General features: G+C 41.5%; 14 protein-coding genes and 1 long non-coding RNA gene across 16 annotated transcripts; 7 read left to right on the top strand and 8 right to left on the bottom strand.

The window, feature by feature from the left end:
* Positions 1 to 6,101: 6,101 nt before the first annotated feature.
* On the bottom strand, positions 6,102 to 22,684 carry LOC134220196 (sodium-coupled monocarboxylate transporter 1). Its single transcript, XM_062699176.1, has 10 exons — positions 22,186 to 22,684; positions 14,583 to 14,742; positions 8,094 to 8,159; positions 7,951 to 8,002; positions 7,823 to 7,890; positions 7,521 to 7,675; positions 7,202 to 7,451; positions 6,767 to 7,147; positions 6,533 to 6,714; positions 6,102 to 6,474 (listed from the first exon to the last, which is right to left on the bottom strand). Exons 1-10 carry the CDS (start codon positions 22,386 to 22,388, stop codon positions 6,210 to 6,212), a joined length of 1,782 nt encoding a protein of 593 aa, XP_062555160.1. The 5' UTR covers positions 22,389 to 22,684; the 3' UTR covers positions 6,102 to 6,209.
* A 6,681-nt stretch (positions 22,685 to 29,365) lies between these two features.
* On the bottom strand, positions 29,366 to 157,698 carry LOC134220197 (G-patch domain and KOW motifs-containing protein-like). Its single transcript, XM_062699178.1, has 4 exons — positions 157,392 to 157,698; positions 156,750 to 157,332; positions 40,835 to 40,967; positions 29,366 to 30,037 (listed from the first exon to the last, which is right to left on the bottom strand). The coding sequence occupies exons 1-4, from the start codon at positions 157,538 to 157,540 to the stop codon at positions 29,412 to 29,414; spliced, it is 1,491 nt and encodes a 496-aa protein (XP_062555162.1). The 5' UTR covers positions 157,541 to 157,698; the 3' UTR covers positions 29,366 to 29,411.
* On the top strand, positions 41,302 to 42,950 carry LOC134226882 (uncharacterized). The gene is made up of 2 exons (XM_062707956.1): positions 41,302 to 42,454; positions 42,516 to 42,950. Exons 1-2 carry the CDS (start codon positions 41,663 to 41,665, stop codon positions 42,948 to 42,950), a joined length of 1,227 nt encoding a protein of 408 aa, XP_062563940.1. The 5' UTR covers positions 41,302 to 41,662.
* Positions 42,993 to 44,550, bottom strand: LOC134226881 (uncharacterized). Its single transcript, XM_062707955.1, has 2 exons — positions 43,506 to 44,550; positions 42,993 to 43,448 (listed from the first exon to the last, which is right to left on the bottom strand). The coding sequence occupies exons 1-2, from the start codon at positions 44,292 to 44,294 to the stop codon at positions 42,993 to 42,995; spliced, it is 1,245 nt and encodes a 414-aa protein (XP_062563939.1). The 5' UTR covers positions 44,295 to 44,550.
* Positions 47,696 to 73,804, top strand: LOC134227093 (uncharacterized). Its single transcript, XM_062708338.1, has 3 exons — positions 47,696 to 48,056; positions 72,390 to 73,267; positions 73,326 to 73,804. Exons 2-3 carry the CDS (start codon positions 72,455 to 72,457, stop codon positions 73,743 to 73,745), a joined length of 1,233 nt encoding a protein of 410 aa, XP_062564322.1. The 5' UTR covers positions 47,696 to 48,056; positions 72,390 to 72,454; the 3' UTR covers positions 73,746 to 73,804.
* LOC134220323 (uncharacterized) lies at positions 62,627 to 64,864 on the bottom strand. The gene is made up of 2 exons (XM_062699343.1): positions 63,476 to 64,864; positions 62,627 to 63,421 (listed from the first exon to the last, which is right to left on the bottom strand). The coding sequence occupies exons 1-2, from the start codon at positions 64,661 to 64,663 to the stop codon at positions 63,005 to 63,007; spliced, it is 1,605 nt and encodes a 534-aa protein (XP_062555327.1). The 5' UTR covers positions 64,664 to 64,864; the 3' UTR covers positions 62,627 to 63,004.
* LOC134219132 (uncharacterized) lies at positions 94,333 to 96,370 on the top strand. The gene is made up of 2 exons (XM_062697826.1): positions 94,333 to 95,760; positions 95,822 to 96,370. The coding sequence occupies exons 1-2, from the start codon at positions 94,708 to 94,710 to the stop codon at positions 96,266 to 96,268; spliced, it is 1,500 nt and encodes a 499-aa protein (XP_062553810.1). The 5' UTR covers positions 94,333 to 94,707; the 3' UTR covers positions 96,269 to 96,370.
* LOC134227583 (uncharacterized) lies at positions 107,543 to 140,674 on the top strand. Its single transcript, XM_062709171.1, has 6 exons — positions 107,543 to 108,525; positions 108,591 to 109,036; positions 135,110 to 135,920; positions 135,980 to 136,413; positions 138,413 to 138,554; positions 139,263 to 140,674. Exons 1-6 carry the CDS (start codon positions 107,719 to 107,721, stop codon positions 140,403 to 140,405), a joined length of 3,783 nt encoding a protein of 1,260 aa, XP_062565155.1. The 5' UTR covers positions 107,543 to 107,718; the 3' UTR covers positions 140,406 to 140,674.
* LOC134220381 (uncharacterized) lies at positions 120,468 to 121,636 on the bottom strand. Its single transcript, XM_062699431.1, has one exon. The coding sequence runs from the start codon at positions 121,628 to 121,630 to the stop codon at positions 120,629 to 120,631; it is 1,002 nt and encodes a 333-aa protein (XP_062555415.1). The 5' UTR covers positions 121,631 to 121,636; the 3' UTR covers positions 120,468 to 120,628.
* LOC134220379 (uncharacterized) lies at positions 135,087 to 136,684 on the top strand. The gene is made up of 2 exons (XM_062699430.1): positions 135,087 to 135,920; positions 135,980 to 136,684. Exons 1-2 carry the CDS (start codon positions 135,114 to 135,116, stop codon positions 136,427 to 136,429), a joined length of 1,257 nt encoding a protein of 418 aa, XP_062555414.1. The 5' UTR covers positions 135,087 to 135,113; the 3' UTR covers positions 136,430 to 136,684.
* Positions 157,699 to 159,069: 1,371 nt separating the features above from the next.
* Positions 159,070 to 159,706, top strand: LOC134228057 (small ribosomal subunit protein uS12). Its single transcript, XM_062709824.1, has one exon. The coding sequence runs from the start codon at positions 159,117 to 159,119 to the stop codon at positions 159,546 to 159,548; it is 432 nt and encodes a 143-aa protein (XP_062565808.1). The 5' UTR covers positions 159,070 to 159,116; the 3' UTR covers positions 159,549 to 159,706.
* Positions 159,707 to 180,561: 20,855 nt separating this feature from the next.
* LOC134227940 (stress-associated endoplasmic reticulum protein 2) lies at positions 180,562 to 191,925 on the top strand. 2 transcript variants are annotated; one of them, XM_062709650.1, is made up of 3 exons: positions 180,566 to 180,820; positions 180,942 to 181,047; positions 190,679 to 191,925. In XM_062709650.1, the coding sequence occupies exon 3, from the start codon at positions 190,723 to 190,725 to the stop codon at positions 190,915 to 190,917; it is 195 nt and encodes a 64-aa protein (XP_062565634.1). In that variant the 5' UTR covers positions 180,566 to 180,820; positions 180,942 to 181,047; positions 190,679 to 190,722; the 3' UTR covers positions 190,918 to 191,925. The 2 variants fall into 2 exon arrangements, with proteins under 2 accessions (XP_062565635.1, XP_062565634.1); XM_062709651.1 differs by lacking the exon at positions 180,942 to 181,047 and having other exon boundaries at positions 180,562 to 180,820.
* A 9,383-nt stretch (positions 191,926 to 201,308) lies between these two features.
* LOC134226769 (neither inactivation nor afterpotential protein G-like) lies at positions 201,309 to 212,624 on the bottom strand. Its single transcript, XM_062707742.1, has 5 exons — positions 212,330 to 212,624; positions 212,050 to 212,252; positions 211,743 to 211,970; positions 201,573 to 202,771; positions 201,309 to 201,505 (listed from the first exon to the last, which is right to left on the bottom strand). Exons 1-5 carry the CDS (start codon positions 212,487 to 212,489, stop codon positions 201,367 to 201,369), a joined length of 1,929 nt encoding a protein of 642 aa, XP_062563726.1. The 5' UTR covers positions 212,490 to 212,624; the 3' UTR covers positions 201,309 to 201,366.
* A 389-nt stretch (positions 212,625 to 213,013) lies between these two features.
* LOC134226184 (probable ribosome biogenesis protein RLP24) lies at positions 213,014 to 213,880 on the bottom strand. The gene is made up of 2 exons (XM_062706786.1): positions 213,703 to 213,880; positions 213,014 to 213,617 (listed from the first exon to the last, which is right to left on the bottom strand). The coding sequence occupies exons 1-2, from the start codon at positions 213,781 to 213,783 to the stop codon at positions 213,117 to 213,119; spliced, it is 582 nt and encodes a 193-aa protein (XP_062562770.1). The 5' UTR covers positions 213,784 to 213,880; the 3' UTR covers positions 213,014 to 213,116.
* A 5,742-nt stretch (positions 213,881 to 219,622) lies between these two features.
* LOC134220988 (uncharacterized) lies at positions 219,623 to 221,007 on the bottom strand. The gene is made up of 3 exons (XR_009982155.1): positions 220,803 to 221,007; positions 219,908 to 220,737; positions 219,623 to 219,838 (listed from the first exon to the last, which is right to left on the bottom strand). It is a non-coding gene; the product is annotated as an uncharacterized LOC134220988 (long non-coding RNA).
* Positions 221,008 to 230,089: the final 9,082 nt, after the last annotated feature.

The following is a 230,089-nucleotide window of genomic DNA, read 5'->3' as shown; positions in this document are numbered from 1 at the left end:
TTAGCATAGAATGCGTTCACAGTATATGTTCCGAGTCATCCAAGAAATCTCTGGAGTAAGGCCTTAAGGTCTACACTTGTAACCATGGGTCTATGGACTTGTCTCAAAAGTGGTACATGCTCTTTGCGCATCTTGAAATCAAATGTGATCACTACATATGTTCTGCGCTATCGAAGAAATCTCTCGGATAAGTCCTCTGGCGCCTTCATTCCATATGTTCATGGTCATACAAGAAAACCCTGGAAAAGGCCTTCAGGTCTACACGCGTAACCAGAGATCTTTTAGATTGTTTCAAAACTGGTACATGCCCTTTGTGGTACATAGAATAGAACGCCTTTGTTGCATATGTTCATGGTCATCCAAGAAAACGCTGGAAAAAGCCTTAAGATCTACACGCGTAACTAAAGATCTTTCAGATTTTTTCAAAAGTGTTACATGCCCTTTGTGGTACATAGAATAGATTGCGTCCATTGCATAGGTTCATGGTCATCCAAGAAAACCCTGGAGTAGGACTTTAAATCTGCATGGGTACCCAGAGATCTTTTGGCTTGTTTCAAAAGTGGCATATGCCCTTTATGGTACATAGAATATACCGCTTTCATTGCATATGTTCATGGGTATCCAAGAGAACACTTGAACAATCAGCAAGAACTTCACGCGTAACCAGAGTTCTTTCGGCCTAGTTGAATAGTTATACATGTCTTTTATAGTACGTAGAATAGAATGCACCCATTTTAAATGTTCATGGTCATCCTAGAAAACCCTGAAGTAAGGCATTAGGATCTACACCAGAGATATATCAGCCTGTTTTAAATTTGGTACATGCCTTTGGGGCCCATGAATAAAATGCGTTCATGGCATATGCTAATGGTCATCCTAGAAATTTATGGAGTTAGACTTCTAGGCTTACACGAATATCTAGAGGGTCTTTAAGGTCACTCCTTACGGAAGCCAAGTTTCAAAGTGCTCGCGTTTTCGGGGGCACACCACTCGATACGGAAGCAACACACAACTGTCATTTTTATTATTCCACACATGCTGCGACGCAGCAAAACTAAATCAACAAAAAATATAGTTGTGTGCCGCCTCCGTATCGATTGGTGTGCCCCCGAAAACGCGAGCACTTTGAAACTTGGATTCCGTGAGGAGTGTCCTTAATCTAATTTTAATATGGTACATGATCTTTGCGATAATAGTTCGTTTTTTCCCTCACGTTCTCGGCGTGAAGTTGTATCGTTCCAATTTATTTACATTTTGCATTACCAAAGCATAGACAACTTCATATTAGTGATATCAATGAAGTTTGTATACTACCTGGAACCAACAACAACAAGAGAACAATAACTACTTGGAATGCTTATATATCAAGATGAGGTTTCACATCTTGTTTATTCTTCAATAACTGCCCAGAGCTAATGACAACAACTTGAACTACTTGAAATGCAAACATATACCAATAGCCTTTCGTTCGTGGGTTGATCTACAGATCATTCCTATATGGAGTTCATAGACTACCTAGTACCATGGCAAAAACAAAAACTACAGCAGACGTTCGATAACTGCAAGTCATTTAACTGCAATTCGATAGTTGCAACAGTTTTACAGTTATCGGACCGCTAAACTTCAAACCGATGTCAGACTCAATGACAGCTGCATTGCGCTGCACATTTAGATGCACTTTTCTTGCATTTGACGTCGATTGACAACCGTTTGACGTCTAGAATGCGTTGCAGTTATCGAACGGCATTCGATAACTGAAAAGTAAACATTTTGCAGTTATCGAACGGCTACTGTACTAGGAATGCGTATATTCAATCAGATGAGGTTGACCCGATTTAGTCACTCCCAGATTTTGTCTACCCCTGATTTTGCATAACCCGATTTTATCACGTTTTCGACCCAATTTGCCGCAAACAATAAAGATTTTCATGAAATAACTTTCACTGCCTGTAGCTTATTATGAATCATTTATGAGTACCTGTTAATAAGTTTGTACGTCTCTTCGACAAAAAAATACGGATTCCATTCACGTATTTTGCCTTGCCTTCATTACGGAGCCCACGACAATTAAAATAACTACTTAAAATACAAACATATACCAAGAAGGAGTCTCACAACTTGCTTATTTTCAAATAACTGCCTCCATTAAGGAGGTTGATCCATCGACCTTGACTCTATTTCATAGACTACCTGGAGCTCAAGACAACAACAAGAACTACTTGGAATACAAACATATACCAAGATGGGGTCACAAAACTTGTTTATTCTTCGACAACTGCCTCAATCACGGAGATTGATCCGAAGATCTTGACTGTATGGAGTTCGTAGACTACCCGGAACTCACGAAAACAACAAGAAATACATGGAATACAAACATATACCAAGAAGGGGTCACACAACTTGTTTATTCTTCAATAACTGCCTCCATTACGAAGATTGATCCACAGACCTTGACTCTATGGAGTTCGTAGACTACCTGGAACCAATGACAACAAGAACTACTTAGAATACAAATAAATACAATGAAGGCGTGACACAACTTGTTTATTCTTCAATAACTGCCTGCGTTACCAATGTCGAACCCCATACCTTGACTTTATGGAGTTCGTAGATTACCTGGAGTCCTCGACAACAACAAGAACTACTTGGAATACACACATATACCAAGAAGGGGTCACGCAACTTGTTTATTCTTCGATAACTGCCTCCATTACGGAGATAGATCCGAAGATCTTGACTGTATGGAGTTCGTAGACTACATGGAACTCACAACAACAACAAGAACTACATGAAATACAAACATATACCAAGAAGGGGTCACACAACTTGTTTTTTCTTCAATAACTGCCTCCATTACGGAGGTTGATCCACCGACCTTGAATCTATGGAGTTCGTAGACTACCTGGAGCCAACGACAATAACAAGAACTACTTGGAATACAAACATATACCAAGAAGGGTCCCCAAACCTTTTTTATTCTTCAAACGCTGCCTCCGTTACCGAGGTCGATCCCCGGACCTTGACTCTATGGAGTTCGTAGACTACCTGGAGTCTTCGACAACAACAAGAACTACTTGTAATATACACATTTACCAAGAAGGGGTCACGCAACTTGTTTATTCTTCGATAACTGCCTCCATTACGGAGATAGTTTCGAAGACCTTGACTGTATGGAGTTCGTAGACTACCTGGAACTCACGACAACAACAAGAACTGCATGAAAAACAAACATATGCCAAGAAGGGGTCACAAAACATGTTTATTCTTCAATAACTGCCTCCATTACGAAGGTTGATCCACCGACCTTGAATCTATGAAGTTCGTAGACTACCTGAAACTCACGACAACAACCAGAACTACTTGGAATACAAACATATATCAAGAAGGGGTCACACAACTTGTTTATTCTTCGATAACTGCCTCCATTACGGAGATTGATTCGAAGACCTTGACTGTGTGGAGTTCGTAGACTACCTGGAACTCACGACAACAACAGGAACTACTTGGAATACAAACATATACCAAGAAGGGGTCATGTAACTTGTTTATTCTCCGATAACTGCCTCCATCACGGAGATTGATCCGAAGACCTTGACTGTATGGAGTTCGTAGACTACCTGGAACTCACGACAACAACAAGAACTACATGAAAAACAGATATGTATACCAAGAAGGGGTCACGCAACTGTTTTATTCTTCGTTAACTGCCTCCATTACGGAGATTGATCCGAAGACCTTGACTGTATGGAGTTCGTAGACTACCTGGAATCAATGACAGCAACAAGAACTACTTGGAATGCAAACATGTTTTAAGAAAAGGTCATTGGATGACCCGGAACATATACTGTGAAAGCATTATATGCTAAGCACCATAAAGAGCATGTACCGTTTTTGAATTTACACGATAGACCTTTGGTTACGTTAGCAGACCATAAGATCTTATTCCAGGAATTTTTTGGGTGATTTAGGGGTTTTTGGAGACCCAGAATATATACTGTGAACACCGACTATTCTAAGAAGCGCAATGAGCATGTAATATGTTCGAAACTGGTTGATAGTCCTTCGGTTACGTGTGTAGACTCTTAAGTCTTACTTCAAAGAGTTCTTGTATAAACATGGACAAAAGCTGTACACCTTGACTATGGGCAAAAAGTATATGAGTTTCTGTTTCCAAAACTGTCAAAATTATCTAAATCGGTTGAAAATTGTTAAAGTTAGGAAAATATCAATTTAGTGGAACACGGGTACCCTGTCGGCCATCCACGTGGTAAAAAAAAATCAGATGCCCCTCCCCACGTCCCTCCTCACTGTATCAACGTGATTTTCTCACAGACGCTACATTTTATGGAGTTCTTAGATGTCACCGAGTTTCAGCTATCAGCTATAAAAATTCATTGAAATATCACCACTTGAATTTGAAAAAGGAACACGGGTACCCCGTCGGCCGCATAAAGGTTAATTGCGGCTGTTGCCTGGCTTTCCATTAGCTTCCTTTCTTACCAAATGTGTAAGATGGGAAGGATAAGCATATCTTTGTTCACTTTCGGAATGAATGTTTCTCTGTATAGAACACACATTATTAAATAAATTAGAACTTCAAAAGGTAAGTTTTAATTCAGGCGATGTGCAGTGTTGTAAATTTAGAACGAAATGGCCAATTCATGTGTTGAGCACTTTATTTATCTGAAAACCTGTAAATCTGAAACGAAGTTAGAAAATAACAAAACAGAAGACCAAACCTGTTGATCTATTGTAGAATAAATAGTCTATTTATAATCTGATGCACTGTAAACTGAAATTTTCGCATAGTTAAAACCATTGCTCTTTTCCATGCGGGAGATAAGTTTCAGAAAATAAAATTCGCATTTGGTAAATCAACTGTATATTACTTCTTGACATCAAAACCAACGATATCAACTGCATTTGATTCAATCCATATGATATATGAGTGTCGATGTTATTTTTCACTAGACAACAATCTAAAAACAGGTAAAATGGCTCAATCGAAAATGTTGTTCAAATATGTCCCACTTGCCCCATGTATGTTAAAACTTAAAGGCAAGTGATAATTGCAGATTTTGGCTTAAATCAAAACTTTCAAAAAAATTTACAATGTCACAAAATTATTTAATTGCTCAAAATATTCACTTTCTACATCAATGATGAATTTAGAAACGAATATTTTGTTGGAAATCAATCAAATTAAAATAAAGGTAATAGCTTTTCGCGGTAGTTTAAAGTCATGATTAAGCAATACCATTAGTATGGTGCCGCAAATGGTTTTGATTCCAAATATTTTTGTGTCAGGTGAATTCGTTGATAGTTCTGCTTCATCTTTCTAGAACATTGTTACCATTAAAAACGTTCACCGATTAATCGGCAGCCATAGTACCCACTTACCCCGTATTTTCACTTGCCCCGGGGTACCTTAAGTTATTCTGCGACTATCTGGCGGATTATTTTTGGTTGCGTCGAAAAATAAGCGGATGAGTAGATTTTTTTATGCGCAGCACAAAACACCTGGGACAGGAGCTGGGAGATTCGATGAAGTGGATCTAGAAGAAGGCAATGATCTTTTTTAGGAAGATCGACGGCATACCGTTAGATCCCAGTTTGAGCAACGTTTTAAGCCTCGCCAATGAGAACAGACATTCTGAAAGGAAAATTCGGCCAACCAGCCCCGGTCTCCCCTACATATTCATGCAATGACAGGCAAAGAAAATGCCATCAGCCTTAATCTCTAAATTGTAGAAAATTTAAAAATATTGATGAATACACAATTCAAAAAAGTCTTGATATTCTGTATTCTGATAAACTCAACGGGGCCACGCCCCCTCTAAATCCGGCCCTGATGTTCCATCCAAATGTAGAAATTGTCAGATTATCCTACTTTTCTATAAATTATTTTGACTTTTTTCACCTAATTTATGTAATTTTATGACTAGTTTTGGTTCTCAACTGACCTTTAGAAAGTCAACAGTTATAAAACATGATTCAGATTAAAAATGAATAATCCGAATCACTACTCATTTAACTCTTATAAATTTATATGGATCATTTTTGATGTGATATAACACTACCATATAACTGAACACTCCGAATATGTAACCTTTTTATAGTTATCAATTGTTACAAATAGGGACACTATGTTGTGTCAATTCATCTAAAAAAGGTTTCAGCACTAGAAATCTTACCTGAAAATTGCCCTTCTAGAGTTGAGACTCATTTAGCATGTCTCCATTACTACAATGGTTCTGCGCCAGGTTGTTCAGGTTCGCTTTACCGTTAATATCGCCATCGACAGTATCCCGGTGAACGTATCGTCTTACGAATCCTGCCAGAAGATCAGGCGCTATAGACCTTGGATTATTACGGCCGAAGATCAAAGTATATCCAAGGGACACCAGTATTGTAACTGCTGCCCCTAGGAAAGTGTACCACATGTACGATATCCGGAATAATGGAAAAATTTCTCTGAAAATAGTAAATTATTAACATGATCTTTTGATCCAGCTTATGTGAACAATCATACTCTGCAGTAACAGAACTGCTAATAGTGGTATTTGCCAAAGTATGTTCGAACTCGTAGGTGCATTCGTCGGTAGACATCTGTTTATGAGGAAACACAATCGCTCCGGTTGCAACGGCGTATTGCGCTTTCAGACTGAGCCACGACATGAACAAAACTCCGACAATTCCACCCGTAAGAGCGCTCTGGAAAATCAAATGTTAACTTCACAACTATAGAATAGTTCATTTGACTTACGTTGGCATCAACCCAAGGAACCAGAATACCTAGTGTGAAAGTACCCAGTAGTGGTCCATTAGTAATGGCCTCCAGGCTCATCGTCAGTTGTAGAACCGTTCCCATTTTCTCCACCACAAATACCAATGCCGCGCATAGGGCACCTACTCCGACAACAACCGATCGCATAATCCAATTCACGGCCCTCTGTGAAAGGGGTTTCTTAACGAATGGCTTCACGAAGTCTTCCAGAATGACAGCTGACATGGAGTTCAGACATGTGGACAGCGAACTCAAAGCTGCGCTGAACACACCAGCGATGAACAACCCTGGAAGCCCGGGTAGCTCGCCTAGGATATCCATTACAAAGAGTGGCAGTAGTTGATCTTTTGCCTTTGCTAACTGTAAGAAAAATTAAATTTAGGATAGCGTCAAATTTCAAATCATTATTCTTACCTTCGTTGTCAGTGGGTCACAGTTGCGATAGGTGGCGTAGATCAGTAAACCGTTGTAGCTGCACAGCGCCATCAGGACACACACGCCGAAAACAAATATCCAGAGGGCCCTTCGGCCAGCTTTCACCGACGGTAGCGACAGATATCTTTGAATCATGTTCTGACTGACTGCATTGGTTTGCAACCAGTAGACGAACCCTCCAATCAACTGAGACCAAATGGTATGTCTGGTAGTCGGATTAATGTCGAAACTGAAACGAAACTACGAAGTTATTTTATCCACACTCATTCTACTCATTCATGCCGCATTATTTTCATACTTGGGCCTTTCCAAGCGTCCCGTATCCCACGCATTTCGAAACACAATATCGGATCCCCCGAGATCAATCGTTCCTTTGACGGCAACCAGAACCAATGCACCGAACATGGAAAACGTCTGCACGACGTCGGTCCAAACGACAGCTTTCAGTCCACCCTACAAGATATTGAGTGCTATTGCTTACTATATAAACCATTCTGTAATTCATATAGAATTTCACCCAAGTTTGCATGCCATTGATTGGTTTCTCAAAAAACCAATAATACGGTGTAAAGTTTGTAATTTCACTCATTGTATACCTACCACACATGTATAGAAGACACAAACTATACAAACAATAGGGGTGATCACATGAATATTAACGCCGGTCACTATGGAAAAAAAGGAAACGGTTCAGATGAAGGGGGGACATTTAAAAAAAAAATCTTTACCTTGATTAAAAGCTAGTGCTGGAACGTAAATCACTATCGGAAGGTAGCCAATCTGTAATCATGTAAATTGTTTGAAACATACACCATTATGAGGAAGAATGATCCATGGGTTATATCATCACTTGTATCTGCCACAAACTTACATTCATTATTGTAAACATGATGGAGCCAAACATCCGCAACCGTCGGTCAAAACGGGTTTCCAGGTACTGGTGAGAGTAGAATCAGATAGACAATTAATATTTCCGAATAGATAATCGAATGCAATACTACTGACTAACCTTATAACAAGTAAAAAAACACTAAGAAGCTTTCGACATAATTTTCTATTTAATCAATCCCAGTCAGTTGAAAAAAAAGTGGTACATAATAGCAAAGAGAACAGACGTTGTAGGTTGTAGCTGTACTCGCTATAATGTGATAACTTTTTACTCTTCTTACTTAAAACTTGATGGGCTACAGCACTTCGATGAACCTACGCCGAATGAAGTATCCTTCTCCACTGGACTCGATCCAATCGCTTCCAGTCGCCCTGAACATTGAGCGCTCTTAGGTCCTCTTCAACTGCGGCCTCTTCCGGGTTCTCTACTAAATATTATCTTCGTTTGATGTTCTTCCGGCATACGAACAATAATATCTTAATAATATCCAGCCCTTTATACACCTGGTACAATTTGTGATTACTGCGACGCTGACAGACACCATTCTCCTGTTTACCGCCGAGTATTGTCCGCAGCACCTTACGCTCAAACACTCCGAAAGCTCTCCCATCAGCCTCCTCAAACGTCCTTGTTTCATGGCCGTATAAAGCCACCGGAATAATCAGAGTAGTATACAGCACGCATGTTGTCTTCGTTTGCAGACTACGGGACGAAGTCCATAATAAGCCCTATTTGCAGCTGCAATACGCCTTTTCGCCTCATTATCGCACGTCACTAATGTTGCAAGATAAACAAATTCTTCTACCACTTCAAATTTTTCACCATCCAGCACCATTTCACTACCACCACCACTAATGAACCCACGTTGATTGCCAGCGACCATGTACTTCGTTTTGCTGGTATTGATCGTGAGTCCAATCCTCGCTGTCTCCCTTTTAAAAGGCACAAAAGCCTCTTCCACGGCACGGCGATCAATCCCGATAATATCGATATCGATATCCCAGGAGCACATGCGATCTTGTGGTACCGCTTCTTTACACACCAGCTCTCCTAATCGCTTCTTCGAGCGCTATTGCTTTAATCCATCTAAGGTAACAAATGACGTCGATATTTCATCCGCAACCCTTACACTTGATTTCGATCCGTCCAACGTTAAACGAATCAACCGTATCAGTTTCGCCGGAAAACCATGTTCAAGCATAATTTGCCATAATTCATTCCGTTTCACTGAATCCTACGCCGCCTTGAAATCAATTAACAGATGATGTGTCTGCAAGTTGTACTCCCGGAATTTATCAAGGATTTGTCTCAGGGTAAACATTTGATCCGTCGTTGATCGGCCCTCACGAAAACCTGCTTGGTATTCGCCGACGAAAGACTCTTCAAGCGGTCTCAATCTGTTGAACAGAATACGTTTGAGAAGTTCAGCCGGCTGCTGGTCCTTCCCCGCAGCCTTATTGTTTTTAGCCTTTTTAACCTCATCTAGTGTAGGCGACTCCACAGCTTGACCATCGTCGCTAATATTTATTATGTTCACCGATACACTGTCACTTCCACTATTCAACAAAGTCTCGAAGTGTTGCTTCCACCTGGCAGCCATCTCGGTTTTATCTGTCAGCATCTGGCGCTGATTATCTCCGTACGTCATTGACATTCTCATAAAACCTACTCATAAAACCATAAAACCTGCTCCATTTTTCCTGTGTTTGTCATACTCTTTCTTCATCCTGCGATGGGTTCGTTTTTCGGCTGCTCTTACTTCCTTGTACCGATCTTTATTCGATCGGGTACCCGTACTGCCGTAATCTGGAAAAGTGACGTAACAGCCATTTTACAACATGCATGTTTTCCATTTTTCTGTTAAAGAGCTCGATGAGTTGTACTCGTTAACACCATTTTTGGAAAATGGCGTATACGTCACTTTTTCAGATTACGGCAGCGTACCTGACACCAACATCCGGCTTCTGGCAACGTTATTCTCGTCTGACACTCCACATCGAACCAAGCCGTCCTGGGTTGCCTCTGTGCAGTGCCTACAACTGATGTACTCACCGCTCAATGGATCGACTTCCATAGATCGTTGATGTTGCCGCTAACTAACGCACTGATCCGTTCGTCGAACTTCTAACGGTACTCAGCCGATACTCCTTCCGCCGACAACCGCTGGATATTGTAACGCATCGTTCGCTGTGACCTTTCCTCCGATATACTTGACAAGCGTTATGGAATTTTACTACTTTGCACGAAAGAATATCCGGAAGCACACCTGGAGACATCCAAATGGTGAAACTTCCAACCAGATAGACCATGTTCTGGTAGATGGGCGCCATTTCTTGGATGTTATCGATGTGCGGACATTCCGAACATTGACTCTGATGTCTCCAGGTGTGCTTCCGGGTATTATTTCGTGCAAAGTAGGTGCTACTGATGGCCATCCCTACCAATTAAGGGACGGAAAAAATCCTCTCTACCGACCTGAGCATTAGCGTCTCCGATAACAATTTTCACGTCATGCTTTGGGCACTCTCTATAGGCTTTATCAAGACACTCATAAAACGTGTCCTTCACGTCGTCAGATTTAACGTTTGCAGAGTTTGCCCCGTATCCTCTACACACAGATTCGTTCACTAATGGGTTTCCATCGCATCACTCGCTTCATCTGCTTGCCCATCACTACGGAACCAACTCCATGCTCTGCATTTCCACCGCCGCTGTGATGGATGTTATATTTGAATGTAGTGTTGGTCGTGGGGTCCAGGGCTTGGAATTCACGTTCTCCGGATCTAGGCCATCGGACTTCTTGAATAGCGGCCACGTTCACTCCAACCTTCTGCAGCTCACGAGCCAGAAGGCTCACTCGTCCAGGTTCATTTAGGGTCCTCACATTCCAGGTTCCACTTGATTCATCCACCTTGCTCGCTGCGCACCTTGCCTTGTGCCCGTCGGATCGTTGTCGAAAACCATTTTCATCGGATTATTGTCCAATATTCTGACTACGTACGCGGCCCACCGCAATCTTCGGATTATCGCGATGCGGATGATGGCTGGTTCTCCCAGTAGCTGATGCAACTCGTGCGGTTCATTCGCCTTCTCCACGTAACATTCGCCACTTGCATCCCATCATAAATGGTACGCAGCACTTTCCTTTCGCGTTGTACGCGTTGGCCCTCCACGAGCATCAACCAGGGCTCGTGTTCGTGGAGGACTATCGGTCTAATCGGTGGTTTGTAGATAATCAGTTTGGTACAGCGACGAACTCTATTCGATCGGAGCATTTAGCGGATTCCAAAGTACGTACGATTTCCTGCCACGATGTGTCCCCGAAATCTTCGACCACCTTGATTTCGTTACCACCGATACAAACTCGTGGTGGGTGGCTTACATTGTCCTCTCTTGAGCCTCTTCCTATCATGTACTTCAACTTTGACGTGTACAATATCTGCTTAGCTTCACTCTTCAGTCCGATGTAGGCTTCCTACATCTTCTCAAAGTTACGTGCCATAATAAAGCTATGTCCATTTAGAATCCGGAATCATTTATTGTATTGCAGCGGCACGGAAAGTGACTGCTGCAAGAATTCTTTTACAGCGATTTGTCTACCTAGGCGCCCACTTGCTGTGGTATAAATTTCACGATGTTTCGTGCAGCGACTCAAAAATTATTCCAGATGGAAGCCGAAAGGAGAGAAAAAATTTGCACACCCACGTTGATAATCCTGCTCATCGACGATGGAACCTACGTCAAAATGGATTTCGGACAGCTTCCTAGCCAAAAATTATACATGGCGACGGCACGAGGAGTAGTTCCTGCAAAAAAAAACAGATGATTTTGGCAAGGGATATGCAGCTGTGGAGCAAAGACCTAAGTGTTTGTGACGAATAAGACGATGGACTCGAAGCTGTACAAGGAGGAATGTATCAAAAACCGCGGTCTACTTCCGTAAAGCCCATGAAGGTCCCGTGAAGTTTTTTGCCAGATTTGGCGAGTTGCCACTACAGTCGGGAAGTCATCCAGTGGTACCGCGATAATAACGAAGATTTCATCGATAAAAACCTAAATCCACGCAACTGCCCACAGCTCCGGTCCATCGATACATTTTGGGCAGTAATGAAGCGGAAGCTTAAGAAAAGTGGAAAAACAGTTCGGGACGCGACTCAGATGACCAAAATGTGGAACAAATGTGCAAAGAAAGTTGACCCCGGAAGTGTGCAACTTTTGATAAGGGAAATAAAGAAGCAGGTGCGAATTTTCACTATAAACAAGAAGAAATGATTTGTATCAATATTTTTTACTTAAAGTACAGTAAATTACCCTTGTTTTGATATATTAACCTTATTTGTACGAGAATCCGTTACCGAGATACAGATGATTTTATTATGCCGGATTCTAAATGGACATGTCGTCGGCGAAACCAAATAGCTCGATGGACTTCGTGAAAATCGTGCCACTCGTGTCAATCCCGGCCCTTCGTATTATTCCCTCCAAAGCGATGTTTAATAACAGGCACGAATGACCAATGCCTTGTCGTAACCCTCTGCGCGTTTCAAAGGGATTCGAGAATGCCCTCTGAAACTCGATCTACGCACATCACCTGATCCATCGTCACCTTGACTAACCGTAGGTATCAATTTATCCAAAAATCCATGTTCGTGCATTAGTTGCCGTAGCTGATCTCGATCGATTGTATCATATGCGGTTTTGAAGCCAATGGGCACGTTGTATTCGCGATATTTCTGCAATACTTGGCGAATGGCGAATACTTGGTTCGTGGTAGAGCGTACGTCTATGGTGATAGTCGGCGGCATAAAATTTAAGAGAGTACCTTGTAGGCGGTGTTGAACAATGTGATTGCGCGGTAGTTGCTACAATCCAGCTTCTCGCCCTCTTTGTATACTCAATTAAGTTGAAACCCGGAATAGGAGACTATCGAAGTTAGATTATTTTCGCAATCCGTACGTTAAACCTAACTTGCGCGCTAGTCTAATTAGGCCCTAATTAGACTATAGCGCACTACCTACCGGCAGAACCTTCTCCTCCCAAATCTTGGTAATTAATTACCCAGTGCAGCGCTCTAGCCAGTGCATTACCACCATATTAAAATAGCTCTCCTGGTAGTTGGTCAACCCCTGGGGCTTTGTTGTTTTTTGCCATTCAGGTGCTCTTCGTAGTACTGCCGCCACCTTCAGATCACTTCACGCTCGTCCGTAGGAAGATTATCGTTTGTATCAGGCTGTGTCACGTGGCCAGGTTCAACTTCTATGTGTTATTAACGCGGTACAGTTACTCACGGTCTCGATTTTCCTGCTGGATCTTTTTGTTTCGAGTTTTATCTGTTGATGAATGACTGATGATTGGACGTATTAGATAATTGACGAATCCAAGAGATAAAAAGAAGAAGACATGCGATGGTGAGAAACAACAAAATCGTTCATGGCGAAGTATACGGCGGCGATTTTAAAATGCTCGTATAAAATTCTAAAGGTATTCTAATTAAAAACTAATGAATGTAAAGTGCGAGAAAAATGAAAAGCTAGATTTAGAAAACATTATTCCAAAAAAAAATTTTTTTCTCATGTGATGCACTTAAAATATAGATTTCCATTTTTCTCGCACTTTACATTGATTAGTTTTTAATTAGAATTGGTTTTTAATTTTATACGGACATTTTAAAATCGCCGCCGTATACTTCGCCATGAACGATTTTGTTGTTTCTCACCATCGCATGTCTTCTTCTTTTTATCACTTGGATTTGTCAATTAGCGGAAAAAATGCATAGTGTCTCTGACAATCCATGTTATGTAGATGCAACTACAGACGTGCATTTCCCGAAGTGACTGGAGAGCAATCAGAGGCTGAATTCAATTTTCAAGCTTACTTTGGAGATCTTTTGACAGTCGTTTGGACTCCATGCGCAATTCCCAGATCAGAGGTAGTCATTTTCGATCGCACTCCAACGATGTTCTTTAGATAATATTCATCTCTGCAGATGGACAAGGAAGGCTTCCTTAGACGTGCGGTAAGATGCGCCGCTACAAAGTAAAACCAGCTCAAGGTGGCTGGATTCGATTCCCGGTTCAGTCTAGGAAATTTTCTCGACTTCCCTGGGCTTAAAGTATCATCGTGAGCCTCATGATATACAAATGCAAAAATGGTAATATGGGGTTAGAAACCAGTTGATAACTGTGGAAGTGCCTAATGAACATTAATCTGCAAGGCTGCAATGTCCCACTGGCGAATGTAATGCCAAAAAAGAAGAAGAAGAAGAACAGATGTACATATATGGGCATGATGCATGCGACATTTTATTTCGACGAACGAAAACCATGAATTAGCTTCAATTAGATAACTGCCGCAATTTCGAAGTGTTACGACTACTTTCTTGTTTTAGGGCAAATTGCAGTTCATAGAATGATTAACACCGTAATTCATAACTCATAAAATGATCATCGTTAGCTCCACACATTTACGTACCTCATAAGTTGATGTGATGTTGAGCTTGTGGAACACGGGTAAGTAAATAAATCCCATCACGAATCCCATTGTAATGACACCGAGGGACACGTAAACATACTGAATGCCAAATGAATAAACTTCTGTCGGTAATCCGAGAAGTGTTATGCCGGATATGAAGCTGAAATTTGAAACAAAGTATTTCAACATCAAACAGCAGAAGCAGAAAAGGTATGAGTCATGAACATGCCACTGAAGATTATTATCAGGCTTTTAACATGATGCAACGCGTACACACATAATTACAAATCTTGGCATGCAGCATGAAAGCAGGTAACTTTCACCCTTATTCTTGTTTATGTACGAACGCGCTTTCGAATGAAAGCTGATACGCATTCTCGTTTACGCCAGCAAAATTAAATGGGGAAGCGATTCGAACGAACTGCATTCGTTCGAAAGTTTCGTTCGTCCGTAAACAAGAATAGGGGTGTTTACCATTAAACCAGGATTAAGCCAACCTAAAAATGTCAATTTATTTCAGCAAAACTGTCCTCAAGAAACGTGCAAATTTTTATACGCTTTACAGTACTAATCCTCGGTGTAATGGTGAGCAAAAATTTTTGTACCTTTTCAGTTCGTTCGAAGATCACCGGAGACTACGACGAATTGATGGACTTACCCCTTTTTTAATATTAAATTTTTATTCCTTGTTTTCTGATAATGTCTAGTTCTCCCAGTCTGCCTGAAACAATGTCTAACAAAAGTTGGAAGAAAAAACGGCGTTCGAAAAGATTAGGCTCTTCTGCTCCAAAAGAAACATGTACACAACGGTCGTAATATCGGTGGTCCAATACGGACTAGCAACTTAGACCAATCGACTCAAGAAGGACTTGCAAGGGTAATCGAGCAACATGTGCTTAGGATGATCTTCGGCGGTGTACAGGAGAATGGTGTGTGGCGGCGAAGGTAGAGCTAAATGCCTGCCCTCTCTACGGCAAACTCAGCGGTTATCTAAGATGAGCGAGAATTCAATTGGCTGTGGAAACTTGTTCAACAAAAACGAAACCCAGACATAAATAAAAAAAAATCTACATAGAATAAGTATGATATTGCCTAACCAGAATAGTTGAGTGGAATTGTTACAGGGGATTCTTCAGATATTACTTTGAATCAGTACTCCATCTTCAATGTACACGTTGCGAAAGCTTAAGTTCTACTGAACCAATAACAGAACTCATTTCACAGGCTTTAAATCCACCGAATTCTCAATGCAAGAATCGCTTTCCTAATTACCTACTGGTTAATTACTAAACTGATAACACTGAATCAACCATTTGACGCCACTATACACGGTTCTTTCCATCCACCCACACTCACCAAATCGGTTTGTACTTAGCACTTAGCTTGCTATGCCCACGCCTTTTTGTACCTGGCGGATCGGAAGCAAATCGTCTTGGCCAGGTTGCTGACCGGCATTCTTGCAACACGCGCTGTTCTGTTTTGACCGTCCCGAGCAGGAGCGACGACCTCGATAACAGAAATTGGTATGATTTAGCCTTGCATAAGAGGTAAAATACCAAAGAATAATACCAAAAACTTATATGCAGAATACTTGAGGCATACCATGCTTAGGTATTTCAATACCAAACGAATAATAATTGGTTATGCATTTGGTATTGAAATTCAATTTAATAACTGAGTTTGTTATGGCTTAAGTATTGTGCATATTAGTTTTTGGTATTATTCCTTTGGTATTTTACCTCTTATGCAGGGCTAGTTCATAACAGAGTATGGTATCAATAACAGAATTAAGTATTATTGAGCCAATTTCTCCTGCTATAGTTTCTTCTGGAGCCCGTAGTAGGCCCGACTTCCACAGAAGGTGTGCCTTCGTATTTCACGAATAACATTATTATCAGCATCATAATCTATGAAAGATTTGCTTACGAATCTCTCGTTGATTTGCTTCGTAATCTGACTCGGAATCGTTCGGAGATTTGCTTCCGAATTCCTCGACGATTTGTTTCAGAATCCTTCGACTATTTGCTTCGGAATCCCTTGAAGAATTTATTCGGAGTCTCTTGACGATTTGCCTCGGAATTCCACAATGATTTGCGTCGGAATCCCTTTGACGAATTGCTTCGGAATCATACGACGGTTCGCTTCGGAATACATCGACGGTTTGCTTCGGAAATCCTTGAAGATTTAGTTCGGAGTCGCTCAACAATTCACTTCGGAATCCCTCAACGATTTTTATCGGAATCATTCGACGGTTGGCTTCGAAATCCTTCGAATATTTGCTTCGGAGTCCCTCAACTATTTGATTTTACATCCCTGGAACAATGCCTACGAAATCCCTGGAAGATTCGCGATGAATTTTCTGGAGTATTTCCGAAATCTCTGAAACATTCCCTTCGGATTCCCTGTAACATTCCCGTCGGAATCCCTGGTGGATACCGTTCAGAATCCTTGGAGGCTCTCTTCGGTATGCTTGGAGGATTCCCGTCGTAATCTCTGGAGATTCCTGTCGAAATTCCTGAAATGTTCCCGTCGGAATCACTAAAGGATTCGCATCGGAATTCTTGGAGGATTCCCGTCAGAACCCTTGGAGGAATGTCGCTTTTTTTCATAAAGGATAGATAGAATATTTATGAAATAAGCTTACCAATCGGAGGGAACCAAATTGTGTCCTTTGGGTGTGCGGGATAATTCCGAGCGTTACTATACTTAGACGCACCCCAACTAACAATTTTGGTGCTATTAGCTTCATCCTCTAGCTTTAGGCTTTATAATATTCGAAGACTAAAATAAAAACTCCCCCTAAACAAATAGAAATTTTCCATAAACAATTAGAAAATTGCCAATAAAGAACTCAGAGTATGAGCATTAAGTAAAAATAAAAGGTCCACAAATAATGCAAAATTTCCACAGGTGCTCAAACGACTAATGACGGTGGAAGACTTACACTTGCTTGCAATAAATTGCATATTGTTCGGCAACTCGGCCGTACAAAATAAAATAAGCGATAAGCCGGTATTGCACGAGAATAAGGCTACTAAGATCCGTCGGGTGAAGGTTGGGCAGGTTGCCGACCCTAAGGAACGACGGAAACCAGTTCCTCCTTCTACAAGGACTATCGAAGTTCGCCGGGAGGAAGGCTTGCCCTGGGGGGAAGTTGTGAATCCCAAAAAGGCGAAGAAAGAGCGAAAGGCGGTAGAGGAGGCGAAGGCGCCATTGGCCAAGAAAGGGAATGCCCGTAGAGAAAAGGGCACATCTTCCAATGGTCATGGCAGGAAGGAAAGAGGCGAGGCAATTATCATCAAGGCTGATGGTGAGAGCTATGCTGACGTTCTGGAGGCTTTGTGGGGCGATAAAAACCTCACTGACCTTGGGGATGATGTCAACTGCATCCGCAGAACGCAGAAGGGCGAGATGATCCTCGTCATGAAGCGGGATGCTGTGTGGAAAAGTTCCACGTATGAAAAGTCGGCAGAAGAGGTGGCTGGGTGATGCGGTTCAGGTGAGAGCCCTATGTCCTGTAGAGGTAATCCAATGCCGAGGCATGGACGAAATTACCGAAGCCGGTGAGCTGGTAGCTGCACTGAGAGATCAGTGTGGCGTGGAAATCCAGGATACCGCGATTCGGTTGCGGAAAGGTTATGCTGGAACGCAGGTTGCCTCATTCTAGGTAGGTACTTGATAAGGTCAAGCTGAAGGTGGGTTGGTCGGTATGCTCGCTGAGCGCAAACCAACAATATCAGGCCTGCTTTAAGTGCTTCGATTAGGGACATAAGTTATATGACTGCAATGGTCCTGATCTGATTCAGCTTTGCCGGAAGTGTGGAGCTGAAGGTCACAAGGCTCACACCTCCCAAGCCGCACCGAGGTGTTTGATCTGTGGTCCTGGCACAGACAACAAACACCCATCCGGTGGGCAGGCCTGTCCGGCCTCCAGACGGGCTCGGTCATGCAAGTAGCTCAGCTAAATCTCAACCACTGCGAGGCAGCGCAAGCGCTGCTACAACAGTCGGTACATGACCCGTACCGCATCCCTGCTAAACATAGCAGTTGGGTTGCGGATAAGTCCGGAATAGTGACCATCTGGACTTGCGGGAGGTACCCCATCCAGGAGATAGTGTCATCTCCTGATGATGAGGGTTTTGTTATAGCAAAGGTAAACGGAGTCCTCCTAGATGGAGCATAGAGCAGTATACTAGGGTGTTAGATAATCTTGTAGCGAGACTAACTGGTCTTATACCATTAGTTGAAGCAGGTGACTTCAACGCGTAGGCAGTGGATTGGGCTTCTCGGTTAACTTACGCTAGATGTCATATCCTGCTAGAGTCTCTAGCGATACTGAACGTAGTCCTGCTGAACGAGAGCCAAGCGTCAACGTTCAGAGGACCGAATGGCGAGTCATGCATCGATGTGGCCTTCTGCAGCGCGGGATGGACGATGGATCCTGAATGGAGGGTTCACGAAGGGTATACTGCTAGTGACCATCAGGAAATACGTTTATGGTCAGCTATACCCCCAACTGATCTAGGATGGCGTACCTTGCAGTTCGACCCAGAACTGCTGGAAGAATCACTACGGTGGGAAAATCGGATTCTAGGCCTTAGTGGTGATGAGTTATCCGACGTCCTAACAAGAGCATGTGACGTGACAATACCCAGGAGGACTATGCCAACCGGCAACCGTAAACCGGTGCACTGGTGGACGAGCACGATAGCTGATCTTCGCAGAACCTGTCTTAGAGCTAAAAGAAGGTTACGATGTGCTAGAACCGAAGCGGGCAGGCTAGAAAGACGCCGGGTGTTCCAAACAGCGAGCAAATCTCTGAACTACGAAATCAAATGTAGTAAGAGAGCCTGCTTTGAAGTGCTGTGTAGGATGCCCTGCCCAATAATACTTCATGGGGGATAGTGATAGCTAGGACCAACAGCACACCTCCTGAGAAATCCCCGGAGATGTTAGCTATCATCGTTGAAGGTTTGTGGTTTGGTTTGAAAGTTTGAAGCATGACTCAAACTCAAACTCATACTTTCAACTTGGACTGCGTCCAACGTTGCCTGGACGAAGGAAACTTCTCAGATCGTTGGAAACGGCAGAAGCTGGTGCTTGTGCCTAAGCCTGGGAAACCTACCAAGTGACCCTTCGGCATACAGACCAATTTGTCTACTCGGCACAACTGGTAACTATCGAAGCAATTTGGTCGGTAACGGAAACGGCTAAGATAGCGCGTGGTTTGAAAAGGAGGTTTCCTTGAAAGGAGGTTTCCGATCCTCTTGAAAGACAAATTTGGAGTATCTTGCAAAGCGGCTTTTAAGTCTCTTGAAAGGGAGCTTCAAAGCCTTTTGAAAGGCTACTTCGGAGCCTCTTGGAACTTTTGAGCAGCATGGAAGTAGGCTTTCGAGACTCTTAGAAGGAGGCTTCCAAGCCTCTTACAATGAAGTTAATGTAATTTTAAAAAAAGGGTCTTCACGTCTCTTAATTTGAGGCTTTCGAAATATTTGGTTCTACAGTTTTGTTCACAAGCATATTTTAAGCATCTTATTCAACATTTTGTCTCGATCAGATAGATTACAATAAGATTTTCAAAATTTGTCTATTCGATGTTCTGCTTGTGCTGCTGCTTGTCAGCGGCATGGATACAACCCCGGACAACCTCATTGAGAGGATGTGTCTGGAAGAGGTTATATGGAATGCTGTGAACACAGCGTCTCAACAGATAATTTCGAAACTATAGCGCTGGTGGCGTCTTGAACAAAACCAGCAGCTGCAGTAGAGACCACTGTGATGCAGTGAATACCATGCTCACCCCAACAACAAAAACGTCGCGGGTAGGCTGCGGGGACCTGCGTATGTAGATATAGAGGTCATTGCGATTAACGCGTGGCGTGTGTTGAGGGGTGCGTCTCCTACGCGAGTTTATGATACAGACCGATAGGTTACTATCATAGCTTGCGATCGACGGGTGATGAGGTTACCACCCTTGAAGTCGATGTTGCGTTATAACGTCGAGTGCGTTAGCATACGCGTAAGCGTTCTCAATAGTCCTCCCCTGATGCATTGCTTAATTGCGGGCCGGGGGGTACGGACTGGCAAAAGGGTTTTGGTTTTAGTGGGTCGGGTGATGCCATCCCCACACTACCTGAGTTAACCTCCTCAGGTGTCTGCAGATTTCCGTTTACCCGTGCTCAGGAAAAAAACTGTAGGTCACCGGGCCTTCTATAAAAAGTTTGTTTTTGGAGCGATCACATAGCCTTTACGTATACTTAGCATACGAGAAAGGCAAAACCACGCTCTTCTAGGATGAGTTCCATGAATTGACCACTTTTACGGATGTTCCGTAAAAGGTGGCCACTCCAATTCATCACAATGGGTCAGCACAATCACTTGTTACTTTAAAAAAACCGCGCTTTTCTATAATAAGTTTCATAAATTGACCACTTTTACGGACGTTCCGGGTCTTCTGAAGGGACACTGGACCGTGAAATAATAAGGAATTGTGTTGATCCATGGAAATGGACAATGGCTACATTCTATTGGAATTATTACTACGCATATTCATGAGAATTGGCAAAATCACCCTTCGAAAGGCAAAAAGGCAAAACCCTTCTGTAAAAAACTGACTGTATTACTACTCCTGGCCACGCCCATCTTCACCGTAACTTGGGAGAGGAAGGAAATGTTGATGTAGTACTTACTTAAAGAGAGGCCCCCGACTCAGCGACACCCCCCGACTCAGCGACCCCGCGACAGATCTAACACACCACGCAAAGGTGTCTACCCAGCATTACGGGGAAGATTGAGAATCGGTTCGAAAATGAACGAAAATGGGAGCGAATTCAAGTTGGGGTTATTTTTACCCGCTAATGCACAATGTGTCGCTATTTTTATTGTGGCGTTCCTAGAGGCCGCTGAAAGCTGGTTATCAAACGTTAGGAAAAGTCAGAAAAATTTTCAAAACCCTATCTCATTTGGTCACAAAGCTGCAACGTTTTTAAATCATCTCTGGACGAAAATAGATCCCAATGCACTAGGCATTGGCACTTGGTTAAGATTAGCCCTAAGCGTTGGGATGGGACGATTCCCGAACGGCCGCTGCAAAACCTCCAGACTAAAAGATCGAAACCTCGAATATCAACATGGAGTGGATGATAACCGCCTTCATGGTGTATTACGAAATATATGCAAATGGCGTGAAAAGATAGGTTAAATGGATCTCAGTGTTTATCACTTCAACCACGCTTCCATCTACGTAGTCTTCTTATGTGAAATCTTAACAGCAACCGTCGTTATCATGCCTCTTTTTTCAGGTTAACACTCAATTTGTTTCGGCCATATTTTTTTCGGTAGCAACGGAATTCAATTTCAAGCGTGGTCCACTTCTAGCTTTTAGAAAGCACACTACGTACTTAATGTTTCATGCGTAAGAAACTTCAAAACCAATGCTCAATTATGGGAATAAGATTTGAAATATTCATGCTTCTATTAATATAAATCTTGGACTATATTATACATGCTTGTTCATTTCAACAGTTAGTTCATGTCCAATCTAATCTCAATGTGATATAGGCTTTATCCGAACCTAAATGGTCAATCACTCCGCCGTACTCACCTGGCAATTAGCGAGAGTGCGATCGGAAACACCAGCATAGTCCTTCCGCCCATCAGGTATTCTGATTCAGTGCTGGGTTTTCTCTGCATAAATCCAAAGTAGATCCCAATGAGGATGCACAAGAACAGCATCATCACAAACACCAGGTAATCTGGCCATGAAAATCTTCTCATGTGCTCCACAATGTCTTCAAGGTTCCCCATTTTCAGCTGCCGCTCAATTCAACCGTAGATGCCCTATGCTATCCAAATCGAAACACACTAATCCGTTACGCATCGATAACTTCGTACTGCCACTACAAGGATTTATTCTGCCTTGCGTAACTCCGTCCGAACCGCAGTTCTACAACCGAAACCTACGAAACGCGGATTCCGTGTCTCATCCGGTCCACTAACAAATTCAAACTAGTCGATTTAAGGAAGGGATAATCTCGATCGATCAACGACGACGGTGACAAACGAAGGGGATCATGATGATCGCGTTGTCCGTGTGTTGGATCCGAAAAAAAAACCACCTACTCAAAACGGGGCATGCAGTCGTCAACGGCAACAGATTCCCGAGGTCGAGATTAGTTTAAACTAAATTATAGAATTACATTCAATTTAGGGCTTGCCCGGTGCTCGGTAGCTTCTAGTCTCCCTGCGTTTTGTCAGTGATTCCCGAACCCAATTTGGATTCTAATGGTATCATACTTAAACTAAAACGGAAAGAGTAAAACGAGAAATGTTTTCGACATGTGATTTAGTTAGGAACGCCATTTTGAGCAAGGATCCAAATATTTTGTTTAGGCTTTATTCAGATACCCATCAAAGATAAACGTGGCCCATGGTTTGAGGTACAGTGTAAGTGAACGATCAGCATTTTGTTAGTGACTGTTCTGCGCACTGATCCCGCATGCAAATCCCTTGTCAGCCACATAGAGCTCTTGCGGAGTTGCACCTCAATTGGTTCCGCGTCTTGATAGCAACGTCGTCGCTCAGTCGCTGCAGATCGTAGTGTAGCATTATGGCGATTTTAGCACGTGGTATAATGTTTGCTTTGATCCCCACGAGAACTAAGTAGAACTTAGAACAGATTTCAAATTGTTTGCTTGTTTGTGAGTTTCATAACCCTGTATAGGAATTTCAATCAATTTAGTGCGAAACTATAAATATTTAATTGACTTGCACTTCTGATTAAACAAAAAACTATCATAAAAACGATTATCACTCATGTTCAGGGTTCGTACTTTTCGTTTCGATGAGACGAAATCATGCGATTTTTGGGTCGAAGGAGAATCTTTTTTCGGAGTTTGTAGTGAAAAACATTTTTCTCTCACCCCTCTTTTCTCTAGCGCAATTACAACAAATTTATGACCGCAACGGGATTCGAACCTAGAACATTAACAAGCATGGCAATGGGATGCGGTCACTATAGCCATACCATCACATCGACTGCATGTAGGGGTTAGGTTGTTTGTGCCATGAAGGTTACTCCTTTTGCAATTGTCGATGGCAAATCAATTTCTCGGCGAAAATCAGCGTGACGGAGCATTCTCTGCTCGTGAGAATTACGATCCCTGTTATTTTTGCCTTTCTCGTACAACAAAGTTGTACCGAAAGGCTATAGGACTACTCCAAAAAACAATTTTTGATAGAAGGCCCGGAGACCCATAGTGTTATATACCGATCGACTCAGTTCGACAAATCGAGGTGATGTCTGTATGTGCGTATGTATGTGTGTGTGTATGTGTTTTTTTTTGGAACTTAGGGGGGGATACGGGCAATGCGGTCCCATTGTTTGCTATTGAAAATTGGCCCGATCGGACATTGCGTTTCGGAATTATTGAAAAATCTCGCTTAACTTTTCAAAAGGACCTAAGTAACATTTTTTTCATGAATTAATTAGAATAGCGCAATCAACATAAAAACATAAAAGTTTTTGATTGCAGTACACAAATTAATTCATGAAAAAAATATTACTTAGGTCCTTTTGAAAAGTTAATCGAGAAATCATTGTTTTTTTCCCTTGGAAATTTTTCCAAGTATGGTGGGAATGCATAGTAATTAATGCAAAAATATAAAAAATGATAGAAAATATGCGATCTATTCCCCTTAAGTGCTTTTTTGACCTTTCTTATGTGATTTTTCAGTACATTTTACGATGCACGAGAAAGGCATCATCGCCGCTAGGTGGATTATTCTGGGTTTTTTTTTAAATGGAGTGTTTTCAGCGCGCGCGCTCATGTGGCTCTGGTGTGCATTTTTTTGACAGTTTGACATGACATTTATAAAATTCAAATATCCTTCTTTTAGTTGAACTTGTTTAGTTAAGACTATAAAATCGTTTAGATGGAGTAAAATCAAAGAGCAGAATTTTTTGCTCTGAGTGTAGGACAACACTGTGCGAGCGTAGTGGCTCTCCGAGATAATCGGTTACCATTGACCAGTGCATGATGACGTAGGTTGACAGTTCACAGAGCTATTTCACCAGGACTTAGCCTCCGGTGAAGCTCCCGATAAAATTGTTTCGTCATTTTATTCGCATGTAGATGTCTTCTGCGATTGATTTCATTGTGAATGCAAAGAATATCACTGAAATATTCAAATCACAACACTTTTAAATTAAAAATATGAAATTTAATTTTTCCTTCATCGATTTTTCTTCTAACACCTTGTAAACAAGCTCTGTGAACTGTCAAAATAAGTGAGGTTAAGTTAGAGTTTGCATTGGTCTATTATTCTCTATATAAGGTTAAATAAGGGTGGAATTATTAGTATGTCTCGGGTACTTATTCAAAAGGACGTATGTGATTTTGTAAACAAAGATTCAAACGTCGATTTGACGAATCTGATAGCACTCCCACGCAAACCATCACCACAGACAGGTAGGGGAAGCCTTCGGCTACCTGTTGGTGGTGTTGGTTTGCGTGGGAGTGCCATCAGATTGGACAAATCGACGTTTGAATCTTTGTTTACAAAATCACATACGTCCTTTTGAATAAGTACCCGAGATGTCTTCATTAAGTTTTTTTTAACCAATTATCACCTACGGATTCGCATTATAAGGCTATCTGACGTTTAATCATCTTTCTCTTGCACGCGCACAGAAAGGATAGGATTTGTTTTCATACGGAAACGCTTCGGAAGCGTTTCCGTATGAAAACAAACCCTATCCCGCCTGTGCGCGTGCAAGAGAAAGACGATAAACGTCAGATAGCCTTATGCGTTTTGTGTACCCTGTGATTAGTCTTTGACGTTTTTCATGTGATACAGATTTGTTTTCATCGTAATAACATTACAATACAATCTTTGTAGACCTATGCAAAACATCCAAGTCCAAATGGCTTTAGTGTAGGACCCTTAAATTCACAAAAGTAATTTCTATCTAGTTAACCTAGTGAACCCGGTTTTTTGCTGTTTCAGTAATGGAATGGCAAACTCTCGAACCATGTCACGTGCATTCCAAACAACGCTATCGTTGCTTTACTTATGTCTGAACTAACTAACAGCAATGTATGTGCTATCACAATTGATGTTAATGGTGGAATCTACACCAGGAAATGCATCTACTGTACGGTTTACCACATGTTGAACCATGTCCATGTCTACCACATGTTGAACCATGTCCAAGGGTTGCTTTCAAACAAGTTTTCTGATACTGCTATCCGCCAATTGTCACAGTGATATAAAAACATTGGAGGCAGACATCATCTGGGGTAGCTCGGATATCAATCTGAGAAGCTGCTGCTTGATGGAATACTTAAGTAGTATCGACCGTGGTTTACTTACTTTATGGTATCTGCTAGAGGGTTACGGTGTAAGATCTACCACGGTCACATTGTCAGCTACAGGCAAATCCTGACCCAACGAATACCTTCCCCAATATCCAACTCCGTGGTACTTATGAGGGTGTCGCTGAGTCGGGGGCCTCTCGTTAAGTAAGTACTACACCAACACTTCCTTCCCCTCCCAAGTTACGATGAAGATGGGCGTGGCCAGGAGTAGTAATCCTCATGCTTTTGTGATTTTTATCCTAGATTGAAATCAAGGACCACACCCACCTTGATTTTTGATAGCAATCTGAATAAGGATTTCAAAAGAAAAACATGAGTATCACTAGTGTCCAATCTACGAAGTACACCGTAACTATGCTATGCTATGCTATGCTTTATGGTATCTGCTAGAGGAAGACGCAACTCTTTGCACCACGAGAACCAGTCACGAGTTGACGAATTGGCATGTGTCATATGAGGAATCTATATATAAATCGCGCAGAGGGTTACGAGAAGGTGATGGTCTTTTGTGTCTGCTATTCAACATCGCATAGGAGGGAGTAATACGAAGGGTAGGGATTGACACGAGTGGTACGATTTCAATTAGGTCCGTCCAGCTTGGGGGAATGACGGCTTTGGCAGGTTTTGTTCTATCATTGTCAAGGGGATTTTGTTGACAAAATTTTATGAAATTCGGCCACAATATTCTTTGAAATTTGAGCATAATTGGTTATAAAAAACCCCCTTGACAATAATAGAACAAAACCTGCCAAAGCCGTCATTTCCCCTATTTCGTTTCGCCGACGATATAGATATTATAGCACGTAAATTTAAGAAGATGGAGGAAGCCTACATCAGGCAGAAGAGCGAAGCTAAGCGGATTGTGAAACGGACCTGTATTCGTTTCATAGACAACCCTAGTTTCACGGAATTTTGCGCCTGTTAGTTAGTCTACGAAAAAGTGCTCCAATCAATGAGATTTAAGTGAGGATGGGCGTTTAACAAAAAGCTGGTTTATTTGATCGGGTAATCAAAGCAAATTCAGAAGAAGAATATTTTTTCAAGAAATCTAGAAACCGGAAATGAAAGGAAAAAAGAAAATTCTGGGTCTCTCGGGTATGAACCAGTGGATACTCGTTCTTTCCCGTGCAGATCGCCGAGTAGTAAAGTCTATTCCAAAGGAAAAAAAATCTTAGCAGTGAATTCAGATCCAAAATAGTGAAAAGTGAAGTCTATTTAAAAGTAATTGAAAATAAATCCTAAAAAGTAAAGTTAAAATTAATCTATCTTAAAGCTATTTTCTGAGTACAGAAATTGGTTTTGGAGCTGGAACAAATAGTGAGTCGTGTTCTGCAGAAAAAGTACAAAGTAAGCAATAAGAGAAATATTGAAGCAAACAAGTAATTAATTGTAATTGCTAATACTAGGAAAGTGAGTTAATACTAGGAAAAGAAGTCGAACGTGAGGTTGAAGCTTAATTATTGGTTTGTGGTGATTCGTTCTATGTTACAGTCACCGTCGTGACCATGTTCCACCATTGGGTGGAAGATTGGATAAGTGGGGAAAGACAGAGCAGTATATCCTGAAGGAGCGGCATCTAGCTATTTTCAAGCCTGATCTGCATACCGTAGCCAGTGAAGTTATTGTCAGATTTTCTGGATATGATACACTGCGCGGCGTTTGTAGTGTTCCCAAATGGGTACTTGCATAAAACTTCACGCGGCGAAAGACTGTCGAAAGGTACGGCCGCGACAAACGATACACCGCAATGCTATTCACCCATAAGAATAAAGTAAACGGGGTGCAGAAAGCGCGGCGGTAGTTTTCATGAAGGGTTTGCCGCGTGCAATTTTGAGAAAATCAGACAATAATACGTCGGCTACAGATCAGACTGAAGGGTCGATCCCCTGTGTGTGCCTTTTGCCTCGTAGCTGCGCGCTACTAAGGGCCTACACAGAGTGCATGGTCATCGAGAAAAGATCTCGGCCTCACTAGCACCATCCGTCAACACGTGGTTTCTGAGACAGTGAGTAGTATCTGCAAAGGGAAAGTTTACCATTGCCAGAGTGATTGCCCAGACTCACGCCCGGGAAACTATGTCCTTGGTTACTATCCAGTCTTGATCAGCACCCCACTTCCACTTCAAAGGAACATCCAGAAAACGAACTACTAATAAAAGGTAAATTACCTACGAAAATCAGAGCTGTAAGTACCCGACACGAATAATTGCACCTACTCGCAATACCACCTATAGGAATAGGAATAAACAAATTATAGTCGTTAGGATAGAAAATTTTGAAGCATGCAAAAACTCACGAAATACAAAACAAGAAACATAGAGTGACGTCACAATTAGAGAACAGACAATTTTAGTTTTGAACAGCCAAGAACCGATGAATGAAAGGATGATAGGTTTAAAACAGAAATGCTTGCAACTCCTAGTTAATTGTAAATAAATTATTCAGAAAAATATATAAAGCTCTTTTAGTGGAATGTATTCAACCGTCTAAGACGAATTAAGTACTCTCCATTTAGTCGAGTCAAGTACGAGACACTGAAGACGACCACACAGTTGTGGTCGAAATACGTATCTGCAAAGATATCGAAAATTAATTGGTGGAATTAAATGGAGAGTGCTTAATTCGTCTTTGACGGTTGAATAAATTATTATCTTTTAATGGTTTCTCTTACCTTTTTTTTAATAAACTATTTGGTAAAATTAAGAATTAAAGAACTTTTTTTTTGACAATTTGAATTTGGGAAAGAACAATTGGATTGGAGAGGAATATTTTGGGTAGATTTTGAGCTGCTTGCAGAGGTGGACCTGTTAAAGGGCAAATAAATCATAAATTCTGGCAGACGGTGTTTACCGTCTGGCGCATAAGCTAGAATTTGAAGGTCCTTAGCAGGGACCCCCTTACAATTTGACTAGTCATCAATACGTCGAAGGCGGAGTACATTATAGGAAGAGGTTCGAGAGAAGACAACTTGAGTCTCCCACCACGAGTTTGTATCGACAATTACGAAATCGAGGTGGTTGAAGAATTCGTGTACTTGGACTCACTTATGACCATCGATAATGATACCAGCAGAGAAATACGGAGATGCATCGTGACTGGACTCCCCGAGACGCTCCAATCGAATGAAGTTCGCCTGCTCATTAGACCAGTATTGCTGCATTTCCTATTTATATGGGTCAAATATACAATTGTGCCGTAGGGTCATGGCCCCGGGCCCCACATATCTTTGTGTACCAAAATCAAACATGTTTTATCATTTAGGGCCCCAGGGCCCCCTTCTGGCTAAATCTGACCCGGTGTACAGCACAAGCCGGAGTGGCTTTGAAACAATTTTATGATTATGACATATGAAACAATTTGATGATCCAACCAGAAAGGAAGTTTCGGATGATTGTATAACCTCCTATTTATCAGAATCAATTTATTACACTTCGCTAGAACAAAAAAAAACCCTATCGCCGACTCCTAGATCGACTCCGCTGTTTCTTACTTTTCTTAGTTTTCTTCTTATGGTGCCGATCGTCATCGTCGGAAGAATGTCCCCGGTCACGTTCGCGTTCACGTTCCCGCGAATGGTCTCGCCTTTGCTTATATTTGTGGGATTTCTTCTTCGTACCGGAGGAGGTCCTCCCGTACGATGAGGACGTCGATGATTTGTGCCGACGATGGTGACGATCACGATCGCGATCGTTGGAATCGTCCGAATCCGAGTCCGTATCGCCATCACTGCTGCTTGATTGTCGCCGTCGATGTCGCTCGTCCTGTCGCCGTTCTTCGTGGGAGCGGCTGCGTCGCTCGTGGCGGCGATGTTCTTCTCGATCGTGTCGATCCCGGTGGTTATGTCGACGTTCCCCGTCCCGCGTTTCTGGAGAGCGGTACCGCCGGTGCGCGTGCTGCGTTTGGTCATTGTCGCGGTGTGATCGCGATGGTTGTGATTTCGCTGATGATGAAGGCCGTGGGGGTGACGGGGAAGGTGATGGTTCCCGTTTGATGGTTTGGCGATCTGTTGTCCTTTCTTCTTTGACTGTTGTGGAGGTTCCAGTGGTGCGGTTCTTGAACTCCTCGTATTTAGCATTGTCTATGGAAACAGAAGTGTAACATATCCATTTGCGTTATAATTATCGCATAAAAAAGATCAACATCACATTGTAAAATCATGACCTACAAGACCTTAAGATTCGTAATGATCTTAAATATCAAAATTTTATTTTAGTCTGCTATTTTCTGCTGTTCGTTATCTATACTTAGTAGAGTGAGTTATGATGACATGTTTATTTCAATTCAATGTTTTTCGTAATCATTTTGATTCGTTGTGAACAATTGTGCAAAAGCTGGGCCCGATTGGATGCTTTCCCAATTTCTCTTAAATATATCATTAACCCTTTGACTAACTTTGACTAATGACGTTAACTTAAAAAAAAACATATGGTGCTTGGAAACCTATTCCATGTATTTCAATAAAGATAAATCCTTCATTGAAGTAGATACTAGTTATATCAAATTGGATCTCCAGTCAACATTGCGAGCACAGGTGATTGCCAATCCGGAGAGAGCGGCTTCAATGTTCGGTCCGGACAGAGAATTACTTTCTTCGTTGGCGCATATATGTTCAATGAGATGGAAAATGGAACAGTTCCCCTATATACTTTTGGATCAACTGTCATTACCCACCGATTTTTAAAATTTTATTTTTTAGGACACAATCAGTAAACAAATGTTTTGAGGCCCAATGCATGGAATCGAGTTAAACATACATATAATATGAGTGTAGGTATAACCGGGTTGTTACGGAGATCCTGAAATATTTTCCGCACCAACTAAAATCAAATCCGCGCCATTTCCACGCGACAAGAAATCCATTCCACGCCAAATCCGCACGACCCAGAAATGAATTCTAAGCAAATCCATGTGAAATATCAGTTTTTACCACTAGAAATACTGAAACTAAGTGAACAAGAACTAAACAGCCAAAACTATTTTCATAAGCACCGCTATTAAGATGAGATGATGGTTTTGGCATGTTTTATTCCGTTATTAGCAGCCAAAACTATTTTCATAAGCACCGCTATTAAGATGAGATGATGGTTTTGGCATGTTTTATTCCGTTATTGTCAGTGGATTTTTTGTTGATCGAACTTTATAAAATTCGGCACAAGATGCATTGTTATACAAAGAATGTTCAGGCCAGATTCAATCATAATTGATCATAGATAAACTTGACAAGTAAAAAAAAATCTGCCACACCCGCAATTTCTTCTGAAGTACCTAATAAGTTATGCAGTTTTGTTGTATTTATTGATCACAAGCCAAGAGATTACGGAATTAGACAATACAGCTTCGCTTTTTAAATAAAACTTCTATCCTGCGTTTCAACCGTAAACTCCTTCGGAAATTCAAGATTTTTGACCCTTCCTTCGGAAGTGTCTATAATTTCACTTTGTATGCGTTACGCAGGCGTGTTATGTATTAATCTATCAAGAAACATTTTGAATTATGAAATAAAATGTATGGTAATTGAAACAAATTCACTTTAATATTGAAAATATAATTACAGCAAGTGATATAATATAAAAATATGCTTATTTTCTAATTTGTTTCAAGGAAAAAATTGATTTTAATTGAGGAACAGATAGAAGCATGTACCACAAAATCTTCTAAGAAAAGCAAAAACGTAAAAATTTGAAGGGATTCCAAAAATGTCTTCATTGGAAGCTTGATAGCAAATGTGAGCATGTTTTGAGACACTAATAGACCACTTATATGCATGTATGTGTGCGTATGTGTGTAAATTCTGAAATTTACTACCATATAAATCTCGCTCATTTTTAAGGTATTAAACATCATTAGTTTTACAAAATTAGGCAGCCATAAGGCAAAATATATGTTATTATTGAACGCTATTGAGTTTCGTTCAGATCAATGACTGATTAAGTTAGTTCTGGATTAAATAATATCAAGTTCTCTGGAAATTACGAGTATACATGCTGCCAGCGTTACGATAATTTCTAACCAATCATGTTACCACATGTTACAATAGCTATTCAATCCGACGAGCGCCTGATAGATAGGCAACCTGACGTACAGTACGGAATCATTCGTTTGTTGTCACTCAACCCATGGAATCCGCCTTTTGGTAGGCAATTAATTTGTCATTTACACTTCCAATCGCCGTGGGAGGTTGAGTAGTTTTATCTCGTTTTAAATACTGGAGTCTGAAAATATTTCCTTTTAATTAAGGAAGGGTCAAAATCTCACTGTAGGTGGATTAATCTGGGTTTTTTTATATATTTTTATAGGGACACGGCAGGTATTTCCGTCCATCGTCATAGGGGCTAAAACCATCGAAAGGAACGTCCTTTAGCTAGAACTCCACTATAGCAGAACGTATCTCCTGAGCTTACGATTTGATACGGATGAGTTTGTCAAAAAAGTTTCTCTTTTATTGGTTTTCAAGACTATGACGAAAAGACGAAAATACCTGCCTAAACCCTATCTTTATTATTGTGTTTTTTTTTAAATAGTATTAAGTTCAACACAAGGAAATTCCAGATGAATATTTTCAGAAATTTCTTTGGGAATTTAGCAGAATAATTTGTGTAAACTCTAGCCGAAAAAAAATACGTTATTTGTGTGTGTGTGTGTGTGTGTGTGTGTGTGTGTGTGTGTGTGTGTGTGTGTGTGTAATTTTCCTGGAAATGTTTGCAGAAATTCAACTGTTTTTGGATCTGCTGCAGAAGTCGCTCCAAAATTGTCTGTGAAAAATTTTCCGAAAACATCTGTGAAAATTCCTTTGGGTATTCTTACAAAAGTTCCCCTGGGAAGTTATGCGGAAATTCATTGGGAAATTTTGTCGCAAGTTCAAGTAAATTATTCAAAATCAACCTGCGGAAAATCTTCAGAGCCTACCAAGATCACGTTTGCGGAAAAGCCATCAGAATCCGAGTATCAACCTCCACCGCGGTTAGCTTTTTTTGCAAATTGAATATCTTTCGGAGCTTGAATTGCCCAATCGTCACATGTCATTTTTTTCACCGTTAAGCGGTCTTGTTGTGTAGGCGTAGGGGTTATTTTATCACGTCTATCTAAAGAGTAGGAGGTTGAGAGTTCGAGTCCCTCCAAGACTCGTGAAGGATTCTTTTTCGCAAATTTCATATCAATTTGTCCATTTTGAAATATGTGCTGTGTATATGCACGAATTTATACAACGATGCTCATAGGGTCCTTGTGAAATTTTTTTTTAGGAAGTTTCTTCGTTTTCTGTTGGTAATCCGTTGGTAATTTCGCAAAGCATTCTCCAGAAATAACTTTTGAGAATCACCTTATAATTTTTGAGCGACTATGTGTTTTCTATTGTTTAAAACCTCACTTGTTCTAGAATGTTATGAAAGCAGTATAAATGGTTCCAACACTATAAATGAATTCCAGACGAAAAATCATTTGAAAATGATATGAAAATGATAAGTCATTCATCGTCAAAGAAATGATCAATCAGAAACGGACAAATATCTCGGAATTACAAAAAAAAAAAAAATGGCAAGGTGAAAATGGGTGTTGATGTCCTTTTGTTCCTGTCCTTTAATAGATATTGTTTTGTAGGCGTCATGTTTCAGAATGGATTGAAAACGACAACAAGTGGCGTCCCTTTCCTTATAACATTTGTTAAAATCAGATTAGAAAATCATGGGAACAACATGTTCATAATTCTTTCATGGATGTCTTACCCATCTCATTTAGTTTCACCGTGCCGGTTTCTAGGGATGATCACTTTTTATATAGAGGGGCGTGAGTAAGGATGTTTTTTTTCTTTCAAAATACAGTAAATTACATGACATGACATACTTCAGTATTTAGCATCATTTACAGGTTCAAAAAAGACTTATAACACTAGTTTAGTATTGACAATATTGTATGTCAACAATATGTTTCTTCTGAACATCCCTAGCGACTCTCAAGTTGCCTCTATACTGACGAAAGACGATATGCAAATTTTGATGAAGAAATCTACGAAATTCCATGCCAATGGAAACCCGTCATTTCCATGGTAGTCCCTACAGCTCACGCGAATGATTTGAAATTTGGTTATATCCAAATCAGATCTTCTAGATTTTTCAAACTGTTTCAAACTACATTCCAGTTATACCCAAACCAGATGTACTAGGTTCTCCAAATTATTCTGGAGTTTGGATCAATTGGTCTACTAGGTCAACTGAGCTCGATATAAATGTGACAGCAACTAGTCATATCCATACAGATCCTTTCGGCCTTCGCGTATATTGTACAATTCAGTTATACCCAAATCAGATGTTCTAGGTTCTTCAAACTGTTCTGCAGTTTTGATCAATTAATCTACCAGGTCAACTACGCCTGAACACAAAGCCGACAGCAACCAGTCATGTTCATGCAAATCACTAGAGCTCCACACATTCTGGGTTCTCCCAACTAATTTGGAGTTTGGATCAAATGGTCTACCAGGTAAACTGAGCTCGATACAAAAATGACATCTACTAGTCCTGTTCACACAGCTCCCTTCGGCCTTCGCGTATATTGTGTAATTCAGTTATACCCAAACCAGATGTTCTAGGTTCTCCAAATTGTTCTGGATTTAGGATCAATTGGTCTACCCGATCAACTGGGTTCGATACAAATATGACATCAACCAATCATGTTCAAACAGCTACTAGATGTTCTAGATTCTCCAAATTTATCTAGAGTTTGAATCAATTGGTCAACTGGATCAACTGGGCTCGGAACGAGTCTGACAGGATGCCCATACAACTCCCTAAAGTCCCATATATATTTTGCAAATTCAGTTATACACAAACCAAATGTTCTAGGTTCTCCAAACTGTTCTAGAGTATTGACATGCCAGGTCAACTACGCTTGAACATAAAGCTGACAGCATCCAGTGATGTCCATACAACTCCCTAGAGTCCCCGCGTATATCTTGCAACTAAGTTATACCCAAATCAGACGTTCTAGGTTTTCCAAACTGTTCTTGAGTATGATTTGCAGCCCGCTACATCCAAACGAGGTGTTCTTGGTTCTCTAAACTGTGATGGAGCACGGATCAATAGTTCATAAGGTCAATTGTGATTGGTATAAATCTGACAGCTGCAAATTATGTTTAAGCATCCAGAGCCCAGACAATGATTTTACAGTCAGTTTTGTTCAATTCAAATGTTCTAGTTTCTCCATGCTGTTCTTTTTTTAAATCGTTATTAGAGTGATATCTCATGCAGTGAGATTCATATCATTTGCTCAAAAGCTATTAATCATTTCCACTCAGTTCTGCACTAATCAGAAAGTCTTGCATCTAACACGAGCAGCACAAGCCTGACAAGAACGATTACAGCAACTTTATTGGAACCTATGTGGAACAAGTGTGCTGCTAGGGAATTATTTAGTAGTTATAGTACGAGTTAATACTTTTCCATTTAATTCCACAACTTGATTTTATTTTACTAGGCGAGGTGAAATTGGTAGACTGTTTGATTTCCACTTCACAACAAATTGTATAACCAAGAGCATCTCATCTACATAGTTAGCATATGTACAAAGGCTCGGAGAAAGATCTGAACTCCAGAGTAGTTTGGAAAACCAAGAACATCTGATTTGAGAAAAAAAACTTAGTGGAATCAGCTTTTAAGGACTTTTATCGACATGATTGTTGAGAAAAAAAAACATATTTTCCGGATTCAAGAATTCCCTCCAGAGATAATTTAGAATATTTCGCTTTTATTTTTTGTCTTTCCTCCTAGGATACCTTCGAAAAATCTTCTGGAAAGGCCTTCGTAAATTCATCCAGAAATTCCTTCGGAACTTCCTTTTCCTTTTAGTAAAACCATATGAAATTGTTGGAGATTTTTTTCCGGAAGTTTATTGAAGAAAGAAATAGGATATCCTAAAGGAATTTTCGGATGGGTTTCTAACGGAAATATCAAAGGAATTTCCAGATGAAATTTTCGAAAGAGTTCGTTTAAATAATTTCCGAAAGATTCCTTAAAGAATTTCTGAAGAAATTACTAAGCGAAATTTCAAATATTTCAAGAATTACTAGGGTTTCGTAAGGGATTTTCTGAGGAATTACAGTAAGATTTTAATTGAGAGTATCCTTCAACAATTGTTGATGCAATTTCTTTTAAAAAAAATTGAGATTCCTAATTCAACTTCTGCAGGCAATTTTCAAAGGAATTCATAAAGAAACTCATAAAAAGAATTCTCCTTAAAGAATTTCGGATAGTTTTTCTGAAACAATTTCCGTTGATATTCTTGAAGGAATTTCTGAAGGTTTTTTCCATAGGAATTAAAAAAAAAACTAATGAACTTCATAAAAGTATTTCTAATGGATTTTTTGAAGGAATTTCTAAATGAATTTTCGAAGAAATTCCTAGAAGAATTTGTAAAGGAGTTCTTGAAGGAATTCCTATAAGAAATTCCGAAGGATTTTCTGAAGAGAGAATTTAGCAAATTTAGAAAGGTTTTTTTCCGAAAATAAGTTGAAAATATTAAGTTGTAATTCCGAAAATAAATTGGAATATTTCTTTGGAAACCAGAAAGAATTGAAAGAAATATCGAAAGTCATTTGGAAATTCTTTTACGAATTCTTTTAGGATTTTCTTCAGAAAGTATTTTGTAAAATCCTTTTGAAGTTCTTTCAGGAATACCTACGCAAATTGTTTTAGGAATACCTTCCGAGATTCTTTAAGGCAAAACATACTTTTGCATATGATCGATAAAGACAGATCCATAAAAAACTGGAAAACGATTCATAAATAACATCTGAATGTTCCTTAAAATGCTACCATAAATCCATAAAATAGTTAATGAGATTCCATAAAGAATAATTTTTCGATCCATAACTAAGCTAAAATTTAGCAATTAATTGGGAAATATGTTCCATTAAGATGGTCAAGAAAAACAATACAATTCTTGCTATTTTCCCATGAAAATATGACAAATGATCCATAAAAAACTATATTTTGATCCATAAAACTTCAAATTTACGCATTTTTTTTTATCGTGATGATGATCCATAATTTCAGTAATATGATTTCAGTAACATAATTTTAGTCATATGATCCATAATTCTGGTCATTTGATCCATAACTTTGTTCAAATCGGCACCAACATTTCAAAAGGGCGAAACTGCTTTTGTAAACAAGAGCTTCTCACGACGCCGGTGGGCTAATTTGAGTCCACGCACGCAGTTCAACACCACTGACAGAACCGGCGAATCCTCTTTTTTCATTCGATAGCGCTGGATTGCGTGGGCGGGCACAAACAAGCCCACCAGCGACGTGAGAAGCTCTTGTTTACAAAAGCAGTTTCGCCCTTTTGAAATGTCAAATTATCAAAATTATGGATCATATGATCAAAATTATGGATCATATGGCTGAAATTATGGATCATCCAGATCTCCAGGATTTTTTTTCGAATATTTTTATAGGAATTCCTTAGGTCATTCCTCCAATTTCCTTAGGTCATTCCTAGAGATTCCTTTACATCTTCGGAGATTCATTTATGTGAGCATTCTTTCGGAAATCTCTTATAAAATCCTTTAGAAATTCTTCTTTTAGGAAACCTTCTTTAGGAAATTTCATTCGCAAATTCTTTTGGGGATAACTTAGAGAATTATTTCAACTTTCCGTTAGAAACTCATAAGAAAACTTTTCTAAAATTTTCTATTTCATTCTTCAATAATTCTGGAAGAATTCCAATTCCTTTTAATAAATTTTCTGGAATAATTCCTACAGGAATTTTGAAAGGAATATTACATTGTTTTACTAAAGGAATTAAAAAAGGCCTTTCGGTAGGTTCTACATAAGAATCCCTGGAGGAATATTCAAATGAACTACTGTGGGAATTTTATGAATTATTCCTGGAGGAGTACCCGAAAGAATTTCTAAAGGATTTTCTGGAGAAATTTTGGAATTCCGGCAGCAGTTTCCAAGTGGATTTCAGGAGGAATTTCAGAATGTATTCTTGAATAAATTTACGAAGAACCACCCGAATAGATTTTAGAAAATATTTTCCTAAAGAATTGTTAAAAAACTATAAAAGGCATCCACGAAAAAAATTCCAAAAGAAATACGTACTGGAATTTTTATATAAACCCTTTATATTAAAACAGGAATTCATTCGGAAATTACTTCAGAAACTTTAACAAGAATTCCTTTAGGGACATCTGAAGGAAATCACTCTAATTAATCCATCGGTAATTCCTCCAGTGATTCATTACTGAATTCAGAATTTCTTCAAAAATCCTCAGCAAATAAATCTAGAAAAACCTTCCGAATTTCCTTTAAGAATTCTTTTCAAAATTTCTTCCAAAACTTGTCTAAAAGTTCTTTTGAAAAACCCTTCGGAATTTCCTTAAGGAATTCCTTTAGCAATCCGCCGGAATTACTTTCAGGAATTACCAAACAAATTCCTAATGGAATTTTCAAAGGAACTTGAATTTCTCTGTAGATTTCTCTAGAAATTCCTTCAAATTTTTTTTCCAGGGATTCTTTCGATAAATTCTCAGGAAATTACTTTGGAGATAGATACAGAAATTCTTTTGGAAAGCATAAAGATATTCTTTCAAAAATTCAAAGAAGGAATTCTAGGAATTCCTTTAGATTTTCCTTAAAGATTTTCTTCAAAAAAATCCTATGACTTTTTTTAAAGTCCTTAAAGAGCACTTGCATCTTAAAAATTCCTTCGGAAATTCCTCAAGAGAATCCTTCGTAATTTTCTTAACGAAGTTCTTTTGGAAAATTGGTCGAAATTCCTACAGAAATTCTACGGAAATACCTTCGGAAATTGTAACAGGGAAACCTCCCGAAATTCCTTCGATTTTTTTTTGAAATTGCTTGAGAAATTCCTGCGGAAATGGGTTTATGAGTTCCTTCGAACTTTGTTAAGAAAGTGTTTTAGCAATTAGTTCAGGAATTTCTTAAAGAAATTCTTCCAGTAATTCCTTAAGAGACCCCTCTAGGAAGAAGAAAGAATTCTTAGAAATCCTTCAGAATTCCTTCAAATCTTCATCCATGAATCCTTTCGGACATTCCTCCATAAATTCAATTAGATATTTCTCGAGACCTTCGGATATTCCTTCAAGATTTTTCTCAGACATCACTTCAAAAATTCATTTAGGAATCGTTTGGAACTTACTTTAAGAATTCTTTCCGAAATTTCATCTGGAGAATTCCTTTTAAGTTTCCATTAGAAACTCTTTGAAAAATTCTTTAAGTATTTCCTATTTTATTCTTCAACAAATTATCGAAAAAAAAAAGATTTCCTTAAACATATCCCGTAGAAATTCCTAAATCAATTTCTGGAAGAATTCCTAAAGGAATTTTCAAAGAATTTCCTAATGAAATTTCGGAACGATTTCTTCTAAAGTAATTTCCGAAGGTATTCCTAAAACAATTTTAACAATGCCTGAAGCAAAATCCTAATTTTAATGTTAATTTCAAATGGATTCCTATAGGATTTCTCAAAGGAATTTGTAAAAGAATTTCTGAAAAATATCCTAAAAGAACTCGTAAAGGAATCAACGAAGAAATTTTCGAAATTTTCTTATATTACCTTTTTTGAATTTCCAAAAGAATTTCTGGATTTATCTGCGAAGTAGTTTCCGGGGGATTTTCTGAGGAAACCACAAGGGGAAAATTTTGTCCAAGACTTGTGGAAGGAATTCTTGCCGGGGAAAATTTCCGAGAGAATTTCCGTTAGTATTCGAAGAAATACCTGAAATAATTTTTCGAAAGAGTTTCTATAAGAATTTCTGAAAGTACTCTTGATTTTTTTTTGAAAAATCTTGGTAGTATTTCCTGAAGAATTGTTTACGAAAAAATGGCAGAAGTTATTTCCCCAGGAATTTTCTAAAACATTCGAAGAATTCAGGTTTACTACTGACCCCGGTTTTGACTTTGGAATTGCTTGCTAGAAAATCACAATTACAGTCTATACATTAGGAATTGCAAGTTTTTGGAAAAATATTCCAAAAAAAATCCTAGTTACCTTTTCAATTATAATCGATAAAATGCAATTAAAATTTCGTTACATTTAAACTGCCTGACATTTTTTTAAATTAATTTATCGCTTGACTGATTAACTTATTGAACTTATTATGCCAAAAATGCTGGTGCCTCACCTTTACCAGAAGTCTGGCGCCGCTAGTGGACCTGGTAGACCAATTCATCCAAACTCCAGAATAGTTTGGAGCACGTAGAACATCAGGTTTGGGTATAACTGAGTTGTGAAATATACGAGAAGGTCCAAGGGAGCTGTATGGATGGACAGGATTAGTAGACAGGACCTTACTCACGCCCCTTTAGGGAAAAAGTGAGCATCCCTAGAAACATAACTCATTTTCTGATCACGGTAGTCCACGTTAGTAATTTTATCACGGTATTCGTAGTGTTAAGAGTGTAATGTGTAATGCATGCCATTCAATAATGGCTTGGACACATAATATTCACATAATGGTAATAGCCTTCAAACGTAAGTTTTGTTCTCAACAACATTTGGCTGGATAGACCTAAAACAAATTTTCAAATAAACGTCCTTAGATCTGGCTTTTTATTTATTAAATCTTCAACTAACACTGAATCCACGCGAAACACTAAAATCGTTATGTAAATCCAAATCCTCGTAGTCGTAACAACCCTGGTATTATTACGATGAAAAACTTGAGAATTCCATTTTAAAGTTATCTCACAATTTAAGACAACTTCGACCTCGGCAAATGTTCGGTCTAGTTGAAACAATTGCCACTCGCTCTTAAATCATTGTTGTTGCACTTTCAAACAGTTTTGAAAATAAACAGATATAGAACATTTTGGAAGAATGAAGCAGGTATAGTCGTAATAAAATCAAAAGTACTTACTCAAGACCTTAGAATATTTCTTGTATTCAGCATTGGAAACCAACTGCAGAAGATATTCGTTGAGCGACTCCTGCCCTCCACCAATTGAAAATCGAATCATTACTCTGGCATTTTCCTCATCTAAACTTTCAACCTGGAAGAAAGAGAGAAAATACGATCTGTTATTTTTTTTGCTTGATTAATGACTTGTGAGGAAAGTCAGATTTTTATTTTTAGGGTAGAGAGGTGTAGAGGTGTGAAATGTTGCCAAAGCAGATTCGATGGATACGAGGAATTGGCTGATATTCCATTCAACCGTCTAAGACGAATTAAGTACTGTCCATTTAATTCCACCAGTTAATTTTCGTTATCTTTGCACAAGATAACGAAAATTAACTGGTGGAATTAAATGGACAGTACTTAATTCGTCTTAGACGGTTAAATACATTCCACTAAAAGAGCTTAATATATTTTTCTGATATTCCATTGTTATTAGCTGGTTATGGAACAACTTCTAGCCCGTGTACTTAATGAATAGTGTGGGTTCAATTCCCACCGGCAGTCGAATTTTTTCGCAATATCTCATAAAAACACCTTAAAATGTCAAACTTAACTACGTGTATCAAAATTAAAAATCTTTTCGAAAAAAATCTTTGAAAACAATTAAAAAAGCTGCTACTATTTGGCCACCTTCGTATCAGGCATCATTGCTGAAACGATACCGCTGTGATAACAGACATTCTTATCTTATCACAAGTCGGTCGAGAACCCCCTAATAAATATGTATGTCTGCAGACATACTTATCTCTCAGACGATTTAGTTAGCAAATTTTAACCGACAGCGACGGTATGACTTCTGATCCGAAAGTTCCACGTTACGTGCCAAATGGCATAAAAAAAGCGGCCCAGATTCTGCAGTTTGGCAGCAATTATACAGTGGATTACGACTTTAGAAACGGAAGCCACAGTTCTGGGTGCGTCTCAGTAGTCTATCAGATTACTTTGCGGGAGGAACCTCGCGAGGTGACGCTCCTGTGCAAGGTTCCACCCCCGGATGCCGACGAAACCGTGCTGGCGCTGTTCGAACGGGAAGTGTTCGTGTATCAGCGCCTGCTGCCAACGTTTGGTCAGTTCCAGGAGGAGCATGACATACTACCCGGGACGGAGGAGTTTATCTACGCTCCGGCTTGCCACTATGCCTACTTTGATGCGAAGAAACGAGAAGGGTTGCTAATTTTGGAGGACGTGGGAAGACGGCTGTTCGGCAACCGAAAGAAATACGAACCGATTGATTACGATCATGGACGACTGGCTATGATTCAATTGGGACGGTTTCACGCGGTGTCGCTAGCGATGAAATATCAACTTCCGGAATTGTTTCAAAGCTTTCAACAGCTGGAAGACGTTACGAAGGATCAAGTGACTTCGATGAAGGGGTTCAAAGAAACCATGGAACTTTCGTTCGATCAAGCGATCGAGACGCTGAGTGTCCATGAAGTGGCGAAGAAGGAGAAGTTAAATAGGCTTAAGGCAAACTTTATTGAAGAGTTGAAAATGGTGGCAGATAGTGAACTGAGCGAACCGTTCTGTGTGGTGTGCCATGGAGATTATAGTTCTAGTAACGTCATGTACCGATACAACGTACGATCTTTAACGTGATAGTTGATTGAGGAATTGAAGTAACTGTACTACGTATTTACAGGGTGGCTTTCCGAATCGATTGGTGATGCTTGATTGGCAGTTGGCGAAGTACGGGTCTCCCGCTTTGGATTTCCTGCACTTTATGTTCCTCAGTACCGATGAATCATTCCGACGTAATCACTATGACAACATGCTTCAAACGTACCAAAACGCATTGCTGGGTCACCTGGAGCGACTGGGAGGGGAGAACGCGACGGAGAGGTTTCCCCTTACCAGTTTGATGCGGTTGATCAAAACACAGGCCAAGTACGCAGTAACGTTGGCAGTTTTACACATTCCCATGATGATTTTTAAGGCAGCCGATGAAACAACTGGCCAAGAAGATGGAAACGAGAAAGAGAACAACACCGTCAGGACAAGCGAAACCATAGACGCTAAATATCACAGTCGAATGAATGGATTTCTCAAAGATGTATTTCGATTAGGATATTTGTAACTGTCTGTTAATATAGATATATTTTGACTAAAAAACATATGACTACACATCGAAACATCCATATTGAACAGCATCTCGAATAACTTCAAGCATTCGTTTCTGGTAGACAGGTAGTGAAGTCTCATCCAGCTTATATGGCAACTCGTACTGATCGGAACTAACTTGTCTAGCGGCTGACTCGTCCAGATTTGGAAGATCCTCGCTGGCAATGCACATTGCCGGAACCAAGAAGGACCCCATCATCACTCCATATCGACCAACTTGTTTTAAATGCTTCTGGAGTGCTTCATACGGGTAGTCAACTTCTGCATTTCCACCTAGCTTCTTTAACAGATCACCAAGTGATTGGTGATAAAGATCGATCATTTCTACGAAATGCTTTCTTCTAAAGTCGCCATCAGTGCAAAGGTAGAACAAATAGACCAGCTCCACGGCAGGGACTGCACAGCATCCTAGTTGCCAATCGATGAGGATCAGCTCTTTTGGACGAAGATTATCCTAAAACAATTTTGAATTTCTTTCAATTAACTTTAAACGGTTTAAAACCAATTTTACCTCATCATAACTGAACATGCAGTTGTTGATCCAAAAATCGCTGTGAATAATCGCAGTGAAATGCTCTTCCTCACTCACATCCAAACATCGCTCTAACTCCTGTAACACGTTATCTTTCAACTGGATCAGCAATTTCCGTTCATTGTCATTCAATCCTGGAATTTCCAGAGCCAACTTCAAAGATTCACTAACAAGAAACCGACAGTATTCATTCTTTCTGAACATTCCAAGAATAGCGTTGGGAACCTTTAATGACTGATAGAGTTTCGGCTGGTCTCGCTTCATCGCAAACGACAGTGCGTGAAATCTCCCCAGCTGTACCATAGCCAGTTTTATGTGGTCATAATCAAGCGGAACAAGCTTATGGGCCATTCGGAAACCTCTGCTAATCAAATCTTCTAGAACCAGAACCGTTCCGTGCTCCATTGATTCGTAGTGCGCTACGTAGGACTTAGCATAAGCCGTGAACCCATCTTGCTCACCAATTCCTTTCTCGCGTTGATACCTTTCAAATTCTGGCAAGATTCTGCTGTAGAACCATGGTTCACGTTCGAACATGAGTGATGTATCAAACTGTTCCCTGCGGGCGGCACAGAGGGGAGGAATCTTACATATCAAGCTTTTGTCCGGCAATCCTTTTCGCTTCAAAGTCGCTCTGAACAGCTGCCCGATGAATCCGTCTTGTTTGTTGCATGGTTCGACTTGAATATCTAAGCCTTTCCCGGAATAACCACACTTTTCGGCAGCTTTTTCAATTGCCTCCAGAATGAACTGCGGAAGGGTGCTCATTACGTTTTGTCGCCAACGGAGATTAGTGGAGAACTGACGATCGCGAGCTATATCATTTTACTACTGATGGAGCTGTACAATGATATTGCACTTTTTCCTGTTCGCCGATGGTGCTCATTCATGTGCCAGGGGATTTGATGGAAGCTGGGAAATTTATAACTACTTTGAGTGAATAATTGTATGGTTTTTAACCTATCAAGACGCTATCTTTAGTGAGTGGCAAGCGAAACACTATCACATTATTTTATGGAGTTACTTTTTCTTTATTTCTTTGATGACAATACATCCCCACTGTCACATTGCCGCCGCCCAGCTATGGTCAATGGTCAATGTGGTTGGATTAGATTCTTGGTGCAACCTAAGTTATTTTCGGGTTTCGAGTTTTTTGTTTTTCTTGGGTATACACCGTGATAGCCACATGATATTTAATTCCTAAAGTATCAACGTGATAGCCTCATGATAGACGAATATTAAAATTGATAACTTTGGCTTAGAAACCTTGCAGTTAATAATTGTGAAAGTGCTAAAAGAACACAAAGCGGCGAGGTGGTAATGTCCCAGTGGGAGATGCAATGCCAATAAAGAGGAGAAAAATAAGTAGCTACCTCTGCATTTTTCTGTATCCCGGGAACAAGCCATAGGGTAAATGTTTCATTTTGGACTCAACCAACAGTGGTTGAAATCCCGAAAAACGTGATCGTCAGCTTTTTCGGTATGAAATCGTGTTTTAAATGGCATAGTATGTTCAGCAAATATGTTGCATACATCATGGGGGAAGTGGGGAAGGGGGGGGGGGGATTTGCTCCTCTCCAAGTCTTACTGAGCGTCTGTTCTCCATGTCAGGATCGGCTCACAACAGCGTCTGTTCTCCATGTTAGGGGCGGCTGGTCATCGTCCGAGTGTCAGGGAGGGACTCTATACTAAACTGTGCACAATATGTTGCATCGTGTCAGCATCGAGAAGGCAGCCCCTTCAACGCGATGTAGGTAGCGCAAACCGGGTAAGGTAGCCTACCGAAGATTCTACAGTTACCAAGAAAGGTAAAAGTAGAGCAAACGGATTGATTCAACGGCAACAGACCCGGCAACGAATAAAGGACAACGATTGGAAAATCGGATTTTGGAACGTGAGAACTTTGAATGAAACCGCACGTGTTTGGCTCCTGGCTGGTGAGTTGCAGCAGGTCGGCGTGAGTGTAGCAGCAATCCAGGAAATACGGTGGCCCTGAACTGGAGTACGTGAATTCCGGGAGGTAGATCCCATCGCGAACACTTCATTCAAGTACCACATCTACTATAGCGGCGGTGACAGAGCAGAACTTGGAGTTGGCTTCATGGTGATTGGGAAGCAGATGAAGCGTGTTATCCGGTGGAAGCCGATAAGCGACCGCATTTGCGTATTGAGAATGAAGGGCAAATTCTTAAACTATAGCCTGATCAGCATCTACGCCCCAACGAACGATAAGCCTGATGACCTGAAGGATTAGTTCTATGAGAGGCCTACGCAGAGTGGCCAACCGATGTAAAGATTATCATCGGGGATGCAAATGCGCAAATCGGAAGAGAAAGTTTCTTTCGCCCTGTCATTGGTACGGAAAGCCTTCATTCCGCTACCAACGATAAAGGTCTGCGACTTGTAACCCTTGCTGCTGCTAGAGGGATGGCAATAAGCAGTACCTACTTCGCACGTAAGAATATCCGCAAACACCCCTGGCAACATCCGAGTGGAGACACTTGCTCACAGATAGACCACGTGCTGGTCGATGGACGACATTTCTTGGATGTTATAGATGTAAGGCCCTTCAGAGGTCCGAACATCGACTCGGATCACTACCTTGTAGTTGCAAAAACTTGGGGGCGACTTTCCAGCGTCACGAATTCACGAAACAACAGAACGATGCGTTTCAATATTCAACGCTTGTCAGTTGAAGGAGTTGCTGAATAGTACCACCAGAAGCTGGACGAGCGGATAGGAGATGCCACCGAATTTGGTGAGGTCAACAGATTGTGGAAAAATGTCCACGAAGCTGTGACTACAACGGCGCAGGAAGTGTTGGGCACTGCACCAACGCCAACGAAATGGTTGGTTTGATGAGGAGTGCCAGCGAGTGACGGACGAGAAAAATGTTGCTAGGAGTCGAACGCTAGTGGCTCGTACCCGTTCCAACAGAGAGCGGTACAATGTAGCAAGGGCAGAAGAGAAACGAATCCACTAGCTGAACCGCAGGAGAACATTGATAGAAACGATATGCGGAGATTTTACGCAACTGTCAATGGCGCGCGTCATATGACTGCGCCAGTGCCCGCCATGTGCAATGACCGAGAGGGGAATTTGCTGACAGACAAGACTATGGTGGCAGCCAGGTGGAAGGAGCACCTCGAAGATTTGTTGAACGGTGAAAATGAAGGTGTATTAAGAAGCAGGATGGACATAGTCGGCGACGGTCAAGCTGTGGAACCACCAATTACAGAGGGATCACCCTTCTGAACTCGGCGTACAAAATTCTGTCGCGTATCCTAAACGCCTTTTGGGCATTTCCTAATATACACCGTGTTTGAGATGTTAATAAGAACACTAGACAGACGTTAAAATTATGTAGATTAGGCGAAAAAGTGTCAAAATAACAAATTATGACGAAATATCTAACATTTTGACGAGGCCCTAGTGGGACTAACCTACAATGTACTACGCGTCTCCACGCACTTTCCATACCAGAATTCTGATTCGCCGACGCGTGGTGCTTTATTGCCTAATAGTTGCCAGCTGAAAGGTGTTTTGCCTTACGAATTTCCCGGCATCAAAATGTCACCACTTTTTGGAAATGTATGATTGAGATTTTCTACAATTTTAAGATGGCATCAACTATATAGTTATATTGTTTAACTAAATACCCGTAAAAATCGTTACAGTTACATTGAAGCAGTCTTTGCTTAGCTAGGGCATATTGCAAACCACCCCCGCCCTTTCCCTACCCTTCTATATCTTACAAGGTAAAAAGTGTCTGCTTCAACGAGACAATACACTGCACAACCATTCCGGTGCGATCTACCATGATGGATTTATTCTGCTTTACTCTAATAAAGTGTTCCATACTCTCGCTTCCGTACAAATTAGATCGTAGCTAGCATAAAGGCCAAACGGGTGGAGGTTGACAATAATTTTACCAATGAAGATGTCAATCGGGATGACCATTTCGAATATAGATCAATTGAATATTTATTCAATCACGAGCCATGATTTTTTTTACGATAACATCTTCTATGATTCCAATGGAAATATTATGTCTGTCTCTTACCACACCAAAATGATGAGCCCAGTACATAAGCTTTCGAACATCCCTACCCAAGCGGTACAGAGCGCGCAAAACTAACCGTACAAGCACGACTGTAACCTATTATTCCGGCCGCGATGGCCAATCAGTCAGCGATTTCAGTACGGCATAGAACGTTGATTGGCACGGTGTCTACACAAGTGATAGTGCGCACGGTGTTTGTTATTATTTAGGTGGACAGCTGGCTGTGAGCTGTAAGAAGCATCACCACCGATTTGACCGCACCCATAATCATATTCTTTATCTGTGGGTACTTTCGCAACTATTTGGCCCAGTCCAGAAACGTGTGAGACCGGTCCGACAGTATTTTCGATGGTCTTTCCACTGGAGCGCTCATACGGTTTATATAACAGGAGCGAAACACCAACGCACTTAAACTAGTTCCAGCGGAAAACCCATTCCCCGCGTGTAGTTAGCCTCATCAGGCGTATGTAAGTATATTCTGAACGAAAGCTTTTAGCTATCGTCACTTAGCGTGCAACTGTTTATTGTTACGATTTTGCATAATGAGAACCAGTGTTTTTGTTTTTCATCAATTGTAGGGCTACGCAAAGTATTTCCGTTTGACCTTAAATTCCCATCATAGGCTTGGAAGCCACAGAGTCGACGTTCTGAATTGGTGGGCTCTTTTAACGAGAATAAGACCGAAGACGAAAACATTTGTCGTAATCCAAAGTACAATTGGAACATACATACAAGATGAGCCATATCATACGGTGAAGGTCGTAAGCTCAATCCAAGACCTGTATTTATTGTTCAACTGAAGGTTGGAAGCATATAAAGTGGTGTAATAAGAAATTTTGATTTTTGAATAACGTTAAGGTTTACAAGGCAAGATCATGCTGAAGGTGACTGGGTTCAATTCCCGGTACGGTCTAGGAAATTTTCGGTTTCCGGCTTTTCTTTCACCGCCATTGCATCAGAATGTTATATTGCGTGGCAAGTACACCCGACTCTTTTTTTACACGTGTATAATAAGTTTTCAGTTCAAAATTCGAAAATCCGTGTAAAAAAAGTTTTATGATTTCTTTACAAACTATGCGAATTGGAGCAACTTTGCAAAAAATTTGTATGGTATTTTTTTTACATGCCCGTATAAATTCATTGAAGAACGCCTGGAGAAATCTGCATAGCAATAAACGAAATAAATTGTGGTACATAAACATTTTTTTCTTGAGTTTGAGCTTAATGACTGTACAATCCGTAGTTGCTACTCATTGATTGATCAGAATAATCAAAGTTGCACAGGGAACCAAAAGTTGGGGCGTAGGATTAGATTTTCATCCTCAATGAACATAGACCGAGAATTCAAAACTTTGTGAAATCAATAACGGCGCCTTTATGGTCATCTGGGAAAGGAAAGAATGTTGGGGTGACATCCGCTGTCACTAGAGACCTAGATCACCTCTGCATCTCCACAGATGCTACAGGAAGGATTTTGTGAGTGGGACGTAGTAAATATTTGTGCGAATCTGGATTGACCTTGGTCGATGATGCGATCCAAACAACTTTTATGAGGGAGGAAATTCAATTACTTCACCGTTTTCAAATGCAAGGATGTTAACGATCATTCAGTAATTTGCGTTCGATCATTTAGTAGTTTGTCAATGACACATTCCAGAAGCTGAATTTTAAAAATATGTTGTATGGTGGACTTCTAGTGCGAAGGTTTTTCTACAACTCTGCCTAATGGTTCGTTGTTTGAATTCCACTAGTAATGGAGTTATAGCTATAGTTTCAGTAACTTAGACTAAATGATAACAAAATTCCAATCATTTAGTTTGAGTTACTGCAACTAGCGCTCTAACTCCGTTATTAGTTGAATTCTAATAACGAACCATTGGGCAAAGTTGTAGAAAAACCTTTAGAAGTCCACCATAACATTCGAAATTCAGCTTCTGGAATGTTTTATTGACAAACTACTAAATGATCGAACCCAAATTACTGAATGATCGTTAACATCCTTGTTCAAATGTACGCCGTCCCCTTAAATGACGAGCTGTTCAACGAAATTTTAAATAAAAATAATAGTAAAATCAAGTGAAACTTGATTTTAAATTTCAATCTTATCATTATTATGGTTTTCACTTGAGGTTTAAATTTGCATGTAAGATAAGATGTATACCTAAAATATACGTCGACACGAAAAAACATCGCGAACGGCAAGTGATTTTTTTATACGACCAAGCATTACATACTACGATGTGTTTCTTCGGTTGCCAAGACCAGTGTTGTAAAATGTCATTTGCATTCTTTTTCATAATTTTCCCAGAACTTTTTTCAGTAGTTAGCTATCAACTATCAAGTATGGCGAACTTATAGCTGGAGCGTTGGAGGCAAAATGTCATTCAAATGACATTATGTCAAATGACGCGTGACATTTTGGAGAGATTTCACTCTCTAGCCTCAGATGTTATATTTAGAATAATGTACCTTTGGACAAAAATATAGCACTACTGAAGCGTTATGCGTGCATCTAAAATTTTGAAGTAAATTTGGCTTCCGAAGAAAGTTATAAACAAATTAGTCAAATGACATGCAGATGACATTTTACAAACCTGACCAAGACTTGTTGCCATTTAACACTCCCACTTAAACGAATTAACCTAACTTAAGCCTCAGTGTTTCAAAAGGTCCTCGATACAGTCCTTTGTAAAGATATCGACAACTTGATCTTCAGTTCGAATTTAATTAATCTTGAAGAGGCCCTCCAAAATTTTCTCACGGATTAAATTATACCGAATACCAACGTGTTTCATTCGCTTGTGATCTCGGGGTTCTTCAGCTATTTTTATGCACGATTGGTTATCCTCAAATAGCTCCACCGGCGAATTCAATTAACTCAATTAGCAAGTTCGTCAACCGAATTACTTCGCAGATTGCTTGACTGAGTGAAATGTATTCCGCTTCGGTAAATGAAAGCGCCACAGTAGACTGCTTCCGCGTTGTCCACGACACTGTTGCACCAAAAACTTGAAGCACATTCCCAGCCCATAGTCAACAGTTCCACGTACGCGTTGAAGTACACGTTTCAAGTGACTCCAATGAACATCCGTTGGAGCAGCTTGGAATCTACTGAAGTAGTTCACAGCAGCATTAATGTCTAGCCTCGATGTTAAAGTTAGATAAGTCAGACATCCAATAAACTATTTGAATGGCTTCTCTGTCACGAGTTCATCTGTTCGTTTCGTAAACTTCAGATTTGAGTCCAGCGAATTAGAAGCATCATTCTACGCTTCTCGGAAATTTCATTGCAAGAGTTTCAGAAGCCTCCTTTCAAGAAGCCCTTAAGCCTCCCTTCAAAAAGCTCAGAAGTCTCCTTTTGAGTGGCTAAAAAGGCGCCTTTTAAGAGGCTCGGAAGCTTCTCTTCAAGTGACTCGGAAGCCTCTTTTCAAGTGGCTCGGAAGATTCTTTTGAAAATGCGCGGTAGCCTACTTTCAAGAGGCTTGGAAGGCTCCTTTCTAGAGGGTCGGAAACCTCTTTTCAAGACGCTCGGAAGCTTCTCTCAAGATGCTGGAAGTTTTTTTTAAAGGGACTTGGAAGCGTACTTTCAAGATTCTTATACACCTCCGGTGGTGCAAACGGCCGAACTGAAAGATCTCCATCCTAAGCGATGTCCAGCTATCGCTTTAACCTGTTGCCAGGTTAGATTTTGGTCGACTTCTTTTATGTCTTTATTGAGGCATTGCCGCCATGAGCCTCTGGGTCTGCGATGCCCCGCTGGGTTCCAGTCCAATGCTTGTTTACAGATTTCGTTTTCGCTTCTAAGTAGTGTGTGGCCGACCCAGTCGCACTTCCGATCCCGAATGTCTGTTGCTGTCGGTTCCGCTAGCGTATAACAGCACAACTTTCACGTTAGAGTTGAAAATTCGTATTTTGGGGTCTGAAGCCTCCCTACAAAATACTCCAAGCCTCTCTTCAAGAGACTCGGAAGCATACTTTTAAGAAGCTCAGAAGCCTGTTTTTAAGCAACTCAGTAGTCTTTTTTTTAAATGGTTCGTGAACTGCTTTTTAAGAGGCTCTCTTCGAGATGTTCGGACGCCTCACTTCGAGAGGCTCGGATGCCTTCCTTCGAGAGTCTCGAAAGAATCCCTTCAAGAGGCTCGTAAGCTTCCCTTTAAGAAAGGAAGAGAAATTCTTCTTCCAAGAGGCTTGGAAGCGTACTTTCAAGATGCTCAGAAGCTTCCTTTTGAGTGGCTCGAAAGCCACTTTCAAGAGGCTCTGAAGCCTCCCTTTAAGATGCTCGTTAGCCTTTCTTCAAGAGGAACGAAAGCCTTCTATCAAGAAGCTATGAAGCCTCCTTTCAAGCGCTCGAATGCCGCCGTTCTTGAAGAAGCCCGGATTTGTTTTTCAAGAGCCTTGAAAGCATACTTTCAAAACACTCAAAAGATTCCTTTTAGGTTGCTCGAAAGTCGCCTTTCAAGAGATTCGGAAAACTCCTTTCAAGAACCTCGTAATTATTATTATTTAATCAGACTAAGGCCGAAGTGGCCTGTGCGGTATATAAGAGTCTTCTCCATTCGGCTCGGTCCATGGCTACACGTCGCCAACCACGCAGTCTACGGAGGGTCCGCAAGTCATCTTCCACCTGATCGATCCACCTTGCCCGCTGCGCACCTCGCCTTCTTGTGCCCGTCGGATCGTTGTCGAGAACCATTTTCACCGGGTTACTATCCGACATTCTGGCTACGTGCCCGGCCCATCGCAGTCGTTCGATTTTCGCGGTGTGAACGATGGATGGTTCTCCCAACAGCTGATGCAATTCGTGGTTCATTCGCCTCCTCCACGTACCGTCCGCCATCTGCACCCCACCATAGATGGTACGCAGCACTTTCCTTTCGAAAACTCCAAGTGCGCGTTGGTCCTCCACGAGCATCGTCCAGGTCTCGTGCCCGTAGAGGACTACCGGTCTAATTAGCGTTTTGTAGATTGTCAGTTTGGTACGGCGGCGAACTCTATTCGATCGGAGCGTCTTGCAGAGTCCAAAGTACGTACGATTTCCAGCCACTATGCGTCTCCGAATTTCTCTGCTGGTGTCATTTTCGGCAGTCACCAGTGAGCCCAAGTACACAAATTCTTCTACCACCTCGATTTCGTCACCACCGATGCAAACTCGCGGTGGGTGGCTCACATTGTCTTCTCTTGAACCTCTTCCTATCATGTACTTCGTCTTCGACGTGTTGATGACTAGTCCGATCCGCTTAGCTTCCCTCTTCAGTCTGATGTAGGCTTCCTCCATCTTCTCAAAGTTACGTGCCATAATATCTATGTCGTCGGCGAAACCAAATAGCTGGACGGACTTATTGAAAATTGTACCACTCGTGTTAATCCCTGCTCTTCGTATTACCCCTTCCAAAGCGATGTTGAATAGCAAACACGAAAGACCATCACCTTGCCGTAACCCTCTGCGGGTTTCAAAGGGACTCGAGAATGCCCCTGAAACTCGAACTACGCACATCACCCGATCCATCGTCGTTGATCAACCGTGTCAGTTTATCCGGAAAACCGTGTTCGTGCATTAGCTGCCATAGCTGGTCCCGATCGATTGTATCATATGCGGCTTTGAAGTCGATGAATAGATGATGTGTGGGCACGTTGTATTCGCGGCATTTCTGCAGTACTTGGCGAATGGCGAACACCTGGTCCGTGGTGGAGCGTTCGCCCATAAAACCCGCCTGGTACTGCCCCACGAACTCCCTTGCAGTTGGTGCTAGTCGACGGCATAAAATTTGGGAGAGTACCTTGTAGGCGGCGTTCAGCAATGTGATTGCGCGGTAGTTGCTACAATCCAGCTTATCGCCCTTTTTGTAGATGGGACACACGACACCTTCCATCCACTCCTGCGGCAGAACTTCCTCCTCCCAAATCTTGGTAATGACCCAGTGCAGCGCTCTAGCCAGTGCCTCACCACCGTGTTTAAAAAGCTCTCCTGGTAGTTGGTCAACCCCAGGGGCTTTGTTGTTCTTCAGCCGGCCAATCTCCTCCTGGATTTCCTGGAGATCCGGAGCCGGTAGAATTATGTCCTGCGCGCGTTCTCCCAGGTCCATCACCATACCGCCATCTTCGTCTGCCACATCGCCATTCAGGTGTTCTTCGTAGTGCTGCCACCACCTTTGGATCACCTCACGCTCGTTCGTAAGAAGGTTCCCGTTTATGTCCTTACACATATCAGGCTGTGGCACGTGGCCCTTACGTGAACGGTTTAACTTCTCATAGAACTTTCGTGTGTTATTAGCGCGGTACAGTTGCTCCGTTTCTTCACGATCTCGATCTTCCTGCTGGCGCTTTTTCCTCTGGAAAATCGAGTTTTGTCTGTTCCGCGCCTGTTTATATCGTGCTTCGTTCGCCCTCGTGCGGTGTTGCAGCAATCTCGCCCATGCTGCATTCTTCTCTTCCACTAACTGCTCACATTCGCCGTCATACCAGTCGTTTCTCTGATCCGGGGGCACCGTGCCAAGTGCAGCGGTTGCGGTGCTACCAATGGCGGATCGAATATCTCTCCAGCCATCTTCAAGAGACGCTGCGCCTAGCTGCTCTTCCGTTGGAAGTGCCACTTCCAGCTGCTGCGCGTATTCTTGGGCTAGTCTACCATCTTGTAGCCGCCCAATGTTAAGCCGCGGCGTCCGACTTCGACGCGTGTTGTACACCGTCGAGAGTTTTGAGCGCAGGCATACTGCAACGAGGTAGTGGTCGGATTCAATATTCGCACTGCGGTAAGTGCGGACGTTCGTGATGTCGGAGAAGAATTTACCGTCGATAAGAACGTGGTCGATTTGGTTTTCCGTTTCTTGGTTAGGTGATCTCCATGTGGCCTTGTGGATATTTTTGCAGGGGAGGAAAGTGCTTCGGACTACCATTCCGCGGGAGGCTGCAAAGTTTATGCATCGTTGGCCGTTGTCATTCGATACGGTGTGCAGACTATCCGGTCCGATGACCGGTCTATACATTTCCTCCTTCCTACCTGTGCGTTCACGTCGCCGATGACTATTTTGACGTCCCGGAGTGGCCGTTCATCGTATGTCTGCTCCAGTTGTGCATAGAACGCTTCTTTCTCGTCGTGAAGTCGTCCATAGTGTGGACAATGTACGTTGATGATGCTATAGTTGAAGAAACGGCCTTTAATCCTCAGCTTGCACATCCTTGCGTTGATTGGCTGCCACCCAATCACGCGTTGGCGCATCTTACCCAGCACTATGAAGCCGGTTCCCAGCTCGTTGGTGGTGCCACAGCTTTGGTAGAAGGTAGCCGCTCGATGCCCGCTTTTCCACACTTTCTGTCCTGTCCAGCAGATCTCCTGCAGCGCCACGACGTCGAAGTTGCGGGGATGTAATTCATCGTAGATCATCCTGTCGCAACCTGCGAAACCTAGCGACTTGCAATTCCATGTTCCAAGATTCCAATCGTGATCCTGTATTCGTCGCCTAGGTCTTTGCCGATTATATCGAGTCGCATTATCTCTTATATTGTTCGTAATGATTGGTTTTCTAGGCGGCTTATTGGGCCAGCGCAAACCTCCTGTCTCGTCGGAGGGCCGTCGTGTCAGGGCTGTTTAGCGTCCCACCTAACACCAGGACTTGGGCTTGTGCGCTTTGAGCGGCACACGGTCGCTTTGGTGGGGCCTACTTGCGGATACATGCAGCTTTTTATAGAGGTTTAACAGGGTCCACTGTCAAACCCCACCACATCCTAGGCAAGCCTCACAACTCGCAGATGGCCTGGGGAGGGATCGTCAAGCCCTTCGACATAGTCCCTGCTGCCCAAGAACCTCGTAAGCCTCCCTTCAAAAAACTCGTAAGCTTCCTTTCAAGAGGCTCGCAAGCTTCCTTTCAAGACGTGTGAAATTAACCTTCCAAGAGCAATGGGAGCGTACTTATAAGTGTCTCGGAAGCCGCTTTCAAGAGGCTCTGAATCCTCCTTTTTAGGTGCTCGGAAGCCACCGTTCAAGAGGATAGGAAGCGTATTATCAAGAGGCTCTGGAACTCTGGAAGAGGCTTTCAAGAATCTCTGAAGCATCCTTCCAAGATGCTCGGAAGCTTCCCTTCAAAAGGTTCGGAAGCCTCCAATAGACAAAAAAGAAGTCCTGTTGGAAGCTTGATGCATAAATTTATATTGAATTGGATTTTTTTACGGAATAATGAAAATTTCAACTTCATGGAGCGCCACATATCTTGCTAGTTTTTAGGGTCGTTCTTTATATATCTTTTAATTTTCATTAACCGCTCATCTAGCAAGTATGCTGCTGTTAGAACCGCTTCACCCCACATTGAACGCGCTATTCGGAATCTAATAGCAGTGACCGAGCCTTATTCAAAAGAGTTCTGTTCATTCGTTCTGCCTGTGGACAATATGATACCGTCGCATCGCTTCCATGCAGATTGCTTCTGTACGACAAAACTTCTGGAACATCTTACTAGTGTATTCCCCACCATTGTCGCACCTAAGTCTTGCCACTTTTATGCCAAAAAACGACATCACTCGTGCGTGCAATTCTTCAAACTACTCCTGGAGTTGATCTTTCGACTCCAACCGGTATACTACCGTGAAATGGCTAAAATCGTCAATGAAGGTGACATAGTAGCGCTTCCTATCCCAGGCTACCGGAGTAAATGGTCCAGTTACATCGGAATGAATCAACTCCAGTGGTCGAGACGAACGTCTTCTCTCCGTACTGTCGAAAACTGGGGCCTTATTACGCTTCTCCTTTCGACAGTTGTTTCGTGTGACAGTTCGCAAGGTTTTATTGTTCCGAGTCGAGGTGCGCAATGCGTTCTCGTTTGTTTTGCAGCTTGACATATTCCACACACGCAGCGATCTGGCCAATCTTGAATCTTTGATGTTGTTTCCATAGATTTCTCATGTTTGCTTCTTCAAGGTGTCCATATCGATATCTTCGATGCCACAACTCAAACTCATCATTTTTTGATGCCATTGCACTTGCACTGGTATATTTTTCTTCAGTGTCATCACGACGATACATGTCCAGCGCGTATAGTTGACCCATTCGGTGTCCAGAACATACGACATGACCTTCCCTTACTATGGTTACTTCACCTTCAGCAATTCTAACAATCATCCCATTGTCCTCCAGACGACGAACTGAGAACAAGTTGCATTGCAGTTCTGGTACATACAGTACGTATTTCACCACTGCAAGTTGCCATTTGCTTTCTACTAGCATTTTTACACCCCGCCCCAAAGCTCTTTGAATAACGATTTGTCTCTCAGCATGTGGTCTGTTGCGCCGGAATCGAGGAACCATTTAATTTCGCCTTTGATTGCAGCAGACGACAAGAGATCAACATTGTGCAACAACAAACGCAACTTCATTTTCGCTTGTCACGTTCGTGCTTCTTTTCTGCTTCCGATTGGGATTTCTGCACCAGGTTGCTCCACTTCGTTCGACTTCACATCTGGCAATCCATTTTCTTATGCCCGTAACGACCACAACCAAAGCATTTGAACTCACGCTTCTTCTCAGACTCTTGTTAGTTCTCTTCGCCTGTTCGTCCAATAATCCCTTCTTTACATATTCCAGGTAGACCTGTGCGCCGGTCATATAATCGGCGGCGGCGGAGTGGTGGTCACTTTTGCCCCGGCGGCGGCGGCGTCACGGCGGCGCGCCGTTGGTTTTCATCGGCGGCGTAAACCGGCGTGGATAAAAAAATCAATGGCTGAAAAAATCAATTTTATCGCGGATTTTTGAAATTATTTGGTATTTTTTGGTATTTAAAAATTTGGTTAAATATGCCAAAAAAGTTATTGGCAATTCCTGAAAGAGTTTCTGAAGGGGGGGGGGGATTATTCTTGGAACTCCTAATTACTTGGGAAATTTCATTCCTTGAGAATTGAGCAATTCGCACAAACTCGTAGGTGGTACAAACATAGTCTTGTATAAGAGACTAATCACTATCTCTTGGATGGAAGCAAGGCACCCTTCAACAGGTAAGATCTGTTCTAGCCACGTCCTTGCGAACGCTGGGGAAGGGTAAGCATTATTAGTTGGACTTCTTTTTCTTCTTCTTATTGGTATTACATCCCCTTCTGGGATATTGCCGCCTCGCTGCTTAGTGTTCATTTAACGCTTCCACAGTTATTAACTGCGAGCTTCTTGCTTTATAGCCGAGAGTCTTACCGCTAGGCCAAGGAGGGCCCCAAAAACCATCGTTTAGTTTGACACCTACTTAAGAAAGATGCAGAGAACCCTGGTGGCGCAGAAGGTTTTGGAATTGTTAGTGTGGAGTCGTTTTGGAGTCGTTGTAGGAATAGTATTGGTAGAACGTGAAATACAGAAAAAAAAAGATAGATAGAAGATAGAAGATAGAAATACAAAGTAGGAAAAGGGACGAGCCTGGAATTGAACCCACGATCTCCTGCTTATAAGACAGAAGCGATAGCCACTAGACCACCGAGCTCGTCTTGGTAAAATCCTATGAGAATTTCCGCGGAAACTCATATAGGTATTCTTCCGAAAATCCATTCATGTTCTCTTTGGGAAATCCTTCAGTAAAATCATACAATATTCCTGCTGGAATTCATTAGGAAATTTATTAAAGAACGAAATAGTTTCCGATGGTATTCGTAAAAGAATTTCCGAAGGAATTACCTAAATGAAGAATTTTCGAAAGGATTCCTAAAGGACGTTCTGAGAGAATTCCTGATGTAATGCCCGAAATGGTTTGTGATAGCATTTCCGGTAAACTTTTAGAAAGAATTTCCGGAAGACAGATATTTTCAAAAAAAAAATCCTAATGGAATTTCCTAATGCATCCCAAATGCAACTTTCTAAGGAATTTTCAAAGAAATTTCCGATTTTTTTAAAGGACTTTTGAATGATTGTCTGAAGAGATTCCCGAAAAAAATCGAAAGTTAAGGAATTCCTGAGGGAAATGGAAGGAATTTTCTGAAGATTACCTGAGAATTTTCCAAGCAATTGCTTAAGGTTGTTCTGCAAGAATTATTATGGGAATTTAAGGGAAAAAAACCTAGAATCTTGCTAAGGAACCTGATTTTCTGAGAAATTTCCTAAGTTATTTCTAAAAAAATCCGTAAGAAATTTATAAACAAATTTTCAAAGCCTTTTCGTAAATGAATTTCAGAAGGAATTTTTAGTTAATTTTTTATGGAATTCTCAAACGGATTTTCGAAGGATCTTCTAGAGTATTTTCTGTTGATATTTCAAAAGAAATTTGTGAAGGATTGCTTAGGAATTCCAGAAGTTTTACCAAAGGAATTTCCTAAAAAAAAATCCTGTTGGAAGTTCTTAAACGATTCCGGAAGATTTGAGATAGTTCTTAGAAAACCTTTTTTAATTTTTGGAGGAATAGCTTGAGAAATTTTAACATTTATTTAATTTCTAGATTCATTTCCTAAAAAAATTTTCGGATTTTCCGAAGAAATCCCTAGAGGGATTTCTGAACGGACTCTTGACGGAATGTGAACAAATTCAAGATTGTCGGAAGTTTTTAGTTAATTTTTTATGGAATTCTCAAACGGATTTTCGAAGGATCTTCTAGAGTATTTTCTGTTGATATTTCAAAAGAAATTTGTGAAGGATTGCTTAGGAATTCCAGAAGTTTTACCAAAGGAATTTCCTAAAAAAAATCCTGTTGGAAGTTCTTAAACGATTCCGGAAGATTTGAGATAGTTCTTAGAAAACCTTTTTTAATTTTTGGAGGAATAGCTTGAGAAATTTTAACATTTATTTAATTTCTAGATTCATTTCCTAAAAAAATTTTCGGATTTTCCGAAGAAATCCCTAGAGGGATTTCTGAACGGACTCTTGACGGAATGTGAACAAATTCAAGATTGTCGGAAGTTCCTTCAGAAGAGGCTTTGACAATTCAGATATTCTTTCAGAAACTTGTTCAGGAATTCTTAAGGAATTTGCTAGAAATTCGCCCAAGAACTTTGCAACGAATTCCAAAAGAGTTTTCAGAAGAATTTCTGAAATTACTTTTTGAAGAATACCTTAACGAATTTCCCAAGGTATTCGTATACAAATTTCTGAAGGAATACGTGAAGAAAATTTTGAACTAATTTCTGGGGGAAATACCGAAAGAATTTCTGAAAGACTTTCTGGAATTCTTTTCCGGAGTTTTTGTAGAACTCCTTAAAACAATTTCGAGGAATCACCAGACGAATCTTTAAGGAAGTTTGTGGAGGAAATTGCGAATGAATTACTGGAAAAAAGTCCAAAAGGAATTCCTGGGAAACCTAGAAATTACTCCAGAAATGCCAGTAGGCACTATTAGAATTTTTTTGTTAATGCCATTGAGAATTCCTCTGGAAATTCCTTCTAAAATTCCTTCAGTAATTTGTTTATGGATCCCTCTTGAAATTCTTCTAGGATTTTTTTTGGGAAGTCTTTCAGAAATACCTTCAAAAATTCTTTTAGCAGTTCTTTCAGGAATTATTTACGAAAACCTTTCAGGCTATTTTTTTGTTAATACCTTCAAAAGTTAATTTGGAAATTCCTGTACAAAACCCTCCATGATTTTCTTCAAAAACTCCTCCAAAAATACACTTTGAGAACTCCTTCTTCATTAAATAATCTAAAAATTAATTCATTGTTATATTTTTTGTAATAATAAACCCTAAAAGACTTTCAGCAAGAATTGCGAAAAAAATCAGAGTGAATTACTAAAGGATTTTTGGAAAGAACTCATGAAGGCATTTTCGAAGGAATTCCTGCAGGAAGTTCTGGAAGAATTCCCGGAGAATGTTTTTAAGGGATTGCTGGAAGTAATTCTAAGAAAAATCCTTAAGGAAATTTCGAAGGAATTTCTTATTCAATATCTTGAAGCATTTATTTAATGAATTCATGGAATAATTTCCAAATAAATTTCAAAAGGAGGAATTCCAAAGAGTTCTCAAGGAATTTTCAAACGGTTATGCTTTTAAAAAATGAAGAGTTTTGTAAGCAATTTTGGAGAAAATCTTAAGGAATTTCTGGAGGAATTGCTAAATAAACTTCTTTAAGGATTCTCCGAAGGAATTCTCAACGGAATTTTCGTAGGAATTCCTGCACTCATTTTCGTATGTATTCTTTAAAGAAATCCGAATAAAATTTGTAAAAGTTTTTCTGAAGAAATCGGTAATGGAAATTCTGAAGGAATCGTAAGAAATTTCGTAAGGAATTTCCAAAGAAAAATATAAAGAAATTTCCGAAGAATTCCTGAAGTAATTTTCTAAGGTTTTTAAATGAAACTTTTGGAAGGAATATGTAGAGGAATTTCCAACGAAATTTCTTGATTCATTTCCGAAGCCTCAATTTCTGGAATATTTTCCGAAGGAATCCCTGGAAGAAATTTCGAAGGAAATCTTAACGAGTTTAGTACTATTCCAATTAATTGCACCACGTTGTATTGCTTTAGCGATACGTATTTCGATCTCAACTGTTAGGCCATCTTCAGTGTTTCGTACTTGACTCGACTCAAGTTAATTTAATTTTTTATTGCGATTAGTCATCAGCGTGGCAAAATTATGATCAGCGGCGCGCCGACCCAAAATCGCCGGCGGCGGCGGCGTGAGTAAAACCACCGGCGGCGGCGGCGTGGCGCGGCGGCGCACAGGTCTAATTCCAGGGTCAATTGATCAGTCTGAATTGTTTTCAATGCCATAAGTAGCAGTGCATCATACGACTTGAGCAGCGATAACAGCAACTGACACATCACGTCTTCTGCTTCTGTTTTAACACTGGCCGCTTTCAGCTCACGTAAAACCTTCGAATTTAAGCAGAAATACCTTGATGTCACCAACTTTTTGCAATCGCATCTCTTGAAATTGTTTTTTGAGGTACAGCTTTCCAGAACATGTTCAAAGGCATTTGCCAGAAATCCTTCGCAGTTCTTTTCTCCTTCAAGTAACACGTCTAACTGGTCTTCGGCTATGCGATGGATCAATAGATTCTTATACTTCCGGTCTCTTGCCATACGATCAGCGAGCAGCTTCTTCTTCCTCGCCTTCTTTTACACAGTCAGTCGCGAGCTGCACAGCGTACTCTTCATCATCTACGTCATTCTCCAGACAGTCCAGTAAGTCTTTGTCTTCCATGCCGTCGAATAACAATAGCCGATCGTCATTAATCTTGAATGTGTTAACAATTTGAATATCTAGACTGGGCTCATAACCTAATAAAAATGGACAGCAATTGTAACGAACGTTTATTGAGTTCAGGTTGTCAGTTTAAAATAAAATGAAAATTTAATACAAATAAGAATTACATACTACGATGTGTTTCTTCGATTGCCAAGACTGTTGTGGCCATTCAACAGTTCAGACATTATCTGCCACAACTCATTCCTTTTCACTGAATCGTACGCTGCTTTGAACTCAATGAACACACATATGGTGCATTGATGAATCTGCAAGATGTACTTCCATGATTTATCAAGGATCATCTGCAAGCTAAATATACTCAATCCAGTTCAAACCCGGAATTGGAGGCTAGCGAAGTTGGATTTTTCTCACAATCCGTACGTTAAACCTAACTTCGGTAGTGGTGCGCTGAATAGCGCTTCGCGATATGAAAACAGCCCACCACTTCCGAAGTTAGGTTTAACGTACAGATAACTTCAAATTCAGTTTTCAACTGGATTGAGAATATATGATTCGTTATTGATCGGCTCTCTAAAAAAAAAAACTGCCTGGTATTCACCGACGAAGGACGCCTCAGGCGATCTCAGTATCACTTGTCATAAGACGAGTTTGTACAATCCCATTGAATTCCACCCCTTAATTGTATCTTGACAGATACGTATTTCGACCTCAACAGTAAGGCCGTCTTCAGTGTCTCGTACTTGACTCGACTGGGGGATTGGGATTGTACAAACTCGTCTTATGACAAGTGAAGACATTCCACTAAAAAGATCTCAGTATGTTAAGAAGGTTAATTCTTCTGTAATAGACACATTCTAGTTTGTGCTCTTTGTTATAGATCGGGCATAAGAGGACATTCTACCAATCTACTATTACTTGACGAAATTTAATACTGAAATTAAAATTTAGTTTAAGAAATCGGCATGTTTATTCTTTTGGATATTATTCAAAATTATCTTATAAAAGTATTTTTTTAGTATATTTTCAGTTGTTTTTAAATTTTTAACACATTCTCTCTTCACTATGAACTGTTTTTTTATCCACATGATTCGCACAGGCTTTGGGACTTAAATAACATAGACTTCAGATAACCGGCGCGAATTAAATAAAAACGTCTGTCTGACATAACGATAATATACCAGCAAAACAGCGAATCATTTCGAAACATTCGGATACAGCTCGTGCCCATGGTATGATTCCATTGGGATTAGACTGAGGCAGAGATAAAACAAATCTCCTTAAAACTCTCGTTGGTGTCATACATTATCGATTTTTTTTTCTCTTACAAGTATCCGTACTTAATGGCGTCCCTAATTACGCCTCCCATGCGATTACGGTAGCGCCGTTGAGCCTCAGGCGAAGCGGAAAACGCAGCGGCGGCATCACCGTGATTCTGAATGTTGGCTGGATCGGTGCACAGAACCGGAATGTCCAGCGCAGCCATAATAACGGCAAATTTTCCGAAACTCTTCAACTGCCGCAGCAAGGCGGTCAAGGGGAACACGTCCATTATATCGCTGCCCAGAATCTCCACAAGGTCCTTCAAGGCGGTGTAGTAGATGCGGACCAGTTCGTCGAAATGTCGCTCGCGCAACGACTCATCCGTGCAACAGAACAAGAAGTACAGTAAGTCGAGGACTGGAGACCCGTAGCGAACCAACTGCCAATCCAAAAGAACGACCTCGCGCGGAGCTCCGTCCTAAGAAAAGTAATGTTAAATCCTTTTTCGTTTGTGCATTTTGAGGAACCTTACCTGATATCTGTACATAAGATTGTTGACCCAGCAATCGCCGTGGTTCAGAACAGCAAATGGTTCCGCTCGTTCAGGATCTACACAGTTTTGCAACGTAGTAAAGAAATCGTTCCGCAGAGCTTCCATCTTGAAAGTTGCTTTTTCCTCGGAAGGATCCAGTATGGAAATGGCCGCGTCTAAGGCAGTAGTAAACATACTAACTAATTGTCCATTTTCTTCCATAGTTGGAACCATTACATCTGGCACCTTGAACGGCTCAAACAGATCTGGACGCTGTGATTTCATTACCAATGAAAGTGCATGGAAACGGCCCAATTGAATCAATAACAACTTGGCGTGTTCATAATTAATCGGTTCCAACTTGTTCCACATACTGAAATCTCTATTACGTAAGTCCTCCAACAAAATTAAAGCCTCCTGGCTTTCAGGGTCAAAGTGCGTTAGGTAACTTCTAGGAACATTGAAAAACCCACTATTCTGTTCTTCGGTAATTCCCATTTCTCGCTGAAATTCCTGCATAACCGGTATCAGGTTAGCATACACATTAACCTCTCTGTCGAATAGGGCAATTGAGTTGAATTGCTGCCTCCGTAATGGGTCCAATGGAGGAATCTTACAGAGAACGTCCAACTGCCGCTCTCCTTCCACAATGGAGGCTTTATGGAGCTCACCAATCAATCCTTCGCATTCGGCGAGCCGCTCGATCGTGATGCCAAACTCGCCCGGAGTGAAACCTTCCTGAGGAGCAATGCTAGCTATTGCTTCTTCAATAAACGCAGGAAACTCTATCGGGGCGTTGTCTATAATGGGAACTGCTTCAGTCAGCACAAACGATCCATCTCCATCTGTCGAAACGATCGGAACATCTTCCCGTAGAACAAACGATCCATCACCACCGTTAGTTGACACAATCGGTACATCTTCCCTCAGCACAAAAGATCCGTCGCCTGCTTCAGTGGACACGATTGGAACATCTTCTTTCAGCACAAACGATCTATTCACAATAACTGGTTCTTCTTCTTTTACCACAAACGATCCATGACCGGAAATGGCACCATCCTCGGTATTGGTGGCTTCGTGGTTCAGCGTAAACGATCCGCTAGTAGCATCTGGAGATTCCCACTCCGGAGGATGCACCTCAGAGGTAACCATCGCAGAGATGGGTTTGGGTTGCGTTGGGTCCGCCATTGTGTTTGCCACCGTATGGATATCGACGCTAGACTGTGGAAAGATAACTGACTGCGAGCGATTCTTAAATCTACGATAAAATCGGGTGCGATTTTTGGCGATTGTCTAATCTTATCGGTGTGATTTTTGCTCTGTTCGACGACAGAAGAGGCCGACGAACGAACTAAGCATTGCTTCAAGGAATTTGATTTTTTTACTCGATTTGGGTATGACAAAAGTAGCTAAATGCAACTTTATTGCAAAACAATATTTTCAGCGTCCTCTGCTCGGAATTTGTACTCATTTGTTTCAGGTATATAGATGATAATAAATATTGAAGAGAGAACGCACGGGTGTGAAACATCCAACTTGGCTTAATGATCATGCTTATGAAAACGATTGCTTATGGCCAGACATGTCCGAATACAACACAGACACTCAGTTCTTAATATCTACATTTGTACAATATTTGCAGAGTGAAGTTATTCAAGAACTACCGTCTCCGGGGGTAACAATGCACATTGGGGAAATCAAATTTTAATGGTGGAAAAAATTGATAGCCTTCTTCACGAACAACTCACAGAGCAGCAAGCAATCATAAAAAAAATTCTAAAAAGTTCAGTGAGTGCTGTTTCATTGGTGCAGGACACTTATTCAAGCAGTTATCGACCTCGTTTCGATTTTTCATATTTTCGTCTTTTTACCTTCATGCTACTGTAATAAAAATGTGCACATTTCCCTTCATTGGGAATTTACACTATACACACCCAAGTAAGCACTACACCCAAGTAAGCACTATACATATTAGGGTGGCTCAAATTAGTATGGGAAAAACTTTGTTCAATTTTTTTGATGGGCCGCCCTCTTATTTGGTTCTATTTGATGCCCTGATGCTCTGGACAAAATTTCAGCCAAATCGGTCAACGTTTGGGCGGTGCTAAACTCGTTGGAAGTTTATATGGAAAAATGTATGCAGAAACATCCAAAAACAGTAAATTGCAACTGGACTACACAACTTACGATGAAGAACTATGATACTCATTCAGATCTTGGAGAATTTAATACAGAACGTTATGCAAAAAACCGCGAGAAGATTTGAGTTTGCCCGGCTAAGTTATTAGCATTTCTGTGCAGTGGGGTTTGAGCAAATTTCGTTTCTTTTACCTTTGAAAAGAAATAAATTCACCCCTACAACACTCCAGTAAAATGCTAATAACTTTGCGTAATAAACACAAATCTTCTCGCGGTTTTCAGCATAACATTCTGTATTTTATTTTACAAGAACTGAATGAGTATCATAGTTTTTGATCGTAAATTGTGCCGTCCAACTGCAAATCGCTGTTTTTGGATGTTTCTGCATACATTTGTCCAACGAGTTTAGCACTACCCAAACGTTGACCGATTTGGCTGAAATTTTGTCCAGAGCATCAGGGCATCAAATAGAACCGAATAAGAGGGTGGCCCATCAAACAATTTGAAAAAGTGTTTTTTGAGGCACCCTAATACATATATATATAGTTTCTTGGTAAAAGTTGGTCAAATAAGTATCAAAGTGCATTTTACGTACTTTTTTCATATTTACTGTAAAAAATAATACAACATATAACAACATAACAGAAGATTGATTATATTATTGTCTTATAATGTCGAACAGATATTTATAATTGTTTGCATAACAATAACTGATGAAGTGTATCGTTTTCTCAATTATTAAAGTTCTGATTTATCGGGTAAAAACATTCTTTTTATCGCTTCTGAATAGCGCCGATGCTAAACAATTCCAAAACAGAATCGATAACGCAACTGACAAGAACAGTCATATTATTTGAGTGTCGATGTGGTTTTAGATCGAAGGTGATGAGAAATACACTTTTGTTTCTTGCCTTTTTGCTCAAATTCCCTCTGAAACAATATTACTCAATGATTTTGAGCTAGGAAATGATGGAATAATATTTTTCTATTGATAGTTGACACTGATACTATAAAAAGAATGAATATTTGCGCATTTTTATTAAAAAAATGAATTTCGGGGGAATTAGGGGGTCAAACAACTCTAAAAGCTCATTGAATGTAATTTTTTATACTAAAATTGATATTTTTCTTCACTACTGAATCACAGCCCGAGAAATGTCTGAAATATAACGAGAGCATATAGAAAACATCTTTTGATTTTGATATCAAATTGAAATCATAATTTGTTTTCAAATATGAATCATCATAACTGATTACATATTTTGATCTTATTTTGCTGTTGATTTCTAAATTGTATGATTTTACATCAAACTGTGTATGTATTTTGCTATCGGAACCAATATCAAAATTAGTTTCCGATTTGCTCTCATCGATAGCAGGATTAATTTTCGATTGCGGAGACGAGCCAGCCTCGGGCTGAAAGTCTCCTTAATAAAGATACAAAAAATGTTCGATTTGATGTCACAGACGACCAAAAAGATATCAACTTAAGCAATCGTATTCTGCGATTTCACAACATCAAAACAAGTTATCCATTTGCTCTCAAGCTTTGCTCGGGAGAGGAGATCAACGGCTTATTTAAAAAATAATTTTCCTGTAAATTCGTTAAGTGCTATTTCATGGCTGAGAAACACTTCTGTGTGTAGTTATTGAGCTCTTTTTGCCCTAATGCCCTATATTACACGATTTTTTATACTGTTCGTCATTTTATCTTTGTAATATTGTGCTAAGGATGCGATTTCTTCTTTATTGTGAATCCACAGAAGGACGCCATAAATATTTTCTTGGCAAAAGACGGAAATTGAAGAGGTTTTGGGGTAAAATGAGCTTCAAAATACGTTTTACGTATTTTTTCATGTTTACAGTAAAAACACTATTTACAGATAATTGTTTAAAATATTATCTCAAAATGCTGACCAGATATTGATAATAGTTTGCGGAGCAATATCTAATGAAACGATTTTTTCAAATGTTTTATTTTGTTATTTGTTTTGTTATAAAGATATTTTAAATCACTTCTGATTAGCGCTGATGCCAAACTAGACAAGAATAGTCATATTATTTGAGTGTTAATGTGATAATAAATAGCCCTAGTAGCATTTTGGTTTTATGCCTGTTTTATAACACTCTTGTAGAGTAAATTATGGTCTTCAAGATAATACTTAAAATGTTAGTTGGGAGGAGATGATAGGAGATTTTTTCTGCATTTTTGCCTGAACTGCCCATAATTGTAACATTTGTAACATTTGCATTTTGGTTGATTTAGTAAATCGTTTGTCAATCCTCCCCACAAACTCAATCATTTTTAGCTTACCACAGATAAGCAAGATAGTAAAGCCTATTCTACTGTTGTGGGATTAGATGCAGTAAATTGAGCTGAATGATTCACAGGTTTTTCACACAATGAACAAAACTGCGAGTGATACAAATATGCGATCATGGGCAGTAAATTCCCCTAAAAATATTTTTTTTACTGAGCTAGGAAATGATGAAGTTATATTATTTAGATCAATATTTGCGAATGGCAGCATGAAAAAAAAAATTGTATAGGGGAACTGTACCGGTTTTGGCCATGTTCCTAATTTGGCCAATTTTGCGAATAACTCCAAAAATAAAGCAATTCGCGAGGGTTTTATTAGTTCCAACAAGAGATGTGTCACTCACGATTCAACGCTGCTTTCAACTGATCGATTATTTTGGAAAAATATGTATTTTTCAGGGTTGGCCAAATTAGGCACTAAGTTGGCCAAAACCGGTGCACTTCCCCTATTGCATAAAAACATGGAATTTTCACGGATGTCGGGGTCAAAGAAGAGGAAACTGTTCTTTTAATATGTATTTTAAGCAGATAATATAACCCCAATGCCCACAAGAATTTTTTCCAATGCATTTTATTTCAATGGAAAATTATAGTTAAAAAATAATACTCCATTCTTTCGTAGATCAAAGATATTAAGCGACATTATTTTATAAGATGTGTTGGACGAAAGGTAGGAAAAAAAGTATTTCCCATAATTTTCTATATTTAATCACACTGACACTCAAGACGAACCCATCGCAGGAAGAAGAAAGAACATGAAGAACAAGTGATTAGCGAGACGCAGGAAAAAAAGGAGCAGAACAACATGCGTAGGTTATATAAGACAGTCAATGGCGTGCGGAGAAAGACAGCGCCATCTCTCGTCATGTGTAACAACCAACAAGGGAATTTGCTGACAGACAAAACCGAAGTGGCTGCCAGGTGGAAGCAACACTTCGAGACATTTTCGAATAGTGGAAGTGACGATGCATCGTTGAGCAGAATAAATATTAGCGACGATGGACAAGCTGTGGAGTCGCCTACACTAGATGAGGCTAAAAAAGCTGTTAAAGAGCTGAAAAACAATAAGGCTGCGGGGAAGGACCAGCTCCCGGCTGAACTTCTCAAATATGGCAGTGAGCAGCTTTATGAAGTTCTGCACCATAATATATCGTAAATATGGGAAGACGAGGAAATGCCTGCCAGCTGGTTGAACGGTCTCATTTGCCCTGTCTTCAAGAAAGGGCACAGACTGGAGTGCGCCAATTACCGAGAAATAACCATCCTTGATTCGGCGTACAAAATTAAGTCCCGTATTCTGTTCAACAGATTGAGACCGCTTGTAGAATCCTTCGTCGGCGAATACCAAGCAGGTTTTCATGAGTGTCGATCAGCGACGGATCAAATGTTTACCCTGAGACAAATCCTTGATAAATTCGGTGAGTACAACAGACACATCATCTGTTTATTGATTTCATGGCGGCGTACGATTCAGTGAAACGGAATGAATTATGGCAAATTATGCTTGAACATGGTTTTCCGGCGAAACTGATACGGCTGATTCGTATTACGTTGAACGCATCGAAATCAAGTGTAAGGGTTGCGGATGAAACATCGACGTCATTTGTTACCTTAAATGGATTGATGGGTGATGCACTCTCGAATCTACTAGCGCTCGAGGGAGCGATTAGGAGAGCTGGTGTGCAAAGAAGCGGTACCATTATCACAAAATCGCATATGCTCCTGAAATTTGCGAACGATATCGGTATTATCGGGATTGATCGCCGTGCCGTGGAAGAGGCTTTTGTGCCTTTTAAGAGGGGGCAACGAGGATTGGAGTCACGATCAATACCAGCAAAACGAAGTATATGGTCGCTGGCAATCAACGTGGGTTCATTAGTGGCAGTGGTAGCGAAATGGTGCTGGATGGTGAAAAGTTTGAAGTGGTAGTAGAATTGTGTAATGTTCCAATTAGTGACGTGCAAATCGGGCTTATTACGGACTTCGTAACCAGCTTAAGTCTCGTAGTCTGCAAACGAAAACAAAACTTGCGCTGTATACTACTCTGATTCTTCCGGTGGCTTTATACGGTCATGAAACATGAACGTTAAAGGAGGTTGATCGGAGAGCTTTCGGAATGTTTGAGCGTAAGGTGCTGCGGACAATACTCGGCGGTAAACAGGAGAACGGTATCTGTCGCGCCGCATGAATCACGAACTGTACCAGATGTATAAGGGGCTGGATATTATTAAGCTTATACAACACGGCAGACTACGGTGGGCTGGTCACGTTGTTCGTATGCCGGAAGAACGTCAAGCGAAGATAATATTTAGTAGAGAACCCGGAAGAGGCCGCAGGCTTCGTGGAAGGCCGCGTACACGATGGCTTTTTGCAGTTGAAGAGGACCTGAGGGCGCTCAATGTTCAGGGCGACTGGAAGCGATTGGCCCAGGATCGAGTCCAGTGGAGAAGGATACTCCATTCGGCGTAGGTTCATCGAAGAGCTGTAGCCCATTATGCCCAGGGAAGTCGAGACAATTTCAAATCCAAAATTGTCTAGACCGGCACCGGGAATCGAACACAGCCACCCCCAGCATGGTCTTGCTTTTTAGCCGCGCGTCACAAAATTATGTTAGTCATTTTAACCATGTAACAAATATAACATTCTCCGAGAGATTTGCATGTGAGCAGCGTCATAGCGTGAGGTTGGCCTGGTTGGCGCCAAAGTCAAGAATTTCGGGGGCGCCAAAATCAAGAAATAGAACAATTTTCATTTTATCAATGTAGCGAATTGCGGTAGTTTGCCGAAGGTTGAATGGTTTGGTGTGATAGAGGATGATTGCATCTTGCATCCGAAGCAACAATCAACTGAAAATAAAATCGATGAGAGAAATTGATCAATACAGGCCTTATCATACTAAGCGCAAGAATTATTTCAATAACAAATCCACTACTTAGTCTGTGGAAGAAAGATATATTTTGGTAGTTTTTAACAAAGATGTTTTTTTTTCTCTGACAACTATCATCCATGGACTTTCTTAAAACAAGTATGAAAATCAAACCTCCCGATGGTTACTCCGATCAGCGACCAATCCACTTTGCTGCTGGATTTTATTGATCCAACTAGGATCAATATCATGTAGGGGAACTGTTTCGATTTCCATCTCACTGTGCATATATTCATCTCATCGCTAAACAAAGAAATACGGCACCAATCGTGTCGCTTCTTTTTGCTAACACGCGTGCTCACTGCTAAAAAAATCACAAAAATAAGAAACAAACCAAATTCCTTTTTATTGCTCTGTTTTTGATGGGATGTAAATAGGAGCTATGGGATGAAGTGCCGAACCGTTCCCCTACCATTAGTTTGTTCTAATCCATAGCATATTTTGATATTTAAAAGATATGTCGGTGAAAATGTGTGATATTGTTGCCTGTTCTTTTATCTCTTATATCAATCAAGACCATATCATGGTTTGTTATTGTGTTCATGGCTTATGCCCGGGATGGGTAAGCATCAGCGGAGGTGAAGAAAACGGCCCAAAATCAAAAATACTGGACATTTTTTTTTTCTTTTGGTAAAGTGTGGAGCGCCAATAAAGGTTTCGCCATGGGCGCTGGCCCACGCTTCGGCTCTGCATACGAGATTTGATACAAAACGCTTAATAAAAAGAATGCAACACTTTTTTGTGTATTAACTTTCGATTAATAAATTTGGAAATTATTTTGCAGATACGTATTTCCGTCTTCATTGTGTCGTCCTACTTGTTGAGGTCGTTGTAGCTGTAAAGTTGAAATTAAGTGGTGGGAATTGAATAGGATAGTACTAACTTGTCTTATTTATGTCAGAGGCTAGCATTTCACTAAAAAGCTGAAAGTAATTTTTAATTTTTGGTTAATTTATTGTAAGGTTTAAGCTTTTTTAGTGGTTAACAAAGGCAGGGTACATAGAATACATTAATTTAAAAAAAGGCATTTTTACGTTACGCGTTTCGGCTTACTTTTCTTCAACCATCATCAGCAATAATTCGCTAATGCGACCATTTCCCATCCTCGACGTGGCGATACTATGTCTATGAAATCTACGCAATAAGTTCTGGAAAACCTATATATAAATATTTTTTTTATACGTGGAATGGTGGAATAAATTTTAGGTAGAGTTAAAAAAATGTAAAATTCAATAAAGCTTAAAATTATTTCCAGACCATCTCCATCAAGTAATTCAATAATTCCACGTGCAACACTTCTTCACAGTTGGATTTCATAGAAGTTCGCCGATTAATTTTAATTTTATACGGCGATGTAACATTTTTACTCATATTCCTATATTTAATTTCGGCATATAGGTGGCACTGTTCCTAGCAAAAATCACATATTCCTTCAACCTCGCATTTCACAACATGTTGCCTCGAAATTGTTCGATTGATAAACCATCGCAGATTAGATAACATAGGCCTACATGCATTTCTCATTTCAGTCCAGCTAATCAAATCAGTTGTTATACACCATCGAAAAATCACACAACCGGCACCCTTCGTAACAATGACCGATTCCATGACAGAGTCTCAATCCGTCCAGCTGCCGGAATATGTGCGCCAAGCTGCTACCCGGACAGCCGTCAAACTTGGATTCACATCTGATAAATTGGATGTACGCTTCGAGCGTGGCTCCAGCTGTGATGGGTTGGTGGGAGAAATCCATCGGGTTATCCTCACCGAAGGCAGCCGCCAAGTGGATCTGTTCTGTAAGATCCCTCCACAGAATGCAGCCCGCCGGGAGGAGTTCAATTCGATAGCTCTGTTCGAACGGGAGATTCTACTATATTCGACCATACTGCCAGCAATGTTCGAGTTTCAACGCGACAGAGGAGTGCCAGAATCAGAAGGTTTCTTCAACGTACCGAAGTGCTACTTGACATTGTTCGATGCAGATAGCGAAGAGTCGGTGCTATTGATGGAAAACCTACGCAACAAAGATTATCGAATGGGTAATAAGATCGAACCGGTAGACTATGAACATGCGCGTCTGGTGATGATCAATTTGGGACGACTGCATGGGTTGTCTCTGGCACTAAAGGACCAAAAACCAGAGCTGTTGAAGAGTTTTCAACTGTCCGATGTATTACTTCCGGCACTCAAAAGCAGTGAACAGCTGATGGCCATGTTTGATGCCGCGCTGGAAAATGCCATTTCTTTACTAGAGCCGGAGGAAGAAATCGAGAGAATGAAAATGGAGACATTGAGGGGAGAACACATACAAGCACTGGAGGCGTGTTTGGATGGAACGAAAGCGGAACCGTATGCAGTATTGAACCATGGCGATTGTTGGATAAACAATATCTTATACGGATACAAGGTATTTATACAAGTTAAGTTTTTAAACCCCTTTTGTATAAATCTCATTGACTTTTCAGGATAGTAAGCCGACCGAGCTGGCCCTGATCGATTGGCAACTGGTGCGCTATGCATCACCCGCTCTAGATGTCCTGTACTTCCTATTCTGCTGCACGGATGACTCTTTCCGGGAAAAGCATTTCGATGATATGCTTCAGGTGTACCATAGTTCGTTAACGGATCTTCTTGATAAATTGGGTAGTGATCCGTTAGCGTTGTTCCCCTTCGATGCCCTGAAAGAACAGCTGAAGAATTTTGCCAAGTTTACGATCATCATGGCCACCTTTGACGTACCCATTCTATGTACGGATCCGGCGGAGATGCCGGACTTAAATGGGGACCTGGCGGAGGGGTTTGCAGCATCACCGGAGGCACAGTTAAGGTACGCCAGCCGAATGAGGGGTATCATAAAAGACGCGGTCAGATATGGCTATCTGTAGTACGTAGATAGTAGTACAGTATTATATTATGTTCAAAATGTGTGGATTGATAAGGGAGAATTAAACATGATTCATCAAATATCACCGCCTGCAGGGGAAGTAACACCAAAATCCGCGCACTTAATTCTTAGATCGCTATTTCGCTCCTTTCATTTAGCGTTAGCGTTAGCGTTGTTACGGTATACTTCGTAGATTGGACACTAGTGATACTCATGTTTTTCTTTTGAAATCCCTATGTAGAATGCTATCAGGAATCAAGAAGGGGAGGGATTCTTGATTTCAGTCTAACACAAAAATAACAAAAGCATGAGGATCACTACTCCCGGCCACGCAAATCTTTACCGTAACTAGGGATATGGAAGGAAATGTTGATGTAGAACTTACTTAGTGAGAGGCCCCCGACTTGGCGACGCCCTCATAAGTTCTACGGAGTTGGTGTTTGGGTAGGGTAAGACAGGTCAAGGATGTTTGCCTCAAGCTGGCAATTCGACCCATAGCATATGTTGTTTATATGTTTCTAATTTAAACTCTTGCCAGCCGGCTGTCGAAAGAGTATATACTTATATCTATTCTATTTATTGTTTGTTCCTTAAACGTTCGTGATTTATCAAGCCAATAGAGGCAGCAATATTTAGTTTTAGACTATGTATTCATTCTGATATTCCGACTTATTTTGTGGGGATAGATTATTAAAATTTAATTATTAAATTTTGGGCAAAACTTTTTGATCATTAACCCTTTTGTTACCGACAAAAAAAACACCCTTACGTTACCGACAGGGTACCCGGGTACCCACGGACTTAAAATGATCATAACATTGTCAGTTTTTCACCGATTTCGACGATTTTGGTTGCTACGGATGCAGGAACTTACCCGCTATTCGATACATGTTACAGAGAACCGATTCGGATTACCTGGTAACCGGAATTCCGGATTAACAGGGCCAAGTCCCAAAGTATGTGTGAATTGAAGATATATATTCAACCAAATGAAGATTTCTTGCGTGATGACTAATAAACTTCGTTGGAAATTTAAAGAATATAACTTAACTACGTTACGGGACCATTTTATGAATTAATCCCGGAACGGTTATTCCGGAAACAGGTTCCCGTCGGGCCTAAAGTGGCCACAAACTTATTCTGAAGAAACTCTGGCAATATGGGTATCAAAATTCATGAAATTGTTTCAGAAGCATGATCTGATAAGTAATTGGACCATAGGATGGTTTGACAATGGACCGGTCATCCTGGAACAGGTTCCCGTGGGGCCTAAAGTGGCCACAAACTCATTCTGAAGAAACCCTGGCAATATGGTTATCAAAATTCATGAAATTGTTTTGGAAGCATGATCTGATAAGTAATTGAACCATTGGATGGTTTGACAACGGACCGGTCATCCTGGAACAGGTTCCCGTGGGGCCTAAGGTGGTCACAAACTTATTCTGAAGAAACCCTGGCAATATGGGTATCAAAATTCATGAAATTGTTTCGGAAGCATGATCTAATAAGTAATTGAACCATTGGATGGTTTGACAACGGACCGGTCATCCTGGAACAGGTTCCCGTGGGGCCTAAAGTGGCCACAAACTTATTCTGAAGAAACCCTGGCAATATGGGTATCAAAATTCATGAAATTGTTTCGGAAGCATGATCTAATAAGTAATTGAACCATTGGATGGTTTGACAACGGACCGGTCATCCTGGAGCAGGTTCCCGTGGGACCTAAAGTGGCCACAAACTTATTCTGAAGAAACCCTGGCAATATGGGTATCAAAATTCATGAAATTGTATCGGAAGCATGATCTGATAAGTAATTGGACCATAGGATGGTTTGAAAATGGGCCGGTCATCCTGGAACAGGTTCTCGTGGGGCCTAAAGTGGCCACAAACTCATTCTGAAGAAGCCCTGGCAATATGGGTATCAAAATTCATGAAATTGTTTTGGAAGCATGATCTGATAAGTAATTGGACCATTGGATGGTTTGACAACGGACCGGTCATCCTGGAACAGGTTGCCGGAGGGGAGGGCCTAAAGTGATCATTAATTCATTTGGTAGAATCCCTGGCAATATGGGTATCAATATTCTTGGAATTGTTCCGGAAACATGTTTTCCATGTAGTTGAGACCATAGGATGGATATCAACCGGAATGGTCTTTTTGGAACAGGTTCCCGGAGGGCCTACAGTGACCATAAATTCATTTGGGAGAACCCCTGGCAATATGGGTATATATCCAATCTATGGTCTCAAGTACATGGAAAACATGTTTCCGGAACAATTCCAAAAATTGTGATACCCATATTGCCAGGGTTTATTCTAAATGAGTGTTTGGCCCCTACGGACGCTCGGGGAACCTATTCCACCGGTTGATATCCATCCTATGGTGTACTACATGGAAAATATGTTTCCAGAACAATTCCAAGAATTTTGATACCCATATTGTTAGGGTTTATTCTAAATGAATTTTTGGCCACTACGGGCCCTCCGGGAACCTGTTACAGAATGACCGTTCCGGTTCATATCCATCCTATGGTCTGAACTACATGAATAACATGTCTCCGGAAAAATTCCAAGAATTTTGATACCCATATTGCCAGGGTTTTCTCTAAATGAGTTTTTGGCCACTACGGACCCTTCGGGAACCTGTTACAGAATGACCGTTCCGGTTCATATCCATCCTATGGTCTGAACTACATGAATAACACGTCTCCGGAAAAAATCCAAGAATTTTGATACCCATATTGCCAGGGTTTATTCTAAGTGAGTTTTTGGTCACTACGGGCCCTCCGGGAACCTGTTCCAGAATGACCGTTCCGGTTCATATCAATCCTATGGTCTCAACTACATGGAAATTATGTTTGCGGAACAATTCCAAGAATTTTGATACCCATATTGCCAGGGTTTATTCTAAACGAGTTTTTGGCCACTACGGGCCCTCCGGGAACCTGTTACAGGATGACCGTTCCATTTCATATCCATCCTATGGTCTCAACTACATGGAAATTATGTTTCCGGAACAATTCCAAGAATTTTTATACCCATATTGCCAGGGTTTATTCTAAATAAGTTTTTAGCCACTATGGGCCTTTCGGGCCCTCCGGGAACCTGTTCCAGAATGACCATTCCGGTTCATATCCATCCTATGATCTCAACTACATGGAAAACATGTTTTCGGAACAATTCCAAGAATTTTGATACCCATATTGCTAGGGTTTATTCAAAATGAGTTTTTGGCCACTACGGGCCCTCCGGGAACCTGTTCCAGAATGACCGTTCCGGTTCATATCCATCCTATGGTTTCAACTATCACATGTTCCCGAAACAATTTCAAGAATTTTTTATACCCATATTGCCAGGAATGAATTTGCGGCCACTATAGGGCCCACGGGAACCTATTCCGGGATGTCCGTTCCGAGTCCATATGATCACGTGGTCCTAATACGTTGGGAAGTCATAATCCTCGAATTCTCTGCGAAACTGGTAGCTCAGGGTACAAAAAATCATCATTTGGATTCTATAAGATCAACTTCTCCATTTTTGAGACATGGTCTAGCAAATCCGGAACTCCGGTAACCAGGTAATCCGGATCGGTCCTATGTGACATGGAACGGATAGAGGATGAATTTCTTAATCCATAGCAAACGGAATCGTCCAAATCGGTTGAAAACTGACGAAGTTATGGTCATACCAAAACGTGGGTACCCGGGTACCCTGTCGGTACGTTACGGGGTAAAAATATTCAGAAGCCCCTCCTCCAGCCCCCCCTTACTGGATTTTCATTTTCGTACCACCCAAACCTTAATTTTGCCGAGTTTGAAGATGTCACGGAGTTTCAATTTCCTGCAATGTTCAGAACCCTAAAAAAATTTCACTTGAAAACGAAAAAGGTACCCGGGTACCCTGTCGGTAACAAAAGGGTTAAGCAAAACGATCCCTCTAGGGTCATCGAACATGAAGAAAAACATCGTGCAATAAGTTTATAATTATACTAAACCTTTTTACTCACTTTTGTATGCCGTAATTTTCCTTGATTTACGATTTCTATGTATAACGTGTAGTTTGACTATCGCGCACTAATTAGTTCAATTACTGACCGCACTAAGTAGAACAAAAATTCCGTGATCTCGAGACCGTTCTGTTTTAAACAAACCCGTCCGATCGCGCACCTAATTATTGGAATAACTTACTGCACAAAGCAGAACAAAAATCCGTGGCCTCGAGACCGTTCTACTTTTAAGCGAACATTAATTTAAAAAATCTTTTACCTTCATGGTATCGCGACGAAGAAAAAACTAACACAATGAAGGTGCGGTGCCAATGGTTTTTTGACTTGAATACAAACTTTCACTATTCTTATGTTTGGAATAATTAAAAGTTAAAAATTATTAATGTCAAGCAATATAGCAGTATTCATCTTGGAAATAATTTTGGGACCAGATTTGTTATATGACTTACCTCTCGAATGCAGTCTGTGTCCAGCACCACTTTTATCTTACCATAGAAACATTTGTTTTGTATGAGAACTCGTATGTTATTGACGGCGAAGGAAGTTGTGTTTGTTGGGTGGGGTAAATCAAAACATAGATCAGGATTCACCATGTTTAGTGATGTGATCTATTTTTTTTATTAATTAGTACATATTTAATTGTGCAACAGTGTTAGAGATTATTTGTTACGATATCCATGGTTCAATAAAAAATTCCATAAGACCTTTTAGAAAATAATTGCAAGGCTCATGCAACCAATTCCAGCTTGTTAAGCAAGATCGATCCCTCCAGGGTCATCGAAATCATAACACGTACAGATCGATTGTTCATCAAAAGTAAACAAAACGAGGTTTTTAATACAACATAACAATCACACGCGACTTTATATAATACCCATCGATTTTACTGATTTTAGATCTATCGATAATATCCGAAAAATTGCGCCCAAAAACTATGGAATGAACTGGAAAACTATGATTATGATATAGTTTACAGGTCAGGAAAAACGAACGTTGGGTCTGAAGTACTTAGCTGTAAAATAGATGCGAACGCAAATAACGTTGACGGAGAATCCTTGGCTACAAATCACTCTGCAAATACTTCAGGTGATTTATTCCTTCATTTTACTGAACGAGCAATCAATAGTTATCGCAATCAAATAGTATTCAGACAAACATCTTTCAATAGCATTATAACAGAGAATCCGTTTCCTAACTTCAACCGTGTAACTATTTGTGCAATGTCGTATGATCCAGAGAACATAACCAGATTTATCAAAGAATACAACAGCTCCGGTACTCAAACCGCCATTCGGGCACCTGAAAATTTATTCCAGTTAATACAAGAAGTTCACAGAGAACACTTTTCGTTGACAAATTTGCATTTCGTCATTACTCAAAATATCGTCGAAGATGTGACTTCGGAAAACAGACAAGATCAAATAGTCCGCACTGAACATGAACGAGCCCACCGTGGAATATCAGAGATGGAAAAGCAAATTAAGAGAGCATATTTTTTGCCTGGAATGACAAAAAAGATTAGGCTCTATTTGTGCAAAACACAAGTACGAACGCAAGCCCTACAACATTAATATTTCTCCGTGGAAAAATCACCCTTCGATAGAGTCCATATAGACATTTTTAGAATCGATAAGCATAACCACTTATCATTAATATGTGTTTTTTCCAAGCACTTACAAATGATCGAAACTCCGTCCAGAAATCTTACCGATATTCAATGGGCCCTTTCTCAATATAGCAGAACATTTGGAGCCCTAAAGAAAATAATTTGTGATCATGAAGCTACGTTCACTAGTTGTTCACTACGTTCACTAGTACAGTTGAAAACCTTTTTAGCTAATTTAGGTACAGATATTGAGTTTGCTTCATCCTCCGAGTCGTCGCTATTTCGCTCCTTTCATTAGGACAGAAAGCTTTTTCCCGTCCACTATGCCGCTATCGCCCTAACCTGATTATGTACCGCACTCATCTGTTGATGAACACCAGCAGCGTTGAATGTTCTTCATATGCAGCGTGTACCAGCACTTGGAACCGCCGCCTGACGCCATTAGGTTGCGTCAAGATATTCGGAGCTTTCAATATTTTCCACTGATTGCCCGAATACTGTAAATCTGCTAGGGACCATCATGTTTACATCCAACGATTTTGTTTTATCGACGTTGATAATTAAACCCTGAGGCCTTGTCAGAGAGGAGCGTTCGGCAAAGTCGTTAAGCATATAATAGCGTATCCGTTGTGCTAGAAGTGCAACGGTATCCGCCAATTTGTTGTTGTTCAGGTGCTCATGGTCAAAATCTGATAAACTGTTACGGTGATAGAATACATGGAATCGAACAAGATCCTGTTGTACAACACGTGTACTCTACAGGAGAAGGCTTCGTACTGTGCCTCGATAATGGCGATGATATTCTCAGGAACTCCTTTGCATCTCTTGGCGTCCCACATGTCCTTCATAGTTGTGCGGATGCCACGGGCTCAGCTTTGAACATCTCGGCTGATATGCGATTTACCCCTGGGAAGTACGATTTTATGTTTTCAATGGTTATTTAGAACTCTAGCAAAGGCAGAGCATCGGTATTGATACGCCTGACATAAGGTGGATCATGCCGAGATGTTGTCATAGCTTAGCAGACATTAGAAAAAGTTATTGAATTTGCTCGGACCAGTGTTTTAGCTGGTCAGTTGGGTCGATCAGTAGCTGACCACTCGCGCTAAGGCGCCGGCACCGTGAGATATCGTCGAGGATGATGATGTCCCCGACATGAGCGCTCCACTTCTTTCTCCAGAACCAAGTTCGTTAACGCTGAGACTCTGACTCCTATGGATTATGATCGCTTTTCGCGTCTTTAGCTTCTCTTGGCTCATCTATCTTTTTCCAGGTTTCAATGTTTTTGTCTGCTCAAGCGGTTCGCCCATACAGCTTGACCCACTTAGTATTTGGCCGTTTCTTTCCAATTACTGCGTCGCTTCTGGTGATCGTACCGAGAAGTGAAATACATCACATTGTTGCGGAAGGTTTGTTTAATTTATGGTGAAAGTTTCATCAGTATTGATGCTCACGTTCAAAAGTTATCGGAAATGGAACGCGAGAGATGGAAACAAATTTTGCACACTCACGTTGGAAATCCAACATGGTCAGGAGCAATGATTTCAAAGTATCTAAAATTACCGAAATTGACTGTAAAAACTGTCAAACGTTATCGGGAAACACTATTGCTGGATCGCGTGGAACAAAACAACCGTAGAAATGGAACATACGACCAGAAACTACAAGTGAAAGTCTGCAGAGCAGTTCGGAACAATTCTGGGATTTTCTTCGTGATTTAGCGAAAAGGTTCACTGTGCCGTACAGCATAGCTCAAATAGTCTGTCGGCGCGAAGGTTTCAAGTCGTATAATGTCAGTAAGCATACCAACAGGACCCTGAAACAGAACCTGGTTGCCAAACATCGCGCAAGAATGCTGATCGAGCAAGTTCTGACGAAATAAAATTGATGTATTTTGATGGACAATGAAATTAATATTAAAATGGACTTTCAATTCCTGGGACACAAGTTTTACATTGCCAAACGGAAGGGTTATGCCCCAAGAAAATTCGAGTATGTCTATGCAGGCAAGATTGCCCACAAATTGATGGTATGTCAAAGCATCTGCAGTTATGGAAAGAAAACTAAAGTTTTCATCACTGGAGCGACCATTAATGGGCAAATATACAAGGAGGAGTGTCTTCAGTGGGGCTGCGAAATGGTGAGTTGACATCCGGGAAGGGGCGCCTAACATAGGTCTGGTCCTCACAAATTCCAATACTCACGCTTCCACGGGTCTTCCGATGACAATTGACCGCCAGCTAAGGGTTGCGTACTTAGCTGGTAGTGCAGCCTGGGCACTGTTGTCCTTCTGACATCAGCTAGAGTGAGAGGGTGCGTCCTGTGGGGTCTGCCTAGGATGTGGTGGGGTTTGACAGTGGACAGTGGGCTGTTGAACTCCTATAAAAAGTTGCATGTGTCCCCAAGCAGGCCCTATCAAAGCGACCGTGTCCCGCTCAAAGCGCACTAGCATAGTCCTGGTGTTGGGTGGGACTTTAAACAAATTTGAACCAACTGACCGAGCGTCTGTTCACCAAGGAGGTGCGGCTCCAACAGCGTCTGTTCTGGCATCCAGCAGCTGAGTATAAAATGCTATTCCCCGGAAGCTATACCTAAGATGGCAGCCCCATCCCGGTGGATAGGGAACCTTGGGCCATCAACCTACTGTTCCCGAAACATCAATTTGTTCGAGAATCCGATAATGAAAGAATACGGACTGATTTTACGGCGACGACTCTTAGCGCGAAACAACGCCGTCGAGACAAGTTCTGCTATACTCTGGTTGACGAGGTGAACACGCTCCCCGGCATCGCGGAGTTGGCTTCCTACTAAGCGCTCAGGCACATTCTGCGCTTATGAAGTGAGAACCTATAAGTGAAAGGATAATCGTTGCCAGATTTAGAACACGGGTCCGAAACTTTACTATAATCCAATGTTATGCGCCAACCGATGCTGCCGATCTGCAAGACAAAGAGAACTTCTACAGTCAACTCACTGCCGTCGTAGATAGAATTCCGAAGGGTGATATCAAGATCTGTTTGGGCGACTTCAATGCGAAGATCGGATCCGACAACTCGAACCTTGAGCGCATTATGGGACGCCATGGTCTCGGAGAAATGAGCGAAAACGGAGAGCTGTTCACAGAATTGTGTGGTAATAACGACATGGTGATCGGCGGATCGCTCTTCTCTCATCGACCGGTTTACAAGGTCACGTGGGTCTCCCGTGACGGCTTTACAGAAAATCAAATCGACCACATCTGCATCAGCCGAAAATGGAAACGGAGCCTTCTTGATGTACGGAATAAACGTAGTGCCGATATCGCGTCTGATCATCACCTCCTCATCGGCGAAATACGCCTGCGCATTGCGCGGATTCGTCGGCAGGAGGAAAGAGTTGGACGACGATTCAACACACGCCGACTGGAAGATGCCACGGTGAAACGGTCCTTCGTTGAAGAACTGGAGACGCGTGCTGCAGATATTCTGGAAGGTGGCAGCGTGGAAGACAAATGGACCGCCATCAAGAATGCCTTCATCACCACCAGCAAGAATTAACTGGGCGAACTACGCACCCAGAGAAAACAATGGATCACCGATGAGACCTGGAGAAAGATAGAGGAGCGAAGAGAAGCCAAAGCCGCGATAGAGCGATCGAAATCCAGAGGAGCCAAAGTCTTAGCCCGTTAACGATACGCGGCTCTTGAGAAGGAAGTAAAACGCTCATTTCGACGGGACAAGCGAGCGTGGGCAGACTCTCTGGCCGACGAAGGAGAGAGAGCCGCCGCAACCGGGGACATTCGCCTCCTCTACGATATCTCACGACGCTTAAGTGGGGCGAAGATGAATGCAACGATGCCTGTGAAAGACGCGAATGATCAGTTATTGACCGACCCAACTGACCAACTGAAACGCTGGTTCGAGCACTTCGAACAACTTTTTCAAGTGCCAGCCAGGCCTCCATCACATCGGCATGATCTGCTTAGGATCCGATGTATAACACGCGTCAATACCGAAGCTCCATCACTGCTAGAGATTCAAACAGCCATCCAAAGCATGAAATCGAATAAAGCCCCAGGGGTCGACCGCATATCAGCCGAGATGCTCAAAGCTGACCCCATGACATCCGCTCAACTACTGCATCGTTTATTTCGTAATATCTGGGACACCGCAACTTTCCCGGTCGACTGGATGCAAGGTATTTTAGTGAAGGTGCCCAAAAAGGTTGACCTGACTGTATGCGATAACTGGCGAGGCATTATGTTGCTGTGTACCGTTCTCAAAGTTCTGTGCAAAATTATCCTAGCCCGGATTCAGGAGAAGATTGATGCGACTCTCTGGCGGCAGCAAGCCGGATTCCGTGCCGGAAGATCCTGTGTGGACCATATTGTCACGCTCCGCATCATTCTGGAGCAGGTCAACGAATTCCAAGAGTCCCTTTACTTGGTATTCGTTGACTACGAAAAAGCTTTCGACCGTCTCAATCACGAGAATATGTGGGGCACCCTGAGACGCAAGGGAGTTCATGAGAAAATCATCGGCCTCATCGAGGCACAGTACGAGGCCTTCTCGTGTAGAGTGCTGCACAATGGGGTTTTGTCTGACCCTATCCGGGTCGTAGCTGGTGTGAGGCAAGGATGTATTCTATCACTGTTACTGTTCCTCATCGTAATCGACGAGATTCTGGTAGATGCGATTGACCGTGAACCAAACCGCGGGCTGTTATGGCAGCCTATAACCATGGAGCACCTAAATGACTTCGAATTGGCGGATGATGTTGCACTCCTCGCGCAACGGCGCTCTGATATGCAGAGTAAGCTCAACGACCTTGCCGAGCGCTCCTCTTCGGCAGGTTTAGTCATCAACGTCAACAAAACCAAATCGTTGGATGTAAACACGGTGACTCGGGCCCTCCTTAGCCGTGCGGTAAGACGCGCGGCTACAAAGCAAGACCATGCTGAGGGTGGCTGGGTTCGATTCCCGGTGCCGGTCTAGGCAATTTTCGGATTGGAAATTGTCTCGACTTCCCTGGGCATAAAAGTATCATCGTGTTAGCCTCATGATATACGAATGCAAAAATGGTAACTTGGCTTAGAAACCTTGCAGTTAATAACTGTGGAAGTGCTTAATGAACACTAAGCTGCGAGGTGGCTCTGTCCCAGTGTGGGGATGTAATGCCAATAAGAAGAAGAAGAAGAAGAAGAAGAAGAAACACGGTGACTCCTTCCAGTTTCACAGTAGCCGGGCAACCAGTGAAGAATGTTGAAAGCTTCCAATATCTTGGTAGCCAAATGGCATCAGACGGCGGTACCAAAATCGACATAGGCGCACTGATCAAGAAAGCAAGGGCTGCCTTTGAGAGTTTAAGAAATATCTGGAAAAACATGCAGATAAGTGAACGCACCAAAATACGAATTTTCAACTCTAACGTGAAATCTGTGCTGTTATACGCCAGCGAAATATGGTGTGTATCAGTGGAGAACAACCGCTGCAGCTGTTCATTAACAGATGCCTGCGGTATATAATTCGGGCCTGGTGGCCTCACAACTGGATCTCAAACAACGAGCTCCATCGTCGTTGTCACCAGAGGCCGATAGCAACAGAAATTCGGGATCGGAAGTGGGGCTGGGTCGGCCACACTCTACGTAGGGGCGGAAACAAAATCTGTAAACAAGCATTAGACTGGAACCCAGCGGGACATCGGCAGCAGAGGCAGACCCAGAGGCTCATGGCGGCGAAGCCTCAATAAAGAAATAAAAGAAGTCGACCGAAATCTAACCTGCCAACAGGTTAAAGCGATAGCCGGGCAACGCTCAGGATGGAGATCTTTCAGGTCGGCCCTTTGCACCACCGGAGGTGTACAGGATCCATAAGTAAGTAAGTAAAGTGTCTTCAGAAGCGATTTTTGTCATCCATTCAATCACACGACTGTCCAGTGTTGTTTGGCCTGAACAAGCTGCCATTACAGACGGGATGTAAGGGAATGGTATGAACCGAATGATAATAACGTTATTGAAAAAACTATCAAACCACCAAAATGCCAAAATTTTCGTCCCAACGAAAAATATTAGGCAATTATCAGAGGGAAACTTAAGAAATGGTGCAAAACAATCAGATAACCATCTTATATGGAGAGGTGGTGTGAAAAAATGGCAGATCAAGTTGACCGTTCTACTGTGCAAAAAATAACGAGTGGTATTGAGAGAAAAGTCCGAGAATTCATCCGAAATGCTAATGAATAATTTTTCGATATTTTTTCATTCGAAGTTTACTAAATTCCCTGTATAATAAAACCTGAACCACCTTTTTATGTACTTTTTCGCAAAGAAATGTCTTATTTCGTGCGGCCAAATACTAAGTGGATCAAGCTTTATTATCTTCCCTGGAGGCGATGAAGTCATTCTTGATGACAGATCGTTAGACTTTAACGATACTACCGTCCGGAATATCTGCTGCACGAGTCTCTAGTTCTTCAATTAGGGACCTCATCACTTCCAATCGACGTGTGTTGAACCGTCGTCCGACTCTCTCCTCTTGGCAACGAATCCATGCAATAAGCGGGCACATTTTCCCGATGAGAAGGTAGTGACTAGACGCGACATATTTCTGGGAAAAGCTTTTCGTTTATACTGTTTTCTCCGAGATCATGGTGTCCCGTATTGGTACGAGTTATCGAATCTTTGCAGTAACATTATCCATTCAGGTTTTAAAATTATTCAGTTTCGGCAGCATCGGTTGGAAAATAATAATTTATTCATTTCTTGAAATTGGTTAAACTGATCAATGTTGCCCCGGCGAGCAAAGCTCCCCCGAATTACGGTACAGATTTAAGATTGTACGTTGAATTAAAAGATATTTTAGTTACTAGATAAAGATTGTCGCTTCGGTTCCCTTTGTTCTGCTGTCCGGAACAATTACCAAGCTGTCAAATCGTATGGATTTTCCTTCTTTGGCATTTAGCTCCCCTATCTTCGCCAGCAAAAGATGTTCCGGACAGCGACGACAGCGACAATCTTTATCTGGTAACTCAAATATCTTTTGTTGAATTCAAAACCGGACCCGCATAATTAACGATCAATTTTGCCGTTATAACTGTAAGTTGATAAAAGAGTAAGATTAGGTGTTACGTTGCGTTGATGAGTGCACTAATAATAATTGGGATGTTTGTTACATTTTATATATTTGTCCACTGGACTTAGATTTGACCGGTATTTTGAATACACGGAATTGATTCGTCGACTAATACTATGTTCGCACTAGGGCCTTGTAACATGTTATTCGGCTATCTTGATGAGCTTTCTTTTGTAGATAATTTGAATAACATGTTATTCAGGCTGTAGTGTATAGTAGTAACCCACTTTTCATAGTAGTAACTATTGCTTTTCCATATTTATCTTGAAAAAGGCAAGCCTGAGCTGGCCGAGGTTCTGCTAAACCATACCAAGCAATTTTGCATTGTAATGTTATGCTCGTAAAACAGATATAATAAACATACAAACATAGATATATGTAATACAAAAAAAAAGTTTTTATGTGAATAATACTTAATCGAGACATCATAATAATTAGAATCGCTACACATTATTTTGTGCGTAAAATTGAGTAATTTCTTTTTGGTACTTGGTGCGAATCATCATAACCCCGACCGACTAACTTAAATTTTTCTGGTAGTGGTATCAATTTATATACCAGTATTATTAAAATGCGTCGAATAATTAACATATTTAATAGGTAGGTTCAATTGAAGTGCTCAGTGTGACTTAGAAAAAAAAATCCAACCCGAAAATTTCCTAGACCTGATCGGGAATCGAACGCAGCCTGCATGATTTTGCTTTATGGCCCTGACTCGTAAATTAGTTCATCCAGAAATTGCTTCAATCATTCAATTAAAAATATTCCTTTGAAAATTCCTCCAGGAAATGAAATTGGAAATTTCTTCAAAGAGACATTCTAAGAATTGATTCGAAAAAATTTCCCTCAGGAATTCCTTCGGAACTTCCTCTAGAATTCCATAGAAAAATTCCTTTAGGTATCCTTCGTAAAATAGGGGAACGGTTCGCCATTTCATCCCATAGCTACTATTTCCACCCCATCAAAAACAAAGCAATGAAAAGGAATTTGATTTGTTTCTAATTTTTGTGATTTTTTTCACCAGTGAGCACGCTTGTTAGCATAAAGAAGCGACAAGATTGGTGCTGTATTTCTTTGTTTTGCGATGAGATGAATATAATGTTCACTAATATGTTCAGTGAGATGGAAAACGGAATAGTTCCCCTTTTTTTTGAAATTTTTGCAGATATTCTTTTAAAATTTCTTCGAAAATTCGATCGATTTTAATTACAAATTTCTTTAGATGAACTTTAGTAAACTTCTTCAAGAATTGTTCCGGAAATTTCGGCACCAACATTTCAATAGGGCGAAACTGCTTTTGTAAACAAGAGCTTCTCACGTCGCTGGCGGGCTTATTTGTGGCCACCCATGCAATCCAGCGCCATTGAATGAAAGAAGAGGAATCGCTGCTTCCATCAGTGGTGTTGAATTGCGTGGGTTGGCTCAAATTAGCCCACCAGCGACGTGAGCAGCTCTTGTTTACAAAAACAGTTTCGCCCTTTTGAAATGTTGGTGCCGATTTGTTTGGGACTTTCTTCGGGAATTCCTTCAGAACTTCGTACGGATATTCCTTCAGAAAATCATTTGACGATTCCTTTGTAATTTTTTTTACGAGTTCCTTTAGCACATTTCTCGGAAATTTTAATGTCTTTATTAATAAGATTTTCAGCCCACGGCTGGTTCATATCAGATTCATCGGAAATGTTTTAAGGAATTCCTTTAGAAATTCGTTCGGAAATACAGATGATGAAAAAGTATAAAACTGCTAATGTCGCTCCAGTTCATGTGACCAACATCTATTCTGCCCCACTCATATATTAGTCCCATACCGTATTTTCGCAAAGCAATTTTTTGAATTGACAGTCTTATTAATTCTGCAGTAAGGCCGTCTTCAGTGTCTCGTACTTGACTCGGGTCGAGTCAAGTACGAGACACTGAAGACGGCCTTACTGTTGAGGTCGAAATACGTATCTGTCAAGATACAATTAAGTGGTGGAATTCAATGGGATTGTATAAACTCGTCTTATGACAGGTGAAAACATTCCACTAAAAGCTCAAAATAATTTTCTTATCAAAAGTCGTATATTTGTTATTTTTTTCATGTTTGAATATTCCCTAATTGTGTCAGAAATTCTCTGATAATTCCAGCATTTTTCCAGATTTTTCAAGTAGTAGTAACCCTGTGTAAATTCTGGAAAATTCCGTAGAACTTTCCACGGCAATTTAAAAAAAAATCTCGTGCCAATTAGAATAAATTTCTTATGAAAATTCCAACAACAATTTCTATTTTTTCGAAGTAGTCGCAGCATCCCGTGGTCCCGGGGGATCGAGGCAAGGAGGATAAGGGAACCGGTATATCCGGGAGGCACATTTTTAGCAGGTCGGGAGGACCCCATCCCTGTTCGCTTCCAAGCATAGTGTGGATGCTCAGGTGTCTGTCGCGCAGATTTTCCCAAAGCCTTAAAACACACACACACACACACACACACACACACACACACACACACACACACACACACACACACACACACACACACACACACACACACACACACACACACACACACACACACACACACACACACGCACACACGCACACACACACACACACACACACACACACACACACACACACACACACACACACACACACACACACACTGGGCTACGAAAAGGTGAGTTGACATCTGGGAAGTAGCGACCTACACAGCTCTAGTCCTCACAAGTTCCAATCTCACGCTTCCACGGGTCTTCCGATGACAATCGACCGCCAGCTAAGGGTTTTGTACTTAGCTGGTAGTGCAGCCTGGGCACTGTTGTCCTTCTGACATCAGCTAGAGTGAGTGGGTGCGATCAAAGGGACCATCGTCCCTAACCCCTAATCCCAAGGCGTTAAGCGACCCGTGCCGAGGGGATGCATGGCCAGGGGGGGTGAAATAATGAGCTAGGCCTTTAACGGAGCCTGTGGGGCCTATCTGGGAGCCTATCTGGGCACCCTCCACAGTAATTGTCCCTTACCGCGTCATGCTGGGCTATGGCGTGGTGGACCTCATTTCCCGAGCAACTCGTGGGACCAAAATGGAAAAACAAGTTAATTCTTCAATTAGTGGTAGTAGTGTAGGCGACAATCCCTTGGCAAGAGGTGGGTTGTTCAGGTCTCCGCCTAGGAGGCCAGAAGCAATAGTCGGCTGCTCGGTGCGCAGCGCCAGCGTGGGTCACTTAGCCATCAACCAGGTTAGGCCGGTAGAGGTAATAGACGGGCCATGGCTTGTGAAGGCGATGAACCGCAAACGCGATGGGCTTTCGGCCTTCGAAGTGGCGATGGAACAGCTGGACGCCATCATCGACTTTGCGTCATCGAAGCCAGCCGGATGACACACAGCTATGCTTCTGACTCCAGCATAAAATTCACGTTATTATTTTGCTGTGGACGTTATTTTCTGATACAATATTGTTACCAAATATTGAAATTTGTTTTGCACCGTACTAACCGTGTTGTGTTGAATGGCGGTCTTATTACAATTAAATTGAAAATCGAACACATTTTTCACGGCACGGAATACGTGGTATATAACGATAATAATAATAAATTCATTCAAATCGCTTAACAACAATTACTCCATCACAGAAAATTAGTCCTGAAATGATGTTTTTGTTTACTAATTTTGAATTGTCAGTGGGCCCACCGCGCACTAACCCCAGAGATGTTAGCCACCATTTTTTCTCATTGGAGAGATAGGCGATGACAGTAGGGTGATCGAAGCATAATACCAGTAAGGACCTCAAGAGGAGCTTGCTGAAACTTCGAAAGTCGATGTTGGACGCCAAGCTGGAGAGGGCAGTCGGGACGGCCAAGTGTAAACCCGTGAAATCCGTGGAGTCGAGGTCTACCCAGACTGAGGCCCAAGGATTCGCGGACTCGGGCAAGGTCGAATCGACCGAGGGCGTGCCAGCGAAGACGGTGGTGCCAAAGTCTACCCAGACTGAGGCTCAAGTATTCGCGGGCACATCGGGGGTCACTGCTCCAACGGAGCAGACACAAAAACGGGGGAGACAGTCTCCAGGCGATGAGTTCCCTGGGGGCCGCTCCAAAACGCGGAGGGTTACTACCCCGAACAAGGGTAGTGGGGCTGGGAAGCTGAACCCCGGCCAGGTACCTCCCAAACCGGGGGAAGAAGGACCTGGAAAGGTCCGTCCACCCAGGAAAGATGGCGGTAAGGGGTTACGGCAGAGCTCTCAGCCGCACCAGACCAGGGAAATAGAGGAGGCCTCCTGGACCCTGGTCAAGAACAAAAGGGAAACCGAAAACGTCAAGGGCCGAAAAGAAGGCCCAGGCGAATGAGGGTAGCAAGAAGTCTAGGGTAGGCGCCAATCGCTCCAGGTGCAATGCCCTAGTCATCAAGACAGACGAGGCTAAGTACTCGGACGTCTTGAAGGCTATGAGGAATGACGTCAAGCTCGGTGAACTCGGCGCCGACGTACGTCGAATAAGACGTACCCGGATGGGCGAGATTACCCTCGAGCTGAAGCGGGGCGTCTCGCAAAAGGGCGCCGCCTACAAGAAGTTGGCGGAGGAAGTCCTAGGCGAGACGGTCAAGGTGAGGGCACTCACGACAGATGAATCTAAGGGTTAAAGACCTGGACGAGATCATCGAAGTCGAAGAGCTCGTCACGGCACTGCGGCGACAGTGTGAAGTGGAGACGCCCACCGCAGCCGTTCGGCTACGGAAAGGTCCGGCAGGGACACAGGTAGCATTGGTTCGGCTATCTGCAGCGGATGCCTCCAAGGTAGTCAAGTTAGGGAGCGTCAAGGTGGGATGGTCGGTTTGCCCTGTGGGCATATACGAGCAACCCGAAGTTTGCTTCAAGTGCCTGGAACCTGGGGCACAAGCAATGGGACTGCAAAGGCCCTGACAGAAGCAAGCTCTATCGACGCTGCGGATTGGAGGGACATAAGGCACAATGCTGCACGAACCCTCCCAATTGTTTGATTTGTTCCAGCAAAGCTGTGAACAGCAACCACCCCATGGGGGGTTCGAAGTGCCCGGCGTTTAAGCGTGCTGCAAAATCACAGTGCAGGTAACGCAGTTGGCTTGCTCGGCCTCGCCCGAGTGCTTGGTGTGCGCAGGTTTAGAGGAAACGGCGGAACACGTGTTGTTCGTGTGCCCACGTTTTCGCGCAATGCGTGACCACATGCTTGCCACATGTGGTCTGGACACTACCCCGGACAACCTAGTTCGGAGGATGTGTAAAGATGAAGTTGGCTGGAACGCCGTTTTATCGGCTATCGCCCAAATCGTCTCGGAGCTACACAGAAGGTGGCGCGTGGACTCAAGGATGGCTAGTTCAGGCGCAAATAAGAGGTGGTCCAAGGGATCTGAGTCGGCTTCATGGGTTATACCTGTGGTCATGCCCTGTGGTCGAACTCGATCCTTTTATCGAACAAGGGGCCGCGCGAAGAACAACATGGTATCGTCGCTTTCGCGGCGACGGTCAACCGGGCGGGTTCCGAGCCCGAGGACGGAAAGGGCTCCTCGTCAAGGCTGGGGCAGGCGTAGGCACCGCGCTGGCAAGTCCCTCTGTGTGTTGGCGAATAGACCCTATCGCAGATAGGTCAATTTGGGGTGCACGCGGCATCATCATTCTTGATACCAGTCGTGCAGAGGGAAGCAGGCTCGAAGTCGACCCTTCCCACCTTCCGAGGACATAGGGCGTGGTAAGGCCACCTGGAAAGCCGGCAATGCGGTGGCACGATACCATGGTGTTCTTCTAAAAAAGCGAGTCACGATGTTCGATGCTGCAAGGACACGCAGCTAACCTGGAGGGTGCGTTGTGCACTGGCCCCCCTTTGAAGCATTACTTTCTGGTTGTACCGAAGGGACTATGGGATTGGCGGCAATGGAAACGGTTTAGCGGGGATGTAGTCCTGCCTCCCTCGTTTGCTGTTGGAGGTAGTCCCTAACTCCGCACTTCCTGGACAACCCAGGATGTCTGATGAGCAGATTCCCCCTCCATTGCTTGGGAAGAAAAACACACACACACACAACGAGAAAAGTAAAACTTGTTTTTTGTAATCCAAAAAAGAAGACGAAGGCGCCTTACTTCTGACTCATTGTTAAAGCGCAATCGAATCCATTTGGTTTCAAAAATCCGAAAATGTGCAAAAACCACTAACACCAAAAATACTGGGTCATAGAGTCTTCTTTGTTTTTTTTTTGATAAGTGATTCCTCAACTCTTCTCAGAAAAAATAAATATTCTATCTAATCGTGTCAAATTACCAATACACGGAGGTAACAATGACCAGGTGAATATTTGTATGACCCAATGAAGGACGTAACTGATATTTTCCAAGTTTTCACACGGATATTTGCTATCAAGCTGTTATCAAATTTATGGCAAAGCACCGTCACTCTAATCATTGCTAGCCACGCGCACGCTCGCGCTGGTCTTGCGTATAGAAATCCTGACTTATCTATGATAATATTGTTTTACAATGCGCGAATCTTCAATGGCTGTTTTTCCGCCCTCGATTCTCAACCAGTAAACATTCGATAGGTACGATTGAAACGATTTCTTAAAAATCACAAATCATTCATATTCCAGTATTGAAAGTGACAATTACATGTTAAAATAACTGTCACAAACAAAATTTGATTTCATTTGAACATGAATGATGAATATCAGGAAGGTTTTCGTTAGGGTCGATTAAAAACTTATCAGCTATTTAGTCTGCGGATGATATTTGATGAATTCCCGAATGTCTAAACAAGGTTTTCCAGCGAAACTGATTAAGCTATAATACGTGCAACGCTTTTGTCTCGAAATAGTTACGTGCTGCGAAAGAGTGTCTAACTATCTGTAAAAATAAAATTCCCTGATTTTTCGAAATTCTTTTCGTTCTTTTAGAAATTCCATATGGAATTCTTCCAAGGATTCCTTAGGAAAATCTTCCGGAAACGAATTCAGAAATTCTTTCAAAGAGGGAATTATCAGAATTTCTCCGTAATTTACCTCGGGAATTCCTTCAGAACTTTTTCATTCAAAAATTCCTTTATATGTTATATTGTTAAAGCCATTTTCACCGAGTTATTGTCTGACATCCTGATTACGTATTCATCTCACTGCAGTCGTCTCATTTTTCAGTATGGTACGGTTTGACCCGGATCAGTAAAACGTCATAGCAGCCGTTTTTCTGAGCCTGGACCCCCGTGCCTAGTGTAGTGGCTGCGAATGGAAGATCGAATGTCTCCTAAGCCGTCTTCCATGGAAGCTGAATCTAAGTGATTTTCTGTTGAAGTCCCACTGTGCATAGATTTGGGCCAGTCGACCGTCTTGTAACCGCCCAATTTTAAGCCGCGGGGAGAATGTGTACGCAACTATACTAGAAAAATTGATATGTTTTGCAAATTCCTTCAAATAATTTAAACAAAATATTTGAAATTGCATTCACGCTTTTTTATTGACAATTTTTGAATTCCTAACACTTAACTGATGTGTCCAATTCTTTATGTAGAATAAATTTTGCTGTCCGCAAAGTTCTAGAAAGTCGACAATAAGCTAAATGCCAAAAACAATACGCTTGTGGAATGCCTAGAAGATGATTAGGCTAGGCGGTAATACAAAATGTAATACAAGTAAATTCTAGACCAACATTTGAAAAGCTATTTATGTAGACAAATAACCAGAAGGACTAAATGTTGACTGTTACGCCATTTTCAAATGTCGGTCTAGAATTATCATTACTAGTAAATCGATTTGAATCATAGCTGATGTGACGCAAGTATGTTTCAAATGAAGAAGGTTCCCCGTTATAAAATAAGTATGGTATATTCTGCGATAAGCTCCGGTTGTGATTTTGTTTGACTACGAAGAGGCTTAAAACCTTAGTGGCCACTCTCCTATGGCGATTACCTAAAATGGCAATCAGCTAAATCAGATTGAAATTCACATTATGACGCAGCACATATAAAAGTAAATTGCGAAAAATTTGATATTGTGAATGTTAAATTCCTTTTGGATACTCAACACACACAGTAATTATTGGAGTCATTGACGTTCAAGCATTGCAACATTCATCTAGTCATTGGGCGACCTTCTGCCTCCGACGCACAATTCTCATCTGTGATAAATAAAATTCGATAAGATAACGACCCGTCGCCAGGTAATCCACAATCGAACAGAACAAAAGCAGTGGCTACGATTGGCGCAGGGGTTTCATTACGCCAACGAATTTCGATCTGGAAGCAAGCAGTAAGCTCAACATGGGTGAAGAAACTCCAGTTCAGGTTGCGGAACAATCTTCCGAACAACCAACAGCGATAGAGGAGCACCTTCAAGCGGAAGTGATAAATGAGGACGTTAAAACAACCGTTGATGTCGAAGTTGTACCTCATAGTGTGCAAACCAATGATACCGAGGAAACCAATCATGAAGCACAACCAGCGTTGAACTCAACGGTCGAAGTAACACCGGAAATCACTCCGCAGGATGCCACAGCTGCAATTACTTATGTGAAACGAGCAGATGGATTACCACAGTTCATGTATGATGCAGTGGCGCGCATCGCTCCTCAGGAAGGATTTACTCCCAACCAGTTCGAAATCAGCTTCGAATCTGGATCGGGCAAGGGTGATGGTTTCGTGGGAGAAATGTATCGAGCCACCGTCACCGAAGGTGACCGAAAGCTAGTGCTTCTGTGTAAGATTCCACCAATCAACGATGCACGTCGTCAGCAGTTCGATTCGCTTTCGATCTTCGATCGTGAAGTTACAGCGTACTCAAGTTTGATTCCAGCAATGTATGAATTCCAACGTGAGAAGGGTATTACCGAAGAAATGGGCGTCGGTTTCTTCAATGCGCCACACTGCTATTCGTCTTATATAAATAGAGCTACCGAGGAATCTGTCATAATTATGGATGATTTGCGTTTGAAAGGTTATCGGATGTGGAATAAGTTGGTGCCAGTCAACTATGAACATGCTCGCTTACTGATGATACAGCTCGGAAGATTACATGCCGTATCATTTGCACTAAAAGATCAACGACCAGAAGTATTTGAACAATTCAAATTACCCGATCCATTATCCACCATGATGGCATTAAACGATGGATTTACAATGATGATGAGTGCATCGCTGGATAAAGCTCTAAATACTCTGGAACCTCACGAAGAGAAAGCGCGCCAAAAAATAAGCAAACTTAAGGAAACTTTGCTTGAAGATATAGCGACTATTACTAGTCCGGAATATTCCGAACCATATACTGTCCTAGGGCACGGCGATTGTTGGATAAACAACTTCATCTTTTCGTATAAAGTAATTCGTCATTTTACTTATCAACTTGATTTTCAGATTTAATCAAATTCATATATTTCAGCGTGGTGTACCCAATGGCATAGTTTTACTCGATTGGCAACTCTGCCGTTACGTGTCACCAGTCCTAGATCTACTGTATTTCATATTCGGATGCACAGATGAAGCTTTTCGTCGACAACACTATGACGAAATGATCCGCATCTATTACGACTCGCTGAAGCAACTGCTGGAGAAACTAGGTGGAGACGCAACCCGGCAATTCCCATATACGGCCCTGTTGCGGCAGTTGAAGGCATGCGGCAAATTCGGAATCCTGATGGCAGTGTTCATGGTGCCGATGCTATGCACGGAAAATCAAGATTTGCCGGACATGGATGAAACAGCGGAGAAGTTCAAGAGTACGCAGGAGTTTGACCCATCGTTTATCATCAACGTTAAGTCCGAAGATAAGTACAAGAGTCGAATGGCTGCCGTCATACGGGACGTAATACGGTACGGGTACTTGTGAGGAAAGGGAAGGAGGAGATAAGTAAAAGAAGCGATAGATGTGTAATATAATATTGAGTTGAGGGATAAATAAAAACGGATGGGCTGTGTCATTGAAAATAGATTGATTGCCTTCGAAATCATCATCATGGAAGGGAAATTGATTCAATCCTAGAACGGTATACTAGAAAGAACTCCTGACGCAGTCGCAATATATTATTGAACTCTCAACCGTTTTTAGCGATTTAAATCCGTTTAAACCACATATCTATTGGCACGTGTTTCTATCTACATGTACTACATGGCATGTGTTCTTATCAAGTAGAGAAGGTTTCTGTTGATAAAATAATTCCGTGTTTTAAACAAAGATATGAAGTAATTTGATTGATACAAAATTTCTTATGATTGAATACCTACTAGGATTGGAAACTTTATCATCAATTTGTGCACGTACATCTGGCGATTTCTTCGAAAATAAATTCATCTTAGACAGTTGAGATTTATGTATCTAAAGACAAATTTCAGTCAAACAAGTGTTTGATACGGTTTACATAACCCTGACTAGTGACCATTTATCTAGTCGTCGACCGACGTCTCTCTCTAAATTAATTCGATAAGATAACACCTGTCCCCAAGTAATTCCCAATTGTTCGAAACAGAAGCGTGGCTTCGATTGACGCACATTTTTCATTATGGCATCGAATTTCGGTGCAGAGTAAGCTCAACGACCTAGCCGTACGCTCCTCTGTGGTGGATTTCATCATCAGCGTCAGCCAGACCAAATCGTTGGATGTCAACACGAACAGCCCCTCCAACATTACGAAAGCCAGTTAGCGGCGGACGGTAGAACTAAGATCTAGAAGAAGTACGTCACTAGTCAACGCTCCAAAGTTCAGGTATTCAACTCAACTGAAACATGAAATCCATGTTGTTCTGTGCCGGTGAGACTTGGTATGTATCAGCAGGGATAACGCAGAAGCAGGATAAACATTCATCAACCGATGTCTACGTTTAATAATTCGGGCCTGTTGTGAGGTCGAATGCTGAGCTCCATCAACGATGCCATCAGAAACCAAATTCAATAGAAATCCGTCGGTCGGTCTCACAGTTCGAAGATACGGAACCTTCAAGCAAGCGCAGGACTCCAATCTAGCAGGACATCGCAGCAGAAGCAGACCCAAGGGCTCGGGGCGACGAAGCTTCAACAAAAAAATAAAGGAAGTCGATAGGTCAAGACTACAGCGGGCAGCCGCCTAGGATGGAGATCTTGCAGAAGTTGATTCAATGCACCCCAGAGGTGCTTAGATCAGGATATGTACGTGGTTTAATATCGGTATGAAAACAAACAGTAAATGCAAGATGGATGGTAAATTTCATAAACAGATATTAAGACATCAGTAAAACCGCCCTACTTGAAATCAATCATCAATAATGAAACCGTCAATTATTATGATTCTGCAGCTACATTTGGTGCAACCTACAAGAAACGGGCGGACGGAGTACATCAGTGATTGCATGATATCGTGACTCGGATAGATTTGTTCAGTTTGACCTTAGACTCAAGTCGGTTCTGGTGGTATGGCTTTATAACAGAAATATTCCAACTTATTTTCAATCAAAGTTGATCAAAACCAGTAGCGTCGAGTAATTTTTTTTTCAAAAAAAGTGTTGCACATCGTCAGCTTAAGACTGTTCGATTTCCGTTGGTGAAGCTTGGATCTCCAGCTCAGCGGAAAGACGATCGGCTACCAGGTAGACTAAACCTTAGATAGTTAACGGCGGTAGCGTCAAATGAATAGTGACCTGTGGGCGGGAAAACCTAGTTGTGGGATGCACCGCCAGGGAAAGAGAATCAATCAACATCGTAAAGTTCAATGATAAGCATTGGCGCTGAATACCGGCCGCCATTTGGGACGTGACAATATTCGGCTACTAGTAGGTCAATAAGAGCCCCGAAAAGATAAGCGAACGAGGCGATAAATGTTGTGCGATTGAAAATGGATTTGTTTTCACGTAAATAGGCGCACGACCAGTTTGATATTTAATGGTTGATATGATTATTTACTCAAAACATTATACTTTCTTCATTCATTCGCGCAATCAGTAGGCTCATTTTCCGGTGGGTGTTACGGAGCTGAAAAGATTGCACTTACTTAAGGTCACTCCTGACGGAATCCAAGTTTCAAAGGGGGGCACACCACTCGATACGGAGGCGGCGCACAACTGTCATTGTTGTTGATTTAGATTTGCGTGCATGCATGCGTGAAAAAATAAAAATGACAGTTGTGCGTTGCTTCCGTATCGAGTGGTGTGCTCCCGAAAACGCGAGCACTTTGAAACTTGGATTCCGTCAGGAGTGACCTTAATTACCGCCGATGGGACAATGGAGGGGGGGGGGGGAGAATGGGGCATCGCTCTCACCGGCAGTCTGGAGGTCGTAGATCAAAATCGTTTAAACAGATCTCTTATATTTTAGTCTTCTTGCCCTCAGATACATTCAATCTATGCTACAAGCATTCTAAGTGGTTGAAACAGTGACCCATTCTCACCCCCATTTGACCCATTGTCACCCCCGACATTATTTGTGGAACCACCGTGCGAGGCAGACGCCTTGTACTTCTGAGTACTATTCCGTGCTTAGTTTGTGTTGCTGTAAGAAAATATCAAGTGAAGGATCCCTAACTTTGACTAAGAACCGGAGTTTATTGGCGACGGCATTAAGTATCCATGTAGTAATTTTTCCCGTGTTTTTCTCGGCAAAATCAAGTGTGCGCAAAATACATCGTCGTCAAGTTAAGTGGCGCGAATTGTAAAAAAACAACTCAATTTATCAACCGTCTAAGACGAATTAGGTACTCTCCATTTAATTCCACTATTTAATTTTCGATATCTTTTCAGATACGTATTTCGACCACAACTGTGTGGTCGTCTTCAGTGTCTCGTACTTGACTCGACTTAACTCAATTTATGGGAGACAATAAGTATATCATTATTGTATTGTAGGTATTTACAATAAATTTTCAATGACGTATATTTCTCCGACGCACTGTACAATTACCAAAATTTCTACCATCTACAAAAAGGGCGACAAGCTGGATGGTAGCAACTACCGCACAATCACATTGCTGAACGCCGCCTACAAAGTACTCTCTCATATTTTATGTCGTCGAATTGCAAGCGAGTCCGTGTTGCAGTAACAGACGGGCGAGATTCATGGGCGAACGCTCTACCACGAACCAGGCGTTGGCCATACGTCAGGTATTGCAGAATTGCTACAAATACAACGTGCCCACACATCGTCAATCAATCGACTTGAAAGCCGTATATGATACAATCGGTTGAGACCAGCTATAAATGCACAAACACGGATTTCCGGATAAACTGACACAGTTGGTCATGTCGACGATGGATCGGGTGATGTGCGTAATTTCGAGTTACATTGGCATTGTCGAGTCCCTTTGAAACGCGTAGAGGATAATGTCAAGGTGATGATCTTTGTGTGCCATCTATGGTGCAGATGGAAGACAGTTCATGAAGGAGGCGAATGAACCAAGAGTTGCATCAGCTGTTGGGATGGGAGAACTATCCATCGTTCACGCCGTGAAAATCGAAAAAATGCGGAGAATCGGGCACGTAGCCAGAATGTCAGCCAATAACCCGGTGAAAATGATCCTCGATAGTGATTCGAAGGGGTACAAGAAGGCGAGGTGCATACCAAGTATTTACAATATTTTCTGCTGCACATAAATATTCAATGATAATACGATTTTCAGTGTTGTTTTATTTACTGTATTATATGGATCAATTTTAAAATTGACTACTGTCAAAACGCTTAACGTTTATACTTTATATTATTTTCTTTTTGGTGCTCATTATTCGAAGAAAAGTGAAGAGCAATCAGATACATAGAAAAATATGTTTGAAACAAACGAGAACTATTTTTAAATCAAATATGCCTTTTAAGTTGCTTCAACCACCGGAATTATTGAAACAAACATAGGCTACCAGGTTCCACAATTGCTAGCGTTCATACTTTATTTACTTAAACTTTTCTTTTTGTACATGAAAAACATCCTCATCAGCAATTTGGAAGCAAGAAAAAACTTGCTTCCATTTCATTGCTGTCTTCCAATCGGATCTGACCCAGGAATGGGCGATACCGATACGATATATCGGGAATCGATATTTTCGCTCCGATTTATCGATATTTTGTATCGATTTTTTTATATTCGATATTTGACCGTATCAATTTTTTGTTCCTGATATCGGATTTCGATTTTTTCAAAGTAAAAATATAGCACATTAGGCACAATCCGTTAAAAACAGCGAATCTTTGATGTGTGAATCGATAATCTGAAATAGGAAATCAAAGAATCCATTTTTTTTTCGGCGGTATCGATATTTTTCTGAAAAACGCCCATTCCTAAGACCCGAACTGAAGTTTTTGTTTACCTTTGCAAGAGCGAGCTAGAACACGCATAAAACATACAGGCATTTATTGTCGCGCTCTTCTCAAACGCTCAGATCTTCGCGGTGGTAACGCGCAAGCAAAGATTACACAAGATTACAAAGATTACGTACACACCAGTCAAGCAGTTTGACGAACATTGACTCCGCTCCCAAGAAAACGCTTCGGTTACTGCTTTGTTTGAACGTCTGTGAAGTTGTTCGACCAACCATTTGACAGTTGACGGTTCGGTTAGAAGAAAATAAAACGGTTTGATTTTGGTTTGAGTTGTCGGGGGTGGAGTCAAGGTTTGCTGAACATGTTTGAGCATTTGTAGTGAAGTTGCCCAAACCCCCATATATTTTTTGATGGTTGGTGCTCAAGTTTGCGCTTCGGTCGTTCGTGTTAAATAAATGTATGATTTAAACATGTTATCAGTTTGTGAATAAACATGAATATTTTTTAATCAAATGGATGAAATTTGAATCCGTGGACGGTAGTCTCTACGAAAAAGCGCTTTGCTAAGGAAATATCACCAACTTGTGAGAAAATTTTAAAACAAGATTTCGTAGCAGAAGCAACTAAGCAAGCAAGCAAAATAACTCTAACGTTAGCATAAAAGGCAATACCTGCAAAGCTTAAGAGCAAAATTAATTCACCAGGTGATGCTTTTAAAACAAAATTCAAAGCCGTGGATTCTGACGCATACGAGCGTGGGCGCAAGTTTTGCCTCTGACAGGAGCCTAGTCGCTTCCTCGGTACAGATCCCATTTACAGAAGCGAAGTATTCTTCCGATACTAGCAGGATTTGTTACGAACAATGTTAGTTCATATTTCCAAAAGTATGGGATAAGATTTTTCTGACACGTTTATAAGGGGATAATTTATTCTACTTACTTCGCGGTGGTACTTTATAGACATACCTAGAATCTGAATTTCCGATTTCTTTATACCAGGGAGAGGGGGGTTTCGACCTTTTTGAAGAACCTTATGATCAACGAGGCTTTAATTCTAGTTTCGTAATTTTTTAGATTGTAAAAATTGAAGATTTTATCTTTTATGAGAGCCATGTAGTTTATATGACTTTTATGTTTAGGGATCTCTCGATCGTTTGTGAATTTTCATTAAATTGCATAATGTCATTGGCGTATTATTTATACATAGCAATATAGAATACATATTGAACAGACCCCTACTATTTTTTTAAATTTCTTTAAATTTTAAGTTGGGTTAACAACCAGTTCTTCACCATCCGTGGGCTTCGTGGCCGTGTGATTAGCGACGTCAATCGTCTAGACGCATGTGCTGTGGAGTGTGGGTTCGATTCCCGCCCCGGTAAGGAGAAAACTTTTCGTAAAGCGAAAAGCTCTCCACTGGTCCACTGGGTGTTGTGTGAATGTCCTGTCCGTTGTCTCATGCTAGATGTTAAGTGTTCAGTCTATGCGACCTCTGGTCGAAGACGGTGATTCTGTCTTTCTATCCCCCACTAAAAGTGTGTCTTTGAACTTTTTGGAATCCACATCTATATTTTATTCGAGTTGTGGGGCTTGCCTAGGATGTGGTGGGGTTTGACAGTGGGCCCTGTTAAATTCCTATAAAAAGCTGCATGTATCCGCAAGTAGGCCCCACCAAAGCGACCATGTGCCGCTCAAAGCGCACAAGCCCAAGTCCTGGTGTTAGGTGGGACGTTTTAACAGCCCTGACACGACGGCCCTCAGACGAGACAGGAAGTTTGCGCAGGCCCAATAAGCTGCCTGTAAAACCAATAATTACGAACAATATAAGAGATAATGCGACTCGATATAATCGGCAAATACCTAGGCGACGAATAAAGGATCACGATTATAGGCTTGGGAAAAGGAACTACAAGTCGCTAGGTTTCGCAGGTTGCGACAGGATAATCTACGATGAATTACATCCCCGCAACTTCGACGTCGTGGCGCTGCAGGAGATTTGCTGGACAGGACAGAAAGTGTGGAAAAGCGGGCATCGAGCGGCTACCTTCTACCAAAGCTGTAGCACCACCAACGAGCTGGGAACCGGTTTCATAGTGCTGGGTAAGATGCGCCATCGTGTGATTGTGTGGCAGCCAATCAACGCAATGATGTGCAAGCTGAGGATGCACTGCCCACACGAGAGGAGACCCGACGACGAGAAAGAAGCGTTCTACGCACAGCTGGAGCAGACATACGATGGATGCCCACTGCGGGACGTCAAAATCGTCATCGGTGACATGAACGCACAGGTAGGAAGGGAGGAAATGTATAGACCGGTCATTGGACCGGATAGTCTGCACACCGCATCGAATGACACCGGCCAACGATGCATAAACTTCAAGGTTCCCGCGGAATGGTATCGACAAATCGACCACGTTCTAATCGACCGTAAATCCTTCTCCGACATCACGAACGTCCGCACTTACCGCAGTGCGAATATTGAATCCGACCACTACCTCGTTGTAGTATGCCTGCGCTCAAAACTCTCGACGATGTACAACACGCGGCGAAGTCGGACGCCGCGGCTTAACATTGGGCGGCTACAAGACGGTAGACTAGCCCAAGAATACGCGCAGCAGCTGGAAGTAGCACTCCCAACGGAAGAGCAGCTAGGCGCAGCATCTCTTGAAAATGGCTGGAGAGATATTCGATCCGCCATTGGTAGCACCGCAACCGCTGCACTTGGCACGGTGGCCCCGGATCAAAGAAACAACTGGTATGACGGCGAATGTAAGCAGTTAGTAGAAGAGAAGAATTCAGCATGGGCGAGATTGCTGCAACACCGCACAAGGGCGAACGAGGCACGATATAAACAGGCACGGAACAGACAAAACTCGATTTTCCGGAGGAAAAAGCGCCAGCAGGAAGATCGAGACCGTGAAGAGACGGAGCAACTGTACCGCGCTAATAACACACGAAGGTTCTATGAGAAGTTGAACCGTTCACGTAAGGGCCACGTGCCACAGTCTGATATGTGTAAGGACATAAACGGGAACCTTCTTACGAACGAGCGTGAGGTGATCCAAAGGTGGCGGCAGCACTACGAAGAGCACCTGAATGGCGATGTGGCAGACGAAGATGACGGTATGGTGATGGCCTGGGAGAATGCGCGCAGGACATAATTTTACCGGCTTCGGATCTCCAGGAAGTCCAGGAGGAGATTGGCCGGCTGAAGAACAACAAAGCCCCTGGGGTTGGCCAACTACCAGGAGAGCTATTTAAACACGGTGGTGAGGCACTGGCTAGAGCGCTGCACTGGGTCATTACCAGGATTTGGGAGGAGGAAGTATGGCCGCAGGAGTGGATGGAAGGTGTCGAGTGTCCCAAATACAAAAAGGGCAATAAGCTGGATTGTAGCAACTACCGCGCAATCACATTGCTGAAGGCCGCCTACAAGGTACTCTCCCAAATTTTATGCCGTCGACTAGCACCAATTGCAAGGGAGTTCGTGGGGCAGTACCAGGCGGGTTTTATGGGCGAACGCTCCACCATTCGCCAAATACTGTAGAAATGCCGCGAATACAACGTGCCCACACATCTATTCATCGACTTCAAAGCCGCATATGATACAATCGTTCGGGACCAGCTATGGCAGCTTATGCACGAACACGGATTTCCGGATAAACTGACACGGTTGATCAAAGCGACGATGGATCAGGTGATGTGCGTAGTTCGAGTTTCAGGGGCATTCTCGAGTCCTTTCGAAACACGCAGAGGGTTACGATAAGGTGATGGCCCTTCGTGTCTGCTATTCAACATCGCTTTGGAAGGGGTAATACGAAGAGCAGGGATTAACACGAGTGGTACAATTTTCAATAAGTCAGTCCAGCTATTTGGCTTCGCCGACGACATAGATATTATGGCACGTAACTTTGAGAAGATGGAGGAAGCCTACATCAGACTGAAAAGGAAAGCCAAGCGGATCGGACTAGTCGTCAACACGTCGAAGACGTAGTACATGATAGGAAGAGGTTCAAGAGAAGGGGGGGCCTCCTTAGCCGTGCAGTAAGACGCGCGGCTACAAAGCAAGATCATGCTGAGGGTGGCTGGGTTCGATTCCCGGTGCCGGTCTAGGCAATTTCCGGATTGGAAATTGTCTCGACTTCCCTGGGCATTAGGTATCATCGTGTTAGCCTCACGATATACGAATGCAAAATGGTAACTTGGCTAAGAAATCTCGCAGTTAATAACTGTGGAAGTGCTTAATGAACACTAAGCTGCGAGGCGGCTCTGTCCCAGTGTGGGGATGGAATGCCAATAAGAAGAAGAAGAAGGTTCAAGAGAAGACAATGTGAGCCACCCACAGCGAGTTTGCATCGGTGGTGATGAAATCGAGGTGGTAGAAGAATTTGGGCTCACTGGTGACTGCCGAAAATGATACCAGCAGAGAAATTCGGAGACGCATAGTGGCTGGAAATCGTACGTACTTTGGACTCCGCAAGACGCTCCGATCGAATAGAGTTCGCCGCCGTAGTAGTCCTCTACGGACACGAGACCTGGACGATGCTCGTGGAGGACCAACGCGCACTTGGAGTTTTCGAAAGGAAAGTACTGCGTATCATCTATGGTGGGGTGCAGATGGCGGACGGTACGTGGAGGAGACGAATGAACCACGAGTTGCATCATCTGTTGGGAGAACCATCCATCGTTCACACCGCGAAAAGCGGACTACTGCGGTAGGCCGGGCACGTAGCCAGAATGTCGGACAGTAACCCGGTGAAAATGGTTCTCGACAACGATCCGATGGGCACAAGAAAACGAGGTGCACAGCGGGCAAGGTGGATCGATCAGGTGGAAGATGACTTGCAGACCCTCCGTAGACTGCGTGGTTGGCGACGTGTAGCCATGGACCGAGCCGAATGGAAAAGACTCTTATATACCGTACAGGCCACTTCGGCCTTAGTCTGAATAAATAAATAAAATCTATATTTTATTCACGATATGCAAATCCCATCGTTTCTAATAAAACAAAATGCATGCTTGCATATGTAACGGATATAAAAAATAAGGGTCTACATTTTAGACTCATGTTGAGGAATATGTATTAACGTTCTGAAAAAAATAAAAACAGACCTATTTAACCTCGTTTAGAACATAAAAGCAAGGATGATTTAAATAATCATTACATTGGAGGCTGCCAGTTGTCTTACCGGTCAAATGCACATAATATTCAGTTGTTATGAACATTAAGAATAATATCTGAAGATTTATGCAAAATGTTGAATAAAAAATTGTAACTGTAATTGTAAAATTGTAACCACTTGACCAATATTTTTGGAGCTTTTTTGGATCTAGTAGGGACACGGCAGGTATTTTCGTCTGTTCGTCATAGTCTCGAAAACCAATAAAAAAGACGCTTTTTTGTAAAACTCATACGTACCAAATCGTAAGCTCAGGAGAAACGTTCTGCTATAGTGGAGTTCTAGCAAATGTACGTTGCTTTTGTTGGTTTTAGCCCCTACGACGATGGACGGAAATACCTGCCGTGTCCCTACCCGTTTCAATTTTCCTTCCATTCCTCGATCTCTTCCTATCTCGATGGTCCCTTCAATATCGAGATGTGGAGAGGCGACTGTAGTATGCATGTTTGAGTACGAACATGCACACGGGAAAACTGCAATTGTTTGAATGCGGTTCATGTTTTCGTGACACACCTGCGTAACGCATACAAAGTGAAATAATAGACACTTCCGAAGTGAAGGTCAAAACAAATTTCCAGTAGTCGGCCAAATGACTATGAACTATTTGTTTCCAGCTCCATATTTTGTCCTTCGTGTTGACGTGGAATGTGTTTCACAACGCAATAAAATTCATAGAACATTTAACGACGAGTACAATTTTGCAGGTTAATTTTGGAAGATTACATGGACTAAAACATTCAGGTGAAACTGCTTCTTGCGAGAATTATCGATATGCAGCTCTCCCGAGCAACACACATGTTGCACATAGATCACAGTAACTTATATGTGACCAGATTCAGTCACAGTAAAGTTGCTGCAACCAGTCTCACTTGACTTGTGCTACTCGGGCTATGCATGTTATGCCGGGAATGGGGTAAGAAACCCTATGTATGCAAAGAATCCCAAAAGTATGATTTTGGATTACAAGATGCATTTCAAACCTCGTTGGATAAATAGCGGGTACTGAAATAAATCGAATTGCTTGCAATATATTCTTGCAATTCCTGATCGTAATACCTGGTGATAAAATAATTGAGTGATACTACTTTGCCATAGCAATGAATATTAAGCAACTCAAATGGGTAAAAGTAATCAATATTCTTTATTATTGTTGGAGTGGAAATATCGAAAAAATTTGGCTAGGATTTGGGCTGAAATACTCCTCAGTGCATCTGTTCTTCCATCCTTTGCGCTTTCCACCGTCGAACTGCCATAGATTTAAAAGATTGAAGTTGATATGAAAACGCTAGAAATGCGCAGTGACTTGTAGAAAATCTTCTGATAGATAGAGAGACAGAAAACATCAATATCATTCTTCGTTTTGCACAATTTTGCGAGTCATAATGAATCACAAAAAAAGATTAGGGTTGTGATACCAATAGAGAATGTATTACTAAATTCGCTTGCAAAAAGATAAAGCTTTTTCAAGGAGAAACATTGATTTTATTGTTTTTATTTTATTGTCCTTACAAAAAAATGGCGTCTGCAATAAGAGGAGTATTAACAGTTTTCAAGGTATGGAACTGTTTTGCACCGTTCGACGATAGAGTAACTGTTTCGGCAGATATAGTTTTTTATTAGGAAGTTTTCCAAAAACATGCACATGACCTTATGGATTTAAACGCAATTGTACATTTCCACAAATCATTCGTTTTTCTAGAGTAACTGGTACGCTGAACTTTCCGCATAGCAGATTGATCATTGTTTGAAACAGTCCGACACGCGCCATTATCTAATCAGATGAACCGGCAAGAAGTTCTTCCATGATAAATTCATTGTCCAACAAGCCCTTGGGACTATTCCAATTCATCGTGTCGTACAGCTCGTTTGCACTCTGCTGAGGAGAAGAATGTCCGACCAACCAGAGTACGTTATGGAAGGCCTCAGGCAGGTGGCCACCGGGCAGGGCTTCACAGAAAAGCTCTACCGAATCGAGTTCGAATCCGGATCGAACAAGGGAGATGGCTTCATAGGCACGCTGTTCAAGGCGTTTATCCGAGAGGACGGTCGGGATGAGTTGATGGTGCTGGTTAAGATCCTCCCAGAGCACGACTTCCGTAAACGACAGTTGATAGGATTGTTTCAACGAGAGGTCATGGCCTACAATGTAATTCTCCCGATGTTCCGCCAGTTCCAGGCGGAGAAAGGTATCAACGAAGACGACAAGCAAGGATTCTGGCGAGTACCGAAATGTTACTATGCAAGTTGCGACCTGCAGAAATTGGAATCAGTGGTAATCATGGAGGACCTAAGGGAAGAGAACTTTCGCATGTGGAACAAATTGCAACCAGTTAATTTTGACCACACGCGGTTGCTTTTGGAGCAGCTCGGGATGTTCCATGCCATATCGTTCGCCATGAAGGATCAGCAACCGGAACGGTTTGCTCAACTGAAGGAACTTGGTGATCCGATGAAAGCCATAATTTGTATGGATCCTAAGAAGACCTTTTACAATGTGTTCGAGGAAATGCTTAGAAGGGCCGTCGGAGTTGTTGAAGATGGGGATGAAAACGCGAAACAGTCGTTAAATCGTTTGAAAGGAGTTGTAACAGAGTCCTACTTGGCCTGTGTGGATGGTGAAGACGCGGAACCTTACACAGTCGTTGGGCACGGTGACTGTTGGGTCAACAACATGATGTATGCGTACGAAGGCGAGGTAAATGATATTCAAAAATTTTGAATCTGAATAACATTAATTAATAATTAAATATACTATTGCAGGAACCATCTCCGAGTGACATTCGGCTGATCGATTGGCAACTGTGTCGTTACGTGTCACCTATCCTAGATTTGTCCTACTTCATCTACATCTGCACAGATAAAGAACTTCGAGCGAAACATTATGACCAACTGCTAGATGTTTACTACAAATCGTTAAGTAACTTCCTAAAAGTACTCGGTGGAGATGTAGATCGTCAATTTCCAAGGGATGCCTTCGAGGCGCAGTGGAAAAAGTACGGACGCTTTGGACTGTTGATGGGACTTACTGTGCTGCCGATGATCTGCACCGAGCGCGAGGAACTACCCAATATGGATGAATACATTGACAAGATCGAGAGTGGAGACGAAAATGTCAAGTTTGCGTACGCAGCTTCAAAGAAGGCATCCGACCTTTATCAAAAGCGGATGAGTGGAACGATCAGAGACGTGATTAGGTTTGGATATTTGTGAAATTAAAAATGTATATGTGTTCATTAGGCCTGATAGTCTGCTGTAATATTTGTATTATTCCGTAAACCGTTTAAACCGAATTTGTAAATGGGATAGTATGCCTTATGGCAATTGTATTTATTATCCAGCTTTCCACGCTTGGTAATGGCGGCTTATAGGTGTGTAAAATCAATTGTTCACTGTTCTATTTAAAATTTAGTATATTTTATTTAATATTGAGTCGTTTTTCGCGGATTTCGGGATAATTAGAGATACTATGTTCTAAATTATGAAAGAAGGCATACTAATGATAATCTTTCTTTCGAAATACAATAATTTTAACATTTATTTTCTTTACGTATGGAAATAATCAGAAATATATTTAAAAACTTTCAACAAGAAATAACTCTCAAACAACATTCGAAAGCTGTATTGGTGACGAGCGTTTTTCATTTGACTTGAGTCGCTTTCTAGTGTGCTGTCGAGTACCCATAATACTAAAACATCTTGATATTCTTCTACTTCCTCAAACATATACGCAAGAAAAAGCGTTCATGAATTCGTAAACTAACAAGTTCACGGTGTATTTTTTAGGTTACAAAAGCCACGGATTCGGGAACAATAGTCACGTTTTCTGGAACGTTCTGGAAAACGTGCCTGGTGTTCCCGAATCCATGAATTAAAACGCGTTGTATTTTTGCTGGTTCACTGGTTCGATAAACTGGCGGTATGTATTTATGCGTACACATTTTGTAGACACACTGTTTAGAATTTAGCATTATCCGACTTAATCGCAACAAGTTGCATTTGACGGGTAATGCGGTCCCATTGTTTGCTATTGAAAATTGACCCAATCGGACATTGAATTTTGGAATTATCGTTTTTTTGAATTTATTGTTTTTTTTGAAAAATTGTTTTTCCAATTCCCTATTGATATTAGTTAGGTTAGGAATGAAAAAGGATCAGTGAGTATTTATTTGAATATCAAAAATTATTAGATACTCGCAAAACTGAACACATGTTCGATGATTTAAATAAATACACGCATAGATCTAATCCCGACGTTCAAATGAGGGGAATTTTTAGCGCCAATAGTCAGTATAATCAAAGCTTATTATGTCTTTTTCGCACGCAGTTACCTTAGTGGTAATCAATTGGATGAATTTATAAAGAAGTAAACTGAGTAAGTCATTCTGTTACTATTTTAACCATTTAAAACTGTTTCTCAATTGTATGATGATGTCAATCGATTACAGATAAAAATATCGTTCTTTTGATATATTGATCTCACTCCTGTGTCATAAAATGCGTCCTTTACGAGCTTTTTGAAATTATGCCACTGACAGGGGGGATTCAGCACAAATTCAGGACGTTTTTAAATCGCTCCATTTTATTACTTAAACAATATGTACGAATGTTTAAATAAACTCAATCACTTCCAGTATACCTAAATATGCCATTCATACTGTTTTAGGTTTATTTCCTGCCAATGAGATGGTAATTTCTACAGATTTCAAAATGATTCAAACCATGATACGCTTTTCACAATTTCAAACCATGATTGGATACCCTAATAATAAAAAAATATTTTCTTAGCTTGTCACTAAGTTAACCAAAATGTTCATCGGGAGTTGATAAACGGATGATAAGCCGTGCAGACAAAATGTCATTTGACTATCATGATAACACTACAAATGTCAGCAAGAAAATACAAAGACATGTCACAAGCTCGTAATCTGAACTAAATGCTCGTAAAATCCATATATGTGAATAGTAAAAATGCATGAGCTGTACGATATAATATAAAAATGTCTTTTTCAAATTGATACTTCCCAAACGGACAGAAAAAGTCATTTTAATTACACTCAAATAGTTGACATCCAACACACAATTTAGTCGCCAGTATTTCACAAATTTGAATGTGCGAATGAGTAGGACAGTGGCGTAGCCAGAAAATTGGTCTGGGGGGGGGGTTTTCTGAACATTTTTTTTTTTCGAAAAAAAAAAAATTCTTCCAAAAATTTTGTCTCTGGGGGGGGGGTTTTAACCCCAAAACCACCCCCTTGGCTACGCCACTGGAGTAGGACGGTATGTACACCCACGGTCACATTGCCAGCTACAGGCAAATCCTGACCCAACGAATACCTTCCCAATATCCAACTCCGTGGTACTTATGAGGGTGTCGCTGAGGGAAGAGCCTCTCTTTAAGTATCACATCAACATTTCCTTCCCCTCCCCTAGTTGCGGTACAGATGGGCGTAGTACGGAGTAGTAATCCTCACGCTTTTGTAATTTTTGTCTTAGATTGAAATCAAGGAATACACCTACCTTGATTTCTGATAGCAATCTGGACAGTAATTTCAAAAGAAACATGAGTTTTACTCCACTTTCATTTTTTCATTAATTTGGAATTTGAATAATTTCTTATTTTCGTATATTTATTTCCTCAATTTTCCATATTTATATGTTCTATATTTAATTAATTTCATAATGTCATATTTTTATACTCCCATATTTTCAAATTTTGCTATTTTTTTTATCTCCATTTTTTTTATGCTTTCATAATTTCATTGTGTTGTATTTTTATGCTGCCATACACTGCTGATAAGGAACTATATTTTTGACTTATATATTTTCATATTTCTATTTATATATTTTTCAAATATGTATTCATACTATCACGTTCTCATTTTATCATTTATTCATATTTTCCTATGTTCAAATTTTTATATTTCCATTTTATCTTGTTTTCATATTTTCGTTTCTTCGTGCGTTAATCTTATATATAAAAATGAAATGGTCTGTGTTCGTATCCGCATAACTCGAAAACGGCTGGATGGATTTTTTTCATTTCTTCAGCAGAAACATTCGTTATAGTTTCCGACGGGTTTATATGATATTTCCTAATGCGAAAATTACGAGTCAAGTTGAGCAAACCGTGAATATCTAAAATTGTGATTCCTATGCGGACTTTGCATGGGCAGTTCGGAACGCACATTCTCGCCTACTGTGCAGGACAACGTCTGCCGGGTCAACTAGTATTTTTATATGTTTATGTTTTCATTTACTTATATTTTCATATATCTTTATTTTCATATATTCTTATTTTCATACATTAATTTTTTCATATACATTTATATTTTCATACTTTCGTTTTCTCATATTTTCATTTTTATAGCATGTGAATATAATAGTGCGAAAGTGTGAAGTTATTTTCATATTTCACACTTTCTTATTCTTATGCTTTCATGTGTTATATTCTCATAATTTTGCTTGTTTCAATGTTTACTTCTTATATTTCATAATTCAGTTATATAACATATTTCCATATATTCATGATTTATATTTTCATATATCCATATTGTTATATTTTGATATTTTTATTTACTATCATATTCATTATTATTTATATTTTCAAATGTTCATATTTTTTTTTATATTTTCATATTCTCATATTTTCATATATACATATTTTAATCCCTTCATATTGTCATATTTTCTAATATCTATTTTTCCACATTTTCATTAAAATATTTATTAAAAATTTTCTTTAAAAAAATACGGGAAGATCGAGAGGGCATCATTTGCCTAAGACGTTATTATCTGACAAAATTTAATACGTTCGATGATCAAACTTTAGAAAAACGGGAGGAGCTGACAAGATACAAAGGAAAGGTAACATTTTCAATACAATAGAAGAAACATATTTATTTTAATAGTTTTTACCATTTGTATTTTTATAATTTTTGACACACGGTGATCTAGTGACGCTGATTTCTTGAAGCTGAGGTCCTTCGGCCAGGGACACTGTAAACTATTTTTCAAATAATCCCGATCTAAATGTTTGTATTTCCTTTTCAGCTGAAACAAGTGTTGCTGGTGAAGTTTGTTTCACACCAAGGATCAATTTGCTCTCCTTTGATTTTCATAAATTTTAACGTTTTTTATACACTTATTCTTAATATTCCCATACATTTTCTCAAATTACTATGGAGCACCATATATTTTAAATAATCTCGCATAAACATTTATAAACAATCATCTTGTCATAAACGATTTACCTAACCAAATGACAATAATCTTCACTTTCAGAAACATTGGGTGCTGACGTAGATTCTGAAGACGCATCACACTCTAATATTACTACAATTTATTATTTCAGAAATATGCTGCAGAATGCAAACTCAATGGAATTGTTTTGCCAAAATCCATTCATTCATATTACATTCAAGAACAAAACATCACATTTTACAATATCAATACCAATAAAAATATAATATTCAAGCTTTTTCGCCAAGAAAAGCACCCCTTAATAACCCATCCAAATTCCAACTCCAGATACCTATGAAGGTCGCGCGAGTTCTCCGCATCTTCTTAAGTAGGTATCTAATCAACACTTCCCACCCAAATCCCCACTGATCGTAAGGACCTGGCCAGGTGTTGAACAAAGGGATCGTTGAATGAAAAACATGCCAAGCCCCAGGCTGTTTTTCTGGCGCATCTAACGTCCCTATCGACAGCCAACCCAGGATAGTGTGCGGTCAGATATGCTATGCTATGCTATGCTAAGTAAACTGAGTAAGTCATTCTATGTTTTAAATAATCAAAACACGATTGGCAAAACTTAGAGCGAATGTTCTTCATGAAAGTGAATATTTTATGCACTGGTACTGGTATACACTGATGTATATTTGCTAAGAGACGCTTAATTGAAAGTTTGGCCAAGGGCGCTAAGGCTCACCGCGGTTCTTGGACCAAGTAATCTTTTTCTTCTATATACATAAAACATATTTTAAGCTCTTTTTAGTGGAATGTATTCAACCGTCTAAAAGCCTATTCAGATTACGCCATTAATGACATAATAATTGGCGTTTCAGGGTAAATACGCTTTATGATGTCATTATTTACGTAATATTCCATACATTTTGCGCTGTCAAAAGATACCCGCTAAAAAGAGTCCTAAAGAATTTATTACGAACAATTATTACGAGAGAGCTTTCGTTCTAACTGGGATGCAGGGAGAAATTCAACAAAACAAAACTGACAAGCGTCACGCTCTCTTTGCCAGAGAGAAAATTCTCTCTGTTTTCATTTCGTTTCGTAGTTGACAGTCATGCTCTTTCTGTCGCAGCAGGGTCGAATGCATGTTAGATGGAAATCTTCTGAGCGCTGAAGAATAACTCGGATTGTGGTGGTTTTGTGGAAAGCATTTTATATGATGAAAAATAATGATGATAATTATATATTCTCCACTTATTCAACATGAATTGTTTAAAAAACAGATGCTCTCTAGAATTAACATGAAGTATTTAACTTAAACCTAGATTTAATAGAACAAATCGAATAAATTTTCAAAGTTCAAGGGCCAATGCGGAAGGCAATTTAAAACGTAGGAATGGTTGTAAAACGAATATATTTGATGAATAAACATGATTTCATAAATTGTTTCAATTCTGCTCCTTGAATGGCTTAATATACTTTGGATTTCAACATTTTTCACGTGGGACAACTGTACGATTTGAATGGGATGTATATATAAAGTAGAATAACCTTAAATAAAACATGGATTGGTAATGCATTAATTCATCCAAAATCCAGTTTAAATTATATCACATTCACACGATTCGATTTTGTTAGAAGCTGTATCATTGATTGTAGAGTAGAACGCAATGGTTCAGTTTCCATTTTTGAAAAATTAAATTGCTGAGTTGCCCTTCATACATGGAGATACTGGTGGAAATACATTTTAGTTCGATAATATTTCTTGAAAATTGGTCCAATCGTCCTTTTTTATTTATTTGTGAGAATTCCCAAAAGTATCTAAATTTTTCTATCAAATCTCCGTTCGATCATAGTACAGAATCAAAATACTTTTTAAACTTAAAAATAAATTGAGGAATAGTCTGATTCCCCGAAGAACGGCGCACTCAACTAATGAATGTAGCTTCGCTCATTATCCTTAATGGGAGCTTCAAATATTCTTCGAAAATCCCTTTGCTATTTTTTAAATATTTTTTTTCGTAGAAACTTTGTTCAGAAAAAAATGTTCGATTGTCGCCACACAAATGCTTGATTTCGCAAATTAAATTTTAAAACTCTCCTTGAATTCAACCCTGTATTAGCGTGCAAATGAGGAAACATGGAAACGTCAAGATATATTATCTTGCTGCAGTCTGAACACCTCGTAATAATTGGATACCCTCTCACTTAACAAAGTCATAAATAGCCCAATCTGAATAGGCTATAAGACGAGTTTTGTACTCTCCATTTAATTCCACCAATTATTTCGATATCTTTGCAGACACGTATTTCGACCACAACTGTGTGGTCGTCTTCATTGTCTCGTACTTGACTCGTAAGGTTTTTTAGATAGTTCGAGATCCCTCCCCCCTTTGTCCTAAATTGATTTTGATAAAACCGGGAGTATTGGACACAAAAACTCTTCTAGTTTTTGTACTTCTTCTTATTCATATGCGACCAGTAGATGGTAACATATTTATATCAGAACTTGTTATTCTGTTACTACATTTTCTATAACAGTGGTTGTTATAGAACATGTACCATTAGTAGTTGAAATAACAAAAATTGTAACATTTTTTTTCTAGTTTTAACAAAACTGTTACTAAATATGTCGAAAATTTCTCCAGTGATTCATTCTAGAATCCTTCCAAAAATTCTTTTTAAAAATCCCCCGCAAAAGAATCCGGAATATTCTTCGGAAATTTACAAGTTCTCCAGGAATTACTTTGGAATTTCGTACAGGAATTTCTTCGGAACTTTTCCTTTTAGGAAAACTCTAGGAAATTTCTTAAGAAATTCATTCTGATATCTTCAGTATTAGAATTAGCTAAAATAATAGTAATACTCATGTTTTCCTTTTGAGATCCTTATCTAGAATGCTATCAGAAAAGGGGGTGTCCCGTAACCCTCGTCAGTCGCCAGATCCGCAGCCCATACTGTGGTGTTTGGGGTACGCGCCTGACCTCAAATTCTTGAGGAAGGTCTTCGTTGGGTCAGGATTTGCCTGTAGCTGGCAATGTAACAGTGGTAGATCTTACCCCGCAACACACCAAGTAAAGGTTTCTACCCAGCGTTAAGAAATTCTTTAGATATCTAACATTAACCCAGCACTTGCTTCCAAAATTCTGGGACATAATGTCAGAAAAATAAATTTCGACATTCTTAAATTTCTCCGGAAATTCTTTCGAAATTTCCTCCAGGGATTCGTTCGGAAAATCCTCTTCCTTTAGGATTTTTGAACAGTTCCTTCAGTAATTATTACAGGAATTTCTTTAAAAACATCGAGAAAAACATCTTTAAAAATTTCGAGCAGAATTCCTTGAGACAATTTTGTACGGTTTTACTAAAGCAATGGTTCTTAACCTGGGGTACATGTACCCCTGGGAGTACCTTTGCTGGTCCCAGGGGGTACCTTGGACAATAATCCGTAATGGCGGACGTATAACAATTCCAATCGAAACTCATTTATAATATTTTGATACTTGTGTATTTTTTCATTTCATAACTTGGCTTAAACTTATAAGTAATATGCATGGCGATCAATCAAAGCCAATTGAATCCTTCCTTAAACAACCAGTATAGTGTATGAGGGGCTGAGGAACAAAAGATCAAAAGGACAAAACTTCGAATTAACAAATTAAAAAAAAAACTCTTCAATGAAATCTACCTGATCGACACAAAATGTTGAATAATATGTTAAGAATATGCTTCTGAACTGAAATATAGAGTCTAAATGTTTGGATGCCTCCGTTTGAAAGGTATGAATCTTTTTTATGAATATTTCGGTTACCACGTTGCAACAGGATTGGAAGCATCTTTCTATGTTTCTTCGCCTTGTTCCAAGTAGCTCGGAAGCATTCACAAAAAAATATGTTGTGGTTTTTAATGTATTCCAATGCACATATTTGGAGCATGCAAATAAACGTTACAATCAATCAATCTTACTGTTCTTTTAAATCGAAATAAATTTAAATTGTTCTTACTTGAAAAATTCAGTCAAACTTAATTGAATTTTGAATGCAATTTTACACGTCGTTGAATTTTCAAAATTATTTGCCATGTTCTTCTAAGCATCTCGGAAGCCTCCTTTCAAGATACTCGGAAGCCTCCTTTCAAGAGGTTCGGAGGACTCCTTTCAAGAGGTTCGGAAGGATTCTTTCAAAAGGTTCAGAAGTCTCTTTTCAGGAGGCTCGGAAGCATTCTTTCATTCTTTCATTCTTTGCCTCCCTTCAAAAAGCTCGGAATTCTTTTTCAAGAGGCTTGTAAGTGCACTTTCGAGTGTCTCAGAAGCGTCCTTTCAACATTCTGGAAAGCTTCCTTTTAAGTGGCCCAAAAGCCGCCATTGAAGAAGTTTGGAAGCCTCCCTTCAAGAGGCTCAAAGGCCGTTTACCAAGAGGCGCGGAGGCCAACTTTGAAGAGGCTCAGAAACCTCCCTTCAAAGGGATCGGAATTATTCTTTCAAAAGGCATAAAAGCCTACTTTAAATGGGCTCAGAGGCTGAAAAGCCGTCTGTAAAGGTGCTCGGAACCCTCCCTTCAAAAGGTTCAGAAACCTCCCTTCAAGAGGTTCGGAAGCCTACTTTCAAGATATTCGGAAGCTTGATGTATAAACTTAATTTGAATTGGAAAGTTTCACGGAATAATGAAAATTTCAGCCCAACTTATGGAGAGCCATATATCCATTTAGTTTTCAGGTCCATTTTTCATGGATCTAAAGAGTTACGCTTATTTTCAGAGTGCGTGTTCTATCATGTTTCGGACAGCAGAAAGATCGCGCGGTCGGCCGAATTATTGTGTTCTGCATTGCGCGGCCGGTAATAAAATTAATCAGTTCAGTGCGTGATCTCTCTTGTTTCGGACAGCAGAACGATCGCGCGGTCGGCCGAATTATTGTGTTCTGCATTGCGCGGCCGGTAATAAAATTAATCAGTTCAGTGCGTGATCTCTCTTGTTCCGGACAGCAGAACGATCGCGCGGTCGGCCGAATTATTGTGTTCTGCATTGCGCGGCCGGTAATAAAATTAATCAGTTCAGTGCGTGATCTCTCTTGTTCCGGACAGCAGAACGATCGCGCGGTCGGCCGAATTATTGTGTTCTGCATTGCGCGGCCGGTTATAAAATTAATCAGTTCAGTGCGTGATCTCTCTTGTTTCGGACAGCAGAACGATCGCGCGGTCGGCCGAATTATTGTGTTCTGCATTGCGCGGTAGGTAATAAAATTAATCAGTTCAGTGCGTGATCTCTCTTGTTTCGGACAGCAGAACGATCGCGCGGTCGGCCGAATTATTGTGTTCTGCATTGCGCGGCCGGTAATAAAATTAATCAGTTCAGTGCGTGATCTCTCTTGTTCCGGACAGCAGAACGATCGCGCGGTCGGCCGAATTATTGTGTTCTGCATTGCGCGGCCGGTAATAAAATTAATCAGTTCAGTGCGTGATCTCTCTTGTTCCGGACAGCAGAACGATCGCGCGGTCGGCCGAATTATTGTGTTCTGCATTGCGCGGCCGGTTATAAAATTAATCAGTTCAGTGCGTGATCTCTCTTGTTTCGGACAGCAGAACGATCGCGCGGTCGGCCGAATTATTGTGTTCTGCATTGCGCGGTAGGTAATAAAATTAATCAGTTCAGTGCGTGATCTCTCTTGTTTCGGACAGCAGAACGATCGCGCGGTCGGCCGAATTATTGTGTTCTGCATTGCGCGGCCGGTAATAAAATTAATCAGTTCAGTGCGTGATCTCTCTTGTTCCGATCGCGCGGTCAGCCGAATTATTGTGTTCTGCATTGCGCGGCCGGTAATAAAATTAATCAGTTCAGTGCGTGATCTCTCTTGTTCCGGACAGCAGAACGATCCGGCGGTCGGCCGAATTATTGTGTTCTGCATTGCGTGGCCGGTAATAAAATTAATCAGTTCAGTGCGTGATCTCTCTTGTTCCGGACAGCAGAACGATCGCGCGGTCGGCCGAATTATTGTGTTCTGCATTACGCGGCCGGTAATAAAATTAATCAGTTCAGTGCGTGATCTCTCTTGTTCCGGACAGCAGAACGATCGCGCGGTCGGCCGAATTATTGTGTTCTGCATTGCGCGGCCGGTTATAAAATTAATCAGTTCAGTGCGTGATCTCTCTTGTTTCGAAGCGGGCTTGGTAGTCATATGGCTACTGCTTCTGCCTCATACGCAGGAGGTCGTGGGTTCAATCCCAGGTCCGTTCCATTCTCCTACTCTATATCTTTCTCTTTATTTCTCATGTTCTAGCAATCGCTAGAACTGGAAATGGACTTCTATACCGTTTCCATTACTATTCCTATACCTTCAACTTGAGTATTCTATCAGTAATCTGATAGAATTGGAAATGAACTATAGAGCTCGTTTCCTACATCCAATTAGAAATTCCATCAGTTACCTTCTCCTATCTATCACATTGGCAGCTCGTTAACCAAGACGGACCTCTGCCTCTCCAACCTAACCCAGAAATTCCAACAAATTCCGCATGAACTCGTGGCAAGTGCAGAGGTATATTCGGCTTGTAGTGGGCGAGTGATTGCATCATCATTTCCTCCCCCTTCCCTACATTGACTTGCATTCTGACGTGGCAGGCGCCAGTATGACCTAACAAATGAGATCACCAGTAATTGTACATTGAAGATGTGTGATAGTCCCAAGCAAACATCTGTTGGTTCCCTGTGCAAGAACAGCTGATCTGGTCATAATGGAGTAGCAACTACGAGCAGTCAATCAAGCTCAAGCTCAAGATCTAAAGAGTTACGCTTATTTTCATTCACAGAAAAAATAGGGGGTACCTCAATTAATGCAAAAGTTCGAAGGGGTACCTCTCAAGAAAAAAGTTGAGAACCGCTGACTAAAGGAATTTTCGGTGGATGGATCAGGAGGAATTCCTAGAGAAATTTCCAAAGGCTTTTCCGGAGGATTTTTCAAAGAAAGAAGATGAATTTTGTACATTATTTCTGGAGGAGTTCCTGGAAGAATTCTAATAAATTTACATTCTTTTGTAAGACACTATGCTTATCAATATTCTTTTAGCGGTGTTGATCTTAATCTGTGGATTAAAAAAACACATAAAGTTAAAAAAAAAGTTCTTTTATAATTTATATATTTAATTTTATTATTCACCTCTAATAGAAGCTAGGATATTTCACAGCAGGCTCCAGCTACCTCCGGTAGATACCCGTATCTTTCCATGTCCCGTATTATATCACCCATAAGCTTCTTGTAAATATCTGTCGGGCTCTGAATCCCGCCTTGTCGACGGGCGCTTACTTCTGGTATAGCGAATGCCGCCACCCATAAAATGTAGCTGGAACATTTCTGCAGCTGCTGCAACAGTTCTTCGAACGGGAACTGCCGATCTGCATCACCACCGAGTTTCTGCAGTAGATGGCGCAGAGAATCATAGTAGAAACGAATCATCTCATTGTAGTGTACTCTTCGGAAAGGCTCGTCTGTGCAGCAGAAAAGGAATGAAAGCAAATCGAGGGCCGGCGATGCGTAGCGGTACCTTTGCCAGTCTCGTAACACGATTTTGACGGGCGATTTTTGCTGCAAAGTTAAAATTTTAGAGAGTAGAACTGAACTCATTTTTCACTCACCTCATAGAAGAACATTGGATCATTTGCTCTGCAGTCACCATGACCAAAAACGGAATACGGTTCGGAGAATTCGGGACTGGTGATAGTAATTAAATCATCCTCCAAAGTCGAGCAGAGATTTAACAACTTTAGCCTTAACCGATTTTCATGAGGTTCCAATGTAGCTAAGGCTCGATCTAATTCGTGTCGCATCATTTCCAGCAAAGATGGATTTCCTTTAAGATCGGTAACAGACGTGCCAAGTATTTTGAACTGTTCGAAAACTTCTGGACGTTGTTCTTTTAGTGCTAACGATACAGCATGCAGCCTACCGAGTTGTACCATCAGCAGACGAGCGTGGTCATAATCGAATGGATTTTGTTTGTTCCATGTTCGATACCCATTAAGGTGCAAATCCTCCATTATGATCATCGCTGCATTCTCAAGTTTATCATTAAACGCTAAATAACAACGAGGTGCGTTGAAAAAACCAACGTCTTGCGTGATGCCTTTCACACGTTGGAATTCATAAATAGTTGGTAAGAACTTGACATATGCATCTACCTCACGGTCGAAGATCTTCCGAGTGTGCACATTTTTCTGTGTTACCTCATTTATTGGTCGAACTTTGCAAAACAGTATATGCGTTTGATCGTCTTCGGTGATCGTAGCTTTCCACGGTTCCGCTATTATCCATGTAATATCAAAAGGTTTATCGTGACCCTTATCAAATTTAATCTGAAACAGCCCTGGAGTAAATCCTAACTGCAATGCAATGCTAGATATTGCATCGAACATGAACTGAGGTACTCCATTCTCATTGCACTTATGCTTTGATAGAAGACTTTCTTTGTTCTGCAAATCGACTACTGGAACCTCGACTGGAACCACGGCCGTTTCAATATCTGATTGCGTTGGGGATTCGAAAGCGTTTGCTTCAGGTGTAATCCGCTCAGAACGCGTAGCTCTAGGATCGTCCAAGCTCTTGGCCGAGGCTTCTTCATCCATGTTAAGCCTCTGCTTTCGGACTAAAATCAGAAACCGTACTGAAGGCGTTGTACCTGACGTAAAATTACGTTATCGCATTGGGGCGGGAGGTATTTATGATTCATTGTTTTGCGCAAGTGAATTCGTTTGGGCGCTCACCTAATTAATTCCAATACATACGTACAGAAGTGATGAAATAGCGGTCTAGGAGGGGGAAATCTCAGCTCAAAAGACAAAACATATATTGGTCGACTTCTTTATCAGTTGATTTCAAAACGATTACTATATCTAACGGCGACTGCTGCCACTTTTTGGTTACTTAGTGAATTTTGCACTTACCCGACCAGCAGATGGTAACAGTAGTGAAAAACCAGATCACATACCTTGTCAAATGCAACCTGTTGCGAGAGGCGCGTTACATAATTTGTGGACGCGCCCTAACTAAAAAGTTATTTGAGATTTTTTATGCATAGAATGTTCTATTCAAATGATAATACTTCAAAATGGAGCAAACCGATTTTCAATCTATTGGTTCTATTCGAGAGCTTGTACTTTTTCGTTTATGTTTTTTTTTGAAGTTCCTCCTGGAATTCCTCCGGAAGTTCTTCCTGGAATTCCTCCGGAAGTTCCTCCTGGAAATCTTCCGGAAGTTCTCCGTGGAATTCCTTCGATAGTTCCTCCGGGAATTCCTCCGGAAGTTCCGCAGGGAGTTCCTCCAGAAGTTCTTCGGAAAATTCCTCCGGAAGTTCCTCCTGGAAGTACCTTCAGTCCCGGAATTGCACCAGATGTTCCTTCATGGATTCCTCTTGTAGTTACTCCATGAATTCCTCCCGAAGGTCCTCCCGGAATTATTTGTCTTTTTTTTCTGTAAAATATCTTGGCTGTGCATATGCACAGCACATGTTTCGAAATGGACAAATTGATTCCTAAAAACATGACGTAATTTATGGAAGTTCCCTAAGATAAGATGATATACGTTGATAACATGACAATAATTTCGAAAATATTTGATCTCCTTAATCTTCGGGACGGATGGGTCATATATGCCCCCAGTTTCTCCATCAAAAATGTTCATTAGGATCTCAATCAAGTTTAGTCATTTTGATCGTTGAGACAGTGACTAGTGACTGACTAGTTCTCTGGAATACGAGATGCTCAAGTTTCTCCAAAATGTTCTCGAGTGCAGCCCACGGTATCTACCAGATCAATCAAGGCTTATGCAAAGTTTTTATCATCGGCATACGAGACGAGCCAGCCTAGGGCTGAAAGTCTCGCTAATAAAGACAAAAAAAAACCATCGGCATATACGCAATACAATCCAAAAGTCACATGCGCATCGGGAATTCTAGATACTCTAGTACAACTGCTGATTGATGTCATATAAGCTAAATGAACTCACTGGGATATCATATCTCACTGGGATATCATATCTAGATATCATAAGGTGTATCATTGAAAAGATCAAAGTCGTTTCGAAAATTCGGTATTGAAATGATCTGAGATCCAGGACGTTTTGAAGAGATGAAATACAGTCGATATCTAGATGTGGAACAAAGGTCATTGCGGTAACCGGGCGGTGTTTGTTGTCGGGATGCTCGTCTCCTACGCGAGCATATGATACCGACCGATAGGTTACTATCATTGCTTGTGGTCAACGGATAGTGAGGTTAACACCCTTGAAGCAAGGATGTTATCGATCATTAAGTAATTTGCGTTCGATCATTTAGTAGTTTGTCAATAACTCATTCCAGAAGCTGAATTTCAAAATGTGTTGTATGGTGGATTTCTAGTGCGAAGGTTTTTCTACAACTCTGCCAACTGGTTCGTTGTTTGAACTCTACTAGTTACGGAGTTATAGCAATAGTTTTAGTAACTTAGACTAAATGATAACAAAATTCCAATCGTTTAGTTTAAGTTACTGCAACTAACGCTATAACTCCGTTACTAGTGGTATTCAAACAACGAACCATTGGGCAGAGTTGTAGAAAAACCTTCGCACTAGAAGTCCACCATACAAAACATTTTGAAATTCAGCTTCTGGAAAGAGTTAATGACAAACTACTAAATGATCGAACGCAAATTACTAAATGATCGATAACATCCTTGCCTTGAAGTCGATGCGTAATAACATCGAGTGCGTTAGCATAGGCGTGAGCGTTCTCAATAGTCCTTTCCCGATGTATTGCTTAATTGCGGGCCAGGGGATACGGGCTGGCGAAAAGGTTTTGGTTTTAGTGGGTCGGGTGAACCCATCCCCACACTACCTGAGTTAACCTCCTCAGGTGTCTGATTGCAGATTTCCGTTTACCCTTGCTCAAGAAAAAAATACTAAGCGCGAGAATGTAGTGATACTGGTGTTCGTTGACTACCTACCAGCTCGATGGACCTACTGGAATGTTGAGTGATGCACGAATGTATAATTTGGGACTTTGTTGATCGGGTAGATCGCATGTTTGGAACTCCAGAGCGTTTTGGAGAACAGAACAGGCTTGTAGTAGCTTGTAAAAGTAATAAGTACCATTCTATCGGCTCGACGGACCTGCTGGGATGTTTAGCGATACACAGGTACATCGTTCAGGACTTGGTTGATCAACTAGATCACATGTTTTGAACTCCAGGACGTTTTGAAAAACGAACAGCCCTGTAGTAGCTTGTAAAAGTAATGAGTGAAATCCTATCGGCTCAATGTACCTGCTAAGATGTTCAACGAAGCATACATCGTTCAGGGCTTGGTTGATCGGGTATATTACATGTTCTGAACTCCAGGCCGTTTTGGAGACTTTGAAATAGTTTACGTTTATTCAAAACACGATCAATTTATGTCTTATTACAGATATTTTTGGAAATATATATCAGCTTAGGACATTTTGTTTGTAGACATATTTTCTGGTAAATTCGAGGATATGTACTCCAGAACAGTTTGGGCGGCCTAGAGCATCCAAAAAAGTATTTCAACGATTTTTCAGTTATATCAGAACGCCAGATAACAATGTAATCCTTTGTTTTGAAGTAATGAAGTGCAAACAAACCCGCATCTTGTAACTTTTATTTCGATGAGGGGAAGTCGATGAAGAGAATCCTCTCTCGTTAGTAACGGCCTTATTACCGCCAGTGCTTGGGATATTATAAATACAACAATTGTCCAAAAACTAACCCAAATTATTTTATTTTAAAAGCAAAATCTTTAAAAAAATGATTTAATTTTCTTGCTGATAAAAACGGAATAATTTTGTAGACGAAATCGGAGCGTGACAAAATCGGAACGTGATTAAATCGGAACATATCGGTATTTAAATTAGATTTTGTTTCTCTCAACAATTTTGACTGTTCAGTTTTAATATAATAATGAGTTTCAAATTTTTCACAAAAATACAATACGAATTCATCAACTTGTTGAATTAATGTTTGGAGATAGCAACGATCTGTAGAAATCCATTGCTACATTTTATTTTATATGCCTCCAATTGTTCGTACCGTGCAGATGCTTTGAAGTCTTCAAACTGGCCAAACGGATTACGGTATCGTGAATTTAAAGATTACACTGCAACTACTTGGCGACCTGAACGTTAAATCTGTTCCTCTGTAAAGCACTAGATTTTTTTTTTTCTTGGAACCTATGTTTTGAACCTGTGTAGTGTTTATTCAATAGAAAGTGTCTCAAACAAACAAGCTGCGATGTCTCAAACTTCATGATTTTGGGAAACGAGCTCAACAGAGTCTAATTTGAGGTACCTGAGTGGTGCTGGTCAAGTTGCGTGGCATTCCGGGTACCTAGCTCCCCCGGGAAGTGGCTACTTTTTTATATGACCTGAAACCCATCTTGCGACGTCTCAAACTTCATGATCTCGCGAAACGAGCTCAAGAGAGTCTAATTTGAGATACCTAGTTCCCCCGACGTCTCAAACTTCATGATCTCGCAAAACGAGCAGACGTTTCTCATTCTGCCAGTAACCTGGTGTCCTCGGGAATGAAGAAACTGCTTTATATATTCTGAATCCTGAATCATGTAATCTGTAACATGAACAACGAAACATGAAGTTCTAAAATGTTGTACATGCTCTCGAGTATTCTGAGAAATTTTATACTTCTGGATAGTTTCCACTTTGATATGACGCAAGTTTGATACGATACAGGATGGGTTTCAAAATGCATCAAAAAGTTGTCTGGTAAACCAGAGTCCCTTAACGCCACGGAACATAACATGCACCACTCAAGTACACCCAATCAGCGGATGACAGATTTTAATACAGTTCTGCATAAGAACCTTACAGAAACTGTATAATAATTGGGCATATACAATTTTTGGAAGATTTTAATACAATCGTTGTATTGAGATTATACAGATTTGTATTATTTTAATACAATTTCTGTATAAAAATCTTACAGATTTGTATATGCCACGTCTTTATACAATAATTGTAAGATCTGTTTTTTTGGTGTACCTTGAAAAAATCTCTATTGAAACCATGAAGTTTGTCGAAACGTTTGTGAAACCATGAAGTTTGTCGAGAGATGGGTTACTACAAAAAAAAACCCACATCCCCAAGAGAACCAAATTCTCGGAATGCCACGGAACCTGACCAGAACAACTTAGATACCTCAAATTAGACTCTATTGAGCTCGTTTCGCGAGATCATGAATTTTGAGACATCGCAAAATGGGTTTCGGATCAAATCAAAAAGTGGCCACTTGCCCGGAGGAAAAAGGTCCCCGGAATGCCACGGAATCGGACCAGAACCACTTAGGTACCTCAAATTAGACTCTATTGAGCTCATTACGCGAAGTCATGAAGTTTGAGACGCCGCTAAATGGGTTTCGGATCAAATCGAAAAGCGGCCACTTCCCCAGGGGAACCAGGTCACCGGAATGCCACGGAACCTGACCAGAACCACTTAGGTACCTCAAATTAGACTTTATTGAGCTCGCTTCGCGAAATCATGAAGTTTGAGACGTCGCAAGATGGGTTTCAGATCATATCAAAAAGTGCCACCTCCCCGGGGGAACCAGGTCCCCGGAATGCCACGGAACCTGACCAGAACCATTTGGGTACCTCAAATCTAGACTCTCAAAACCTAGACTCTATTGAGCTCGTTACGCGAAGTCATGAAGTTTGAGACGTCGCAAGACGGGTTTCGGATCAAATCGAAAAGTGGCCACTTCCCCGGGGGAACCAGGTCCCCGGAATGCCACGGAACCTGACCAGAATCACTTAGGTACCTCAAATTGAACTCTATTGAGCTCGTTTCGCAAAATCATGAAGTTTGAGAGGTCGCAAGATGGGTTTCGGATCAAATCAAAAAGTGGCCACTTCCCCGGGGAAACCAGGTCCCCGGAATGCCGCAGAACCTGTCCAAACCCACCAAGGAACTTTGGAAAACGCACTATTGAACATGTCTCGTGATTTCATGAAGTAGAACACATCAAAAAATTAGTTTTAAGATTTTTAGCAAGGTCATCTTATTTGAGAAAAAAAGTAACCCCACTCAACCCCGGAATTATTTAGAAACCAGGTGACCAATGCCGATTCTCTTCTCAGGTTTGAAAACAAGAAACCTAACCGGTTCGTTTGGTAGGTGAATCGTCAAAATCGGTCGAGAATCAACGGAGTTATGATTTTTTGAAGTCATTTTTTAGTGCCTAAAAAGTATCAAGGGAGGATAAGGGTTTTAAGTCAAAACAGTCTGTAGGGGTCGTACACATATTACGTAAGAATTTTATTTTTTGGTTTTTCGAACACCCACCCCCCTCCTCCCATGTGAGATTCTTTTCATACAAATGATTTTTTATTTATATAGAGCGTAAGATATTGACCGTCCCCCCCTCCCCCCATAAGTGCTTACGTAACATGTGTACGGCCCCTGTACGGCTATGAGCCGAAGATGAAGTGCAATCTATATCTTTTTCTTTTATATACATAAAAATGAATTTCTGTCTGTCTGAACCTTATAGACTCCGAAGCTACTAAACCGATCGACGTAAAAATTTGTATGCAGTAGTTTTTGGGGCCGGGGAAGGTTCTTAAGGTCTGAGGGAAGCTCTCTCGCGGTAGAGCGCTATTTTCGTACTAAAATGTCTATAACTCGGAATTGGGAACGAATTTCGCTTATCCCAACTGACAATCTCTTTGAAATTTATCAAGAAATGTTCCTACAAAATTTCATGGACCTACTTTTTCCCAAATTTGAATTAAGCTCTAAATACTGAACTATTGTAGAACTGAAATTTTCGCTTCTCAGTACCTCTCTCCGATGATTTGAGGCATAAAGGAACCAAATTTCGCAAAACCCAACTGACAAAAGTTTTGAATTTTTCCAACGATCATTTTGATGTAATAAAAAGTATATGTCACCGCAATAAATTTTGAAGGGAGTTCTTTTTACTTTGACCAGATTTTTTAAATTCCATACAAAAGTTACCATTTCGGGAGAGCAGCCAACAGCATATTTTCTTGTGGCGCACGGCAGGAAAGGAGCGATGAGAGCGGTAGAAAGTCCGTCAACTTTGTATCTAGCGTGACACTAGAAAAAAGCGTATTCCTATTTGTAAACACGAGGATACCAAATATATAAATTGAATTCAAATATAGGAATTTGATTGATAAACAATCGAAAATAAATACAACAAATAAGACAAACAGAACAAATAATCAAAATAAAAGAAATAAGACAAATAAATAAATAATAAATAATAAATAATAATAAAGCAAATAAGATAAATAGGACAAATAAGATAAACAAGACAAATTCATACGGAAGTCCCTCCAGGTATTCCTCCAGAAGTTCCTCCGGGAATTCATCCAAGAATTCCTTCGGAAGTTTATCCAGAAATTCCTTTGGAAGTTTCTCCAGGAATTCCTTCGGAAGTTTCTCTAAAAATTTCTTCGGAAGCTTCTCCAGGACGTTCGGAAGTTTCTCCAGGAATTCCTTCGGAAGTTCCTCCAAGAATTCCTTCGGAAGTTCCGTCAGGAATTCCTTCGGAAATTTCTCCAGGAATTCCTTCGGAATTTCCTCTAGGAATTCCTTCGGAAATTCCTCCAAGAATTCCTTCGGAATTTCCTTTAGGAATTCCTTCGGAAGTTCTTCCAGGAATTCCTTCGGAAGTTCCTTCAGAAATTCCTTCGGAAGTTCCTCCAAGAATTCCTTCGGAAGTTCCTCCAGGAATTCCTTCGGAAGTTCCTCCAGGAATTCCTTCGGAAGTTCCTCCAGAAATTCATTCGGAAGTTCCTCCAGGAATTCCTTCGAAAGTTCCTCCAGGAATTCCTTCGGAAGTTCCTCCAGGAATTCCTTCCGAAGTTCCTCCAGGAATTCCTTCGGAAGTTCCGTCAGGAATTCCTTCGGAAGTTCCGTCAGGAATTCCTTCGGAAGTTCCGTCAGGAATTCCTTCGGAAGTTCCTTCAGGAATTCCTTCGGAAGTTCCTTCAGGAATTCCTTCGGAAGTTCCTCCAGGAATTCCTTCGGAAGTTCCTCCAGGAATTCCTTCGGAAGTTCCTCCAGGAATTCCTTCGGAAGTTCCTCCAGGAATTCCTTCGGAAGTTCCTCCAGGAATTCCTTCGAAAGTTCCTCCAGGAATTCCTTCGGAAGTTCCTCCAGGAATTCCTTCGGAAGTTCCTCCAGGAATTTCTTCGGAAGTTCCTCCAGGAATTCCTTCGGAAGTTCCTCCAGGAATTCCTTCGGAAGTTGCTCTAGGAGTTCTTTCGGAAGTTCCCCCCGGAGTTCCTTCAGAAGTTCCTCCAGGAGTTCCTTCAGGAATTCCTCCAGAAGTTCCTTCGGGAATTCCTCCGGAAATTTCTCCTGTAATTCCTCCGGAAGTTCCTTCGGGATTTCCTCCGGAAGTTCCTTCGGGAATTCCTCCGGAAGTTCCTTCGGGAATTCCTCCGGAAGTTCCTTCGGGAATTCCTTCGGAAGTTCCTTCGGGAATTCCTTCGGAAGTTCCTTCGGGAATTCCTTCGGAAGTTCCTTCGGGAATTCCTTCGGAAGTTCCTCCAGAAATTCCTCTGGAAGTTCCTTTGGCAATTCCTCCAGAAGTTCCTTCGAGAATTTCTCCGGAAGTTTCTTCGGGAATTCCTGCGGAAGTTCCTTCGGGAATATCTGTGAAAGTTCATTCGGGAATTCCTGCGAAAGTTCATTCGGGAATTCCTGCGGAAGTTCCTTCGGGAGTTCCTGCGGAAGTTCCTTCGGGAATTCCTGAGGAAGTTCCTTCGGGAATTCCTGCGGAAGTTCCTTCGGGAATTCCTGCCGAAGTTCCTTCGGGAATTCCTGCCGAAGTTCCTTCGGGAATTCCTGCGGAAGTTCCTTCGGGAGTTCCTGCGAAAGTTCCTTCGGGAGTTCCTGCGGAAGTTCCTTCGGGAATTCCTGCGGAAGTTCCTTCGAGAATTCCTGCGGAAGTTCCCTCGGGAATTCCTCCGGAAGTTCCTTCGGGAATTCCTCCGGAAGTTCCTTCGGGAATTCCTCCGGAAGTTCCTTCGGGAATTCCTCCGGAAGTTCCTTCGGGAATTCCTCCGGAAGTTCCTTCGGGAATTCCTCCGGAAGTTCCTTCGGGAATTCCTCCGGAAGTTCCTTTCGGGAATTCCTCCGAAGTTCCTTCGAATTTCTCCGGAAGTTCCTTCGGGAATTACTCCGGAAGTTCCTTCGGGAATTCCTCCGGAAGTTCCTTTGGGAATTCCTCCGGAAGTTCCTTCGGGAATTCCTCCGGAAGTTCCTTCGGGAATTCCTCCGGAAGTTCCTTCGGGAATTCCTCCGGAAGTTCCTTTGGGAATTCTTCCGGAAGTTCCTTCGGGAATTCTTCCGGAAGTTCCTTCGTGAATTTCTCCGGAAGTTCCTTCGGGAATTCCTCCGGAAGTTCCTTCGGGAATACTTACAAATCTTCAGTATTTGGTTCACCTGAATCCTCTCTTAGCTGGTAGCTTCTAGGTTATGTTTAAACTGTTTAGGATATAATTTAGGGTAAATTGCATGCTTTCAAAATTCAATTTATACTTGTTCTACTTACTTAGGGATAATTAAATGTTCAGTGTATTTGTGTTCAATTAGATTAAATAACTAAGTAGATCAGTAATTCTGCACATGTGAGAAGCTAGAAATATGCAACTTATTATTGAAATTGCTTTATGTTATTGCACTCAAAGTCCCACTCACAGTCACAAGATAAGCAATTTTAAATCGAATACTTTTCACGGAATCTGATTCCAAATTAGAATAATTAATATAATATTTAGATTTAGGAAATTTTATAACTGGCGAGGATTTGTCTAACCACTTGCTGACTTTGTTTTGAATTTTATCCCTGCATTGTCATTGTTTGTCATGCTCCGTAGTGTCAGCTCAGCCGGCCACTGCAAAACATGCGTATGGCTGTTTGAGTGTTAGGGCTGTTCGCCGTCACAGTCTTATTTGTCTTACTTACACCAGCACCACTGTCATCACCCAAATACTTTTCAAAGCTTGGGTGGAAACCTTGTACAGAAATCCTCTCACGATATTTTCTAATGTTGTTCTAGAAACGGCTCATGTTTTCATTTTCCAAAACCAGCCAGAGTTTATTTATTTTGATTTCCTCATTGCGTGATTGGTCGGCGCTGCTGCTGTTCTCTCGTCGAACCACTGCATGAGTGATAAATTTATTCCCCATTGTTGCCAATTCCTTTTGTTCTCCGTTTACGGCAAATTCTCAAGCATTTGTAAACTGCTGAAAAAAAAACTGCTGAAATGATGAAATAATTTTGGTGACACTGACAGCGTCATTCTGGCGGGCTGAATTGGGCAATTTTCTCTCTCAGAGAGTACTACCACGTGCTTTTTTAACGGAAAACCCTTCCCTCAGACCTTAAGATGGTTCGAGACTCCTCAAACATTTACGTATTTTGCTTAACATCAACTTTACAAACCAGCAACACGGCCAAACTAACAACATTCTGCAGTACGGAAAATGCGCCACCAACAAACGAAGTAATCGATTGTCATTTTCAACCAATCAGCAACCGGTACGATTTATTTAATACCAGACTAAGGCCGGAGGGGCCTGTGCAATACATAGAAGTCTTTTCCATTCAGTTCGGTTCATGGCTGCACGTCGCAGGGTCCGCAAATCGTCCTCCACCTGATCGATCCACCTTGTTCGTTGTGCACCTCGCCTTCTTGTTCCCGTCGGATCGTTGTAGAGAACCATTTTCACCAGATTACTGTCCGGCATTCTGGCTACGTACCCGGCCCACCGCATTCTTCCGACTTTCACGATGTGAACGATGGATGGTTCTCCCAACAGCTGATGCAACTCGTGGTTCATTCGCCTCTTCCACGTACCGTCAGCCAACTCCACCCCACCAAAGATGGTACGCAGCACTTTCCTTTCGAAAATTCCGAGTGCGCGTTGATCCTTCACGAGCTTCGTCCAGGCTTCATGTCCGTAGAGGACTACCGGTCTAATAAGGGTTTTGTAGAAAGTCAGTTTGGTACGGCGGCGAACTCTATTCGATCGAACGTTTTGCGGAGTCCAAAGTACGTACGATTTCCTGCCATGATGCGGCTCCGAATTTCTCTGCTGGTATCGTTATCGGAGGTCACCAGTCAGTCCAAGTACACGAATTCTTCAACCACCTCGATTTCTTCACCACCAATACAAACTCGTGGTGGGTGGCTTACATTGTCCTCTCTTGAGCCTCTTCCTATCCTGTACTTTGTCTTCGACGTGTTGATGAAAGCTTCGCTTTCCAGTCTGAGTTACGTGCCATAATATCTATGTCGTCGGCGAAACCAAATAACTGGACGGACTTTGTGAAAATCGTACCATCTTGCCATAACCCTCTGCGCGTTTTGAAGGGACTCGAGAATGCCCCTGAAACTCGAACTACGCTCATTACCCGATCCATCGTCGCCTTGATCAACCGTGTCAGTTTATCCGGTACGATTGTGACAGCAAATCGGTACAATTTTTACTGACTACTTGGCACATCCTATCCTAGGTTTGAATCACTTCTTTCCAGATTTATGGCTAGCGTAAAAAGCTGGATTATATTTCATTGATTTCAATTTATCAATTACTTTTTTGAGCATCGTGTACTAGGAAATAGTTTACAACACCTTACAAAAAAGCCATGTTATTTGGTCCTGTTTCACGAATGATTTGGTAATGATCCCCTACAATTCGTTCTCAGATAGTTTTTCCGTACAATGATCGGTTTCCATGATGCATTTTTGTTTGATAATTTGCTCGAAAACACATTCGATCTTTTTATAAATTACTCGAAGGTCGATTTTTTTTAAATTAGTGGTAAATAATCAGTCTGCTGTGCCGAAGATATGTGAAAAATGTCATCCCAATTAAAGACGATCATGTTAAAATTTCGTTATTTATGTGTCATTCTGAGTGGAATCCGTCTATTATAAACATGTTTTTCATAAATTTGATTATTATTAGAATAATGTAAGTGATTAATTATTTTAGAGCGTCTTAGGGGAAATGCTACAAGGTTAAAAGACTATTATTCTTCCATTTACTTCCACTATTAACTTTTTTATGTATCAACAAGCAGATACGCATTTCGTTTCCTACTTGGAAACTTCTTCAGTGTTTGTTATCGACTGAAGAAAAACATTGCTCATTAACTTTAAATATGGTGTGTAGGTAGAACTGTAGGTAAAAAATTAGGGCATGTCGCTTGAACCGATTCGTCGTCGTCCCGTGGGTAGTAATCTAAACAGCCAGGTATATCCGTTTCCTTGATCTTTGTTAAGTAAGTTTATTTGTTTTTGTTTGTAAATTTCTAAGCTTTCCGCTACGTCAAGTTTCCAAGGATTTTGTATTTGTCTGAGAAGTGATATGTTGTCTTTGGTTAATTGATGATCTTCGTTAAATATATGTTCGGCTACTTTAGATTTGAAATGATAATGTATACCTTTTTCAGTGTCTTTGTTTGCTTTAGTTACTTCTGCCAAATGTTCTTTTAACCTCGTGTCTAGTGTTCGTTTTGTCTGTCCTATGTAGATTTTGTCACAGTGTGGGCATGATATTTTATAAACTCCAGATTTTCCTAATGCGGCAACGGGGTCTTTTGTGCTTCCAAGTAGTGTCTTCAGTTGGTTGTTCCTGCAACTGAAAACTAATTCGATACCAATTTTTCTAAATTTAGAGCGTAATGGTCTGGTTATATTATGGTCAAAATTAACGGATACTCGTCGCGTTTTTCTTCAGTCGATAACAAACACTGAAGAAGTTTCCAAGTAGGAAACGAAATGCGTATCTGCTTGTTGATACATAAAAAAGTTAATAGTGGAAGTAAATGGAAGAATAATAGTCTTTTAATAATGTAAGTGTTTCATTTATTTATTCAAAATCTTATAAACGTTGGCCATCTGTTCTTCCAGCCTATCCCCAGAAATGAGAGGCAAAAAATGCTAACGACATTCCTCATTTTGCACAATTTTACGAGTCATAAAGAATCATTCATAAAAAAATATTAGGGTAGACGTACCAATAATGAAACTAAAAAAAGTTAAACAGTTTCAAAACATTGGTCAAAATAATTATTTATGAAACGAATTACAAAAATATGATCTTTCATTCATCTTTTTTTAAGCTTTGATTTTTCGACCATTTATGCTTTCGACCTTTTGTCGAACTTTGGAGATAAGTTCACAAGATTAAAGTTGATCTGAATACTCTAGAATGCGTTATGACTTGATGGAAATCTTTCGAGAGATAAAGATTCAGAAACTTCAATATCATTCTTCACTTTACGAGTCATTGTGATACAAGCAAATCAATCACATTCGCAAAAAATAGGGTAATGATACCAATAAGGGAGGTTCTTAAATTCGCATAAAATAAAGTTGAAAAATTACTGTTTCAACACATTAATAAATATTAACAGTTGTTTAAACAACGAGTTGCAATAAGATATTTTTTTTATATATAAACATAATTTTGCGACAAGTTGCTAACACTATTTTTGCAATGAAGAAAAATTTATTTGAGTTAATTTACTATTTGGTTTCAGTGTTCTTACAAAAAAAAAACAATTTGCTCCTGTAACAAGAGCAGTGCTAACAGCTTTCACTATGTAGAACTGTTTAGAACCGTTCGACGAACGACGAAATAATATATTCTGAAAATTAAAAAGGACCCGAGCAGCACAAGTCAGACAAAAATGGTTGCAACAACTTGATTGTGACTAAATCTGGTCACATATCAGTTGCAGTAACTTATGTCAAACATATGTGCTGCTAGGGGAAGTTTTTCAAAAATATGCACTTGATCTTTCGAATTTCAGCGCAATTGTACAATTCCACATATCAAACGTTTTTTTCGAGTAATTGGTACGTTGAACTTTCCGCATCGCAGATTGATCAGTTATCGAGTCAGTTGTTGAATACAATCCGACACGCGCCATTATCTAATCTGATGGACCGGCAATAAGTTCTTTTTTGATAAATCCATTGTCGCACAAGCCGAACGGGTTATTCCAAATCATCGTGTCGTACAGCTCGTTTGCACTCTGCTGAGAAGAAAAATGGCCGAACAACCGGAGTACGTCATCGAAGGCCTCAGGCAGGTGGCCACCGGACAGGGATTCACCGAAAATCTTTACAGAATCGAGTTTGAATCCGGATCGGACAAGGGAGATGGCTTCATGGGCACGCTATTCAAGGCGTTTATCCGAGAGGACGGCCGGGATGAGTTGATGGTGCTGGTTAAGGTCCTTCCAGAACACGAAACCCGAAAACAGCAGTCGATAGCGATGTTTCATCGAGAGGTTATGGCCTACAATGTAGTTCTCCCGATGTTCCGCCAGTTCCAGGCGGAGAAAGGTATCAGCGTAGACGACAAGCAAGGATTCTGGCGAGTACCGAAATGTTACTATGCAAGCTGCGACCTGCAGAAAATGGAATCAGTGGTTATCATGGAGGACCTGAGAGAAGAAGACTTTCGCATGTGGAACAAATTGCGACCAGTTGATTTTCACCACACACGGTTGCTAGTGGAACAGCTCGGAATGTTCCATGCCATATCATTTGCCATGAAGGATCAGCAACCGGAGCGGTTTGCTCACTTGAAGCAACTTGGTGATCCGATGAAAGTTATGATTGATATGGATCCTAAAAAGACCATCAACAACTTGTTCGAGGAAATGTTTGAAAGGGCGGTCACAGTTGTTGAAGGTGAAAACGAGAAAGTGAAAAAGACGTTAAATCGTTTGAAAGGAGTTATAACAGAATCCTACTTGGCTTGTGTGGATGGTGAAGACGCGGAACCTTACACAGTCGTTGGACACGGTGACTGTTGGGTCAACAACATGATGTATGCGTACGAAAGCGAGGTTAGTGAAATTTTAAAAGTTTGAAGGATATTATTAAATAATTAAATATACTATTCCAGGAACCATCTCCGACAGACATTCGGCTGATCGATTGGCAACTGTGTCGTTACGTGTCACCCATCCTAGATTTGTCTTACTTCATCTACATCTGCACAGATGAGGGACTTCGAGCGGAGCATTATGACGAACTGCTAGATGTTTACTACAAGTCGTTAAGCAACTTCCTAAAAGTACTTGGGGGAGATGTAGAACGCCAATTTCCAAAGGATGCTTTCGATGCACAGTGGAAGAAGTATGGACGCTTTGGACTGCTGATGGGACTCATTGTGCTACCGATGATATGCACCGAACGCGACGAACTACCCGATATGGAGGAATACATGGACAAGGTCGTGAATGGAGAAGAAAATGTTAAGTATGAGTATGCTACTTCAAAGAAAGCGGCTGACCTATATGAAAAACGTATAAGTGGAACAATCAGAGACGTGATTAGGTTCGGATATTTGTAAATGTATGGCCTAGGCAATTTTCGGTTTGGACTTCTTGGTCTCGACTTCCCTGGGTATAAAATTGTATTAGCCTCATGATATACGAAAGCAGAAATGGTAACTTGGCTTAGAAACCTCGCAGTTAATAACTGTGGAAGTGCTGAATGAACACTGCTGCGAGGCGGCAATGCCCCAGTGGGGGTGTAACGCCAGTGAAGAGAGAGCGAGTGAAGAGAAACAGATTTGTAAAATAAAGGAATGTATAGGGGGAATGACGGCTTTGGCAGGTTTTGTTCTATTATTGGCAGGGTTTTTTTATGACTGATTAGGCTCAAATATGGCCTAAACATTCTTTGCATATCAAAGAATATTGTGGCCAAATTTCATAAAATTCGGTCGACAAAAACCCCCCTGCCAAAGCCGTCTTTCACCCTATCTGTTCACTAGGATTGATAACTTGCTGCAATATTTGCATTATTTTAGAACGGATTCTAGTCCATTCTAATCCAAAGCAAATATTAGCCATTTATTTGATATTTGGTATTCATAAAATCAGTATGTACTTCAATTATTTCTATATCGATTTACATGACGTAACTAATGATCATCATTGCTTATTAAGGAGGATGTTAAAAAAAGAAAAAAAAAGAAAAAAATGTATTAGGAATTTTAAATAAATAAATTAAATTAAATAGTTTTTATGTCAATCATAATAAATCCATCTAAGATGACAAACGAGGTTGATATTTCATCTACAATTTGAACACTTGATTTCGAGCCATCAAGCGTTGCACATATCACCCTAATTAGTGTCGTTGGAAAACAATGTTCAGACATTATCTGCCTCAGCTCATTTCCTGCCCTTTTCGCTCTGAAATTGACCAGGAAATGGTTCGGAATCCCAGTCGCTCCGGAATAACAATAGATGCCTCAGAGTCTTACTTCAAAATAACAAAAAACTCCTCGGTATTCTTCTCGCTTCGGAATTGACTAAAACTGCCTCGGAATCGTACTTGCTCCGGAATAACAAAAGATGCCTCAGAGGCCTACTTCAGACGATGTATAATAAAAAACTGATCAGAGTCCTTCTCACTCCGAAATTGGCTAAAAATGCCTCGGAAACTTACTCGCTCCGGAATAGCTAATCGTAAAAAAAACTATTATAAAGTATATGTTCTAACTGTCATCAAATCTCATCTGCTGATCTCGAAATTGCTATCGTGGGTTGAGGTTTCCATTCTCGTAACATGCATCAAAATTAGAAAAATATTGATCAACTATCAATATTTAAAAAAAGAATGTACGTGATAGTTAGCATCAAATCCCAAGCTGAAACAAATTGGTTATATTATCAAAAATAGATAATACCTAAGAAGCTCATGTAAATGAGTTCCAGTAATAAGATACTTAGATAGGGGCCCTCCTTAGCCGTGCGGTAAGACGCGCGACTACAAAGCAAGACCATACTGAGGGTGGCTGGGTTCGATTCCCGGTGCCGGTCTAGGCAATTTTCGGATTGGAAATTGTCTCGACTTCCCTGGGCATAAAAGTATCATCATGTTAGCCTCATGATATACGAATGCAAAAATGGTAACATGGCTTAGAAACTTCGCAGTTAATAACTGTGGAAGTGCTTAATGAACACTAAGCTGCGAGGCGGCTCTGTCCCAGTGTGGGGATGTAATGCCAACAAGAAGAAGATTAAGATACTTTTTATCTTTAGCTTATGTTCAGTTCATATATCTGATAAGACTGCTTCAGGTTTCAGAAAAAAATATCACGCTTTTTTCAACCATATGAGCTAATAACACGAAAACGGATAGGGGTATGAGTGCGGTAGATAGCAGCGATCACCATTTCGCATTCTTTGCCTGTCTCAGTCGAGCTGAGTCAGCAGCAAACCGCAATGCATGTCAGTCGATCGTTTACTCTGCAAATCACCTTACTTGTCGCTAGTCGGTAGTAGGTAGGTAGGTACCTTTTGCTTTAAAATATTTAATTTGATTGGACAACACATCTAGTGAAAATGACAAATCCATCCGTTCCTGCCTACGTCCGCTCCAAGTTGGAAGAGATCGCCTGGGATCACAATTTCGTTGGAGGAACATACGACATTCGGTACGAGCCCGGATCGAAGGATGGTGATTAGACTGGCCCAGGAAACAAAAAGTTGTCTAATTCCATGGGGCACCTCCCAGGATTGTGTCTTTGGGTGAGAAAATCAATCTCTGAAAATTTCAGCTCAATCGCTTGTTGCATAAGCTGGCGCATTTGATTTGAAGTTTGTATGGGGATTTCAGCCAAAACGTATAGGAAAATACACCTCCATCACTCATTCGATCTGGAAATTTGTTCTGATTGCTCGATTGACCTCAGAATTGCATAAACGGCAGTTGGTATGCTACAGAACAATTTCACAGAACATTGTATGATGATTAAATAAACTTTTATATGGGTTTCGGCTGATGCGATTCGATCAAAAAACCCAAAAATACACAAATCAGCTCCTAATAATTCAGCCGAAAATTATATAAAAGTTCATTTAATCATCATGCATCTTCTGTGAAATTGTTCTGTAGCATACCAACTGCCCTTTTTGCAATTCTGAGCTCAATCGAGCAATCAGAACCAATTTCCAGATCGAATGAGTGACGGAGGTGTATTTTCCTATACATTTTGGCTGAAATCCCCATACAAACTTCAAATCAAATGCGCCAGCTTATGCATCAAGCGATTGAGCTGAAATTTTCAGAGATTTATTTTCTCACCCAAAGACACAATCCTGGGGGGTGCCCCGTGGAATTCGACAACATTTTTTTCTCCCCATAGTAATCTGGGCCAGTCTAATGGTGATGGATTCATTGGACAGATGGTACGTGCTACTATTTATGGCGATCGGCTGGTGGACGGAGACAAATTATTACACGGTCAGAAACTGAGCTTGATCTGTAAGATGCCACTGGACGATCCGGTGCAGCGCGAAAAGTTCAACTCTATGCTGCTGTTCGAGAGGGAAGTGTTGGTCTACAATGAGGTGCTGCCAGCATTTGAACGTCTGCAGCTAGCCAAAGGATTGTGGCGAGGTGACGAAATTGGATTTTGGCACTATCCCAGATGCTACTGGGCTTCTTTTGATGCGGAGCAGGGAGAGTCGATGCTGATCATGGAGGATCTGGTGGAACGCGGATTGGAACTGCATGATAAGTACGTGTTGGTGGATTATGATCACGCAAAGGTGCTCATGGTGGCCCTAGGGAAAATGAACGCCTGCTCGTTTGCTTTGAGGGAACAGAAACCGGACATTTTTGAAAAAATCAAGCGATTAAACGATTTACTGAGTATTATTATGACGACTGAGCAAACCAAGCCATTGGCTGTACGGAATTGTGAATTGGCAGCATCAATCTTCAACGGAGAAAATGCTGGAGAAAAACGTTGGAAAAACAAATTCCTGTCGCTAAAGGATTGCATTTGGGAACGAACGCAGGAGTTGATGGCTAGTCAGAAAGTTGAACCTTATGGGGCATTCAACCACGGAGATTGTTGGACCAACAACGTCATGTTCGGTTATGACCAAGCAACTAATCGTGTTCAGCGATTAGTGTTCCTAGACTGGCAGATGGCTCGATACGGATCACCAGTTTTGGATCTCGTTTCATTCCTGTACCTTTGCGGCGAAGTCAACCTTCGGAGAGACCGGTTCAGTGATTTGATCGGAGCGTTTTATGATGCATTTTCTAGAACGTTCCGCGCATTGGGAGGGCAACCGGAAAAATCATTTCCATTCGAGGCGATCCACCAGCAAATGAAGGTCTTCGGAGCTCAAGTGCTGACGATGTCAACTTTTGCTTTTCCCAATCTATCGCAACTTCCCCAAGAATTCTTTGAGTGTGAAACAAATCGAAATAAGGAGGAATTTGCACCTCAGTTTTGCAGATATAAGCAACTAATGAAAGATATGTGTTGCGACTCGGAATATTTCGACGGTTTAGAATAAAAGGATACCGACAGAAAGTGTAGCGATAAAAATTCAATGAACAAAAATAGATTGTTGTCATTCACAATGTGTATTGAAGTAGTGCAAGAACTTTTGAACTAAAAGAAATATTTCCCATAATGAATGACGTAGCTGACTATCTCCATTTATATACCTTGCCTTTATTGGACTTGTGGTTACAGCGGAATGAAATGCAGAGTTTAATTATTTAAAATAAAACAGAACTTTATTAAACAACGATGTTTACTCTTCGAATTCACTTTTACTTATGACAAAATGGCGCTTCATGCGCAAAGATGCTGCTACTAAAAAAGAGCCTCGAGAGAGCAGCAAGCTTCGAGAGAGCAGCAAGCTTCGAGAGAGCAGCAACTTAAAGAGACTGTAGAAAGAGAATGCAGGGTTGCTTGCTCGTTGTATATATCAACACTCCTCCTCATCGAACACTGCCAACCTTTTACGACAGTCCCATCATATATGCGAATTTATGCATTTTGACTGCACAGATAGAAAAATCCACTGACATTTACGCTAAGAATCATGCACATAAATGGAACGCCATTATTAGCGTAATTCCAAACAGGATATAGCCTAAATATATACAATATTCGACGTGAACCGTCAAGATTGCATACAAGTTGTAAGCAATCTTGTTAGGAAGAGACCCATTTATGCGTAGAATAGCGTAAATTTTTCGCATGTCAAGTTACGTGCTGTTTATTTTTCACTATTTTTTTCTGTGTGCACCCACCGGTTTAGTGAGTACATCAGCGACCATGTCCTCTGTTGGACAGTATTGCAGCGTCATGCTTCCGGCTTCACACAATTGCTTCACAAAATGTTGTTTCACTTCAATGTGCTTGGAGCGACGATTTTTGCGATCCGACTTGACAAACTGGATACAACTCTGATTGTCCTCCATGACCGTCACCGGGCCTTCGATGTGCTCACCCATGTCCGTCAATAAACTCCGCAGCCAAATTAGCTCTTGACTAGCTTCGCTTAGCGCCACATATTCTGATTCCATCGTGGATAATGTGACGCAACTCTGTCTCCTACTAACCCACGATACTGCTCCACCGGCGTAGTTAAAGACAAATCCAGTCGTAGACTTTCTAGTACCAACGTCGCCAGCCCAATCGGCATCTGAATAGCCGATCAGTTTTCCACATGTGTTGCCATACGATAACTTCCACTCCTTTGTCGCCTTCAGGTAGCGGACAACGCGCTTTGCTGCTACCCAATCCGCTTCGGTTGGCGAACTCACTTTTCGACCTAGTATCGCTACACTAGCTGCTACATCCGGTCTAGAACAGACAGAGATGTAGAGAAGCGCTCCAACAAGACTTCGGTACTCGTTTTCTTCCGGTAATTTAGGGCTTGTATCTTCTGAACCGACAAAACCCTCTTCCATTGGCGTCTTCGCCCGTTTCGCGTCGCGGAGACCGAATCTATTCGCAACACGATCGATGTAACCTTCCAATGAAATACTGTATTTTCGTTCATTGCACTCAATCTTCAGCCCAAGAAAATCTTTAGGCTCACCAAGATTCGTCACTTCAAAATACCGTTTTAACTGCTCATATATCGAGTTAATTTTATCTTTATCTTCACAACCAATCATAATATCGTCCACATATACCAGCAGGTAGACACGTTTTCCATTATCAACTTTGGTATACAGGCACGGATCAGTTGCACTTTGTTTGAACCCCATTTCCACGAGCACACTATGCAGCCGCTGATTCCAGCACCGCGCTGATTGTTTGAGTCCGTAAATGCTCTTTTTCAATCGACACACCATGCTTTCTTTCCCCTTCACTGCATACCCAGGTGGCTGCCTCATGAAAATTTCCTCGTTCAAATCACCGTATAAGTAGGCCGTTTTCACGTCGAAGTGTTTTAACGTCAATTTTTTCTTACTTGCCACGGCCAACAGAATCCGCAGAGTATTTAGTGTGGCTGGTCCCCGGTGCAAAAACTTCATCGTAATCGACACCGTATTTCTGGGAGTATCCCTGAGCCACCAAACGTGCCTTGTACTTGGTGACCTCGCCGTTAGCATTCCTTTTCAGCTTATATACCCAGCGACAACCAACTACTTTCCGTCCGGCAGGTAAGTCGGCGAGTTCCCACGTCCCATTTTGACGATGAGACTTGAGTTCATCAATCATCGCCGCTTTCCAGAACTCCTGCCGTCCACATGTTACCGCTTCCTTCAAAGTCTTCGGTTCAAGCTTGTCCGGATCCAGTGATTTCACAGCAAAAATCTCTTCGATTAATCGCCGTGGTGCTATCCCCTTTGTAGCTCGGCTGGAGCGGCGCGCTATATCATCCAAGGAAAAACCATGGAAGGATCCTTCGCCCACAGAGACACTTTCATTGAAATCTTCGTTGTAACTACGGGCTTCTTCGAAAATATCAATCTCTTCTTCCGCCGGCTCCAACTCGCACTGGTGCTCATCGTCATATGACAACGTTATCGGCACTTCCTGTACTCCTCCTGTTTCCTGATCATGGCGTCGAACAGCCTCCGTCGTATCGCACTGTTCCAGAAAATTTGCATCTCTACTAATCGTAATCCTATCCGTTTCAGGGTTCAAGAAACGATACGCCTTACGACAATCAGCGTACCCGACAAACACTAATTTCTCCGCTTTGTGATCCAGCTTGCGTCGCTTTTCTTTGGGAATGTGCACGTACGCTTCCGTACCAAAGATGCGTAGATGTCCGTACGTTGGCTTCTTACTGTGCCAGAGCTCGTATGGTGTCATGGTTACAACGGACGACGGCAAACGATTCTGCAAGTAGTTTGCAGTGCAAATCGCCTCCCCCCAGTAACGCTTTTGAAGCTCCGACTCTGCAAGCATACAACGAAGCATCTCGACAAGATAACGGTTCTTTCGTTCCGCGACACCGTTCTGTTGTGGTGAATACGGCGCCGTCAATTCATGCACAATACCATTCTCCGCAAAGTAGTTCCGCAACGATCCACTCATATACTCGCCCCCGCCATCGGAACGAATCTTCTTCGGAAAATGCCCGAACTGATTTTTCACCAGGTTGCAGTATTCCCGGATCCGCTGTTCTGCATCCGATTTACGCTGCAGCAGATACACCAAACTGTAACGCGTATAATCATCCACAAGCACTATGTAATACCGATTGCCACTTGGCGTGTTCTCTTCCATTGGACCGCCCAAGTCGGTGTGCACTAGATCTCCTACCGCGCTCGATTTACTTTTCGATACTTTTGGAAATGATTCGCGAACCATTTTTCCTTCACAACACGGACGGCACACTGTTTGTACATCGCATGGATCAAGTTTCAATCCGTGACCCAGATGGTCCCGCACTATTTTGTCCACTGCTTGCACATCGCGATGTCCGAGACGCCGATGCCACAAATGCTTACACAATCGAGAATGCTTTTGATTTGCTAGAAAAATTTTCTCCGGATCCTGCTTCAAGTGGTACAACTCTCCTTGCCGTTGCCCAACTAGCACTGATTGCTCTTCTTTCAGGACATGACACTCCTTTTGCTCGAACAGAACTCGAAACCCCAAATCTGTGATTCTACTTACCGACAACAGATTGCCAGCAAGAGACGGTACATACAGAACGTTGTCTAGCCGCACTTTCCTTTTCTCACCATCGCCATTATATGAGATGAGTTTAACGGTACCGCTTCCAGATGATTTGATGAATTTTCCATCCGCCAGACAAACCGTCGTAGCCTTCATCCACATCTTCCAATAACGATACATCATTGGTCATATGAGCCGTCGCCCCTGAATCTAGGTACCAGAAACCGGACCCGTTGGTTCTGCCCGCTGCCAGGCACACTTCGAAACTGGAATCGGACTTGATAGCGACGCTTGCTTTTGCACGATCAAACTTCTCCTTCTCACGCTTGTCCTGAGAAAACTTCAGACAATCACGTCGGAAATGGCCCGCCTTCTTGCAATAGTGGCACAAAATTTCCTTTTTCACTTTCGGTGCCTTATTGTCACTTCGATAGTCACTTTCAACGCGACGTCGACCCTCATCGAGCAGCTTACCTTTCACAAAGTCCACTGTAAGATCTGCATCCGGCCGACTCTCAAGTGCTACAATCAAACTATCGTACGATCTCGGAAGACTGGATAACATTAACGCGACGAACCAGTTATCCTTCACTTCCTCACCGAGAGCAGTCAAACGGAGTCGTAATGCCGCCATCTGCTTCAGATGTTCCGCTTCAGATGTCTTCTGCCATCCGGATGGTAATCAATTGTCGCACAACGTGGATTATACTGGACAGAGATGAGCGCTCATGATAATCCTTCAGCGCGTCCCACATCTCCTTCGCTGTTTCCTTCGTCATAACATGGATCAACTGCGTGTCCTCCAATGCCAAACCGATCAACGCTTGCGCCTTCTCGTCTTTCGAGATCCAATTCGCATCAACAGTTTCCGGTTCCGGATCGGTGACCACTTTCAGCAGCTTCTCCTTCGTCAGAAGCAAACGCATTTTGAACTTCCACACCGCGTAGTTCCCGTCGTTCAATTTTTCGACCGTCGCTTTTGTGTCCGCCATTTTGTTTATCGACACTCGCGCTCCGAAAAAAAAATCGAATCACCGGTGAAGAATCCACTTACAACGCAACAAAATGTCCACAAAACTCACGCACTTCCAGCGCTAGCCGGGCCCACAACCTATTGGACTTGTGGTTACAGCGGAATGAAATGCAGAGTTTAATTATTTAAAATAAAACAGAACTTTATTAAACAACGATGTTTACTCTTCGAATTCACTTTTACTTATGACAAAATGGCGCTTCATGCGCAAAGATGCTGCCACCAAAAAAGAGAGAGAGCAGCAACTTAAAGAGACTGTAGAAAGAGAATGCAGGGTTGCTTGCTCCTTGTATATATCAACAGCCTTGTGTAGGGGATCACTTTTCTTTTGTTACAATGTCTGAAACTCGATGTGTATATGCCGACTGACTGGGAAAACTGACTGCCCTAAAACCAGTGGTCTAGTGGTCTTGACATTTGGGTTGCCTAGGACTAGTGCTTAACTGTTATGAAGATTGGTAGTTCGCCGAAAGCATTTTCCAAGAAGAAGAAGGGCATTCAATTGAACATTCCTATCGATAGAACAGTTCCTCCCGTCATTCAACCATTGCGTCGTTGTCTTATTCCACTCCTAGAAAAAGTGGAGAACAAGCTGACTGAGCTCTTGGACATTATTGAAAGAGTAGTGAGAAACCAACCTCATGGACTTCATCTCTCATTTCCATTCGGTTGGAAAATGGAAAACTGCGTTTATGTATCGACATGAGAAGAGCAAATCAAGCAATCCAGATATTAAACTATGTTGGAGAATGAAATGAACAGTAGGCGTTCAGATCGAAAGGTAATCCAAGCAATCAAATACCTAATTATGTCAATATAATAAAATTATCTTTTCTACTTCTACCACTGCAACAAGTGGTTTGTTTTACTGCCATTCCAATGGGTTGCGGTTCCACAGCAAATCCGGAACCTTTCAAGTCTCCCTTAAATCGAGCGGTTGAGTGGCCGTGAGAATTGGCCCACTTGGAAGTTCGCAGTGGAAACTTACCTTGAGCTGGAAGAGCTGTGGGAAGTTGTAAAGCTGAATCCAAATGTGGATGGAACCTTACCGGCGATCGACGCGAAGAAGTGAAGAAGAGCAGGAGCAAAGATTATTCTTTTTTTGAGGTTTGGGCGAAGCTTGAAGCAGAGTTTGAAGACTCCGGCCTGACTCGTCGGGAAGCGCTGCTCAACACCACGTCCCTTTCTTGATGGTCGGAATAAAATAGAACAGCAGTTTAACAGCAGAAAACTATTTATTCAACTTGTTCGGTGGATCCGTCTTCAACTTCACGCGACAGTCCCTTCTTCTGACAGCGGTTGCACTTTCCGGTAAACTTACCAGGTTTCTGCTTCGATCCTTGGAATGCTGATGGTTTCTCTTGAGAGTTGACTACCCGGTCGGTTTTCTTGAGTTCCTCGGCAAGAAGGCGCTCGCGAACAACATCCAGCTTCAAATTATCCTCACCAAGATTTTCCAACGCAGTAACCAACGGATCGAACGATTCGGGAAGGGTGGCAAACAGCTGGGACACAACATCGTTTTTTTCAAGCTTCGCCCCGGCCAGCTTCAGTTGTCGGATCAGCTCTTCGAATGTCTTCAGGTGATCTTTCACGGATGAACCCTCAGCCATTCGCAGCTTCGCAAGTTGCTTTCTGACGAATGTCTGCGACGAGACGGACTTCTTGGCGTAGACGGCTTCAAGGCTGCTCCAAACTTCCTTTGCCGTCTCCTTGTCCCGGACAAGATCCAGCAGATCGTCATGGATAAATGAGATCAGCAGGTACGCCGCTTTACCGTCTTCTTCCTGGAACTTCGCAAGCTCGGCCGGTTCCGCTGGAGGATCCTTCTTGATGACATCCAATAGCTTCACGGACTTCAAATACTTCTCCACTCGAAAACGCCAATTGTCAAAGCCGGTGCCCGAGAACAACGGGATCCCGTGGACCGAATCCTTGCGTGAGTCGCCCATAACCTCTTGATGGTCGGAATAAAATAGAACAGCAGAAAACTATTTATTCAACTTGTTCGGTGGAGAGCTTGAACAGGAATGAATGATTTGCTACAATTGTTTATTCAATAAAACTTATGTTGCTATGGAGGCCTTCGGTCTCCAAGGAGGTCATCAGCATACTTTGATGCCGATTTACTCCAACACCCTTTCATCGAGCGGAAATATGGAACATACGTTGGGCGTTTGGTTCGAGATTTCGGAAGAGTGGATTGGATCTCTTTTGCTTTCTGGTCTTCCGGAGGAGTATAAGCCGATGATAATGGCGTTGGAGAAATCCGGCACTCCCAGCATCAAGACGTACAGGAAGTACAGTTCTCCTCGGACAAAACGGCGTTTATTGAAAGGAAGTAATTTCAATCATGGCACGGCAAATGCTGGGTAAATCGTACCATTGGTACTTCGCGTACCTGAAGGAATAAAAGACCCTGTTGCGGCGTATGAAGGCACTATAAACTTAAAATGAAAGTTTAAACTATAAACAATTTATTATAATTATATTCAATACATACAATATAACTACTCACAATTTTCAGTGAATCACTTCGCACTAATTATTAACTTTAATTCAATTATATGTTTTTATATTTAGATTAGGCTTCAAGCACTTCTTCTATTCGGTTCAACCAAACTATTTACTCTCCTTTCCCGCTTCTTCTCGTCTGAATTGACATTTAAATTTCAACGCTCATAGGGTGATCAGTCGAACCTGTCGCGCCAACATTCCCACCCACGTAACTCTTCATATTGATGAAGTTTTACCAAATTCTACCATAAGCGCGTTTTCCTGGTCACTCTATTGATTACGTACTTGATGCAACAATGGATGATGTAGTAGTTGGCATCCATCTATACCACATTCGTACGCTTCATGACAAGCTCTTGCAGTGTGGCGATTGAGGCAACATCTGCACAGCTTTAGCTCTCCTACCAATTTCCAACGATGACCAACTTGAAATGACTCAAACACATGACAATCTCGGACACGGTGATTCCTATCCCGACAAACAAAACAAAAACTATTGTTTGTTGGCTCTGAGTGCACTACTGCTAATCGATTGGAGTCGTTTTCTTTCGTTCGTGCTCCACTTTGAGATTTCGATCCCACACACGTTATCTCACATGCTGTTTGCACCAATTCATTCATGTATTTATTGAATGTTTTTAGAGATGCAGGTGTGTTTCTTCTTTTATACCGTATCCATTGTAACTTCATTTCTCCTGGAAGTTTTGCTTCTACCTCTTGCAATAAACTCGGACTTTGCAGATATTCCGTTTGATCCATTGCAGTAAGGTGATCGAAAAGGTTTTGTATTGCCAAACCATATTCAATCACAGTTTCCAATTTTTCAGAATCAGGAGCTGAAATCGAACGAACTCTCATAATCAGTGAATTGATTAACACAGCTGGTTGCCCGTATAACATTTTTAAAGTCTCTATTACTTTGGGTACTAGTTCTGGTAGCAGCAACCGACTGCGTACATATTCCAAAGCTTTGCCTTTAATACTCTTCTGAAGCCTCACCAAGTTTTCTGAATGATTGTATCCACAAGCCAGCGTAGTATGTTTATATTGACTGTAGAAAACCGGCCTATCCTCTGGATCCCCTGCAAATAGAGGCAGATCTGGTGATATGACCTGCCTAGCACATATTTGTTGAGGTGTCAATTGGCCACCGGTTGTTCTAGAAAGTTGAGTAACGACCGACGAAGTGTATTCAAAGGATTCCGGGTGGGAAACACTTTCCAGGTTGCTTATATCGCCTTCCATATCAATAGTTGTTCCATCAGGAGTTTCCTCCACAAATTCTTCTCCTTTATCGAACTGTAAAAGTGATCGTAAAAAATTATACCGTCTGCGTTCATGTTCCAAGTCAACAGCTTCACGATCTGATATCGCTTTCATCTTTATCGCATGCTCTCTTTCCAAGTAATTCAACTGGAGTTTCAAATCTTCTGGTGCGATATTATCCGTAGCCGCTGCAGTGTCCTCCGACGGTTTGTTCATTTTTCGGCTGTTTTGTACCTTCTGTGTATTATGATTCTTCTTCATATTACTGGGTCGGGTTGCGGTAGATAATGAATTTTTTTTAAATTTGTTGCGGCGTATGAAGGCACTGAATTTTTAGAGCAAATCAAACACTTGTTGTTTTGTGGATCAGCTTAAACTATAAACAATTTATTATAATTATATTCAATACATACAATATAACTACTCACAATTTTCAGTGAATCACTTCGCACTAATTATTAACTTTAATTCAATTATATGTTTTTATATTTAGATTAAGCTTCAAGCACTTCTTCTATTCGGTCCAACCAAACTATTTACTCTCCTTTCCCGCTTCTTCTCGTCTGAATTGACATTTAAATTTCAACGCTCATAGGGTGATCAATCGAACCTGTTGCGACGGATTTTTCCTGGCTTGATAGAAACGGTTTTGACAGCAGTGTCCATTTCACACAGCTCCAAAGCTGAAATTTATTATGCAATTATGAATTATTATTGAACTTATTATCTATATGAAATAACTTACAAACTGGTTTCACTTCAATCCACGAGTAACAGTCTCCGTCGCCGTTCTAAACTATTCTAATTAAATCCTTTTGCCTCTGTATGGAAGTATGTGCATTAATTGATCAACCTGTGTTGCCAGTTTCACAAAATATCAAACTTCACTTAACAGACCCCATCTCGCGGTTCTTAGCCTCTTACCCAGCAACTCCTATCCCTACTTCCTCGTGGCGCTGGCCGGGATACGAGCAACCTAAGGGAACATCGGGTAACCAACCCCGATGGGAACTATGGTCGTATGCTGACAGGGAAGAGGGGTTTGCTCCTTTCCGGAGGTGCAAATCTGATCGAGCGTCTGTTCTCCATGTTAGGAGCGACTCACACCAGCGTCTGTTCCCCATGTTAGGGGCAGCTGATCATCGTCCGAGTGCCAGCAAGGGAGTCTAAACTAAAATGTTCACATCATGCTGCATCGTGTCACTAAGTTGTACCGAAAGGCTATCATTTCACTCCGAAAACGAACTTTTTATGGAAGCCTCTGAGATCCATAGTATTATATATCAATCGACTCAGCTCGACGAGCTGAGCACATGTCTGTCTGTCCGTGTGTATGTATGTGTGTTAGGGTGGCTCAAATTAGTATGGGAAAAACTTTTGTCAATTTTTTTGATGGGCCGCCCTCTTATTTGGTTCTATTTGATGCCCTGATGCTCTGGACAAAATTTCAGCCAAATCGGTCAACGTTTGGGCGGTGCTAAACTCGTTAGAAGTTTATATGCAAAAATGTATGCAGAAACATCCAAAAACAGTGAATTGCAGTTGGACGGCACAACTTACGATGCAGATCTATGATACTCTTTCAGATCTTGAAGAATTTAATACAGAATGTTATGCTGAAAACCGCGAGAAGATTTGAGTTTGCCCGGCCAAGTTATAAGCATTTCTCTGTAGTAGGGTTTGAGCAAATTTCGTTTCTTTTACCTTTGAAAAGAAATAAATTCACCCCTACAACACTCCAATAAAATGCCAATATCTTTGCCTAATAAACTCTAATCTTATCGCGGTTTTCAGCATAACATTCTGTATTAAATTCTTCAAGATCTGAAAGAGTATCATAGTTCTTCATCGTAAGTTGTGCCGTCCAACTGCAATTCACTGTTTTTGGATGTTTCTGCATACATTTTTGCATATAAACTTCCAACGAGTTTAGCACCGCCCAAACGTTGACCGATTTGGCTGAAATTTTGTCCAGAGCATCAGGGCATCAAATAGAACCGAAAAAGAGGGCGGCCCATCAAAAAATTTGAAAAAGTGTTTTTTGAGCCACCCTAATGTGTGTGTATGTGTGTGCACAAAAGCTATAAAATACATTAGACAACTTTTCGTATAGAAATCCTTAACCGATTTTCTCGCAACATGTTTCATTCGACAGGGGACAAAGCCTTGTTAATCACTATTGAATTTAATAACGATCGGTCATTGCGTTTGAAAGTTATGAATGTTGTATTTGTATCACCCTATTATACATGCATCAAGGACAATAAACGAGTTATGAATAAATAGTAGACTACACCACATGTGTCCCACAAAACATGGTGTCAGAAGTGGCCAATTTGCATTGATTGAATCACGAAGTTGGTTGGAATCGCGAGCGAGAAGTCGGGAGTCGATAGTGCCGGGAGAACGGGTCGGAATTTGGCCAAATAGCAACGAAAATTTAGTTTTCAAGTGCAAGTGAAAGTATAACCTCAAAATGGCTAACATCCCAGTTCCTCTACCACTGAAGCTGGGGGAAAATAACAGAGAGGCGATCAAAATATTTAAGTTGCAATGGAACTACTACGCCGTCGCTACGGAGTTGGAGGAGAAAGCAGCTAACCAGCAAATAGCAACGCTGATGGCCGTCATGGGAGTAGATGGTGTGATGCTGGTAGAAGAATTACAACTATCGGTAGCTGATCGTGCAACACCGACTGCAATTTTGAATAAAATTGAGCAGCATCTGGCTCCCCAGCGGGACAAACGTATGGAGCGAGCGGAGTTCAACACTATGTGCCAAAGCGATGGAGAAAAGATAGAAGAATTTGTGACACGGTTGAAGAAGAAGTTATCAGCCTGCGGATATACAGCGGCACAGCAAGAAGAAATCTTGAAAGATCGACTGATTGCTGGAATTCGGGACCATAAAGTAAGGAAGGAGTTGCTAAGAGCAGGTGATATTTCGGTCAATGATATGGTGAAAAAAGTCAACGAACATCAACAGATCGAAGATTTGGCAAAGAAATATGAACGTATGACGGCGGTCGCAGAATCTACGATGGACACTTGTAAAGTGACAACTACCAGGAGATTCGAGTACAACTGTAAATATTGCGGTGGAAAGCATCAGAAGGATAAAAACAAGTGCCCTGCCTACGGTAAGAAATGCCTAGTATGTGGAAAATTGAACCACTTCAGAAGCGTGTGCCGTGCAAAGAACAAGAGAAACAAATTCAAGAGCAGACACGTGAAGCAGTTAGAGGATGCTGATGGGAATACGGAGAGCTCAGAAGACGAGGAAGAATGTGAATTTGTCGATATCGCAAAAGTGGATAGTGGTCATTTGAAAGACACTAGCAGAATCATGGTAAAATTAAAAGTAGTTGATGGAACGGGAAAGATCAAACCTCTGGAAATCCAAGTTGATACCGGTGCGAGGGTGAATGTATTATGCTATCGCGATTTGAAGGAATACATTAGACAACTTTTCGTATAGAAATCCTTAACCGATTTTCTCGCAACATGTTTCATTCGACAGGGGACAAAGCCTTGTTAACATTAGCAATACACAAACATAGAACATTAGCGATACGGAGCTCAAGTTAAGGTGTTATTCTGGTAAAATAATCCGAAAGGTAAAGCAGAATTGGAAGTTTTGCTCAAGGATGGAAGCAAAAAGCTATCCTTTGTGATTGTCAAGAAAACTCGACTACCTTTACTGTCATCGCAGTCAGCTATAGACCTTGGCATCATAAAGGTACATGACATCTACAACGTCAATACACTGCATCAAGACTGTGAACAGATACTACGTAAGTATCACGACGTCTTTGAAGGCGACGGAAGGTTCGAAGGGAAATTTAAAATTGAAATCGATGACTCCGTTACAGCTGTTCAACAGAAGGCGCGACGTATTCCATTAGCTTATCTCCCGGAACTGAAGCTGAAGATTGAGGACCTGGAAAAAAGAGGAATCGTAGAACCAGTGAACAAGCACATGGAGTGGTTGAGTAATCTGGTTCTAGTCAAGAAAGGTGATAAACTGCGATTGTGTGTGGATCCGGCGGAGCTCAACCGGGCGATTAGAAGAATGAATCATCAGATTCCTACTATAGAGGAGCTACTTCCCGAATTCGCAAAAGCAAAAATATTCAGCATTCTCGATGCCAAAAACGGATTTTGGCATCTCGAGCTGGAAGAACGTAGTGCTGATTTGACAGCTTTCTAGACACCAATGGGCGTATATCGTTGGAAGCGGATGCCGTTCGGAGTTTCGTGCGCACCTGAGGTATTTCAAAAAGCGCAGCAGCAGGTTATTGCGGGTATACGAGGAGTACGTTGCTTGGCGGATGATGTAGTAGTATTTGGATGTGGTGATACGCTGGAAGCGGCTATGCTTGACCACAATCAGTGCTTCAGAGGTGCAGAGAGAGGATTGAAGCTAAACCGAGCAAAAGCGAAAGTGGCATTAACATCAGTTCCATTTTTTGGGCACATTTTAACAGATGAAGGAGTAAAACCTGATCCTGGAAAAATATCAGCGGTATTGAACATCGAAGCCCCGAAGAATAAAAAAGAGTTGCTAACATTTTTAGGACTAGTAACGTACCTGGGGCGTTATCTTCCAAAGCTAGCTGAAGTGAGTGCTCCCCTTCGGAATCTGACTCGTGATACCGCAGAATATGATTGGGATAGAAAAGCAGCGGATGCCTTTCTGCTTATCAAGAAGTTGGTAACGGAAGCACCAATACTACGTTATTATGATCCAGCAGAAACACTTGTCATTCAATGCGATGCGAGTATGAGTGGTGTTGGGTGTGTTTTACTCCAGGACGGGCGACCAGTAGCTTATGCTTCTCGAACGCTCAACAAGACGGAGAGTAATTATGCACCAATCGAGCGAGAATGTTTGGCCATTGTTTTCGCGTGCAAAAGATTTGACCAATACGTAGCAGGGCGGTATACGGTAGTGGAATCGGACCACAAACCATTGGAAGATATTTTTGGAAAGCCGATAACGGATGCACCACTTCGGCTGCAGAAAATGAGGATGACGTTACAGCGATACGATATTCGCGTGCGCTATCGAAAGGGTAGCGAAATGCATATAGCTGATTTGCTCTCCAGGACAGCTACAACGATTCCGAACGAAATAGCGAATACATGCGGAAAAGTGGACGCGGCGTTCCAAGAGATCGAAAGCATCAACGTAATGGAGTTTATTAATATTTCGGATTACCGTTTTGGAGAAATCGCAGCAGAAACCCGAAAGGATTGGACTTTAAGCAAACTGATGACATTGCTCAATGAAGGTTGGCCTGAAAGGAAAGCAGATCTTGATGATGAGATGCATACATACTGGGCGATGAAGAACGAACTGTCATCATATCGAGGCATAATCTTCAAAAGCGGAAGAGTTTTGGTACCCAAAAGCCTTCGAAAAAAAGTACTGGAAAATCTACACATAGCGCATTTAGGTATTGACTACACTCTTCGTGCGGCTAGAGAATCTTTTTTTTTGGCCAGGCATGAGCGACCAGGTTGCAAACTACATTAAAAACTGCATGGTATGTATGGAGTTCAGTGGACAACAACGTAAACCTCCAATGACAACACACCCGATTCCGGAATATCCCTTTCAACGAGTAAATATTGATCTCGGCGAAATCAAGACGGAAGGTAAAAAGATCGCTATAATGGTAACCGCTGACAGTTACTCAGATTTTGTTGAAGTAGATTTTTTGAATAATACTAAGACAACAACCATTATTAGTGCTTGCAAACGTAATTTTGCACGCCACGGCAGTCCAGAGGTGGTGGTCACAGACAACGGTCCACAGTTTGACAATGAAGAATGGCTTAAGTTTGGACGTCAATGGGATTTTGCACCTGTAACCTCGTCTCCCTATCATGCACAGGGAAATGGAAAGTCGGAGTCGGCAGTGAAAGCAGTAAAGCAACTGTACCGAAAGTGTGCAAAAAGCGGTACAGACTTCTGGAAGCTTTGCAACAGCATCGCAATACTCCGAACGCCGTTGGATTAAGTCCGAACCAAAGATTATGTTCAAGAGATACTAGGAGTACAATACCAGTTGTAACTAACCGTTTAAGGCCACCACAAGCGTCTCATGTGGAAGAAAGTATCCGACATAAAAGGACTGTTACTAAGATGAGCTACGATAAGAAAGCGAAGAAGCTACCAGAGTTGCAGATTGGAGCGAATGTTTTGGTACAACGGAGGCCTGACCTGCAGTCAACATGGGAACAAGCAATTTTGCGGCGGCGACATGAAGATCAATCGTGTGAAGTGCAAACGAATGAGGGTGCTGTATATCGTAGAAGTGCAGTAGCCAAGCCGCACAAGTAGAAAATCAGCATAATGTGCAGCCTAAGCAACAAGGAAACTTGAATCATCAGCAATCAATGAGGCAGTGCGGCGATAATGAGCATCGTGACTCGACGAATGTTCCAGAAAAACGTATTTTTGAACGACGTGACTACAACAAGGGCAAACCACATGGCGCTGGAGCTTGGTCACCGCCACAGGCTGAACAGCAGTCGTCTCGCGCGTTGGGCATGAATGGCAGGCTCAATGCAGCCATAGAAGAGAGTGATATCCCGTTGTCGTCTATAGCAGCTCGACCTAGGCGAGAGGTAGTTAAGCCGAAGCGGTTTTCAGATTATTTGATGTAATTTTTTTTTACTTGCCTTAATTACTAATGTACGTAAATTTGTTGCTTTTCAAAAAAAAAAGGGGGATGTTGTATTTGTATCACCCTATTATACATGCATCAAGGACAATAAACGAGTTATGAATAAATAGTAGACTACACCACATGTGTCCCACAAAACAATGAAGAAATTGGTACGCGACTGTACATCGGACGATATGAACCCCATATAAGGTTGGTGTCTTAACTAAATGCGAGAAAGGCATCACCAACGCTAGGTGGATTAATCTGGTTTTTTTTTTATTAAATTCTAGATAAAGTTCAACACAACCCTTACAACATTATGGGTATGACAATGCTTTGACATAGCACACAACCAGGGTCTATTATATTCCGTGTATAGTAGAAAATCGAAAAAAAAAAAATTCAATAAAATGAAATATCTGCAGTTACCAAACGTCACAACTCATTTCTGATTAGTGCGCATGATAGTACATCCATGCGTGCATGATGCGCACTACTAATGAAATATTTCAATATGTCGCGACTCGCGTCGCAGCGCGAGTGCTCAATCGCGCGGTCCGGTTTGGTGGCGGCCCGACAATATATAGAGTTGCGCAAAGAATGAGGCTAAATCTACCTATTGAACTGTCAAGCCGTCTACCTATCGTGCAAAGTAAACAAATGCTTGTTGGTAAGGCGGAAGTATTGTTATCGCCCAATGATTATTATGGCGAATTAAAACGCATGAATTGAAATGTAATTGATTGGTTTTAGAAATAGCTTCAAAAAACTACAATACACCCCCCAATAAAGTAGCAACAAGAAACTCACATATTTACACTCTGCTGGTGACTTGGTTATCGAATTAAAAAACTTTAGAAGTGAACACTCCCGTGAAGTCACTGGATGGGTTGAACAAAAATGAAAATTGTCAACATAATAACAAGAGCATCATTCAGAATAAGTGTAAGAAGATCCTCTTTGCGCAACTCTATATATTTAATAGACTCTGCAAACAGCAACATTAATGCATAGGACATGTCATATAATATGTCCTACCCACGTATTGATACGAGATATTGTGAAACGTGAATATATAAATATTAACGCATTTGCACAACATTACGAGTAGTGCTCTCCATAAACTCGGTCCTAATAGGGAGATAACATTGCGGCCCTAGGAAACACCGCAACTGCGGTTGTTCATTTCGTACCTAGTCCACTCTGCAAATCTACGTCGATGCCATTTGGACCCAGTATTGTTGAAATAACGAAAATAGGTACTCACCGTTCCGTAACTCTCTTTGTGTTTACCAGCTAACACCTTTACAAACGCTCCCTTTTTCATCACCAGCACTTCATCTTTCGCTGGAGGAATCAACTGTCGATTATTATCTTTCGACACGCGCTCCGCCCCCAATCCCATTCCTTTGGGCCGTTGCACCGGTCCCTCGGGAAATTTATTATCCTTCTTAGGGGCGTTGGGATCCTCCTTCCATCCCATCCCCCGCAGCATCGCCAAACCAAATTTCTCGATCGGCACTGAATCATAATCATCCATCGTGGATTCCCGCCCACCATCTAGTGGTAAATCTTCTGGCTTCAGTGGAACTACCATTGTGTTCTTTTCATTGGCGCGAGATTTCCGTTCTTGCAAATCTTCCAGAATTTCTCGAGCTGCTCGCTGCTCAAGCGATTCATTACCAACTGCAGCCGCTTTTGGTTCAACATCATTTTTCACACCATTTTCCTCTGTATCTTTTCCTTCAATAATATCCTGCAATTTGGCCAAGCGGTCAGGAATAGTCGTCTTGTCTTGTTCCCTCAACGGAATCACCAATGGAGCAGGTTTATCATCTTCGTTTTCCTTTCTAAAATATAGATTAGCATCAATTATGTTTCCCATTTGTCATACAAGATCATAACTTACCCCACAATCTTAATGGTCTGGCCCTCTAGGCAGGATATCAACTCAATCTTGTCTTTACTCTGCAATTGTTTGGGAACGATCGCAGAAGGGCCGGTTAAGTTGCCTTTCTTGATCTTACTAAAACCGAAACTAATCTTTTTTGCATCCATCGTAATCAGGGAGTAAGGAAAATTCAGAAGTACACGCAAAAACACAGATACTACGCGCGGAACCGATCGCAGCTGAGATACCGGCGGAATCGCGGAACACGGGTAAACAAGCGTAAACGATTTGCGTTGCCAAAACACGAAGGACGAAAGCACAAAAGTGTTGAAGAACGCATAAACAAAGCGATGTCAAAATCGAAGCTTTATATTTATAAAAGCGACCAAAAAAAGCAGGAAAAGCTTGAGGCGGGATTAATCGATTATTGAACGCACTGTTTTTACACGTTAATCTGATATAGCACGCTTCTGTTTTTTCTACTCACCGGAGTGTGAGACCTTTCCCGTCAAAAATCGTAGGTATTTAAATATCTCGTTTTATTGTCGCAGTCGATTCTTTGGCTTATTTATGAGCATCATTACCGGGCGATCACCTGCACTGTGCTGTCATTTTAGTTTAGTCACTCTTTTCCGTACCAGTCTGTGTTTTCGGCTATATATTTGATGGCTGCATTCTGCACCGGTGACGATTGACAGTTCATTAAATAGCGGTGCTCTTACAGCGCTTCCACATTTGGTCACCTGCCAGTTGCGCTACTGGTTTAACAGCGCGTTTAATTGCGACCGATAAAGTGTCAAGTGAGGATACTGTGCTGCCAAACTTCTTGTACTCACCACCAGTAATCTTGCTCTAAGGTCAACTTTCCCGAGAAAAAAAAACATATTTTTGTAAGCCTCTAACTATATCAAAAATCGAAAACAAAATTCGAAAAAGTGCACGCGTGAACTGGTATGAAAAATTCAACCCAATTTTCATTCAAAGTCGAGCAAATATTAGGCCAATCTTGAAAAAAAAGCACTTTTACGATGTTTTGTTTTAAATAAATTGCAGAGTTAGATTCTCGAATATTTCCATGAAAGTAGAAACTACTAGAGTCCTACAAGAAGAGTAACGTCATGTGCCACGTTTGACAGGTCTCCTGCTCGTTTGGAACGCGCATTTGTATGGAACTGACAGACAATTCTGTTCCAATTCTGACACTTGACGACACTGTTATTATAGTCACTGTAGAAACTACGATAAATAGCATCATAAAACCGAAAATTTCTATGAGAATGCAAAATACCCGAATGAAAAGTTAGCAACTAAATTGTCTTCTTTATTGTCGTGGACAAAATTTTTCGGATCTTTGTCATTATTATCTCCGACAAAAACAAAGCTTTGTCGTTGGTTCTCTTTTGTCGCTTGATTCGTATGCGCATCGACGAAAAATTGATTCCCTGGTAGTCAGACATGCAAATATTTGACATAATGTCATTTTCTGCGAGCAAAATGCTTGCATGTCGGACGTTTATTTTTATTAGATATTTTTTCGGTGTGCTCTTATAGGCGGGATGTAACGAAAGGAGTTAGTTCAAATCTTACTGACGTCTTTATTGACAGTTTATATGTCAAACTTGACATTTCTTCAGTTGGCAATCCTGTCGTATTTTGTTTTTTTCGGGGTTGACAGTGCCTGTCACCGCCGGGGCAGCTCTTTTCTATTCAAGTGTTCGTTCGGTTCAGACGCCATTACACAGAATGGGTAAACCACGTGGAATCCGTACCGCTCGGAAGCACATCCGTCACCGCCGGGACCAGCGATGGGCCGACAAGGACTACAAGAAGGCTCATTTGGGCACCCGCTGGAAGTCCAACCCGTTCGCCGGAGCCTCCCACGCCAAGGGAATCGTGCTCGAAAAGGTCGGCGTCGAAGCCAAGCAGCCGAACTCCGCCATCCGTAAGTGCGTCCGAGTGCAGCTCATCAAGAACGGCAAGAAAATCACCGCCTTCGTACCGCGGGATGGTTGCCTGAACTACATTGAGGAAAACGACGAGGTCCTGGTTGCCGGTTTCGGTCGTAAGGGTCACGCCGTCGGTGACATTCCCGGAGTTCGCTTCAAGGTGGTGAAGGTGGCCAACGTTTCGCTGCTGGCCCTGTACAAGGAGAAGAAGGAACGTCCACGATCGTAAAAGAGGAAAAAACAAATCCGCTGGAGGAACTCTCGGATTCGCTGTGGATTATATTACTTTAAAATATAATGTTTTAAGTTTGCTTGGAAGTAATGTGTCTGTAAACAAGTGAAGGAAAATCCAAATACAGGCTTATGCGATGGTTGGAACTACCGGAACTACGGATGTTTGTGTTTACATCTGAGAGAAATTGTGGCCCGTTTTCTAGTTGAAGAGTTCTAGAAGAAAAATGATTGTGGACCAAAGGCAAATTGTGGAAGGATGTGATTTGCATAACTGCAATCGTTCAAAAATCGATTCATGCGGATGAGAACAGTGATTAAAAATCTGGACAGTGTTTTGGTGCAAAGTTTTGTGGAATAATACTCCTATTATCGGTAAACAAATTTTGATTCTGTGCATAAACCACGGTTCAGAAAAGTGGGATCTTAATTCATACAGATTATTGTCCATTCTGTGTAACTTGTTATTTAGCATTTACGATACCCGGGTGGATATTTACCATTTATCCGGTCAAGTGGTCGAATTCAATAATTTTACAATTCTAGAAGTGTTCATCCTGTTAAAAATTAGAATGCTTCCGCAAATATGTTTTTCTTACTACGACAATACTACAACGTTCAACTACAGCCGACTCTCTACATCTCGAAATCTCCATCTATGTTGATGGTTTTTTCTTCAAGAATCATTTTGCTCATTCTACCTATGTCCACGTCCTAGGTCCTGTCCTATGTTGTCTGCATACCGTGCCAATGTCGATATGTTCAAATTTTTAGGCTACCAGACCATTTTACGACAATAACAAACACAACAACAAGAAAATGATATTTATTTTGTAGTCGTTTTTCATAGCAACGAGCTTTTTTGATATAGTTCTTATTTCAATGTTTCTTCCATTCCTCGATCTCTCCTTATCTTGATGGGCCCTTCAATATTTCGAGCCGTAGAGAGTGGACTGTATATACAGCTAATTACCTTATTGTTTAGGTAGAAACTTGAGTAGCCAAAAGCTGCCGTTTCCCTGATCCTTATTCAACAGCGCTGTTTGTACCTTTCGGTACATTTCCAAACTCTCAGCTACATCAAGTTTCCATGGGGAAGAGACATTTCTTAAAATTTTAATATTTGATGCCGATAATTGCGTGATTTTCCTTATACACATGCTCTGCCACCTTAGATGTAAATTCGTAATGTAATCCCTTATCGTTTCCTCTTTTCGCCTTACTTACTTCCGCCATATGTTCCTTGAACCATACATCGCATGATTTTTTGTTTGGCCTACATAGATTTTTTTCACATTGGGAACAACTTATTTTATAAACGCCTGCCTTATTTAACATTATCTCGAGCAACATATGATTAGGGCCGAAAAACCAACAAAGCTGAACCGAGAAAAATGAGGTTCAAATTTTCTATGACTAATTTAATTCATTTATTGAAGTAGACACTCATTTCATTGCCAAAACCATGTCAATACTATACGTAAATGGTTATATTATAACAGCAGATCCAGATTAATTGAAAAAACCATTCGAAATCTACAAAATTTCAGCTAAAACAAAAATCGCGCCGTTTACTCGCATCACCGGCAACACGTCTGGTTTTTAAGCCGTTTGCTCAAAGCTACTAACACCATCGGATTTGTTTAGATTTGTTAGCCAGAGCAGTTCTGCTATGCAATATATCGAAAACCTAGTAAGAATATACATTTTAAAATAACTTGAAGCTAGTTTTTCTAAATAAACAATATAAAGTGAACGGCCTAAAAACCAAAGCAAATATTCCGCATGGTAATTAAGGGCGCCAACAAAGGACTTAAAAACCACAACGGTGCAAATGGTTCATAAGACGTTCACTCAAAATAGCAATTAATGTGTTTCTTAAGAGATATCAAGTACGGAGTTTTAACTAGCATGAAGAATAATTTACAAAGCAATCGTTTATGTCAGAAAATCAAAAATCATGGTTTTGGTTTATAAGCCGTAATCATATGTTACGCGAGATTTCTACTTTATCCTTCGTTGAACCCAATAGAGACTTGAGTTGGTTACTTCTTCTGGAGAATACTAGATCGATGCCAAATTTCATTAGTCGAGGGCGTAGCTGATTGGTGATGTATATTTATCATATGGGACCGAAACTCTTTTTAGCGGCTCATCGATCGGTGTCAGCGTTGTAAGTCCATTTCGTCGTAGGGTCCTTTCCTTCTTGTTGATGATCGCTCGTATAGTCCTCTCCTGGTATCCGTTGATCTTCGCTGTTTCCAAGATGTGTTGTAGTTCCTTCGTTTTTCCTTCTTCGCTCAGAGGTATCGTCTGCAGTACTAAACTCGTCTTAGACATTCCACCTGAAAAGAGCTTAAAAAATATTTTTTCTAGTATTGTAATTTATTAAAAACGATAGCCTAGCAGCTGGTAATACAGCTCCTACTCCTACGGGAAGGAGCTGGTTGTTATCAACTTTTCCCTTCCATTTGGTTAAGCGATAGATGAATTCTTCACCTACAACCTTATTTCTGTAATCCCACTACTCTTCAAATATTCGCCACAGACAAGCAGACGTAACACTTTTAAATTATCATCGTTCATTGATTTACTGGTCAATTTAAATAACCAGTAGTTAGCCAATCGACCACTCGTGGCGCGCGCATCGGATTTGCTCGAGTTTGACGTTTGCTCACTGCCGCCATCTGGTTCGTGATTTACCCAACTTAGTGAAAACAACAGATGTCGTCAGTGTGTGCACGACGATGAATTTGATGAGTGAATGTTCAATGTGTTATGTCTGTTTGTCTGTGTATTCGCTATCTCTTCAGTGGTGTCGTTAGTTTTATTCCCATGAACCCTTGGTTAGTTTCTCCAGTTCCAAACGTTTCTATTCCAGTTCGCATTGAAAAAAGCAATGGGTAATGTATTTAACATAACCGCGAGTCTAGTCAAGTTTAATAATATAATTTCTCAGAAAATTAAAACCAAAGCTTAAAACACAGAGAAACAGACGTCTCACTCAACATATGTTCCATCGTACACCTTTTTAACGGTTTATTTAACTTTTTGTAGGTGGTCAATCGGCCACCGATGGCGCTTTCATCGATTTTGCTTGTGTTTGACGTTTGCACACTACCGCCATCTGGTTGCCGCTTGGCCACTCACCGGGATTTTAGCATTGGGGGACAATGTTTTCCTGACGATGATTTTGATTGCATTTTGTTCTGAGTGAGACGTCTGTTTCTCTGTGCTTAAAATAGTTTTTTTTTAAAAATATTTTTCTAGAAATTATTTTTTGCGGACTTTTTAAAAACATTTACATGTAATACGGCGAAATTTGCTAATCTAAAATGGATATTAACACTATTGCTGATAATGCATATTTAATTGCTAATGCCTTATGTGAATGAATGAAAATATTTATTTTAATCAAATTTTTATTTCCATCAGTGATTTTTTTTGCGGGGAATCAGAACTGTTATAGTATAACCATGTTTTAATGTAATATGGTCAGTCATATGCCATGACTCGTACCCATCCCGGTATCATGTGGATTATGAAACCAATCACTTTCCGTGGATAAGCAATCCAAATCTCTCTGGGCTAATTTTATTTTTCTTCATCTACCACCGCTGCTATCGCTGCCTCAGCCATCATCGGCCTCTAGCCGTGAACTCCGAGCGATGCGCACGCTAAAAAACTACTCAAAATTGAGTCGAATCCGACTCATTTTCATTAAAAACGGGACAACTCAAAATTTGAGTAAAAGATACTACTTCAATAAAAATGCTGATTTCGCGAAATTTAAGCATGGCCTTCCATCAATTTTTAATACGACAGATGCGAAGTTTATCTATCTATCTAAGTGCATTTTACGACAAACAGACTCCTAGTTTAAGTGCAATCATCATTTTATTGAAGTAGTATCTTTTACTCAAATTTTGAGTTGTCCCGTTTTTAATGAAAATGAGTCGGTTTCGACTCAATTTTGAGTAGTTCATTTTTAGCGTGCGATGGGCGATCGCATCCATCGCAACCGATACCACTGCATCCGACCATCATCAAGTACAGAATAACAAAAAAAGCACCCTCTTCTTTCATGCATATTCGCAGACCCACCTGCAGCTCTCCCGATGGCGACTGCATGCTGTGTAGGTAAACACAGCGAACGAACGAAACGAAAAATGCGCAACCAAAAAGCATGTCAGTACGCGCTGCTGTCACGATACAGGGATGCCAGACATACAGACATGTCTGTATTTATACAGACATTTGGTCTTGCATACAGACATCATACAGATTACAGACATTATACAGACTTTTGATTAAAGTTACAGACTTTTACAGACATTTGTTGTTTTCGAAAACTTTGGGCTTGCAAGCCAAATTCTGTTGGGCTTTCCGATTGAACCATTATGAGTTTTCTAACAAAATCGTAATGGGATTTCATACGAAATTCTATAAGGTTTCCGAACAGTATAATTTTGGAATTCCGAGCACAGCCCCTTAGGCTTCTGAACGGGATTTATTTTGGATCTCTAAAATAATCCTTTCGGAATTCTGGAAGGATTCTTTGATTTCTTTAGGAAGCCCAAAAAAATTCGATTCAGAAGCCCAAAATAAATCCATTAGGAAGCCCAAGTTGATTCCGTTTGAAACCTCAAAAAAATTCCATTAGAATGTTCAAAGGACATCCTTTCGTGAATTTTCAAACGTAATCCTTCTGGGTTTACTAACAGAATCCATTCGAGCTTATGAACGAAACTCTTTAGGGCTTTCGAAAGGAATCACTCTGAGCTTCCCAAAGAAATCATTTTGGACTTTCAAATGTAATTCTAATGGGATTCTGAACAAAATCATTCTAGAATTCTGAACGGAATACTTTTGTTCTTCCAAACTGATTGGAGCGTTCAGGGCCTCTGAACGTAATCTTTTTCTGCTTCTGGACAAGGGATTCCTATTAGAATACGTATGGGATTTCCCACCGAAGCCCTTAGAGGGTTTTGTTCGGAAGCGCAAAAATAATTGATTCGAAAACTCAGAAGAGTTCCTTCCGAAAGCCAAAAAGAGCCTCCGTTCAGACAACCAAAAAATCTCGGTTCGTAAACCCAAAGCAGTAAGTAAGTAAGTGAACGAAACTCTTTTAGGCTTCCAAAACAGAATTCTTCTGGATTTTCGAATCGAACTTTTTTGGGCTTCTTAACGAAATTACTTTAGACTTTTTTTTTTTCAAACGAAGTCCTTTTATACTTTCGAAAGAAATACTTTTGGAATTCCTAGTAGAGCCATCTGGGATTCTGAATGATTTTTTTTCTCCTGTTTTAGTATAAGGGATAGCAAATCTTTTTTGTTTTGGCATTCCAAATCTAAAAATATTTCATTCGGAAGCCAAAAGGGTTTGTTCGAAAGCACAAAAGGTATTGGTTCGAAACTACTAAAAAGAGTTCCGTTCCAAAGACCAAAAAATGGCGAAAGACCAAAAGTTCTTTGTTTGTAAGCCCAAACGACGTCCGTTCCGCTCTTTGGGTTTCCAAACGGGGGATTTCCTAACGGATTTTCAGTAAGAGAAAAGCGTAAATATTATCAATTTATGTAAATGTAACAACAAACATATTGATAAGAATATTATTTGAACCGGCCTAGTGTCGAAAATCTCGTTAATGAAGATAATTAAATTCAATTCAATTCAGAATATTATTTAAAGCTTTTTAGTGGAATATCTTCACTAGTAATACGACGAGAGTATTATTCCATTTGATTTCACTTTACAGTAACTTCAAGAATACAAATTATGACCTCAAAAGTGGCCTTACTTGCTTCAGTATCTCGTACTTGACTGGACTAAGTATTACACCGATTTATTGATTATGGAAACCTCGATATTCTCCGTTGTGAAAAGAGCGTGGTTTTTGAATAATTTTATAATTCCTGTAGCTTCTAATCTCCATACAGACGATACAGACAAATACAGACCTTTTGCTGGGATTAATACAGACTTATAAAAATTGTATCTGGCATCCCTGGTCACGAATTGTAATGACTTACACACGGCATACACAAAGAAGAAAGAAACTCTTGCGGTGGACTCGAATGCCCGTGGCATACTGTATTCTGATGTCCGTGTTAGGAATGCACGGGATTGGTTATATATGAAATTTTTATTGGCTTTGACAAGAATTGAAAATTTCAATAGCTTATCGTTAATAATCTTAAGTTTCAATGAAATTGACTAATTGCTGGAGAGTGTCCGAGTTGATTGATATATTGTCGGGCCGCCACCAAACCGGACCGCGCGATTGAGCACTCGCGCTGCGACGCGAGTCGCGACAATTTGAAATATTTCATTAGTAGTGCGCATCATGCACGCATGGATGTACTATCATGCGCACTAATCAGAAATGAGTTGCGACGTCTGATAACTGCAGATATTTCATTTTACTGAAAACAAATTTTTGATTTTCTACTATACACGGAATATAAATCTTCAAAATTCATCGGAAGATAAAGGCGCTAGTAACGTTTGAAATCTTCCCTCTCAGCGTAACGCTCTCGATTTCCAAAAATCCATATGACCCCAGTATAGTGAAGAAATACGTAAGTCCTACGTCAAAAATCCCATTGCCTTTTATTATTTGAAGGTTTGCACGTACCTACTCATGTACAGCCACAAAAACCGTATTAGATTATGCAGTCTCGTAAAACAGATGGTTGGTCGATAAATAGATAATGAAATCTATCTGACTGAGAGATTTCTCACCGGCGTACTTGTTGCACCGACGAACCGACGTGTCACTGGCGCTCTCTGATTGTCTCACACTTTTTAACGGTCATTCGCTTTTGCGGGCGATCGCTCCTGTCAAATGAGCTGAGACATAACCACCGACGAACCGACGTGTCACTTCATGGAAAATAATTCAAATTTGCTGCCCACGACGCCATGATGAAAAATCATCGAACACTACCGCCACCCCCATAATGGCTCGCGAAGTTTTCATAGCTCAGCCAGCAACCTACGTGTATTAACATTGCAGCGGAGTTGTGTCTCAGCTCATTTGACAGGAGCGATCGCCCGCAAAAGCGAATGACCGTTAAAAAGTGTGAGACAATCAGAGAGCGCCAGTGACACGTCGGTTCGTCGGTGACATAACTCCGCTGCAATGTTAATACACGTAGGTTGCTGGCTGAGCTATGAAAACTTCGCGAGCCATTATGGGGGTGGCGGTAGTGTTCGATGATTTTTCATCATGGCGTCGTGGGCAGCAAATTTGAATTATTTTCCATGAAGTGACACGTCGGTTCGTCGGTGCTATCACCTTCAAGTCATTTGACTAATTTGTCCAATTATTTTCTGGAATCCTAAATCCACTTCATAATTTTCATATCGTATATTATTGTCTAATACTAAGGACACACCTGTGGTACTTGTACCATGGTACAAGAGAACAAGAAAATTATTCCAAGACTATCTTTAATAAAGACAATAATTGGTATGGTACTCATTTCAAGATTCTTGTACCACCAGTGTGTCATTAGTATAAAAGCACAGATAACAGATATTGAAGCTAGAACATTTTATTTGAATTTTATTGAAAATCATGTGTAAAGTTTTGAATTGATATACGTTGGCCCACTACCGCCATCTACTCAACTGATTGCGGCAGTACATAAGGATGCAGCTGATTAACAACCGTCGAACGCAGCCAATGCGTTTGACAGCCGCATTTGGGCTGCGTTTTCAATAACAATGATGCTTGCGCCATCTCCAATCGATTGCCAAACGCGGTCCCAATTTAAAATACATTTGAATTAACGGTTGCGGATGTTTACACACGTATCGGATGCCAGCCTCAATATCTGTTATCTGTGATAAAAGTAATGTCAATATGACCAGCAAGCGTCCTGCGAAACGCGGTGGGTGGGTTACATTGACCTCTCTTGAGCCTCTTCCTATCATGTACTTCGTCTTCGACGTGTTGATGACTAGTCCAATCCGTTTAGCTTCGCTTTTTAGTCTGATGTAGGCCTCGATGTAGGCTTCCTCCATCCTCTCAAAGTTACGTACCATAATATCAATGTCGTCGGCGAAACCAATCAGCTGGACGGACTTCGTGAAAATCGTACCACTCGTGTCAATCCCTGCCCTGCGTATTACTCCCTCCAAAGCGATGTTGAATAGCAGACACGAAAGACCATCACCTTGCCGTAACCCTCTACGCGTTTCAAAGGGACTCGAGAATGCCCCTGAAACTCGAACTACGCACATCACCCGACCCATCGTCGCCTTGATCAACCGTATCAGTTTATCCAGAAATCCGTTTTCGTGCATTAGCTGCCATAGCTTGTCCCGATCGATTGTATCATATGCGGCTTTGAAGTCGATAAATAGATGATGTGTGGGCACGTTGTATTCGCGGCATTTCTGCAATACCTGACGTATGGCGAACATCTGGTCTGCGGTAGAGCGTTCACCCATAAATCCCGCCTGGTACTGCCCCACGAACTCTCTTGCAATTGGTGTTAGTCGGCGGCATAAAATTTGGGAGAGTACCTTGTAGGCGGCGTTCAGCAATGTGATTGCGCGGTAGTTGCTACAATCCAGCTTATCGCCCTTTTTTGTAGATGGGACACACGACACCTTCCATCCACTCCTGCGGCAGAACCTCATCCTCCCAAACCTTGGTAGTCACCCAGTGCAGCGCTCTAGCCAGTGCTTCACCACCGTGTTTAAACAGCTCTTCTGGTAGTTGGTCAACTCCAGGGGCTTTGTTGTTCTTCAGCCGGCCGATCTCTTCCTGGATTTCCTGGATATAAGTAGCCGGAAGTCGCATGTCCTGCGCGCGTGCTCCTAGGTTCATAACCATACGGGCACCGTTGTCTGCCATATCGCCATTCAGGTGCTCTTCGTAGTGTTGCCGCCACCTTTGGATCACCTCACGCTCGTTTGTAAGAAGGTTCCCGTTTATGTCCTTGCACATATCGGGCTGTAGCACGTGGCCCTTACGTGAACGGTTCAACTTCTCATAGAACTTTCGTGCGTTATTAGCGCTGTACAATTCCTCCGTCTCTTCACGGTCTCGATCTTCCTGCTGGCGCTTTTTCCTCCGGAAAATCGAGTTTTGTCTGTTCCGCGCCCGTTTGTATCGTGTCTCGTTCGCCCCCGTACCAGGAACTAATAACTAATAATAATAATATTAGTTCCTGCCCGTACGGTGTTGCAGCAATCTCGCCCATGCTGCATTCTTCTCCTCAACTAACTGCTCACATTCGCCGTCATACCAGTCGTTTCTCTGATCCGGAGCCACCGTGCTTAGTGCAGCGGTTGCGGTGCTTCCAATGGCGGATCGAATATCTCTTCAGCCATCTTCAAGAGATGCTTCGCCTAGCTGCTCTTCCGTAGGGAGTGCCACTTCCAGCTGCTGCGCGTATTCTTGGGCTAGTCTACCGTCTTGCAGCCGCCCAATGTTTAGCCGCGGCGGACGACTCCGACGCGTGTTGATCACCGTCGAGAGTTTTGAGCGCAGACATACTGCAACGAGGTAGTGGGCGGATTCAATATTCGCACTGCGGTAAGTGCGTATGTTCGTGATGTCGGAGAAGAATTTACCGTCGATTAGAACGTGGTCGATTTGGTTTTCCGTTACTTGATTAGGTGATTTCCATGTGGCCTTGTGGATATTCTTGCGGGGAAAAAAGTGCTTCGGACTACCATTGCGCGGGAGGCTGCAAAGTTTATGCATCGTTGGCCGTTGTCGTTCGATACGGTATGCAGACTACCCGGTCCGATGACCGGTCTATACATTTCCTCCCTTCCTACCCTTCCCTTCACCGATGACGATTTTGACGTCCCGCAGTGGGCATCCATTGTATCGTTCTATCCAGGTACGCATAGAACGCTTCTTTCTCGTCGTCGGATCTCCCTCCGTGTGGGCAGTGCACGTTGATGATGCTATAGTTGAAGAAACGGCCTTTTATCCTCAGCTTGCACATCCTTGCGTTGATTGGCTGCCACCCAATCACGCGATGGCGCATCTTTCCCAGCACTATGAAGCCGGTTCCCAGCTCGTTGGTGGTGCCACAGCTTTGGTAGAAGGTAGCCGCTCGATGCCCGCTTTTCCACACATTCTGTCCTGTTCAGCAGATTTCCTGCAGCGCTACGACATCGAAGTTGCGGGGATGTAATTCATCGTAGATTATCCTGTCGCAACCTGCGAAGCCTAGCGACTTGCAGTTCCATGTTCCAAGCTTCCAATCGTGATCCTTTATTCGTCGCCTAGGTCGTTGCCGATTGTATCGAGTCGTGTTATCTTCTATGTCGTTCGTAATGATTGTTTTTAAAGGCTGCTTATTGGGCCTGCGCAAACCTCCTGTCTCGTCGAAGGGCCGTCGTGTCAGGCCTGTTTAGCGTCCCGGCTAACACCAGGACTTGAGCTTGTGCGCTTTGAGCGGCACATGGTCGCTTTGGTGGAGCCTACTTGCGGATACATGCAGCTTTTCATAGAAGTTTAACAGAGTCCACTGTCAAACCCCACCACATCCTACACTCACAAAAAACTCCGCATTATATTCATGAGTTCACACATGGATTTTTGCAATGGGGGTAGCGAAATGAATTCCATATTTTCGACACATATATTCCATGCGCCCACATGTATTGCATGAGTGTTCAAACATACTAACCATGTGAGTCATAGTATTCATGTGTGAATTTGTATGCAAATAAGTATGTGCCGACGCATGATATGAATATTTCAAAATACATGGATTTTTGCCATAAAGTATGTGTCGATTTTCCTGAGTGTAGGCAGGCGCCACAACTCGCAGATGGCCTGGGGAGGGATCGTCAAGCCCTTGGACATAGTCCCTGTTGCCCACTGCTCAGCTTCTTAATACACCTTCGTTTTCGTCGCCCAACAAATCTTCGAAGTGCTCTTTCTACTGACTAGCACCATAGTTTTGTCTATTAGCAAATTTCTCTCTCGGTTATTACACATGGCGCGCACTGGCGCAGTAAAAAGCTTTGCATATTGTTTTCTTATCCACAACTACCAAGCGTTGAATATTTGAATAATTCTACCAAATGTTTGCAACTATAAGACAAGGTAGTGATGACAGGGCGAAAGAAGCTTATCGTTTGTATGGACTTTGATGCTGGTTATGGTGTATTTGAAGAATTTGCCCTGCATTCTCAACACGCAAATGCGTTTGCTTATAGGCTTCCACCGGATAACTTGCCACATCTGCTTTCCGATCGCCATTATGCCAACTCCACGTTCTGCTCGGATGCCGCCGCTATACTACATTTATTTATTTACTACTAGCAGACACGACGAACTTTGTTTCGCCTAAAATTCATTTATTATCTGTTTAGTTCTCGATGTTTCATTTGTATGGGAGCCCCCATTTCTAAAGGAGGGAGGGTCTCGAACCATCTTAAGAACCTTCCCCGGCCCCAAAATCCTCTGCATACAAATGTTAACGTTGATCCACAGAGAAACAGACGTCTCACTCAGAACAAAATGCAATCAAAATCATCGTCACGAAAACATTGTCCCCCAATGCTAAAATCCCGGTGAGTGGCCAAGCGGCAACCAGATGGCGGTAGTGTGCAAACGTCAAACACAAGCAAAATCGATGAAAGCGCCATCGGTGGCCGATTGACCACCTACAAAAAGTTAAATAAACCGTTAAAAAGGTGTACGATGGAACATATGTTGAGTGAGACGTCTGTTTCTCTGTGGTTGATCGATTCAGTAGTTTCGGAGTCTGTAAGGTTCAGACAGACAGAAATTCATTTTTATGTATATAGTAGAAGTAAAAGTAGAAGATGTCCGAAACTCGATGTGTACAATTGCACAACATGTGAAAGATTTAGTTCGAAAAATGTATTGGGGGGTAACCACTTCCCTTTAATCCCACGAAACCAGTATGCTAGACAGGTGCTTTCCCTACTGAGCTATACGATGGACCTCCATCGTCCTCCGCAGCTCAGAAGGCTACTCACTGATTGAAAGTTTCTCACTGATAAATAAAACAACTTCTCGCTTTGATAGTCGTCCTTCTAAGAGAACGCAATGTATTTTGCTCTGGGTTATATGCTTATCACCACTGTTCTACACTCCTCAATCTTCCTCTTCTTTCTGACAGCTTATGCAGCTGATGGGGTTCGGTCCCTAGTGTCGAATACTTTAAAGTCTAAATAAAATTCTTACACTGATGAGATCAAATTTCCAACACCAGGCACATAACCGAACTCTCGCAATCTATTTTTAAAAAGAGTTGGCTCTTTCATACGCATTGTTTTGTGCGATGCCAACCGAGCTGGATGAGTATTTAGTTATGTGTAGGATTTCTCCCCAGATCTGCACGTTTGCATCCCCGATAACAATATTCACATCGTATGTTGGGCATCCTCCGTAGGCCTAGTAAAGTAGTAAAGGATGCGTTTTACGAGAGCTTTGAAGTTTTATTCATTCAGGCATCGTTGGAGACAGCTCCTGAACATATTTATCTGGATGAGCAAGAATGGCGTGTTTAAGGACCAGGTTTGGAATACCATCCGAGCCTGGTACCTTATTGTGCTTAAGTTTTCTTGCAGTTACGATAAACTCCTTGTTAGTCACAAGCGGTACCACCATGACTGACTCGTACGGTGTAGCGGGCCAGTTCGAAGAATCATGTTTCGGAAACCACCCCTCCTACTATTATGGGTAACATCTCTGGGGATCTCCCAGAAGGCTTGCTGTTGGTCCTAGCCATCACTATCCTGTATGTATCCCCCAATGGAGTGTCATTGGCCATCCTGCACAGCTGTTCAAAACAGACTCTCTTGCTACATTTTATCTCGTAGTTCAGAGCTCTGCTCGCTGACTGGAATACCTGGCGTCTATCGACCCTTCCAGCTAGCACGACGCAACCTTCTTTTAGCTCTAAGACAAATTCTACGGAGATCTGCGATCGTTTTCGATTACCGGAAGGTTTGGTTCTTCTTGGCATCCGTGTTAGTACCTTCGTTAATTCCATTAACCTTTCCTATGACAAAATCCTCATCGTCAGGAGATAATATTATCATCTCCTGGATGGGGTATCGACCACAAGTCCGTATGTCCACCATACCGCTATCCAGCTGATGTTTCCAACAGTGATGCGGTATGGGTCGGACAGCAAGGCAACATCAGCTTTGCACTCAATAACCGATTGTTGAAGCAGCAGTTGAGCTGCCTTGCAGTGTTTTAAGTTTAGCTGTGTTACTTGCATGTATGGACCTGTTTAGAGGCCGGACAGGCCTGAGCACCAGTAAGATGCCTGTTGTCTGTGCCCGGGGATAGATCAGACATCTTGGTGCAGACTGACAGGTGGAAGCTTGGTGATTTTCAAATCCACACCTACGGCATAGCGAACTGCGGCCAGGCCGCTGCGGCCTTGCCGCTTCAAGTTTTGTCTTATCCACCACTTTCTTGGCCTCAGCCACAGGTACTTGGAATGAGACAATCTGCATTCTTTCCGCATAGATTTTGCGTAACCGAATCGTGGATTCCTGGATGTCGACATTGCACTAATCTCTCAGTGCGTCTACCAGGTCTCCGGCCTCGGTTATCTCATCCAGGCCCTTGGATGTTCGAAACTGGGCATAGGGCTCTAGCTTGAACCCCATTTTCCAGGACCTCCTCTGTCAACTTTTTATACTCAGAACTCTTCTGAGCAGCATCCCGCTTCATAGCATAGCATATCTGACCACACACTATCTTGGGTTTGCTGTCGATAGGGACGTTAGATGCGCCAGAAAAACAGCCTGGGGCTAGGCAAGTTTTTCTTTCAACGATCCCTTTGTTCAACACCTGGCCAGGTCCTTACGATCAGTGGGGATTTGGGTGTGAAGTGTTGGTTAGATTCGGCCTTCTTCCTGGCCTTCATCGCCGACTTCTTCTCCTTAGTAAGAATGCGAATCTTGTGCTCTGCCTTCGAATAGTGCGCAGAGGGTCAGTACGGCCACAGATAACAGATATTTAGGCTAGAACAAATTTTATTTAAAATTTTGTGTAAACTTGAATCACAGATAACAGACATTGAAGCTAGAACAAATTTTATTGAAAATCCTGTGTAAACTTTTGAATTAATATACGTTGGCCCACTACTGCCATCTACTCAACTGATTGCGACAGTACCTAAGGATGCAGCCGAATTACAGCCGTCGAACGCAGCCAATGCATTTGACAGCCGCAATCGGGCTGCGTTTTCAATAACAATGATCCTTGCACCATCTCCAATCGATTGCCAAACGTGGTCCAAATTTAAAATACATTTGAATTAACGGTTGCCGCTGTTTACACACGTATCGGATGCCAGCCTCAACATCTGTTATCTGTGCTTGAATTGATATACGTTGGCCCACTACTGCCATCTACCCAACTGATTGCGGCAGTACATACGGACGCAACTGAATAACAACCGTCGAACGCAGCCAATGCATTTGACAGCCGCATTCGGGCTGCGTTTTCAATAACATTGATACTTGCGCCATCTCCAATCGATTGCCAAACGCGGTCCTAATTAAAAATACATTTGAATTAACGGTTGCGTATGTTTACACACGTATCGGACAGCCTCAATATCTGGTATCTGTGGTACGGCCTGTTTCTGATCCTTACTATAGTTTACGCGCGGGTTTCCAGAAAGGACATGATTACATCAGAAACGTCAGTAATCACATCAATTTTCTGGCCTCCGCAATCCTCGTGGTTGGATATCATCGAACTTAAATATCATCTTGGTCAGAGTTGGGCCGTCCATTTTTACGTCGACCAGCACCTCATTTGACCCATCACGGCCATCACCTTCGCCTCCCCCCGGCAACCTTTGGGGTGACCGATTAAGGCCACTTCGTCTAGCGAAAGGCTGATGACATACTGGGAGCGAAGAGAAGCGAAGCGAAGAGGTTGGTGATAAGCGAAGCGAAGTGAAGCGGCGATCAAAGCGAGCTATGACATACTGACAACGTTTTTCGGAGTGTTGATCTCGCAACAAATACAAGTGTAAAAAACATGGATTTCCTCAGATGTAGAATATTTTGCTTCTCCAAGCATATTTAGCACCAAGAGAAGAGTGTTGGAGAGATTTATAGAATGTCGCAATTGAAACCGATTTTTATGATGTGAGCGTTAGATTATCACCTCATACAAACAGACGTAGGGCGTAGCTATGGTAAAACTTTTTGGGCCATGTTTTATTCCTATTTTACATTTGCTCCTATGGAAGATCCATTAATTACGTAACGGGAAATTTTCATCACGACCCCGCCCCCTTTTGTATGAAATATCTGAAAATTTTGCAAGGATCGTCACACTTACGTAATTTATGGATGTTCTTCTTACAGCATTTCTCTACACTGAAGTTGATTTCTCGGGAGATATGTACATCATGAAAACGACTTCCACAAAAATCGTTTTGTCTCGGCAACCTTTTTGAAAAACGGCGTAAACAAACGCAAATCCCAAAAATCCACAGAAAAAAGGAAAACCATTCCCACCAATGGCCGGCAAAAAATTGGGACAACAATTTCCTTATCTATCGGATTGTTCCTGAAGTTTTAATATGCGGACATAAGCAAAAATTGCGCAAACCCGATTTTCGTTGAAGGGCTTTTCAAGATACACGGTACGTATCTCCCGCGTAAAAACCGACTCCAGTGTAAAATCAAATATCAAAGCGATTGAACACAACAATTTCATTCGGTTCAAACGCGCATTACAGATGCGTGAAAAATCTATCATTTGAAACTAATCCTAAATACGAGAACGATATTAAAATAACAAGTTCAACATCCATTTGTCTGTGGTAACAGCAAAATACGTGTTTTTTGTTTCAAAGTGTTTCTAACTGTATGAACTGCACCAGAATATTCCCAATTTTAATGAGTACCGCTACTATGAAATACATATTTTAATGTTTTCATATTATTTTAATGTTTTCATTAACCAAATTTACAATAAAATAAACAATATTGCTTTCCTCTCCCGCAATACTTTTCACCCACAGCCATTTTACACAACTGTGAACGAGGGTAAACTCAAATCAACAAACATACAGAAGTGATCCTTTGCGATCTCGCGCGGCAAAGCACTCTACGAACTGCTTCGCCTCTTTGGCTACCGCTTCTCGCCTCTTCTAATCGCTTCCACTATGACAGGTATAAGCGATTTCCATATATCGCTCATTGAGGTAGTTTTCACGCGGACGCTTCGCTTCCCTCTCAACTCTTCTAATCGCTTCTCTTCTCTCCCAGTATGGCATCAGCCAAAGAGTCCTCCTTACCGCCAGACACCGCTCTTCCTACTACTTTTTTTGATTTTGTTGAAAAAATCATTGCTGTCGGGTCCTCCTTGCGGCTGCTGTCGATTCCTTCTGGCACAGAGAAACAGACTCTCACTTAGAACAAAATGGAATCAAAATCATCGTCACCAAAACATTGTCGCCCAATGCTAAAATCACGGTGTGTGGCCAAGCGGCAACCAGATGGCGGTAGTGCGCAATCGTCAAACACAAACAAAATCGATGGAAGCGCTATCGGTTGCCGATTGACCACCTAAAAAAATAAATGAACCATTAAAAAGGTGAACGATAGTGCATGTGTTGAGTGAGACGTCTGTTTCTATGTGCTGCTGGTGTAGTCGCCTTATTGATCCCATATATGGTTATCTGTGCATACCTTGCGGCATGCATGGAGGCCATGCGAGGGTTGACACTTTCGTGTTCAGAGCCAGATAAGCGCTAATCAGGAAAGGGCATATGAGCCTACCCCACGCTGTTTGACAATTGTGTGACAGGATTGTACCGCGTGCTACAAGGCCCGCCACAGCGATTTGTTTAACTTTTAGTTCAAATTTTACAGTTCGATGGTTATTTTCCCATCGTGATTAAAATTTTAACTCCGAAGCCGACCCATTTGAGTTTTGACAGATTGATAGTTATTTGGAACAAAAAGGATTTGGCGCCAATTTTCACGCGAACAAAGTTTAACTATCGAACTGTCAAATCTAACCATGCTCCGGAGCAGGGTTATTTTTAACTACGACGAAATAACCATCGAACTGTCAAATTTAAACTAAAAGTTAAACGAATCGCTGGTATTAGGCTTTCATCGATCGTATGTACGTACACGCACGTTTCACTCACTCTTTTACTCGGTTTGTTTGCCACCACGAGCAGCTGTCACGGCAAAATCAAATGGGATTGTTTGCAACCACGAACCTGCGTTCGTGTTGGTGAGAAATGTCGGCGAGACCCTAATGGTTCACAGCCTAAGAGAAAAGAATGTCCAGACTACCAGCCCTCGCTTCACAGTATTACAATATTCAAAACATAATCCAGTAACAAGCAGCCAGTATGCCATAATCAGGATCTTACTGGCATCGATCCTGATGTGCCGATTGGCACTCCCTCTCAGGCTCATGCGCTTTAAGCGTCACACGATCGCTTTGATAGGGTCTGCTTGCGGATACTTGTGGCTTTTGGGAGAAGTTGAACCGAGCCCACTGCCAAACCCCAGCACCTTCTAGGCTAGTCACTTGGTGAGGGGTCGTAAAGCCCTTGGACATATTCCCTGTTGCCACAATTTTGTCCTTAAATCATTTGAAATCCATGCGAAAGTGCAATGGATCACGTAAAATCATGGGCAGTCCGGGGCTTCTATAAAAAGTTTGTTTTTGGAGTGCAATGATAGCCTTTTGGTAGATACAACTTTATTATAAGATTAATATTTGACTTAAAAACCCAGATTAATCTACCTAGCGTTGGTGGTGCCTTTCTCGCATTTAGCTAAGACATCAACCTTATATGGGGTTTATATGGTCCGATGCACCATTTTCTTCATAACTTTCAAACGCAATGATCGATCGTTATGAAATTCAATAGTGATCAACAAGGCTTTGTCCCCTGTCGAATGAAACTTGTTGCGAGAAAATCGGTTAAGGATTACTATACGAAAAGTTGTCTAATGTTTTTTATAGCTTTTGTGCACACACATACACACACACATACACACGGACAGACAGACATGTGCTCAGCTATAAAAAGTTCGTTTTCGGAGTGAAATGATAGCCTTTCGGTACAACTTGTACGAGAAAAGGCCAGTATCGACTTAAAAAGTAGAGAGGTTACGGAATTTTGTTTAATATTTCCAAGAGGAATTTTGACAACTGATCTGCATGGAGCAAATTGTCACTTTTACTTACGGAATAATCGAGCAGAATATTTTTCCGAAAGTAAAGTGACAGCTCCCTTTACTTTGCGTAACCTTGGGTTCATTCACAAATTACATAACGCTCTGAAATAGACCATTTTCAACCCCCACCCACCCCCTCGTAACGTGTTTTGTATGGAAGGGTTCTAAAATTTGTATGGGCCGTAACGCTCGGACAGACACCCTCCCACCACCTAAAGCGTTATGTAATTTGTGAATAGGCCCTTAGGCTGTGAACCATTCCACCGATTCGTTTAACTTTTAGTTAAAATTTGACAACTCGATGGTTATTTCGCCGTGGTTAAAAATAACCCTGCTCCGGAGCATGGTTAGATTTGACAGTTCGATAGTTAAACTTTGTTCGCGAGAAAATTGGCGCCAAATCCATTTCGTTCCGAATAACTATCAATCTGTCAAAACTCAAATGGGTTGGCTTCGGAGTAAAATTTTAACCACGATGGGAAAATAACCATCGGAGTGTCAAATTTTAACTAAAAGTTAAACGAACCGGTGGAATGGTTCACAGCCTTACAAATGTCAATTTTGTTTTTTGTTCTTTTCATGTGGATACTGTTGTAAGAATTTTGTTTCGATTCTTTACTTTTTCGATTCAGTGAACGGAATTTAACATGTGATTGAGATAGAAAAAGAAATTTCTTTTGAACACGATACCAACCTAAGACGATCCCCACCGATGTGTATCCAAATGAGTGTCTAGTATAGGAACGAAATGCGTTCATATTTTATTTATGCACTTGTTCTCGCACCGGTTGTTTCTATCAAGGTTGTTGAAGTGCAATCATGCTTCGCACCGGTGGTGAATATCCGGTTGCTATTAAGACAAACACGGAAGTAAAAAAAATCAGGAAAAAAATATTATTTATTTTCAAATCTTTTAGAGCGCGCTCCAACTTTTGTAATATAAATATGTACGTAATGCATCTTGTGATTATCAGATTAGCTAGACACACATCTGCTAGGTGGCGCTAGCTTATATGCAATAATTTAGTAAGGTGGATATCTCGAGATCTATAAGACTTAGAAAGATTTTGTCTTCTACAAAGTTGTTCGGGTAGCCTTAACATTTATGATGGAGACTAGTTTAGTTTGGAATTCATACGCATAGCGGCGCTAGTGTATGAGAAATAACCTGTTAGGTAAAATATTTCTAAATCTGTTAGAGTTAGAAAGTGGCCATCTTCTACAAAGTTATCCAAATTATCTGTTAGGTTGGTTATTATGTAAAATTTAAAAGGGTAGTCAAAACCAGAAGTTTAGTTTGAAGCCGCAATACTCGTTGGCGCTCGAGTTGAATCGAATCGAGTCAAGTACGAGATACTGAAGATGGCCTTACTGTAGAAGTCGAAATAAGTATCTGTCAAAGGTACAACCAAGTGGTGGAATTAAATGGAATTGTACGAACTCGTCTTATGGCAAGTAACTTTGTAGAATACGGCAATATTCTGAAAATTCCAGATTTTGAGATATTTAACCTATCAGTTTATTTCTTATACACTAGCGCCGCTAAGCGATTGTGTTTAAAACTAAACTTGCTTGCATCATGACGGTTTTCACCACCCGAACAACTTTGTGGAAAACGGCAATATTCTAAAAATTTCAGTTTTCGAAATATCTAACCTAGCAGGTTATTTCTTATACACTAGCGCCACCAAGCGGTTATATCTTAATCTAAACCTGCGTTGGTCATAATGGTTTTGACCACCCGAACAACTTTGTAGAAGGCGGCAATATTCTAAAAATTACATATTTTGAGATACTTGACCCATCAGGTTATTTCCAATACACTAGCGCCGCCAAGCGGTTGTATTATTAACTAAACTTGCTTTCGTCATGATGGTTTTAATCATCCGAACAACTTTGTAGAAAAAGTCAATATTCTTAAGATTTCAACTATCGAAATATCTAACCTTTTAGGTTATTTCCAATTCACTAGCGCCGCCAAGCGGTTGTATTTCAAATTAAACTTGTTTTCGTCATGATGGTTTTGACCTCCCGAACAATTTTGTAGAAGACGCCAATATTCTAAAAATTCCAGATTTCGAGATATCTAACCTATCAGGTTATTTCATAGGCACTAGCGCCGCCAATCAGTTGAAATCCAAACTAAACTGACCTCACAATGGTTTTGATGATGAATAACCGAACAATTTTTCAGAAGGCGGCGCATTTTTTATTTATGCGTTACTCTATATTTCCGTGTGATGGTTTGGCAACGGTTGGAGCGGGTCGCCAAATTTGCCAACTCGCTATTCACCGAAGGTTGCGTTTACATTTCCCAAACCCGTTTACCAACGACCGGTGCGAGTTCGCGTCATGATAGAGATTGCTATTTTGGCTTTATTTACGCACTGGTGGGGATCGTCTAAAGGCCAAAAGAGTGGAACAAAGACCGACGACATAAGACAATAGAGGTAATAAACTATAGAGGACGATTGTCGCTGCGGTTCCCTTTGTTATCGTCCCCAAACATGTTGGGTACCTATCTGTCAAAACGTACTGATTTTTCCTTCGTTGACATTTAGTGCCCTATCCGCGCCAGCAAAAGATGTTTCGCCAGTGACGACAGCGACAATCTTCCTCTATAGTTTATTACCTCTATTCATAAGACCTATTAGAAAGAAATGCGTGATTTTCAAATCCTCCCGAGACTCAAACCACCTTTGCTTGCAAATTATTATCGGTTATGAAATTTTCTTGCGCTACCTTGGCCACAAGACAACGCACTCGGTGATGTACCCTGTTCCTCTCATTCACAAAACGAAACTGATGAGGTGTCAAATAAACGTCTCCCGTTGACGTCGTCGTTCGCTAATTCCAGCCAGCCAGACAAACTTGGTGACCAGCGAGGCATCTGTGCGAAGTTCTGTCGTGGATCATTTTTCATCCGACACGGATACCCACTACGTGTGTTATTTGCGCTTCAGAAAAGGTTTCGGTCGTCTGTCGAAAAGAAGAATCGTAAAATTGCCTTTTCGTTTCCCCCAGCGAAGCAACAACCAAAAGGAGCTCCCAACATTAGAGAAAATAAGGTAAGTGTCTGCAATGGCCTGCGGCCACGGCCGCCCAAATGGAGGAGTGATTGCCTCATTCGGAAGTGAAAGCACCATAGCTCCGAAATATGTAACAATGTTTTTTTTTGTCTCCGTTTAGACTTGCAACAATTTATTTGCTAAAAAACCAACAAACAAGTCCAGGGAGTAGCACTGATAGCGAATCATCCCAGCACTTTCCCCCGGAAGCACTAAAGGAAGATTTGGTAAGCTGAAATTTGCTTTTAATTGTTGCTCAGCTCATGCAGTTTCCGTCTGTTGAGTTGGCTCATTGGTTGATTTGGCTTATCTCGTTGCTTATTTATATGCGTATTGGAGAGAAGGGTCGGAGGCGAGGGATGTTCAAAAATGTATAACAAAAGGCAACATCATTACTTTGATAAACATTTTTTAATGATTTAAAATTCAGTTTATGGTTAAAGCATTTCACTGTTTTGGAAATTTACATTTAAGTTAAAGACTAAAGCGTTTAGCAATATTTATAGTATCGTTACTCAAATTAAAGAAGTTGATGTATAATTAATTAACGTTCGTAGAATCTCCACTCGTTATCGTTTGTTCACCTCTGCCGCCTAGAGCCAGATCTCGCAGATCTTCGAAAGATAATGTTCTCCATTTGTTTCTGTACGACCGTCCAAGCCGGGGCCAAAAATGTGTGCTCTAGCATTTTCTGAAGATGATTCCCGCGATGGGTGCTGTTGTCGTATGCCACTTGCTGCATTGAATGAAGTAGCTTCCGACTCAGTTTTTCCATTCACAAATAGGTACAGTTGCGAACGATGGACTCAAGAGAGCTGTTTGAATGCGATGTTTCGTCACGCGCGGGATCCATCGATCGTTGCACTGTTCAATTCCACCCTGGGCCGTCCCGTTTGTTACCCGAAATCCGACTGGATTTGGTCGACGGAGGAGTTTTGTTACATTTGGTGAGGGATATCGTTGTTGTATGTGTCGAAAGTGTTCAGCATGATCACTTTTGGATCATTCAGTAATCAAAGTTTGATTATTTCGTAGTTTTGTCAATAACTCATTATAGAGTCTGAATTTCCAAATATGTTGTTGATATTCGTCTCTACCATTGTCTTACCCCCCTCAGAGACTGCAGGTAGCTGGTTCAGAATTAAAATAAACACAGAAGATTGTAGGATTCATTACGAATTTTCAAATAACTATATCATGAACTAACAATATTGGTCTCACAAAATTTCTAGAAAAAAAATTGATCAATTTTTTATGTTATTTTTCTATCAATATTTGTTTTATTTGTCTTGAAAAGAAAATTGTTTCATTATAATGTAGGTCATTTTTCCGGCAAACAATCTAAAACTGATTCATTCCTACACACTCTAAACATTTTTTTCAACGCAGCACACTTTTCCTTCCCTGAAACATGCACTCCTCCACAATATCGACACTGCTGCTTGTCTTTATTGTGGCCGTCACCTTGAAAATATTTTTGGGTACTGCCTTGTTCGGCTCCATCCTTTTGTACTTCTTAGCCAGCTCTTCGATCTTTTGATAGTCATCAACCTTTTTCGCCATCTCTGTTATCGAAATATTTCCTGCCTTTCAGTGCTTTCTTTATTCACCTTCTCTATTAACAATTCATCATTCATGTCTCCTGAGTTCTGCTGAAGATACATCGGGCTCCAAAACCTCATTCCTGGGAACAAATCAGATTCCTATCGTCTTTCTTTATTTTTTGTTGAAATTTCGTTGCCACGAGTTCCTTAGTCTGCATTTGCTGCGATGTCCTACCAGTCCAGTGCTTACTTTCAGATTTCCAGTTTCCACTTTTTCGTAATGTCCTGAAACCTCCATTTATCTTATTTATTTATTACCAGACTAAGGCCGGAATAGCCTGTGCAATACATAAAAGTCTTTTCCATTCAGCTCGGTCCATGGCTGCACTTCGCCAACCACGCAGTCTGCGGAGGGTCCGCAAATCGTCCTCCACCTGATCGATCCACCTTGCCCGCTGTGCACCTCGCCTTCTTGTTCCCATCGGATCGTTGTCGAGAACCATTTTCACCGAATTACTGTCCGACATTCTGGCTACGTGCCCACCGCAGTCGTCCGATTTTCGCGGTGTGAACGATGGATGGTTCTCCCAACAGCTGATTCAACTCGTGGTTCATTCGTCTCCTCCTCTCGGCGAAGCCAAATAGCCGGACGGACTTATTGAAAATTGTACCACTCGTGTCAATCCCTGCTCTTCGTATTACCTCTTCCAAAGCGATGTTGAATAGCAGACACGAAAGACCATCACTTTGCCGTAACCCTCTGCGCGTTTCGAAGGGACTCGAGAATGTCCCTGAAACTCGAACTACGCACATCACCCGATCCATCGTCGCCTTGATCAACCGTGTCAGTTTATCCAGAATGCCGTGTTCGTGCATTAGCTGCCATAGCTGGTCCCGATCGATTGTATCATATGCGGCTTTGAAGTCGATGAATAGATGATGTGTGGGCACGTTGTATTCGCGGCATTTCTGCAGTACTTGGCGAATGGCGGCAAAACTTCCTCCTCCCAAATCTTGGTAATGATCCAGTGCAGCGCTCTAGCCAGTGCCTCACCACCGTGTTTGAATAGTTCTCCTGGTAGTTGGTCAACCCCAGAGGCTTTGCTGTTCTTTAGCCGACCAATCTCCTCCTGGATTTCCTGGAGATCCGGAGCCGATAGAATTATGTCCTGCGCGCGTCCCCCCAGGTCCATCACCATACCGCCATCTTCGTCTGCCCCATCGCCATTTAGGTGCTCTTCGTAGTGCTGCCGCCACCTTTGGATCACCTCACGCTTGTTCGTAAGAAGGTTCCCGTTTATGTCTTTACACATATCAGGCTGTGGCTCATAAAATTTTCTTGTGTTTTTAGCGCGGTACAGTTGCTCCGTCTCTTTACGGTCTCGATCTTCCTGCTGACGCTTTTTCCTCCGAAAAATCTAGTTTTGTCTGTTCCGCGCCTGTTTATATCGTGCCTCGTTCGCCCTCGTGCGGTGTTGCAGCAATCTCGCCCATGCTGCATTCTTCTCTTCTACTAACTGCTCACATTCGCCATCATACCAGTCGTTTCTCTGATCCGGGGGCACCGTGCCAAGTGCAGCGGTTGCGGTGCTACCAATGACGGATCGAATATCTCTCCAGCCATCTTCAAGAAACGCTGCGCCTAGCTGCTTTTCCGTTGGAAGTGCCACTTCCACCTGCTGCGTGTATTCTTGGGCTAGTCTACTGTCTTGTAGCCGCCCAATGTTAAGCCGCGGCGTCCGACTTCGACGCGTGTTGTACACCGTCGAGAGTTTTGAGCGCAGGCATACTGCAACGAGGTAGTGGTCGGATTCAATATTCGCACTGCGGTAAGTGCGGACGTTCGTGATGTCGGAGAAGAATTTACCGTCGATTAGAACGTGGTCGATTTAGTTTTCCGTTTCTTGGTTAGGTGATCTCCATTTGGCCTTGTGGATATTTTTGCGGGGAAAGAAGGTGCTTCGGACTACCATTCCGCGGGAGGCTGCGAAGTTTATGCATCGTTGGCCGTTGTCATTTGATATGGTGTGCAGACTATCCGGTCCGATGACCGGTCTATACATTTCCTCCCTTCCTACCTGTGCGTTCATGTCACCGATGACGATTTTAACGTTCCGCAGTGGGCATCCATCGTATGTCTGATCCAGCTGTGCGTAGAACGCTTCTTTCTAGTCGTCGGGTCTCCCTTCGTGTGGGCAGTGCACGTTGATGATGCTATAGTTGAAGAAACGGCCTTTAATCCTCAGCTTGCACATCCTTGCGTTGATTGGCTGCCACCCAATCACGCGTTGGCGCATTTTACCCAGCACTATGAAGCCGGCTCCCAGCTCGTTGGTGGTGCCACAGCTTTGATAGCTGGTAGCCGCTCGATGCCCGCTTTTCCACACTTTATGTCCTGTCCAGAAAATCTCCTGCAGCACCACGACGTCGAAATTGCGGGGATGTAATTCATCATAGATCATCCTGTCGCAACCTGCGAAACCTAGCGACTTGCAGTTCCATGTTCCAAGCTTCCAATCGTGATCCTTTATTCGTCGCCTAGGTCTTTGCCGATTATATCGAGTCGCATTATCTCTTATATTGTTCGTAATGATTAGTTTTCCAGGCGACTTATTGGGCCTGCGCAAACCTCCTGTCTCGTCGGAGGGCCGTCGTGTCAGGGCTGTTTAGCGTCCCAACTAACACCAGGACTAGAGCTTGTGCGCTTTGAGCGGCACACGGATACATGCAGCTTTTCATAAGAATTTAACAGGGTCACTGTCAAACCCCACCACATCCTAGGCAAGCCCCACATTTCGCAGATGGCCTGGGGAGGGATCGTCAAGCCCTTGGACATAGTCCCTGCTGACCCCATGCAACAAAGCATAGACACATCTTTATAGTTGCTGACACTGCTATACTTGCTTGATTTGTAGATCGGTGTGATTCAACACATTTTTCATACCGTCGGAAACGTCCTTTCGTTCATGGAGCGGTTGTATCCATTGTACTTGCCAAACAAGATAAATACTCATGCAATGGCGGGCATAGAAAAGCTTGCAATTAATAACTGAGGAATTGCTAATAGAATACTAAGTTCAAAAGCAGGCCAAGTTCTAGTTGGAATTGATAAGAATACATCTGCTAGGTTTGGTAGTGTATAACAGAATAATAATTTATTTTATATCTAGATCATGGCATACTAATGATTCGACGGTTGCTATTCTATCATCCTCCCTCAACCGAGAATTTGCTTGATTCCAAGGGCGTTTCTTCCTTTTTCAAAAATCTTGATCGGTAGCGCTTTGGTTAGTACATCCGCCGCTTGACGTTCTGCATTAATATGTTCAAGTTGAATTTGTTTTTCTTCTACGTGCTGTCTGATAAAATGATGCCTTATATCGATGTGCTTACTCCTTGATGAATAACCGATTTTCTTTTCAGCCAGGTAAATAGCACTTCGATTATCGCAGAAAATCTTGATTGGTTCTACGCATCCGAACAACTCCTTTCGAAAACCTCTCCACCAAATAGCTTCTTGTGCGGCTGCTGAAATTGTCATATACTCGGCTTCCGTTGATGATAAGGCGACAGTCTTCTGCTTGCGACAATTCCAGGAAATCAGTCCTGGACCGACGAGTGTCGATATCATTACCCCAATCTGCATCACAATAACCAACGAAGTTTCTATCGGATTGTCCATTGTATACAAGCTTCATTTCCTTCGTGCCTTTCAGGTAGCGAAGTATTCGCTTCGCCGCAATCCAATGAGCTTTACCAGGATCGTTGCAAAATGACTTACTTCATTTACTGCAAAACTGATGTCAGGACGAGTTCCTTGAGCCAAATATTGAAGGCCACCAATCAGTTCTCGGAATGGAACCTTTCTCCATTTGCTTCCGCTCTTCTTCCACCTGTGGACTCATTAGCTTAGTCAATTTTTGTCCCGGGTCCGCTGGTGTGGCCACAGTGTTGCAGTCAGTAACACCAAATCGCTTCAAAAGATCATTGATATACTGCTCTTGATCCAGTCGTACTACACCATTTTCTCTTGTTACACGTATTCCGAGAACTTTGTTCGCCAACCCCAAATCCTTCATTCTCAATTTCTTGGTTAACTGTTTCTTCAAATTCTCTTCCCAGCACGTATCATTTGGAAAAATAAGAAGGTCGTCCACATAAACCGCTACTATCAATATTCTTGTGCCTTCAATCTTGTAATAGACACAGGTATCATACTTGGACCGCTTCAATCCAATTCGTTGTAGCTCTGCATCCAGCTTCATATTCCAGACCCTGCTGGCCTGTTTAAGACCGTACAGAGCCTTTTTCAACTTACATACATATGTTGGTGCCTGTTGGTCCACAAATCCTTCCGTTTGCTCCATATATATTTCCTCCTCATCAAGATCACCCTGCAGGAACGCTGTAACTGCATCCATCTGCAACACTTTCAAATTTTTAAGAGCCGCTAGGGATAGGAGATAACGAACGGTGGCGTATCTAACTACAGGTGCATAGGTTTCATTGTAGTCTATGCCTTGGATTTGACTGCATCCTTTGATAACTAATTGTGCTTTGAACCTTTCAATCGAGCCATCAGAGTTAGTTTTCACTTTGTAGACCCATTTTGATCGTAAGGCCTTCCGTCCCTTAGGTAGTTTCGTCAACTCCCACGTGCAATTTTTCTGTAACGCATTATACTCTAATTGCATGGCCTCCTTCCACAGGTTGCTGTTGTTACCAGAAGTTGCTTCTTGAAACGTGGTCGGGTCAACGTAGACCACTGGATTGGGATCCCACATTGAGTTTGGTTCTGGAAACTGTGGAAGATTTTTATCCACGGTACTGCAGTTCATAAATGAAATTACGATACTTGCTTTGGGGGTACGCGCTCCCTCTCACTGCGCCTTACACCAACTTACGTGGGTCCTCTGATTGCGGAGGGAGCGCAAAGGCTGTTGCTCTTCTAAAACTACGAGTTCTTCTCCCTCTGGGTCATCATATTCAGAATCGCTACTGTCATCATTTACCTGCACCTCGGATGTAACCATACTATCTTGAACTAATACTTGACCTTGCTCGATTGGCTGTACTATCAATTCCATAGGAACACTTTTTGGATTCTGATCTGCAACCGACTCAATCACAGTTTCGTCCAAGAATATAACATCTCGGCTAATGATGATGTTTTTCGCTTTTGGACTGTACACTCGATATGCTTTTGAACTGCTGCTATAGCCCATAAAAATACCAGGCTCAGACTTTGCATCCCACTTCTGTCTCTTCTCTTTAGGGATGTGGAACATGACTTTTACTCCAAACACACGGAGATGCGCAAGATCTGGTTTTCTTCCGGTAAAAGCTTCCTCAGGTGTCACAGGTAATCCCTTGTTTGGCGATCGATTGATCACATACGATGCCGTTGCAACAGCTTCAGCCCAATAGGTCTTCTTTAATTTCGCATCGTAAAGCATACTCCTAGCTTTATCAACAATGGTCCGGTTCATACGCTCAGCTAATCCATTTTGTTCCGGATTGTATGGAACGGATGTCTCGTGATGAATACCGGACTGACGAAGGAATTGCTTCATTTGACAATTCACATATTCCTTGCCATTGTCTGATCGGAGACGTTTGATTTTCTCACCTGTCTGGTTCTCAGCAAAAATTTTGAAATCTTGAAATGCTTCTAATACTTCTGTTTTTGATTTCAGAAAATACACAAAGGTTTTCCTACTTGCATCATCAATAAACGTTAAAAAATAGCGATTTCTTCCAATTGATGCTGTTTCCATAGGTCCACATAAATCAGTGTGAACTAACTCCAATACATGATCTGCACGTCGGCCTTTCGAATGAAACGGTTGCCGCCGATGCTTGCCTTGTATACAGGGTACGCACTTCATTGAATCAACAACCTTGAACTCGAATCCACTCGCCATACCAATAAGTCGCTTCATGCATCCAACCGACATATGGCATAACCTCCGGTGCCAGAGCTCAAAATTTCTACTTTCCGTCTTACAGGTCATGTTTACAGATGGACGGTTAACTTTCATCAACTTGTATAAACCTCCAGATTCTTGTCCAACAGCAACGACTTCGTTTGTTGAACTAACCACTTTACACGCTTCCTTCGTGAACATTACGCTATAACCGTTTCTGCACATTTTACTTACTGATAACAAGTTGACTGCTAGATCCGGTACGCATAAAACCTCGTTCATCGATATTTCGTAAGTTGTGATTCCAAGATCCGCTGATACGTTTACTGATCCCTTTGCAACCACCGGTACCACAGCATTGTTAGCCACGTTGATACTCGACGATATGTTTTCAGCTTCCGTAAGTAAATCTTGATTTCTACACAAGTGACTAGTTGCTCCGGAGTCAAAAATCCAATCTTCATCTGCTACTGCTGTTTTAGACGTCTGACTTGTATTAAATGCCGCAAAGAACGCTGCATGACCACTAGTTTTGTGATACTTATCTTTCTTCTTTTCAACGACTTGACCTGAACATTGGGATGCATAATGGCCCATTTTCTTGCATCGATAACACTTGATAGTTGATTTCTCGTTACTGACCTTCAGAGCTGGCTTGGTTTTACTAAAGAACACTTCATCACCGGGCTTCGTCTCACTTGATATTTTCACATCTTGCAATATTTTTGCTTTGACGATGTCCGCGGTCAACTTGATTCCAGATGACTCCATGCCGAGGATCATCGGATCATATTGTTTTGGCAGACCTTTCATTAATAAGCTGGCCAGCCAAGCGTCATCTACCTTGAATCCGACCTCTGCCAACTGATGACTAGTTGTAAACAGCTCATTCACATACTGCTGATTCGTCTGACAAATAATGTCCTCATCACGTTCAGCTCCAACCAAACGAATTCCTGTGAGCCTCCTCAGCAGACCAATTTTTCTTGTTGATTCACTGTGCTCATACGTGTTACGTAAATTGTCCCACGCTTCCTTCGCATTCTTGGCATCCCTTACCAGGCCGTATATACTTGAATCGATGCTAAGGCATATGGTCGCTAACGCCTGTTCGGAGATTTCATCATTTACTACTGGTTCTCCTTCAGCTTGTTCTTTAACTGCACACCAGCAGGTCCGCTCTTTGATAAGGATCATCTTGGTGGCGAAAGACCATGAACTATAGTTTTCCGATCCTCTAAGAACTTCGCGTACTGGTAGAGAAACAGATCCACCTAGATGCCTCATCTGTCCCGAAGAATGTCCAACTTGACTCGAACTAGCTCCTGTAGCAGCTTCAGGATTCACCATTATTAGCAGAGCTTAGTGAAAAAAAATGTTTTTTTCTTCAACAAAGCCGTATCGTTGGAAACGGCTGGGCACATAACCTGATAAGAATACATCTGCTAGGTTTGGTAGTGTATAACAGAATAATAATTTATTTTATATCTAGATCATGGCATACTAATGATTCGACGGTTGCTATTCTATCAGGAATGTAGAGCCATTGATAAAAAAAAAGCTTCAGTGTTGGCTTGGGCGATGTTGTCTTAGTAGTTCACACGTAGTGGAATTTAGGGATCCTATGTAGGATCCCTAGTGGAATTCTATTGGTGGATGTTCTTTTGTTTACAAAATGCCATAAAGCAAGAAGGGTTGTTTTTGACTTTCGATTAGATTTTCGTGATGTAGTCGTTGTATGAGGAGGAGAGAAGCGACTTGTATATTTCCAGTTCACTAATACTAATGTCTCTATCGTGAACGGATCTTGACCGGAAATAATGCCTACGAGAGCATCATCAGAGCAAGCAATGTTCTAGAGGGTATTGTACTTGCCTGATAATCGCACAGACTGGAAACCACATACACCGAACCCAACCACAGGACTGGGATAACTGTTGGCCGCTGGCTGGATGGTCGTGACGTTGGGGAAGGTGGGGGTGGTTTGGCTCCAGGGCTTCCAAAATGTTTTTTGATGGGGAACTTTACTGAATAACGCCTCCTCCAAACAAAATGAGACAGGCCGACTTTTTCGATCTCGTTAATATCTGCGTACATCGTTATAACATCATTCGTAGATCCTAGTTTAAACGTGTTGTGAATGGCTGCGCTCAAATACTTCAGCTTGATAGTCCCCATGCTACTACACACGCCGTTCCTATGTGAACATTGAGCAAAATAAGTGTTTATTAAAAACAACAGCCTATATTTAATATAAGCTATCAATTAATAACTGAGGAAATGCTAATTGAATACTAAGTTTAAAAGCAGGCCAATTTCCAGTTGAAATGTAGAGCCATTGAAGAAGAAGAATTAATATAATAACTTAGTTTCCTTTATCATTCCAGCACATACCCCCTTGACATCTCAAAACCAAGCACAGACAACAGCAATGGCTCCCCAGCAGAGAATCCGCATGGCCAACGAGAAGGCCAGCCGCAACATTACCCAGCGCGGTAACGTGCCCAAGTCGACCAAGACCGCCGAAGAAAAATACCCCGTCGGACCGTGGCTGCTGGCGTTGTTCATCTTCGTCGTGTGCGGTTCGGCCATATTCCAGATCATCCAGTCGATCCGTATCGCGTAATGAACGACCAGCGATACACTGAACGCATCTCAACAAGTAACACAACACGTGTTTCCTTTTTTTTGTAAACACCACTATTAAGTACTACCTACTATTACCGCATACAGATAGTGGACAGGGGAAGAGGAAGGAGTGGGGACATACAGATTTTGCCAACGTCCGAGAAAGTCATTTCTCCACTGTTTATGTTTTAATTTTGTTTTTTTTTTCAGTGTGAAACTTTGACCTCATCTTTCAAAGCAATTCCTTTTGATTCGCTGAGAGGATCGAGGGGAGGAGTCACTGATTATAAATTTTGTCTTTACAACACTGTACAATGGTTTGACACAAATGATAAAAGCAAATAAAGGGAAACAAAAAGCACACAATACGCAAATATTCCATTTTTTTTGGGTTGGCAGCATTTACCATTTAAAGGTTGGTAGAAATATGACGCAATCGTTATTCATGTACGTTTACAGATTTAAAATTGATTGGACAAGGCGAAAAAACATTCAAACACTCTATTTGTTCTTAAATTTTGCAATATATACCTATTGATTGTATTACAAATTATGTAAATTTGATAAGCTTTTACCTTTTTTGATATTCTTTATTTTATTTTATTTTTTTGAAAATTTGCGTTCAACTAGCTAAAGCAAACTTTGTGAACCGAGAAGATTCAATTTACGTTGTCTTAGATAATATATAAATTTCAAACAAAAAATACCGAAAGACACAAACACACAAGAATTTGCCTAACAAAATCGACGATTGTGACCGGATCCTCATTTTTACTTCTTAAAAGGGGAATTGTAGAAAAATAGTTGGAAACATGATAACCATTCAGTCACATACACACATCAAACATTACAGTTGGGCCAGAAAAAAAGAATAAATTGGACCGCGCCGAATCAATCGGAAATGCGGTCTGATGGAACCGTTTGCAATAAATACACATAGAATCGGCAATGAAAATGTAATATGAGTAAATATATTTAAATGTGAAAATCTTTAATCTTAAGCAAACTTTGAGCGAATGTTTCGAATCCGAAATCCGTTATCGTACCTATGTATTTAGTACGAACAAAAGCGAAAACATTCCTATCAGTAAACTTGTTCACCTTCTGTTACTGTTATCTCGGTATATGAACGCAATATTCAATTGCTTTTTAAATTCGTAGATAATAGTAGCACGTGTTAATAACTAAGTGGTTCGTTTTAGATCTTTCTACTTAATATCAATTTAATGTTTAGAAAGGGTTTATTCTTTTAACCCTTTCCTTCGCATGGTACCTGTTAGTAGAGCTCGGTCAAATTTCCGCCTTCCAACTTTAATCGAATTGTATTCGTTAATTTGTTGATATTTTTCGGTGAAAACTAAACACACACTTTGCATAATTTTGCATAACGTTTCGGCTTACTGCTTTTCAGTCATCATCAGATCTAAAATTTATTGAAACAAAGTTAACAATTTAACAAAAAATAAAAAAATCCAATTACCTTCTACCCACTTGCAATTAATCAAACGTTCATCACCAGTGTGGTTTTCAAACTAAAAAAACCCTAAATTTATGCATCCCACACGATGCTCTGCGTGACGTCACCCATCTTCTCTTCGTGTTGTATGTGTTCTGAGTGATCGTATTTTGCACACTAGGCCATTGTATGCAGAATTAATTCCACCACATTCACGCTGCATGTTGACGGTTCTGTCGTCACCAATTAGCTTGATATGGAAAGCCTCTGCTATCAGTCTGCTCTCCTGGTTTTCGATCCTCTCTAGAATTTTGGTTTTGCTGAAGTTGAAGTTATGTCCTTCTTCCAGGAAATGTTGTGTTAGACCCGTTTTTGCCTCCTTTTTCTTCATGTTGTTCTGGTGTTCGTTGAGTCTTGTGTTCAGCATTCTGCCTGTCTGTCCCACATAGATTTTCCCATCATACCAAAACTGTTAACTTTGTTTCAATAAATTTTAGATCTGATGATGGCTGAAAAGCAGTAGGCCGAAACGTTATACAAAATTATGCAAAGTGTGTCTTTAGTTTTCACCGAAAAATATCAACAAATTAACGATATAAAAGTTCACGGTGACCCAAACCCTACCAAGTGAAAATGTTCATCGAATTGTTTCAACAACAAAAAGCAATATTTGGCATATGTTTATGCTTTCATTGGGCTACTTTTATAATCAATTTTGTATAAAAATTGTGGAACTACTGAAAACAATCTAGTAACTATTAATTAACCCTGTATAAGGCAGTGGCAACCTTAAGGTGTCAGGCGACCCGTGCCGAAGCAGGGTGAGGTGTGAAACAATTATCCAGGGCGTTAACGGAGCCTGTGGAGTTTCCACAGAGTGAGGGCTGGTTCGGCGGCAAATGGGTGGTACCCACACACCCCTAAGTGGTGACCATTTGGTGCAAGCGAAAGCGAGCTGGGGGTAATCCACGGTATACCCACAGAGTGAGGGACCGAATGTATGGATGAGCACACAAGTAAGCCTCGCATGGTACGCATGGTCGCTAGTGATACAATGACTGAAGTCTGGTGAGGCCTGGCAGGAGTGTCGGGGGACAGATACCTCTGCGGCACCTCAGAATTTGGGGACACGATAACTTTTTGATATTAATCTTTGCCTGTAAAACAAACCAATCTATCGAAAAGCTAAGGTTTTAAGCTTTGAAATGGTACCGTGCTGTGCCCTTATTCCAATCAGCGCCTAATTCCGTTCACGCAAGACAAAATAATAAATAATGAAGATTTTTTGTTTAAAAATAACAGGGATATATTTTTGTGCTTTTAAATCGTTATGTAGTTATGTCATCACTACAGGCATCATTTTGACTGTTTTCATTAACCCACTTGCTAAGAACGTCTGTCATATTTAAGCATTTTTAGGTGAAAATTTGCCCTGAATTTGAAACAAAGCAGCATAACAAGATATAACAGGTAACATTGTATTTTATTACCTAATCGTTGCCTGTATTTTACCGATATAAAATGCTGAAAAGTAAAAACTAGTTTGATCGGAATAAGGGTACATCTTAATCAACTCGTTCCTTATTCCGTTTTACGGATTTGGAGGATGGATTCCGAAAATTCCATTCATGAGAATATAATCTATGAGTAAGAAAAGGTACATCGGTACATGAATGAAGCCTTATTAATGATGAACTTTAGAAATTCTATCCTGCAAGTAGTTAGACCGTAAAATGATTATGGTTAGACCACAGACAAACAGACGTAACACTGATGAAATTCCCATCACAGAGAAACAGACGTCTCACTTAGAACAAAATGCAATAAAAATCATCGTCACGAAAACATTACCGCCCAATGCTAAAAGCACTGTAGGTGGACAAGCGGCAACCAGGTGGCGGTAGTGAGCAAACGTCAAAAACAAGCAAAACCGATGGATGCGCTATCGGTGGCCGATCGACCACCTACAAAAAATTGAATCCACCGTTGAAAAGATGAACGATGATACATGTGTAGAGTGAGACGTCTGTTTCTCTGTGTTCCCATCGTACATGCTCTGAACGGTCGTTTTAAATTACACTGATTACTTGTTTCACACATAGAGGCGCGCGCATCGTTTACCTTTCGATTTCACATCTCACACTAGCGCCGTCTGTTGACATTGTCGTACTAAACATCATTTCGTGCAACATGCACGCGAGATGGTGATAAAGTAACTGAGCGATGAATTATTCAGGAAATTGTTCTAGCTGTTACGTCTGTTTGTATGTGGTTAGACTCTATGTAAAATGGTTATGGGAACGTTTTTCAACTCATTCCTGGGAAAACGCAGTTTTTTTTTCAGTTGATGGTGAATGACGAATTGTCAAGTGGTTGCTGGACAAAGTTTTTTTTTTAAACTAATTTTATTTGCTAATTATGTAATACATGCATTCATCTCTTAGACTAGATGTTCCGTGTTTTCTTAACACTATCATCCTTATTTGCTATGTTACTTTTTAGTTATTATTAATACATTTCAATTGCCTCTGGCAGTTAGAATATTTCCTCTGGTTGAATTGAACCATGTAGGAATTGTTTTCTACTTAAACTAAACTCAACCTAATTTATACTAAGGGTATTAAGGAGGCTAATCGTTGCAATAGAAAATTGCAACGATTTTTGTCTAAAATTGGAAATTATTTTGTTGGACATTTGTTGCAATGTCTCAATATTAGAAATTCTATGAAGTTCATTGGTACTATACCACTGAGGCAACTTCCTCTGAAGTTTCTTCTTTCTGGTATTGCAGCAACTAGTCCATATTGGCACAGCATACAACATGGCTGATCTAAAAATTTGTTTGTAAATCAAAAGTTTGTTCTTAAGACAAAGTTTTGATTTTCTGTTTATAAATGGATATAGACACTTAATATATTTGTTACATTTGGCTTGAAGGCCTTCAATGTGAGTTTTAAAAGTTAGTTTTTGGTCCAGCAGAAGTCCTAAGTATTTGGCTTCGCTAGATCAATTAATTGGAACCCCATTCATAGTGACAATATGTCTGCTAGAAGGTTTGGTTTCAAATAAGAAGCTCTCGGCTTATGTGGGAAAATTATAAGCTGAGTTCATTCGGTTCATTCAGCTGAGAAGCATTCGAGGAAATTTTCCATTTTCGCAAGTAAGTGGAGAAAATATCCAAACTTTTTTGCAATCTACTACAAATGACACGAAGGCTTCGCCCTTTGGCTGAAAGGCCCATGTCATCTGCAAACAAAGATTTTTGACACCCTGGTGGTGAACCAGGTAAGTCAGAAGTAAAAATGTTATACAATATGGGCCCCAGTATGCTGCCTTGAGGGACACCAGCTCTTACAGGTAATCTATCAGATTTGGAATTCTGATAGTTTACCTGAAGTGAGCGATCTGATAAATAATTTTGAATCAGTTTAATGATGTACAGAGGAAAATTAAAATTCATCAATTTAACAATCAAACCTTCATGCCAAACACTGTCAAATGCTTTTTTTATATCAAGAAGAGCAACTCCAGTCGAATATCCTTCAGATTTGTTGAGCCGAATTAAATTCGTAACTCTTAATAACTGATGGGTGGTTGAATGCCCATGGCGAAAACCAAATTGCTCATCAGCAAAAATAGAATTGTCATTAATATGAACCATCATTCTATTTAAAATAATCTTTTCAATCAGTTTGCTTATTGAAGAAAGCAAACTAATTGGGCCATAACTAGAAGCCTCAGCTGGATTTTTGTCCGGCTTCAAAATTGGAACAACTTTGGCGTTTTTTCATTTATCTGGGGAGTATGCCAATTGAAAACATTTGTTAAATAAATTAACCAAAAAGGATAAAGAGCTCTCAGGAAGTTTTTTGATAAGTATGTAGAAAATACCATCATCACCCAGGGCTTTCATATTTTTAAATTTTCTAGTAATAGATCTCACTTCATCCAAATTAGTTCCCAACGAAGGGACAAAAACATTCTCTTGATTGAGAATGTCTTCGAAGCTCCGTGTAACCTGATCCTCAATTGGACTAGTGAGACCAAGACTAAAATTATGGGCACTCTCGAACTGCTGAGCAAGTTTTTGAGCCTTTTCGCCATTTGTTAATAAAATTTTGTCTCCTTCTTTAAGCGCTGGAATTGGCTTTTGAGGTTTTTTAAGAATTTTCGTTAATTTCCAAAAGGGTTTCGAACTGGGATCCAACTTCGAGACATTATTCTCAAAGTTGGTATTTCTCAGAATAGCGAAACGTTTTTTAATTTCATTTTGTAAACCTCGTCAAATAACTTTCAACGCGGGATCGCGAGTTCTTTGGTATTGCCTTTTTCTCACATTTTTAAGACGGATCAGTAGCTGAAGATCGTCGTCAATAATAATGGAGTTGAATTTAACTTCACATTTCGGAATTGCAATGCCTCTGGCTTCGACAATTAGATTTGTCAAAGATACGAGCGCATTGTCAATATCACTTTTGGTATCCAAAGGAATATCAACGTCAAAATTCCTATCGATATACGTTTTATATAAATCCCAATCAGCTCTATGATAATTAAAAGTAGAGCTGGTTGGATTATAAATGGCTTCTTGTGAGATTTCAAATGTCACAGGAAGGTGATCAGAGTCAAAGTCAGCATGAGGTATACCATTTGGCCACACAGCTGACTTGAATCCGTTAAAACCAAATCAATTGTCGAAGGATTTCGAGTGGATGAAAAACAAGTTGGGCCATTGGGATATTGAATAGTACACCCAGGTTTTTTTTTACACGGTTTGGTTTTAGTCGTTTAAGACCTTCAGCGTCAATGAAACAACGAGTTGACCCCACCAAAAAATTCACAAAAAATCAAAGAAAATTCAAAGGGTATTTAAAAAGTTGTGAAAATTCGGGTTTACCGAGAAATTAATGAATTCCAACCGTGTAAAAAAAAAACCTGGGTGTATAATATCCCGCAGAACAATCTTCAAATAAAATTTTTCCGTTGGAATTGCTTTGAGCATTATTCCATGAACGGTGTTTGGCATTGAAATCACCAATTACGAAGAATTTAGATTTGTTGCGAGTTAGAATTTGAAGATCAGCTTTCAACAAATTCTTTTGCTGCTCATTGCAAGTAGGCTGCAATGAAGGAAAATTGTCCAAAATTTGTTTCAACAGAAACTCTCAAGGTTTCAAAAACTTGGTTTCGAATTTATGTTTGATACGTCTATTAATGACAATGGCGACCCCACCACAGGCGCTGTCAAGACGATCATTCCTGTAAATAAAATAATTTGAATCTCTTTTAAGGTGACTCGGGGAAACACTACACACCGTGTTATTTTGCCTATCTTTTGTCTCTTTCTAGCATTATCACCTCGTAACTTTGAAGCGGTGTATTTCGGTTTTTAGTTGTTTGATGTACACTGGCCGGCATAATAAAGTGCCCACTTGCCGTTTTTCATACAAAATGGTCAACTTTGGAGCTCTAGATCTTGGGTTCCCGTGAACCGATTTGGCTGAAAATTTTACCAGAGCTCAGATATAACTTGAATTTTAACATATCTATGTTTCGAGCATATTGACTCACAGGGTTAAAAATTATTGCGGTAATACCAACGTGAATTTTGGCAAAAAATTATTTTCAAATACCTCGAAAAACTACATCTCTAAGTGTACAGGTATATATAGCAAACTTTTTTGTATTGGCAAAATACGCGTTTTTTGCTGAATATGTCATCAGTCTACAACCTATAGAATTCAAGATATTTAAAATAAATTTTTGCCAAAAATTCACTTTGGTAATACCGCAATAATTTTTTAACCTGTGAATCAATATGGTCGAAACTTAGATATGTTAAAATTCAAGTTATATCTGAGCTCTGGTAAAATTTTCAGCCAAATCGGTTCACGGGAACCCGAGATCTAGAGCTCCAAAGTTGACCATTTTGTATGAAAAACGGCAAGTGGGCACTTTATTATGCCGGCCAGTGTAACTGTAAATGTATCAGCACCCAAGTAACATTTTAAGTTTTATAACACTCTTGAAGACCATAAATTACTCTTCAAGAGTGTTATAAACCCAGTATAAAACCAAAATGTTACTAGGGCATGTAGATGGAGAGTAAGCACGCGTCGCTGATACTTTTTCAAAATCATATTTGTTGTAGAAAAAAAATTAAGCATTCAATGATGAAAATGATGACGATCTGATGATTGTTTGTGCTTCCCGTATCCCCTTAATGGAGAGTCCTGGTTTTAAATAGGTTTCAGTTATAATGGCAATATGCACATTATGAACTGTTAGGAAGTTGAATAATTCATCTTCCTTACCCTTTAGAGAGCGGGCATTCCAATTTAGAACTTTCACACAATTATTTGGATCCATTAAAACGGAGTCCGATAACAATTTTTTGTGTGTACTTTATACCAAACCAACCTGAACAGCTTCAGGAATGGTATTGTGCTTCCAGTTGAAAACCGAAGTGAGCTCTCGCGACGATTGAGTTTTTCCTTATTTCCTGATGTCGCAACTGCATCGCGACTAGTGCGCATCTATGCCACCGCCATGCGCCATGATGCGCACTAGTCGCGACGTAGTTGCGACAAAAGGAAACGGGAGAAAACTCGATTGTCGCGAGAGCTCACTTCGGTTTTCAACTGGAAGTACAATATTTGCTTTGAACATTGCATCAATCATGTGATGCAATTGTTCATTAGGCTTTCAGCGATCGTATACGTACACGCACGTTTCACTCACACTTTTACTCCGTTTGTTTGCAACCACGAGCAGCTGTCACGGCAAAATCAAATGGGATTGTTTGCAACCACGAAACTGCGTTCGTTTTGGTGAGAAATGTCGGCGAGACCCTAATTTAAAAAATCAAAATCGGAAGCAGTCATGCTACCAGAATCGGCAAGATGAACGTTATTTTCCGTTGGGATATGGGTATAAACCTCATTTTGAGAAGAGAAATTTTGTCTACCAGCAGCGATGTTTGCATACGTAGGTACATTTGAAAAATTGGAATTTACTGAAGTACTTGCTACCCGTTGAGGAGCGGCAAAATTTGTTCGTGAATTGTGGTGGGTATGAAGTGCTCGATCGGTAACTGGTTTCGAAATTTGAGCGTTTGAAAAATTTCTACCCGTCGAATCTGGGATCCGATTGGAATTTCCCGTCATCAATTTTGCACGGGAATTCAAAACTTTTTTGCGTGAGGGGCATTCCCAGAAATTGGATTTATGATTGCCCCCACAATTTGCGCACTTAAATTTATTGGAATCTTCTCTGACAGGACATGCGTCCTTGGCGTGAGAGGTTCCACCAAATATCATGCATTTAACATCCATGTGACAATGTTTGGTTCCATGACCCCACTTTTGGGACTTACGGCACTGGGTTGGGTTTTGGAAATTTCCTCCAGGCCTGCGGAAATGTTCCCATGTAACACGGACATGGGACATAATACAGGCCTTTTCCAAACTTTTCATATTATTTAGTTCACTTTTGTTAAAATGAACTAAATAAAATTCTTGAGAAATGCCCCTCTGGGAAGTACCAGAGTGAAATTTCTTTTTCATCTTAATTACTTGGACTGGTGAAAATCCAAGTAATTGCGAAATTTGAATTATAATCTCATCCAGTGATTTATCATCACTGGGGAGACCTTTCAAGACGACTTTGAACAATCGCTCAGTTTTGTCGTCGTATGTGAAGAATTTATGGCGCTTCTCAGTTAAATACTAAAGAAGACGTTTGCGATCGTCAAAGGATCCCGGCAAAACGCGGCAGTCACCCTTCCTAGCAATCTGAAATTAAACCTTGATCCCCTGAAGGTTACTCAAGATTTCATTCCGAAAGCCAGAAAACTCGGCAACAGATACCACAATTGGCGGAATCTTATGCTTTTCGCATGAATCGAATCACCTGGGCTAGAGGTAGATTCGATTTTCTCAAATTCGTCAATCATCAAATCGAACTGATTGCTCAGTTCGATAGGAGAAGAAATAATGTCAACGTTAGAGTTAGAAGGAATATCTGAAGTCCCCAGCTTCCTTCTATTTTTTCCGCGCTTGGGCAGGACGGTCTTGAAACCTTGTTTCTTTGAAGGAAGTGGAGAATTCAGAGATTCCCCCTTCCTCTTGTTTTTGTTAATACTCATTGTTGAGCGTGAAGACGTGACCTCGGGTCCTTGCAAAGATCGTAACGGGATCAGTGGGTACAAATAGCGCTAAGAAGCACTGTTGAAATTAAAATAGCTTCGGTTAGTATAAAAAACTTCCTTCCGCAAAGAGAGAAAAGAAGCGCACAGCACGAAAGCACGATGCGGTCTCGCAGGACAATGTTAATAAAAGGTTTCAGCATATCCCATTTTATTGTTCTTTATCCGGATATTTCTTGGAGAGTTTCGAGTCCACTATCAAAATACTGCCGTCTCTGAGCTACAAATTAGATTCGAAATCTGTAAATACTTTGTAGAGGTAGGGATTTCCAGTGTTTTAGAGAATACTGAGCAAATATTTAATTTGAACGAAACAGCGATACGAACAATTCCAAACAAATAGAGACATTGTTTTAGAAGATGTGGGTCAAAATTAAAGGCCTAGTATTCAGGCTCAAGTCAAAAATACGTTGAGGATAAAGTGGAAAACTCCGAAAACACGCCATGGAATCAGATCTAGATTCCCTAAACGTTTGAGGAAACTGGAGGAATATCTACCAAGACCAACAATTAGGAAGCTCTACAATACGTCAGGCATAAGTGTATCCACGTGTAGTCAACCGAGGTACTCAGGCAGGTATGTGTCGAGGAAATAAAACGAATCGGTGTCATTCTGCTGATAAACAAATTCACATGGTAAGACGAAGCGTTAGCCATAAGGTTCCTTACAAACTTTTCTCTGCAGTAAGTTGAGACTTTACAACTTGTATTCGTACAATATATTCATGCTGGGTGCTACAAAAACATGGATACTTACCTACATTTAATTAAAGACACTGCTAGTATCAATTTTCGGTGCAACACTTCGTGATAAGGTCAGCGGCTTTTTCTGCAACAGCAATTACCACCGAATTAGGAGTCCCTGAAACCGGTGCTGGAAACACACTTGCATCGACTACCCGCAAAGCGGTGACCCCATTGACCCTAACAAAAAGAAAAAGGTTAGCATTGCCAAACAGAACCTGTACAATAGGACATCCATAACACTAACCTCAAAGCATTATCAACGACCGCCTCCGAATGCAATCCCATGGCAGCCGTGCCGCCCGGATGATGCCCGGTCAATGCCGAGACACGTAAAATACACTCCAGATACCGATCGCTTGGTCGGTTGGTTCGAAAGTCCTCCTCAAAGGGTCCAAAGTTGGAGCACTGCCTCACCTTTGGCCAATACAGTTTGGCTCCCATCCGACGGAACGGTTCACTATCTACTGTTCTCGCCGCCAGCCGAATGGCTGCGATCATGCAGTCCACGTCGTAACGATCCTTCAAGTAGTTGGGGTTGATAAACGGGTGAGAATCAATTCTTTGATCGCGCAGAAAAATAGCGCCCCGGCTTTTCGGTTGATGGCACGTGTTCAGGAAGAGAAATCCTTCCTGGCTGGTGTTGTAATACAGTGGAAAATGTGCTCGAAACGCATCCTGTCGCATGTTGGACACGTGTCGCAGGGCTTGCTCATCGACACTTCCCATACCGAAAAGGATTATGCCAAATTTACCTCCACGGAGACTTCCGATACCGGCAACGGCGGTTGTAGCAAGTACACCCGTTCCTGTGCTCAGGTAGTCCAGAATGGTCCGGGGATGAAGAATTTTGTTCAACGTGACACTTGCGGTGGCACTGATTGAGACGAATAGAGGTAGATTTAGGTGATCGAAATAATTCTGCCCGACGTTAGGCGAGTCATGGATGATGGGGATGCGGTGGCGTTTGAGCTCGATAGCCGGACCAATTCCGGAAAGTTTTAATATCTGCGGAGTTTGGAAGGCACCCGCGCTGAGGATCACTTCTTTTGTGACTTTTATCTCGAAGGAGTCGTTACTGTTGGACATCTTAACGACAATTGCAGATGCACGTTTCTGAGGATCGAAAACTACTCGTTCAACCATGGTTTCAGTTAGAACATGTAGATTTGGTCGGTTGAATGCCGGGCGCAGGTATTCGTGGTAGCTGCTCCAACGGATACCGTTCCGAATGGTGTATCGAGCTGCGTTGAAGTTGTGCTCATGTCCGAGGAATTTGGGGGCTTCCGTGAAGGCTTTAGCCAGGTGGTTCTCTTCCGGATCGACAGTCGTTATGTGCAATTTTGGTCGACGATCAGAAGTGCAAGATGAAGCTGTCTTCGCGCAGAAGTTGAACGATTCCGATTTGACATCGTTTGCTGGCATCATTGATGGGTATTGATTTGGCTAGTGAAAAAATAAACGTTGAATGTAGTCTCAATTAATAATGTTTTTTAGTGTTATAAATATACTTCGTAAGGACGGTTTCTATTAAAAAAATCCTTTCGTGCCACGTGCATCAACCGATGAAGAAAAGAATAACGATCATGTCGAATTCTTACTTACATAATTCAACATGAAACGGAACAAATACCGAGGTTAAACATTGATATTAATCTCTGAAACATCATATTTCCAACATTTTAATACGCATACATGTACATACTTAGCAGAGCTCTTGTTGAGGTTGAGCTACTTCCACCTCTTCTAAGGATCTCAGAAGAGATCTCGAGTAGCTAAGATGACTACCGGAATTATACGCACGAGTCCTCCAGCTGCTAAGTTGTGGCCCTTCATTATCTTGTTGGAGAATGTTGTTTGGACATTATGGTCAAGCGGTACAGCAATATCGATGAGGGTTACCCGCTTCATGCTTCTATCGTAGACCACAATATCGGGCCGATTGACACGAATGAGTTCATCATTTATGATCTCGCGATCCTAGTACAGCTTTACGAAAGTATTTTCCAAAATCGAGATAGGCACATATTTGTAATAGGCTATAAACTGGTCAACTAAGTTGTGCTTTAAAACAATCTTGGCGACCGAGACAGACTGAACACCCGGACACGATATGCTTGATCGCACTGAATTGCACTTCTTGCAGCGGTCCTCCACGTTTTCGTGCAATATATCTGCTCTACATTCCAACTGGAGTTGGCCTGCTTTTCAACTTAGTATTCTATTAGCATTTCCTCATTTGTTAATTGAAGGCTTTTCTATGCCTAGGGTGTCGAGAAAGTTTCTAATCCGAAAACATCTCAGACCGGACCGAGAATCGAACTCGCCATTTCCGGATTGGCAATCCTACGCCTTTGCTCGCAAGGCTACTTGAGACTGCAATATATCTTCTTCTTCTTCTTCTTATTGGCATTACATCCCAACACTGGGACAGAGCCGCCTCGCAGCTTATTCATTATGCACTTCCACAGTTATTAACTGCGAGGTTTCTAAGCCAGGTTACCATTTTTGCATTCGTATATCATGAGGCTAGCACGATGATATTTTATGCCCAGGGAAGTCGAGACAATTTCCAATCCGAAAACTGCGTAGACCGGCACCGGGAATCGAACCCAGCCACCGTCAGCATGGTTTTGCTTTGTAGCTGCGCGTCTTACCGCACGGCTAAAGAGGGTCCCTATACTGCAATATATAGTGCCGATAATTCTTCGTCGCAATCGCAACTACCCGTTCCTGTATGGCAACCATGAATCCTTCTGTTTCTGAGAAGAGTAGTTCACCTCGCACCAGCCACGTATTCGACGCCGCTTTGTTGATATCCTCCTGCTCCGGTTGATGGGGCAGCGTCCCATGTAGCGTCGACAGTTTTGATGTCGCATTTCAGCTATTAGTATTTCTGCGCCAGATGCAGGGCACGAGATCAGCTTCACATACAGCGCGACAGATTTCGTTGCGGTTCTGGCTCTCCACGAAGTATTTTCGCAACTGCTGGATCTGGAAAACACATTGTGTCTGTATATCGGTGCCGCCTTTTCCTTCTACTGTATGTGGCAGGGTGACTCTCTCAATCACCGTTTTGGGAAGATCCATTAATTACGTAACGCAAAAATTGGCCATTTTCAACCCCCTCCCCCTATGTCACACTTCGAGCAACCCCCTCCCCCCTCTTAGCGTTACGTAATTTAGGGATGCTCCCTTATGGATGGCGCATGCGATGCTTGGTGAAAGCCATCGTGGTGATCATCGTGTGACGAATTCCTTTCAGTTGCATCACTGACTTGGCTGCTGTTAGAATTGGTCCCAAGAACCCCAGAGGGTCAAAAAAGCGACCCATATCCGATAAGACCATTCGCTTAGTCGACGATTTATGTTCACCAATATCGGCTGGACAAAGAATGTAGAATAATCCTTCAGCGGATTCCAAATGAGGCCCAGTGTTCTTATTGCATTATTGATACCAGTATCAACGAAACAAACAAATTTCTCTTGCAGTTTTTCTGGTATCGCCTGCAGTATACTGCGGAATCATTCGAGCAATACTTGTGGAGACCAAATCATCCCAACGCTAACAACGCCGTGAACACTGCACGTGAACACACTGGAATCTTCACCATATGGCCGACTGAAAGATATTCAGCCATGAACTCGAAGTGTTGTTAGGGTCCTTGGCCAACGATATTAAAAGCATGACTAGGCGTCTGTTGGCTATTTCAAATGATGGATCAGCTAGCTTTGTGTTGGATGGTAGCGGCCAGGATTGGTAATCGACTTCAGTGACTGGTAAATTGGGGACAGCAGGGACTATGTCCAAGGGCTTGACGATCCTCCCCCAAGGCCATCTGCGAGTTGTGGGGCTTGCCTAGGATGTGGTGGGGTTTGACAGTTGGCCCTGTTAAATTCCTATAAAGAGCTGCGTGTATCCGCAAGTAGGCCTCACCAAAGCGACCGTGTGCCGCTCAAAGCGCACAAGCCCAAGTCCTGGTGTTAGGTGGGACGCTAAACAGCCCTGACACGACGGCCCTCCGACGAGATTGGAAGCTTGTAACATGGAACTGCAAGTCGCTAGGTTTCGCAGGTTGCGACAGGATGATCTACGATGAATTACATCCCCGCAACTTCGACGTCGTGGCGCTGCAGGAGATTTGCTGGACAGGACAGAAAGTGTGGAAAAGCGGGCATCGAGCGGCTACTTTCTACCAAAGCTGTGGCACCACCAACGAGCTGGGAACCGGCTTCATAGTGCTGGGCAAGATGCGCCATCGTGTGATTGGGTGGCAGCCAATCAACGCAAGGATGTGCAAGCTGAGGATTTAAGGTCGTTTCTTCAACTATAGCATCATCAACGTGCACTGCCCACACGAAGGGAGACCCGACGACGAGAAAGAAGCGTTCTACGCACAGCTGGAGCAGACATACGATGGATGCCCACTGCGGGACGTCAAAATCGTCATCGGTGACATGAATGCACGGGAAGGGAGGAAGGGAAGGGAGGAAATGTATAAACCGGTCATCAGACCGGATAGTCTGCACATCGTATCGGATGACAACGGCCAACGATGCATAAACTTCACAGTCTCTCGCGGAATGGTAGTCCGAAGCATCTTCTTTCCCCGCAAAAATATCCACAAGTCCACATGGAGATCACCTAACCAAGAAACGGAAAACCAAATCGACCACGTTCTAATCGACGGTAAATTCTTCTCCGACATCACGAACGTCCGAACTTACCGCAGTGCGAATATTGAATCGGACCACTACCTCATTGCAGTATGCCTGCGCTCAAAACTCTTGACGGTGAACAACACGCGTCGAAGTCGGACGCCGCGGCTTAACATTGGGCGGCTACAAGACGGTAGACTAGCCCAAGAATACGCGCCGCAGCTGGTTCGATTTTCCGGAGGAAAAAGCGCCAGCAGGAAGATCGAGACCGTGAAGAGACGGAGCAACTGTACCGCGCTAATAACACACGAAAGTTCTATGAGAAGTTAAACCGTTCACTTAAGGACCACGTGCCACAGCCTAATATGTGTAAGGACATAAACGGGAACCTTCTAACCAACGAGCGTGATGTGATCCAAAGGTGGCGGCAGCACTACGAAGAACATCTGAATGGCGATGTGGCAGACGAAGATGGCGGTATGGTGGTGGACCTGAGGAACGCGCGCAGGACATAATTTTAACGGCTCCGGATCTCCGGATCTCCGGAGATCCAGGAGGAGTTTGGCCGGCTGAAGAACAACAAAGCCCCTGGGGTATACCAACTACCAGGAGAGCTATTTAAACACGGTGGTGATGCACTGGCCAGAGCGCTGCACTGGGTCATTACCAAGATTTGGGAGGAGGAAGTTTTGCCGCAGGAGTGGATGGAAGGTGTCGTGTGGGCGAAAAGGGCAATAAGCTGGATTGTAGCAACTACCGCGCAATCACATTGCTGAACGCCGCCTACAAGGTACTCTCCTAAATTTTATGCCGTCGACTAGCACCAATTGCAAGGGAGTTCGTGGGTCAATACCAGGCGGGTTTTATGAGCAAACGCTCCACCACGGACCAGGTGTTCGCCATTCGCCAAGTACTGCAGAAATGCCGCGAATACAACGTGCCCACACATCATCTATTCATCGTCTTCAAAGCCGCATATGATACAATCGATCGGGACCAGCTATGGCAGCTAATGCACGAACACGGTTTTCCGGATAAACTGGCACGGTTGATCAAAGCGACGATGGATCGGGTGATGTGCGTAGTTCGAGTTTCAGGGGCATTCTCGAGTCCCTTCGAAACGCGCAGAGGATTACGGCAAGGTGATGGTCTTTCGTGTCTTCTATTCAACATCGCTTTGGAAGGGGTAATACGAAGAGCAGGGATTAATACGAGTGGTACAATTTTCAATACGTCCGTCCAGCTATTTGGCTTTGCCGACAACATAGATATTATGGCGCGTAACTTTGAGAAGATGGAGGAAGCCTACATCGGACTGAAGAGCGAAGCCAAGCGGATCGGACTAGTCATCAACACGTCGAAAACGAAGTACATGATAGGAAGAGGTTCAAGAGAAGACAATGTGAGCCACCCACCGCGAGTTTGCATCGGTGGTGACGAAATCGAGGTGGTAGAAGAATTTGTGTACTTGGGCTCACTGGTGACTGCCGAAAAGGATACCAGCAGAGAAATTCGGAGACGCATAGTGGCTGGAAATCGTACATATTTTGGACTCCCCAAGACGTTCCGGTCGAATAGAGTTCGCCGTCGTACCAAACTGACAATCTACAAGAAGCACATTAGACCTGTAGTCCTCTACGGACACGAGACCTGGACAATGCTCGTGAAGGACCAACGCGCACTTGGAGTTTTCGAATGAAAAATGCTGCGTACCATCTATGTTGGGGCGCATCATTCACACCGCGAAAATCGGACGACTGCGATGGGCCGGGCACGTAGCCAGAATGTCGGACAGTAACCCGGTGAAAATGGTTCTCGACAACGATCCGACAACAACGGGCACAAGAAGGCGGAGTGCGCAGCGGGCAAGGTGGATCGATTAGGTGGAAGATTGTCGTGGCCGAGCGAATATCCTAAGGACATCCGTCGAATATCTAAATTATCATGGGCAGTGTACTCACAAGTATGTTCTGACAGAACAAGTAGCTCTAGTGATACATAGACGATGTACCTAATATTCGGATTAGTATCGTCTCTTTCTTTGTTTCGTTCTGTCCATCGAGCTCATATTCGAGTGCTAATGGGCGCCTACTATTCGCACGCCGATTGCTTCGATTTAGAAATTCAAATTTCATTCAAATAATTCATGCTTCCATTTCGTATCTTCGATTATTATTTTAACACAATCCGCTACTACCACAAAGATGACTTGCGGACCCTCCGTAGACTGCGTGGTTGGCGACGTGTAGCCATGGACTGAGCCGAATGGAGAAGACTCTTATATACCACACAGGCCACTTCGGCCTTAGTCTGAATAAATAAATAATAGACTGGTATTTAAATTGTATGTTACTTTCGGTACGACCAGAAAGTCTAGAATAGATTAAGAAAAAGAATTAATGCGCGAAGCGATGTTCGTGCTAACTATATACCAAATATACTATATTACCAATATAGTCCACTCGGCTGATATCGAAAGACAACACAGTAGCACCGCGGTGTCGCAAAAGGTAAGTAATGTAGTGAAGAGACATTCTGCTTCTGGGGGATAGGCAGTACTTAATGTACTCGCTCATTCACGCTCACACAGGCACTCATCCCGTATGAGTCTTACTTGGATGCTCTCTCTAACACACCCTGACACTCTTTCTGACGCACCATATGAGTCTAACTTGGATGCTCTGCTCACCCTACCACCTGATTCACGCTCTAGCACACAAATCTAAGACTTATTTGGGTGCTCACTCTAGCACACCCTGACAATCCTCTTGAAGCACGCTCGTGCACACCATGTGGGACTTACTTAGGTTCTCACTTCTGACATGCCATTCGAGGCTGACTTGGGTGCTCGCCCTTAACATATCACGTGAGGCTGACTTGGATGCTCACTCTACTCTCCTCTGCCATGCCTCGAGGTGTCGATAGCGATAGGTATACCAACAGTTCTACGCTACGACCCTCCTACCTCGGGCATGTGCAGTCCATACTAACACCTATGCGCTCACTCTTCTGCCATGCGTCGTTTTGGCGATTGCGGTTGCCATCCGTTGCGACACTCTTACATGTGCAAACCTCTCATTCACTTCCCCGCGATCAGCCTGTTTTCGCTCTAACTTACCAATCACAAGTTAGTCATGCTTGTCGATTGCTGCCTGGCGCGCCAGATTCTCTGCAAGCTGCAGGTAATCTGAGTGGTTGCAGTCGAAACTGCGTTCTAGTATAACTCTTCTTTCGACGTCGAAACGGGACAGTATGAGCCCTGCAGTTTCGTCAACACCTGGGCAGTCAGGGCAGACGAGGCTCTCCGCATGCCCATACCTGTGGAAGTACTGCCGGAAGCAGCCACAATTTTGTCAGATGGAAGTGAACGAGTAAACTACCCCAGGGGGTCTCTTCACCCAGCTCGATATGTTAGGTATCAGCCGGTGGGTCCACCTACTTCCCTCTGCCATCTGGCAACTGAAGTCACCCTGATGCGTTCGCAGGCTCCTCTGGTGCCACTCGGTGCTCCTCGTCTTCCCGGATGACTAGCCCGACTGGCATCATGCTTGCAATCACGCAGGCTGCATCGTGTGATATCGTGCGGTACGCAGATATCACTCTGAGACACATTAAGCGGTACGTGCTCTCTAGCTTCCGCAGGTAACTGGTTACCCCCAGAGAGATCTCGCCCAAGACGGGCCGCCGTACATAAAAAAAGATACGGCAACGCCTGCCAGTAGCCTACGTCTACTTGCACACACCTTGGAACTGTTGGACATCATCCTCGATAATGCAGCAACAGCAGTTGAAGCCCTCTTGCACGCATAGTCGACATGGCTGGCGAAGGTCAGGTTGTCGTCTATTACGATCCCAAGGAGTTTCAAACTCCGCTTTGATGCGGTCGCGACTTCACCCACGTGAATCACTGCATGTTGAACCGATTTGCGGTTGTTGACGATAACCTCCAACGTCTTATGTTGAGCGAGCAGGCCTCTAGCGCTCATCCAATCCTACACCGTGCTGATCGCGTGTGCTGCGGTCAGTTCTATCTCGGAATTGACTCCCCGTAGACTTCCAAGTTTAAGTCATCGGCGAAGCCATCGATCTTAACACCAGGAGCGAGCTTTAGCTTCAGAACCCCGTCATACTTAAGGTTTCATAGTATCGGGGCCAGTATTGAACCTTGCGGAACTCCTGCGGTAAAAGGTACGCTTCTCTGACCGGCATCGGTCTCGTATAATAGTACACGGTTCTGGAAATAGCTTTCCAAAATCCGGTACAGGCTCACCGGCAGGCTAAGCCTAGTCTATGCACCGATGGGTCGCCCGGCGGCAACAACACCAGTTTTTTCCATCTTTCGGGGAATCTACGCTCATCTAGGCATCTTTGCATAGCTAGCCTGAACATGTTCGGGTTCACTATGATTGCTGCCTTGAGAGCGCTATTCGGAACTCTATCAGGTCCTGGAGCTTTGTTCGTTACCACTTACCAGGGATTTGGCCACCGCGAGTAACTCTTCGTTCGTCACCGGAGCCACCATTTCGGCTGTACCCATATTGCCTTGCGGTGCAGGAGGCCAGAAACTTGTGGCTCGGGACAGGAAGAGTACCTCGATAACCCTCGCCAACCTAACCGGGGACCGTTCGGGGGGTAAAGAGCTCCCTTTGGTCTTGGGCACGGATTCGCGTTGGCTCCTTTGCATAGGTTGTCGAAACACGCTCTCTTACTGCTCTTGGTGGTCTTGTTAAAGGCCAGTTTCGCAGCTCGAAACACTTCACGGCGGTCCGCTCTTTCATCCTCGGTGCGGACACGTTGCATCCTTCGTCTAGCCTTGAGGCAGGTTGATCGAAGGACCGCAATCTCGGGACTCCACCAGTATACCGGGCGTTTTCGGCAAGGCTTTCCTCGGCATGGTGGCGTCACACGCGCGTGATAGGACAGCTACCAACGCATCCCCGCTTAGACCTTCAGTGTTGGCTTCCAGTCCCAGGGCCACGGTAAAAACTTCGCTGTCGAAGTGATTGGTTCTCCACCCCCGGATTTCGGATGTTGCACGGCATAGTTGATCTTAAAGCGAATTGCTAGATGATCACTGCGGCTGTAACCCTCGTCCACCCTCCAGTCCAAGTCCGGGGCCAGACCAGGACTGACAAACGTTTACGTCAATCTGGTCTTATAGTTTTGTCCGACACTGTGTATTGTGTACGTATGCGCGCAAAAAGTCTAGCTCACCTTATAAGCCAGTTATCTTTAATCAATTGGCTCATATTAGTTGCGTTCAACGTAGAATTCTGTTTTGTTTGTTTTCTATTGAAAATTTACCATATCACTATGGGCTCAAAAGTTATGGCCAACATACTATTTATGTAATGTACGAGAAAGGAACCATTACCGATAGGTGGATTTATCATGTATTTTTTTAACATGAAACTTGTGATCTGTTTTTAGTTAATGATGATGATGATACTACCATCTATTGTAGCAAGGCACCTGCCGATAGCACTGGCCATATCTGATAAACGATTTGATCATGATTATATTATTGTTTGTATTTCATCAAACTCCTGTATGAAGGGCCAAAAATGGGTGGGGGTGGTTCCATAACCAGAGACACTTATGCGAATCCACGGGATGAATAAAGAATCTCCTTCCAGAAGAAAGTTAGTACATACAATAATATAACCTAGCCCTCGTTTCCCAGATTGACCCAATAGATGGGGAGAAGAGCCCTGTGTAATCTGTTTTTAGTTAAGATCTAAAAATATATTAAACTCACCTTGAAAATGTCATCACCTCTCAATTCTTTTAGGCAAAGCTCTTGTTGATTCCCGTCTTCCGTTCCTCGACCAAGTCGTTCCAAGTAGGGCTTCATTTGCTCGTACCCCCAGTCTAAAGCTCCCAACTTCTCCCACCGCTCGAAATCCTCTCTAATCCCGGTGAAGTGCAACATGTAGTTAATTTGTCCCGATCCGCCTAGCCCACGACCACGTGGTAAGAATTGTTGCTAAGCAAAATTGATGCGAACTTTTAGTTACGACATTCCTAATATTCACGAGCTTTGTACGATCAGAACTAGCGCTTACGTTATTGATTAGTCCATGGGATGAGTATTTTTGAGGAGTGGTGCGAAACGCCCAGTCGTAGCTGGTTTGTTGCATTGCCGTGCTGAATAATGGAACAATCGAGGTTGCTCCGAAAATGTCCCCAGCTTCCACGAGAAGAACCGTCACATTCGGATTGACGGAAAGGCGGTTCGCCAGCACACAGCCTGCTGTCCCAGCTCCAACTAGAAGGCAATAAAACAATTCGAATAGGTCATTAATTGTAATGTAAGCCTTACTATCCTATTGATTATCAACTCACCTATTATAAAATCGTAGGTGGCGTTCCTCAATGTGCTGACATCATGTAGTTTGTTCGGTATATGGTCGAATCCAAGCCATAGCCAGATCAAAATCAAATACACAATGGTCAATACTACCAGCACTAACGAACATGAAGCAACTCGCTTCAGAAAACTCATGCTTAATCAAAGAACAGATGAATAACTTGCTCACAAGAGGTCAAAATTTGAACTGAATGCATATTCCGATACACGAATGAATGAAAAAGTACAATGTACCTATACGAATTACCGTAGACCGGCGTCATCATTCGCCTGCGTAAAATAGTCTTGGCATTAATATTATTTTGTGTTCTACAGCGCGTCGATTCCATTTTGAATTACACTGATTTTTATAGCCCTGTTTATGTTCAACAGGTAATAAATACATAAAATAATATAGTCATCCAAGACACTATGTTATCTAACGCTACATTAAAAAAAAATTGCTTGAAAAATGTTTTACCATAAGGGACCTTCGAAAATAAGTATCAATCCTTGTGGTAAAAGTAACTCCTTTCTACGGTATCTATTTTGTCCCAATTCCTAATTCAATTAGGGATAACATTTACCTTAGAGAACCGAAACGCATAACATGTTTACGGATTTCTACCACATTATACCTGTCAGGCTTTCTTTCCTTACGAACATTGATACACATATAATTGTTTCCTGCATTGTTCTGCTTCATTCGTACTGTTTTAAATATAGAGTAACTATAGACAATCGATACCTTAACTCACGCTTGCTTACCAACCTAAACTGCCATTACGCCCTCATCATTTCGGCGTCTTCCAGCTGACCGGCAGATTCCTCCAGTTGTTTCTCCAACTGGCGGGCATCCACGTACTCGATCTCCTCCTCGTCGTCTTCGACGTCCATCAGCAAAGCGGACTGTTGGGCTTCTTCCTTGGCGCGTCGCTCCTTCAGTCCGACAGCCGGTGACCGAATCAGAGAAATATTCTTCTGTACATCCACAATGTCGTTGTGAATTTCGTGGTCACGTGCCTTCCGTAGTCGTTCCATAACAAAGTGCCTCTCTCGACGTTCCTTGATTTCCGTAATCTTCTTGATGGCATCGACAGTTTTGGTCCACAGCTCCCGATTGTATTTCACTGGAACGTTGCGGCGTTTCTCGAATTCGAACGACGGATCGATGGTCAGCTCCTTGCCATTGGTCTTGCGGTACGCCTTGGTCCAGCGGATCTTTCTTGGGTTCTTCTTTTTGTTGAATGCACGGCGGCATTTGGAACGACAAAATCTGAATACCTGCGATTGAAGGTGAAAACAAAAACAGGTTGGATTTGAGGTTAGACGCAAAAATGGATTTCAATGTTGTGAAATTTGAGCTTACCTTACAATCATTCCGGACAAATACCATTCCGTGGCCCGGGAAGATTTTGCTGGAACAGAAGTAGCAAGTTTCGATTCTCATATTGGACCGTTTTCTGCAGGAAATTCACGAAAAACGGTTCCTTTGGGGAACTCCAAACTAGCACACGCGTGCAGATAAATAAATAAAAGAACTGTCATCAAGAGCAGTGCTGCCGAGTTGGCAAAATTGAAATGCGTAAATCTGGTATAATATTTATATTTAATTGGTATAAAATCTTGAGCCTATTCGAATTGAAATATTATAAAATAACGTTACAATTTATCGTAACATTATTATATAATATCCAGCTTTCCACACACTTAATTTAAGTTTAACGGGATCGGTAATCAAATTACCGCTTTCTCAACAGCTGAGCTCTCGGTAGTCCCCTCGGTAAAAAAAGTTTACAATTTAAGGTTGGTATCGTGTTCAAAAGAAATTCCTTTTTCTATCCCAAACCCATGCTAAATTCCGTTTACTGAATCGGAAAAGTAAAAAATTGAAATGAAATTTCTTCACCAGTATCCACCTGAAAAGAACAAAAATCAAAAAGGGAATTTGTAAGGTTCCCACGCAAACTAATGGGAGCTGTCACTTTACTTTCGGAAAAATAGTCTGCTCGATTATTCCGCAAGTAAAAGTGACATTTTGCTCCATGCCGATCAGTTGTCAAAATTCTGCTTGGTAATATTGAACAAAATTCCGTAACCTCTCTACTTTTTAAGTGGATACTGGGCTTTACCGAGTACAGTATCCCCCCGCTTATCCGGACCTCGTTAGTCTGACGACTCGTTAGAGTAAAATCAGCAGTGATTCAAATCGTTCGGGGCTGTCAGTTTGAATATGAATCTGAAACATTGAATTTCCCAGCAGCTGTTCTAGATTCAGTTTTTATACCAGTCAACTGTCAAAAAAATAAAACTGATATAACGCTCCGTTCTATTTTCTGCAGATTTGAACCACGATTGAATCACGAGATTCAAATATTTTTCAATTGTTTTGGTGTATGGATGCGTCATTTTATCTACGGATCAATCCACTTTGCAATTCCGGCGCCTTTCTTGGCAGTAACATAATGATTTCAATTAATTGAAAATTTGAAAAACATGAATAGAACACTGCTGGGGAAACCAGCGAGTTTGTTCTATTTTGCTCCAGATGCAAACTAGAATAGTGGTCGAATATTTAGAATCAAACTGAATCACTCCTGATTTCACCCTTAGTCCGGATCTCACTAATTCGGAATTTTCCGGATTAAAAAGTATCAACACCCATTTAAACACATTATGCTAAGAAAATTATTTTGAGCTTTTTAGTGGAATGTTTTCACCTGTCATAAGACGAGTTTATACAATCCTATTGAATTCCACATTAATTGTATCTTGACAGATACGTATTTCGACCTCAACAGTAAGGCCGTCTTCAGTGTCTCTTCAGTGTCTCGTGAAGTCGAGTCAAGTACGAGACACTGAAGACGGCCTTTACTGTTGAGGTCGAAATACGTATCTGTCAAGATACAATTAAGTGGTGGAATTCAATGGGATTGTATAAACTCGTCTTATGACAGGGGCACATTATGCTGTCAGTTTTCAAATTTGTGCTGTGATTTTGTTTTGGTTCATTTGTATGGATTTGACCAAGATGAATACACCACTAGGTGTTCCAATCTGCCAAATTCACGATTCAGCCATCTTGGATTTTAGTATGGGAGAGCCAGCCGGTTTGTTTTCGTTTTGCACTGAAAATGAATTTTTCACCCCCGCCTTCTTCTCTTCCACAAACTAAGCACATTGCAACACCTAGCTGTGTATTCATCTTGGATTTGACAGTCGGATTAACGAGAGCAACCTCGATCGTCCGGCCATAGATTTGTCGGATCAGCGGGGGTATACAATAGAGGTAATAAACTATAGAGGACGATTGTCGCTGCGGTTGCCTTTGTTATCGTTCCCAAACATGTTGGGAACCTATCTGTCAAAACGTACTGATTTTTCCTTTGTTGACATTTAGTGCCCTATCTTCGCCAGCAAAAGATGTTTCACCAGTGACGACAGCGACAATTGTCCTCTATAGTTTATTACCTCTATTGGGTATACTGTACTCGGTTTGCACTCTCGATGATGAGATGTCAAATATTACTGAGTTAATCTGTAAAAAGAATACAGACCTCTGTTATGAATATTACCGAGCAAAATGTATTTTATTATTTCAGCATTTCAAGGATAGAAAAATAAAAGAAAAAACATTTTAATTCGATATATGTTTATTTTTAGAAATTGTTATTTTCGCAGCGATTTTAAACAAATCCGATTGAATCGATGAAAATGATTTTCGATTTCCTGAACCTAATGAAACGGAACGGTGATAGTAACGGCAAGATTTGCGATTTAGCCCATAAGAATTTCATGCCGAATACTACTGTTCCGATCCATTGTCATTCTTTGCTTGATCCGACGGGTACAAAAATCAGGAGGAGGATCAGTTGCTGATCTTCCGTAGACTGCGTAGCTGGCGACGCGCAGCTTTGAACCGAGCAACATATTGGCTTCCTCCGTCCTTGGTATGCGCACGGAACAAACGCAACGGATGCAGTTATTCACCTGAAAATTGCAAATAATACTAAAGACACACTGATGGTACAAGTACCACGGTTATATACCCTATAGTACATATTGTACCATGGTTTTCCACGTTGTACCAGCATGGTACAAGGTGACACACTAGTGGTACAACTTGTACCATGGTACGAATACCACGAGTGTGTCATTTGTATAATGGATAGGTATGTGGTTTTATATTTTATTTTAGTGGGCTGCAAGTTGGTTTGCTTCTACTTACCGAAATAACAATAAGAAAATATTTATTAGGATGGAATGATATTCAACTAATCGCACTAACTTCAAAACCCGAAAAGATCGAAAAGAAATATGGCGCCATATCGAGCGTTCTGTGAGTCCGCTGGAACCTGAACTCGGTAAAGGTGTTTGCCGTAAGCTCAGCAAAACATATTATTTTTACTGATTGCCCGGTATTTTTATTTGACAATTACAACCAGAGATTGTTAAACAGATCAGCCCGGTATTCAATTTTACCGATGTACTGTAAATTGTTTTACATTGCCGAGAAGTCGGTATAATTTATTACAAAAATCAGTAAATTCCTCAAAATCAACTGAACTCTCGGTTCAAAATCAAGATTACCGGATAAAATCCGCAAAGAATATTACCGAGGCGGATTTCTCGATTTAAGTGTGCACGCTCGGCAATGGCGGCTTGTCGGTGTGTAAAAATCAATCGGTCACTGTATACTGTTTGACACTAGCTGGAGGAAAGCCCACTGGCGTTCCTGGGTGAGGGGAAGGTAAAAAAGGCCTCGCCAGTGAGTTTTCATCCAGCTAGTGTCAAAAAGTATGTTGGGGTATAGGCCTTTTCACGAGACGTTTAAAATCAGCTGATTTTACCGTTAATTGACAGTTCTTCTATGAAAGTGACAGCTTCGGACTTGCGGGCCTGTTCAGCGGTTGTAAACAAGTGCAGTCTCGGCAGTGTCACATGAAAGGGCCTATCCAGCTTTCCACGCTCGGTAATGGCGGCTTGTCGGTGTGTAAAAATCAACCAGTCACTGTACTTTTTGACACTAGCAGGAGGAAAACTCACTGGCGAAAAGGCCTTTTTTCCCTTCCCCTCACCCAGGAACGCCTGTGAGCTTTCCTCCACACTGTAAACCTCGCATTACCCATTAATGAGGAAAAAATGCACTCTTTTTTATGATATATGAAACTGTCACAATAATGGGTATTTCAAATTTTCTAATAATGGGTATTTTATCCTCATTTGAATAAACAAAGCGATTATCCTTTAATGAGTGAAAAAGCACTTCTCGTATTTGACAAAATCGGTTGTGCTATCAATTTCAAGTGCTGGATTTGTTTTCCGGAAACTGCTCCAATTGCTGGTAAGTAAATATTATCATCAGTGCCAAGTTTTTGTGCAATAATGTTTCACCAGAATAATGAAATTTACTATTTTCCTTGTTTTCAGATCCTATGGTAATGATTCTGAATTGAACAAGCGCGATCCTCTGATCGTCGGACCGGCGGAGCATGATGGGAAGCAGGAAAACAACATCAGTAGGAGAACTACTCAAGCCGGTAAATTTCCCGCAGTAATCCTCACATTGATGATCACCAAAACCCTCGCCAAAATTCAGAACTCCGCTCGAAGGAGCGGAAAATTGATCTGACGGATTACCGTTTTTGAACGAAAATCGGCACGAAATCACTCTGCATCGCTCAAATGGATGAAGAGTATGCTGAGCTTCCTGATCAATCGGCGGATCGCAAGAAGGAATGCTCTATCAAGTTTCCACATTACCGAAAGAAACCATCATTGACATAATGCAATTGTAATTGTTCTGCTTATCTACTACTTTATTTGAAATAAAAAGAATGTATTTATCGAATGTATTTATTTTATTTTATAATTTTAAAAACGGATCCCAATTTTTCCTGCTGTAGGAAAAGACAAAAGGGCAAGAAAAAGGGTTCATTTCACCCATTTTAAAGAAGCCTTTAAAATCGATAATGTGTAAAATTACACTTTCTTTTGACGTATTAGGTTCAGTATTCATTAATGAGTAAACGCAGTTTACTCTTTTAATGAGTTGAACTATTTAACTTCATAATGGGTGAAATTTCACCCATTAAAGAGTACTTTGGTGGCACAGTGCAGCTAGTGTCACACAGTACAGTGACCGATTGATTTTTACACAGCAGCAAGCCGCTATTACCGAGCGTGGAAAGCTGGATAGATGCTGATCAGGCTATAGTTAAAGATTTTGCCCTTCATTCTCAACATGTAAATATGGTCGCTTATCGGCTTCTACCGGATAACACGCTTCATCTGCTTTCCGATCATCATGACTCCTAGTTCTGCTCTTTCACGGCCGCTATAGTATAGATGTGGTACTTGAATGAAGTGTTCGCTATGGGATCCACCGCCCGGAATTTACATTCTCCAGTTATGAGCCACCGTATTTCCTGGATTGCTGCCACACTCACGCCGACCTTCTGCAGCTCACGAGCCAGGAGCCCAACACGTGCGGGTTCATTCAAAGTTCTCACTTTCCAAGATCCGACTTTCCAATCGTTGTCCTTTATTGGTTGCCGGGTCTGTTGCCGTTGAATCAATCCTTTTGCTCTACTTTTGCCTTTCTTGGTAACTGGAGAATCTTCGGTAGGCTACCTTACCAGGGTTGCGCTACCTATCCAGCTTTCCACGCTCGGTAATGGCGACTTGTCGGTGTGTAAAAATCAACCAGTCACTGTACTTTTTGACACTAGCTGGAGGAAAACTCACTGGCGAAAAGGCCTTTTTTCCCTTCCCCTCACCCAGGAACGCCAGTGTGCTTTCCTCCAGCTAGTGTCAAACAGTACAGTGACCGATTGACTTTTACACAGCAGCAAGCCGCCGTTACCGAGCGTGGAAAGCTGGATGGATTTTTGCCAATAAATATGTGTGGATTTTTAGTAGTGTACAATCATATACACGCTTAGTTCAGTTCACCCAAATATAGGTAAAGTGTACCTATAATCGCCAAAAAGTGCACATACCTATTTATGGGTGAAACTGCATTTACCCATATATGAGTACATTCCACTTTCTGAAAAATCGGTAACGTTTACCTATTTATGGGTACTTTGTTATGGGTGAAATTTACTTAAATATGGGTGATATTTTTTTGTTTTCAGTTTTGAAAATCCTGTTGGATCAAACTTATATTATTATATGAACATTAAGCAAAACATTTTATTTTCAGTATAAATTTATTGGTTATTTTTTTATAAAACATACAATTAAATTACATAAATTAAATAATCATGTTGCACTTTTGCTGGATTATCAACAGCAGGAACAGATGGAAGTAATCTTGGACGGCAGGAATATCCTTAAGCAGCCGCTTTGGGTCAGTATGGTGAAATGCACGTAATCTCAGCAAGCATTGGTACACACACTAGTTATAACTGATGATAAAGTTTTACGGCATGCCATTCCGGAACTGGTGACAGCTTGTTCCAGACAAATATGTTGTTGGTTGCGACAAACCGCAAAAAGATCTGGAAAACATTGAAAATTAAAATTAAATCCTATTTTTTCAATAAACTATAAAATTTCACTAAACTTACCAAATTATTCAAAATAACAACAGCAACACCAGTTGATAGCAAAACAAATTAGTTATTTTATCCTGCAAAAAGGTAAATACTTCCGGGCAAACTTGAAGAGCCGAGCCGACCGACGACGAGGCCATCATGCGGATTATTGTTTCCCCCACTCAATACGGAGGAGACCGCTTTCGCAATGAGATGGCCTATTGTTGGGTCCGGTCTTTGTGTTCATAGTTTCAGGCCAATCATACCGATGACAACGTCGATGATGAAGATGACGATGACGGGGATTTGCCGGAAAAATAGGATCAAAATAGTCTGGCGGCTGGAGACTTAATTTTTCCTGGCGTGTGTTCAAGCTTAGCTGAATATACAAAAAGCAACAACATCCCCTTCCGCGCTCAGGTTGCTCCGTCCTCGGCTCCGTCGGCACCGTCGATCCGATTTTTCCTCCTCCTTTGGCACTTAATTCGATCTGTTGCTGTTCTTTTCGCCATCGCGGCCACTTCAAAGCTGACGATCGGAAACAACAAGGCGAGGTATCATCCGGTTTTTGCGTTCGCTTGAAGCTTTTTTGAAACGGGTTCATCTGGGTTGCTGGAGGAAGATCGATGCCGAAGCAAGTAGTTTGGGGTGAGACTCGTCTGAGCAGAAGTTCTCCCCCTGGAACTAGTGCCCGTTCTTGCCATCTGCCTTCGTCGATCGTCACCTGCAAGGAGGTCGATATGGCGCTGCTAATCGGGACTGGAACAGATCGTCGGGAAGTTGCAATCGTCGATCGTCACCTGCAAGGAGGTCGATATGGCGCTGCTAATCGGGACTGGAACAGATCGTCGGGAAGTTGCAATCTAAAAATTGAAAATCAATATGATGAAAATAGAACAAATTAAATAAAGGACAACAAAATAGTTACCTCCATATATCTTCATGTGTGAAGAACTGCACTCGGAACTTCATCAGCGGTTTTTGAATTTGAATTAAAGATAAATAAAAATTGAGAAATTTAAGAAATTTTGCAACATTGACGCGCGTGGCCATCACTTCAGAAATATTGTTTGTGTTAATTTTTTCACCCAAATATGGGTGAAGTCAATTACTCAAATGTAGGTAAAGTCAGTTTTGTTCAGAATATCAGTAAATTTTACCAATTTTTTGGGTAAATTCTACTAATAATATTGACACAATTGAATTTACCCATATATGAGTGAACCAAGTACCCATAAATAGGTAAACCAATCTAAGCGTGTATAGCTACATGGTTACTTGGGCGTTTTTTGATGCATTCTTTTCTATTTTTACAGTTGGTTGAGAAATACGGAGAACTTTTTAATCCACAGGAGCAAATGGCTTGCCATCCCGCATAATTACAAACTGTACATGGATATTTTCCCGTGCGGTCGACAACAGTATCCTTTACTGTTGACAACTGTAAATGAACAATCTCATATAAAGTTTTAACAGTTTGTGGTGCGGTTATTTGACAAATAACAATATGTTGAATGGGTTGTTAAGTTATGTCACCATAAAAAATCGTCTGTTTTCGCGTGCAAAATTTTCGCTCAACAGTATGATAAAATGTTGACATATAATGCAGGAAATAAAGAACATTTTAGAGACAGCATGTTATATGTTGACATTTAGTGATGATGTCGATCAATATGGTTGAATCGATCGAAAAGTATTCGATAACCGCAACGTAAACTGTGAAGCTATATCTTACATCGTAATAATGTTGTTTTTTATTATGCGGGATACCAAAACAGTTTCCCCATTTTTTTTTTCTGTTAGGGTATATATGTTCTGTTAGGGTATTAGGATATATATCGCATATCATCAAGTACGTCTTTCCTCTGTTCAGCGTTGATAAATTGCGCCCCTAGATGTGTATTGGTATCCAATTTGACGTATGTTCGTCGTCCATCAAAATGCACTGTAAACCATTTGTGCAGAATTAATCTGCGAGCTGATCAGCTGATCCGACCGTTCGGAATTTCTAAGGTTTTTCCAAATTTTTCAGGTGTGTTACAAAAGTAAGCAATGTAAGTAAGCAGTGTACACAGAGCGTAAATTCCCAATTTTGCATTAAGTTTTAATTTTAAACCATTCATAAAAAGGTGTCCACTTTTTTTTAATGAACAGTCCTTATTTTTCCGAAAACTAAAACACGCACTGCCCTTGCTTGCTCGATGGCTACTGCAAACAGTTTGCTATTACTATTCACAAAGAAGACAAATAAGACAAAGAAAACAAAGAAGATAAGAAGACAAAGAAGACAAAGAAGACAAAGAAGACAAAGATAACAAAGAAAACAAAGAAGATAAAGAAGACAAAGAAGGCAAAGAAGACAAAGAAGACAAAGAAGACAAAGAAGACAAAGAAGACAAAGAAGACAAAGAAGACAAAGAAGACAAAGAAGACAAAGAAGACAAAGAAGATAAAGAAGACAAAGAAGACAAAGAAGACAAAGAAGACAAAGAAGATAAAGAAGACAAAAAAGACAAAGAAAATAAAGAAGACAAAGAAGAAGATAAAGAAGACAAAGAAGACAAAGATGACAAAGAAGACAAAGAAGACAAAGAAAACAAAGAAGACAAAGAAGACAAAGAAAACAAAGAAGACAAAGAAGACAAAGAAGACAAAGAAGACAAAGAAGACAAAGAAGACAAAGAAGACAAAGAAGACAAAGAAGACAAAGAAGACAAAGAAGACAAAAAAGACAAAGAAGACAAAGAAGACAAAGAAGACAAAGAAGACAAAGAAGACAAAGAAGACAAAGAAGACAAAGAAGACAAAGAAGACAAAGAAGACGAAGAAGACAAAGAAGACAAAGAAGACAAAGAAGACAAAGAAGACAAAGAAGACAAAGAAGACAAAGAAGACAAAGAAGACAAAGAAGACAAAGAAGACAAAGAAGACAAAGAAGACAAAGAAGACAATGGAAGACAAAGAAGACAAAGAAGACAAAGAAGACAAAGAAGACAAAGAAGACAAAGAAGACAAAGAAGACAAAGAAGACAAAGAAGACAAAGAAGACAAAGAAGACAAAGAAGACAAAGAAGACAAAGAAGACAAAGAAGACAAAGAAGACAAAGAAGACAAAGAAGACAAAGAAGACAAAGAAGACAAAGAAGACAAAGAAGACAAAGAAGACAAAGAAGACAAAGAAGACAAAGAAGACAAAGAAGACAAAGAAGACAAAGAAGACAAAGAAGACAAAGAAGACAAAGAAGACAAAGAAGACAAAGAAGACAAAGAAGACAAAGAAGAAAAAAAAGACAAAGAAGACAAAGAAGACAAAGAAGACAAAGAAGACAAAGAAGACAAAGAAGACAAAGAAGACAAAGAAGACAAAGAAGACAAAGAAGACAAAGAAGACAAAGAAGACAAAGAAGACAAAGAAGACAAAGAAGACAAAGAAGACGAAGAAGACGAAGAAGACAAAGAAGACAAAGAAGACAAAGAAGACAAAGAAGACAAAGGAGACAAAGAAGACAAAGAAGACAAAGAAGACAAAGAAGACAAAGAAGACAAAGAAGACAAAGAAGACAAAGAAGACAAAGAAGACAAAGAAGACAAAGAAGACAAAGAAGACAAAGAAGACAAAGAAGACAAAGAAGACATATAAGACATAGAAGACAAAGAAGACAAAGAAGACAAAGAAGACAAAGAAGACAAAGAAGACAAAGAAGACAAAGAAGACAAAGAAGACAAAGAAGACAAAGAAGACATATAAGACAAAGAAGACAAAGAAGACAAAGAAAACAAAGAAGCCAAAGAAGACAAAGAAGACAAAGAAGACAAAGAAGACAAAGAAGACATAGAAGACAAAGAAGACAAAGAAGACAAAGAAGACAAAGAAGACAAAGAAGACAAAGAAGACAAAGAAGACAAAGAAGACAAAGAAGACAAAGAAGACAAAGAAGACAAAGAAGACAAAGAAGACAAAGAAGACAAAGAAGACAAAGAAGACAAAAGAAGACAAAGAAGACAAAGAAGACAAAGAAGACAAAGAAGACAAAGAAGACAAAGAAGACAAAGAAGACAAAGAAGACAAAGAAGACAAAGAAGACAAAGAAGACAAAGAAGACAAAGAAGACAAAGAAGACAAAGAAGACAAAGAAGACAAAGAGGACAAATAAATTGTATTCTGTAAGTATAAACTTAGAAACTCAACTAATATCTTATTTCAACTAATAACAGTACGATCGTTCATGTTGTTTATCGCTTGTGAAATCAACATGAATGGAAAAGAAGGCTGGCCGAACCTGTTGTTTACAAATTGTAACCCCAGAAGAAACAACATTAAGCATAATAATCACGCATTATGGGATGATGATAGCGTCGACGTTGAGGATGGGAATGCAGCAGATGCATTTGCACCACGAAACGTTACCCAACCAATACTGATTTGTAGTACGATCGCGATGGTGTGCTTTTCTTGATGTTTAACCGATTCAATCCGGATGGTCATATATGACCCAAGACGAAAATCAGTTGTCAAAAATCAGTTTTAAGAGATAGAGCCTTGCTTTCTTCAGCAAAAATGTTCAAAATTAACTGTTCCATCCAGGAAAAATATTGCCCAGGTCAGGTTATGGCCAGTAGGATGATCTAGAGCATCCAAACTATCCTTGAGTTCTAATTTTGATGTTCTAAGAAATCAACACCATTTTTTACCACATTCTGATTAAATAATTGAAATTGAAATGCTTTATGATAATATCCCGCACCTGTCCTGCAGTATAACAGATCTTTTTCAATGCCTAAGATACTCCAAACAGTTCTTGAACTCAGATCTTAATATTCAAATCGGTCAATAAAAAGATCTACGATGTCCCCACTATTTTTATGAGTTGGGACAGCTCCACGGTTCTTCATTACACCATTACAGACACACACCAGAATTCGTTCGGCATCTACGGCACTCCAAACTATCCTTGAGTACAGATCCTAATATTCAAATCGATCAACATGCAGATCTTTGATGTCCCCACTAGTTTTATGAGTTGGAATAGCTCCAGGATACCTCGTAACATAATTACAGACACACCACAGAATTCGTTCGACATCTACGACACTCCAAACTCTCCTTGAGTACAGATCCTAATGTTCAAATCGATCAACATGCAGATCTTCGATGTCCCCACTAGTTTTATGAGTTGGAATAGCTCCAGGATACCTCGTAACACCATAACAGACACTCCGCAGAATTCGTTCGACACCTACGACACTCCAAACTATCCTTGAATACAGATCCTAATATTCAAATCGATCAACATGCAGATCTTCGATGTCCCCACTAGTTTTATGACTTGGAATAGCTCCAGGATACCTCGTAACATCATTACAGACACACCACAGAATTCTTTCGATATCAACGATACTCCAAACTCTCCTTGAGATCAGATCCTAATATTCAAATCGATCAACATAGAGATCCTCGATGTCCCCACTAGTTTTATGAGGTGGAATAGCTCCGCGATACCTCGTAACACCATTACAGGCACACCAGAGCTCGTTCGTCATCTATGGCACTCCAAACTATCCTTGAGTACAGGTCTAAATATTCAAATCGATCAACATGAAGGTCTTCGATGTCCCCACAAGTTTTATGAGTTGGAATAGCTCCAGGATACCTCGTAACACCATAACAGACACTCCACAGAATTCGTTCGACACCTACGACACTCCAAACTATCCTTGAGTACAGATCCTAATATTCAAATCGATCAACATGCAGATCTTTGATGTCCCCACTAGTTTTATGAGTTGGAATAGCTCCAGGATACCTCGTAACATAATTACAGACACACCACAGAATTCGTTCGACATCTACGACACTCCAAACTCTCCTTGAGTACAGATCCTAATGTTCGAATCGATCAACATGCAGATCTTCGATGTCCCCACTAGTTTTATGAGTTGGAATAGCTCCAGGATACCTCGTAACACCATAACAGACACTCCACAGAATTCGTTCGACACCTACGACACTCCAAACTATCCTTGAGTACAGATCCTAATATTCAAATCGATCAACATGCAGATCTTCGATGTCCCCACTAGTTTTATGAGTTGGAATAGCTCCAGGATACCTCGTAACATCATTACAGACACACCACAGAATTCTTTCGATATCTACGACACTCCAAACTCTCCTTGAGATCAGATCCTAATATTCAAATCGATCAACATAGAGATCCTCGATGTCCCCACTAGTTTTATGAGGTGGAATAGCTCCGCGATACCTCGTAACACCATTACAGGCACACCAGAGTTCGTTAGACATCTATGGCACTCTAAACTATCCTTGAGTACAGGTCTTAATATTCAAATCGATCAACATGAAGATCTTCGATGTCTCCACTAGTTTTATGAGTTGGAATAGCTCCACGGGATTTCGTGACACCATTATAGACACATCACAGAATTCGTTTGACATCTACGACACTCCAAACTGTCTTTGAGCGCAGACCCTAATATTCAAAACGATCAACATGAAGATCTCCGATGTCTAAACTATTTTTACGGATGGAATAGCTCAACGGAACTTCGGTACAAGTAAGATATACACCACAGAATTCGTTGAACATGTACAACACTCCAAACTACAAACAAGCTCAGATCCCTATTTACAAATCGATCAACTAGAAGATCTTTGATGTTCCCACTATTTTTATGAGTTGGAATAGCTCCATGAGACTTCATTAAACCATTATAAATACATAACAGAATTCGTTGAACATCTATTATACTCCAAACTATCCATGAGTACAGATCAGAATATTCAAAACGATCCACATAGAGATCTTCGATGTCTCAACTATTTTTATGAGTTGTAATAGCTCCACGGGATTTGGTTACACTATTAGAGACACGCCACAGAATTTGCTCGACATCTATGACACTCCAAACTATCTTTGAGCTCAGATCCCAATATTCAAATCGATCAACACGAAGATCTTTGAGGTCTCCACTATTTCTATGAGTGGAAATAGCTCCACGGGACATCGATACACCATTATAGATACATTACAGAACACGTTGATCATCGACTGTCCATGAATACAGATCTCAATACTCAAATCGATCAACATGAAGATCTACGTCATCCCATCTATTTTTATGAGTTGGAATAGCTCTACTGGAATAGCTTTTTTTTGTGTCTTTATTAAGGAGACTTTCAGCCCGAGGCTGGCTCGTCTCCGAAATACTGGAATAGCTCTACTGGGTTACACCATTATAGACACATTGTAGAATTCGTTGAACATGTACGACAATACAAATTGTCCATGAGTTCAATTCTTTATATTCAAACCGATCAACAAGAAGATGTACGATGGTCTAGCATGAATTTACCGCCAAAAAATTGTATGGTGAAGGACATCTAGGGAAGATCGATATAGTACGTACAATTACTATTTTCAACACCCCACTCCCCTTCGCCACTTCTTGTAATGAACCTCTAGTTTTTTTATTATTCGTCACGCAATTTGTGAATAACCACCTTACACAAATTTCATCAATAATGAGAGCATTTCTCGAAAAAAAATACAATGACATGATACCTGTTAGTCTACTAAATATTTTTTCGATGAAGAAGATTATTATTGATTTCTTAAAACTTAAATATTGATTTCTTTTGGTACACTGCTTTTCAAAAGTTTACTCCTAGTGTGCTGCATGTTTGCAGCAGTGCATCAGAGCTTGACATGTCGATTCGAAAGTTTTACTGAAACGCCTTCTGTTGACGATCCCGCAGAATCACATCAAATGGTAGCAGAGGAACTGAGAGAGAGATTTTTTTAGCAACATGATTTAGCTATTACATTTAATTCATTTTGGGATAAGTATGGAGAAAAGCATTTGAAATGAAATTTTGTGATATTATTCATACGTAAATTACTTTACTCTTACATATAAATGTTAGTCTTAGTAACATCCACTTCCGTGCAATACTGAAACCAATTATATTGTCGATTGAATGTATTGCGAGCTTTATTCAGTTCTTGGTACGCAATCCTCATTTATTGGTTAGACTGTCATCTCATGATACCCCTTGGTGGTTTCAATACGTATAGAAATGGTAAACACTTGGGTAAACATATCGTATAAAATATATAATATGTATAATAAGTATGAAACAAGTAAGTATGAGAGTACCAACGCCTTCAGGGTGCAACTTACTCTAATTCTGATCGATTATGGAGTAGCCGGTCATCAAGAAACGCCGTGGTACCAAGCTTTATTCTATAACACTTCTTCTTCTTCTTCTTCTTCTTCTTATTGGCATTACATCCCCACACTGGGACAGAGTCACCTCGCAGCTTAGTGTTCATTAAGCACTTCCACAGTTATTAACTGCGAGGTTTCTAAGCCAGGTTACCATTTTTGCATTCGTATATCATGAGGCTAGCACCGATGATACTTCTATGCCCAGGGAAGTCGAGACGATTTCTAATCCGAAAATTGTCTAGAACGGCACCGGGAATCGAACCCAGCCACCCTCAGCATGGTCATGCTTTGTAGCCGCGCGTCTTACCGCACGGCTAAGGAGGGCCCCTCTATAACACTATAGATGATAAAAGGAACGAAAAAATTGTGGATGCGATGTTTGTTAACACGTTTTTTTTTTCGTACTTACGTATTGTGTACGTAATGTTGTCCATTTGAGCAATTCCAACTAACAATATTTTTATATAATGGTGTAATGATGTTCCATGATGGTTCTCCAACTAACAAACAAGCTTCAGAATCCATGAATCACTATTATTATTATTTATTCAGACTAAGGCCGAAGTGGCCTGTGCGGTATATAAAAGTCTTCTTCATTCGGCTCGGTCCATGGCTACGCGTCGCCAACCACGCAGTCTACGGAGGGTCCGCAAGTCATCTTCCACCTGATCGATCCACCTTGCCCGCTGCGCACCTCGCCTTCTTGTGCCCGTCGGATCGTTGTCGAGAACCATTTTCACCGGGTTACTGTCCGACATTCTGGCTACGTGCCCGGCCCATCGCAGTCGTCCGATTTTCGCGGTGTGAACGATGGATGGTTCTCCCAACAGTTGATGCAACTCGTGGTTCATTCGCCTCCTCCACGTACCGTTCGCCATCTGCACCCCACCATAGATGGTACGCAGCACTTTCCTTTCGAAAACTCCAAGTGCGCGTTGGTCCTCCACGAGCATCGTCCAGGTCTCGTGTCCGTAGAGGACTACCGGTCTAATGAGCGTTTTGTAGATAGTCAGTTTGGTACGGCGGCGAACTCTATTCGATCGGAGCGTCTTGCGGAGTCCAAAGTACGTACGATTTCCAGCCACTATGCGTCTCCGAATTTCTCTGCTGGTGTCATTTTCGGCAGTCACCAGTGAGCCCAAGTACACAAATTCTTCTACCACCTCGATTTCGTCACCACCGATGCAAACTCGCGGTGGGTGGCTCACATTGTCTTCTCTTGAACCTCTGCCTATCATGTACTTCGTCTTCGACGTGTTGATGACTAGTCCGATCCGCTTAGCTTCCCTCTTCAGTCTGATGTAGGCTTCCTCCATCTTCTCAAAGTTACGTGCCATAATATCTATGTCGTCGGCGAAACCAAATAGCTGGACGGACTTATTGAAAATTGTACCACTCGTGTTAATCCCTGCTCTTCGTATTACTCCTTCCAAAGCGATGTTGAATAGCAAACACGAAAGACCATCACCTTGCCGTAACCCTCTACGGGTTTCGAAGGGACTCGAGAATGCCCCTGAAACTCGAACTACGCACATCACCCGATCCATCGTCACCTTGATCAACCGTATCAGTTTATCCGGAAATCCGTTTTCGTGCATTAGCTGCCATAGCTGGTCCCGATCGATTGTATCATATGCGGCTTTGAAGTCGATAAATAGATGATGTGTGGGCACGTTGTATTCGCGGTATTTCTGCAATACCTGACGTACGGCGAACACCTGGTCTGTGGTAGAGCGTTCACCCATAAATCCCGCCTGGTACTGCCCCACGAACTCTCTTGCAATTGGTGTTAGTCGACGGCATAAAATTTGGGAGAGTACCTTGTAGGCGGCGTTCAGCAATGTGATTGCGCGGTAGTTGCTACAATGCAGCTTATCGCCCTTTTTGTAGATGGGACACACGACACCTTACATCCACTCCTGCGGCAGAATCTCATCCTCCCAAACCTTGGTAATCACCCAGTGT

Source organism: Armigeres subalbatus, chromosome 3 (assembly GCF_024139115.2).
Source record: "Armigeres subalbatus isolate Guangzhou_Male chromosome 3, GZ_Asu_2, whole genome shotgun sequence".
NCBI classification, from domain to species: Eukaryota; Metazoa; Arthropoda; class Insecta; order Diptera; family Culicidae; genus Armigeres; species Armigeres subalbatus.
This window is presented reverse-complemented; position numbering and strand designations above follow the sequence as displayed.

Excerpts from the sequence above, each read along its gene's own strand:
- LOC134220196 (XM_062699176.1), bottom strand. The coding sequence starts at position 22,388 with ATGGGGAACCTTGAAGACATTGTGGAGCACATGAGAAGATTTTCATGG. Across the intron at positions 8,160-14,582 it reads ACATCACATCAACTTATGAG|TACCTGGAAACCCGTTTTGA; the intron begins GTACGTAAATGT and ends TACTCTCACCAG. Across the intron at positions 6,715-6,766 it reads TTCCTTGGGTTGATGCCAAC|AGCGCTCTTACGGGTGGAAT; the intron begins GTAAGTCAAATG and ends TTGATTTTCCAG.
- LOC134226882 (XM_062707956.1), top strand. The coding sequence starts at position 41,663 with ATGACTTCTGATCCGAAAGTTCCACGTTACGTGCCAAATGGCATAAAA. Across the intron at positions 42,455-42,515 it reads ACGTCATGTACCGATACAAC|GGTGGCTTTCCGAATCGATT; the intron begins GTACGATCTTTA and ends ACGTATTTACAG.
- LOC134226881 (XM_062707955.1), bottom strand. The coding sequence starts at position 44,294 with ATGAGCACCCTTCCGCAGTTCATTCTGGAGGCAATTGAAAAAGCTGCC. Across the intron at positions 43,449-43,505 it reads GCATGTTCAGTTATGATGAG|GATAATCTTCGTCCAAAAGA; the intron begins GTAAAATTGGTT and ends AAATTGTTTTAG.
- LOC134220323 (XM_062699343.1), bottom strand. The coding sequence starts at position 64,663 with ATGGCGGACCCAACGCAACCCAAACCCATCTCTGCGATGGTTACCTCT. Across the intron at positions 63,422-63,475 it reads ATCTTATGTACAGATATCAG|GACGGAGCTCCGCGCGAGGT; the intron begins GTAAGGTTCCTC and ends TACTTTTCTTAG.
- LOC134227093 (XM_062708338.1), top strand. The coding sequence starts at position 72,455 with ATGACCGATTCCATGACAGAGTCTCAATCCGTCCAGCTGCCGGAATAT. Across the intron at positions 73,268-73,325 it reads ATATCTTATACGGATACAAG|GATAGTAAGCCGACCGAGCT; the intron begins GTATTTATACAA and ends TTGACTTTTCAG.
- LOC134219132 (XM_062697826.1), top strand. The coding sequence starts at position 94,708 with ATGGGTGAAGAAACTCCAGTTCAGGTTGCGGAACAATCTTCCGAACAA. Across the intron at positions 95,761-95,821 it reads ACTTCATCTTTTCGTATAAA|CGTGGTGTACCCAATGGCAT; the intron begins GTAATTCGTCAT and ends CATATATTTCAG.
- LOC134227583 (XM_062709171.1), top strand. The coding sequence starts at position 107,719 with ATGTCCGACCAACCAGAGTACGTTATGGAAGGCCTCAGGCAGGTGGCC. Across the intron at positions 108,526-108,590 it reads TGTATGCGTACGAAGGCGAG|GAACCATCTCCGAGTGACAT; the intron begins GTAAATGATATT and ends ATACTATTGCAG. Across the intron at positions 135,921-135,979 it reads TGTATGCGTACGAAAGCGAG|GAACCATCTCCGACAGACAT; the intron begins GTTAGTGAAATT and ends ATACTATTCCAG.
- LOC134220381 (XM_062699431.1), bottom strand. The coding sequence starts at position 121,630 with ATGGATGAAGAAGCCTCGGCCAAGAGCTTGGACGATCCTAGAGCTACG.
- LOC134220379 (XM_062699430.1), top strand. The coding sequence starts at position 135,114 with ATGGCCGAACAACCGGAGTACGTCATCGAAGGCCTCAGGCAGGTGGCC. Across the intron at positions 135,921-135,979 it reads TGTATGCGTACGAAAGCGAG|GAACCATCTCCGACAGACAT; the intron begins GTTAGTGAAATT and ends ATACTATTCCAG.
- LOC134220197 (XM_062699178.1), bottom strand. The coding sequence starts at position 157,540 with ATGGATGCAAAAAAGATTAGTTTCGGTTTTAGTAAGATCAAGAAAGGC. Across the intron at positions 40,968-156,749 it reads ACAAAGAGAGTTACGGAACG|GTTGAAAGTTTAGATGAGGA; the intron begins GTGAGTACCTAT and ends TCTTTCTTCCAG. Across the intron at positions 30,038-40,834 it reads GAAATATTCTAAGGTCTTGA|ACAATGCTAAATACGAGGAG; the intron begins GTAAGTACTTTT and ends CTGTTTCCATAG.
- LOC134228057 (XM_062709824.1), top strand. The coding sequence starts at position 159,117 with ATGGGTAAACCACGTGGAATCCGTACCGCTCGGAAGCACATCCGTCAC.
- LOC134227940 (XM_062709651.1), top strand. The coding sequence starts at position 190,723 with ATGGCTCCCCAGCAGAGAATCCGCATGGCCAACGAGAAGGCCAGCCGC.
- LOC134226769 (XM_062707742.1), bottom strand. The coding sequence starts at position 212,489 with ATGAGTTTTCTGAAGCGAGTTGCTTCATGTTCGTTAGTGCTGGTAGTA. Across the intron at positions 211,971-212,049 it reads CCCATGGACTAATCAATAAC|CAACAATTCTTACCACGTGG; the intron begins GTAAGCGCTAGT and ends AATTTTGCTTAG. Across the intron at positions 202,772-211,742 it reads GAGGTGATGACATTTTCAAG|CCAAATCAATACCCATCAAT; the intron begins GTGAGTTTAATA and ends TTTTTTCACTAG.
- LOC134226184 (XM_062706786.1), bottom strand. The coding sequence starts at position 213,783 with ATGAGAATCGAAACTTGCTACTTCTGTTCCAGCAAAATCTTCCCGGGC. Across the intron at positions 213,618-213,702 it reads TTGTCCGGAATGATTGTAAG|GTATTCAGATTTTGTCGTTC; the intron begins GTAAGCTCAAAT and ends CTTCAATCGCAG.